Source organism: Capricornis sumatraensis, chromosome 8 (genome assembly GCF_032405125.1).
Source record: "Capricornis sumatraensis isolate serow.1 chromosome 8, serow.2, whole genome shotgun sequence".
In the NCBI taxonomy this organism is placed as follows: Eukaryota; Metazoa; Chordata; class Mammalia; order Artiodactyla; family Bovidae; genus Capricornis; species Capricornis sumatraensis.
The window spans coordinates 70,010,561-70,235,843 of NC_091076.1; the positions used below are offsets into that span (position 1 = coordinate 70,010,561).

The window sequence follows — 225,283 nt, forward strand, 5'->3', positions numbered from 1 at the left end:
TAAAGCTGAAGCTCCAGTACTTTGGCCACCTCATGCGAAGAGTTGACTCATTGGAAAAGACTCTGATGCTGGGAGGGATTGGGGGCAGGAGGAGAAGGGGACGACAGAGGATGAGATGGCTGAATGGCATCACGGACTCGACGGTCGTGAGTCTGAGTGAACTCCGGGAGATGGTGATGGACAGGGAGGCCTGGCGTGCTGCGATTCATGGGGTCGCAAAGAGTCGGACACGACTGAGCGACTGAACTGAACTGATCCAAGGTAATTCCATTTCCCTTCACAATAATTGGCTCAAGGATGTCATGTGGCCCAGTTCCAGCCAATGAAATGTGCTATTTCTTGAGAGAACCACCAGAAAGATGGGAGGAGATGGTCTCATTTCTTCTTCCACAGTAGGGATTCTCAAACTTTAAAAAAAAATTTGGCAGTCAAGTGAATTTTTTGGACCCCTAAAAAATATTATTTTAAACATTATTCTAAAAAAGAATAATATTCTTAAGTACATAAAATCAATCACATGCAAACAATTATAATGTAATGTTATTAAAATATTAAAACAAAATTTATGATATATGTGATATTTTATTAATATAGTCAATATCAGGATCTAGTGATGGGTCTGATAACTACTATAACTTCAAAGTGGGGTTAAAACAAATAACATTTCACATTCTATTCACAACTCTATGTGAAAATACATGTGATTTCCATTGATGGCAAAGCCACAGTACACTGTGCTACTATAGTTTGTTGCCTACACTCATAATTGAAGGAAACATCAAATTTCAGTTAGAAGTTAGTGGTGTGATTCTTTTCCCACTCAGGTTCATGGCTCCCTGAGTCTGTCCATAGAGCTCAGTCAGTAACCCCTGCTCTGGAATTGGCACTCTCGAACCACTGCAGCCATCTCCAAACAACCTAAAGGTGGAACAATGTGGAGAATGGCCTGGCAGAGAGGGAAGAAGAACTTGGGCCCATGATGCTGATCCTGAGCCTCTAAACCAACCAGTTCCAAAGCCCATGGACTTCAGTTATGAAAAGTAAAATTATTTCTTGTTTATGTCCATTTGACCCTGGAATTCTGTCCCTTCAGCTAATGTATAGGAAAGGAGGAATGTTTAATTTTATATCAGAGTCACTGTCATGGGACAGCACAAACGGGGCGACTACATTAAGCCCCCAGTCAAAGCAGGAAGCCCTGCTCCTGACCAAAAGCAATTTTAAGTGCCCGGGCTTGGGACTTCCCTGGTGGCCCAAAGGTTAAGAATCTGCCTTCCAATGCAGAGGACAAGGATTCAATCAATCCCTGGTTGGGGAACTAAGACCCCACAAGTGGCGGGGCAACTAAGCCCTGCTGTACAACTAGAGAAAAGCCCATGTGCTGTGTCCAAGGGCCGCTGCACTGTAATGAAGACCCAGCACAGCCATAAATAAACTGATTAATCAAATGAAAATAAACTGCCCCTGCTGCGTTCATAGCACCAGAGAATACCGATCGCAGAGGTCATGTAAGCACTGAGCCCTGGGGTACAGAAGCTAGAGAAACACCTGTCCCATTGCACCATTTTACAAAGCATATTGGATGGAGGTGTAACCTTGCGTGGGAACCAAGTGACAATAACTCTTTTCATAACCGCTTTGCTTTGAGCACACCAAGAAATAACAAAGGTTCTGAATTGAAAAGCTGACCCTCCATCATAAACGATACGGGGCAATAATAATGTGGGACACACCAAAGAGCAAGACTCCTCAAACCATAGTCCCCATTTCCTCTCCAAGGGATCTTCCCAACCCAGGAATCGAACCCAAAGCTCTTGCGTCCCTGGCATTGACAGGTGGATTCTTTACCACTGTGCCACCTGGGATTCCCATTGTTCCCAGAAAAGAACATCAAATTGAGGGTACATCAGAAACACCTGGAACTTGCATCTGACACTTCGGGAACAGGTAGCAGGGCAATATCCCCAGAAGCTCTGAGGATAGTTCAGTTCGGTAGGTTGGCAAGGGCCCTGAAAATTTGCATTTCCAGAATGCTTGGGGTTATGCTGATGCAGGGCTGGAAGCACTGGCTTGGAGGATCTACAGCTACCCAGCATGACCCCTTCAGCCGCATAGCTAATAATATCACACAGGAAAGCAGAACCAGCCTTAAAAGTTCATCTGGTGTTAGTATGCTGAGCGATTGATCTAGTTCTCTTAACCAAATGTGGTTTGAGCCAGGAGTGCGATCTGCCACTCTCCTTGGCAGTGGAGTGACACAGCCAGCTTGTATTGGTTCATAAGAGCCAACTGTTAAATTTTCAGGAATTTTGCAAGCTGGTTATTAAATATAGCCATTATTAAAAACTAAATTATAGGGGACTTCCCTAGCAGTCCAGCAGTTAGGACTCTGCACTCCCACTCCAGGGGGCACGGACGTGATTCCTGGTTGGGGAGCTACGATCTTGCATACCACGTGCTGTGGCCAAAAAAAATTTTTTTAATTTTATATATATTGATAGTGAAACAAATTACATAAAAATAAAGGTAATATATACTCAAAACTCACCACTTTCTAATTATTTTACTACATTTTATAAGCATCTATGCTCTTGAGGTTACTCATGTCTCTTGAGTCTGTTTGGTGGAAATATTATATGTAATGTTTTCCTATCTTGCATCCCTTCCCATTCAGTGACTTAACATTGGTAAACTGAAATCAGCCATGGTGGGAGGATTTATACCATGGAAATTGTTGATTGTATAGACAAGAATATGATGGAGAAAATGTTAATAATGCAGATTCAATTGAAACCCATGTTGTATTTATAATCGTGACATTGTGATGAGTACAAAAAGTTGAGGACATACTCTTCCAGCATTCAAACACTACTACCTGATTCAGCAAAGAAGTCTCTATATCACTGATGAACAGATGAAGTTCTGATATATGTCTTTGTTGTTTCTCTTTTGTCTTACTCCTTAACATAAGTGAAAATATCAACCAACATTCATAGTGGAATTATACTCTCTTGTTTAGAGACATGAGTGCCTTCTTTGCTGAACTGGATAATAACCAAGCATTTATACATAGTCTGATTTTGTCAAATCACGATTGAATTGCAACCATAGTTGGACTATGGACTATGGATACGAGAGTTCAACAAAGGTCAATAAAAGCATTGTGAGATTCAACAGACTATACGGAATTTACAAAGAAGCATTGTGTATTTTATTATTTATGAATAGTGTGCTACACACCCTTTCTAGCAATAACATTTTAGAATAAACTTATACATCAATTATACTAAATTATACCAAATTTATAAGAAGCATATATATTTTTTTCTGGAGAGCCAGTTTTTAAATATGTACCAGCACCATCTTTGAATCACCTTTGTATCCTGAATGGGGTGGGCCTACCTCATTATTAGAACTGTGAGGGACTTCTCTGGTGGTTCAGTGGTTAAGACTCCATGCTTCCACTGCAGGGGGCACAGATTTGATCCCTGGTGGGGGAACTAAGATCCCACATGCCACTCGGTGTTGGGAAAAAAAAAAGCAAAGGAATGTGATTTCACTGCCCAGAGTGTCAAAACTGGGTGAGCATCTCCCTGGCAGAATTTTGTCTTACCAGGCTTATTTCTTTTGAATGTGCTGCCTGCAACAAAGCCTCTTTCACACTTGCTGAAGCTGTCCTGGAGTGGGGACACTGGCTCTTTCGTCCTCCTGTGTGTAGCTTGGTGCACGTCCCTAGGCAGGGAGGTGCAAGGAAAGTGATAAAACTTGCATAACCAGGGCCTCATTGAGCCTCCCAATAGTTCACAGCCTGGCTCTCTTTTCCTATAGGTTTTCCATGACCTGAAAAGCACACAACTCCCTGGAAAGTCTCTCTATAAGAAACGGAACAGGGGACTTCCCTGGTGGTGTAGGGGCTAAGACTGCACTCCCAAAGCAGGGGGCCCGGGGTTTTTTCAGGAAACTAGATCCTAACTGTCTCAGCTAAGAGTTCAAATGCCACAGCTAAAGATCACACCGCAACTAAGACCCAGTGCAGCCAAATTATTTTCTTTTTTTAAGGCATGGAGAAAGGACTTCCTTTCCTCATCAAAGGTGCAGAGCAGTGGGGCAGTACACACCACAGACTGAAGCAGTCTAGGCAACACGATGCCCTGATCTGGGGAAGCAGAGGGTCTTTCCAGGAAGCTGGAGATGGTGTAAGACTGGGCTTATTCACAAACACCCTCAAGGACTCCCGGATACACCAGCGAGAGAGGCCCAGTTCTGCAGTTATCTGGGTGGGGCTACCCAGAAGTAACCTTCAGGCTTAATGATTTATGAGATCTCATTTGTACCTCATTTGCCAAGCTTCATTGTGCAGATGAGAAAGCCCATCTCAGGAGGGAGATGACTCAACCAGAAAGGTCACATGGGGAGTCGGAGTCCAGCGCTATGGATATATCTCTGACTGTTTCATCCAGCCTCAGCTCTAGGCAAGATTTTACCTTTACATAAGCAGGGAAAGAAAGCATCAGCTCCTTGTGTAGAAACACGCAGAGCCAGCTGGCACGTCTGTGAAGCAGCATTTGTGCTTCTCCCAGATCATTTACAGATTCTGGGGAGGAGAGTGTGGAGGGAAAGTGCTCCAGAAGCCCTTGCCCACAGTTTTTACACAATGGCTAAGCTGTCCCCCCATGGCACATTGTCCACCTATTTCATCTGTCTCTGTCTTGTTCCCACCTACATGCAAGTTCCTGTCTCAGGGAACATGATATACATGGCCTTTGGGGCCAGAAACAGGTTCAAACACTGTCACAGTGTCAAATACCGTGACACTGGGCAAGTCTGTTCGATGGAAAAAGAAAAGGAACAAAATGTTACTGAATGCCTTATTAGGATCATTTTAGTTGTAACTGAAACCCAACTCAAACAGGTTTAAATTTATTTTTTTAAAAAAAGGAATTTATCAGTAAAGCAAGCAAACTACTCTGGAACAGATCAAGTGGGCTTCGGGTGTAGCTTGACCCAGGGGAATAATATCTTCAGGACCCATTTCACTCTCTCCATCTCTGTGTGCATGCATGCTAAGTCTGTTCAGTCGTGCCCAACTCTTTGTGACCCATAGACTGTAGCCCACTAGGCTCCTCTGTCTACGGATTCTCCAGGCAAAGATACTGGAGTGGGTTACCATTTCCTTCTCTAGGGGATCTTCCTGAACCAGGGATCAAACCCACATCTCTTACGTCTCCTGAATTGAGGGTTCTTTACCACTAGCACCACCTGGAAAGCCTAGACTCCACATTCTCTTGTTGGCTCCATTATCAGACGGACTCTCCACTCATAGAAGGAAGAAGTATGACTGCCCACACTCCAATCATACACATGGTCAGACTTTGGGCCTAGCAATAAGAAAAATAATGGTCTTCTCAATAATGCCCATACAAATCCTAGGATCACCTTAATTGGACCAATCAGAGTCACATGGTATAATGAACCAATTACTGGGGTTAGGTAAATTCAAAGCACTGATTGGCCATGCTTGAGTCACATGCTCCTTCCCTGGAGTGAGAAATAAATCCTGGCACAGAGCACATGAACTACAAATGCATTAGGGAATAGAGTTCCCCCCAAAGAAATAAAAAGGTAGTCCTTGGTGGCTCAAATGGTAAAGAATCTGCCTACACTGCAGGAGACCCAGTTTCAATCCCTGGATTGGGAAGATCCCCTGGAGAAGGGAATAGCTACCCACTCCAGTATTTTTGCCTGGAGAATTGACTCCTCTGTCCATGGGGTCACAAAGAGTCAGACACAAGTGAGCAAGCAACACTTTCACTAACATTTTACTAAAAGAAATGAAAATGGATTCTGGGTCACCCAAAAGACCTCAAATGCCCACTATACCTATATCTACCAGGCTCTTGGTTCATTATTTTCATGAAACTCTCACAACAATGTAATATAATCTTTCAGAACTACAGTCTCCTCTTTTAAAATGAGAATAATGATACCAAATAAGAAGAATAGCTGCCACTTATTTAGAACTTACTGTACCAGGCACTGGGCTCAGTGCTTTCATGTATTCCAACTCATTTAATTATTTATGTCATAAGATTGCTGTTGAACATAAATTGAAACAGATGACATGAACGGTCCCAGGCATAGTACCTGGCATATAATAGGTGATAAATCTTTAAATGTATTTTATTTGTATCTGCCCCTCATCTCCTATAGTATTAAGCCTCTAACAGGTGCTGATTTTAAAGGTTGAATTAATTAATGAAAGCACGAATTATTTCTGCTTTTAATTATTTATCCTCTACCTAGTTGTACAAAGGATTTGCTATAACAAACAGGATATCCATTCGGCAACACAGTGCGGTTTAGATAGGAAAACAAAAATGAGATAAAGGAAATATGTAAATCAGAATAGAATAACAAGCTGCTGCTGCTACTGCTGCTAAGTCGCTTCAGTCAAGTCCGACTCTGTGCGACCCCATACCCAGCAGCTTCCAGGCTCCCCCGTCCCTGGGATTCTCCAGGCAAGAACACTGGAGTGGGTTGCCATTTCCTTCTCCAATGCATGAAAGTGAAAAGTGAAAGTGAAGTTGCTCAGTCGTGTCAGACTCTTCACGACCCCAGGGACTACAGCCTACCAGGCTCCTCCATCCATGGGATTTTCCAGGCAAGAGTACTGGAGTGGGGTGCCATCGCCTTCTCCGAGAATAACAAGCTAGGTGGAAAAATAAAATGCATTCACAGAGACTGGGGAATTACTTTGTGACTTTAGCTCTGAGCTTCCTGGCCAACAAAGAGAAAAAGGAAACCCCATTCATTACAGTTCTACTATTCAAGTGCAGGGGAGAAAATATCCTTCCTCAAGGAATAGAATTTAATAATACATTGGCTTTTGAGGCAAAGGAATTATTGCTAGGGGCGGCGCAGATACCTCTATATCCTATATCGGGAAAGAACTGGAGTGTCTCTAGCGCCGAAAGTAATTGGCGAGGCAGCACTTTGTCTGTCTTGAGGCAAATACCTGAGGCACTTTTTAAATCATTACCTATTGATTTGGCTGCACCAGGTCTTAGTTGCAGCATGTGGAATCTAGTTTCCTGACCAGGGATGGAACCCAGGCCCCCTGCATTGGGAGGGCGGAGTCTTAGCCCCTAGATCACCAGGGAAGTACCCCTGAGATACTTTTGATAACAGGATGAGGTGCCTCTGTGGGGCACTGGTAAGAACTCAATTTCTTGAGGCACAAATCCTCCCCCAGCCTTAGGAGGGACTCCCTCTGACAGAGCCCACACTCAGAGGGGAAGTAGGAGCCTCGTCCCTTGGAAGAGGATGACCTTGAAGGCCTGAGCTCCCTCTGCAAGGAAAAACCTAGGAGATGATCTCCAGGGGGCTCAGGAAGGAGAAACCCAGGGGTTCTCACCTGGCTCCTCCCTGAGGCAGGACACCGCCTCTTGACTCTGAATCTCCAGCCTACAGTCCAGAAAGAGTTAATCTGCGGTGACCCAAATCTGCAGTCCCATTTTGGGCACGGCTGAAAATTACTTTTTAATCCTGGCTTTCAAGGCTTGCCCGGGGAGCCATCTGCTCTGCCCTCCCCCACCTCAGGCACATGGGATTACTCCCACCTGCCCCGCCTAACTTGGTTCTGTGGGGACTAATTCCGCTCCTGCCCATCCAGAGAATAATTTGTAGGATGATGGTTTCATGTGTGGGGTGGGAAGAAATCCTAGATTAAAAAAAACAACAACAACAAGGTTTTCAGATTAAATAGAAAACAGTCTGAAAGGTCAGAATCCATAAACAACTTGTAGGTCTAAGATCATCAGACGTCCCAGCCTCAGTGATACAAGGCCATCTGTTGCAGGCTCCTGGGCTGGACAATGTGGAGCTTGGGTGGTTTTCTGGGCTTTAATACTTGGGTGTCAGAGGGTTATGAAAGCAGATTTGCACCCATGACTCTGGGTTTGTTCCACCCAAGGAAACATCAGAAGTCCCTGAACTCCCACCAGAATAAGACCCAGAGATTATACCCTAAACTTTCAATCCTTCTCAATGGACCAATTCACGTAGACCACCTACTGTGTGCCTGGGACTACACCCTCAAGGACCTCACTAACGGTGGAGGAGAGAGATGAGTCAGTAATGAGAACCCAGTATGAAGTGTGATGTATGTTGTGAAAAGGGGATTTCTGGGAGCACAGGGTGAGCGCCAACCCAAAACCCTGGTAGGGAGCTAAGCTTAGTCGTGAAGAACAGGAGTTCATCAGATGGACAAAGTGAGATGGGACATCCACAGACATCCACAGAAAAGGCAATTGCACAGACAGAGGTCTGAGAGGATGGTGCTTCTGAGAAGGGGACAGAGAAAGTGTTCTCAGCCACATGGCTGGTAGAAGTATCCACTGCGTGGGTACCACCTCCATCAAGGATGATCCACCAGTAATCTTTGCAGTTACTAATACATATATCCTTTCACCCCAAAATTCCACTTCCAAGAATTTATCTTGCAAACATACTCCCACATGAGCAAAGTGACCTGCTTACACGGTTATTCAATACAGCATTGTTGCGCTCGCTTCGGCAGCACATGTACTAAAATTGGAACGATACCGAGAAGATTAGCATGGCCCCTGCACAAGGATGACACGCAAATTCGTGAAGCATTCCATAAAAAAAAAATGCAGCATTGTTTATTAATATAATGGCAAAAGGTTTGGAATGATCTAAATGTCCACTATCTGGAAATTGGTTAAATGAATTATACTACAGCCCTACAAAGAATACCCTGCAATGGAAAAAAGAACAAAGCCATTCTTTATGTTCTGGCATGAACTGATCTCCAAGAGTATTGTCAGGTGATTAAAAGCAAGGGGTCAACCAAATACAATGTGTAGACCTTCTCTGAGTTTAGATTTGAACAAACAGAGAGAGAGAGAGACCATTAGGGAAACCTGAATACTGATAGATAGTTTGTATTTTTTTACATGAGATAGATATTATATTTTAAGTCATTTTCCTTTAGTGATATATGCTGAAGTATTTACGGGTGAAATTATATGATGTCAGAGATTTGCTTTAAAATAATCAAGGGGAGAGGGGACAAGGCTGGCACGTGCAATAATTGTTGAAGGGACCTGACAGCTAAATGGGAGTTCACACTACTTTCTCTACTTTTATATCTGTGTGAAAAGTTTCTATGAAACTTTTTTCTGAAAAAGTTTTCAGAAAGCAAGAAATAGAATACTGTATTCAAAATACTGACACTTAAATAAAAAGATCTGAACTTCACCCTTATAGATAGATAGATTAGATAGATGGTAGGTAAATAGACAGACAGACAGACAGATAGGTAGATGAATGTTTCCTGAGACCTATTGGGCTATTTGAGAATATAATAGCTTATTTTTAATTTTTTTATAATAGCTTATTTTTAAAAATAATTATAAAAAAGTGTGGGAAATGTGAGGATAAAAGGAAATGAATAAACTTCAGTGGGGAGAGGGGGTAGTTGAGGAAGGTTTCTCAAGAGATGACATCTATGCTGCATCCTGAGAGATGCCCAGGAGCTTGCCAGATAAGGAGCATGAGTGAGGAGTCACACATTTGCACTGCGGAAAAAGCAAGAGCAGAGGCAGGGAAATGGAAAGAATATAGCATGTTTAACTAAAAATACTACTTGGCATTAATATGAGCAAAATCAATACAGTACTGTTGTCATATATATATATGTATATAACCTTAACAATAGTTCTTCCAAAACAAAACAAAAGGATTTATGCACTCACAAAAAGAAAAATCCAGGAACAACAGACTTACCTCTTTGCTTGCATATATATGTATATATATATAACAAGTCTCTGTAAGACAACACATGGAGCTGGTAACATTAATTGCCTCCAGGAAGGTGGACTCGCTAGCTAGAAGAAAGGGTAAGAAAGAGACTTTTCAGTTTTCTTTTTTTATATCTTTTGAATTTTGAGCCAAGTGATGCATTATCTACTTTTCCTGAAGTTAAATATATATATATATATATGTTTGGACTCAAGAAACAAGCCTGTCTAGCTTGGATAAGTTATTTAGCCTTTACCTCTATAGATCTGTTTTCCTCTAGTTGGAACAGGAACAATAATATTAGAAATCTGCCTCATGGCAGTGTTGCAAAATTAAGTAAAATAATGGACTATATGAAATAGTGTAATAAATTAGATTCTGGATGGAGAATCCCCTTATGAACACCGGCAGACACTGATGGCAAGGCTAGGGCTCAACCCAAGAGTATTTGATTTTGCGGTCCATGTTCTTTCCACTACAAAGTCAATCACCAAGTCAAGCTGAAGAGGGGCTGTCCATAGAGGGGACTGGCCTCCAGGCTGAAGCTAGGAATGGGGTCAGTGGGACCTCTCTGAAGCTTGGACACTATGGCCTCATAGGTCTTTATGGTTCGTGATCAGTCCTTCCAGGAAGCACACACACGTGCGCATCACCTACTCTTGGCTGTTTTCACTGCCTTGTCTCCCCCACGGAGGGTCACTGAAGATCAAATGGATGAAAGATGTAGTCTTATCTGTGTGACCAAGACCAAGTCTTCTTCTGGGAGAGAAGTAGTTCTTCTCAGAGTTGCTCACAAATGTCTGAGCCCAACGGCAGAGAACTCCGGAAAGAAGTCTTGAGACCCAGGGTTGGGAGTCAGAGGGTCTTGGACACTATTGAGAAAGCATATAAACTAAATCATATTCCTTCACCTCCCTGAGTCTCTGTTTTCTCATCTGTTAAGCGGGGCGGGGGTAGGTGGGAAATACCTGCCCTAGCTACCTCTTAGGGTTGATATGGATAGTTAATGAAAAGAGATATGAGAAGACTTCCCTGGTGATCCAGCGGTAAAATATCTGTCTGCCATTGCAGGGGACATGGGTTTGACCCCTGGTCCTGGGAGATTCCACGTCACAGGGCAACTAAGCCCGCAACTACTGAAGCCCACGTGCTCTACAGCCCGTGCTCTGCAACAAGAGAAGCCACCACAATGAGAAGCCCACGCACCGCACTTAGAGAAAGCCCACACTCATCAACGAAGACCCAGCACAGCCCCCCAATTTTTTTAAATTACATTTTTAAAGTTTTTTTTTAAAGAAAAGAGATGAGAAATTATGTCTTTTAAATCAGACATTAAATTATTAGGATCTTCTTCAAGCCTGCTTACCCTGGCAGATTCTGTGGCTCCATAGATATTTTCTACATAAGTTAAAAAGATGATCAAAGGCAAGTTGAAAGGCTGACCCTGAATTAGCAAGCCAGAGCTGTCACCTTGAACTTCCTAAACCATCCTTCTTCCCTGTGTCAAAGAGATTACAACACACTCACAGGTGGGTGGGAAGGGTACTATGCCCCATAAATACACGTGGGCAGTAACCATCCACTTCAGATGTTTATCCTTGATGACAGCAGCAGCTGTCTCGATGTGGCTAAACAAAGTTGGGAAAAATCAGAAAAATGCAAATAAGATTCTTATTTTAGGCAAATCAGTCTCAGCAAGGCTCATATCTGATCGTGCTTATCTTTAGGATGATCGTTAGGATAATGGATTAATGCAAATGTTTATTTTTGCCCTGTCTGCTTTCATCACTTTAAAAGCCCTCAGATCCCACCTTGACTGTGCCAGGCACCCCCAGACCTGTTACAGATCAGTCTGCAGAACAGAATCCCCAGCATGAGTGCTGGACGAGAACTGGGTAATCACAGAATCCAGCTCACCACAAGGTCCCCAGCACCACACTGCCCCCACCTCTCATTACATGACACAAGCCACCTGCAGCCATCCTCAGATGGTGGAGGTTTCCCTTAGGAAGCCCCAGAAAGGGAGGAGGAAGACATACGTGACTTTCTTTATGAGAAGGTCTTTGAGGAAAGGTGCAATGAGGAGGTTAAGAGCAGGAACTCTGAAGTCAGGCAGTCCTGGTTGAACCCAAGCTCTTACATGCTGTGTGACCCGACTTCCATGAGCCTCAGTTTCCTCATCTGTAAAATGGGGATAAAATGACTTCTACTTCACAGGGCTGTGGTGTGATCCAAATGAGAATTGTGTGTGTAAAGCATCTTGTGAAGTCTCTGATGTGGGGTAAAAATGAGAGCAACTGAGCACTGAGTATATATTTGGCACTGTACTGAGTCCTTCGTGTGTATTGATTAATACCAGCAACAACCCTAAAGGGTTTCGCCAGTGGCTCAGTGCCACTTGCAATACAGGAGTTACAGGAGATGTGGGTTCGATCCGTGGGTCAGGAAGATCCCTGGAGGAGGGCATGCCAACCCACTGCAGTAATCTTGCCTGGAGAATCCAAGAAACAGAGGAGGCTGGAGGGCTACAGTCCATAGAGTCGAAAAGAGTCGGACATGACCAAAGCGACTTAGCACACGCATGCACATCTAAAATATAGATGTTATTAGCTCTTTCTTTAAAAAAAAAGAAAGTAAAAGAAGGAAACTGAAGTCCACAAGAGGTCAAGTGACAGGGCACGTGGCAGAACCAAGGTTTGAACCCATGGCAGCAGAGCCCAGTTCTTACTGCTACCCTTCATCCATTGCCAGCTCACTGTTTGTGTGTTTAATATTTATTTATTTTTGGCCACAGCCTCTCTAGTTGTGGCACCCAGGCCCCGTGGCATATGGGATCTTAGTTCCCCGACCAGGGACCGAACCCTTGTCCCCTGCATTGGAAGTTGGATTCTTAACCACTGTACTGTCAGGAAATTCCTATCAACTCACTGTTTGAACTGGAAAGATGGAGAAGGGGTCTCCCAGCCTGGCAAGGAGCTAGGCCTGTAGTGAACCTTTCTAGAATTCTGTGTAATGAAGATAAGAGGGCACTGGTCAAAAATGAAGAAGCAGCAAAAGGAGAAGGCACAGAGGTTTCCAATGCAGTGTGGAGAGACAGAAACAGCAACCTCCCATCCACAGGTAGACACCTTCGGGTGTGAGGGGGGCAGTCACCCAGCCAGTGCCCCGCACTCCGACCCTGAGCCTTAGGCCCTAGCTGAGGCTCTCTCTCCCCTGGGTGTTGGGGACACAGCTGGAAAAACATCCTAGTCTCTGCGGAGGTGAATTTCACAGCACATTCCCAAAGCCTTTCTGGCTTCTTGCCTTAGATCGCTTTGAGCCAGAGCCCATGATGGACTGGAAGCGGGGAGTCAGCCCTGGGGGAAACGGTGTTTGGAAATATCCTCCCTCTGAGTCCAAAAACATCTAGCTATGATGAACCCTGAGACCCTGATGCTCGGAAAGATTGAAGGCAGAAGGAGAAGAGGGGAAAGCCTGGCATGCTGCAGGCCATGGGGTCTCAAAGAGTCAGGCATGACTTGGTGACTGAACAACATGAAAAACCTCAGATTCTTAGAAACACCACAATGATTAAGACTAAAGACTCAGAATTCAGGTCTATTTCAGAGAGCTCTAACACTCACTTGGCCTATGACCTTGGGAGATCTTCTTAACCTGGGGTCTCAGTTTTCTAGTCTGTAAAATGGGACTAATATTATCTACCTTATAGCGTTTTGAGAATGAAACAAGAGATCCTAGATAGGGTCCGGCAATGGGTAAGTTGTTAACAAGCAGTAACGAGTTGTTATATGTGGTGGGTTTAAATTCCTAAAAGATAAAAATACACATATTTAGTAAATTGTATGTCTACAATGGGAGATGTGTAGACATATATTTAAACATGCATTGCTACATGTTTCCCTACACAGGTCACTGAAAAACCAGCACGTTTGAATCAACATGAAGTATCTTTCACCTTCTCCTCAGTCCGGTAAGGTGTGGTTATTATCCCCATTTTAGAGATCACGGAACAAAGGGACTTAGCAGGATCTAAGTAGCTTGCTCAAGGATTCCAGGCTAATCCAACGTCCTTCCTACCCGTCTCTTACCTTCATGACAGTTTGTGCTGACCCTTCCCCTCCCACACAAATTCTCTGTCAAGCTACAAGATTATGGATGTCTCCCCAAACACAGCCTGATTATAGGAAGGAAAGGCCTGAGAAGAGGTGAGAGGGAAAAGAAAGGAGAGGAGGAAAATGGAGGGGAAGAGATGAAGGGATGGGAGCTCCTTGCACCCGCCCACTCTGCCTGCGCCGCCCTCAGCCTTGTCTCCGCCCACATTTTCCTGCCTGGTCTTCCGAGTGTTGCTGCTGCTGCTGTTGCCGCTAAGTCGCTTCAGTCGTGTCCGACTCTGCGGCCCCACAGACGGAAGCCCACCAGGCTCCCCCGTCGCTGGGATTCTCCAGGCATGAACACTGGAGTGGGTTGCCATTTCCTTCTCCAATGCATGAAAGTGAAAAGTGAAAGTGAAGTTGCTTAGTCGTGTCCGACTCTTAGCGACCCCATGGACTGAGGCCTACCAGGCTCCTCCATCCATGGGATTTCCCAGGCAAGAGTACTGGAGTGGGATGCCATTGCCTTCTCCCGAGCGTTGCTGGGATCCTCCAAATGTTCCCATTACAACGGGGTCCTTGTGCTCCTGGACTCCTGAGCCCCTGGGACCCCTGAGAGCTTCTGTCCCACCCTGATGCTGGCTCCATGCATGCTTGCCTCCGGGCTGTGGAGTGAATTTCCAGGAGGGAAGCAGCCCTCTGAGAGCTCACCTTGGCTGGCTTCTGCAGCACCTCTCTCTTTAATACCCACAGGGGCTTTGGCAGGAAGTGTCCTCTGTTGGGTTTGATTTTCCACCTGAAGGAGTGTGCAGAAGCTGCACTCTGACAGTAAAAGCAAAAGGGAAGGCACTAGATCGGACTTCCCTGGCAGTCCAGTGGCTAAAACTCCCCCTTCCAATGCAGGGGTACAGGGAGGTAAGATCCCACATACCTTAGGACCAAAAAACCAAAACTTAAAAAAAGAAGACAGAAGCAATGTTGTAACAAATTCAATAAAGACTTTAAAAATGGTCCACGATCAAAAAAAAAAATCTTAAGAAAAAAGTGCAGGTGCTGGAGCAGAAAGGTCAGTGTGAGGGTTTTAAGAAATTGCATGGTGCAAGGGGCCCAGCACAGTGCCTGGCACACAGCAGGGCTCTGCAAGCAAGGACTGTCCTCCCTGACCCTGAGGAGTTCTCAGAGGTATCTCCTACCCCGCCATCTACCCCCTACCCAAAGCTGCATTTCAGTTTGTATCCTACACTCAGGCTTCACTCCATTACACAGGGAAATTTAGCTTCATTGATATGAAGGGGCTAATTACTACATGAGACATAATTACAAGATGGGAAATGGATTTATAGATGCTGTCAGTGGGAGGGGAAGCTGCTACGGCTGCACTGTGCTCCTACAGGGCTCAAAGCTCCCCAGAGTCTTGCCCAGGGAATACTTGTCTTACCGAGAGATGTCTTCCTAGAGAGGTCAGTGGTGCTACAGATTTCTGGACACTAAATCCATGTTTCCCTCTGAACTTGTTCCACCAACAGTGATAAGCTCCACAGGGTCCCTCAACACAATAAAAATCACACTTAAGAATGTAGTTAGTCTTAAAGGAAACATATGATGAGATGATCTGTCTTAAAACTAGTGGAGATTTCTGACTCCGCTGTCGCCACGGCGACTGTGAGAAAGCTTGTGGCGAAGCTGGGGCAAAAAAAAGAAGTGGGTCCTGAAGTTAACCCTAGACTGTACTTATCTATAAAAGATGGAATCATGGATAGCACCAATTTTGAGCCGTTTCTTCAGAAGAGGACCAAGGTGGGTGGAAAAGCTGGCAACATGGGTGGTGGTGTCCTAACCATCAAAAGAAACGAGAGTAAGATCGCTGTAACTTCTGAGGTGCCCTTTTCCAAAAGGCATTTGAAATACCTTACCAAAAAATATCTGAAGAAGAATAATCTACGTGATTGGTTAGCTGTAGTCACTAACAGCAAAGAAAGTTATGAATTGCGTTACTTCCAGATTAATCAAGATGAAAGAGGAGGAAGATGAGGATTAAAAATTCAATCTGGAATATTTGTATAAGTTCTTAAATAAAATTTATCAGCCAAAAAAAAAAAAAAGGAGTGGAAAGGAGAGATGCTGTCTAGAAACTCTAGGGTGCTAGTGCCGGCTTTTCTTTAGGATTAGATGAATCTTGACAGAGAGTTATCTGTCCAGGGGCTTGCCTGATAAATATGCACTCTTAGAGTCCCTTATGGCTTAGTTTTCTTCCATCCAAAATAACGTATCTTGATGGGAAGGAGGCTCAAGAGAGATGGGATATGTGTATGTGTATAGATGATTGATGATGTTATACAGCGGAAGCTAGCACAACATTATAAAGCAATTATTCTTCAATAAAAAGTAGATAAATAAAATAAAATATGTATCTTGGGAATTCCCTGGTGCCCCAGTGGTTAAGACTCTGTGCTTCCAATGCAGAGGTTATGGGTTTGATCCCCAGAGAATTAAGACCCCGAATTCTGTGCAGTGTGGCCCCCCAATTTTTTAAATAAAATAATCAAATACTATATTTTAATACATACACACACGTATATACATACACAGAAATATAAACAGATAATGAGCATATGTGGAAATTTCCAGCCTTGTTGATAAGCAAAGTTAACAAATTAATTGTTGCTAGTATCTATGGAGGAGTTTCCCAGGTGGCAGTAGTGGTTAAAAACAAACAAACAAACAAAAAAAACTGCCTGCCTATAAGACGCAGGTTCGATCTCTGGTTCGGGAAGATCCCTTGGAGGAGGGCATGGCAACCCACCCCAGTATTCCTGTCTGGAGAATCCCATGGACAGAGGAGCCTGGCAGGCTACAGCCCATAGGGTCGAAAAGAGTCAGACTCAACTGAAGAGATTTAGCACACACACACACACAGTATCTGTGGGACACACTCCGTGCCAAGTACTGAGCTTTGCATATATTATTGTTCATCTTCACATAACCCGTGAATAAATTGCAATCATCCCTAATTTACAGCTAGGAAATCAAGACTTGAAAAGGTCAACCTAGGTACCCAAGTTCACACTGGTTAATGCCAGAGCAAGGATTTGTACTCAGCCTGTCTGAGCCTAGATCCTCAGAAAAAAAGAGGAAATCCCCCAAATTAGCAATGATATAGACTCAAGACTCTCAGGAGTGTCAGGAATCTCTCTGGGATCTAGTATTCAATTCCTGATCCCCTAGTTAAGGAAATTATCATCACTATGGTATAGGTTTAATGCACAAAGATCTTCTTTGCAGAATTACTTACTTATAATAAGGAAAAAATTGGAAATTAATTGATCAACAATAGAGGAACCATTGCATAAATTCTGGTACATCCATAAAATGGAGTATAAGTCAACCACTGAAAGTGAAAGCTGCTGTCGTGTCTGACTCTTTGTGACCCCGTGGACTGTATAGTCCATGGAATCCTCCAGGCCAGAATACTGGAGTGGGTAACCTTTCCCTTCTCCAGTGGATCTTCCCAACCCAGGGATTGAGCCCAGGTCTCTCGCATTGCAAAAACTGATATGTATAGAATTTATAACAACTCAGAGAAATGTTTATGTTATGTGGGATAAAAAGTAGCAAGATTCAAAAAATAAATATGCATTACAATCACTCCAAGAAATACGTGAAGAAAGATAAATGGAATTTCAGTTCAGTTCAGTTGCTCAGTTGTGTCTGATTCTTTGAGACCCCATGGACTGCAGCACGCCAGGCTTCCCTGTCCATCACCAATTCCTGGAGCTTGCTCAAACCATGTCCATTGAGTCGGTGATGCCATTCAACCATCTCATCCTCTGGTGTCTCTTTCTCCTCCTGCCTTCAATCTTTCCCAGCATCAGGGTCTTTTCAAATGAGACAGTTCTTTGCATCAGGTGACCAAAGTATTAGAGCTTCAGCTTCAGCATCATTCCTTCAAAAGAATATTCAGGACTGATTTCCTTGAGGATTGACTGGTTTGATCTCCTTGCTTTCCAAGGGACTCTCGAGTCTTCTCTAACACCACAGTTCAAAAGCATCAGTTCTTCCGTGCTCAGCTTTCTTTGTAGTCCATCTCTCACATCCATACCTGACTACTGGAAAAAGCATAGCTTTGACTAAGTGGACCTTTGTCAGTAAAGTAACGTCTCCGCTTTTTAATATGCTGTCTAGGTTGCTCATAGCTTTCTTCCAAGGAGCAAGCATCTTTTAATTTCATGGCTTCAGCCACCATCTGCAATGATTTTGGAGCCCAAGAAGATACAGTCTGTCCCTGTTTCCATTGTTTCTCCATCTATTAGCCGTGAAGCGATGGGACTAGATGCCGTGATCTTTGTTTTTTGAAAGTTGAGTTTTAACTGAAAGGAAACACACTAAAATGTTTTGTTTTGTTTTTAGCATAATTATGACTGTCAGAAACAATTTTCTGTCTTTTGTGACAGTGCTGCACTGTTTGGATTCTTAAAAGCCTTTTGAAGGCTCTGCCCACAATTGTAAGGCCTTTATTTTGAGGTCTTGCTTATCTTTCCTCACAGATGTCTGGAAAGAACCAACCATCATCACAATTTATTATTCTTTTAGCTGTTAGTTTTCATACCAGGGGCTTCCCTTAAGAAGGAGGTATATGTGCCAAAGTTTCCTCGTCTGTCCTGACCGATGACATCAGGTGCAGAGTAAGGCAATTTTTCTTTTTAAATAATTTTATTTATTTATTTACTTTTGACTGTGCTGAGCCATCATTGCTGCTCAGTCTTTTTAGCTGTGGTGCTTGGGGCCCCTGTCTCGTTGTGTACCCGGGCTGCTTTTTGCGGTGGCTTCTCTTGTGGAGCACTGGCTCCAGGGCCTACTGTGGCACAGGGGCTCAGTGGTGGCAGCTCCTGGGCCCTCAAGCACAGGCTCAGTTGTTGCGGTACACAGGCTTAGCTGTTCTCCAGCATGCGGAGCTTCCCGGATCAGGGATCGAACCCCGTGTCTCTTGCATTGGCAAGCAGATTCTTTACCACTGAGCCACCTGGGAAGCCTCAAGGGAACTTTTTAAGACTAGAAAGGGGGATGCCCAAGGGGGCAGAACAGCAGATGCATGAGTTCCCTCCACACCTGGTCACTGGTTCATTCATTCAGGCTATCAGTGAACTTTCCCTGGATGCCTATTGTGTGTCAGGCATCACACTAGGTTCTGGGAAATCAAAAATAGAAATAAAAAAGATCTAAAGTTTACATCATGTTGGCTTGTGAAGCATCCCTCCTGATCACATAAGAAAATGGGAAGAATCTAAGGCCAAAAGAAAGAGCTATCTGGCCAGTGGGTTGCCTGAAAAATGTGCCCTGTTAGAGTCCTTATGGCTTAGTAACTGAGACTGTAACAAGTCATGGGCCGGAGAAAGAACTAGAAACCAAATCATCCGGCACTCCGCATTTACTCCTTTCTTAGTATTAATAGAAGGAGGAGAGTTGTGCAACATGAATTCTCCTTTCTGGTCTGGGATGGCAGCCTCTTTGTGATAATTTTCTATTCAGTTGGTAGTTTCATGCGCCTGCTAGGATGAATGGCTTGTCTTCTGTGGGCCAGGCTTATGTTACTACCTAAGTACTCACAGACTGGGGCAACTTATGCCCCTGACGTGTTTCCTAAGACAGATGCCTATGGCCACCCAAGGTGGTTGATAGGCTTGTCTCTCTGTTGGTGCCGCACTGCTCCTGTACTTTCAGTCTAGTAGGACATTCACACCCCCTCTATGCGCATTTTCATACTCAAGTGAGGATCAGACAGACCTGAGCTCTGTTCCCTACTCTGCCACTTACTACCTGTGACCTTGGGCAAGTTGCCTTTTCTGCTATTCATCATATTCAAGATAAGATTTAAGGAAAAGCCTGCCTATGGGTTCCAGGGCTTTTGCGCAAGCCTAGTGAATCAAATCTGTAGGGAGGGGCTCAGAATCTGTATTTAAATGAGCATCCCAACATAGTTCTTATGACCTCAGGGTAAGTATTCAAAAAATGATAGCTTTATACACTGCAATTTACATTATCAATATCTACAGTCAGTTTAACAATGAATGACATCACCATTGCCTACAAGAGCGATAAGTATAACATTACACATCTAGATAATTAAAGGGCTATTCTGAGATTTTTCTTGAAGCAGCAGTCTTCCCCAAAGGTGAATTAAGGTCTCTAAATCTAAAACACAAAATGATGAACTATAAATTGCAAATGAGCACTTTTTCTTCTTCTACCTACTAATGTTTCAAAAATTTCAGAGTCTGGTCATATTTAAGCAACTCTATCAAGTCATGTACACTGTAGGACTTTGTATATATTATTTCACCTTCAGAATTATGTTAAATTCACACATGCAACTTCAACACAGGTATACCTTTCTAAATGTAATAGACTCAGGAACATGACCCCTGCAAACCTCGGGAAGCGAGAACATATGTTTTCATCACTCAATTTATTCATCCTTTTAAATATTTATATCCAACTGTGATCAATCATGTCTATTTTAAATTATGAGTTTTGTATAATCTTTTTCACAAATACTTTGGCGTCATTTCTGAAGCATCACTTCTCTTCTAATATCTGTTTTTCCAACTCGTTAAACTGATACTTTCTCCTTAGTATAAAATTGCCAACATCAATGAGGTGTGAATTCATCCTCCTGGGTTTTGCTGCTGTATGAATTCTCTGGAGCACCATGAGTCATGACTTATAGATGAGAAACTTTCCCCATTTTTGTTCACTGATGTCTTAGAACAAGCTGTCCTTAAGAGTTTCGCCATGTCAAATGAGGGTTGTGCCCCATCTGAAGGTGTGTCCATGTTCAGCAGACTGCTGGGCTTTTCCATATGAATTGTCCTGTGTTTTGGTTCCTTTTTGAGGTGGCCTCTTGGTATTGCCATTGGCCTTTTACCCATGCATTTATTTTTCAGGGAGAGACTCATCAAATGGCCTTCCACAACCTTGCTTTGGAAGATCCTGCTTGTCCCTACCATGACCCCAGGCTCCAGCAGAAACAATCCAGGGAGGACCCCCAAAGTGGGCCCCTTCCAAAGGAATAATAACAATATCAACTATTCACCTGCATTATGTTAAACACTTTGTGTACTTTAACCCATTTAATCTTCAAAAGAACCTCTCAAAGTGGATTATTATAATCTCTATTTTAAACATTTGGTTCAGAGAGGTGAAACAGTTTGTTCAATGTTACAAACCTTTGGAGTCTAATGACAGTGCATCCAATTTCTATACCCCTGCCGCCATTCCCTGTCACTTTTCATCCTGTTCCTTATGACCTGATGGGAGCCCAAACCTTGCCATGGGGACATCCACAGTTACTTTCAACCCAGGCTTAGCCCTAAGGCTGTCTCCAGCCCAGCTGGACTTGCACCACAGAGCGGCTTTATTCTCCAGCCTCTGTTCCTCCATAACCATTCTCTGAGAGATGAGATCATCATGAAGTTACTTTCTGCTGCCCCAGGCATCTCCTGCAACTCCAGTGCCCTCAACACACTACAGTCTCCCAGTTCTAATTATCACCAGGCTGAGTGGAGCTTTGGAAAAGTCCTAAGGCAAAAGATAACTAAATTAAAAGCCACGATAGTAAAGACATATTATCTCTCTGTATATATATAAAAAAAAAAAAAATGCCCAAAGTTTACAAGTTTAAAATAAAAACACTTATTCTATCACAGTTCCTAAGGGTCAGATATCTGAATGTGGCTTAGCTGAGGGCTTCTGGTTTGAGTTCTCTCACGAGGTTGTAGTCAAGCTGTTGTCCAGGAATGTGGTCTCATAGGCTTGACTAGAACTGGAGGCTCCAATTCCAAGCTCGTGCATGTGGTTATGAGACTAAAGACCTTAGTTTCTTGCCCTGACACGTGGGTCTCATGGCATCTTGCAACCCTCACTGCAAGCGACCCAAGAGAAAGAGGAAGAGAGAGCGCACATAAGGTGCAAAACAGTCTTTTTATAACCTAACCTCGAAAGTGCCGTCATATCACTTCTGCTGGATTATTTGCTAGAAATGAATCACTAGTCACTCAAAAAGAGGGAATTACACCAGGGCATGGACACGAGGAGATAGCAAACACTGGTGGCTGTCTGTGAGGTACACTGGTGGCTGTCTGTGAGGTGCACTGGACAGAATCAGTTACTGCCACCAGCCCCCATAAAATCATACACACTGGGACTTCTCAGTGGTCCAGTGGTTAAAAATCTGTCTTGCAATGCAGGAGACATGAGTTCGATTCCTGTTCAGGAAACTAAGAGGGGCATGCCAAGGAGCAGCTAAGCCAATACACAACTACTGAGTCCACGCTTGGCGTGCCTTCAAATAAGACCACATCCCTGGCTAACAGCTTGACTGCAGTCTCATGAGAGAAAGCCCACACCACAATGAAGACTCAGCACAACAGAAAAAGCCCATACATGCTAACTTTGTTCTCTTCCTGAAGTTTAATTTCCTTCTGGGCAATAACTCTTACTATATCTCCTGATTGATTTTTGGAGTCCCTTACCAACAGGATAGTATAATAGTTGACATCCATCAGTTGCTTGAAGAAGCGAAGTGAAGTTGCTCACTTGTGTCCGACTCTTTGCAACCCCATGGACTGTAGTCTACCAGACTCCTCAGTCCATGAGATTTTCCAGGCAAGAGTACTGGAGTGGGTTGCCATTTCCTTCTCCAGGGGATCTTCCTGACCCAGGGATCGAACCTGGGTCTCCCGCATTGTAGGCAGACACTTTACCGTCTGAGCTAGTTCCTTAGCCCCTTCTAAATGCTGGGTCAAACACCTCACAAAACTTGAAAGATGCAGAAACTGAAGCTTAGAGAGGAAAAGTAACTTGCCCAAGATCTCATAGCTAATAACAAGCAGGGGTGTGATTTAAAGCCAAACCATCTGACTCCAGAACCTGGTTCTCTTTAGCATGTTGACGTGTGCACCCTCCTGGTTTCTGTCTCAGCTGTGTCCCATTTTGCAACGACCATGACTTCTATGACTTGGGAGTGGTGGCAAATGCTTTGGACAAAAGGAAAATATGTTTCATTTTAGGGATTCTCTCCACCTGCTGTGTCAATTGGAGGGAAGACATTACTGGGGAGTAGATAAGTGGGTGCCTAAACTAGCAGGAAGTTCCACAGAGATTCTTAGTAGAAAAACAAATTGAAGATGGAAAAGGAAATAGTCTGTCAAGATCCCTTGCTCCTTCACTTCACTCCTAGCCAGCTGTGGTTAGGCTGGCTCACCTGTCTCCCGGGCTCCTGAACTATGCTTCCTACAAGCTAGATGTACTTGAGATTCCCAGAGCCAATGCTGAACAAATTGATTGATTGCTCCCTACTATCTCAGACGCCTTGCAAAAAGCTTTACCTACACTGAGTCATTTAATTCCTACATATTTTTCTGCTCCTGTGCACACATCATCTTGAGGTGGCTCACTGGGAATAATCACTGTAACAAGGGCAACAGGGCTCCTGGAATGACCTTGGTAAAAGCTAGAGGGTCTCATTCTTCTCCCCCAGAGAACACACACAAGATTGACCACAAGGCAAAAGAGGACAAATGGGTCAGGGAAAATCCATCTTGGACCTCATTCAAGTAAACTCAGGCATATAGTGAGCTGAGGCCACAGTCACATGACTGGCAAGGAGCTGGCAGAAGTGTGAGCAGGCAGGGACCAAGCCGAGGGAGCTGAATCCCTGGAGCGTTCCCTGGAACAACCACGTGGCTGGATGCAAAATGATCAGCTCATGCTCATGGTGGTTTAGCTGGTGCAGGCATCAAATCTTCCCAATCTATAGATTAGATCATGGCGGAAGGAATCCAAGTGGGTTCAGCCTTCTTGGCTTCAGATAACTGGTCTCTTCACAGCAAAACTCAAGCCAGAAGGACCTAGTATCTCTTTTCACTATGCCAGAAGAGCAAAAGAGTTGCTAATAATTAAATAAGGTGTTAGGACCTCAGTCACTTAAGCTGGATTTAGGGCAGTGCTTGAATTCCCACAGAGAGCTAGAGTCCTCTGTGGGCCCCCCAGGCAGAAGCCTAATCATCAGAATGGTGCCAGCATAGGGGGGTTGGGAGTGGGAAAAGGGAGGGGAAAGAAAAAGAAGGGAAGAAAAGGGAACTGAAAATGTGTCTTTCTGAGAATTCAGATTTACCCCCAAGCATGCCATATCCAAGTCTAAAGAAGCAAGACTAATCCCAGGCCCCACTGGTCTGAGACTGCAGATGGAGGAAACCTTGACCAGCAGGATTGGTTTGAAGTTTGGAGGAACTGAGACTCCACATAGAAAGCATCAGTGAGTCTAATTCAGAGGAGCAAGGGTGGAGGGGAGTAGTCAGAATCTGTTGACCCCACTGTAGGAAAAGCCCTTGTCCCTGTACTTGTATCTCAAGATATCAAGCTAAGAGATCATGAGCTCAGTAGCCAAGTTGTATAGACAAAAATGAAAAGGGATCTTGGTTTCCAATTGTGCGATTGCCACTACTTGCTCTACAGCTCCTGGCAGATCACTTGGCTTCTCTGATCCTTGGTTTACCTGTGAGGGACAAGCCCCTAGACTGCAAGGGTCTTGTCTGATGTACTCATTCTCTTTATATCAAAGACCTAGCAGAGGGACGTCCCTGGTGGTCCAGTGGTTAAGAATCCACCTTGCAAAGCAGGTGACAGGGATTCAATCTCTGGTCAGGGAACTAAGATCCCACATGCTGCGGAGCAACTAAGCCCACGTGCTGTAACTCCCGAGCCTGTGTGCCACAACTACCGAAGCCCACGTGCTCTGAAGCCCACACACCACAACTAGAGAGTCTTCATACTGCAACGAAAGATCTGCATGACGCAATGATGATCCCACAGGATGCAACAAAGACCCGAAGCAGACAAATAAATAATACATTAAAAAAAAAAAGACCTAGCACACAGTAAGAGCTTAATAAATATTTGCTGAATTAACTAATTAATTACACTCCTTGGAAGGCTATGAGAATCAAACATTAGACTTGAGTGTTAGAAGTCACAGAGATCTTAGTTAAGATAATGCTACAGAATCTTAACCACATGGAGGTCTGATCATCAAACTGAAATGGACTAAAGCCTGCCAATGGGCAGGAAGCTACTGTCCTGCCTTCTCTCTGTGTCTGAAGCAAGGGATTTGCCTTCCTTCCCCGAGGTGGACATGGCCCTAAATTACCTGTTGTTTAGTTGTTCAGTCATGTCCAACTTTTTGCAATCCATCAGGCTCCTCTGTCCATGGGATTTCCCAGACAAGGATACTGGAGCGAGTTGCCATTTCCTTCTCCAGGGGATCTTCCCAACCCAGGGATCAAACATGGGTCTCCTGCATTGGCAGGCAAATTCTTTACCACTGAGCCACCTAAAACATAGTGAAGGACTTAAGGGTGGTGAAAACCTCTGGAACTGAGAGTAAGCTTAGTGGTGCTCTCTATTGAGAGGAACCAGAAAGAACATAAGGGCCAGCAAGGGCGCCATTGGATGTCTTTTTTATTACTTTTCATTATGGATTAGAGATTTCTATGCAACAGAAGAGGCTGATAAGAGGTGGAAAAGATAATAACAATTTCTTATCTATAGTGTCTTTGTTAAATCTCTTAATCAATGAACTTGAGATGTCACCTCACTTGCTCTTGTGGGGCCACTTGGCTTCATGAGGGTAATAAATTTCCCAAGTCTCTGCAAGCTGAATTAATTTCTCTATATGACCTAGAAGTCCATGTCTAAAGGCAAAAGGATCACAACTGCCCTGGAGGTCCAATGGTTAAGACTCCAGGCTCCCAGTGCAGGGGGCACAAGTTTGATACCTGGCTAGGGAAATTAGGTTCCACATGCCATGCATGCCATGCCAGCCAAAAATAATAAAAATTTTAAAAACAAAGGGAAGGGGATCCTTTGACAAGTAACAGAGATAAGGAAGAGAACATCCATGGAAGAACATCCACCTGCACCAGATCACCCCAGGTGCTCATGAAAATGTTGATGGTAAGTCTTCACCCCAGCTCCACTAAATCACGCTGTCCAGGGAGAGGATGAAGAAAGAGTAGGAAGGATGTGCAGTGCCCCCTTGGTAGAAAGTTAGAAAAGGGTCCAGAAAGACCTGTGCATAAGGAAGTTCCAGCCAAATAGAGTGCTATCTAAAACAGACTAACTAGAGATGCAAGCCTCTTTTGAGCCCACTCTAGGTCAAGCAGAGATACTGAAAGGAAGTGAAGTGAAGTGAAAGTCACTCAGTCATGTCCGACTCTTTGCGACCCCATGGACTATACTCTGCCAGGTTCCTCTGTCCATGGAATTCTCCAGGTAAGAATACCGAAGTGGGTTGCCTTGCCCTCCTCCAGGGAATCTTCCCAACCCAGGGATCAAACCCACATCTCTTATGTCTCCTGCTAGTGGTTCTTTATGACAAGCACCGCCTGGGAAGCCCACTGATAGCAGAAAGAGGCTTCTTATTTGCCATGTTGATGGGGTCCATGGGTGGGTCTGCATAGTCTTAAGGTTTTTCTTCAATTGCTACAAACTCAAGAGGAATGCTGCTCTGGGCAAGCTTTCCCCTGCTGTCACTTCCCACAACTCTAACTCAGATTTGCTGAGACTGACAGAGTTGCCAGAGGAGCCAGCCCAGCTGTCTGGTACCTGTAGTTGAAAATAATCTTCAGCGTTTTCCAGGCTGACTTCTGAATATCTGCAGCTCTAATTGATGAGTAATCTTCATGATGTTATATGAATGTAAAAACAACTACCTCAAGAATGCATTGGGTCTGGGACTTCCCTGGTTTCCCAGTGGATAAAAATCTGCCTGCCAGTGAAGGGGACACAGGTTCAATCCTTGGTCTGTGATGATCCAGCAACTAAGCTCCTATGCCACAACTACCAAAGCCTAGAGCCTGTGCTCCAAAACAAGAGAAGATATCGCAACAAGAAGCCTGAGCACTGTGGCTAGAGAGTAAACCCTGCTTGCCACAACTAAAGAAAGCCTGAGCACAGCAATGAAGACCCAGCACAGCCAAAAATAAATTTAAAAAAAGAATATGTTTGGCCTTCCCTGGTAGTCCAGGGGTTAAGACTCTGCGCTTCCACTGCAGGGGGCTCAGGTTCCATCTCTGGTCAGGGAACTAAGATCCCTGCAGGCCAAGAGGCATAGTCAAAAAATTAAATTAAAAAAGAAAAAAGATTATTGCCCCGGCTGCTGTCTGCAAAGCCTGCTCATATTGTTGTTGGCACCTGCTGACCCCAGCTCATCCAATCTCTCCCCTCCAGGGGCCACAACCTACCTGTGCTTTGAGCCACTAGGTACCACATCTTTGTCTATTTACTAAAAGATACCCTAAAAAACAGTTTGAACCTAGAGAATAACAAGGGGATTTCATCACAGCTGCTTATTTTCTTTATTTCTTTTTCTTGGGGATTTCTCTGCTTCAGCCACCTCAGGGGGCAGGTACAACAAAACGACAGAAATGAAAACACTGAGCCACATTAAAATGCTCTAGCAGCAACTGCCAAATCCTAAGCCTTTGGAGAATAAGCTGATGGAAAGTACACCTGTCCCTCTGCTAGCGACACAGAGTGTAGGCTCAGATTGATGGTTCTGGGCTTAAGCCCAGGAGTTTAATGATAATGATGATGATAATTATTATAATAATAACTAACTTTTATTGAATGCTTTCTATGTGCCAGACACAGGACCGTGCATCATGTGTGTATATCTATACCTATAAAATCTCATTTAATTCTTTCTGAAGTCCTGTGATGCAGTAATATTATTACCTCCATCTTACAGAGGAGGAAATTGAGGAACAGAGGGTTTCAATAACTTGAAGAGAAACCCAACTCAAACTCGCTTCCTCCAAGGAGATGTGTTGGCTCATAGAACTCAGAAGATGGAGTGGAGTCATGTTAGACATGGTTTCAAGCACATCTGGAATCAGGGGCTCGAGTGATGTCTCTGAGGAACTTTGTCAACCTCTCTGTCTCTAAGTTCTACTTCCCTCTCAGTATTGACTTCATTCTTGGTCCCTACGGTGGGGCTTCCAGATAAACACGTTGAACTCCAGGTTTACCTAATCCAGCACCGTTGAAGCTATGCCTGACAATAGGCAAAGTACTGATAAACTTAGAAGAACTCTTTAATCCTTGTTCTCAAGTCAGCCAGACCCACACACCCAACCATGTCACTTACTCCCTTCCTTAAAACTCACCCTGCCCTTTGTTGTCACCCACAGGATAAAATGGAATCTCTTTAGCAGCCTCACCCCCACCTCCCGATCTGGTCTTGTGGGTCTCTCACTTCACTCTCCATGACCCTCCGGCAGATGCTCTGTGTTCCTGGCAGGCAGTAATACTGACACCTCCTGGATGTTCTCTTTGTTGGGGGGGCAGCGATGCTGGGTCTTCCTTGCAGAGGGCAGGTTCTCTAGTTTCAGAGCACAAACTCTAGAGCACGTGAGCTCAGTAGCGGCGGCACTCGGGCTTAGCCGTCCCGCAGCATGCGGGATCTTCGTTCCCTGACTAGGGATGGAACCTGTGTCCCCTGCTTTGGAAGGCAGATTCTTAACCACTGGACCACCAGGGAAGTCCCTGGATGTCCTTTTACACCTCCATGCCTTTGTTCCTGTTGTTTCATTGACCTGCAGAACCATATGAAAGTGTTAGTTGCTCAGTCATGTCCAACTCTTTGTGACCCCATGGAGTGTAGTCCGTCAGGCTCCTCTGTCCATGGAATTTCCCAGGCAAGAATAGTGGAGTGGGTTGCCATTTCCTGCTCCAGAATCATATACCTACTTCTGATTCCTCCTGGAAAATACTTATTCATCTTTAGAAATTCAAATCAAGTCTTTCTTCCTCCATAAAGCTTTTCCTGGAACTCAAGGTATGGGTGATCTCTTCCTTCATAGCTCCCTCATTCCCCTTGTTTGTACCATTTTATAGCTGAACATGTTTAATTGCATTGAAAATGATCTCCTGTTTTTTTTCTATCAGATTAGAGCCCCTCAAAGGCAGAAATCATGTCCTCCTTATTTACAGAACCCTAGTACCTAGTACACAGCCAGCACACACCATGGTAACATTCAATGAATGTTTGTTGAATTATTGGACGGATGGGGTAGACGATTAACACGATATGATTATCAGGGTAACTGCTCTTGTGATATAAGGAGGTTAAATCCTGATCTAAGAGTACAACCCCTCCCAAAAGAAAAGGAAGGAAGGTTAACACATTAGTTAAGAGCGTGGGTTTTGGAATAAAAATCTGGATTTGAATTCTGTCTCTGCTGCTTGCTGTGCCTCAGTATTTAACTACACATATGTGGGCTAAGTCCCATCAATTACATCTGACTCTTTGTGACCCCATGGACAATAGTCCGCCAGGCTCCTCTGTCCATGGGATTCTCCAGGCAAGAATACTACAGTAGATTGCCGTGCCCTCCTTCAGGGGATCTTCCCCACCCAGGCATCAGACCCACATCTCTTACACCTTCTGCATTGACAGGTGGGCTCTTTACCACTAGCACCACCTGGGAAGCCCATACTCAACTACAGCGAATCTCAGTTTCCAAATTTGGACACTAAGACTAGGAATATCTGCCACATGGGTCACTGTGTAGGTTAAGTAAGATAATATACACTTGAAGGAAAACAGAGGAAGTTGTGCTATTTAGTTGGCACTAGAAATTCTGTTAAGATGAGAATTGTGTTTGCTCAGAAGCTCCCCTGACAAGGAGCTTAGGGTAGGAGATGGGGCCACTAGAAGTGAAAGTTGCTCAGTCGTGTCCAGCTCTTTGCAGCCCCATGGAATTCTCTAGGCCAGAATACTGGAGTGGGTAGCCTTTCCCTTCTCAAGGGTATCTTCCCAACCCAGGGATCAAACCCAGGTCTCCCTCATTGCAGGTGGATTCTTTACCAGCTGAGCCACAAGGGAAGCCCAAGAATAATGGGGTGGGTAGCCTATCCCTTCTCCAGCAGATCTTTCCAACCCAGGAATCGAACTGGGGTCTCCCACATTGCAGGCGGATTCTTTACCAACTGAGCTATAGGGGAAGCCCAGGGACCGTGAGAGGTGTTGCTGAAATATCAGCAAGGAAAAGGAAAATGTTTTTCAAATGAAACTGTGTATTTTGGAATAACTTTAGATTTAGAGAAAAATTGTAAAGAGAGTCCAGAGAATCCCCGTACACCCTTCACCCAGTTTCCCCCAATGTTTACATCTTACACAAGACATTTGCCAAAACTGAGAAATTAACACAGTACAGTGCTATTCACTAAACTTTGGATTTTACTCAGATTTCACCAGTTTTCTACTAATGGCCTTTTTCTGTTCCAGGATCCAGTCCAGGCTACCAGATTGCATTTGGAAATTACTTTTCATTCATAGAGGAGAGGAAAATTATGGCAGTTTCAAAGCAAGCCAGGATGGGTTGGGGAGGAGAAAGAGAGAGAGGAATGGGAGTGAGAGATGGAGAAGGAAACAAGAAAAGGGGGGGGAGAGGAGAGAGAGCGAGCTTCTCCAATCGCGCTGTGTGGGCCGCTCGCTTTGAGTCCCTCTGCATCCTACACTCCGACTGTGTGAAGGCTGACATGAGAAGTCACAGCTGTGCAAAGGGAGGAAGTGCCCTGAATTTCAGGTCTGGGACGATCTAGTGCAAAAGGAAGGACAGAGAAGTCTGAAAGCAGATTTGACCTTGGAAGCACACATCTCCAGATGCAGAAATCTGCAGGAGGAGTTCAGATTTCTAGAGGCTGCAGAGTAGGCTGGGTGGGGAGAAACCAGTTTTATCGATATCTCGAGGGACAGGAAGACCCCCTCCCTGTTGGCATCTGCCTGATATGGTAGTAACTCAAAATGCTCATTATTGGTATTATTAATCTAATCCTCACATCCCTTCTTTTTTCATTTTTTAATTTTTGGCCATGCAGCATGTGGGATCTTAGTTCCCCAGGGATCGGACCCATTCCCCCTGTATTGGAAGTATAGAGTCTTTACCACTGGATCGACAGGGAAGTCCCTCAGATCCCTTCTTAAGGAGTGAACCTTAGCTATCAACTCAACCCCTCAAAGCAGACTCTATTAGGTAAGAGTCTGCTCCACTCTATCTCCACTCTTGATTCAGGCTCTTCCACTTAACATCACCTACTAGAGACTTCATGCAGACCACAATGGATTCACCACCAAGAGAGCCCACTTCAAGTGTTGAACCATGTCCAGGTTACTGATAATGACCATGAGGATAACTTGTGGGTCCCCAGGGCCCAGCAACAGTGGGAAGGATGAGCTAGTGATGTGGGTAGGGTAACCAAGAACCATGATAAAAACCACAAAACCTGAACTTTCACAGGAAGATCCTGAGTTCCCCTGCCTTCTTCCTCCTCCTACAAGACATTTTCCCCCTCCCTTCCTGCATCCCAAGGTCTTCCCTGATAGCTCAGTTGGTAAAGAATCCGTCTGCAATGCAGGAGACCCTGGTTCGATTCCTAGGTCGGGAAGATCTGCTGGAGAGGGATAGGCTACCCGCTCCAGTATTCTTGGGCTTCCCTTGTGATTCAGATGGTAAAGAATCCACCTGCAATGCAGGAGACCCTGGTCCAACCCCAGGGTTGGGGAGATCCCCTGAAGAAGTGAAAGGCTACCCACTCCAGTGTTCTGGCCTGGAGAATTCCATGGGCTGTATAGTCCATAGGGTTGCAAAGAGTCGGACACAACTGAGAAACTTTCACTTTCACTTTCCTACATCCCCACTTTGCCCTAGGACCAGGTCCAGGAGTAACCTGAAGAGCTGGCTGACTCTCTTCACTAGAGCGATGCAAGCGAGGGGTAGGCAGAGGACGCTGCCAAAGAGGCCAGTGTCAGAGACTGAATTCCAAGAGCAGGAGCCAAGGGCACCAGCTCTAAATCAGTCATTCTTTTTTCTTTCACTGAATTGATCAGTATCCTGAGTGTCATGTAAGAATATTAATAATCCTCTGCATTCTAAAGTGCTTTTACATCCATTATTCAGAGAAGTATGTAGGGTGTGCCCATTTTACAGATGGAGAATCCATGTCTCAAAAGGGTAAGGGGGGGACTTCCCTGGTGGTCCACTGGTTAAGACTCTGCACTTCCACTGAAGGGGGCTTGGGTTTGAATCCCGGTCAGGGAACTATTAATAGATCCCACACGTGAAAACTAAGAGTTCACATGCTAAAACCAAAATGATCCTGCATGACTCAATGAAGATGGAAGATCTTAAGTGTCACAATTAAGACTCAGCACAGCCAAATAAATAAGAATTTTAAAAAAGACTGCATTTCAAAAAGACTGCATTTCCATTGCAGCCACTGTAAGGGGATGGGCTCAGTCCCTGGCTGGGGAAGTTCTGCATGCCAAATGGTAAGGTCACAAAATTTTTTTAAAAAGTTAAGAGATTGCTCAAAGGCCGCCCAGTTAACCAGAGGATTTGAGACCTTCTAGAAGTTGGTCGCTCCCTCTTGGACCCAGGTGCCCCTGTGAGCTGCCGTCACTGATGATTCCCTGAAAAGAGTGACTTCTAGTCCCTCAGCAGAAAGCAGGAGAGCTCAGAATCAGAACATAGAGACATTCATAGATGTCAACATTTTAGCTTTAACAAATTTATTTGAAAGCACATTTCTCCAAAACAATTTATTCCTAAACAGTTAAAGCAACAAAGTGGTGGGGAGAGACAGTTGTCAAAAAATGAATTGAACAGACAGGATAACAGACAGGTTAAGGGGAATAATTAGAGGCTTTTTTCCTTGTTATTCAACAGCTTCTTTTTCAGGCCTGTCAATCACTGTTTATCACACTTGAACCAAAACAATGATTTTTTTTTTTCCTTCTCTGAGGCCAAGAGGACCTACTGGGGAGATAGTCACTAACACTGAGGCAGAACCAGCATGACATATAGGCTGGAGCTGGGCAGCTTAAAAGTGTTCACAGCAACATGGAAACAAGGAGGCCTATGCCAGTGGGAATGGCCCATGCCAGTCGCCAATAATACACCTGGCAGAAGGGGAAGCAGACATTTTCCAAGCTCCTACTATGGGCTGGCATTCTTCATTAAAACTTCTCAGCAACCCTGCCAGATAGACATTCTTATTCCCACTTCAAAGATAAAAATGCTGAGGCTCAGTGATGTTAAAAAGCACACACACAAAATAAACTGCACAAGGCTAAATCAAGAAAATCCAATGCCAATTAAACTGCATGTCCATTTTTGCAACTTAAGATGAGTGTCAGAATCCCAATAGTAGGCTGTGGGTCAAGCAAGTCCCTGTCCTACTGGGACTCTGGGGACTAAGGCAGAGCAATCAACCTGGTTCCAGATAAGGGATGAGGCAGAGGAAGAGCAACTATTGAACTCAGGGGCTGGGGGCTGGGAAGGGGGCTCACTCTTAGCAAGCTAGGTACCTAACTCAGGTGACAACACAGCCACATGCAAATCCTGCCAAATGAAGCCCTGGACCTTTGCATGGAGCTTAGCTATTGACCCATCTTGGAAGAACTGAGCATAATAGAGGAAGTGAATAGAGTGTTAAGGGAGCACAGAGGGGAAGAATGTGATCCAAGATGAGCAGAGAAGACTCTCTAGAGGAAGGGATAACTGAGTTGAGTGGTAGCCATGTGAAAGTGGAGGAGAGGAAAAGAGAAGAGAATTCCCAGCAGGGAAGACAATAAGCAAAGACACATGCGCCAGTAAGAGCATGAGGGAGGGAGAAAACTATAGCTGGATGTAACCTGAGTGAAAAACTAGAAGGAAGAAATGATCACTCATAGGCAATAGCTTATCACTGTTAACTTCAACGGGATGCTTACCACATGCCTGGTATGTCTAAGATGTTTACATGTATTATCCATTCATTTGTTCCACAGGTATTTATTGAACACGACAAGGGTGGGCTATATGACACGCAGGGCTCAGTACAGGGTGAAAATGTGGGGGCCCTTGTTCTAAAGCAAGAAGATTTTTACTTTCCTCTGTGGCTTCTCTCTCCACTGTCATGGTATCTTTTTCACTTGCTGTTTAATGTTGCATTCTTGAAGCAAAGACGTACTAGCAGCGCAAGCACAGACCATCGCAAGTGCCCCATGCCCCATCCTGATGTAATAAAGTGCGAGCGCGCAGCCATTATAGCGCTGCCGTTATCGCGAGGTTGGAGGTCCCGCTCTGCCAACAGTGAGCTTGGAAGTGGTCCTCTTGGCAGAGAGTGGGGTGAGAGGTGGATCTCAGCCTTCTCTCCTGAGCCCTTCAGGCCCTCTGGTGTCGGGCCAGCAGGTGAACTTCAGGGGCCAGTTACAGGCTAAAGGCTATATCCTGCAGAGATCCAGAGCTCTCACCACAGCTGCCCCTGGGCAGGCACAGGCCTTGAAGTAACAGTGAACCTCTCCCCCATCCCCAGCTCCAAGACATAATGGTAGCAGCAGTAGCGGTCTCCATGGTTTGCCGTCCATGGAGGCCTCAGCAACTGGAGTATATGGACACTGCTATTAAGGCAAAGCTTCAACCAGCTTCAGTCTCTGTACAAGTTTCAAAAATTGATCCAACTTAGATCAACTGTGGCCAAGTGCTAGAGAATCCGCCTGCCAATACAGGAGACTCAGAAGACGTGGGTTCGATCCCTGGGTAGGGAAGATCCCCTGGAGTAGGAAATGGCAGCCCACTCCAGTATTCTTGCCTGGAAAATTCCATGGACAGAGAAGCCTGGCGGGCTATAGTCCATAGGGTCACAAAGAGTTGGACGCAAGTGATGAGCACATGAACTCAAGCACTTAAAGTTCAATATTGCTAGACATTAGACAAGAGGTGGCCAGAGGTCAGAGTTAAATTACAAGGACATTACACATCATCTCTTCTGATCCGCCTCTGTGGTTGGGGCTAGTCTCAAAGAAGGGGAGTTGTTGTGAGCTGGGAATTCACCTGATTGGTATTTGTTTACAACATGTATTCCTATAGATCCCCTACGAATGATTCTCTGCAGTTTAAAAACCTGAGAGCCAGCTGTATCTGGTTATCTGGCTCCCTCAGGGATGACGGCTGGGCAGGATCTGAGAATGGGCTCTGAGGATGTCACCAGCTGAGATCTGCCCCTGCAGCTGGGCCTGGGCACTGCTGGGAGGATCCAGACTGCCTGCTGGACCAACACCCTCAGGCAGGATAACCAGCCCAGGTTTGGATCTCGTTTCCCTTAGCCAGAGCCTAGACCTCAGAGGACAAAAGTTGAGCCTCTTTCTTGTCAGAACAGAGAACAACATTTGTCTTGGTGGAGATTTATAGGAATGTGGTGAACTGACTGTGACCTGACTTCAAAAGACCTGACACCAGGAAGACTGCAACAACTAACCCTGCCCCTCTCTCCCCTTTCTTATAAGAGGGCTTTGCTTTAAGCTTTCAGGGAGTTGGGGGTTTTTTTAAGGCATGAACCGCCCGTCTCCTTGCATGGTTCTGCAATAAACCTTTCTCTGCTCCAAACTCTAACATTTTGATATTGTTTGGTCTCGCTGTGTGTCAGGAACACAGACTTGCATTTGATCACACTGAGCCTTGGGCCATGGGCACATACATGTCTGACTCTGCGACCTTCTCCGTGTCCATGCCAAAATCTCCTCTGGGGCCCAAGGTGGCAGTAGTTGCTGGGTAAGGGAGGAGGAGCAGGTAGGTAAGAAATCATTCCAAAGATGTGAGGAGCAGCAGAGGTGGGATCACATGTGAATTGGGGTTCCAGACTCCAAGAGCATGCTCCATTGTCCCATCAGACCTGACTTATAAAAAACAAAAATAATTTCAAGACTGCAACCACAGAGCACTAAACTCCAGTTGCACAGGCTCTCCCTTCTGAGAGTGGGCCCTGTGAAACCGTACTGGTTTTAGCCTGTGAAGCCGTCCTTGAAGTATTATCATATAGCAGTGTTAGTTGTGAATCGTGTTTGACTCTTTGCAACACCATGGACTGTAGCCCACCAGGTTTCTCTGTCCATAGGATTTTCCAGGTAAGAATATTAGAGTGGATTGCCATTCCCTTCTCCAGAGGATTTTCCCAACCCAGGGATTGAACTCGGGTCTCCTGCATTGCAGGCAGATTCTTTACTGTCTGAGCTACCTATATGTTAGTTCTATTCTTGACTCTAGGATATAGCAGTGGACAGAACAGAATAGATATAAGTTCCACTGTCTTGCAACATACATTCAAGTGTGTGTGTTGCGGGGGGTAGGGGGAGGAAACCAGCAAAATAAATAAAGCAAATAGATGGTATGTTCAATGGTGATAAATACGATGGAGGAAGTGAGGCAGGAAGACGGCATAATGGTGCTGGAGAATGTGCATTTTTTAAAAGGGAAGTTATAAGCTCACGAAGAAGGTAATTTTTGAGCAAAGATTTGAAGGAAGTAAGAGAATAAAGAGCATAGGAAAGAGAACATTCCAAGACAAAAGCGAAAATATAGAGACCTTGAATCAAAAGTATTCTTGGCTTGTTCAAGAAGGCCGTGTGATTAGAATACGACAAATGAGGGGAAGCTGGTAGATGAGGTCAGAAAAGAAACAAAAGACGCAGATCAAGTCAGGCCTTGTAAGCAGTTAGGAAGACTTGGGCTTTGGCTTTGAGTATGATGGGAACCTAGGGAGCATTTTGAGGAGAGAAGTAATATGATCTAATGTATTTTAAAAGGCTCACTCTGGCTGCTATGTGAAGATGAGATGACTGAGTTGACTGAGTTGAGCCTCAAATTTTGAGTTGGTAGCCATACAAGTGAAAGTGGAAGATAAGGACTAGAAAGACGGGGACTTCTGTGTAGTTAAGACTCCACATTTCCAATGTAGGGGAAGTGGGTTCAATCTCTGGTCAGGGAATTAAGACCCCACATGCCTTGCAGACAAAAAATTAAATTAAAAAATAAAGAGGGCTAGAAAGACAGCATGAACCAGGGACTACTGCAATAATCCAAGGGAAAGATGATGGTATCTTGGACCAGAGTGATAGCAGTGAAAAATTATCTGATCCTGGATATATTTTGAAAGGAGAATCAACATTATTGTTGTTATTTAGTTGCTGAGTCCTGTCCAACTCTTGCAACCGCATGTACGATAGCAGGCCAGGCTCCTCTGTCCTCCACTGTCTCCTGGAGTTTGCTCAGATTCATGTCCATTGAGTCAGTGATGTTATCTAATCATCTCATCCTATGCCACCTCCTTCTTTTGCCTTCAATCTTTCCCAGCATCAGGGTCTTTTCCAATGAGTCAACTCTTTGCATCAAGTGACCAAAGCACTGGAGCTTCAGCAACAGTCCTTCCAATGAATATTCAGAGTTGATTTCCTTTAGGATTGATGAATTTTCTCACAAATTAGATAAGGGTAATTTGTGCAAATGAGCAAAAATAAGGACTCAAAATGTACTCCAAGAATTTTGACCAGAGCAATTGAAAGAATGTTGCCATTAATCGAGATGGGGAAGAATATTGATGACGATGATTTTAAGAGAAAACTGGAAGTTCACTTTCAAACAGATTAAGTTAAAGAAGCCTATTAGGCTTCTAAGTAGAGATAACAAGTAGACAGTTCTATATAAGCCTAGAGTTTGAGGACAGTATATGGACTGGAGATATAAATGCAGGAATAGTTAGCATATAAATGGGAAGACTCTTGAGAGTCCCTTGGACTGCGAGGAGATCCAACCAGTCCATTCTAAAGGAGATCAGTCCCGGGTGTTCTTTGGAAGGAATGATGCTAAAGCTGAAATTCCACTACTTTGGCCCCCTCATGTGAAGAGTTGACTCATTGGAAAAGACTCTGATGCTGGGAGGGATTGGGGGCAGGAGAAGGGGATGACAGGAGATGAGATGGCTGGATGGCATCATCACTGACTCGATGGACGTGAGTCTGAGTGAACTCTGGGAGTTGGTGATGGACAGACAGGCCTGGCGTGCTGCAATTCATGGGGTCGCAAAGAGTCGGACATGACTGAGCGACTGAACTGAACTGAACTGAAATGATATCTTAACATAATGAAATTAGATGGGACCTCCAAGGGAGCTGAGTGTATGTAGAGAGATGAGGTTTAAAGACAGCTCTGAGGCACAACAACTTAAAAGTTTAGGAGGAATTATCAGCAAAGGAGACTGAGAAAGGATGGCCAATGAGATGAGAAGAAAACTGGGAGAGTGTGGTGTCCTCAAAGCCAGGGGAAGAAAGTGTTCCAAGAAGGAGAGCCTGATCCTCAGTGTTAGAGGCTGCTGACAGACCAATAGGAGGAATAAGAACTGGATTATTGACATAGAGTTGGATTTATTGACATAGAGTTCAGTAGTGACTTCAACAAGAGTAGATTCAGTGCTGTGGTTGGGGGTGAAATCATGAGTAGAGAAGGTTCAGAAGGAAAATGAACCAACTCAGTATTTTGAAAATTAATAAATAAAAGGGGGAAATCTAATATTTATCCTCTTTTTTCTCAGGTAACCAAATCATTGTTGAAGAGGAGTTTCATTTTATAGAAATATTCAGCTAGCATGTAAGGAAGGAATGGTAGAATATTATCATTTTGCAGCTCCTGATGAGTGAATGGATCTCGACAATGCTCGCCATTAGCTTTATGAAAAGATGTTTTCCTGAATAAAAAGGAACCTGAATCTGATTAAGCCTCTAGATCTAACATCAACTTGTAAAAACTACAGGGAGAGAGGAACCCACTTGGCAACACCATAGCGAAGCAATCAGAAAACTCCAGGCAATGGGAAAATCTCCAGGAAAAATGGTTCATTTCATCAACAACAACAACAAAATCACAAAAATGGGGGGTGGGGGGGCGGAAAGGGGGGAAACTTATAGATTCGGAAAGAGAGTTAAAGTTTAAAAAATTAGTGACTGACCCTTATTTAGATCTTAATTCAAACAAACTGGAGGGAAAGAATGACATTGGAAATAATTGAAATTTTTAACATTGGTTGGATATCTGATTATATTAAAAATGACTGTTGGGACTTTCCTGGCAGTCTAGTGGTTAAGACTGTACTTCAATGCAGGGGATGTGAGTTCTATCCCTGGTTGGGGAACTAAGATCCCATATGTTGCATAGCACAGTCAAAAGCTGAGAGAAAAAAAAAAAAGACTGTTAACTTCATTAGATTTGATGTAGTATTAAAGTTTGGGTAAGGCATTTTTGTTTCTTAGAGGCATGTGTTGAAATATCTACAAACAAAATATGCCTGGATTTGCTGCAAAATAACCCATGAAAAGAGATGTAAAAGAAAATGACACTTGACCAAAAATTAATAATTATTGAAAATTAGGTGATAGGTACATGAAAGTGAAAGTGAAGTCGCTCAGTAGTGTCCGACTCTTTGCAACCCCATGGACGGTAGCCTACCAGGCTCCGCCGTCCACGGGATTTTCCAGGCAAGAATACTGGAGTGGGCTGCCATTTCTTTCTCCAGGAGATCTTCCCAAACCAGGGATCGAACCCGGGTCTCCTGCACTGCAGACAGACGCTTTACCATCTGAGCCACCAGGGAAGCCCTTGGGAATATATTAAATAATTTTCATTCCTGTGTATGTCTGAAATTTTTTACTACAAAAAGTTTTTTAAAAACAGAAAAGATAAAGAAAAGAAACTAGTTACAGTAAGTACAGATAATTCTTTCAAGGAGTTTTGCCTTAAAGGGAACAAGAAAAATAAGCCAATGGCCAATACTATTTTATTTGATCCTCAATAATGATTTTTTTTTTAAGTAGGTGGCATGATTATCAACCCTACTTTGCAGATACAGAAACTAAGGTATAAGAAACTAAGAAGGTTAAGTAACTTGTATAGGGATACACAATAAATGTCAGAACTAGAATTCGAACCCAAGTAGTTAGGGTCCACAGCTCTCTTAACCACTATGCTCACTATACTAAATGCAGGGGGAGAAACAGTCAGACTCATTTTACTTCAGACTACTTTCACAGATGAGTGGCAGACAAAATCGGAGGCAAGGAAACAAGTTCAGAGGCTGCTACAAAAGCCTAGGCAGGAGATTTTGATGACCTGAACTAGAACAGTGGTAGTAGAAATGGGAGAGTAGCAAAGAGTAGCTACTGTTTTGCTAGACATGGAGAAACAACAAAAACAACTGGTAGATTCTGGTGCGGTCTGTAGATGTTTGCAAGACAGGCATAAACATGAATCACAGATTTGCAGCTTTGTTAACTAAAATAGGTGGGACAGAGAAGACAAGAGGAAAAGTAGGATAAGGTGAGACATTAGTTCATTTGGGGTATATTAAATGCTCCAGTTCTCTCCATAGGGGGAAGGATATCAGAATTGAGACCATCTCCATTTTTTGGCAGAGTTGTTCTTACCAATGCTCCTGCTGCTGCTAAGTTGCTTCAGTTGTGTCCAACTCTGTGCGACCCCATAGACGGCAGCCCACCAGATTCCCCCATCGCTGGGATTCTCCAGGCAAGAACACTGGAGTGTGTTGCCATTTCCTTCTCCAATGCATGAGAGTGAAAAGTGAAAGTGAAGTTGCTCAGTCGTGTCCAACTCTTAGCGACCCCATGGACTGCAGCCCACCAGGCTCCTCCGTCCATGGGATTTTCCAGGCAAGAGTACTGGAGTAGGGTGCCATGGCCTTCTCCGGTTCTTGCCAATAAACCTCTTATTAGTAACTACAAGTGATGGATTTCTGGTTGAGGAAGAAAACAAGTATTTAGTTCAGTTCAGTTCAGTTCAGTTCAGTCGCTCAGTCGTGTACAACTCTACAACCCCATGAATTGCAGCATGCCATGCCTCCCTGTCCATCACCAACTCCCAGAGTTCACTCAGACTCACGTCCATCGGGTCAGTGATGCCATCCAGCTATCTCATCCTCTGTCCTCCCCTTCTCCTCCTGCCCCCAATCCCTCCCAGCATCAGAGTCTTTTCCAATGAGTCAACTCTTCGCATGAGGTGGCCAAAGTACTGGAGTTGCAGCTTCAGCATCATTCCTTCCAAAGAAACCTCAGGGCCGATCTGCTTCAGAATGGACTGGTTGGATCTCCTTGCAGTCCAAGGGACTCTCAAGAGTCTTCTCCAGCACCACAGTTCAAAAGCATCAATTCTTTGGCGCTCAGCTTTCTTCACAGTCCATCCATACTTGACTACTGGAAAAACCATTGCCTTGACTAGATGGGCCTTTGTTGGCAAAGTAATGTCTCTGCTTTTAAATATGCTGTCTAGGTTGGTCATTTTTCACCAAATGTTCCTATCCTTCAGAAGAGGCAATGGAGTTAACATTTTGCCTTCAGGTTCTGGCTTGAGTATCTGACACCTGAGTTTGATTGGCAATCGTGGTGAAGAAACCACCTGCCAACACAGGAGACATAAGAGACTCAGGTTTGATCCCTGTGTCAGGATGATCCCTTGCAGGAGAGCATGTCAACCCACTCCACTATTCTTACCTGGAGAATACCATAGACAGAGGGCCTGGAGGGCTACAGTCCATAGTGTTGCAAAGAGTCAGACAGGACTGAAGTGACTTAGCACATCCATCCAAATAGGCATGATTCTACCCAGATTCTTAACTTCAGCCCTAGGTAAATTTCATGTGGCCAAGGAATACATGTTTTAAAGACAATTTCATATACAGAGGCTGCATTTCAAAGAAAGGGACACACCACCTGATACCTATGTGACACTGGGTAAATTTACTCGGCCTTTCTGAATCTTGGTTTCCCCAACTGAAAATGAGAGTAATGATTTTTGTCTCTTAAAATTAAGATGAGTCATTGGAAGTAAAGAACCTAGCAAAGGCATTTGGATGCTCAATAAATGTCGCTTTCATTACCATTCCCCTTTGTGAAGTTCTGAGGTTGTGATATCCCCATGCTCTTGGTGGTATTTATGTGTCATTATCTATGTCTAGGAAGAGCAATGGCATCAGGCCTTGACAGTCTTATCTGACGCAAGTGCATCCCATCCTGATTTAAGAATACCTCTACCCCCATTTGGAATGCATAAATTCACTAGGTAAGGCTCTTCTAGGATTGTAAGAATGACTCACACTGCTTCTGCCTGTTGTTCCACAATGGGTTGGTTCCCTGCTGGGGGTATCAGCACCGAGTGCGTGGACAGCTCCTTCCCTGACTTCCTTACTCTTAATTCTGGAACCTCCCTCTACCCGCGGTTCTGATCAAGGTTTCCTTGCCTTTCTTGCTCTTCTTACCACAGCTTTCTTTAACCACTTGAGTCAGAGTCCATAGATACGGCATTTAGCAAATCTTCAAAATTTTAGGAAATCTTGCACTGTTATCTATGGAGACTGATTCTGATATATAAGCTTATGCTTTGAAAAGAGTGTAACTTTAAAGTTTTTTACTAGTGGTCCCCTACTGGATTGAACGGAGAAGGCAATGGCACCCCACTCCAGTACTCTTGCCTGGAAAATCCCATGGATGGAGGAGCCTGGTAGGCTGCAATCCATGGGGTCACTAGGAGTCGGACACAACTGAGCAACTTCACTTTCACTTTTCACTTCCATGCATTGGAGAAGGAAATGGCAACCCACTCCAGTATTCTTGCCTGGAGAATCCCAGGGACGGAGGAGCCTGGTGGGCTGCCGTCTATGGGGTCGCACAGAGTCAGACACGACTGAGCGACCTAGCAGCAGTAGCAGCAGCAACTGGATTGAAATCAATGCCTTGTATCATTTGATTCTCTCTGTCTTTGTTTTTCATGTCTTGGGAAAATGCTTGTGTAGCTGCCTTCAGTTCAGTTCATTTCAGTCACTCAGTTGTGTCTGACTCTTTGCGACCCCATGAACCACAACACGGCAGGGCTCCCAACTCCATCACCAACTCCTGGAGTCCACCCAAACCCATGTAGCTGCCTTAGCTTTTCACAAATTACTAAGGAGTTAAGGGTGCATTCAGGGGGTCTCGATCTTCTGGACTCATACTGAGATTATATAGCTTAAGAGTATAAGCTTAAGAGAGCATATAGCTTCTTTTTCTTTTTCCCTAGAGAGAGGCATGGACTACAGAAGTAAGAGAAGAGTAACTGTTGCTATAGGAGATAGTTTTTGTTTTGTTTTAAGAAAATTGAACTGAACCATATGTATGTTAACAACTAGAGTAGATTCCTAAACATTGACTATAAAGTCAAAACATTAAAACCTGAATGTTATCTTCAGGCCTCCTTAAACTGGGGTCTTAAATCTCTTTACCTGAGTACTGGGCTAACATCAGCACTCTTGTATTGGGGTGCCTGGAAAAAGAGTCCTCCCAATTAGGACTCTCTAGGAGTAATCAATTGATACCACTTCTGGAAAGTGCATCCGTGTTTACTGTATAACTACTGTAACTACTCAGTCAGATATTTTACACATGTCATCTCATCAAGTCCTCTCAGCAGCCCTGGGAGGCAGCATTCATATCCCCTTTACAGATACAGTCAGTCAGTCAGTTCAGTAGCTCAGTTGTGTCCGACTCTTTGTGACCCCATGAATCCCAGCATGCCAGGCCTCCCTGTCCATCACCACCTCCCGGAGTCCACCCAAACCCATGTCCATTGAGTTGGTGATGCCATCCAACCATCTCATCCTCTGTCGTCCCCTTCTCCTCCTGCCCTCAATCTTTCCCAGCATCAGGGTCTTTTCCAGTGAGTCAGCTCTTCGCGTAAGGTGGCCAAAGTATTGGAGTTTCAGCTTCAACATCAGTCCTTCCAATAAACACCCAGGACTGATCTCCATTAGGATGGACTGGTTGGATCTCCTTGAAGTCCAAGGGACTCTCAAGAGTTCTCCAACACCAGAGTTCAAAAGCATCAATTCTTCTGCACTCAGCCTTCTTCACAGTCCAACTCTCCCATCCATACATGACCACAGGAAAAATCTATAACCTTGACAGATACAAATGGAAGCTAAAACTTGAGAAGAGGTTATAACTTACTCAAGACCACTCAAGGGATAGCAAGTTTTAACAGTCATCTATCTGTGGCCTCCGGTACTCCAATAAGGCAAATGGTTCTGATGGTATAATAGGGGCTGACTGTGGGACACAGGGTTGCTAGTTCCAGGATAAAAGTTCAGAGGTAGTCTTCACATTCATGAGCCAGTGCTTCTCAAAGTTTGTCCTAAAAAGCACAAGCTGATGCTAAAACAGCTGCATCAGAATCATTGGTGGGCATGTTAAGAATGCAAATACATAGACCTTGTTCCCAAATATTCTAATTCAGTAGGTATAGAACACAGCCAAGGAATCTAAATTTTTAAAGATTTCTAGGGGATTCTCGTGCACTGACAGATCTGGGAACCACTGCTCTTGGCAACCTTTATTCCCTCTTCTGCTTGTAGTTATAAAATAATCCTCAGGAATTCAGAGCCAAGGCACGATTCTGAAGGAGGAACTACAGTCCCCATGGAAATGATCACACACAGCACTTGGAAATTGGTTAGGGGAGTCGGACACGACTGAAGTGACTTAGCAGCAGCAGCAGCAGTGGTTCTCAATCAGAAAATGTGTGTCAATACCAGGAACACTTTCTCAACACCAACACACTCGCTTCAGTTGAGAACTACTGCATATTTGATGAGCCTAGAAATAAACTTGTTGGAGGTAAGAGATAACTGTTTCCTCAGGGCTTAACGTAACCTCCTCAGGACTAGAGCAGAGCAGCCACTACATTCTCCACCATCTGGTGTATCTTCTAGGAGCGTTTCTAATTTCTCTCCAGGGAACTTCCCATGTGTTCCCCCACTACAACTTAAGGGGTTTGCACTTAAGTGGAGGTTCTTCCTGGGCTTTTCTAGATAGGGGGCTGATGCTTCCTCCTTTTGGTTTTAAGTGTCCTCGGACTTGTTGGCTGCACACTGAAGGAGGTCTAAGCTCAACTGGGTAAAAACAGCAGGCACATCCATGTCCTGTGAGAGTAGTGAGGACCAAGGTGAACTGTCTAAAGGAAGATGCTTCTTCTTAATTACAATCAATTCTTGTCATACAGAACTTCTGGGTTTTTGTTTTTTTTTAACATCAGGAATCAGGATTCCTAAATATTGGTTCAAATTAAAACTTTAAAATATCAATTGGACCAAACAAAAGATTTCTGGAGACTTCCCCGGTGGTCCAGTGGTTAAGAATTCATCTTGCAATGCAGAGGGCACAGGTTCAATCCCTGGTCAGAAACTAAGATTCCACATGCCTCGGAACAATTAAGCCCAGGCACTTCAGCTACTGAGCCCACGCGCCGTAACTAAAGAGTCCGTGCGCCGCAAGAAAAGATCCCAAGCGATGCAACTGAGATGTGGCAAATAAATAAATTTTAAACAATACTTAAAAAAAAAAAAAGATTTCTGTAGGCCACATCTGGCCAGATTACAAACTAAACCCAGCAGAAAATAATCCCTTCCTGATTTTTGGCTGACTTGAGAGCAGACGGTGATACCTGTCCATATCTGTCAAAGGAATCAATTTTATTTTGGAAACTGCAGTTCTAAAGCACTCAGTTACCCCATGCTGGCCACCTGTCAAGGTGAAGCTATGAAGGTGGCCTTCGGTTTTAAGGAGAAAGATTGAGGGAGAAGGGCTGGAACAGAGATTGTCACCAGACATGTTCTGGTTGATTGTGCTATAGCATCCTTGGAGTTTGTATGGTTTTTCTTTCCCTTTTAAAATTGAAATACAGTTGATTTACAATGTTGTGTTAGTTCCAGGAGTGCAGCAAAGTGAATCAATTGCACACATCCATGTATCCACTTTTTTAAAGATTATTTTCCCATATAGGTCATTATAGATTACTGAGTGGGGTTCCTTGTGCTATACAGTACATCCTTGTTTATCTGTTTTGTCTACAGTACTGTGTATGTTCCCCTTCATGGATCACAGCCTTGTCACGGAGAAGGGGCTCATGTAACTCACTGAAGGTATGAGGCATACTTCGCGGGGCCATCCAAGATGGACGGGTCATATGAAGAGCTCTCACAAAATGTGGCCCACTGGAGGAAGAAATAGCAACCCACTCCCTTATTCTTGCCTAGAGAATCCCATGGCTGGTATGAAAGGCAAAAAGATATGATACCAGAAGATGAGTCCCCCAGGTGGGGGGCCAATTTATCCCTCCCTCTACTCAAAGGAGCTTATTGATATGCTGATAGGCAAAATTCCACTGCTAAAAACCACTCATAAATTACTATTGTCTATTCCAAAAGATCAAGTGGGCAACTCAACGCTGTTAGAATGCCAGCAGTTACACTGGCTTCTTGTCTTCCTGCATATCCTCCAAATCTCCCATGGAAAAGAATCATCTCCACTCCAGTGAGTACCACCCTCTGCAATTGGAACAACCCAAAGTGGTCTTTGCATTCTGCTTATCTCACTAATCTCAATTCCAAGGGAGTTGGGGGTATTTGACCACTTGTATAGGAGATTCATATTGAAAAGCAGAGACATTATTTTGCCAATAAAGATCTGTCTAGTCAAGGCTATGGTTTTTCCAGTGGTCATATATGGATGTGAGAGTTGGACTGTGAAGAAGGCTGAGTGCTGAAGAATTGATGCTTTTGAACTGTGGTGTTGGAGAAGACTCTTGAGAGTCCCTTGGACTGCAAGGAGATCCAGCCAGTCCATTCTGAAGGAGATCAGCCCTGAGATTTCTTTGGAAGGAATGATGCTGAAGCTGCAACTCCAGTACTTTGGCCACCTTATGCGAAGAGTTGACTCATTGGAAAAGACTCTGATGCTGGGAGGGATTGGGGGCAGGAGGAGAAGGAGACGACAGAGGATGAGATGGCTGGATGGCATCACTGACCCGATGGACGTGAGTCTGAGTGAACTCCGGGAGTTGATGATAGACAGGGAGGCCTGGCGTGCTGCTGCGATTCATGGGGTCACAAAGAGTCGGACACGACAGCGACTGAACTGAACTGAAAGGAGATTCAACCTGTCTTTTTATTCTCTACCACCACAAGACAACCTGTCTTTTTTCTGCACCACAAGTGTGACTGCGCTCTCATTCTCCTTCCTTCACTTTCTAAAACCGTTTAGTCAGTCTTTCCTGATGCAAAGAAATAATTATAGGGGGTTAGGAGGAAATCAGTCATCAAGGGACAGATATTCTTTTTGCCTTGCAGCTCTCACTTCCTCCAGTCCTCATCTTTACCACTTTCTGGTGGGTGAGAACTCTGCTGGGTAAATGCCTTTCCTGAGAAAGAAAGCCTCAACTAGGTGGGTGGTTCTGAAACAAAAATAGTGGCAAAGACCTGGCTGATGGAGAAGTATCCAAGGAAGTTTTGGGGGATGGCCCTGTATTTTCATAAGCAGCTGGGCTCCAGATTCATAGATTAAAGCCTCAGTTCCTTTTTTTAAAAAAATATTAATTTGGCTCCATTGGGTCTTTGTTGCAGCACACACAATTTTTGTTGTGGCGCATGGACTCTCTAGTTGTGGAGCGTGGGCTCTGGAGCCCATGGGCTCAATTGCTTTGAAGCATGTGGAATCCCAGTTTTCTGACCAGGGATTGACACTCTGTCCCCTACATTGCAAGGTGGATTCTTAACCACTGGACCACTAGGGTCCCAAAAGGCATAGTTCCTTTGACACAAGAATCTGTGTGTTTCAAGTTTCCAGCCACAGTCAGTGGCTCACTTGAGGTATATGAAAGTTCTCACAAGTATTTTGGAGGAGGATGAAGATTTTCAGAATCTCCTCTGCAGTTTATCCAAAATGCTCATACTTGTCCTCTCCAGCCACTCCAACCCTCTAGTTTATCAGAGTTGGCAGTGGAGTAAGGAGTCAACCATGCACAGTTCAGAAAAATTCCCTAGGTGATTTTTATTCTCGACTCTTTTCTCTCCCATGGTGCCCTCACCTCTAGACCTAATTGAGAACCATTGAACTGAGAATTGCCCAGCCCCTTGGGTTACTTTGGGAGTATTGTGGATACATGAAGTCTATAGATGAGGTGCCTGTTAACACACACATAACTTGAACCTTAAATAAGACAATGATGGGATTAGACATATGCATAGTTACCTGAAGGAGAAGGGTGACTCCACTGTGTAGTTGAAGGTATTAACCATCCTAAGTGAATGAAGTGAAGGTCGCTCAGTCATGTCCAGCTCTTTGCTACCCCATGGTCTATACAGTCCATGGAATTCTCTAGGCCAGAATACTAGAGCCGTTAGCCTTTCCCTTCTCCAGGGAATCTTCCCAACCCAAGGAGCAAACCCAGGTCTCCCACATGGCAGGCGGATTCTTTACCAGCTGAGCCACAAGGGAAGCCCAGTCCTAAAGAATGTGTCAGATTGAATGGGGAGGTTGTGCAGAGGAAAGAGAAATTGTCAATCAAGATAACATAGATGAAAGAAAGTTGCTGAAGTAAGGATTGGTAGTGCCCATCGCCAAGGGAGCCTCAACAATCAGACCTGGTCCATCATGGGCTATTGATAAAAGCATCTCTGTCATGAGAAGGAAGAATCAGGCCACCTAAGTCACCGTCAGCTATTAGCCCTTGCCCAGTGACTCAGTGGGTAAAGAATCTGCCAGCAGTGCAGGAGCTGCAGGAGACGTGGTTTCGATCCCTGGGTCAGGAAAATCCCCGGGAGGTGGAAATGGCAACCCATTCCAGTATTCTTGCTGGGAAAATCCCATGGGCAGAGGAGCCTGGTGGGCTACAGTCCTTGGGGTTGCAAAGAGTCGGACACAGCTGAGTACACACAACAGCAACAGTCTATTACCCCCAGAGCTAATTCTTTGCTCTTTCAAGTGATTGTCTGAGCTCCTGTTTTATAGGTTGAGAAAGTTCTGGTCTGTATTTCTAGTCCTTGAGACAGTGGTTTTCATGGTAAATGGCTTTTGATTAAACACAGTGTGACATTCCATGACACTTGATTGTAAGGTCCTGCCTGATATGTCTCAAACTGACTTTTCAACCAACAGTGACATAATAGCCCTTTTAAACGGACGATTCTTTTTTAAAAATGTGAAATTCATATAGCATAAAATGAACCATTTTGAACTGAACAATTAAGTGGCACGTAGCACACTCATAATGTTATACAACTACAGTCTCTACCTTCTAAAACATTTTATCACCCCCTGTACCATTAAACAATTGTTCCCCACTCTCCCTTCCCCCCGCCCCTGGCAACTCCCAATACTCATTCAGTGTCTATGCATTGACCTATTCTGAAAATTGCATATAAACAGAATTATACAATATATGAACTTTTGGGTCTGGCTTCTATCCTTTAGCATGGTTTCAACGTTTATTTACATTGTACCATGGATTGGTACTTCATCTCTTTCTCTGGCTGAATGCTATTACCTTGCATATACATACCACAGTTGGTTTATCCATTCACCCACTGATGGACATTTGGGTTCTTTTCCACTTTCTGGTCATTGTGAATAGCACTGCTATGAACATGCATGTTATATGAAAACACACATGTTAAGGAAAAACAAAGAATTCAGTTTGGATAAGTTGAGTTTGAGTTGTCTATTAGATATGGGTAGTAGTTATCACGTTTTGTCATTACCTATTTACTTCTTTATGTCTTTATTAGCTGCTACATCAGTTAACAATGAACAGTAGACAGTAAACTTGACAACATCAAGAACCAAATCTTTCTGGTTCAGTGTTGTATCCCCAACACCTAACATGAAACTTGGCACTTAGTAGATCATCAAGTATATTTCAATAAATAAGTCAAAATGCAGTCAGGTCCAGCTCATCTTTTCTATGTACTCGGTTTGTAACACTACTTTCAGATGCACATTTTTATTATACTTTACTGCAGTTCAGTTCAGTTCAGTCGCTCAGTTGTGTCCGACTCTTTGCGACCCCATGAATCGCAGCACGCCAGGCCTCCCTGTCCATCACCAACTCCCGGAGTTTACTCAGACTCACGTCCATTGAGTCAGTGATGCCATCCAGCCATCTCATCCTCTGTCGTCCCCTTCTCCTCCTGCCCCCAATCCTTCCCAGCATCAGAGTCTTTTCCAATGAGTCAACTCTTTGCATCAAGTGGCCAAAGTACTGGAGCTTCAGCTTTAACATCATTCCTTCCAAAGAAATCCCAGGGCTGATCTGTTTCAGAATGGACTGGTTGGATCTTGCAGTCCAAAGGACTCTCAAGAGTCTTCTCCAACACCACAGTTCAAAAGCATCAATTCTTTGGTGCTAAGCTTTCTTCACAGTCCAACTCTCACATCCATACATGACCACTGGAAAAACCAGAGCCTTGACTAGATGGACCTTTGTTGGCAAAGTAATGTCTCTGTTTTTGAATATACTATCTAGGTTGGTCATAACTTTTCTTCCAAGGAGTAAGCGTCTTTTAATTTCATGGCTGCAGTCACCATCTGCAGTGATTTTGGAGCCCCCCAAAATAAAGTCTGACACTGTTTCCACTGTTTCCCCATCTATTTCCCATGAAGTGATGGGACTGGATGCCATGATCTTTGTTTTCTGAATGTTGAGCTTTAAGCCAACTTTGTCACTCTCCTCTTTCACTTTCATCAAGAGGCTTTTTAGTTCCTCTTCACTTTCTGCCATAAGGGTGGTGTCATCTGCATATCTGAGGTTATTGATATTTCTCCCGGCAATCTTGATTCCAGCCTGTGCTTCTTCCAACCCAGCGTTTCTCATGATGTACTCTGCATTTAAGTTAAATAAACAGGGTGACAATATACAGCCTTGACGTACTCCTTTACCTATTTGAACCAGTCTGTTGTTTCATGTCCAGTTCTAACTGTTGCTTCCTGACCTGCATATAGGTTTCTCAAGAGGCAGGTCAGGTGGTCTGGTATTCCCATCTCTTTCAGAATTTTCCACAGTTTATTGTGATCCACACGATCAAAGGCTTTGGCATAGTCAATAAAGCAGAAATAGATGTTTTTCTGGAACTCTCTTGCTTTTTCCATGATCCAGCAGATGTTGGCAATTTGATCTCTGGTTCCTCTGCCTTTTCTAAAACCAGCTTGAACATCTGGAAGTTCATGGTTCACGTATTGCTAAAGCCTGGCTTGGAGAATTTTGAGCATGACTTTACTAGCATGTGAGATGAGTGCAATTGTGTGGCAGTTTCAGCATTCTTGGCATTGCCTTTCTTTGGGATTGGAATGAAAACTGACCTTTTCCAGTCCTGTGGCCTCTGCTGAGATTTCCAAATTTGCTGGCATATTGAGTGCAGCACTTTCACAGCATCATCTTTCAGGATTTGAAATAGCTCAAGTGGAATGCCATCACCTCCACTAGCTTTGTTCATAGTGATGATTTCTAAGGCCCACTTGACTTCACATTCCAGGATGTCTGTCTCTAGGTGAGTGATCACACCATCGTGATTATCCAGGTCGTGAAGATCTTTTTTGTACAGTTCTTCTGTGTATTCTTGCCACCTCTTCTTAATATCTTCTGCTTCTGTTAGGTCCATACCATTTCTGTCCTTTATCAAGCCCATCTTTGCATGAAATGTTCCCTTGGCATCTCTATACTTTACTTACCACTGTATTTCTAGCACTTTTTCTATTCCTGTAAGAAGTAGCATTTTTATATTCATAGTTTAATAAACCATGAAATGCCTCTCACCCCATCTCCTTACTCTCTCTTTACCTTTCCATTCATGCAGTCTCTGGCACAAATGGCATACTTAATAAATACTGAGGGAAAAAAAAGACCTGGTACTTCCCAATAGGACTTCTCTAGTGGCTCAGTGGTAAAGCATCTTCCTGCCAATGCAGGAGATATGGATTCAATCCCTGGGTCAGGAAGATTCCCTGGAGAAGGAAATAGTAACCCACTCCAGTATTCTTGCCTGGGAAAATCCCATGGACAGAGGAGCCTGGCGGGCTATAGTTCATGCGGTGGCAAAAGAGTTGGACATGACTTAGCAACTAAGCAACAACTTCTCAATAACAGAAGTAATATTTATTGAGTGCAAACTATGTGCCAAGTACTGTATAAAATGGTTTTACGTCTCTTCATCTAATGCTTACAACACATGTATCAGCAAAAAGCCTAAAGCATATTTTTTTTCCAGTATTAGAATCACATGCTTTGGAATGGGAGCTTGTCTATATAGCCAGAAAGAACAGTTGAGATGGGTGCATTAATTTATTTAAGTGAATATATGTCAATGTCATTTTTTTTTAAAGGTGCTGACTTGTGTCAGCATAATGAAGCCGTGGAGAACCTTGCAATTGGGCAAATGAGTATATTAAATTAAAAAATTAATCAGGCAGTAAACATTTACTGAGCCTTACTATAAAGATATTGGTTGGGGTAGGGGGAAACACAAGATAAAAGATACGAGCTTAGCTGGGGAGAGTTTGGTCTAGAACAGGGACACGTCATCAGTAAGCCCTGGAAATCTGTCCATCAGTAGGCTCTCACCCTCTCTATTAATCTCAAGGGGATCACATGAGATCCTCTGCAACTGAGTAGTTTGTAAAGGCACCCTCCAAAAAATTTCAATAGCCAGCCCACAAAAATCTTATAGTGGTGGCTCTAAAACTGAACGCTGTTCTGAAGTCAGGAACCTTGCTAAAGAAGGCAAGAAGCTATGTCAAAACACAATCCCCTTCCACCTTGAGTGTGGGCTGTGCTTGGTGATTTGCTCTGGAAGAATATGGCATGACAGAAGAGGGGTGGGGAGTAACTTTACCATGGTGCAGTCAGGCAAACATACCTCGGCCAGGTGTCCAAGTGAAAATCAGCAGTGCTATGTCATCTTGATAGCACTTGCCCTTGATATGATGTGATGAGAATGACACTTCACCTCTAAGGCCTTCTTACCAAAAATCCATAGCCCCAGTCTAACGCTGAGAAAAACATCAGACACAAATCGAGGGATGTTCTACAAAATACTTGCCAGTACTCCTCAAAACCTTCAAGATGATCAAGAAAAGAAAAGTCTGAGAAACTGTTAACAGACCAGAAGAGTTTAAGGAGATATGACACCAAAATATTAGTGGTAATTCTGTAGTTCAAGTGTTCACACTTCTTTAGTGAGACGTACTTCTTCAGTGTACTGGAAAAAGTAAAAGCTATAGGGTCAGCTGGCCCTGGGTTTGAATACCAGCTCTCCTCACTTTTTAACTATGAGAACTTGGATCAACTTAAACCCTTGGAGACTCGGTTTACTCCCCTGAAAACACAAATAAAACCAACAGTTCCAACATCATAGAATTGTCCTCATGCTTGAATTAGTTAATGCTTGTGACATTCTCACTATCAGGTCTGGCACATGTGTGCACGTGTGCTAAGTCACTTCAGTTGTGTCCAACTCTTTGTGACCCCATGGACTGCAGCCTGCCATGCTCCTCTGTCCATGGGATTCTCCAGCAAGAACAGTGGAGTGCAAATCTCCCCTTTCCTACTCCAGGGGATCTTCCCAACCCAGGGACTGAACCTGCACCTCTTACGTCCTCTGCACTAGAAGGCAGGTTCTTCTCCACTAGTGCCACCTGGGAAGCCCACTTAGGTCTGCACATAGTAAACAATAACAGGAGTTACTATTGAATTCATCTTTATTTACTTTAGTGAATGGTATGATGCAGAGATTTAAGTTTTATTTTTATTCCTGGTCTTTAACCACTTTGTTCCAGCACTTTCTGAATGATCTATCATTTTCTAGTTGATTGGAAATCACTATCTTCACAAAATAATACTTCCATATTTTTGTTAGAGGCTTTCTATTCTGTTACATTAACTGGCCTACTTATTCTTGTACAATTAGCACACTGCTTTGCAGTATTGTATAGGTTTGTAACATGTTTTATAATTGCAAGTATAAGTACTCTCATTGTATTATTCTTTATTTATATATATAGAGAAAGAAATATATATATTTTTTATTTTCTTGGCAACACTGCATGGCATATGGGATCTTTTTCTTTAATGGCTTGTGGGATCTTAGTTCCTTGACCAGGGACCCCTCGCTCTGGAAGCATGGTGTCTCAACCACTGGACAGCTAAGGAAATCCCTATTCTTTATATTTCTACAGTGGTTCTTACTCAGAATTTATTGAGAAACTTCCATGTGGAGAGCTTTCATAAGTCTAGAGAAAGGGGTACTGGAAGCAGAGGATGTAGTCCCCACTCCAAAGTATAGGGGTGTGTGTGTGTGTGTGGAGAGAGAGAGAGAGAGAGAGAGAGAGAGAGAGAGAGAGAGAGAGAGAGAGAGAGAGAAAGAGACTGATTCTTCCATTAGCCATTAAACGTCTTTCGTGAATCTTCTTCTCATGCCAGGCACAGTGTTTGGTTCTGGAAATACAGACGGAATGAGGCACGGACTCAGTTCTCAAGAAGCCTTCAGTGTAGGACCATGAACCAGTAAAACCGTGGTTCTAATGTTGAATCACTTTAGAGGGTGCCGTGGGAATACAGAAGGAGGTCATGTCAATGAGGAAGCTATAGCTAATATGAGTTCTGAAGAATATAAGTGAGGTGGTAAAGCAGAAGGGAAATGAGGGCAAGAGGCAAGGGGACAGAGTGGAAGGGCCCTGTAAGACAGGGAAGAGAATGTGTGAAAGTATGTCATCTTATGGAAAAGGACAATCCTCTCGATGTGACTGGAAGGGATGAGGGAGATAGGGGGAAGGACCCGTGTGTATATGGATATACACCTGGAACAACACCAGGATATTTAAGTTCTAACTGATGCTCTTTCTTCTCCCTTAAACTCTCAGCACACCTCATTTTACAAAGATCTTATCCATCCAGACTATCAAGAAAGAGTCATATGATATTTTGTGACCTCTCTTGTTTATTTTTATTTTATTTTTACTCTGGTGCCTTGAAAGCAGCTACTAACTAGATTTACTTGATAGGTATTCCTCTAGATACTAAGATACAGAAGTGAATAGAACAAAACCCCTGCCCTCTTGGAGTTTATAGTTTTAGAAGGAGACAGATAATAAATAAGCAAATGCGTAGTTTGTTAGATGCTGATAAAGGAGTCTATGGAGGGAAGGAGATTAGGGGAGAGGGATAAGTATGTCTATTGTAGTACTTACACTTCTCCACAAAGGTTTTGTGGAGTCAAGTCAAGGCTATGGTTTGTCCAGTAGTTATGTACAGATGTGAGAGTCGGACCATAAAGAAGGCTGAGTGCCAAAGAATTGATGCTTTCAAACTGTGGTGCTGGAGAAGACTCTTGAGAGTCCCTTGGACTGCAAGGAGATCACACCAGTCAACCCCAAAGGAAATCAAGCCTGAATATTCACTGGGAGGACTGTTGCTGAAGCTGAAGCTCCAATACTTCAGCCACCTGATGCGAAGAGCCAACTCGTTGGAAAAGAACCTGATATTGGAAAGATTGAGGGCAGGAGGAGAAGGGAGTGGCAGAGGATAATGGTTGAAAGGCATCACTGACTCACTGGACATGAATTTGAGCAAACTCCAGGAGATAGTAGAGTACAGGGGGGCCTGATATGCTACAGTCCATGGGGTCTCAAAGAGTGACTGAACAGCAACCTCCCTACTAGGTTGAGTGTTTTCAAGGGCATATATTTGTTTTTGTTAATCCCTGTAGCTTATGGTTCAGTGTCTGGAATAAAGCACATGTAAGATAAAAACAGAAGAGACCAGGAAAAGATCGCCTTGTCCAAATCCAGTCTCCATCACTAATTAAGTCATGACCTTGGGTAAGGTACTTGCTTGAGTTTCCTCATCTTGAAAATGGAGATATTGATAATACCTTCTTCATAAGTCTGTTGGGAATATTAAATGAGAATATATTGAAGAACTTAAGAGTCCCCCTAAATAGGTAGCACTTAACAAATCATAACTGTTATTAAAGAACTGACTGTAATATGAGTATATTCTAACAGCCAGATTTTAGGGCAATTAAAATAATTTATTGTTGTTTGAAAAATCTGCTCATGCTAGGTTAGATCTTCAGATAAAATATCTTCTTAAGTTACACCAGCATATTTTTGTAGCCCAAAGGTGCTCTGAGAAGTTTATCCAGAATATGGAGGTATAGGCAGCTGACAGAGACCTTGGTGTTATTTTGTGAGCCCCAGACCCTGGTTTGCATTCAGCATCTCACTAGAGCTGAGCCTCTCTGCCTAGTTACTAGGTTTGCAAGCATGGCGTTAAAAATTCGATTGTCCAGATTTATTTGGTGATAACACGTTCTGACAGTATTTAGCCTACAGGCCATGTACATTTCCATCATCTCTTCTCAGTAAAGCGTTTGCTTGTAGCTATGTCATATGTCTAGAAATATTGCCTTTTCAATTGTCAACAAAGTAAGAGAGAGTCATTTCTTAAATTTGTCTGGGACGTTGTAGTTTGCAAAGCACTCTCCTATCCATTATCATTCAATCCACAAGCAAACACTCCAGAGAGACAAGGCAGGGTGATCATTTCCACTTAGCAGCTATGGAAACAGAGGCTTATAAGGTTAAGCCTCAGCCAAGTTGGCTGAGCTTCTTCTTACTCGTGATTCTTCTCTCTGCCCTACAGCAGGCTCTCCATGAACTCTGGGTTCCCCCCAAACATTCAACATGTCATTGTGGGCCCTTTCTCTTGACATTTGTTCATTTTTATTTTTTTAAACTTTTCCAATATATCTACCTGTTTCAAGACACAAAATTGACAGCTACTTTTTTCAGGTCAGGCAAGGCTGATCTCAATCCAGTAGAGCATCACAGGCCCTCTGCATCCAGTCCCTCCCAGTTTTGTCACTGGAGTGGACACTCCTGGTTAGAGGATAGAGGCTGAAATTCTAAGAGACTCCAAGCAAGTCCGTAGTTTCCCTAAGTAATAATGGTGATATATGGAGAGGAACTAAAAAGCCTGTTGATGAAAGAGAAAGAGGAGAGTAAAAAAGTTGGCTTAAAGCTCAACATTCCAAAAACAAAGATCATGGCATCTGGTCCCATCACTTCATGGGAAATAGATGGGGAAACAGTGGAAACAGTGACAGACTTTATTTTGGGGGGCTCCAAAATCACTGCAGATGGTGATTGCAGCCATGAAATTAAAAGATGCTTACTCTTTGGAAGGAAAGTTATGATCAACCTAGATAGCATATTGAAAAACAGAGACATTACTTCGCTAACAAAGTTCCATCTAGTCAAGGCTATGGTTTTTCCAGTGGTCATGTATGGATGTGAGAGTTGGACTGTGAAGAAAGCTGAGTGCCGAAGAATTGATGCTTTTGAACTGTGGTGTTGGAGAAGACTCTTGAGAGTCCCTTGGCCTGCAAGGAGATCCAACCAGTCCATCCTAAAGGAGATCAGTCCTGGGTGTTCTTTGGAAGGATTGATGCTAAAGCTGAAACTCCAGTGCTTTGGCCACCTGATGCGAAGAGTTGACTCATTGGAAAAGACTCTGATGCTGGGAGGGATTGAGGGCAGGAGGAGAAGGGGACGACAGAGGATGAGATGGCTGGATGGCATCACTGACTCGATGGACGTGAGTCTGAGTGAATTCCGGGAGTTGGTGATGGACAGGGAGGCCTGGCATGCTGCAGTTCATGGGGTCGCAAAGAGTCGGACACGACTGAGCGACTGAACTGACTGATCCTATAGGCAGGGAAAGTGAAAGTTGCTCACCTGTGTCTGACTCCCTGGGACCCAGGCCAAAGAATGGAGTGGGTACCTATTCCCTTTGGAGAAGGCAGTGGCACCCCACTCCAGTACTCTTGCCTGGAAAATCCCATGGACGGAGGAGCCTGGTAGGCTGCAGTCCATGGGGTCGCTAAGAGTCAGACACGACTGAGCGACGTCATTTTCACTTTTCACTTTCATGCATTGGAGAAGGAAATGGCAACCCACTCCAGTGTTCTTGCCTGGAGAATCCCAGGGATGGGGGAGCCTTGGTGGGCTGCCGTCTATGGGGTCACACAGAGTTGGACACGACTGAAGTGACTTAGCAGCAGCAGCAGCAGTGCAATTTATTAAGATAATTTTGGTAACTTATTTTACCAAATAAGGATAATAAACAACTATCATCATTAAACAACAAATAAGAATAATAAATAGCTATCATCCTTTTCACACCAAAAAGATAGGAGAGAGAGAATATCAGAATAAGGAACAGTACATTTAGTCATATGAAGGACTCACAAATCAACCTTGTATCTCTTGTTCATCAGGCATTTGCTCTGGGACTGGCATTTGGAATCACAGCTCTGGGAGTTATAACACTTTTTGCCCTAGTATCCTTGGTTCGTGCTATGTTCAGCACAGGAGAATTCCAGGCCAGAAAGGCATATGTATGGACTAACAGTAAAGTTTCTCTGTACATCTGAATTGGAGCCAAGACTTGTGAATCATCCTTTCTGGATATTCTATTAAAAGAAGTGAACATGATATAACTAGGTAGCATTTGCAATAGTACTTTTGTTTTTGTAGTGGTTGGGACAACATGTTAATCCCAGAAAATCTTAGCTTGGGAATAATTATGGACTCTGCAGTCAGCAGAAGGAAGCACCTGATTCGATGTCACATGTTATGGTGAACCATGAAATTGTCATTCACTGATGAGATCTTGACTTTCTTCTGTGACCAATACTCATTTTTAAAAACCCTACTGTGAAATTTATGTAGACATCATAAATGTCATTATAAACTCAAAAGCATATAACTAAAAGAAGGCAAGGGAATAAGAGAGGGTAATAAAGTTTTTGAGTATCTACTTTGTGCCAGATATATGCAAAGAAACCAAACATCATTCACAATAAACTTGGAAAATTAATCAGCCATCTTTGTTATACAAGTGAGGAGATTGAGATGAAGATAGAAAACTTAAATAAGGTCATGTAGCTGGAAAGTGGCAGAGTTCAAATCTATTTGATTCCAAAACCATACTCTCTACATAATACTACCAGAGAAAATAGAACCAAGACCTGGAGTTCTGACATCTTTTAGCATGGTGAAATATAAACAATGAAATTGAAAATACTCACTGGTTAAAACTAGAGGGAAACTTCTTGGACTTAATAAGGAACACCTATTAAAAAACCTACTTATAGCATCATACTTAATGCTGAAAAATTGAATATTAGAAGATTGCTTCCTAAGACTGAGAACAAGACAAGGAATTTTATTCTCACCACTTCTATTAAACAGTTCATTGGAGGTCCTTGCTAGTGCAATAAGGCAAGAAAAATAAACAAAAGGCTGACATACTAGAAAGGAAGAGATAAGACTGTTTTTATTTGTAGATTAATAAAATTAGAGAATTTTCAAGGATCTAGAACAAAAATCTACTACAACTAATAGATGAATTTAGCAAGGCCAAAGACTACAAAGTCACTCTAAAAAATTAATTATGTTTCTGTATAGCAGAAATGAATCAGTGGAAAATGAAATTTAAAAACCAATGCCATTTACAATAATACTGAAAATGTTGAAATACTACCAGATAAATTTAAAATAATATGTTAATGACCTATACACTGAAAAGTATAAAACATTGGTTGGGAAAATTAAAAAAAAACTAAATAGACAAAGAGATATACTGTGTTCATGAGTTGGAAGACTCAGTGTTGTTAAGATGTCAATTTTCCTCGAATTCATCTGTGAACTCGGTGAAATACCAATCAAAGTACTTGAAGGCTATATATATATAGATTTTTTGGCTAGAATTTGACAAGGTGATTTCAAAATCTACGTGAAGATGCAAATGTCCAAAAATAAACAAAATAATTTTGGAAAAAAAGAACCAAATTGGAAGATTCAAATTACCTGATTTCAAGATGTAAATTTAAATCTATATTAATCAAGACAATATGGTATTGGCATAAGGACAGACACACAGTTCCATGAAACAGAATAGAGTTTTGAGAAATAGACCTATACATATTTGGTAAAATTATCTTTTAACAAAGGTACTAAGGTAATTCAATGGAGAAAAGATAATCTTTTCAACAAATGATGCTGGAATGACCAGCTATCCAAACAAGGGGAACCACTCCCCCCAAAACCCTTGACCTTTACCTCATATCACATGCAAAAATAAACTCTAAGTGAATCATAGACTTAAATGTAAATAATAAAAATATAAGAAAAAATACTATGGCCCTAAGGTAGGCAAAAATCTTAAGATTTTTGGCATTCAGAGAGGATGCCAAAACCCAAAGCATACAAGAAAAAAATGGATGAACTGAACTTTATCAAAATTTAATACTACTATTCATCAAAAACGCTGTTAAGAATAGTTGAAAGGAAATCTGTAGACTGGGGTAAATTACTCACAATACATATATACAACAAAAGACTTGTATACAGAATATATAAAGGATATCTACCCTCAACTTTTCAAATGGGCACTTCACCAAAAAAGTTATATACAAATAACCAATGAGAATATGGAAACATGTTTACCATCATTAGTAAGAAGGGAAATACAGATTAAGACCACAAGATGATATCACCATGCATCCATTAGAATGGCTAAAATTAAGAAGATTATGGTCCCAAGTGCTGGTGAGGATGAGCAACTGGAACTGTCATTCTTTGTTGGTGAAAAAGTAAAATGTTACAATAACTTTGAAAATAGTTGACTGTGTCTTATAAAAGTAAACATACACTTACATTATGATCCAGCAGCCCTATTTCTAGGTCTTCACTCAACAGAATGTCTACACAAAAATCTATACACAGAAACTTTTGGCAGCTTTGTTTATAATTGCCCAAAGCTGAAAATAATCCCAAAGTTCATCAGTTGATGAAATAAACTGATAAGCAAATTGTGTGATCCACCAATGCAATGGAATATTCCTCAATAATAATAATAAAAGGATCTACTCATACATGCAACAACATGGGTGAATCTCAAAAACATTTTGAGTGAGGGAATACTTATATGTGAGTAAGTTCTGTATAATTCAATTTATATGAAATTGTAGAAAAGGCAAAACTAATCTACAGGGATGAGAAAAAAAAAAGTGTTTTCTTGGGTCAAGGGTGGAAGGATTGACTGTAAGGGGACACAGAAGTGTTCTGTATTTTGATTGGGGTAGCGATTACATGGTGTCACTATGTATGTTTGTCAAAATTCATTGACGTTAAAATATTTATTGCATGTACACTACAGATCAATAATGGATATAAAAAGTAAAAATCTAAATTGGTTTTTGGAATTGAAACTTTTTATTAAGTCCTAAGTGTGACTTTGTGCCAGAGACTGTATAAAAAAGATTGCCCAGATGCTGTCTCAGGTTGCAAACAAGTGCTCTTTATTTGGAAATGATGGCCTGTCTAGGCAAGTAAATAGAGGAGAAGTATCAGACCAAATAGAAGCATTTACTCTAAAATTTTATTTTTATTACAAGAAGACAACTTACAATCTTAAACATACCAGAAGCAATAGGTTTTGGAGGCAGAAGACAAGAGTAAAGTCATAGGGATGCCTGTAGAGGAAAAAGGCGAGGCCACAGGAAGCCCAATCAGTGCTCTAGGAAAGTCATTAGATGCCCCCATCACTTCAGTCGTGGGAAAATTCCTGAAAGGGCAGATTGAAAGATATGGTAGAGAGGACATTCACACTCTGGCAGCCTGGCGTTCAGAGTGGGTCACAGTAGGCTTTTTCTCACCTGGGAAAGTAAAAATAGAAACATTGTATGATGGATGGACCTACTTGCAGGCATCTATCCTAAAGAAATATTTGCATATGTGTAAGCAGCATGAATAGGAACACTTGTGGAAGCCTTGTTTATAGAAGATAGAAAAGGTAACAACTTAAATGGGGAATGAGATAATAAAGTCAGGCACCCCTGCTCCACAGCAGACCTCGTCAGTGTTCTATCCACCTGCGTTGTCATGTCCAGGTCTTTGTTATCCCCTTGGACTGGGGCCCACCAGACTGCTCTGTCCACGGGATTTTTCAGGCAAGAACACTGGAGTGGGTTGACCATTTCCTCCTGCAGGGGATCTTTCTGACCCACGGATCGAATGCACGTCTCCTGCATTGCCAGGCAGATTCTTTACCACTGAGCCACTCTTTACCATAGAAGCCCACTCTGTCTGTAGAACCTGGGATTTATGGTGTTTCTGTTATACCCTCAGACTTTCAACTGCTAGCACCTGCCCCAGTCGTCTAAGGACTTTGGCCACCAGAGCACTCTCTGCCCAGGTGCATGACAAATCAAAAGTATGGAGAAATTAATCCCTATCTGAAAAGAGCCCTCAACCAATAGTAAGCGGGAAAGGGAAAGTGAAAGTGAAGTCTCTCAGTCATGTCCGACTCTTTGTGAACCCGTGGACTGTAGCCCACCAGGCTCCTCTGTCCATGGGATTACTCCAGGCAAGAGTACTGGAGTGGGTTGCCATTTCCTTCTCCAGGGGATCTTCCCAACCCAGGGATCGAACCCAGGTCTCCCTCATTGCGGGCAGATACTTTAACCTCTGAGCTACCAGGGAAGTAGCTAGTAAATGGGAGGTGATGGATAGATGCCCCAGCTCTCTTTGGTTAGAGGGTTCCACACCCAGGTCATACACCGATTCCCAGAGTTCCCCCTGGATTTGAACTCTGATTACCTACAGAGATCACTTGTTTGATAAAACACTTTTCATTGGCTTCTTTCCCTTCCTTGTCTCACTTCTCTATCCCTCTACCGCTATTTTCTGAGATCACCTCTCACATAAAGTACTTGTGCTTAAATCCTTGTTTCAGGGTCTCCTTTTGAACACATGTTGAAAGAACAAAACAGAACAATAAACGGATAATTATGAAAAGATACCCAAAACATATTGTTAAGTGAGAAAGCATGTCATAAAGACTAGATGTGTAATATAATAGCACATATTTTTAATTTTTTTAATTTCGTTTTTTATTTTATTATTGGGTCTTCTGGGTCTTCATTGCTACATGGGCTTTCCTCTAGCTGAGGAGAGCCAGGGCTACTCTCCAGTCGCCATGTTCCGGCTTTTTATTGCAGTGGCATCTCTTGTTGCGGAGCACGGGCTCTCGGTGTGTGCTTCAGTAGCTGCAGTACGTGGGCTCAGTAGCTGCGGCTCCTGGGCTTTAGAGCACAGGCTCAATAGTTGTGGCGCACGGGCTTAGCTGCTCTTTGGATCTTCCAGATCAGAGACTGAACCTTCGTCTCCTGCATTGGCAGGCAGATTCTTTTCCACTGAGCCAGCAGGGAAGCCCAGCATGTATTTTTAAGACACACAAAAATAAAACCATAATTTCTAATTGTGTGTGTGTGTGTGTGTGTGTGTGTGTAAATGTCCATAAAGTAGTCTAGTTGGCATGCACACTTAACTGAGAATAGTGGTGACCTCCGAGGAGAGTAGGACTAGGCGACAGGGTTAAGGGAGAATTTCTTAAATAGAAAACTGAAAAGTTTAAAACAAGAATCTATTTGTGAATTGCTTGTGTTTTTTTAAAATAAGATAAAAAATACTTCATAATGTGATGGATGAGTTCATTTCACTTCAGCTTAAGAACCAACTCTGGGCACTGGGGATGTGGAGAAAAATAGGAACATAGTCTCTGCCCTTAGGGAGCTCCCAGAGCATCAGACAAGTAAACATCTGTAATGCTGTGTGATAAGCGCCATGATGGAAATAAGCAGAAGGGGCTATGGGAAGCCGTGGGGCCCAGTCAGCTATCTCTAGAAGAAAACACCATTCCTGCCTTACCTCCCCTGTGGAGAGTTAGGTACACGTCAACTGAAATGACTAGGGTCCAGTCAGCACAGCTGAAAGGGAACAATTAAGAATTGAGCAAATCAAGTGCTTGCCACCCAGTCAGAATAAAGATGGTTTTAATAGAAGACTTGTGACATCCCTGGAGGGGTGTCGTGTAGGGAGAATTTCTGTGTTTCCAGCACCACCAGGAATCTCCAGTCAGACAATTACATTGGTGAAAGGATCTTGGGCCTTAGAGGGCCACCAGCCAGAGGTCCTACCAGCCTCCCCTCCACACCTCCACCCTGTGCCCTGAGACCATGCCCACTGAGCGACCTTCTGCCAATGATTTAGTTTCCTGTGGAACATTGCCTAGAGGAAGAAAATGTACTGACATGAGGAGGCAACTGTTACATTTGAGTTGTCACATTTTTTACTGAAAGATAGTCCTATGGGGTCACACAGAGTCGGACACGACTGAAGTGACTTAGCAGCAGCAGCAGCAGCAGCAGTCAAGTGGCCTATTTCTTGCCTCTGGGTCTTTATTATGGGGCCCCTTAGCCTAGTGGTTCTAAGCTTGCTGCACACACATTAAAATCTCCTGGGAAGCTTTTAAAAATACTGATACCCAGGCCAGAGCCCATATCGGTTAAATGAGAGTGAACACCAGGCAGTGGTCAGCTGCCACGTGCCTTAGGAGGCTCTCTTCCCAGGTCCACCTTCAGCAAACTCATTTTGGTAGCTTGAAACCAACCATGGTGGAAGTTTTTATACCATGAAAATGGGTTAAAAAAATCACTTTTTTCCCTCTTCCTTTCTCAAGACCTGAGTGGTAAACATTTACCACCACACCACTGAAGCCAGGCATTGGTAATTTTTAAAGATCCTCAGATGATTTCAATTTGCAGCAAGACTTGGAAATCAGTCTTAGTCTTTGCCTACACAGTGTTCATTGTGGTTCTTGAAGAATTTGGTTTCACCTGCTATTCTAGGACCGGAGAAGGCAATGGCACCCCACTCCAGTACTCTTGCCTGGAAATTCCCATGGACGGAGGAGCCTGGTGGGCTGCAGTCCATGGGGTCGCTGAGAGTTGGACACGACTCAGTGACTTCAATTTCACTTTTCACTTTCATGCACTGGAGAAGGAAATGGCAACCCACTCCAGTGTTCTTGCCTGGAGAATCCCGGGGACAGCGGAGCCTGGTGAGCTGCCATCTATGGGATTGCACAGAGTCAGACACGACTGAAGTGACTTAGCAGCAGCAGCTATTCTAGGAATGGGTATTTAAGGCTGCAGCTCTCTTTCTAACCTGGGACCACTGCTTTAAGGGTTTTTTGTTGTTGTATGGTCGCTAAGTCGTGTCTGACTCTTTGCAACCCACCAGACTCCTCTGTCCATAGGATTTCCCTTGCAAGAATACTGGAGTGGGCTGCCATTTTCTTCTCCATGGAATCTTCCTGAACCAGGGATCAAACCTGCATCTTCTGCATTGCACGTGGATTCTTTAGTGTTGAGCCATCAGGAAAGCTCAGTTAAGGGCTTTTAGGGAGAACAACTTTTATTCTATTCTGGAGGCTGATCTCTGCAACTTGATATCTTGGGAGTGGGAAGATGAAAGTTTTGTACAAGGCTCATTGTTGTCCTTTTAGTGAAAAGTTATCTTGTCACATTTGGAGTCCAAGCTGAAAATGAATCCATGGGATATTTCCTATACAACATTATGAAATGTGCTTTATTTTATTGTATATCCAGTGCACATGAGTTATACTTTCATTTATTGATTTAAGAAGTCAAAATGACAAAAGGCACCTACAACTGTTAAACATTGCAATTTTATCACATAGTTTTAAACTTTTTAATAAAACTAATTTTAAGAGAAAATGTTCATCACTTAGTAACCTGGGAAGGAGAAAATTGTTGGACATTGCCTGGTTCTCTCGGCCAAGGACATGATTCAGGGCTAAGGTATGGTCCTCAGGTTTGGAGTTGGGATGAACATTTCACCTCAGGCCTAAAAGACGGAGAGGGGTAAGCTAAGTCACTTCAGTCGTGTCCGACTCTATGCGACCCCATAGACGACAGCCCACCAGGCTCCCCCGTCCCTGGGATTCTCCAGGCAAGAACACTGGAGTGGGTTGCCATTTCCTTCTCCAATGCATGAAAGTGAAAAGTGAAAGTGAAGTCGCTTTGTCATATCCGACTCTTAGAGACCCCATGGACTGCAGCCCACCAGGCTCCTCCATCCATGGGATTTTCCAGGCAAGAGGACTGGAGTGGGGTGCCATTGCCTTCTCCGGGAGAGGGGTAACATGAGGCCAAAGTTCTCAGATTCGTGCAAAGGGAGCAGGAGCTCTCTTGGGGTTTAAGCTATGTTGTTGACTTGAGTGGGAGCCTGGCTCTGGGGGAAAAAGGCCCAAAGCTTCAGGGGGCCTGGACAACACATGAACTTGGATTTGTCTGGCCTTACCTAGTCCCAGCTTCTTACCATGCCCCATTTGTCTGAAAAGCCCTGGAAATGGAGACACCAGGGGAAAAAGTTGATCAGTGACCAAGCATAGAAGTGGGAAGGAAGCTACCTGATGAGCGGGTCATCTATGTTGGGCACTGTGCTTGGTCTTTCATATGTTAATACATGGCTCTATTTAAGGCTCTCAATATCTCTTTGAAGTAGATATTATTTTCTATTTCAAAACAGATGAAGAAAACTAAAGCTCAAAAATGTTAACTGCCCAAAGTCTCATAGCCTCCTCAGACAACTCATGAGGGGAGCCAGTTCTTGGAAGAAAGGGAAGATCACCTCCCACTTCCTGCACATTCTATTCCTGCTTATGCATTCTGATGTCCTGCTTGCTTTTTTAGGCGTTAAGTGCTATCCTGCTGAGTCACTTCCGACTTCTTGTTCATCATGCTCATCTCCTGAAAATGGAATGGGATGGAAAGGGCTGGATATTGTACAGTCTGGTGAAGCGTTTAAGGGGAACTGAGTGTCCGGCAGGCCAGCTCCCCATGGATGGAATGCTGGGGACGTGAACTGAGCAGTGTCTGAAGTATGTTTCTCATCTGACACATAGGACACTTTGCCTTGGATTGTAATGCTAATAATAACCACTCCTCTTACTGCCACCCATGAGGAGCCAGGCAAGCCCTGGGCTTGTGCTTTCCATGACTGTCTATTTGAATCATCACAACAGTTGGAGAAGTCAGAGTTCCTCTGTATTTTATGGACAAGGAAATTCAGACTAAGACAGGTTAGGGGATTTGCCCTGGATCATACAGCTAGTAGGTGGCAGAGCAGGGATTCAAATTCATAATCTAGATCTGTGCTGTTTCATGAGATAACCACTAGCCACATGAGGCTGTGTGGGTGCGCTCAGTTACTCAGTCGTGTCCAACTCTTTGTGACCCCATGGACTGCAGCCTGCCATGCTCCTCTGTCCATGGGATTCTCCAGAAAGAATAGTGGAGTACGTTGCCCTTTCCAGGGGATCTTCCCAATGCAGGGATCAAACCTGCGTCTCCTGCATTGGCAGGCAAATTCTTCATCACTGTGCCACCTGGGAAGCCCCACATGAGTCTATAGAGCACTTGAAATGTGAGCAGTATGATAAAAGAAATTGAATTTTTAAATCAGTTGAGATGTGCTATTAATGCAAAATATGTACCAGATTTCAAAGACTTAGTATCTATATCAATATCTTTTTTACATTGATTATATATTTAACACAACAAATTTTGCATGTTATATAAAAATATTAAATTATAAATACAATTAGTTTTTTAAACTTTTTAAAAATTAATTGTTATTGGAGTATAGTTGTTTTACAATGTTGTGCTAGTTTCTACAGTATAGCAAAGTGAATGAGCTATACATATTATACACCCCCTTTTTTTGGATTTCCTTCCCATTTAACTCATCACAGAGCACTGTGTTCTTAATATGACTACTAGAACATTAAAAGTTTTTTATGTTACTCTTATTATATTTCTACTGGACAGTGCTGACCTAAATGACCTAATGGTCACTAGACTAGTGATTTCCCAATACTTTTGATAAATTTTTGGAGCACAAATCTCCAATTTACATACTTTTATTTATAGATAAAATACATGAACACTACTCTGTATATTATGTACATTATAAAACACTGACCAAATGGATGCTTTAAAAAGATGAAATAAAAAAAAGCAGAAATAGAAGTTGTACTAATTTCTTTCTGGAGCCCAGAAAGTGGTGCATTTTGTGCACCACTGAGAGTCTGCACACATCATTTTGGAAACTCTTGCATCAGACACTGAGAGCTCCTTCCTGAAAGAGACTATTAATTTGCATCTCCCTGGGGTTCCCTGGTTGCTCAGACAGTGAAGAATCTGACTGTGGTACAGGAGACCCAGGGTAAATCCCTGGGTCAGGAAGACCCCCTGAAAATGGAATGGCTACCCACTCCAGTATTCTTGCCTAGAGAATCCCAGTGACAGAGAAGATGAGGGGGCTCCAGTCCATGGGGTCACAAAGAGTCAGACACGACTGAATGATTAACACTTCGCTTTTTATTTTTATATTGTTGAACCTAGTACAATACCTAGATATAGTTGGTGTTCAGTAAATATTTGTGGCAGGAATAAATAGCTCTTCATATGCAATAACTTTCTGGTGGTTTGGATGTATTTCTTTATTTCACATGCACTGAGCCCTTTCTAGGTGCCAGGTGCTATACTAGAGAGTGAAAAGTAGACAAAGTTTCAGTCAGTCAGTCAGTTCAGTCCCTCAGTCGTGTCCGACTCTGCGACCCCATGAACTGCAGCACGCCAGGCCTCCCTGTCCATCACCAACTCCCAGAGTTCACTCAAACTCATGTTCATCGAGTCAATGATTTCATCAAGTTGGTGATGCCATCCAGCCGTCTCATCCTCTGTCGTCCCTTTCTCCTCCTGCTCCCAATCCCTCCCAGCATCAGAGTCTTTTCCAATGAGTCAACTCTTCGCATGAGGTGGCCAAAGTACTGGAGTTTCAGCTTTAGCATCAGTCCTTCCACTGAACACCCAGGACTGGTCTCCTTTAGGATGGACTGGTTGGATCTCCTTGCAGTCCAAGGGACTCTCAAGAGTCTTCTCCAGCATCTCAGTTCAAAGGCATCAATTCTTTGGCACTCAGCTTTCTTCACAGTCTAACTCTCACATCCATACATGACCACTGGAAAAACCATAGCCTTGACTAAATGGACATTTGTTGGCAAAGTAATATCTCTGCTTTTTAATATGCAGAGTATATTTTCCAGGAGAATCTCAGTATGCCTAGATTGCATCATGATAACAGATTATCAGTCAGTTCAGTTCAGTTGCTCAGTTGTGTCCGACTGTCTGCGACCCCATGAACTGCAGCATGCCAGGCCTCCCTGTCCATCACCAACTCCCAGAGTTCACTCAAACTCACGTCCATCGAGTCGGTGGTGCCATCCAGCCATCTCATCCTCTGTCGTCCCCTTTTCCTCCTGCCCCCAATCCCTCTGAGCATCAGAGTCTTTTCCAATGAGTCAGCTCTTTGCATGAGGTGGCCAAAGTACTGAAGTTTCAGCATCAGTCCTTCCAAAGAACACCCAAGACTGATCTTTAGAATGGACTGGTTGGATCTCCTTGCAGTCCAAGAGACTCTCAAGAGTTTTCTCCAACACCTTAGGAAGACTCAAAAAAAAAAAAAAAAAGAATATAGCCCCTTTGCTCTAGGCCAGTGCTTCTCAAACTTTAGTGTATATAAGAATCACCTGGAGGGCTTATTAAACAGATCCCTGCCACCCCCACACCCCAAGATTCTGATTGAAAGAGAATGAACATATATTGTCAGGAACTTTAAAGTTAGTTAAATTGCCTAAATCATACAGCTAGTAAATAGCAGAGCTTGGATTGGCACCCACTTCTGCTCTCAGAAATGCATACAAATCTTTATTGCCTTCACCTTTTAGACACGGCTCAAGGAACCAGACTCAAGGAACACTGAGTGGAACAGAGAAGCTTCCTGTCCTGGTCAAACTCAGTAAACAATGAAAATTAAAAGAGTTCTCAAAATAAATAAACAGTTCTCAGTGCTATGAGGGATGTAGTGCCATGGAAATATTTAACAGAAACACGTATTCTACCATAGAGTTAGGGAAATCTTTTCAGAAAGAGAAGTGAAGACCAGAAGTATTAGTTGGAATGGGAGTGGGGAGTGTTTGGAGCTGATGATATGCATGGAGGCAACAAACCATTTGAGAAACTGAAAGAAATGCAGAATGTCCGGAGTATATAAGCCTGTGAAGGGAGGTGGGAACCAGATCTAGCTGGGCTATTTAGACTTATTGACTTTTTCAAGGATAGGGGTGTGGTCAGACTTGTGTTTTTAAAAGATTGCAATGCTCTCAGTGGATGATGGATTAGAGGACAGCTACCATACTCACAGAAAACTAGTTAATCTAATTACACTAGGACCACAGCCTTGTCTAACTCAGTGAAACTAAGCCATGTCCGCGGGACAACCCAAGTTGGGCGGGTCATGGTGGGGAGGTCTGACAGAATGTGGTCCACTGGAGAAGGGAATGGCAAACCACTTCAGTATCCTTGAGAACCCCATGAACAGCATGAAAAGGCAAAATGATAGGATACTGAAAGAGGAACTCCCCAGGTCAGTAGGTGCCCAATATGCTACTGGAGATCAGTGGAGAAATAACTCCAGAAAGAATGAAGGGATGGAGCCAAAGCAAAAACAATACCCAGCTGTGGATGTGACTAGTGATAGAAGCAAGGTCCGATGCTGTAAAGAGCAATATTGCATAGGAACCTGGAATGTCAGGTCCATGAATCAAGGCAAATTGGAAGTGGTCAAACAAGAGATGGCAAGAGTGAACGTTGACATTCTAGGAATCAGCGAACTAAAATGGACTGGAATGGGTGAATTTAACTCAGATGACCATTATATCTACTACTGCGGGCAGGAATCCCTCAGAAAAAATGGAGTAGCCATCATGGTCAACAAAAGAGTCTGAAATGCAGTACTTGGATGCAATCTCAAAAACGACAGAATGATCTCTGTTCGTTTCCAAGGCAAACCATTCAATATCACGGTAATCCAAATCTATGCCCCAACCAGTAATGCTGAAGAAGCTGAAGTTGAACGGTTCTATGAAGACCTACGAGACCTTTTAGAACTAACACCCAAAAAGATGTCCTTTTCATTATAGGGGACCGGAATGCAAAAATAGGAAGTCAAGAAACACATGGAGTAACAGGTAAATTTGGCCTTGGAATGTGGAATGAAGCAGGGCAAAGACTAATAGAGTTTTGCCAAGAAAATGCACTGGTCATAGCAAACACCCTCTTCCAAAAACACAAGAGAAGACTCTACACATGGACATCACCAGATGGTCAACACCAAACTCAGATTGATTATATTCTCTGCAGCGAAAGATGGAGAAGCTCTATACAGTCAACAAAAACAAGACCAGGAGCTGACTGTGGCTCAGATCATGAACTCCTTATTACCAAATTCAGACTGAAATTGAAGAAAGTAGGGAAAACCGCTAGACCATTCAGGTATGACCTAAATCAAATCCCTTATGATTATACAGTGGAAGTGAAAAATAGATTTAAGGGCCTAGATCTGATAGACAGAGTGCCTAATGAACTATGGAATGAGGTTCATGACATTGTACAGGAGACAGGGATCAAGACCATCCCCATGGAAAAGTAATGCAAAAGATCAAAATGGCTGTCTGGGGAGGCCTTACAAATAGCTGTGAAAAGAAGAGAAATGAAAAGCAAAGGAGAAAAGGAAAGATATAAGCATCTGAATGCAGAGTTCCAAAGAATAGCAAGAAGAGATAAGAAAGCCTTCTTCAGTGATCTTATGCAAAGAAATAGAGGAAAAGAACAGAATGGGAAAGACTAGAGATCTCTTCAAGAAAATTAGAGATACCAAGGGAACATTTCATGCAAAGATGGGCTCGATAAAGGACAGAAATGGTATGGACCTAACAGAAGCAGAAGATATTAAGAAGAGGTGGCAAGAATACACAGAAGAACTGTACAAAAAAGATCTTCACGACCCAGATAATCACGATGGTGTGATCACTCATCTAGAGCCAGACATCTTGGAATGTGAAGTTAAGTGGGCCTTAGAAAGCATCACTATGAACAAAGCTAGTGGAGGTGATGGAATTCCAGTTGAGCTGTTTCAAATCCTGAAAGATAATGCTGTGAAAGGGCTGCACTCAATATGCCAGCAAACTTGGACAACTCAGCAGTGGTCACAGGACTGGAAAAGGTCATTTTTCATTCCAATCCCAAAGAAAGGCAATGCAAAAGAATGTTCAAACTACCGCACAATTGCACTCATCTCACATGCTAGTAAAGTAATGCTCAAAATTCTCCAAGCCAGGCTTCAGTAATACGTGAACTGTGAACATCCTGATGTTCAAGCTGGTTTTAGAAAAGGCAGAGGAACCAGAGATCAAATTGCCAACATCCGCTGGATCATGGAAAAAGCAAAAGAGTTCCAGAAAAACATCTATTTCTGCTTTATTGACTATGCCAAAGCCTTTGATCGTGTGGATCACAATAAACTGTGGAAAATTCTGAAAGAGTTGGGAATACCAGATCACCTAACCTGCCTCTTGAGAAATCTGTATGCAGGTCAGGAAGCAACAGTTAGAACTGGACATGGAACAACAGACTGGTTTCAAATAGGAAAAGGAGTACGTCAAGGCTGTATATTGTTACCCTGCTTATTTAACTTATATGCAGAGTACATCATGAGAAATGCTGGACTGGAAGAAACACAAGCTGGAATCAAGATTGCCAGGAGAAATATCAATAACCTCAGATACGCAGATGACACCACCCTTATGGCAGAAAGTGAAGAGGAACTAAAAAGCCTCTTGATGAAAGTGAAAGAGGAGAGTGACAAAGTTGGCTTAAAGCTCAACATTCAGAAAACAAAGATCATGGCATCTGGTCCCATCACTTCATGGGAAATAGATGGGGAAACAGTGGAAACAGTGGCTGACTTTATTTCGGGGGGCTCCAAAATCACTGCAGATGGTGATTGCAGCCATGAAATTAAAAGACGCCTACTCCTTGCAAGAAAAGTTATGACCAACCTAGATAGCATATTCAAAAGCACAGACATTACTTTGCCAACAAAGGTCCGTCTAGTCAAGGCTATGGTTTTTCCAGTAGTCATGTATGGATGTGAGAGTTGGACTGTGAAGAAGGCTGAGTGCTGAAGAATTGATGGTTTTGAACTGTGGTGTTGGAGAAGACTCTTGAGAGTCCCTTGGACTGCAAGGAGATCCAACCAGTCCATTCTGAAGCAGATCAGCTCTGGGATTTCTTTGGAAGGAATGATGCTAAAGCTGAAACTCCAGTACTTTGGCCACCTCATGCGAAGAGTTGACTCATTGGAAAAGACTCTGATGCTGGGAGGGATTGGGGGCAGGAGGAGAAGGGGACGACAGAGGATGAGATGGCTGGATGGCATCATTGACTCGATGGACGTGAGTCTGAGTGAATTCCGGGTGTTGGTGATGGACAGGGAGAATTGGCGTGCTGCGATTCATCGGGTCTCAAAGAGTCGGACACGACTGAGCGACTGAACTGACTGATCCTATAGGCAGGGAAAGTGAAAGTTGCTCACCTGTGTCTGACTCCTTGGGACCCAGGCCAAAGAATGGAGTGGGTACCTATTCCCTTTGGAGAAGGCAGTGGCACCCCACTCCAGTACTCTTGCCTGGAAAATCCCATGGATGGAGGAGCCTGGTAGGCTACAGCCTATGGGGTCGCTAAGATTCGGACACGACTGAGCGACTTCACTTTCACTTTTCACTTTCATGCATTGGAGAAGGAAATGGCAACTCACTCCAGCGTTCTTGCCTGGAGAATTCCAGGGACGGAGGAGCCTGGTGGGCTGCCGTGTATGGGTCGCACAGAGTCAGACACGACTGAAGTGACTTAGCAGCAGCAATAGCAGCCATTCCCTTCTCCAGGGGATCTTCCCCAACCAGGGATGGAACCCAGGTTCCTGTGGTCTCCCACATTGCAGGCAGAGTCTGTACTAGCTGAGCCATCGGGAAGTCCTGTAGACAGGGAGATCATAATTAAAGATTCTAGTGGCATGCATTTAGGTAATACCATGGTAACTGTGGGCTTCCCTGGTGGCTCAGATGGTAAAGCGTCTGCCTGCAATGCAGGAGACCCGGGTTCAATTCCTGGGTCGGGTAGATCCCCTGGAGCAGGAAATGGCAATCCACTCCAGCACTCTTGCCTGGAAAATCCCATGGCTGGAGGAGCCTGACAGGCTACAGTCTATGGAGTCGCAAAGAGTCGGACACAACTGAGCGACTTCACTTCACTTCACTTCATGGTAACTGTGGAGAAGGGTGTGTGTACGTATGTGTGTTTGATAGAAAGTGACACTGTTAGTCGCTCCATTGTGTCTGACTCTTTGCGACCCCATGAACTCTAGCCAGCCAGAGTTGAATTCTCAAGGCAAGAATACTGGAGTGGGTTGTCATTCCCCTCTCCAGGGGATCTTCCCGAGCCAGGGGTCAGACCTGAGTCTCCCGCATTGCGGGTACAGTCTTCACCATCTAAGCCACAAGGGAAGACCATGTTTTTAAGTGTTCAGAAGTGTTTAAGACTTGATGATTGATTAGAAGGGGAGGAGTGAGCAGGCAAGAGAGAAATCAATGATGATTTCCAGGGTTCTGAGTGCACAGTTTTAGTAAGGGTAAGGTTCTATAAGCTTATTATTTCCTATTTTTAAAGAAAAGTAGATTTATGCAAGTGAGGTTATGTGAAAGTGAAAGGCTTATTTTAGTAAACTTTCAATGACTAGAATTTATTAGAAAGATGGGATAAAGTTACAGTCTTTGTGGTTAGGTTTAATATTTTTGTTGTTTTAATTATATCTATAGGCCTATTGTTCCATGAGCGTGTTAGTTGTGAAAACTGGAAAAATGTCTTTTTGCCACTGAGGATTAGCCATGGAAGACCAGCTGTAGGTTATGAACCATCAGTCTGAGTTTCTTTTGTGATTGCCCTGATGCGTAACCTTGATTGAGTTTCTGAAGCTCGACATCCCCTCTTGGCATCACCTATTTCTCCACACCTGAAGTCTCTAAAAGGGATAGTAGATGGTTCCTATCAATGGATGATTTGGACTCCGCCTTCTTCCTCTAGGTCCCGCCCCCTTCTCTGAAACCACACCCCCTCTCACTTGGCCCGCCCCTTGAGGAGGTCGTCGTTGATATGACAGCGATTCTCCACAATCCTGACCTATAGGAGATCGGAAGGGTGGGACCGAAATCAATTTCCTCTTTCATTTGTCAAATGAAATGTCTATCTGGTTCCCGTCTCATCCCACTTCCTCTTCAAGCCAATGATTGGTTGCTCTGTTCTTGCTCCCCAGCTCACGATTGGTTCTTTCGTTCCAACCCGCTCCTCCAGCTTTTGCAGGCGGGATTAGCACGCAGCTTCCTGCTCCTGCCAAAAAAATAAAAGGAGAAAAAGAAAAGAGAGAGGCGAAAGAAAATGTCACGGAGATCTTTGGTGTTTAATTCGCTTTTGGCCTTGTCGGTCAGGCCCAACTCTGCCTTTTGATTGGTTTTTCTATCTGCCCATCCTGGGTCGGGGGCGGGATTTCCCCAGGAGACCCACATCTTGTCGCCACTGGCCGAACAGTGCGCCTGTCTGAAGCTGCCGGCCCAGGATTGGAGGCGGACGCGGACAGGTGGGCGTGGATTGGCTAGGGCAGCCGGTCAGTGTGAGGCGGGGGCGGGGCCTCGGCGGCTGGTTGCGCGTGTCCGCCGCTGGCTCCGCTCTATCCGGCTTTGCTAGGGGAGGTGAGTCCGGCCGCGGCGGCACCGGCGGCTGAGGAGGCGGCGGCTGAGGAGAAAGCGGCCACAGCGGCTAAGGAGAAAGCGGCCGCGGGGACGGAAGCCGGGTGGGGGGGAGGGGGGGAGACGGAGCAGCCTTGAGCCCTGCGGGGGCCGTCGCGCGGGGGGACCCACCCGCTCTCCCCCCCAACCCTCCTCAGCAGAAGCGGCCGGCGGCGGGGGCAGGAGTCAGTCCGCTTCCGACTGCACCCCGCCCGCCTCCCGGGGGTCCCATTCTTTGGCCCCGGGACCCTAACCTCCTCCCGGGGCGGTTCCCTCTGTCTCGGCGTCCGAGTGCTGCCCACCTCTCTTTCATTCCTCCCCGCACCTCCTTACCTTCACTTTGCCCCGGTTCTCTTTCTCCTCTCTGTCCTGCCCTGTCGCCTCCTCTGCTCACTCTGTCCCTCTTGCCTCCTTCCCTGGCTCTTTTCTGTTCGGGAAAGTTTAGTCCGCCCCCCCCCCCCCCACCTCCAATCAGGTCAACCTGACGAGGAGTAGGGGGAGATGTAGGAAGGCCTGAGAGTTCGAGGGGGGGGAAGCTTGTTTCCCTGAACATTTTCCCCCATCTTTTCACTTTGGGGTGGTGGAATTTTTTTCAGTTGCATTTTTGAGGAGGTGGTAGGTGTTTAGAAAAGGATGTTGGAATGGAAGGGGTAGATGAGTCAAGCCTCTTACAAGATTCCAAGGGTGGTGTGTTACCTGATCCTTTTCGCGTGTGGAGTTCAGGAGGTCGGGAGGTTTGGCCTTCATTCCCACATTCAAAGTTGGAACCTCCCCCGAATTAAGGATGGAGTTTTAGTATCCACTTGTGGCAGGAAACCTGGGGGGAAGGGGTCCCTTTTTCCTTTTTCTTTTTCTTTTATTTTTTTTGGGGGGGGCAACCCACACCCTTCCACACACGCTCACCCCCAACTTAAACACCAAGATCCTCTAACTTGTCTGGATTGACTGATGAAGACATAAAGCCAGTTCCGCTCCATGTTTTTTGGAGGTGGAGTGAGTGGTTTTTTCCTTCATTTTTAAATGGCCAAATGACAGCTTGACCCAGTTTGCTTTCCAATCAAAGGGCATTTTTTTTTTGAATGTCTCTTTGTGGCGCAAGAGCCAACGCAAAAATGATGGCGGCTTACAATGGCGGTACATCTGCGGCAGCAGCAGGGCACCACCACCACCATCACCACCACCTTCCACACCTCCCTCCTCCTCACCTTCACCACCACCACCACCCTCAGCACCATCTTCATCCCGGGTCGGCTGCTGCGGTCCACCCCGTGCAGCAGCATACTTCCTCGGCAGCTGCGGCAGCCGCCGCCGCGGCCGCAGCTGCAGCCATGTTAAACCCTGGGCAACAGCAGCCTTACTTCCCATCGCCGGCACCGGGTCAGGCTCCAGGACCAGCTGCAGCAGCCCCAGCTCAGGTACAGGCTGCCGCAGCTGCCACAGTTAAGGCGCACCATCATCAGCACTCGCATCATCCACAACAGCAGCTGGATATTGAGCCGGATAGACCTATTGGATATGGAGCCTTTGGTGTCGTCTGGTGAGTATCCAAGGAAGAGTCACGACTTCTGGTTTCTTCTCAAGGTTGCTGGGCAAGGCCTTTTCTCATGGTTTTTCTCCATGTCGACCCAAGTGGAACAAGCTGCTCAACTCCACTATAGGAAGTCACCCTTCATTACCTGGTAAAAGAGACCTGATGGCATTGGCTGTCTAGGCTTAAGCTTTGAAGTCCTGGCCAGTTTTGGTGGAGCACCCTCTGTTGAGGAACTCACAGAAGTTTGTTGTCTACCAAACTTACAGCGTAGAACCTAAGGAAGCCACTGAATGGAGACTCAGTAAATAGGTGAATGCATGGAACGCTTATTCCTCCACAGACCTTGGCCATCCCTTATGTTTGATTGAGTTTGAATCAGTTGCCCAACTGGAGCAGATGTCACAACTGACCCAAACTGAATTCCTTACCATAGTCTGGTCATTGGGGTATACTTTCAACAACTATTTTGCTCTTTCTCTCTTTTCATTCCTTAATTTGTGATTGCGATCCTCAAAGGAAGATAGGGTTCATACTTGAACCAGTTAAGTCTTTTCATGAGTGAGTGGTTTATTTTAAACCTATAAAGCTACAGTTGGGAAGTATGTAGCTTTAGCCTTTTGATAAGAATGCATTAAATATAGCATCACACATGAGTACCACAATTGAGGTCAGTAGACTGTAACTATGCAGTGGCCCACATTCAGTGTAATGGTTTAGTGTCATTTAGTGGCTTGTGAGTTGCCCTTATCCCTTGGTTGGTTGCTGTAGTAGGGAGTGTACTTTTAAAACATGAAACTGCTCTGTTTTTGCTAGTGCTAGTATATATTTTTTTAAAGTCTGAGGGCTTCTTAAATGCAACATTTTGTCATTTTGTCTATTTAGGAAGATTAGTAGTTTATAGTAAAATGTATTTATCATTGTAGGGTCCTGTTTCTATCAAAACTAGAGTGAACTGAGTTTTTAATCCCCAAGGAGTTTTTAAGTATTCTGGTGTGAATAGATGAATTGATGTTTTCAGTGCTTCAAAAATAGATTCCTTCAACTATACCCTGATTTAAAAAAAGATTCTTGTTAATGTCTAGAAAAGTCCCCATCACCTAGGGAAAATGAACTCTTTGGAACTAGCCTGGTAAGCATCTCCTTTCATCATTGCTTTTCAGGCTGTAATTGATATGAATTTCATTTTTGCATTACATCTGGCCATCTTTATTTACATTTCAGATTTTATAAACTAGGCTACTAAGTGATCCAGTCCATCTTTTTTTAACCTGGTAAAGTCTAGTGTCTTCCCAGTGAGCTCTCCAAGGAGGTTGCTGCTGCAGTCCTCTGTTCTCCAAGGTGTGAGGGATTCCTGGTGGGAAAGAGGGTAGCCGGCAATGGTGCTTCTTCAGTCTCTGCTCAGGGACCTGCCTGTTCTTGCCTTCCTGTCTTCCCTTCCACATCCTATCCTCAGGGACAACACGGTGAACTGCTGTTCCTTGTCTAACCCTGGAGGATTTCAAAGCTGAGGGGAAGAAAAAGATTGTAATTTTGTCATTGATTTACTGAGAATTTGTTTGGATTTTCTTAGACCTGGATGCTCTGTCATTTTAGTGCTTTGCATACAGTGCTAAGAACTGGAGATGTGCTGACAGGGAAATGGGTTGCAGGATTCTTGACTATGTTCTAAAGGTGTTATTTTCTCTTCATTTCTATCAACTGGTGATGGGGTTTGTAGAAGTTTTAACTTTTAGTTGGTGCTAAGGGAATTTCTTTTTTCTTTTTTTTTTCAAGGGAAGGGAGATAAGGAACTGGAGTGCTGAAACATATCCCACCAAGTAGTGGTATTCTAAATTACCAGTACATGAAAATCCAAATGTTTGATTTGAATCCATTCTAGAGTCTTTCCTTCATTGACCCCTTCTACCACTCATGGAGTTCATTCCATGTACTTGAAGCACCTCCATTTGTGACTGTCTTCCACTGTGCACCACTGGTTTTGTACTTGCCCTGTCTGATCACATTTGTAAGCCCAATGAGGGTAGTGACTGGGCCTGCTAGAGTACTTTTTCTCTCCCCAACACAGTGCTGTGGCATCTTTGCTGCTTGGTTACTTGATCTGGTCAGGTCCTTCTTTGTTCTTTAACCAGGTTTTTCTGTTTAGCTGCATTGAATGTTTTTATCAGCTGTTACAGGTGAAATAAAATTCGGTATGAAAAAAAAGGAAAAGAGTTCCAGGTGTGTGTTTTAGTATGCAAATACTCTTCTATTTTTGTATTTACATATTTATAACTTGCTGTCTGAATTGCTTTTTATATTTGAAATTTAATTGCTGTATGACCCAAGTAAGATTGTTAAAACTAGAAATTTGAATGACAGACCACAGTGAATTGCACTAGTATTTTCAAACCCAAGCTAAAGATGTTAGTGAGCTTTTTTTACTTTTTAACTAACTGTGTGAAGATTTTTCTTTTTAATTTAGAAGGCACTTAATGACTCTGAAACAACTATTTTCTAAAGTGCTTAAAATAGAACATAAAAATATTCTCCTAAAGACACATCATTTAATTCAAAGCACCATATAACTACTTGGGCATTATAAGATTCACTTAGGCTCAAATATGTCTAATGCATTTTGCAAGTATTTTCCTTCTGTCGTGGCATATGAGGGGAAACTGTATGCGCTCTCGTTTCTTTTTCTGGACGTGTACCCAGTGGTACTAAACTGATAGCTAAGTGTTGCTTATAATTTTGAGGGATATTGTTGTTCCTCCATGTAGACAAGGAGAGAGATTTGTAGAGGTGATGCAGCATTTTACCATTCTGATTTCTCACTGAACAGTTCAGTCTACCAGGCTTGATTTATCTTTCTGCCGAATTTAACTATTGGAATAACTTATCAGTATTGGACAGTTGTGTGAAAGTAGTGAATTACCTATTAGCTTGCTGGTAAAGGTGGTGCTTTGACAGTTCAATTAAGGTTTCATTAACAACTGTCTGCTGTGCTTTATCTCAAAGTAAGGATTCCAGTTTACCTAGTAATATGATCATGGGGTAGCCTGAGATACATTCATTGCCAGCGATAGAATATTGTTTATGGGTTATCAAAGCATCGTATATCAATTTACCTTCTTTATCAGATAACAAGGCTTCCAAATGCCCTTATGGATATTTTCACAATGCAAAACCAAAACACAAAACAACTCACAGACAGAACCTCACTTTTTCTGTGAGAATGTCAATACCTTTTTGTCTGTAGTTAACATTTGCCAGATGGAAAGTAAGTTAGGTTGTTCTTAAAGATGTGACAACTTTGGGACAAAGAGTGTTACAACATAAAGCCTTCAGGGGCTCATGAAGTGTATACTTTTGAGAATTGGAGGAAACTGACCACATGAGAAAGGTTTGAGAACTGCAGAACCCAAGCAGCTTTGACTGGCAGCCAAAAATATCAGACTGAATTAATGGTACACATTGCCACCTTGATGATAATCTGAGAAAGGCTTCTACTATATGAAATCAGCATTTTTTTTACTTGTCTGGGATTGCATTCAGTTCGTTGCCTTTGTTCTCCAAGTTAAGTTGGAGAACTTTGAATTGTATTACTCTAATACTTTCAGCAGGTTACTTTTATATGAAGTTTGAAACTCAAGCATCACTGTAGTGATACTTACTTACTAGTTGTGTGATCTTGACATATTGTTTAACCTCTCTCTGTTTCTCATCTATAAAGTAAGGATAATAATAGCATTCATTTCATTCCATTGATTTGAGGATTAAATGAAGGTAATCCTTGTAAACCATTGAGTATACTGTGTAGCACACAGTAAGCACTCAATAAATGTTAGCTGTTTTTTATTGTGGTTATTATTGGTAGGGAAATCAAACTTTGTGTAAATGTGCATAGATGTGGCTTCGCATATGGTTGGGTTAATCAGGTAAAATCAACATGCAGACTGTGAAATTCTCCAAGCAAGAATACTGGAGTGGGTAGCCATTCCTTTTTTCCAGGGGAGTCTTCCAGACCCAGGGATCGAACCCAGGTCTCCTGCACTGCAGGCAGGTTCTTTACCCTTTGAGCCACCAGAGAAACCCACTGTTTTTTAGAGGCATGACTTTAAATACCATAGTGTCCCCTTAGTTCTGCTGTATGCCAAGGGCTTGAATTTAGAGTTAGGGTTAAGTATTCTGTTCTCTCAATTAATTAAAAGCAACCATTTTTTAAAAGCATAATATATATGTTTACATGGACTTGGTAGATGTTCTAGCCAGATCATCTGTACTCGTTTAGGCAGTATTATAGATTACTATACCTGGAAGGAAATTAATTTTTTTTTTTTTTTCTCAGAATGTAACAAATGAAGGACATCCTTTTTGTCAAAGTTCACCTTTAGTGGAAATTCATTTTGAGTATGGATGAACAGGTGTGAATTGTTAAAGACGATCCCAGTGAGGTGGGGGAAATACATGTGGTTTAATGAAAAATTATTCAGTGTAAATCCTTACGCGTGGCAGAGATTGTCTGGCTTCCTCATCTTGTGAAAATTAGAGGCATCATGTATTTTCTGATGTTTTCTCCAGTCCTCTTACTCCCCAAGTAGCAAACTAAAATTTGGAAAATTGGGGGATGCTTTGGGGATAATTTTAGGAAAATGCTGGCGTTAGTTGCATCAGAAAGAGTAGTAGACTAAAGTGTATTTTGTTATTAGTTGCCTTTTCCAGGTTAGGAATCTGTAGCTTTGAGAAGTTGCTCTATCAGCCAAGATTAACAGCCACAGCTGGATTCTTTGGGGGCGGGTGGGGGGGGGAACCCTGCTTTGTGAAAAGAGCTTTGAAGAACCAGAGCCTGCACCATAAAAAGGAAACGGTTGCTCTTCTAGACATAACAAAGCATCCGTGTGAAACTAGAAATGTGGAAATCTATATTGTTAGTTTTAACTACAAACGAACTTACTTTTAGAAACTGCAGGTTCATGGTGATAAAGTCGAGGAGGCAGAGAGAGAATAAAAGGAACACAGTCTTTAATGACAGTGAACTGGTTTCTTGGTCACTGAAAGTCCATAACCTGTAACATTGGAAGTCGTGTTATAGTTGGGCTCCTGGACAAGATAATGCAGATTTTATTCAAAAACCGAAAATGAAACAAAACCTAAACACAACAAAAGAAATTTGACTTATTCTTAGGGGAAATTTTTATGTTCTATTGACTATCAGCTTGGAAGAAAAATTTATTTTTTCCTAAAAAAAATACATTTCAGAAGGAATTGCCTTTTCAAACAAGCTAAAACAACAGTCTCCCTCAGAACTACTTGCAACTTCTTATAGCTGTCAGTTGTTACCACTGGTGTATGTCCTAAAAAAGAAATAGTGGTATATATAGTTCTCTTTTATATGCTATGCTAGGAGAATATTTGCAAAATACATTAACTGAATATTTGAGTTCTGGAATTTAACCCTCAAAGCATAGGCAACTGTAGTGGTGTTGTTCCTTATACAAAAGGCTGTCTTCTAATGGAATACTAGAGTATTTTATTATTTTCACAACTTGGAGCATTAGGGTTTCACTGACTTTTATATTTAGAATCGAGTGTCTATTCTTGGTGGTTTTTATTAGATTTGTTGCTGTCCTAGCATTTCAAGCATCAACTGTTTATATAATATGCTGATTTGATTTCTTTGATGCAAATTGTCAAGGCCAAAGAAACTTTTCCATTTGTCATCCAACCAAACAGAAAAAAGTCATTGAGTAGAAGTTCTTTACATTATATTTGGGTTTTACTTGCGATTCCCTGTGCTTCCCTAATACTCAGGTGCATTATTTGTTGATTGGGTCATCTAATGCAGATCAACATTGATTTTCTAACTAAAATAGCTTGTCAGTTTGATCCTTTTGTTGCTTGGGGTTAACACACAGGGTGCCTGAGGCAACAGTTGTAATACTGTCAATAAGCCACGTGACAGACTGTCATAGACCTAGCTGATAGTTCTGAGGTACCTAGCTCAACTTTTTAAGAAAAAAATCTGACACTCTGGCATTATGAAAAGATGAACTCTCTCAGGAAACTGTAGTGAGTTCAGATTTAATAGTTAATTGTAGTGGTGTGAGTAGAGAGACTCTGTACAGGGATGTCTGCGTTTGATCATGATTGGTGATCTCTACCTAAACCCAGTTTCACATCTGTGTTTTGAATAAGTTTGACTGATTGAATCATACAGAAGATTTTGACATGGCTGGAGGTCACTGGTCTTGTCAACCTGCTACAGAGCAGCACTGTTGTAGGCTTTAATGAGGATATTTAGTTGTATAAATAATTTCACAAACTTCTTTCAAGTTTCTGCTGTGCTTGGGATATAAAGATGTTTAAGTCATGATACTGCCCTGAAGGTGTTTACAGTTAAGGAAACAGTATGAACTGATACATCCTTGCTCTCAAGAGAGTCTTGATGGAGAATTGAAACCAAATTTGAAACCGTCAAATAAAAATGTAAGGATAGATTATTTTCACTTGTTCTTATAATACTCATTGACTGTGTGTTGACTGTTTGCCAGGCACTGTGCTGGATGATAAAGATTTAAAGGCGATTATGATCTAGTGGGGGAAAGAGATTTGTAAATGGTTAGTTACAATTCACTGCCGTAGGTGCAGCAATAGAGATACTCCCTAGGAATACATAGGAGGGATTTCTGTGGAAGGTATGGATGCTTCCTCGAAGAGATAAATACCTCAACAGAGTTTTAAGAATAAAAGTTTAAAAAAGAAGAGAGAGTCAACTAATGGGGAAGGGAATTATTGGTGGATGGGTCCTTATAAGGGAGACTTACAGGGCTGGGGCTGCTGAATATCCATTGCAGTGCAGGTGACAGGAGATGAGGGTGGAGATGCAAGCTTGAAGAGGTTGGAGTGTCCTGCTGAAGAGATAAGATACCATTGGTACAGGGGAGAGGGGAAAAAGAAAGCTTTTTTTTTTTTAAATTTAAAGACCCTTTACAACATACAGTACCTAAACAGATATGCAGCATATCTGTGGTATTAAAATTTCATTGAGGGGAGAGCAGTTGGAGGGGAAAATGTCTGAAAACACTCCTGGGGGCAGGAAATAATGAAAAAGGTTGAAACATTAGGAATGGCAACCACTGGAAGTTTTTGAGTGAAAGAGTGACCGTTCAGATTGAATTTTTTTTTTTTTCAAGGCTATGTAAGTGGAAGTAGAGATAGCTGAGATCTGGGCCAAGGGAATGTTCTCAGTTGTAGGTGGAAGAAATTATTGGAGAGGGAACTCTTAAGGGTAATCAGATAGGAAATATTAGTGATTGACAACCTGCACATGGGAGAAGATTGTTAGGGAGATGGTAGTAATCTTTGATGCAGATAAAGTCAAAGAAAATGAGGATGGAGAAAGGCCATTAAATTTCACAAGTAGATCATAGGAGAGAATGTGTATGATTTTTTTTTCCCCCTCTGACATATATACATGTTTGATTCTAAAGAATGTCTCCAATATTAGCACTTTTATTGTTAATAAAATTCTCCCAAATTCCAAGTTGTTATTTCTAGTTTATTAAACCAGAGAATTTGATGTTTATCATATTCAAGGTACCATTTCCTTGGCAAGATTATTTCTTTTTAATGACAAGGTAGTAAAGTGCTAACTAAGGAGACAAGGTTCTGGTCCCTGCCTTGCTACCAACAGCTCTATGACCTTGGTTAAGTTATTTGACTTTTCTGAGTCTTGGTTTCCTTGTTTATAAAATCCTGCGTTGCCTCAATACACAGTTGATCCTTGAACAACAAGGGTTTGAACTGTATAGGTCTACTTAATATGAAGATTTTAAAAAATAAATATATTGGAAGCTTGAGATTTGTGACAGTTTGAAAAACTCACAGATGAAGCCTGTAGTTTAGAAATATCAAAAGAATTAAGTAAAACGTATGTCATGAAGGTGTAAGATAGGTATAGATACTAGTCTTTCCTTATACAGGCTAAGGTGAATGGTATTAATATAGAATTAATAGTGTATTAGTTTTCTTATTGTTTTAACTTTGCTTTCAAATAATTACTGTACAGTATGCCCCACCCCCTTTCACTCATAGTTGGAGAAACAATATCAGCCTAGCATCACAGGTAAGTGTCTTTTTAAAACGTGTGTTTCCAGCACTCATTTTGGTTAAACTAGTCTGCTATAAAGCTACCATATTACTGCTTCTTTGTTATCAATGGGTGAATAGTTATACCTGTAAATAAATGTTTCTTTTTCACATTATCTTTTCATTTTGGATGTCTAGTGTTAGTGATACATATAATACCGACAGTGTTTTGTATCATATAAGACAATATTGATGAAGGTACTGACAGATGATTAATCTTGTAAATGGCACTACAAATATATTTTCTCTTCTTTATGATTTTCTTAACATTTTCTTTAATTTGCTTTGTTGTAAGAATGCAGTATATTGTATGTATAACATACAAAAAGTGTTAATCAATTTTTTAGATTATCAGTAAGGCTTCCTTTCAGTCATCCATAGGCTACTAGAAGTTAAGTCTAGGGGGAATCAGAAGTTAATACATAGATTTTTTACTGCACTGGGCAGGGATCAGCACCCTTAACCTTCACATTGTTCAAGGGCCAGCTATATAATGCAAGCCACATAACACAGTGTTAAATTTTCTACGTTAAAAATGTAAAAAGAAACAAATGAAATTAATTTTAGTAATCTATTTTATTTAACTCAATATATCCAAAATATTATCATTTCAACATGTTACTACTATAAAAATCATTAGATATTTTACATTTTTTTTTCCATATAAAATATACTAGACCCAGTGTGTATGTTAGCACTTAGAACACTTCTCAGTTTGGACTGACCAAATTTCAAGTGTTCAGTAGCCCAGTGACTATTGACTGGCTTATTGACCAGCCCAGTTCTAGAGTGTCTTTAGCCTTTATTGAATTGTGTGCTCATCTCTGAACCCGTCACTGTCAGTATGGATAAGGTTACTTTAAAGCAGTCAGGTCCACTCCTGGACTGGAGATGGAGTCAGTTATAAGTGGGATGGATGAATTCCAGCAACGAATGCTGGGAAAATAGTCATTAAATGAGCAAGAACACATTCATCTAACTTACGTCAGACTCAGAAGAACTTGACCCGGTCTGTCTATAGAGCAAAGTGGACTAATGTTCTTTGTAGAGAAGTTGTCCTGCCTGCCCTGAATTATTTGGAGTAATTTCCTTTTCTGAAGCCCTGTTTGCTTAAAGTAGCAGAAGGTAGAATTGGTACCTGATCCTTGTCATGTTTGCTTTCTTTGCCAGTTAGATCAGATATCCTCCATTGATTTCTTTTCTTTCCTCTCTCAGTGTTGTGGTTTTGTTATCTAAAGTTCTCAGTCTTGTTTTCAGTTTAAGTAATATAGAGCTCAGTATTGTCAGACAGCAAACTTCTTACAGGTGAATGGACAACACAGATACTTTTTTGTTTATCCATTCCTTGACCTAAAATTCTTACTCTGAGCTACAGAGAAAAGGTGAAGGGAGACCTTTGAACAAATAGATAAAATTAGTCATTTGACCCAGATTGCAGCTATTTTTTTTTTTTCTGCCTGTATAGATAAAAACCATCCTCCAATTTACATAAGCAGGTGATTTTTCTTACATGCTAATTTTCTTAATCTACCATGGCAGAGAGCTACAGATTTGCAAATTGTGTAAGTAAATTGAAATAAAGGTGACTTTATTTCACTTTATTATCTTACCAGTACAGAAGTACCCAAAGGGTGCAATTATCAGGTGATTGTCAGATTGCACATCTAAGCTAACAGGCAACCCAGTGCAAAGTTTTTTTTCTCACTTCTCTTCCTTCTCTTTTTGATTCTTAAAATAGGAAACTATTGATTTCTGTATTTACTTTGACAGAGCTAGACATTTAGTAACACAGATGTGAGGAAATTTGAGCTTTTATTAAAGGTAACCCAGAAACCATAAAAATTGACAGGTGATGGTACTGGCCAGAAAAAGCATACTTGGTTTGGATTTGAATTGCCTAAGAATTAGGTGAGAACCTTCAACTGCATTTAATTGATAGCTTCCTTTGTGTTCCTTGTCTCAGGTTCTGCATGTTAATAGTATTTGAGGTTATTGTGAAGAGAACTGGGTGTGTACTAAGGCCAGTGTTCAAAATAAATATTGATGCATTCTTTTAAAAACCAAACCATGTTAATTACGACATGGTTTAAAATGGCATTTCAGTAAGATTGAAATTTTAGAAAGGTCCAACATTTGGTTTTAAGGGCTCTTTTCACAGATGATTCATGAGGACAAATTAATGTCAATCAATAGTGTCTTCTTTTATTAAGATATTCCAATTTTAACTTAGTAATTAATGCTACATATTTAATCCCTCAGATGTTATCGTATTGTTTACCTTGTGATGTATGTGGAGATTAAATTATACTTCCTGTACCTTTGACTTAATGACTTAAAAATGAATCATAATTTTCAGCTAGCAAGTTAAAAGGTTGGCCAATCTTTTTATCCCAATACTTAAATATTATTTCTTTGCAAGTTAAAGAAAAGTAGTTTAGATGAACTTTGAGAGCAAAAGGCAGTTAAAGAATGACCTGAGCAGAGCATTTAAGTACAAAAGGACAGGATGGTTAAATAGTTAAGAGGCTGTACTCTGATGACTGCCTGGATATAAATCTTAACTCTGCCCCTTGTTAGTTGTGGGCAAATTATTTAACCTCTGGTTGTCGTGTGTAAAATGGAGATAGTAAATAATGGTATATCTATTGCATAGGGTTGTGTGAGGATCCAGTGAATGAATGTATATGTAAAGTCTTAGAACTGTGCTTGGCACTTAGGTATACATTAGTTGTCATTATTATTACCAGTTTCAGTACGCGTGAAAAAATGCAGTACCTCCTTAAGTTTACTAACCTAGGGCAGGTAACCAACAGCTTTTGAATCATTATGATAGGTATCAAGTTAATGACTATACCAGAGATTTTTTTTCTGATAACACCCAACTGTTTTCAAAAAATTCTTTCCAATTCTAGAATGCCTTCCAAAGGTAAAATTTCCTTTAGCACGTAAGAGGAGGGTTTTTCCTTGCTTATCAACTCCCTCCTTTCACTCTACTATCAAAGTAATAATATGTTTGTTGTAGGAAACTTGGAGAATACAGAAAAGCTGTATTTAACCTGTAGCTCAGAGATAGCCACTAATAGTATTTTGGTATAATTTTTTTCAATTTTTAAAATCTGGAATGTGTGCATTTATAATAATGTTAAAGTTTTAAAGTTTGAGATCATGATTATTACATTGTGTGCTTACAATTTGGTATCCTGTTTGTTTCACCAACATTACAAAGGTAGATTTTGGCCATATTTTTCCTCTTTGAGAGCTAGTTTTTCTTTCTCACAAGCCTAGAGCTCTGTCTGAACGGAATTACAGAGTTGAGAGATACTTTGGAATGCATCTAGTGTAACTGCCTCATTTTATGTGGGAAAATTGAGACGCAGAGAAGCTAAGAGGTTTGTTCAAGGTCATACAACTGGTAGGAGGCTGAGCCAGAACCTTTGCTCCTTTGCTGTTTTACCAGTAATACCTGTCCAAGTTAATGCCCATTGAAAGTGGAGGAGGTGTTCTTCTAAAAGCAAACAAACAAAAAAAAAGAAAAACGAAAATCCTATAAATGAAACCTAAAACAATGCTTCTGAAAGAAAAAACGACAATATTTAGAATACTCTGTTGGGCAGTTTTTGTGTGCCAGTGACTAAGGTTTCTGGTAAAAGTTTAATGTTACGAGCTACAGGGCTTTTGAAAATAGCTCACTCTTGATGTATGTAATCATGTTCTGTATCTGTTTTGAGGCTATCATGCCTCTCCCCCTTTTATTTTTTGAAAAATTTTAAGCCTCAGAAAACTTGAAAGAATTGTACAGTGATACTCCCATAAACCTTTCTTCTAGATTAACATTTTGTGACTTTTTGCTTTTTAAACTTCAAGGCTGTTTTTACAGAACTTTCTGAGATTGGGTTTCGATTAAATTTAGACTTACAGTGTTAAGAAATTTACGGTCTCTGCATCAACTCACTGTTCCATGTAATAAGTTTTGTAAAGATCTCCAACTAGAGAAGGAACTGGAAGTTTTCAAGCTTGTGACTTTTTGGAATGCTATTTATTCTCTTAATACTTAAAACAAAATTCAGTGTGAATCAAATGTGCAACTGAAACATACCAGTCAAAACTAGGCTTCAGGCAGAATAGAAATATTCCATTCAGCAGAGTTTTTTCTTTTTTGTGGTATTTATCTCAAATTGAGAATTAAAGGGACATTTTCAAATTAAGAACCTAAGATCTGGTTTCACAGTTTTATGACAGAGGACATGATTGAGGATATTAGATTGTTGAAGCTAAATTTTAAGTTACTGTATTTTTTTTTAAGGAAATTACTCTAATACAGTCACATGAGCTGATGATGTTGTGATTTGTGTCACCCAATTCACTGCTCTGTATTTTTCAGTACCAAATAATTCCTTTGTTAAACTCATTTTCAGTAAATGAGCCATTGTTTCCCAAAGGGAATGATTATTTCTATATATAGCACAAATCCCTAAGAGATAGATTTTAAAGTTTAAAATATTAACAATTAGAAATGGTTGAAATCATCACTGTGTATATGAAAAGGGCGGCTGCTGTGTTTGCTCCTTGGGCTACAACATGAGATATTTTGTTAACCAGAAACCCCAGCTGGACAGCAAGTCTTTGAAAGTATTTTGGCTTATGTGCAAAAGTGAGTTGTTTTATTGCATCCACCCAATTTTTACATTGTATAGCTTCATAACATAAACACCTAGAAGGAGGTACTGGAGTCTAAATCTAGATGACCTGAGACAGGTAAGGAAGATACGTGCAACTGACACTGGTTTACTTGATGGCACTTGGTAGTAGTGTCTGCGGATAAACCACTGACTTCCTAAAGTACCTCAGCGGGAAGGACATTAAAATAGGGACACTGGTGTTTTAACTGGTGTAAGATACTGAAGATGTTATCAACGCGCATCAGGTTGTCTCTGTAGGTGGGCAGACTTTTTTTTTTAATTTTGATTTTCTTTTAAGTGAAACTCAATCTGTTTCTGTCTCTCTTTCCCTCTCAGTATTAATCAAAGCAAATGCTTATAATCACTTAGGACACATTCTGTACCCACTAATCCACTAAAAATGATGAGAGCTTCAAAGGCTGGGGCCATGTCTCATTTGTGTCTCCAGAACCTATTGTGGTCATTGGTGGATACTTATTACATGTTTGTTGTTGAACGTTGCTAATGCTAAGTTTGTACGTGATGGTGACTGTCAAAGAAGAGTAGTATCGCTGGCCCTTGCCATTATGTGGATCCCTATTTCCTCATGAAATGAATTTTTATGAGAAAACAGTGATGTTTAGACTGTGTGATAGTAGTGATTTTTGTATTATGTTTGGATTTTTTTTTCTTAAGAGTAAAGAGCCCTAATCTAAAAATAATATACAATAACCAACTATTTACAAAAATAGCCCTTTATTTTTATAATCTACATTAAAGTAAGAATGCTGTTAAATTGTTTAGGAAAAATAACATTCTCAGTGCAGTACTGTCATCTTACGTTGAGAAATAGAAACTGTATCTCAAGTGTCACTTAATACATCAAAACATTCCAAAGCAGTCTGATGCTAGCACCACCCCCCTCAAAATACTAAGCTCCTTATTCTGTTCTATAAATTTATGAATAAATTGCAGATTAGTGTGTACTAGAGATCTTCTTAAAGTTAGTGAGAAAGAATGGCTTATTTCTGTGTTGTGCTGGTTTATGCTTAACAGCAGGGTCTCTGAAAAATTAAAAAAACTCTAGTTTGTAGGGCTTGCCAGTTCCTGTGGTCCTGTAATGGCCGGTTTCAGGCTACCAAGCTGAAGTCACTAAATGCTGAATTGGAAAAACAGTAGCACACCATTGTAAACCGTTTGCACCATACAGATGAAGTCGATGTTAACCATGAGAGCATAAATCATTCTGAAATAATTAGGAATTGTTATTTCTGAGTATTTATTACCTTTATTTTGATTATAATTTGTTTCCTTATTAGTTTATGTAATTTAACTTTTTATAATTTTTCACAGTCAGCTTTGCAGAATTCCAGAAAATGTGACTGTCTCTCAGGGGCCAGTCTGAGCCAGTTCCAGTGAACCACTGATTTATTTCATGTGTGTGTTGGGGTGTTTAGCTGGTGGTGGGGAGTGAGGAGGTTGCATCTCTGCTCATTAATAAAGTCCAAGTGGATTAAAAATTTAAATGGAAAAAAAGCCAAAAAGTGAGAAGAAAGTAATATATAATTATTTATCATCTTGGAAAAGATGCATTGCCTTGATTTCAAAGCAAGAAAAAGAACATCAGGTTTGTCTGTGTAGAAATTTAAGATGTATGTTGGTAAAATACATTATTAAAAAAGTCTCAAAGAAAAGACAAAAAGACCCCCAGAAAAACGTCCCAGATTGAAAGCAACCTAAATGTCTATGAATGGTGAAGTGGTTAACTTTGAAAGATGCTCATAATTTTACATGAAAATCAGTGTCAAAGATCATCCCCTTAAAAAAAAAATTCACTCCTATGTTCAAGGAAAGTCTGAAAAGATTTCTACCAACAAAGGTCATTATAGTGAGATGGCAGTAAAGTGGGTTTTCATTTTGGATTTTATAGTAATAGGGCTTTAATGGTGGCTCAGACAGTAAAGAATCTGCCTGCAGTAGAGAAGACCTGGGCTCAATTCCTGGGTCAGGAAGATCCCCTGGAGAAGGGAATGGCAACCCACTCCAGTATTACTGCCTGGGAAATCCCATGGACAGAGTGGCCTGGCAGGCTGCAGCCCATGGGATCACAAAGAGTCAAACTTCTACTTAAAAGAAATACTAAGAATTTCTTTATTGTAAACATGAAGTACAATGATAGCATCCCTCTTTTTAGAGGAGGAAGCTATAGCTCAGAAAGGTCTAACTGACTTGTCTCGGTGTTCATAGCTAACAAAATGATAGAAAAGGCCTCACCCAGGCCTGTGCTCTTTAAACAAACAAATGTAATATTGATATATATAAAAGATACATGATAGAAGTTAAAACAATAATTAAAAAGTGTACATGAACCCACAACCTAGCCTAAGAAATAGAACATAAAATCAACCCTGTTGAGGCTGCCCTTAAAACATATCCACCCCATCTCTCTGCCTTACTTCCCCTGCCAAGGGGAAGCCACTATTCTGGGTTTTGTGTTTATTATTACTTGCTTTTTTAAAAATGGCTTTCTTGAGATATAATTCACATTATGCAATTTGCCTACTTAAACTGTACAATTTAATGTTTTTCTAAAGCATATTTACAGTAAATTAGACCATTTTTATCACCACTAAAAGAAACCTCAGACCTATTAGCAAATTGCTTCCATTACCCCTTCCCCTGGCAACTGTTAACCTTTCTATCTCTCTAGATTTGCCTATTCTGGACATTTGAAGTTAAGTTCTTTATGTATTCTAGATACCAGTCCTTTATCAAATATATGATTTGTAAATATATTCTCCTATTCTTTAACTTTCTTCATGGTGTCCTTTGAAGCATAGAAGTTTTTTTTTTTTTTTTAATTTTTATGAGGTCCTATTTATCTATTTGTCTTTTGCTCTTTTGGTGTCATATTTAAGAAGGTTTTGCATAATCCAGGATCATGAAGATTTATAGTTCTGTTTTCTTCTAAGAGTTTTATAGTTCTAGCTCTTATATAGTTAGGTCTGTGATCCATTTTGAGTTAATTTCTGTATGGTGTGAGGTAGGGAGTACAGCTTCATTGTTTTGCATGTGGGTATCTACTTGTCTCACTGCCATTTGTTGAAAAGACTAATTATTTCCTAATTGAATGACCTTGGCCCTCTTGTTGAAAATTAGTTGACCATAAGACGCTCCCAACTTTGGTTGTTTTAAGATTGTCTTGACTTACTCTAGGTCTCTACACTTTCATATGAATTTTAGGATCAGCTTGCCACTTGCTACAAAAGAGAGAGATGGCATTTTGTTGGGGATTACATTGAACTGTAAATCAGTTTGGGGAATTTTGTCATTTTAGCAATATTAAGTCTTCTAATCCAGAATATGGGATGTTTTTCTGTTTGTTTAGATCTTCTTTAATTTCTTCAACAATTTTGCTTTCAGAATATGTTTTTATACTTTGTTCAATTTATTCTTCAGGGTTTTTTTTATTATTGTTTTCAGTGATATTGTAATTGCTTTCTTAATTTCATTTAATCTTGCCCTGCAACCTGGTTGAACAGGTTTTTGTTAGTGCTAATGGTTTATAAATATATTTCTCATGATTTCCTATATACAGTGTCATGTCATCTGCAAAGTTTTACTTTTTCTTTCCAGTTTTGCTGCTTTATTTTCTTGCCTGATTTCGAGGACAAGAGTAGACTTCACTGTTTGTTCCTGATCTTAAGGAGAATTCATTCAGTCTTTCTCTGCTGAGTGTGTTAGCTGTGGGTTTTTCCAGACACTCCATATCAGATTGAGAAAGTTCTCTTTTATCCCTCATTTAATTGTTTTTTTACCATGAATGGATGTTAAACAGTAATTAAAAACAATTTTTTTAGAATGTAGTTGATTTACATTGTCATGTTAGTTTCTCCTGTACTGCAGAGTATATCAATTATATATATATCCACTCTTTTTTAGATTCTTTTCCCATATAGGTCATTGTTTTGCTTAGTCGCTCAGTCATGTCCAACTCTTTGCAACCCCATGGACTGTAGCCCCCCAGGCTCCTCTGTCCATGGGGATTCTCCAGGCAAATCCACTGGAGTGGATTGCCATGCCCTCCTCCAGGGGAATCTTCCCAACCCAGGGATTGAACCCAGGTCTCCCACATTGCAGGTAGATTCTTTATCTTCTGAGCCACCAGGGAAACCCATGAATACTAGAGTGGGCAGCCTATCCCTTCTCCAGGCATTCTTCCCTACACAGGAATCGAACTGGGATCTCCTGCATTGCAGGCAGATTCTTTACCAGCTGAGCTACCAGGAAAGCCCCATGTAGGTCATTACAGAATATTAAGAAGTGTTCCCTGTGCTATGCAGTAGGTCCTTATTAGTTATCTATTTTATGTATAATGAACATTAATTGATATTTAAATATTGATTCAACCTCACTTTCCTGATAAGCCCCAGTTAATCACCGTGTATAATCTGCTTTAGCTTTTTGTTTGTTTTACGTAGACTTTAGTTTTTAGGTTTTAGTGTAAAACCTAAACCTTGACTTTGACTGCAAAGTTAATCAGAAAGTACAGAGAGTTCCTGTAAACTCACTGATCCTGCTCATGCACAGCCTCCTCCACTAAGAACATCCTGAACCAGAGTGATAACATTTGTTACAGTCGATGAACCCACATTGACACATCATTATCCCCCAAAGTGTGTATTTTTTTACATTAGGTACTACTTACTCTTGGTAAGGTACTACTCTTGGTAGTACATTAAATGGATTTTGACAAATGTATTCAGCATTGTAGTATCATACAGAATAGTTTCACTGCCCTAAAAATCCTCTATGCTGCATGCATTCATTATCCCTCCTTCCGAACCCCCAACAACTGCTGATCTTTTACTGCCTCCATAGTTTTCCTTTTTTGTGTTATGTAGTTAGAATCATGTAATATGAAGCCTTTTCAGACTGACTTCTTTCACTTCCTCATATGCATGTAAGGTTCTTCGATGACTATGGCTTGATAGCTCATTTATTTGAGTGCTAAATAATATTCTGTTTAGTCCCTGCCCAAGGAACTAAAATCTCGCATACTGCAATAAATAAAGCACTTTGAATTCCATAAAAAAGGTACGAATAGAGAATGCGATATAAGCAAATTTGGTTCCTTTTCCTAATTAAAAAATATGACAAAGAATTGAGATGAATATTTTTTATTCTTTGTCAGTATTTTAATGAATCTTTGAGGGAACTGATGATAAAAGTTTATGCAGAATCTTTATACTTTAGAGCATGTTGTCCCATTTATTCAGGCTCCTCAAGCCAGAGGAAACTTTGAACAGGGTTTAATATAAACATGGTTCTTTGCAGTATGCTTTTAAAATTCTTCTCTAGCTAACTTTATTGTGTCCATGATAGATTCAAAGATATTTACAGAAGTTTAACCACTTTATTTACATTACCAAATACAAATGATTCTTTTCTATTAAAATAAATATTTTTCTCTTAATTTAAACTGTAATTATTCTGAACCTGAGTTTTCTGAACCTGAGTTCTGACAAATTTCATTTTAGGGAATAACCCCTGACTTTTAATGCTGAGCACCTGCTGTTATTTAAAAGCTGCATCCTCAGATAACTAATTCTTAATAAACATGGTCTGTAAGAGATGGTGGTAGAAATAGTTTTACATAGATTTCTCCAGTGGTTCCATCTGTTGAGAGTTGGATGTTTGAAGTACTAGTTTTTCCAGTTTTAGCATTTAACTGTTCTGTAGTTCTATGGTATATTTATAGTTAGAAGAAAATTGAAAAAAGACATTTTAAAAATAATGGTTTTGAATGATCCCGGAGATAATATTTCTGATGCCTTAGTTTTGATAAAAGTGGCACCAGCTAATTTGTATGAAATTTCTGTATCACTTGAGTTCCTAACCTATATGCGTGCATGGTTAGTCATGTTTGACTCTGCAATTCCCTGGACAGCAGCCTGCCAGGCTCCTCTGTCCATGGGATTTTTCCAGGCAAGAGTACTGGAGTGGGTTGCCATTTCCTCCTCCAGAGAATCTTCCCAACCCAGGGATCGAACCCAGGTCTCCTGCATTGGCAGGCGGATTCTTTACCACTGAGCCACCTGGGAGACTGTCCTAACTTAAATGAGAGTAGTTAAAGTTCAGGTGGCTTATGGGGGGTCTCTATACTTCATGTAACTATCTAATGAAGATCCATTCTTCCTCAAAACTAGAAAAGCTGCTTTCCTTAGAAGCTTTATTTTTTAGTTGTAGATGTAGAAGGGGCAGAAGGATCACTTACCCAGCACACTCAGTTAATGCTCCAGTAGTTGATGATGCATTCTTTCAGTTTGGCTATACAGGGCATATTTTGGATTTCTCAACTTGTTTTAAAATTAATCTTTTAGAAAATAATCCCATGTAATTTAGTGGGGAATATTTGAGGGGTAATGCCTATTGAAACTGCATAAATAAGAATAGGGTATTGAACTCCCAGAAAGAAAGAAAGAGAAAGAGATGGGGTGAGTTATTGGCATTTTTTTCTTAGAATCCCTGCAGTAATGCCTCTATAGTCTTCATTTAGTGGCTTAATTCTACGTTTTATTGACATCTTGCCCTTTTGGTCAAAAGTTCTGTGTCTAATACTACTAACTTTATCTCATCTCCTTCCATTTGGTTCTCTTTCACAAAATGTAAGTATCATTGTTAAGCTTCCTATAACACTTAGATCTTGGGGGTGGAGGGGTGAGGGTGACTGGGGATTCTTTAAGCGAATAGATTTTTAAAAAATCCTTACTTATTAGAAAGTGAAAAACTTTGAATTGTATAATGTTTTAGGTAGACATTTTAAATTTTACCAAAATGAACTATGGTATCTCTGGATAATGATGAAAAGTTTAATATTGGAGCCACATGTGTTGAATAATTAGCATAATAAACCATGGAATAAACACTTTTAGCAAAAATTGTTAAATTATGACACATTGATGACTGTTTTGTTAAGACAATCAATCCACCCCTTATCTTTTTTTTCTGTTACGTTGCCAGTTTTGTAACACAACTGGCACACTTTACACCCAAATAAACTTCATGGGTGAGTAATATTCGTATCTGATGCTAGCATACTTAAATTATAAAGCTTAATACAGTCTCCAAGAGAAAGTGATTTAAAATTGAAGATTTATATATGTATCCAGTTTTCTCCTGTCTAATCATTTTCTTATTTTGTTTCTCAGGGTTTGGGTTTTAAAAGCAAATCGGTTTATTGCATCTTTCTTAGTGAACTTCTTATTTTAAAACATTTCCTAAAATGCTTTCCTGAAAGAAGAGAGAACTTTACAGCCTGAAAGTCCTTTTATATTTTATCTGTGTTTGTCTGTATAAAGAAAACTACTAATTCTTTTCTTCAGAGATGTTTGTAGAGTCCAACTTGTGGAAGATTTATCCCTTCACCCTCATAAAAGTTCAGTTAGTAATAGGGAACATCTTATTCCCTACTGTTTCTTCTGGAGCTTTTACAACAGAGAGGGAGTTAGCAAAAAGGAATCATGACAAAATGAAAAGCCCTGAGAAGTGCATTTGAAAACTAATATTTAATTAAGCTGAATCAAATGAGAAAAGAGTGTTCATTTACCCCTTGAAAGACTGCACCATGAGAAAGGTCAAGGCAGAATAATGTTTTAGCTCTTTGTATCTCAATCTTGACTTTGATATAGTAGGCATTATGATGGTACCTATCTAAAGGTTCCTGCAAGAGTTTGAACGAGATAGTACATGTGAAAGGCTGAGTACAGTACTTTGCCCATAGGAAACACTCAATAAATATTAGTCGTTTTTATTGTTGTCTGTTAGCACTTAGCATCTTTGTTTTATGGAGGAAAACCGAGTGATTATAGTACCTAGTCCAATTTGTGAGGCCAAGGAGGCTTCCCTAACACAATTCTTACTTTGAAGAAGCTTGTACTTGAATCTTTGTAAACAAATTATGGTTAAGGTATACATACAAACAAGTCCAGGATGCTGACAGTGGGAAGATGTAGGTGGGTTACCCAGGGCCTCACTTTGTACGATTCTAAGGCGATGGTTCTTAGAGCATTGTATTGTGAATGGTAGCTTGTGTCGTTATGCACAGCATTTTTTGTAGTACGCCTAATTAGGGAAGTGACAACTAAGTTAAATTTTAATGGTGAAAAGTCAAAGGATGAAGGGGGAAGGAAAGCACGACAGAATTTCATGTACTAAGTCATAGGGACATAAGAGACCATAGTACTTTTGGGGACTCAGAATTAGTTTAAGTGAAAGATGAGATAGATGAGAGAGTGATTACTAAGAAATGAGATTAAGAAGGACCTTGTTTGTATTTTAATATCTTCAGATTTTATTTGAATCTAGGAAGCTGTTGAGTAAGTTAAACTGATGATTAAAATGATCAGATTTCTTTTTGTGAGGTGCAGAGGCAGTACTGAGGAGAATGGTTTGCAGTAGGAACAGAAGTTGGGAGAAGGCAATTGTAGTACGAGGTCAATACTTCTAGTGCAGACCGCAAACTTTATTACAAGACAGCAGTGATGAAAGTACCTTTCTGTTTACTTGTTTGAGGCTCATCCCTTGACATTCAGAAACTTTTATATGGCAGTTCAACATAGTACATGGTTTATAACTTTCGCTGGCCTTTCAGTGTTCTCGAGTCGTATACAGGTCAGTTTTTTCCTCCGCTTCCCACAACAGCTATTTCAAATCTCTTTCACCCTTCTTAAGTTTCTACTCCACCTCTTCCTCACTTTCCACAGATGACATTATTCTCTGTTTCACAGGGAACATAAAACCAAAGGATGGAAGACTTCCTTTTCTACCCACAGACAAATGTATGTCAACATTATTCAGCTTCCTTCTACTTCTCTGTCCCTGGATCCTATATTCTCTCCCAGTTTTTCCAGAGGCTTTGTTCCATGTATTGTCTTCTCTCAGATTGTCAGTCATTGTCTCTTTGTAGTACTTTTCCCCACAGCCTATAAACTTGTTCAAAACTCACCCCGAAATTCAATCCTTACCGTCTTTCTAGATTACAAACCTAATCTTGCTTCTCTTCACAGCCAAGCTCCTTGAAAGGTTGGTCTTCAATTATTTTCTCTGCTTCTTCACTTCTCATTTACTCCCAGTCAACTCTGTGCATCTTTCTTACACTTTTACAACTCAAACTGCTCTGACAAGTAAATGACCAGTGAGCTATTAAATACTAACTAGCAGCTAGGTACCAAATCCAGTGTGCATATTTCAGTCCTTAAGATTTATGTTGCATGGGTCAATAGTTTGTTCCTTTTTTCTGTTGAATAGTATTGCACTGTATTTATATAGCACAATTTTTTAATCCATTCTTATGTTAAGGAGGGATGTTTGGGTTTCCAGTTTTTGTCTATTATAAATGAAACTGCAGTGAACATTAGTAGGCAAATCTGTGTGGATGTATGCTTTCATTTCTCTTCAGAAAATGCTTAGGAGAAAGTACTGGGTCAAATAATAAGTGTATGTTTAACTTCATAAGGAACACCAAACTATTTAACAAAGTGATTGCAATTCTGTGTTCCCGTAAGCAGTGTTTGAGAGTTCCAGTGGCTCCACGTGCTTATGAGCATTTGGTATTGTCTGCCACCACCCCTGTCTGGATAGACATGTTCTTTCAAATATGTGACTTACAAATATTTTCTCCTATAGTTTTCTTTTTTTTTTAATTCTCAACAGTGTCTTTTGTGCTATAGACATTATGATTTTGATGAAGTCAGTTGATCATTTTTTTCTTTTATGGATCATACTTTTCTCCCTGTTTCTTCAAGCATATTAAAAATATTTATTTCATGTTATGCATCTGATAAATGAATTATCTGCAGTCTTTGTTGGTCTAATTGTATAGTTTGCTCTTCATTGACTGTGACTCATAAGTGCTTGTTTCTTCCTGTGATTTTTTTTTTTAAACTGTGAGCTCACTGTGAGCTCATGGTCTTTGAAACTTGTAATTTTTTGAGGCTATAAATCAGATTTTTTTTCAGAGATAATTTGATTGTCTAGGAGTACACCTATTTCTAAGTAAATTTTTTACCTTAGTTGTTCAAGCCACACAACCAGTTGGAAGTCTCTAGCCCCACAGCAGTGAAGACTATGGCTAAGAATTATAGTGGAGATATATTTCCATTTAACTGTTCTTCCATGAGCCAAAGCCAGTAAAGATTTTGATTCCCATCATCTCCCTCTGCAGAACGAGTTTTCTCCTGTTTTACCCACTAAGGATGTAGCCTTTTGGGAAGTCTTGGTGTATTTATAGATGTGCTTTTAAGTCTGTCTCTATGGTAGGACCCAAGGTGGCCTCCTGTCATCTCAGCAAGTAGCCCGTTAAAACCTAAGACTTTTGTCCCCCAAGGATTGGCCAGTAACGTCAGAGAAAGCTTTGGCTATAGTGTTCCTCACTCTCGTGAATTTATGCTTTCTCCTTGTTTCTGCCTTCAGGAATTCCTTTGCTTTCCCCTCAAGGTTCCATAGTCATTTTGTGGCTCTTATGTACTTGTCCTACAATAGGAAAAAATAAAGGAGTCTATTGGAGAAGCTAATTTTGTGAACACGTATCCCTTCTGCCTAGCATTCTTTCTCATAATTGAAGATGTTCAGATGAGGAAAAGAATTAAGTAGTAGTTGGAAAAAGAGATGGGAGAGTAGAGAGTGGAGATTAGGGAGTACAGACAGGTTGGCTAGAAGACCAACTAGAGCAGAAGTGGGAATACAACAATTAGAGAAAGGCCCAGGTCAGAGAAGGCAAGAGGAAGTGCTGGTAACAGTGGACGGACAGCAAGCTGACTCGTGTTGCTCAAAGGAGCATGGCTCACATGTAAACATTCTTCTCATATCCACTTATACTGTAACATCTCCACAATCAGGATGTTTCTTACAGTCAGTCATATCCCACAACTTAATAAGCAGCATATGTGGTTTTCCTTTTTGATGGTACATCAAATAATCGCACGTTTACCATTGATGGCATCTTACAGTTAATGAAATATGGTATAATTTACATTGCTCATAAGGGGGAGTATTGGCTGTATTAGCCTGTGAGCCTACATTATGTGATCTGGCAGATGAATCAGTTTTTTTTAAATGTTAAGAAACAGACTCGGCATTAAAGCTCATCCAGACAACTGACTCTTGATGTTATTCCAATAGAAGTCTCCTCTTTATAAGGTGATTTATGTGAAACTAGCAGTTCCTTTTGTAAAAGGTCTGCCACTGAACTGGTTTGCAATTGCCAGAAATTGTGAATCAAATGTTAAGTAATTACTAGAAATGAAAGTAACTTTTCCCCATTTGTGTTAGTTATGGGGCTGTTTCCATGCAGCACCTAAATATATAGGCAAGAACAACTTGTATGGCAGCGTCTTAGCACTGCTTAAACAACAGCGTCTGTACAGTGTGTGACTCAAGTTCATCTCTGTTTTATATTCTTGAATCTCTTTGGAACTTTAGACAGAACTATTGTGCTTACAGATTTGTTTGACAAAATTGGGCATTTGAGCGAAAATACCTTTGGTTTTCTGATTCTTTTTCTTTTTTACTGCTCTTAAGGGTCACAGCCAAATGTACAGCCTCCTTGGTTAAGAAATGTAGACTATTTTACCTGATGTTTTATGTACACACCATCTTCTAGGCTCCCCCCCATCCTTACTTCATAACTTTCCTATTTTTTTCCCCCTTTCCCAGATTCTTATTTCTTCTCTCTTTTTTTTTTAATCTTTTTCCTTTAATATTTCTCATTTGTTTTGGAATGGGGTGGATATAAATACAGACTAAAGCAATCAACAAACAAAATCTATCTTTTAAAAACTTTTTCTCAGGTAGCAATAACAACAAATTATTGTTATTATTTTAACTTATTATTTTTTAATTAAATATGTGTAGTATTTCCACATCTATATGTGGAAAGTTCATTTTTGTTTTCCTTCTTCATATGTGTCATAAATCAAGTGAGTTGTTTTGAGGAAAGAAGAATTTTGCTGACATTTGTGATAGTTCCAGTGTTTGGGGGCTAAAAAGGATCGTGAGTCCTTTCAGGTTATTTCTGATTTAGAGACTGGGTTTTTTAAAAAAATGATAACTTAAAATTTGAATACTTTTAAAGTTAGTGTGATTCACTTAAATAATTAGGAGAGACCTATATTCTTTTCTAACAGAAAAAGGGGCTTTTTTCCTTGGTATTCTGCCTGAGAATGGAAAAGATGCACAAAAATGAAGAGTACCCTCATTTTTGTGCATCTGTGTATATGTGTTTTAAGCTGAAAGTTAAATACAGAACCTGTGGTTTATAGAGCAATGGAAGGAAAGAACTAGGGCTGAATAGGGTTGGTGGTCACTGCATTTAAGTTAAATATTTGTCCTGTATCTTACCAAATTGAGTCCAAAGTGGTACTTGAACTCACTCATCATTGACATATTGTATTCTCTCTCCTTATTTCTTCTGCCTCTGAACTAAAAATGTAGCTTGAAAGAGTGAGGATTATAGTCAGAGATATACATAGAATTACACTGATTTAATACCGTGTGTCATGCCTGCCCTTTTTCTGTTGTTTCCTCTTCTTGGTGCTTTCTTTTGTTAGCATTACACCCCCTTTCCTTCTTTTTCCTATTCTTGCTTTTCTTTGCTTTGCACTTTTCTTTCTGAGATGAATTCTTTCTAACAAATAGTCACAGAAAATTCCAGTCTTTCTCTAGCATCTTATAATTTGGATTTATGAAACAGTTCTTACCAGGATGTTCTACCTTAAAGTGTACATTTGTTATTTAAACACTGAAAATAATAAGCAAATAAAATGGTATTAAATACAAACCTTTCCCTTCCTTCCCCCGTTTGCCAGCCCTTGGGGACAAAAGTCATTTTGGTGAATTGTCTTGGAATACTTAAATTATAACTGCTTCTAAGCCTACTAGGCATCTGGCACTTTGAATTAATCTAAAACATTAATCTAGAGATTAAAATTGGGCATCTTGATCGATTTGATGCAGAGAATACTGTTACATTAACCCTTGCATTAGTGTGGAGGGGAGTAATAAGATAATGTTTGGAAACTTCACCTTCTTCTTGTCAGTGATGTGTTATTATTCATTCATACCAGAGATGATAAATGAATTCTAGATTTTCATGTTTTTTGACATTAACCTTACATTATGTTACTAGCACAGTTCTCTTCCTGTAAGCCTTGAAAGGAGATTCTTTTTTAACAAATGGAGTCACAAAATTCCAGTCTTTCTCTAGCATCTTGTAATTTAGCTTTATGAAACAGTTCTTACCAGGATGTTCTACCTTAAAGTGTGCATTTATTATTTAAACACTGAAAAGAATAAGCAGCTGAAGTGGTGTTGAATGAAGCATATTAATACTTCTGTTCATTCAGTCAGCTAAAATTATGAAAGGACTGCTTCAAGAGGTACTATTTTTTTTTTCTCCTGTAAAGCATATGTAATTATTTTTGGTGAAGATAGCTAAATGGAAGTTTACATCATTGTATACCCAACAGAAGAAAATTAAAATGTGTGTGTGTGTGTGTGACTTTTAAGAAGATGATCCATTAACTGTCATCTGATTCTGAAAGTATCCCTAATAACCCACCCCCAGTCCCACAAAGCTAGGGCTGTGACCATCTGAAAGAAGTCATTATTTACGTTGAAATTTATCATTTAGTCTGGCTAGGGAAAGTTATGGTTATTATTGGACCGTAGTACACTTATGAATGCAGGGTAAGTTCATGCTGCTAATGTTTTAATAGTAGAGAACCCCTGTGAGCAGCACTATGAGGAGAGTATCAAGTGTGGCATCTGCGGGTATGTTAATTCTTCTGTTAGTTTGAATTATCTCATAAACCATATTGGTATATCAGCATAGTATATATCTTGCTCTATATTTTGGCAGTTTGTTGAAAACAGAAAACCTAGCATCCAAATGTTGAAACTAGTTGCTTTTTTTTTCATTTTATTTATGTTTTTAATTGTGTGCTTTTAATCAATGGACTTGATTCCTTGAAGTAATCAGTTTTAGATCTGGATTTTTAAAGAAAAAGTGATGATGATTATACTTGCTTGCTTGGGGCAGATAATTATCATACAACATTAAATGAATTTTAAAAATTAGAATATCGACCCTTCCCCCAAAAGTAATAAATATAAACCACAGAGAACAGGTGGGAAGTCTTTTCCATTGTGGGGCAAGATTGAATAAAGCTTACCTTTGAGCTTTATCCTAAAGCCTCTCTTGTTAACCCTTCACACAGACTGATGATGTTTATATACTGTGAAAGCAAAGGCTTTTATGTTGATTTGAAAGTTTCTTGTTAACCGGGTTTAATTTGATACTGACATCTCCAAGCAAATTCTGAGTCCCTAAGCAAATTGCTTAGTCAGAGCTATGGCTTTTTCATTAGTCATATATGAATGTGAGAGTTAGACTGTGAAGAAGGCTGAGAAGAATTGATGCTTTCAAGTTGTGCTGGAGAAGACTCTTGAGAGTCCCTGGGACTGCATGGAGATCAAACCAGTCAATCCTAAAGGAAATCAACCGTGGATATTCATTGGAAGGACTGATGCTGAAGCTCCAGTACTTTGGCCACCTGATGCAAAGAACTGACTCATTGGAAAAGACCCTGATGCTGAGAAGGATTGAAGACTGAAGGAGATGAGGGCAGCAGAGGATGAGATGGTTAGATAGCATAGCATCACCAACTCATTGAACATGAATTTGAGCAAACTCCAGGAGATAGTGAAGGACAGGGAAGCCTGACATGCTGCAGTTCATGGGGTCACGAAGAGTCGGACATGACTTAATGACTGAGCAACAGCAAAGCAAATCACCATTCAAGAGCATGTGTTAGGGATGCTTTTATATCCCTCATCACTGAAAGCTTGTCAGCCACGCAAGACGAAATGTCCCCCTTCCCCCAAAATTCATACATAGTGCATCTGCAATATATTATAATTGGCTTTTTCTGAGAGCTCAGCCAAAGAAAATAGTTCTCTAAGCAGTCTTGTATTTTTTAAACAGTATTAGGTGTTAAAGGGTGCTAGCATATCAGATTAAAATTCACTTGGATTACCTGGATCGTAAGAAGATACTTTAGCAGAATGCATCTTTACAAGGCCAGATGCCTAATTGTAAGTTTCTGCTAATATGTTCATCTAATTTTTATCAGTTCCTTTTGTGTGAGACTGGGATACCTCCCTATCTTTGTGAATAGGAAGCTGGGGAAAAGTATAGGTGGGGTGAAACGGGAAGCACAGTCCCCTGGGTTTCCTGTGGCTTTTCTTATTGCAGGATCAGTTTGGATTGTGAGATGAAATTGAAGAGCAGAATTTAATGTTGACCTCTACAGTTGATGGTCCAAAGGGGTTTATTTGTCTTTGCTAAAGCCTGTCAGTTTTTGAATTGAGTAGAGTGCTTTTGGCTGTAAAAGCTTTAAAATGTAAACATTGAGGAAATAGCATGTTTGTAATGACTAAGTAACATAACATATGCAGGTGCACATTTCAGAGTTTTCTCATTTATCCTAAAAGTTACACCTAAATAGTCATCTAGAAGGAAATTTTTAACCATTAAGATGGGTTGTACTGTGTAATTAAATGCAGTGGTTTCTGTGGTGGCCCTTCGTAAAAGGATTTTGGTTGATCATGATAACTGTATGCAGAGAACTGTTTGAAATAATAGTCACATGGTTTAGAAATAAATGGAGGAAAAGAACATCTATATGTTGTATGTTAAATCTGCTTTTCCCCATTTAGATACTATCCTTTGTATTGTTTGATAAGAAAATTGTCTTGTGTTAGTAAGTCTAACATTTGTTTTCAGAATTGTGTGTACCAGTGAAGAGGCTTGATTTCTAGAGTCAAGTCTGTAAGTCTGAGTGGTATGAGTTGGGAACAGAAAGAACGCAGCCATTTAACTGCTAATCCAGAAAGAGGGGAGTGGTGTTAAAAGTCTTTCAGGCTTCTGAACTGTCTAGGCTGTGACTTGTCAACAGGACTAAATGTTCTGTATCATTGCTCTTCATATCTTTTGTAGTATTGTGACTGCTACACAGAATTGATCAGAGTTCAAAAATGACTGATCAGAAATGTGTTGCTAGGAAAATTGCTTTATTTCAACTGTTTAAAATTTTAATTTATCTGATTCAGTAAGAAGTTCATGTTTTCTGGTTTTTGATCCTTTGGCATAACCTCTTAGCAAGTTTCTGACTGATATTCTTGGAATAAATAAAGTTAACCTCAACCTGCAAAATGGGAGTTTTGAGTACTCCCTTCCCCCACCAAAAAAAGGATATTTTCACAGCATCATTCACAAATAAATAAATACATTTAAACTTAAACGGTAGGGGGTAGTTTTGGTTTTTTTTTATCATGTTTTGAGCTTAGATATACTAATTTGGAATGTATTTTTGTAATGTAAGATTTTTTTTCACTAAACAAGTTTATTTAATAGCTTTTAAAAGTCACTATAGTTTTTAAAAATTAATGTGGTTTTTTTTTTTCAAGGTATTTTATGGTTTAAGATTCAAAAGCTACAAAAGGGTTTATAAGATTTTTTCTTTTATCTGTCTCCCCAGTCACTCAGTTATACCCCTCTTAGAGGCAAAGAAAAACACATTACTAGTTTGCTTTTAAGGATCCTTCCTGGAAATCACACAATTCCATCTATATTTTATTGGACAAAATCAAATCACCTGACCACAGTAGCTGCAGAAAAGAAGGGAAATGTAGTCTTTTAGGTAAATAATGCTGCGTTGACTGTAAAGAAAGCTGAGTGCCGAAGAATTGATCCTTTTGAATTGTGGTGTTGGAGTTCCTTGGACTGCAAGGAGATAAAACCAGTCAATCCTAAAGGAAATCAGTCCTGAATATTCATTGGAAGGACTGATGCTGAAGCTCCAATACTTTGGCCACCTGATGCAAAGAACTGACTCATTAGAAAAGACCCTGATGCTGGGAAAGATTGAAGGCAGGAGGGTGAGATGATCGGATGGCATCACCGACTCAATGGACATGAGTTTGAATAAACTCCAGGAGTTGATGATGGACAGAGAAGCCTGGTGTGCTGCAGTCCATGGGGCCGCGAAGAGTCGGACACAATTGAGCAACTGAACTGAATTGAATTGCTGCCTTGAAGAAAAAGTGGTTATATTTCTCAGGAAAAGGAGAATTACTATTACGTAAAAGTTACTACCCCATTTCTAGCATGCCTAAAACTTATAACTTCAAAAATTATCTGATTTGATTTTTTAACCTTTATTTATGTACCAAATGAGAATTTGGGAAATTTGGAACAGAGCATTAACAATTGGTATTTGATTTAAACTTGGAAAGAAAGATTTGGTTTTATCTTGGTCCTTTTGTGTGTTTTATGCTGTATCCTTAACATCAGTGTACTAGAGGAATGCTAATCATTCACCATTTATTGTTGTACAGAGGAATGTAAATTAGAAAAGAAAATCATTCATGGTCCCATGAATGGGACTGTTCCAGCTAATGAAAGTAGTTGGGGTTGTAGTAGGGAAACAGATGAGGTAAGGGCTTATAAACATATTTGGGGAACAACTGTTGCCTAGTTTGGCAGTGAAAGTGAAAGTGAAGTCGCTCGATTGTGTCCGACTCTTTGTGACCCCGTGGACTGTAACCTACCAGGCTCCTCCATCCATGGGATTCTCCAGGCAAGAATACTGGAGTGGGTTGCCATTTCCTTCTCCAAGTTTGGCAGTAGAATAGGATATTTGGAGAGAAGAGAGAAAACTAGAAACAGAGATTGGGCTTTGAATGTTAAGAAATTTGGATTTTATTCATTTTTGTTTTGTTTGCCTTAGGTGAATACTTCAGATGGTTAGACTGGATGATATCTAAGATTTTGTTTTAGTACTATAATCTGTGATGAGGCCATGTCACGTCTGTGGTGTCAGCTCTAAGAGATTTAGTCATCAGTTCTCAGGTTTATAGCTTAATACAGTGGATGAAGTCATCAAGGAGAAAAGGTTAGAATACTTTGAGAATGCCCCACATCAAGGGGGTGATTACCTCTCTGTATTTCTCTCTTTTTTCTTATTTAATTTTAAGGAGTCTAGATGGTTTTTTTCTTAGTTTACTGAGATTTACTAGTTGCATCCTTGTGGTGTAACATGTTATTCTACTGTGCTTTCTGTTCATTAGTAGTTGGATCTAGAGACTTTGATTTTTTTTTTTTTCCCCTTATTTCCATGGGTGGGCATGACTACTAGGTAGTGGTTTGTACTTAAGCAGGAGACACATAATATGGGTTGACTCTCCTCTTGTGGTATTAGTAGGCATGGATGATTAAAGCTGAAATACATTTGATTTGTTAATGTTTACAAAATGGTAATATTCTAATTCTACCATTTCCTCTTCATTTATTAGCTGAAATACTACTGTAAAGTAAAACTTCCTCTTCTCTTTGATTACCTATTGGTAGGTATAGATGGTATAGGTTTAAATGCGTGATTTGTCCCCATTATCTGTTTTCAGAATAATGAATTGGTTCACTGCCATCCTCCAACAGTGGCCAATTAATATTATTAACTTACGGATTTATGGTAAGTGAACCATGGTGATAGTGGTAAAGAACCCGCCTACAAATGTAGGATAAATTAAGAGACTTGGGTTCAATTCCTAGGTCGGGATTTCCTACCCTAAATTTGGAATCAGCCATTATTCAAAGTCTCCTGGGCAGTAGAGATAGTCATTCTTTTTGGGTTGGTCATTGTTTCTAAGGCTTTTTGAGTGGACAGTCTTTTTAAGATAAAATAACACCAGGAGTTTATACTGATACTTCAAAATTAATTACTAAAATTCTGATCTTATACTTGTATTTCCCTTCTGACATTGACATATAATCTTCAATGGCATATGAAATGATAGAAATAAAACATAAGTGTACAAAGTGATGGTTTAATATATGTTTACTTTGTGGAGGGCTTCCCTGGTAGCTCAACTGGTAAAGAATCCTCCTGCAATGCAGGAGACCCCAGTTTGATTCCTGGGTTGGGAATATCCCCTGGAGAAGGGATAGGCTACCTACTCCAGTATTCTTGAGCTTCCCTCGTTGCTCAGATGGTAAAGAATTCTGCAACATGAGAGACCTGGATTTGATCCCTGGGTTGGGAAGATCCCCTGGAGAAGGGCATGGCAACCCAGTCCAGTATTCTTGCCTGGAGAATCCCCATGCACAGAGGAGCCTGGTGGGCTGCAGTCCATGGGGTTCCAAGGAGTCAAGCATGATTGGGTGACTAAGCATAGCATAGCACATACTTTGCGGAAGGATTATGACAACTGAATTAACATGTCTTATCACCTCATATATTTACTCTTTTTTTTGGTGAAAATATTAAAGTTTTTTAGAAAATTTTAATTATATAATACAGTATTATCAACTGTAGTCAGCACTTTATATATTAGGTCCTCAGAATTATCTTACAACAGCAAGTTTGTAACTTTTTTAGAAAACAGGTTAAGATTACTTACTGACATACAAAAAACTACATATTTAAATTGTATAGTATGATAAGTTTGACATATGTTTACACTCAGGAAGCTATCACCTCAGTTAAGATTCTGAACATATTCATCACCACGAAAAGATTCCTTTACCTCTCTGTAATCATTCCTTTCCATGCCTCCCTATCTCACCCACCCCACCTCCAGGCTTTTGATCACTATAAATTAGTTTGCATTTAGAAAATGTATTTACATAAAGTTGAATTTTATATAAATGAAATCATAGAATGTACTGTATTTCATATATTTATAGTCATATATTTTACTTACACATAGACTTTTTTTGTTTTTTTCTTTGTTTTATATAGATATTTTAAATCCTGCACCACAGTGTTCTTATTTTGTTTTATATGCCAGTTATCTTTTAAGGAGATTTAAATAATACTAACAGATCTTTGTATTTACCTATGTTATTATTCCTGTGCTCTTCATGCCTTTGAGTAGATCCAGGTTTTCATCTGGTTATCATTTTCCTTCTGCTTAAGGACTTCCTTTGTCCTTTCTTAGAGTGCAAGTCTTCTGGTGATGAATTCTTTCAGCTTTTGCATGCCTGAAAATGTTTTTATTTCACCTTTGGTTTTGAAAGTTATTTTTGTTGGATGTGAAGTTCTAGGGTGACTTTTTTTCATTTAAGTACTCTTAAGATGATGTTCCAGTGTCGTCTTCATGTCGTCGTTTTCATTGAGAAGTAGGCTGTAATCCTTACTTTTGTTCTTCTGTATGTAGTGTGTCTTTATTTTCTTACTGCTTTTAAGATTTTCTCTTTATCAATAGTTTTAAGCAGTTCTTCCCCCATCCCAGTTTTATTGAGATATAATTGGCATACAGGACTGTACAAGTTTAAGGTGTGCAGTGTGATAAAATTTTTTCCCCTATGATGAGAACTTTTCGGATCTCCTCTCTTAGCAGTGTTCAAACATATGATACATCAGGATTAACTGTAGTCATCATGTATGTTACATCCTCAGTATTTTATTTATTTGCAGTTTATGCCTTTTGACCGTACTTGAATCCAGTTCCCCCATGCTCCTCTGGTTTTAAACAATTTTATTATTATCTGTCTTGATAGCATTTTCTGCTGCTTGGGGTACAGTGAATTTCTCAGTTTTGTGGGCTTACAGTTTATTCTATAATAGAATACTATGCTGCACATAAAATGAGTGAACTCTATCTAGATGGATTGACATGGATAAATTTTAAAAATAAGACTGATTATGGAGGAAAAGCAATTTGTATGTGAAAGCTTGGGCCAGTGTGATACCAGTTATGTAAAAATTTAAGACAATAATTATATCTGTTTTTATGGAGATAGTCATATATCAAAAATTTTAAGTATGAATATCAAGGATTCACAACAGTCAGGATGTTGGTTAGCTCAGGGAGAAAGTAAGAGGCAGTCTTTTGATATATCTGTATAACATTTAATATTTTAACAAAAGTATCTGAAGCAGATGTGGCAAGCATTTTATCTGGGCAGTGAGTAGTGTCTAATTTCTGTTTATATTTGTGTCTAAAATATAAGGTCAGGATAGTTCTTACAGTTTCCGTGGCTTCCATTTTATTAAATATAAGTGCACCCATATAAATCTCATCCATATCATTAGCTACATTCTGGTAATCTACCAAATAAAATTATTCCCATAGATTTAAGACCTATTTCCAGTTAGTATTCTTTAAAAAGTTATGATCAAAGTTTTCATACCACGCTGTGAAATGAGTGTTTTGTGGGACCATTCTTTTTCCTCTTAGGAGACCCTTGTTGATTATCCTTGAGGTATCCCAAAGACACAGTGCAAGTTTTATGGCATTTAATCCAAGTAAAATAGATCATACAGGGCAGTGTCCCCTTCTTAACCTTTTTTTTTTTTTTAAAGTAATGCACTTGTTACATATCTTCCAAGATAAAAAGCCTTTGTCATGCTAGGATCAGATTTTTTTCTCTTTTTGACAGCTAGCCTATCTTCTGTGTCCTGAATGTCATTTTATCATCTCTTGAAATATTGCCAGGTAGATGCCCCTTGTTGAACAAGACTTAGAAGTCATTGTAACTAACAGTATACACATTTTTCTTAAATGTGCTGCCAAAGAACAAACCTCTTTGGATTGGTGACATACAGCACCTGCACAGCAGCTTTTCCTTCCTGTTTCTAAAGTACAGTATACCTCTATGAGGATCAGCTTTTTTTTTGCTCTTATGCTTCTGGTCTTATTACATTAAGTTTGGTGTGTCGTTTATAGCTTAAAAAAAAAAAGGAGGGGGGAAGGGGAGGATGAAGGGGAAGAGAAGGCTTTCGGCATATTTGTCTTGAAAAAAAGAAACTTAGATAATCAAAATGTAACATTTAATATGTTAATTTCAGAAAATTTATGGATATACATGTTTCTTTAAAACAAATGAAAACCAGACTAGAACATTTTCTTAGTGTGTGGTAATTCTTCCGTTTTGGTGATACTTACTTTTCTCTTTGGAGGAATCCATAGTTTGCAAAGGAATTTTCTTGTTCACATTAACTACATCAATATTTTGGAACAGTATTTTAGGGTTTATCTTTCCGTTACTAAGGTTTTTGTATCCACAGCTCAGTGAACAATATTCTGTAAAGCTCCTTTTTTTCTAACCTTGTGTACATTAGTAGAGCTGTCCCTTTCAACAAACACCTACTATGTAACAAGTGGTAGAGAGATAAAAGTGAAGCAGGTTGTCCTGTCCTTGTGTAGAATCAGCTAAGAAACTAAATGATTTGATTTTTGTTATAAAATTTTCCTAATCTTGATTTCTGAGAAATGCTGTCTCCCAACTAGTAATAATAACTGGCTGGGAAGGGAGTTGGGGGGAGGTGGGGACATACAATAATGAAACAAAGGACTTTGATTTCTTTGAAATATTCTTGTGACCAAATGCTGGAAAAGTATACAGTGTGTTTCTTAAATATAGTTCTGGCTCTGAAATACATACATACTTAATGAAACCAAAATTGAGCACTCTTAAAGTAGGCTGATCTATATATAATAGCATTTCCAAAAGTAGAGCTTTTGTGGGCGGTCCCCATTAACTCTCCCTCCCTGTCCTCACTGCATATTCCCTTAACTTCTTCTATAAGCATATCAAGAGTGATTTATAATAAAAAAAAATTTTATGAAATGTGGTTGTGATCAGAGGTGTCCTTAGAAGGTGTAGAGGAACAGCTTTGGAATTGCTGCCTCATAGACCTTCAGAGTTCAGAGAAAGCAGCCTGGTGTAGAAAACAGGACACATACTGTCTGAGTTTAACAGACTTTAATCCAGTCTCAGTACTGCCATTTATTCTCTGTGACCCAAGGCAAATTTCTTGACTTCTCTGTGCATCAATTCTCCCTTTTGTAAAATGAAGGTAACAGTCTTCCCCATGAAAATTGCACATCAAAGGCTCTCACTATTCATTTATTTCATTTGTTTGGTTAATTTATTGATGTTGCACTAGACTCGTTAATGGTTCCTGCTAGTGTTAATAACTGATGAACGTTGTGCCAGGCCTTATTCAGCTGTCAGACTACCTAAGTCAGGATATGGTCTGCATTAAAACACATTAGAATTTTAACTTGACATCTCTAAAAAGAGAATGACAAGAAAGATTGAAAAAAAGTGACTATTGCTCAGTAACAAGGATAGCAGAAAGAAGCTGTAATATTTTTACTAGAACATGATAGATTCACAAGTTTTGCCAGTAGTAGTTATATCCTCATCAGATGATACTTAATAACCTCTGAACAAGTAAAATGATTTGTTTTTATTTATATGAAGTGAAATTAAGCTCTCTGAAAAGGGTATAATTTTCCACAAGTTTCTAGGATTTGCTATATGGGGAATGGTTACATTCTTTCTTCAGATTTCTAAACAAATAACACCAGGAAAACAAATCCAAAAGTAGTTTGCAGCCTAAATAGTTTGAAAGTTGATGTCAGATTGTTCCTGTCCTGAATCTAAGAACAAGAACACATTTCAAAAAGGCTGCTTTTCTCTTTTGCACCTTTGAAATGACTGTCATGGGTATATTTATAAATTGTGCATAATTAACCCAGCTATAGCCACTTGTCCTTTGCTAGCTGAGTTCAAGGCTTACATACCAGAAATGGAAGTAGTTTGGGGAGAGATATGGGGAGTTCACAAAGAAGCTACTGATTTGCATCCATGATAGTATATAATGGGAGTCATAAAGAGATTAAATATCTGAAAAAGATTATTTTAGACAGTGACATCTAGGGGTTTGCTGGAGGGGCAAATTACAATGTTTATGATCTGTGAGGGGATGGGAAGGAGAGACAAAAGCTGATATTTTTATACAGGTGAAAATGAGCATCTAGTAAAAGTTGGTGTAAGAGCTGAGTCTTTTGGATTGTAAAAGTTCAACTCAATGAAAAAGATTTGTTGGTTCACATAACCACACCTCACGATGGATAGAAGTAGAACTAGTCTTAGATACAAATGAAATTTTAGAGTTGAAAATGATCAGGATTCTTGTCTCCTTTCTCTTTCTCTTCATATTGTGATTAGTTTCTTGATTTGGTTTCTCCGTGTGGTAGAGGAAGCTCTCAGTACACACCCTTACAGCTCTTCTTTAATAAAGGAGGAAAAGGAACCTCTCCTAACTCTGCTTTTTCAGTTTCCTGAGTCTTTTTGGATGGTGGGGAATGTGATCTGCTATCAGAATAAGGTGAGAAAGAACACTGGGAAGACACAAGTAACAGCTATCAGCCACCTCAAGTGGAAATTGTTGCTTTGTGCACTAAGAGAGGACTGTATTCATGGGAGAAGAGACTTGAGTTATATCTGGTGCTGTTAAATGTCACACTACACTGCTGTTACTGCCTCCAGGTCCTCGTTCTTCTGTTTTATCTCCCTCTCTCCCGTAGCATTACCTTCAAACTAGAAGGAGAGTCAGCTTAGACACCTGGACCTTAGGAAAGAGTCCGCTGACCATTCTCCATGGCAGTATATCCAATTCATTCCATTTCTAACACAGATTAGTAGCTTCTACTAGTGATGGGATTATTTAGTTTTTTCTTTCTTCCCCAGACTATAACTCACATAGTTAAAGAGATTTTAGAGTTCTTTGGAAAATGTGCATCTCTCTATCCAAGGCTCACTTCTAGAGACAAAGATCCTACTGCTATTGTGTGATTCCTTAATCTTCAAGGGCTTTATTATAAAGCCAGGTGTCCATAAAATTCACTTTATCAGGATGTTAAGTATCGTATGATGCCAAATCTGCAGTTGAAATAAATATCATTGAAGTGATTATCCCGTAGGCTTTCCCTCCCCTCTACTTCCCCCTGGATTGCATCAATCCTTAAAGTTACATTTAAAAATTACATCAATAGTACAGCCAGATGGTATTCTGACACTCACTGTAAGTATTCTAGGATTTTCTAAAATAGCTGGCTCAAACAGAAAAGTCATCTCCCCTCAAGTATGTTCCTGTGCTTTTCTCTTCGTTGTGTGCTGTAACTGTTGCTCTTAAAGTCATAAAACCAGAATGGAGAATTTCCTTTTTGAAAATTTCCCTTGTTTCTCCATCTAAGTCTCTCTCATAGATGAAACATAATTGCATATTCATGGTGATGCTTTACTTATTGCAGATATTCAAGCAGTTGTCAGCACAAGCATTCTTTTATAGGTAAGAATATATCAATACTTCTTCAGAAAAAGTTGAAAAAGAATGATAGCTGCTTAACTGGTTTCAGAAGAATCTGGTTTAAACAGCATTCTGTGACATGAACATGCTAGCCACCGTCCTAGAAACAAGGCTCAGCATTCTGAGCTTCACACCGACTCACTGAACATAGGCATTGTTTTTGAAGAGGATCACAAAATATGTAAGTCCATGATTCTACTGTGTAAAATTATTATTTCACATATGAGAAAAAAGTACAGTATATAATAGTTTGCTTTTGGCCCTACTTTACATAATCAAGCCTAAAAAATGTGCTGTCCAATAACAGAACTATTATTATTGTGCCTTACTTGGAATAGACTTGAGTTGTTCAAATGTTCTTAAATTTTAAAAAATCCTCCTACAGTATATCCTCAGATCTCTGGACCTAAGGAGATATAATCAAAGAAGTCCTGAAGGAGAATATGTTGTTAACCATTGCATCTGGACTGAGAGGTTGCCTTAACTTTAATGTTAGAATCCTGACACCTGGGCATCAAAAGACAAACTTTCAGTGGGCCCCTGATATGTCAGTCAAAAGCCCCTCTAGATCTTGAAGACAGTTCTCTAGTTCCACACTCCCACCTCTATTTCCAAACAGCAGAGAGAGAAAAAAAAAAAAAGGAAACATCTTTGTCTTCTTCAATAAAGAAATGAGATGCTAATAAAAATTTACTTTTACAAATCACTAATGTCAGGAAAGGGCCTCCCAAGTGGCACTAGTGGTAAAGAGCTTCCCTGCCAATGCAGGAGACTTTAGAGACTCAGGTTTGATACCTGGGTCAAGAAGATCCCCTGGAGGAAGGCATGACAACCCACTCCAGTATTCTTGCCAGGAGAATCCCCCATGGACAGAGGACCCCGGTGGGCTACCGTCCATAGGGTCGCAAAGAGTCGGACATGACTGAAGCAACTTAGCACAGCACAATACAATGTCAGGAAAATAAGAAGTCCCTTACTATTGACAGATAAAGAAATCGTTTCCTTTTCTGTTGGAAAATAAGAGGTGCATTCTTCTCCCAGTAGTTGCCTTGTAGAATGCATAAACGAGAGAGTACGGGGTCTAAACAGTGTTAGGATGGCACCTTTCCCTTGTTTTATGCTTTGTTTTATCTGGCTGTGTTATATGTTGCAGCATGACATCCCCTCATCACCATCCACGGCCACACTTAACGATAGTTTTATTCTTTTTCCACCTGATAGAACTTTGCTTGAGCCAACTTCACTTTGGGTTGTTTTGTTTATTTTCCTTGTTTAATTTTTATTTTATGTTGGAGTATAGTTTATTTACAGTGTTACATTAGTTTCGGGTACAGTAAAGTGATTCAGTTATATCTATTCTTTTTCAGATTCCTTTCCCATATAAGTTATTCTAGAATACTGTGTAGAGTTCCCTGTGCTCTACAGTAGATCCTTATTATCCATATATAGTAGTGTGTATATGCTCATCCCAAACTCCTAATTTATCCCTCCACCCTCCACCTTTCTCCTTTGGGAACCAAAGCTTTCAAAGTCTGTGAGTCTGTTTCTGTTTTATAAATAAGTTTACTTGTATCATCTTCTTAGATTGCACATTGGGGAATTCTCTGGTGGTCCAGTGGTTAGGGCACTGCAAGGTGTGCCCCCCCCAAAAAAAATTCCACATTGTATTTCACTTTGGTTTGGAAGGTATTAATAATTTAACTTAAAATTGAGGCACCAAAGTAAAAGGACCTTGCTACAGGTTATTTTTATCACATAATTTCTGAAGGCAGCTGTACATACACACAGAAATGCTTATATGGTGAAGCTAGTTCAGATAGTTGGTTGATTATGGAAAAATTTAATGTGTAATATTTATACATTAGTTGTAATTATTAAGGTTTAATAAATGAGTTTCATTTCTTATGTATTTGTACATTTAAACTTGATTTGGCATTAAATGAATGAAATTCAAATCTTTCTTGACAGTCAGATTTATATTTTCCATAGGTTATTTACTGTCTTTGAGTTACACTGAGTTGCAGGGCAGATTTGTTACACATGATACTGTTTGTTAGGTAGAAATCCAAGCTGTGTTACCATTTTTGTAAATTAATTATCCTTACTTTGAATGCCTGAATATATACTGGAAGGTATGAACCTCATTGAATTGGGAAACATAAAGCAGACACAATAAATTAATAGGCTTGAATAACTATAAGTATATTGTTTTTTTCTGTTTGAAATTACCTGTTAATAATAATTGAGGGACTATTAGACATCTTATTTCCTGATGCTGATGTGGTTATAATGACAGGTGTTATACATTTACACTGTCTTCAAGTAAGATAATTGACTTTAAATTTTAGCAACTAGGAAACCATTGAGGATCTATCACCTGTTAGTTGTGATTCCTGCCTTTGTTACTCTCTTTGACAGATTGATAGTGAATGTTCCCTGGGTTTAAATGCACCAGGATTTAATAAGGATCTTATTGTTTCTCCCCCCCGCCCCCCGCCCCGCTTAAATGAATGTTTACATGGTATCCGCGACTAGTTGACAAAGCTTTCTTTCTTGGCACTTTGCATTTTCTGATTCTATAATTTTTTAAATCATTGACTCATTTTTAGTTTATTAGTCTTCCTTAGAACTAGAAATGACCTAATCCTGCACCTTGCAATTTTTCCTTAATAGATAAGGAACTGAGGCCCAAGTAATACAAACCTAAAAAGTGTCTACTAGAATCTTCTGCTACTCCTTTATCTTTTACAGAGCAAACTGGAAGTAAATTATTAAAATAACTAATTAAATGTGTCGATCGGAGCTCTTTTGAAATGAAATAGTTGCTCATATCAGATCTTTTGTGACAATACAGAGTAAAGTCCAAAGGTTCTTTTTTTCTTTTCATTAATCATCATAAGAATTAAATAGAAAATATAGTCTCATATGCCCGCACTGGGGTAAAAGAGGACAGGAATGATTCGTTTTCTTCTAATGTCAGAACTCTGACTGTTGTGATAGTTTCTGAACCATAACTGACACAGGTAGAGGATAAACATTTTTGTGAAAGATACCAACATAGAAGCAATTAAGTGTATTTTTGTATATCAGTCAGGATATGTATATTATTGGGTACGTCATTTTAATTGAATGGATGTCTTCCCATTTATCCGATCACCTGTTGTTGGACATACGAGACTTTTCCCAGTTATTTGTCATCATTATGAAAAATTTTGTGGTACCATTCTTGTATATAGTCTTAGTTAATTTATCTGATTATTTCTTGGTTAAAAAAATTCCTGGAAATAGAACTACTGAGGCAAAAGGTCCACTTGTTTTTAAAGAATTAGGTATACAATGCCAAATTACTCTCAGTGCTCTTCATCATAGGGTAATTTTTGCAAAGTCAGTTTCAGAAAAAATAATAGCTCCTAGTTTCAATATCAGTTTTTGTACTAGTGGAGTACTGTATCTTTTGTTTTCTGATAGTGTGTTCTTAAAGTTAGTTTATATACAGTAAAATTCACTCATTTTAATGATAGACTTTGATGAATTTTGTAATTATATTTGTGCAGCCACAATCAAGACATTAGAATGGATCTCTAACCTGAGGAGTTTTTCCCCATTGCTTTGTGGTTGGTCCCCTCTACCACGTGCAGCCTCAGGCAACCACTGGGCTTCGTTCTGTCACTGTAGTCTTGTTTCTTCTAGAGTTTCAACCAGGTGGACTCAAATAGTACATCATCTTTTGTGTTTGACTTCTTTTACTTAGCGTAATGTTTTGAGATTCAACATGTTGTTTATTAATGTTTCATTTGTAATATTGAGTTGTATTATATATACTATGTATGTACTAAAATTTACCATTCATCACTTGATAGACATTTGGAGGGCACTGAATTTTTGGCTATGATGAATCATGCTGTTATGAATTTTTGTGTGCACGTCTTTATGTGGATATATATTTTCATTGTTCTTGGGTAAATACCTAGAAGTGGAATTGTTCAGTCATGTGTTAAGTATACGCTTATTTGTAAGACACTGCTGTACTGCTTTTCAAAATGTCTGTATATCCTACATTCCTACCAGCAATGTATGAGAGTTCAAGTGCTCCAAGTCCTCACCACCCCTCTTGTCAGTCCCTTTTTTTTTTTTCCACTCCCTTATGAGCTTGCATTTTATTGGAATAGAGAAACATATCCATAATCACAATGTGATGTGGTTAGTGCTAAAAATCTCAGTCTTGTTACACTTTTGCCATTCTAGTGCGAGTGTGTAGTAGACTCTCACTGTGGCTTTAATTTGCATTTCTTTGACTACTAATGTTGAATATTTTTTCTTGTGCACATTCTCCATCTGCATATCTTCTTTTATAAAGTATGCAAATCTTTTACCCATTTTAAATTGTTAATCTTATTACTATTGAAAGAAATATATGTATTCTGCATACAGGTCTTTCATCAGGTGTTTTAAAAATATTTTCTCCCATTTAGTAACTTGCCTTTTCATTTTCTCAGCAGTGTCTTTAGAAGAGGAAAAGTTTTTTGGTTTTGGTTTGTTTGTTTTTCTTTTCCAGTATGGTTTATTATTGTGGCCATTTTTGGAAAATACAATCTGCTACACTCTTCTTTTTCAAGAACATGGTTTATTCTGTTTGTTCAAGTTATCTTTTGTGTTTTTCAGTAAAATTTACATTTTTATCCATCTATAACCATTCATTATCTATCCTCACCCTTTATTAGATTTATTCCTGCATATCTTGAATCATTGAGGATCTTTTTTCCCTATTATATTTTTTCATTTTTTATATGATTTTGACATTGAAAAAGGTTTTGTCCTTGCAAAGCAGATTAGTAGAACATTTCCAGTGTTATATAAAGTTATTCTACCTTCCTATGTACTATAGTACCTCTTTAGAAGACTTTAAGAACAGCCATTTGAAAAGGCAAGTAGCACTTTTTAGTTTTTTGGTCCCGCTTAAGAGAATTTAGAAGTTGTCATTCTGTTCTAAACAACCATGCTGAAGTAGAAGGAAGTTTTATTTTGTATCATTCTTGCAACTTTATATACAGTGTTAAAAATGTTGTGAGAGTGACAGGTCCTGTAGCTTTCTCTCCAGAAGTTTAGACACAGAGATTATGCATTGCATGCCTTTTTACTTGAGTTAAAATCTTTCTGCACTCACTTTTTAAGGTTATGCTTTACTCTCTTTTCTGAAGTTTGAAACTTTGTTTTATGAAAACTTTTGTTTGAAAGTTAATTTGTATTCAGCCATATATTAAATTATTTAAAAGTCCTAGAGATTTAATTAAGGAAATTTTTGTGTATATTTGCAGATGATGTAATAATGGATTTGGAAATATGCTTACATTTTAAATTTTGTCTGTTTGTCACAGTGGTAGCAAACTAATGTCATTGAACTTTTGAAACTAAGTTCTGAATGAATACTTTAGAAAACAGGCAAAAAAATCTACTCTCTTCCTAAACTTACTAGTGTTCCAAGGGAGATAGTTTCGGTTTTTTGAATTTATTTCTTTGGCTGCATCAGGTCTTCCTTGGGGCACGCAGAATCTTTAGTTGTGGCACACAGACTCTCTAGTTGTGGCACATGGTCTCTGGAGTGTGCGGGCTCACTCGTTGCAGCTCGGGGAGCTTAGTTGTTCCAAGGCCCATGGGATGTTAGTTCCCTGACCAGGGATTGAGCCCACGTCCCTTGCATTGCAAGACAGATTCTTAACCACTGGAGTAGCTGTAAAGCTGCTTTTCTAACTTCTTTCTGAGAGTAGGCCTTGGGTAGTTCTTATTTCTCTGGTTTGTTTCTCCTGGGAATTTGTGTGACCTGATAACAAACTGCTATATATAAACAATCATTTTTACTTTATCAAAGTGGGGCCAGTCATTGGAAGATGGGGGCTAGGTTTTAGTTATCATTATTAGATGTTGTAAGTGGTAGTTTTCAGATAGACCTTTTTTGGCAAACGAACTTGACATTTCTCATCCTCATGACTTTGATGGTTAGTTTCATCTTTCCTGAAGTGAAACTGACAACAAGCAGAGCAAGGCTCTCAAGGAGCGACTCAGGATTCATGCAGAAGTAATTTGCAGTCATTTGATAGGCAACGGTAGTAATAGTTTTGAAATCTTTTTACATGGACTCTCATAGTTTTAGGAAAGCCTTTCTTTTCCCTGGGGTACCGTTTGGCTATGAGTAGCAAAAGAAACTCTTTGAAAACAAACTCTCGTTGTCCTCCTTTTAAATTCATTTTACAATTTTCTGTGGTCACCTTCTCTGACCTTCCACTACTAAAACTGTTGCACCATTGAATCCCAGTTCAGTTCCGCTAGCCTTCTGTTCTTCAGGTTTGTTTTTTTTTTAAGGTGTTCTCAGTAAAATGCCAGGCAGCAGACCATTTTCTTTTATTCAGCTACATTCTGCATGACTGTCTCTTAATTGCTATACTGAATCTTCACCTTGGTTCAAAGTTTTCTGTCTTAGCTGAATGGAAAGGAAACAGGTACCTCCTTTTACCCAATGCTGTCTTTCAAATTCATATTCCAGAGGAAGATTGAAAATCTTCCTACTATGTAATAATTTACACCTGATATTCTAGCTGTGGTGTAACAGGTGGCTTTCAAACATGGCTAATGACCTGTGGCTGAAGCAAATACATTCCTCTTTATCTGAGATTTTATAGTTTGTAATTGTATAATCTATGTATTATAAAAATATATATAGATATAAACTGGCAACATAAAATTTTAAAACCATTTTTTCGTCCAAAGGCTAGAATGCTTTCAGATCTAAACCTAGGATGGTGTTTTCTTCCCTTCTGCTGTCTTTTCAAGTAGGAGAAAATATGGATTACTTTTCAAAGGGTACAGATGTCATTTGCTGGTGAAAAATAGATTTGGGAAAAAAGTAAGGAGTCAGTCATCAGTTACACCCCTGCCAGGTGTTTGGGCAGCCAAATCCTCCCCCTGCCTTCTCTTAAGTGAGTGATAAAGAAGACCTGGTGATTTACCAATCCATTGGCCATAGAAGAAAGCCCTTGTTATCTGTTACTAGCAACATATGATTCCACCCTCATTTCCCCAGGTGGATCTGGGGTAGACATTGATAGCTAATTATGATCACCCTGCTCATCTAGAGCCGGTTTGCTCCCTGCATCATGCCAGCAGGTTTTACTGCCCAGAGCCAAGGCTGAATTTAGCACTCTATTAGAATACCAAGATAGGAAAACCGTTAGTCTGCAGTGTTGATGTTTCTGTGGGGGTGATTTATTTCATTTCCTTTATTGCACTGTTTATCACAGTTAAAAACAAAAAATAGAGTATATTATAGTCTTTACATCTTTTTCAAATACAATGTTTTCTAAAAATTATCCTGCATCTAAAACATCCATATTATGGTTGAAGAACCTAGCATAAGATATGTCAAATTATGATTTGTGCACCTCATTATATCTATTTTATTGAAAACATACCTCAAATTACTTATTTCTTAAATTGTCTTAGTTTGGGAATTCCCTAGCAGTGCAGTGGTTAGTACTGTACGTTTTTACTGCCAAGGGTGTGGGTTCAACCCCTGGTCAGGGAACTAAGTAAGATCTCACAAGCCACTGTTTGTGGCACCCCAAAAAATTATCTTAGTTTTAATAATATTTCTGCATATTCAGAGCTTATTATCCTCAACTAAATTGTTTGTTATGCAGTGTGCTTTATATGAACAAAAGTGTTTTCATGCACATTACTGTTTTAAAATCACTTTTAATTCAGATATAATGAAAATACAAAAGTGGTTGTCTCCAAATTTCCTTTGTAAAATTGGGATGTCTTACACACCATTCTTACATGCCTGCAGATGCTTTCTAGGTTACATACAGGAAACAATGGGAAACAAAATCTGATAAATGCAAGAGCTGTATACCAGAGCACTCAATTAGGACACAGCATCTCACCACTAAAATTTCAAATCAAATAAATCAAAAGTTGTTCTCAGTAACAATAAGATAAATTTTTGAGAGAATGAAATGAATAGTAGGCATATGTGCTTTAGTGTACAGATTTGAATACATGACTGAGCAACTGAACTGAACTGAATTTTTTAGTAAATACTTTTAGCATAAATTTTAAATACAGCATCTTCAGATTATGGTACGATAAACTAAGAAGTAGCAAAGCATAGCAGGTTTTCAGCTAGATGAAAAGGAGAAATGCTTACTACAAAAGGTTATGTACTACTTACTAAACGTAAAAAAAACCCCTCACCAATTATTCAGCTCATAAGACTGGCAAAGCTAAACTTAATTTGTTCAACTTTACCTGTTTATTTCGATAAGAAAAAAATTCTGTATATAATAGTTAATCTCAAAAGGATCTAAGAAAACAATAGAGCAATAAGGTAGACAAAATTAAGATAACGAGGGAAATGGATGAAAATGAAAGTGAAGTCTCTTAGTCATGTCTGGCTCTTTGCGGCCCCATGGATGATAGTCTACCAGACTTCTCTGTCCATCGTATTTCCAGCAAGAGTACCGGAGTGGGTTGCCATTTCCTTCTCCAGGGGATCTTCCTGACCCAGGGATTGAACCCAGGTCTCCCACATTGCAGGCAGACGCTTTATGCTCTGAGCCACCAGGAAAATGGATAGCGTTTATAAAACTTAGAAACTAGGCTTTAAAATTTTAGAACATTATACAGCTATATATTTTGAATAGCTCAATTGTAATAGGAAACACAGAATAAGTTATTAGGATTACTAGTGAGTATTTTATAACACATAATACCTATGTCATATAAATAGCTACCAAACACTGAAGGCTACTAATTTATTTTGTGACGCTGACAGATGCGGTGCCTGATAAGGACAGAATATAAAAATAAAGGCCAGTCTTCCAACAGGAACATGAAATGATGCTCAGCATCACTAATTTTTAGACAAATGCAGATCAGAACTACAGTGAGGTACCATCTCAAGCTGGTCAGAATGGCCGTCATTTAAACAAAAAACAAACCAAAAATCTACAAATAACAGATGCTATAGAGAAAGGGGAACGCTCCTACATTGTTGGTGGGAAAATAAATTGATGCAGCCACTGTGGAAAACCGTACCATGGTTCCTCAAAAAAGAAAAACAAACAAGAGTTGCCGGATGATCCAGTGGTCCCACTCCTGAGCATATATCCAGACACAGCTATAGTTCAAAAAGATGCATGTACCCGCTATGTTCACAGCAGCACTATTTGCAACAGCTAAGACATGGGGCTTGTGTGTGCGTGTTCTTTCGCTTTAGTCATGTCCGACTCTTTTCAAGTCTTTGGACTGTAGCCCATCAGAAGCCTCAGTCTATGGATTCTCCAGGCAAGAATACTGGCTTGGGTTGCTACGTCTCCTCCAGGGTATCTTCCCGACCCAGGAATTGAACCCACATCTCCTGCATTGCAGGTGGATTCTTTACCGCTGAGCCACTGGGGAAGCCCAGCCAAGGTATGGAAACAACCTAAGTGCCCATCAACAAATGAATGAATAAAGAAGATGTGGTCCATATATACAATGGAATACCATAGAAAGAATGAAATAATGCCATTTGCAGCAACATGAATGGACCTAGAGATTATAGTAAGTGAAGTAAGTCAGAAAGACAAATACCATATGATATCACTTATGTGTGGAATCTGAAATATGACACAAATGAACATATATACAAAACAGAAACAGACCCACAGACACAGAGAACAGACTTGTGGTTGCTAAAAGGGAGGGTGGGTAAGTGAGGGATGGATTGGGAGTTCAGGATTACCTGATGCAAATTATTATATATGGAATGGATAAACAAGATCCTGCATACAGCAGGGAATTATGTTCAGTATTCTGTGATAAGCCATAGTGAGAAACAATATGAAAAACTGTGTGTATATACATATGTATAACTAACTCACTTGATTTTACAGCAGAAATTAACACAACATTGTAACTCTTAAAAAGCCCAGTCTTGATGAATGGAAAAAGTGTACTAAAATAATGTAAATAGAATGCATATCAAAAGGTATTCAACATTAAAAAAAATTAGCAAGATCAAGTGAGATTTAGTATGGAAATTCATGATTGCTTTAGTGTAAGAAAAACTGTTACCTTAGTTCATTTTATTATTGGGAGAAGTGGTAAAATCAGTTAAACCAACATTCAGGGTATAATATTCTAGGCACTGAGCAGATACACTAAAACGTTTAGTAGAATCCTTGCTCTCAAGGATTTATAACCTGATAACTTAAAAGTGAAAATTAGTGGAAATGATTACGCCTCCAAAATATTTTAAAGAGGTTCTAAAAATGTAAAAATCACTCACTTCCGACAACTCTAAAATATATAAAGGAAATGTTTTCTTTATATTAAAAAGGTTTCCCTATGTATTTTGTCACTAAAACTCGACGTCAGCCCAAATGGAAAAGTAGAGGCATCTTCCATTAAAAAACAAAACAAAAATCTCATATCAATTGTCAGCCAGTTATGTGTTAAAAAAAATGATGTAAAGATAAACATAGGAAGGAAATTAAATGATCACTATGCACGTAATAATTACATACCTAGAAAATTTAAAGAATTCAACAGCATAGTGATTGAATTTAGTGAAGTTACAGTTTTTCAATTAATGTATATTACTGTATTTTAACAATAGATTATATAACAATAAACATACACTCATTTACAATGTTACATACTAAATACTTTTTTGGCAATGCATTTCTAGTGTTTTTAAAAAACAACATTTACATAGTTACCACTGCAGATGGTAACTGCAGCCATGAAATTAAAATATGCCTACTCCTTGAAAGGAAAGTTATGACCAACTTAGACAGCATATTAAAAAGCAGAGACATTACTTTGCCAACAAAGGTCCGTCTAGTCAAGACTATGGTTTTTCCAGTAGTCATGTATGGATGTGAGAGTTGGACTATAAAGAAAACTGAGCACTGAAGAACTGATGCTTTTAAACTGTGGTGTTGGAGAAGACTCTTGAGAGTCCCTTGGATTGCAAGGAGATCTAACCAGTCCATCCTAAAGGAAATCAGTCCTGGGTGTTCATTGGAAGGACTGATGTTGAAGCTGAAACACTCCAATACTTTGGCCACTCAATGCAAAGAGCTGACTCATTTGAAAAGACCCTGATGCTGGGAAAGATTGAAGGCAGGAGGCGAAGGGGACGACAGAGGATGAGATGGTTGGATGGCATCACTGACTCAATAGACATGGGTCTGGGTAAACTCTGGGAGTTAGTGATGGACAGGGAGGCCTGGTGTGCTACAGTCCATGGGGTCTCAAAGAGTTGGACACGACTGAGCGACTGAACTGAACATTATCTATTTTATATATTCTCATATAAGAAGGATTATATACAGTGTTCATCTTTCTTTGCAAGTTTACTTGGCCAGGTGAGGTAGAAATGTCCCCACAGCAGTAACAAAAATCAAAGCACTAGATGGAGTATGAGTTTCTTTCTAGATGACACCACCCATGACAGTCCCACAGGACCAGGACACAAAATCCCTTGCCCCCCAGAGTCAGTTGAAACCTTCCCTATTTGGCAGTCATGAAGATCGGGGCACTAGATATGATACTTTCGCCTAGTGTGTATATGTGAACAACAAAACTTCAATGGCAAACATCAAAGAATTTAGAATAAATGAAGTCTTATACCCTGGCTCAGGGGAGGGCGAGATATACTAAGATCCCATGTTTACCTGAGGTATTTAGTTTTTAACCAAACAAGATACATATCTTATAAGATACATATACATACCTTGCCACCAGCAACATCAGTATCACGTAGAAGCTTGTTATAATTTGCAGAACCTCATTTCACCACCGCATACATAGCAAATCAGTCTTCACTCTAAGACATTAAGAATCATGGGTAATTCTTATGTACCTTAAGTTACAAAAGCACTGTGATTAAAGCAGTAGTTCTTGAATCTGGGTAAAAGTCAAAGTCAGCTGGTATTCTTTGAATTGACATAGGAAATCTATGTGGGTAAATGGAAAAACTGTATAAATATCAAGGGGGAAAAGTATATAGCATGAAATCACAGTGGGGCCTAAAATATTGTAAACAGTATTCTGAGTTGATGATTTGTTTTAACAGTGTTAATGAGGCATAATTTACATGCTAAAACATTCATCCATCATGAGTATATAATTCTGTAATTTTTAGTAAATTTCCACTGTTATGCAATTTTGGAACATTTTCATCACCCCCAAAAGTTAACCATTTTGTAGTCAGTCACTCATTCCATTTCCCAACCCTGAGCAACCACTGATATGCTTTCTGTCTCTCTGAAAGTCTCATCCAAAAATTTCTTATAAGTGATATCGTATATTGTGTGGTCTTTTGTGTTTGGCTTCTCCTAGTAGCATAATGCTTGAGGTTTAGCCATTTGAGTAGTAGTTTGTAAGGAAGTGGCAACCCACTCCAGTATTCTTGCCTGGAGAATCCCATGGAGGGAAGAGCCTGGTAGGCTACAGTCCACGGGGTTGCAAAGAGTCGAACATGACTGAGCTACTTCTTTCACTTACAAGGAAGTAGTAGTTTGTTCCTTTTTATTCTGTTGTATAGATGTAGTATAGTTTGTTTATCCATTCACTAGTTGATGGATTTGACTCCAGTTTTTTAGGCTATAATACTGCTATGAATATTCACATAGAAATCTTTGTGTGAACATATATTTTCATTTCCCTTATGTAAATATATGAGTAGATTTGCTGGATCATATGGTAAGTTTATTTTATCTTTTTCAGAAACAACCAAACTGCTTTCCAAAGTGGATGCTTTCCAAAGTGGATTTTACATTTCCACCGGTCATATGTGAGGGTTCCAGTTTTGATTGGAATTACACTGAATTTGTAGATCACTATGGAAAGATTGCTATTTAACATTGAATTTCCCAATTCATGAATATGAAGTGTTCTGTCTTTTTAAATCTTTTGTAATTTATTTCAGCAGTATTTTGTAGTTTGCAGTATGTACATCTTACATTTCTTTTGTCAAACTTCTTCAGGTATTTTATTCAATTCTGTTGTGAATGGAATTGTCTTCTTAATTTCATTTTCAGACTGTTTATTGCTGTCATGTAGAAAAAAATGGGTTTTGTATAACAATCTTGTATCCTGCAACCTTGATAAACCTGTTTGTTCAAGTACTGTTTTTGTGTATTTGTGTGGTGTTGGAGAAAACTCTTTGAGAGTCCCTTGGACTGCAAGGAGATCCAGCCAGTCCATTCTAAAGGAGATCAATCCTGGGTGTTCTTTGGAAGGAATGATGCTAAAGCTGAAACTCCAGTACTTTGGCCACCTCATGCGAAGAGTTGACTCATTGGAAAAGACTCTGATGCTGGGAGGGATTGGGGGCAGGAGGAGAAGGGGACGACAGAGGATGAGATGGCTGGATGACATCACTGACTCGATGGACATGAGTTTGAGTGAACTCTGGGAGTTGGTGATGGACAGGGAGGCCTGGCGTGCTGCGAATCATGGGGTCGCAAAGAGTCGGACATGACTGAGCAACTGAACTGAGGATTTTTTACATAGAGGATCATGTCATCTGCAAATAAAACCAGTTTTACTTCTTCCTTTCCAATTCAGATTTTTTTTTTCTTTTTTTTTCTTTTTAAATGGAGGTGTGCTTTTTCCGCTGAGGAGAACCTCCAGTAAAATTCAGATAGACATGGCTGGAGCAGACATCTTTGCCTTGTTCCTTGACCTTAGGGTGAAGCATTCAGTCTCATTTTGAAGAAAAGTATTAGCTCTGTTTTTCATGTGCCCTTTATCAGGTTGAAGAATTTTTCTTTTTTTAGTCTGTTGAATGTTTGTTTGTTTTTATCATGAATAGAGGTTGGATTTCATGTTACTGGATTGGATTTCCTACTTGTGGGCAAAATGATGTCTCTGCTTTTTAATACACTGTCTAGGTTTGTCATAGCTTTCCTCAAAGGAGTAAGCATCACTTCTTTTAATTCTGTCTTTGAGAGTGGGTATTGAAACCTCCAGTTCAGTTCAGTCGCTCAGTTGTGTCTGACTCTTTGGGACCCCATGGACTGCAGCACGCCGGGCCTCCCTGTCCATCACCAACTCCCGGAGTTTACTCAAACTCATGTCCATTGAGTCAGTGATGCCATCCAACCATCTCATCCTCTGTCGTCCCCTTCTTCTCTTGCCTTCAGTCTTTCCCAGCATCAGGGCCTTTTCCAGTGAGTCAGTTCTTTGCATCAGGTGGCCAAAGTATTGGAGTTTGAGCTCTATCATCAGTCCTTCCAATGAATATTAAGGACTGATTTCCTTTATGATGGACTGGATCTTCTTGCAGTCCAAGGGACTCTCAGGAGTCTTCTCCAACACCACAGTTCGAAAGCATCAGTTCTTTGGCACTCAGCTTTCTTTATAGCCCAACTCTCACATCCATACATGACTACTGGAGAAACCTTAGCTTTGACTAGACAGACCTTTGTTGGCAAAGTAATGTCTCTGCTTTTTAATATGCTGTCATAGTATTTCTTCAAAGAGGAAGTGTCTTTTAATTTCATGACTGCAGTCACCATCTGCAGTGATTTTTGAGCCCCCAAAAATAAAATCTCTCACTGTTTCCATTGTTTCCCCATCTGTTTATGATGGGACCTGATGCCATGATCTTAGTTTTCTGAATGCTGAGTTTTAAGCCAACTTTTTCACTCTCCTCTTTCACTTTCATGACGAGGCTCTTTAATTCCTCTGCTTTCTGCCATAAGGGTGGTGTCATCTGCATATCTGAAGTTATTGATATTTCTCACAGCAATCTTGATTCCAGCTTGTGCTTCATCCAGCCTGGCACTTTGGATGATGTACTCTGCATTAAAGTTAAATGAGCAGGGTGACAGTACAACCTTGATGTAGTCCTTTCCCGATTTGGAACCAGTCTGTTGTTCCATGTCCAGTTCTAACTGTTGCTTCTTGATCTGCATACAAATTTCTCAGGAGGCAGGTAAGGTGGTCCCATCTTTTGAAGAGTTTTCCACAGTTTGTTGTGATTCACACAGTCAAAGGCTTTGGTGTAGTCAATAAAGCAGATGTTTTTCTGGAACTCTTCCTTTTTCGATGATACAGCAGATGTTGCCAATTTGATTTCTGTTTCCTCTGCCTTTTCTAAATCCAGCTTGAATATCTGGAAGTTCATACTTCACATACTGTTAAAGCCTGGTTTGGAGAATATTGAGCATTACTTTGCTAGCACGTGAGATGAGTGTAACTGTATGGTAATTTGAGCATTCTTTGGCATTGCCTTTCTTTGGGATTGGAATGAAAACTGACCTTTAAGATTCCTGTGGCCACTGCTGAGTTTTCCAAGTTTTCTGGCTTGTTGAGTGGAGCACTTTTACAGCATCATCTTTTAGGATATGAAATAGCCCAGCTGGAATTCCATCAGCTCCTCTAACTTTGTCCATAGTGATGCTTCCAAATATAATTAATTGATTGATTGATTGAATTTGTATTTGCCTTTTTGCTATAGTATTTGTTATCTACGTATCTCATGTTTCTTTTGTTGCTACAATCTTCCTTTATATCTTTGGTCTTAAACAAGTTCATATTTCAAAAATGTATTCTTGTGTTAACTGTTTTTCATTTTACTATTAACACTTGATTTTTTTTTTTTAATCCTCTCTTGGTTTTTTAGTTATTTTTTTATTGATTGTTCCCGGAATTGCAGTATGCATCTTAATTGATGAACTGTCTGTATCAGATTAATTCTAGTAAAATGCAACAACTTTGCTCCAGTATAGCTCAGTTTCCTCCCCGATTGTGCTATTATTGTCATAGATATATTACATCTGTGTTTATTAAAACCAACAGTTGTTCTGTTTATGGACATATTTGCAATTTTGCTGCCCCCCCCCACCCCCGCCCCTACTACCACTGCAGTTAGTATTCCACTGCTGTCTAGTCTCTATTATATCTGATGACAAGTCAGTCATTAATGGTCTTCGTTTTCTCATTATTTTCTTTGTATTTCAGTTATTAACCTTTGTCTTTAACTTGATCTGTGGTTGACTGTGAAGTGCCTGGGTACAGAACTCTTGTGTCTCTCCTACTTGGGAGTGTTTGAGCTTTGTATATTGTTCTTCATCAGATTTGGACATTTTGAAACCATTATTTCTTCCATTCTTCTTTTCCTGCCCCTTCCTCTCCCATTTCTTCATGGTACTCCCATTAGATGTATGTTGGTACACTCACTTTTACTACATAGGTCTCTGAGTCTGTTCATTTTTTTTTCAAACTTTTTCCTCTCTTGAGATGAATAGTTCTTGAGATTGTGTAATTTCTATGGATCTGTCTTTTATGTTCACTATTTATTTTATTTTTTTCTTTCTTCTGCTGTCTCAAATCTGCTTTGGGTCCATATAATAAGTTTTTCATTCCTAATGTACTTTTCAACTTTTAGAGTTTGATTTCCTTTTTTGTAACTTTCTATTTCTTTATTGAGATTTTCTGTCATTGTCATCATATTTTTCTTTAATTCTTTGAACATGTTTATAATTGCTTTTGAAATTTTTCTGAGTACAATATCTGGATCCACTCAGAAATAGTTTTCTTTTGGCTGCTTTTCCCTCTGAGTGGGTCACATTTTCCTCTGTGCGTGTGTGTGTGTGTGTGTGTGTGTGTGTTTTAACATGTAATTTCTTTTGTTAAAACTGGACATATTTGATAATACATTGTAACAATCCTGGCGGAGAAGGCAATGGCACCCCACTCCAGTACTCTTGCCTGGAAAAATCCCATGGACGGAGGAACCTGGAATGCTGCAGTCCATGGGGTCGCTGAGGGTCGGACACGACTGAGCGACTTCACTTTGACTTTTCACTTTCACGCATTGGAGAAGGAAATGGCAACCCCCTCCAGTGTTCTTGCCTGGAGAATCCCACGGACGGGGGAGCCTGGTGGGCTGCCATCTATGGGGTCGCACAGAGTCGGACACGACTGAAGCAACTTAGCAGCAGCAGCAACAATTGCGGATCTGATTTCTCTTCAGCCCTCCTCCCTCCTCTCTCTGAAGATTGTCATTATTGCTGTTATTATATTTGTTTGCTTAATATCTAAGTAACTTGACTTAATATGCCAGGTCTTTTTTTATTTTTTACCCTAGCCTTCTTGGGGTCCCATAGCTTAGCAGTCAGCTAAGTTAAAAGTTGTGCTCAAGACATTGTTCCAGTAAGGCTTCTACCCTATGCTGAGCATCTGTGAGTGTCTTAGGGTGCTTATCAGGTTTTCAAGTACGCCTCAGTTTTTACTTTCTGCTAAGCTTCCGTTTTCCCCTTTATATGTAGGAAGCCGCCTAGTCAGCCCTCGATAGGTAGTTTAGGACCTCTGCAGTCAACCTGCAGAGTTTACGAAGCCCCCTGTGGCTCTCATTTCTAGAACCTCATTAAATTTCTGGATTTCTGTTAGTCTGTACCTCTTCCCAACTGAGACAGCAGGCTCAGGCTAGCAGAGCTGTAAACCTTATCTGTTCTTTTCTAGCTGGGTTTAATCGTTTTACTGTCCGTGCCCCTGGGTGTGAGGTTTTGCCTTCCATTTCAGATTACTTCAGCAATCTCAGACAGGGAAGCCGCTGGTTTCTATGGCCAGCCCTGCTCAGGTACAGCTGCTGCAGAGAGTGTCTTGGGGTGGGGGGTGGATAAGGAGTAACCCCAAACAGTAACACCTCTGACTCCCTCTGTTCTTACCCAAAACTCCACATTTTTCAAAACACTTTTAAATTTGTCACTTGACTTTAGTTATTTTCTGGAGCCTGGTAATGGTTGTTTCTGGCACATTTGTCCAGTTTTGTAGTAGTTTTGTTAGAAGATTTGCTGATTTCTTCAGTTTGCCACAGCTGGGAATCGTGCCTCCTGTTTTGTATTTGCAGTATTTTGGGGTTTGGTTATTTTTAAAAGGCCAACTAATTAGAAACCTGAAGCACATCTATATATTGTAGCTGCTTCAGCATTTTGCTTCACAATAGAAGTTAGGAGATTGTGATTAGATTAGGGGTGGGACTGTAGTTCTGCTATAATTCTGCTGACAGCATTCTGTGGAATGCTCCTTAATAGCATATTCTTGTGTAATGATGAAGAAAACGTTTGTGTTTTTTTTTAAAGCAAGCAAATTCTTTTGGAATTCTATCAAAACATAAGGAAGATATTATGTATACTCCTCTCTTCAGAATGAACCAGTGGCACAAAGAAAGGTATGACAGAATCTATTGGGCTAGTGTAGATGTGTATCTTTATGGGGAGGGGGAAGGAAGAATCAACCTCTTTAAAAATTACTCATTATATAGATTTCAACCTAAAATGCTTTTTTAATGCCCAGATTTAACTGGGAGGTTAGCCTTTACCTTTTTACTTATAACACACAGAAAGAATACAAAATAAAACATACAACTCAGTGATTTATCACAGAGCACACACCTCTAGCCAGCATCCGTATGAGAAATAGGACATTGGCAGCACCCAGAAGTCCTCTCTGCTCCGCCCCCATCATTAAGTAACCCCCTTCAAGATAACCATTGTACTTACTTTTTTGGTAACCACTTCCTTTTTTAATAGTTTCTATTGCCTAAGTATGTATCCCTAACCTTTAGAGTTTAACTTTGCTTATACTTTTTATATAGAAATCTTATTGTTCATTTGTGACTGTTTTCTTTGGCTCAGAATTGTGTTTGTGAGATTTGTCTGTGTTGCTGCATATAGCAGTAGTTCATTTCAGTTGCTGTAAAATATTCCATTATGTGAATATACAACAGTTTGTTTATCTGTTTTACTGTGCATGGATATTTGAGTTATTTCCAGTTTTAAGGGTATTACAAATGTGGCTGCAAACACAAACACACTTGTTTGTGTTTTAGTGTATAGGTACACACATTCCTTTTGGGTGTATGCCTAAGAGTCAAATTGCTGGGTTCCAGCATGGATTTATTTCCTTTTTAGTATATAAAACCAACCTGATTCCCACAGTGATTCTGTAAATTTACACTTCTACTAGCAATGTATTAGGATTGCCATTGCATCACATCTTCACCAAACATTTGGTATTATCAGGCTTTTAAACATTAGCCATTTTGATGGTTAAGTCATACTTTCTCTTTGGTTTTAATTTTCATTTCCCAAATGACTAATGAGGTTAAGCTCCTTTTCATGTTTATTGGCCATTTGAATTAATCCAGGGTTCTGTATGTAACTGGATAAGAGCCCTTTGTTCCTTTTTTGCTACCTTAGCCTTGCTCCTATGGAGGAGACAATGGCACCCCACTCCAGTACTCTTGCCTGGAAAATCCCATGGACAGAGGAGCCTGGTAGGCTGCAGTCCATGGGATCGCTAAGAGTCGGACACGACTGAGCGACTTCACTTTGACTTTTCACTTTCATGCATTGGAGAAGGAAATGGCAATCCACTCCAGTGTTCTTGCCTGGAGAATCCCAGGGATGGGGGAGCCTGGTGGGCTTCCGTCTATGGGATCGCACAGAGTCAGACACGACTAAAGCAACTTAGCAGCAGCAGCAGCAGCCTTGCTCCTAAAAGGCTCTTAAAGCTCTTTATTAGCAGAGTCTTAACATGGATCTAGTTGGAAAAACCAAAACATGGTTTGCAGACTCTGAGCCTCAGTATTATAGAGCAATGTTTAGTTTTGAAGCTGAGAAGAACTTGCTTAAGACAGCTGTTCTGTCTGCATAGCCAGCTTTATGATAAGCCAAATGTCTATATATGGGAGAATCTGTTTCTGCGCCATATTTCTGTTTCATTGGACTATTAGACTGGCTAAATTACCATGGCTTTATAGTAAGTCTTCATGTCTGGGAGAGCAATTTTCCCTTCTCATTCTTTTCAAGAGTGTCTTTCCTTTTAGCTTTCCTTGGCATATTTTCATTTCCATAAAAACTTTTATACTAATTTGTCTAGTTTTACAAAATGAAAACCATTTTATGTTTTGAATTTCAGCTTGAGTCTATAAATCAATTTGGGGAGAATTGAAATTTTCACAGTATTAAATAGCTTTCTAATTCATGAATATGGTATATCTCTTCATTATTTATGTCTGTCTTTAATTTCTCTCAGTGATGTGTTTTCAGTACTTTTATGTAGAAGTCTTGCATAACTTTTCTTTAATCCCAGTTTTGGCTATTTCTAGCATTATTATAAAATTTAAATATTTTTTCATTTTAATTTTTTATTTGGCAATTTTGCAAACATACTTTTTCTTTACTTATGAATAATTAGATCCCATTAACCAGGCTTCCAAGGTGGCTCAGTGGTAAAGAATCTGCCTGCCAGTGTAGGAGACACAGATTCGATCCCTGGGTCAGGAAGATCCCCTGGAAAAGGAAATGGCAACCCACTCCAATATTCTTGCCTGGGAAATCCCATGGGCAGAGAAGCTTGGTGGGTTACAGTCCACAGGGTCCTAAAAGAGTAGAACTTGACACAGCGACTTAACAATGACAACTTACCACTGAGGTTCAGTAACTCTAAGGTTTGCTTCATTTCAACAGTCTTTATTGCTGAAGTATTTTAAAACAAATCTTAGATCTCATATCATTTCACTTATGTATATATAAGAATATGTATCTCTAGAAAATAGGGAAATTTAATTTATAATCATAATTTTAAACCATATTCAGATTTTCCCTTTTATTCCAAAAAAGACTTTATTGTTGGTGTGTTCAGTTTGCTTTTAACTAATAGCACATTGAGACTTATAGTTTATGTTATTAAAATATTAGCTTAACCACTAAATGGTAAAGCATTCTCTTTGGCAATTAAAAACCAAACTTTTTCTGATGTGCACAATTTATTACAGTTTTTGACATTAGTAAAGCCATAATCCTATAAACATACCACATGAATAAAACTGTCCTTTTCTTTCATTTTACATCTTCTACATTTATAAAACTGTGTAACAAAAATTGCCATTCTTTAATTAAAAAATCTTTATATTCATCATTGATCCTGTTACTGAATACATATCTTTCATGAAGTCATCAATGGGATTAAAAGTAAGTACATTTTTGTATGACGTAGTTTTAGTTTTGGTTACCCTTTGTGACCTCCTCTTGCCCAGAGTTGTTAAAATGCAAGCAGGAGTTGCAGTTGTGAATTATTTTCCTTTTGTGGCTTTGTACAGATACCTTTCCTTCATTGCAACTGGCTTCCTCCCCATATGATAGTCACAGGTCTGTTTCTAGGAGAAATGGTAGCTAGTGGACCCTGAAAATTTCCTAGACTTGGCAGACTAGGATGTGTCATGATCACCCTCTAACATTGGAAAGACAATGTGACAGCTTTTGTGCAGGCAGGTCAGACTCTTACAGAGATATTTGACAGTGACTGATAGGGAAAGAGTCTCTATGTCTTTTAGCATCTGCAGTAAGGATGGAACTAATTCATGATCTCAGGCACCATAAAATATTCCCAAGACAATAATTTGCATTAGATAATTTTTCACCTATAGTTTAACTTATTCAGTGACTATTGGAATGGGGAGTTGAGGAGGCGTTAAAGTTAGATCTTACAATAACAAGTATTTGAAAGTAAATATGACTGCTTGGTATTGGATGGCTTCAGTTCGGTTCAGTTCAGTCGCTCAGTCATGTCCGACTCTTTACGACCCCATGAATTGCAGCAGCACGCCAGGCCTCCGTGTCCATCACCAACTCCTGGAGTTCACTCAAACTCATGTCCATCGAGTTGGTGATCCCATCCAGCCGTCTCATCCTCTGTCGTCCCCTTCTCCTCCTGCCCCCAATCCCTCCCAGCATCGGAGTCTTTTCTAATGAGTCAACTCTTCACATGAGGTGGCCGAAGTATTGGAATTTCAGCTTTAGCATCAGTCCTTCCAAAGAACACCCAGGACTGATCTCCTTTGGAATGGACTGGTTGGATCTCCTTGCAGTCCAAGGGACTCTCAAGAGCCTTCTCCAACACCACAGTTCAAAAGCATCAATTCTTCGGTGCTCAGCTTTCTTCACAGTGCAACTCTCACATCCATACATGACCACTGGAAAAACCATAGCCTTGACTAGATGGACCTTTGTTGGCAAAGTGATGTCTCTGCTTGGATGGCTTGCCTATTCTTTATTCTTCCTCCCTTAAAAGCACCCCGGGTGTCTCACTATAGATCAGAATGGCTCAGCGCTCGCTCTCACCTGCTGGGATCATTGCTATTTATACTTAAGCACAGAGTTAGAGGATGTTTAAGTTCCCCTTTAACTCTTTCTGTTAAATGTAGCTATTTTGCTTCTCCCAATCAGTAATATTAGGATATGAGAAAAAAGAATGAACTGTTTCACTGCTTGGTTTGGCTACTGTATAATACCTTTTTTCCTTGTAATTTTCAGATAAAAAAATTGGAGGATCATTTATTTTATAAATATTTTGAATAAAACGAAAAAGATTGCTTTCTCATGTATAGAGCTAACTCAGCAGATACTAAATTTGGATAAACATTTTAAAAGAAAAACCCAACTGATGGAACAGATTATCTAAATATGAAAGATGAGAAACCTTTTTAATGTGTTTTTGGGTGGGGGTCAGGAAAGCTTAGGAGATTTGTTCTTCTAAATACTATAGTTTGCAACTCTGTAAATTATGTCAGAGTGCACACAGACTAGAGCTTGTTGAAGATCTGGTTAGAAAAACAAAAGAGTCATATAAATAATATTGCATATTCTTTAACCTGTAGTGTCCATGAACATATAATAAGTACTGAGGACAACTAAACATTTTCTAGACTTATTTGTTGTCAAAAATTTTGTCTCATAGTTTTTGCTATTGTTTTCTCAACAGACTTCATCTAAATACAAGTAAAAATAACTTTTAAGGAAGTGAATCCCGTGAATGTGAAGGCAATAATCTAAACATTTAGAGTGTAGTTAGGAAGTTCTTCTGAAGAGAAGGGTTGGCTATCCACTCCAGTATTCTTGCCTAGAGAATTCCATAGACAGAGTAGCCTGGTGGGCTGGAGTGTAGGGGGTTGCAAAGAGTCGAACACGGCTGAGCGACTAACACTTAGGAGGTTCTGTTACTGAGATGTGTATTGTATTGGTACAGTTGACATAGTAATTGTAGTATATAACAAAAAAATAGAGGATTGCTGATTACAAGTTAATGTGGCCAGAATTAGAAGAAAAATTTCTTAATCCAAATTGAAGCATTCTCATTAAAAATTATTATTATTTTTGTTGGATAGTTAAAAACCTGTATCAGAGCCATGAACTTTAAAACTGCTAAAATATATAGAGGGGAAAGATTCTTCACATAAAGTGAATGAGGAGCATTAATTTCTAGGAGATTCTTGCTGATTAGTTATACTAATTAAAAGATGTTGTAATGTAACATTCTAGTACCTGAAAAGTATCCCCAGTAGTAACTTTTACTCTTGTTTCGTTTGAACCCTTCTGCTTGTCAGTAATACAAGCAGATTTGTGGCACTGGTCTCAGCTTCCTGGGATTAAGAAAACTCTACAACAAAACAACCACACCAGATCTAAAAGGCTTCCTGTTTTGATAGTGGACTCTTTTGACTGACTGTATCTCTCTGAAGAATGGCTCATGGATTCTTCTGGCTGTTTAAAAAACAGTTGAACTTATATTCTAAGTTCAGAGAAGGATTGATGAACCTGAGAAGATATAAGAAAGGATTCTTTCTCACAACCCTTAAAACTTTGTTTTTCTTTTTCTCTTTTGAAAACTTCTAAGTATTTACAGACTCAAACGTTAATTTAAAACTGAGGAAGTGCCTGTTAGTATAACTGGAATGCCTGTGAAGGTAAGCAGATGAAAGGACAGATGCACTGTTTTATTTAGAGCATGTAGTATTTTAGAGAAAGTAACTGGTCATAACTGAATTGTAGGGCGAAGGATAACTCCCTTTTTCTGAAAGGAGGAAAGTTGCCTAAATATTGTTCATTATCTCTACAGCAGGAGCTTCATTAACAAGTGCAGTCGAAATAACCAGGGGTATTGCAGCAGCAGAGAAACTAAGCACAGCAAGCCATTCAGTAACAAAGAAAATAAAAGAATTCCTGTATAACAGGCTTCCACACTTATCTGTGTTCTGTGCTACTGTTTGTGCTGAACTAAAGCATCTGCTACCTCAAGTTAAGAGAGAACAAACTCAACGTGGCGTGAAATTACTGCACTGCCATTCACATTCATTAGAGTTATATTGTTACCAGCCACAGGCATGACTGGCTTTTGCATGAATAATAAAATAAAATGCTGCTTTTGAATTTTACCTTAAAACATCACCAGGAATGGTACTAACCTTGAGCCAAGAATGGGTTTATCTTAGAACAGCTTTCCTCACCATGGTAGGGTCAAGAAGTCAGTGAAGTCAGAAGTTGCAAAGAATTTTTGCTGCATGAGGCCTTTGGAAAGGGTATTGTGTTAAATCAATTTACTCATTTTTTAAAATTAATATTGTGCAGGCTAGCTATTATTAGACATTAAAAATTACTAAAGTGCCATTTGGCAACATCGTAGTGATCATTGATTGAGGCAATAAAGCCGTCAATGGATGCTAAATGTAGTGGGTCAGAGTTTGATGAGGAGTATTTACAGTTGAACAGAAAGAAAAAATAACTTTACAATGTAGAAGCCTGAAAGAACACTTCATCCAAATCATCACAGTTATCATCAGTCATGGGAAAAACTGACTTCATGTGCCTACTAAAGTTATGCACTGAGAAGACATCTGGGTCATTCCCGTTAAAAAATACATTCCCTAGTGGCTCAGATGGTAAAGAATCTGCCTGCAATGCAGGAGACCCCAGTTAGATCCCAGAGTCAGGAAGATCCCCCGGAAAAGGGAATGGCTTCCCACTCCAGTATTCTTGCCTGGAGAATGCCATGGACAGAGGAGCCTGGCGACCTACAGCCCATGGGGTTGCAGAGTCGACACAACAGCAGCCAACAGCATCAACTTGAATCTGATCTTAAGAAAATGTCAGACCCAAATTGAGGAGTGGTCTACAGAATATGGCCTGTGCTCTTCCAAAATAGCAATGTCATAAGAGACAAAGAAATGCTCATTTACTGTCCTCCATTAAAGAAGACTCAAGAGGCAGTGACTACTATGCAGTGTGTGACCCAGAATTTCCTTTCCTTGCTGTTTCATTGACTTTTTATCTTCTGGTATCTAGGTACCAGATATTTAAATACAAAAAAAAGTGTAATAGTCAATATAATTTTATATTTGGTTTCCTTCGTATTTTGCTTTCCTGGATTATGTGGATTCTAAGCAGTGTTGTGGATTTTGCTTGGTATTTTTTTAAACAACAGTCAAAAATGTTAGGTCTCTTAGGGTAGTTGACTTACATTTCAAGGTATTGAAGGGTTAAAAATGATAATACTTGTTTTACCAAATTTTCTGTCAGTGGGAGAAAGTAGAGTCCTCATGCTGTTTTAAAAATACTAGGATGCACCATTTAAGAGTAACGAGAACTCAGGAAATGAAGTAGCAATCACTAAGATAAATTTGTAAAGAAGTGATGAAGTTTGGTATGATTTTTAAACAGTTAAATAAAAGGAATGCTTTATTTTCAGAAAAATAATTTGATGAGTGTCTTATTTCTTCCTGGACAAGAGGAAGAAATAAACTGAGTGATTGTAGTTAAGTAAATAATTAATTGAACAAAGATGGCTTCTATTATTATATCTGTTGAAGAGCTTTGTCCTCAGTCCTGTTCTAAACTTTAATTAATAACTTAGATAAAGGCCTTGGTGACATACAGACCAGATTTCAAAACGATAGAAATGTGGGAAGAAGAACCACATCATTGAATGACTGAAAGAGAAAATGAAAGATAACAGTAGCCGAGAGTGATAATTATCTAGCAAAATAAATCTGACAGGAATGAATTCTACAAAGACAACCAGTCATCCATGATGGATAGAAGGCAAAAAAGCTTTAGATTAATTCATGGAAGCTCAGTTAGCCAAATGGCCAATTGGCCATAATTACCAAAAACTTTGACTTAATATGTATCAGTTGGGTCCAGTCAGAAAAATAGAAAACATGTTAGTACTTCAAACACAGGGAACTGTAATGCGAGGAATTGGCAATTTAGATGTTAGAAGGCAGAGAGAAAAGGCAGACACTGAGACACGGAGTTATTAGAGAGTAACTGCAGGAGGCAGCTATCATACCAAGAACTGAGAAACAAAAGGAGAGACGTTATCATAACCAAGATGCCACACCCCTAAACTCCCACTCAGACTTAGGAGGGGACACGCTTGTGTCCTGAAATGTCCTAGAAACCGTATTACTAAAAGATGTTCCTTTACATAAGAAATACTGCAGTTGTAGTCTCTACACTGAGTTAAAAGTGACCACGTTTGGTTCTGAAAATAAAGCATAACTCTCATTTGACTTCAATCATGTTACTGTTCTATACTTTTCCCTTCATGTTTAAAATAGCTTTACCGTTAATAGCCCTTCTACCTCAGATGTGTCACTAAATGACCTCTCCAGAAGATTAAAGTTTTTATAGAAATTTAGGGATTTAAAAAAAGGAGCAGCATGGCAAATGAGTTGGGTGAGCTAAACATTCTGTTTGGTTATACTTTTTTTTAATCTTTCTTACTGATACCTTAAGCATTATTAAGTGGATTTAATATTGAGTGTTTCAATATATAGGTATCTGTCATAGGATGAAACGTTGAAGAGCAAAGTTTGGAATTGATTTCTCTGTCTTTTTTTCCTCTTCCCCCTAAATATTGTGTCTTTAGGTCAGTAACAGATCCAAGAGATGGAAAGAGAGTAGCACTCAAAAAGATGCCCAACGTCTTCCAGAATCTGGTCTCTTGCAAAAGGGTCTTCCGGGAATTGAAGATGTTGTGTTTTTTTAAACATGATAATGTAAGTGAAGTTGGTGTTTGGGATAACTATTTCCTAAGCATGTTTAATTATGTTAGTAAAGAGCACTTAAAAAGGGTACATTAAAACGGGTACGTTACCATATTAAGGGATTTGGAAACCTGAGACAAAATAGACCTTTTTTGTGAATGAGCAAATTTAAATGAATTCTAGGATTTATTGATTGACAGAAATATTAATTGATATAAAGCAAATGTTAAAACTTAGCTTGGGAACAGTACTAATACTCGATGTAAAAATAGAGTATAATATGTAGTCTGAGTGACTTAAATAGAAGTAACTGGCCCCTGATTTTAAATGCCTTATTTTTATCTTTTAGTATTTTAAATCAGAGTTAAGTTAAAGATATAAGAAAACAGTTTTTCCTCTGAAAAAAAAAATACAGGTCTTAAAGATAATATGGGTTATCTTATTTATTGCTCTGCTTAGAGATGTCAGGACTCATGGGGAAAGAGAATCATAGTGGTTTGAGAGAGCTTCTCTTCAACTAATCCTGAATTAAAAGTCTGATATATGTAAAATTTACCTGGTGGATGTTAGTGTTAGACTGTTAATTTCATATGAAAAGAAAAACTGCCTGAAATTCTGCATTTGGTTCTCAACCTGTGCTGTTTTAATTGCTGAAATAAAAGTCAGGAAAATAATAATTGCTTGTGAATCTGACTGCTGGTTTGCACAGGAACTTTAAGAACTTTGGCCAAAGTATGAATCACACTTTAAGAGAAAAATTTATAGAAGTTTGAAGTATTTGGTAAAACTGGGAATATCAGACTTACAATGTGTTTTTATTTGAAGCTCCTTGGTTTGACATATTTCATTTTACTGATTCCCCCGCCCCCAATCCATTTTCCTTAAACTTTTTTAGAAAGTTATTGTTTTGTCGTTTATTCAGTTGGAACTGCTTAACAATGTGTGTGTTTGTTTCAGTAACTTTCAAAACATCATTCCGGTCGCTATTTCATGACTAGTTCCTGAAATTTTGGAAGTGATTTTAGATTGATGTCTAGTGCTTGCTCTGTTATTTATTTCTCAAATTTGCGTTGTGAATACCAATCCGTGTTGTATACATTGTCAGAGACTCAAGTAAAGGGATCCATGGGAAAGAAATATTTTGCAGGTGGCATCAGAAATTCACTTACTATAGGTTTCAATGGTTTATTATATTCAAACCTATCTTGGCTTCTTTCATAAAGGAGGGATGGTGTAATAGGCCACGATCTGTATATATTACTATCTTTGCTCATGACTCATTCCTATGGAGCAGCTAATTAAGTTACAGAGATAGTGTCAGAGTGAGTAGTGTGAGAAAAGAAACTGCGTTTTTGAAAATCACACATATTAACACACAGCAACAACTGTTCAGAAAAGAGTGCTTGGACTTCTTTGGGAATGTTCGAAAGTGAGGCAGATAGTTGGAGCTGAAGACATCATGGCACCACTATTTTATACATAATGAATTTATGCCGTGCTCTGAAATCTACAGAAGTATCTCTGGGCCAGCATACCTGGTATGTGTGGAATGCCAATCTAAGAGGCAACTGGTATTTGATGTAGTTAAGGCAACAGATGTTTATTAATTGTGTCCTGTGTACAGAGTGTAGTGCTAGGTCATATGGAGAATACCAAAAAAAAGAAAAGTTTAAAATATGGTCCTTTTTTAAAGGAAGTAGACCAGATGCTTGAGCATTTGTTACTGAGTGTCAGGAAGTATGTAGATGCTTTACGTATATTAATATGTAAAAATCTTGTCAGATAGGGCTTGTTATCCCTACTCTGCAGAGAAGGAAACCAAAGCTTAGAGTTAAGTAACTTGCCCAAGGTCAAGGTGGCACAAGATTGGAATTTAAATCTGTCTTGCTTCAGAGCCCATATTCATTACTTCAGTAAACATTTATTGTGCGCATCCTATATCCCTAAACTCCATCAGCTCCTAGGGGTTGCTACCCTCAGGGAGTTTAGTAATGTGATAAATACTGTGATAACAGTGCTGGGGTAGGACTACCTGCATGGTTAAACATTAATACAGGACACTCTGTGCAGAGTGAAAAGCTGGGCAACCAAACCTCAAAGTATATTTGAATCACCAGGTAAGTCTTAAAAAATGCAAATTCATAGGTTTCATCCTAGACCTACTAAATTGTAATCTCTGGGGTTGAGATTACAGGTAGCAGTACTTTTTTTTTAAAGCTTCTCAGGTGAAAGATGACACATAAGTATTGTACTATTAAGAAAAAGAGAGTAATTGTCCTGGACTTAGACTCCCAAAGATGATTTTAACAGGGAGAAGGTAAACCTTAAGATGAGCCTTTTGAGATTAATATTTGATTGACTAGAAGAAGAAAGGAGTGTCATGATGAAAATGGCATTTAGAAAGATTCACCTGGCCGTTGCTGGACGGTTGGGTTTTAATTTGAATGATTTTGTATGTGTCAGAGAATAGCTGCAGAGGCCTGGAAGACTTTGGATTTTCTTTTGAACAGAACCTTCAAAGTCACTGTATCATATTCATTGATTTCAGGTGATCTGACTGATTGAGATACACATGCACACATTGTTTTTCCATTAAAGTTTGTTCGTCTTATAGGATAAGTTCACTGTGATATAGTAACTTAGTGTGCCAGAAATGGGTTTAACTTTCTAAAGATCAATGTTGTTTAGTAGTTTAGTAGCATCTCAGTAGTATCTAGTCAGAATTTGAGCTGTGCCTGTATATTCTCTACTTCACAGACATGGTTGTCATTTTAACAGCATGGAAGAGGGGTGAGTGAGGGTTTTTTCAGTCTTTGAGAACCTGATGAATGCTGGATACCCTCTTTTGGAAAAATGCATATGCACACAATTTTTATTTCATTTTAGACATTAGCTAGTCCTCTAAAGCCCATCCAGAGCCTCCTTAAGACCCACTGGTTCCTGCCATGAGCCCTTGTTATACAGTTCTTAGGTTTTTTTTGTCCTTAGGTAATAACACTAAGCACACAGTAGGTAGACAGTCTATTGAAGAGTAAGTGAGTAAGTGAAAGTGACAGGAAAAAAATATGAAATCTTGAAGTCTAGAATGATATCCTCAGTGATCTTTCTTGGAGTTATTTCTTCCCAACCTTTTAGTTCTGGACTAGAGGAGGCCAAAGAGGAGGTAGAGAAAGCAAAGAAGAATCATTTGTTTTCCTTTGTATAGTCTGACTAAACTCAAACAAGGCCTTTCTGGGTTCATAAGTAGGAAAAAGAATCATACCAATAGGACCCTTCTCTGAATGCCGACAAGCTGTTTGGCTACAGGCATTATTAATGCTAATGGTTCTGCTGCTAAGGAGTATGAAAGGGCAAAGGATAATTAGAATAGGTTACTTATCAGTGGATTTGGTTTTGTTTGTTCTGTGCCTGAATCTTGTGGTACTCTGGATGCATTTATAATAATACAGTAGCTTGTATTCATGGGCTGAAATACTCACTGTGGTTAATATGCATGCTTTACCCAAGTTGAGCTATATATTCAAGGTAATCCCAGTGAGCATCCCAGCAAGGTTTTATGTGTATATGTGTTTGGAAATTGACAAACACTCTAAAGTTTATGGAAATGGAAAAGACCTAAACTAGTCAAGACAATCTTGAAGAAGTTAAACAAATTTGGAAATTCAGACATCCAGGTATTGAAACATATGAAGCTATAATAATCAAGGCAGTACAAGGATAGACAGATAAATGGAATAGAGTCTATAAACTGACATACACATATGTGTTCACCTGATTTATAAGATAGGTGCCACTGCAATCCAGAGGGGAGTGGATGGCAATTTCAGTATACGAAAATCAATTAGATACCCATTTGGAAAAATCTGGGTTTCCCTGGTGGGTCAGTGGTAAAGAATCCACCTGCCAATGTAGGAGACAAGGGTTTGGTCCTTGGGTGGGGAAGATCCCCTGGAGAAGGAAATGGCAACCCACTCCAGTATTCTGGCCCGGGAAATCCCATGGACAAAGAAGCCTGATGGGCTATAGTCCATAGGGTCGCAAAAGATTCAGACACGACCTAACAACTGAACCCTAACAACAAGAACAATGAAAGAGATCTACTTCATGACATATACATAAGTTAATTCAAAATGGATCAGAGACTTAAATGTGAAAGGTAAAATAACAAAGCTTCTGGAATGAAACACAGGAAAATGTCTTCACGACTTTGAGATAAGCAAAGATTTCTTAACTAGACAAGTAAAGCATTGACCATTTTTTTGAGAAATGTTCACTAGGACGCCATTGACATTAAAAATTGATGCTCATCAGAAGTTTAAGGGACTTCCCTGGTGGCTCAGATGGTAAAGAATCTGCCTGCAGTGCAGGAAACCTGGGTTCGATCCCTGGGTTGGGAAGATTCCCTGGAGGAGGGCATGGCAACTCACTCCAGTATTCTTGGACAGAATTTCATGGACAGAAGAGCCTGGCGGGCAAGGATCGCAAAGGGTCGGATGACTGAAGTGACTGTATGTGCAACACAGAAGTTTAAGAGAAAGAAAAGGACAGACCTCAGACATCATCCAGCAAAAAACTTGTTTCCAGAGTTTATTATGTAATAGAACAATTTTTAAAATAAATGTTTAGCATTTGAGGAAAACCATTAGAAATAAATATTTTACTTGATGTTTTTTCAGACTGTAAATTCTGTATCCAAACATTATACATCTTATAAAGAGCTCCAAATCAAAAATTTTTGCCCATCAGTAAAAGACTTAAGAATTTCACCAATAATAGGATAACCAAATGGCTAATAAGCCTGTGACAAATTGCTCAAAGTTGTTAGTCATCGGGGAAATGTAAATTAAGATGAGTGAAATGTAAATTAAAATTAGTGAGATACTACTATATACCCACCAGAATGGCTGAAGTGAAAGACTGACAATACTCAGTGTGGATGAGAATGTGAATCAACTGAAGCTTATTGTTGCTGGTAAGAATGTAGATTTGTAAAACCACTTAGGAAAACTGGTTATTTGTTACCGAGTCCAAGCTTGCTCTGCTCCTCACACTGCAGATCAATGAATCAGACAGAGACGAGGTGTTGAGGCAAGGAATACGAGTTTGTTAAGCCGACTGACCGAAAAGATGGCAAACTAATATCTCAAAGTAACCATGTTGTTGGGATCTAGATGCCAGATTCTTTTATAGAACCAGAGAGGAAAGTGCTGAGGAACTAAAGTCAAAAGGCAGAACAGAGAGGGAGAGCCAGTGAGGGAGTAAAGTAAAAAAGACCATCAGTCTTGTAAAACATCTACTGGAATGGCCTGCCTGTGGAAGAGATGTGTTAATCTCTTGCAACCATTCACAGTGGGCAGAGTCAGATTATCTCTGTGAGCTGAACAAAGGCACTTTAGTTTAACAGTCAGGCAGAAGGCCAGGGTCCTCTGAGACAGGTCGTTGATGTATGATTATAACAACAACAGCAACGAACAACAAGTCAAAGAAACCGTCAACACGGAGTCAGAATTGGTTGCTCTCTGCCACAGTTTCTGCTAAAGCTGAATATATACCTGCCCAGTGACCCAGCAGTTCTCCTCTTTGGTATACCCAAGGCAAATGATCGCACATATCTACCAAAGGACATGTACAGAAATGTTCATAGCAGCCTTATTCGTAATAACATTTAGAAACAACCACCAAGTTTGCCAGCAGTACTCTGGATAAATACTTTGTGTTATATTCCATTGATATGATGGTATCCTACACAAAAATGAAAAGGATGAAGATTCATACATGGGTGAATCTCACAGGCATAATAGTAAATGGGAGAAACCATATACAAAGACTTGATTTTTTATGATTCAATTTATGTAAAGTTCAAGGACAGGCAAAAGGAATCCATGGTGATGGAAGTGAGAATAGTGGTAACCTCTGAGCAGGTATGGGTTTTGACTAGAAAGGAGTAAGGGGACCTTCTGGGATGTTGAAAAATCCTTAATTTCTTAATCTAGCTTTTAACCATGGAATAAAAATTTATCGTGTTATATACTTTATGTGTATAAAAATTATTCAGATTATACACTGCAATCTGTATATTTTACTATATGTTACAGCTCAAAAAAATAACATTCTCTACCTTAAACAACTTAAAATCTATTGGGGGTAGGGGTAGGTGAGAAAATGGAGAGGTGGTGGGAGCTCCTTTGCTTAAATTTGGGATTGAATTAATTAAATTTGAAATCCACAAACAGTTACATTTTAGGACAGATTATTTACAGCAATTGTTTTATTGATAAAGGGTTAACTTAAACCCCACTAAGCCATTTACTAATGTAACCAATTTTAGTGAATCTTCTAACATCACAGAGGTCAAAATTCTGAAAAGCAGCTACCACAATGAGCTTTTGTCCAACTCTTAAAAGATTTGAGAAATGTGCTGAGACACTGGTAATGACCACTATTTCAGGACGGAGCTTTAGTTCATTTTTTAATTAGACAAATCAGCTTGCTTTTTGTGTGTTTGAGATCCTCAGAGTCTTGAGTCTGTGGTATTTTGGGATACTTTGACTCTTTACAAGTGACCTCCTATTTACATCATAAGGCTAATTTCACATACTTTATTCCCATAAATAATAGAGGGGTTATAGAAGGACTTGGACTATTTAAATAGTGAGTCAGGCATTAAGTCTGGGGTTTGAAACTCTGCTAATGTTCCTTCTCACTTAACTCATTTACATCACTTCTGAGATTCCTGAATCATCTCTAAGCACTGTTTTTGCCACCTGGAAACACTGAATGCTGTCATCTGATAAACATTTTGAGGTAGAAAGAACAGGAATATAAGATACTGGGCATTTAAAAAGTTCTAGACAGAGTTTAAAGTATTATACCTTCAAAGCCAAGAATCACAGCTAAATGCTTTGGTGCAAATGTCTAACCCTATTTTATGGCTGTTGTACAGAAAGCCTCATAAAATTTGGAATAAGAAAGCCTCATTCTTCTCTATCAAGGTTTAAAATGTATGGTTGTCACTTTCCTTTAGATAACCTCTAATTATAGCAGATAGATTTGAAGTGTAAAATAGCTTTGTCTAATGGACGCTGTCACTCACTGCATTCTGTTTCCCCCCAAGACAGGATGTATGTTGTTCAGATACAGAGCTTAGAGTCCAAAAGATGTCAAGTAAAACACTAATTTCTAACTGCCTTCCTCAAAGCATCAAATATTCATGTTAAAAATTGTTCTGTCACATAATGAGAAATGAATTTATGTGAATTTGTGACACCAGCTAATTATAGGTGTTTAAAAATATAGAAATGAAGTAATTTATCTTTCATATGGTAAAAATTATTCTTTGAAGAAACTAGAAAATCTGTTATTTTCCATTTATACCAAGATTTCCAAGTATAAACATTTTAATTCAGAAAGGAAATATAGATATTCTTTATAAACTAAAGATACTCTTTATAAACATCTAAACTATTTTAAAACCTTTATACTTAACTGGTATTAAAGTGAGTGAAAGTGAAAGTCACTCAGTCGTGTCCAACTCTTTGGGACCCCATGGACAGTCCATGGAATTCTCCAGGCCAGAATACTGGAGTGGGTAAGCCTTTCCCTTCTCCAGAGGATCTTCCCAACCCAGGGATCGAAACCAGGTCTCCTGCATTGCAGGTGGTTCTTTACCAGCTGAGCCACAAAGGAAGCCCAAGAATACTGGAGTTGGTAGCCTATCCCTTCTCCAGCAGATCTTCCCGACCCAGGAATCAAACTGGGGTCTCCTGCGTTGCAGGCAGATTCTTTACCAACTGAGCTATGAGGGAAGCCCTAAGTGAGTGAAGGCTTTTTCAGTAAAGGAGGTTTCATTTAATGAAAAACTTTATAAAGTAACAAATTATTGGCTAAAAAATTAATAATAACTTTTAAAATGAACAAGGGACTCCCCTGGTGGCCCAGTGGCTAAGATTCTGTGCTCCCAATGCAGAAGGCCTGGCTCAGTTCCTGGTCAGGGAACTAGAGCCCACATGCCACTGCCCGGAGTTCACATGCTAAAGATCGAAGATCCTGTGTACCACAACTAAGAGCCGACACAGCCAAATAAATAAAAATAGTAAAATAAAATGAACAAAATTTCTTCCATACATAATCGCAAGGGGAAAAGAGAAAGAAATAGAGGAGAAATTTATAGGTAAAACTTGCTAGATATGCATCAACCATAATATGTAAATCCTCTTTAGCTCCTAATTTAGGTTAACACTTTTTTTTTCCCAAAAAAAAAAAAAAGAAACTTAGAAATTTGAGCACTGGGTATTTATTGTACTTTTTAAAAGTTTTTAGCTTTTAGAGATGCTTACTGATGTACAGCTGATAATTTCTTCAAAATTATACAGGGAGATTGGAGGGTATAGATGAACGGAGAAAGGTCACATGTAGATAACTACTAAGGCCAAGCCTTGATTACATGAGTATTCTTTTATATCATTCTACCCACTTTTATATATTTGAAGTTCTCCATAATAAATTTTTTCTTGAAAAACTAAGCTAAAGATCAGGAGATATGAACTTGTACTACTAAATAAATAAACTTGTACTAAATAAATAACAATTTATTTTCTGTTAAATACCTTATTCTGTATCCTTTGAGCTTGATATTTCTCATTAGCAAGATAGGTTTGAATTCTTAGGTGTGACATCATAGGTGGGGCTTAAAGGAGTTGGTAGACAGTTGGTAGGGGAAGAAGGCCTATTTGTTACATTTCTATGGCAGAAGTCACATTGGTAGTGTGCAGCTTTTATAAAGGACTTGAATTTCAGATACCTTAAAGTCTTTCTTTTTTCCACCCTAGTGACTTCCTTTTCTGTAACTTGCAATAAAATCCAAAACCCTTACTGTAATTTAGAGATTTTGTGATATAACTCCTGCCTTTCTCTTCTGTTTTATCCCAGTCTGTTTTCCTCCCACCCTCTGTGTTCCATAAGCACTGGCATTTCTGTTTCTAGAATCCTCCAGGTTCTTTCTTGCCTCAGTGCTTTCACACTGCCTGACCAACTCCTATTCACCCTGCCATTCTTAGTGTTCCTTCAGGGAAGCTTTTTCTTCCACTGCTCTGTACTTTTTCCCTTCATGATAATAAATCAGCTCCATTTTTGTTAACTATTTAATGCCTTCCTCTCCCCTGGTCAAGAGAGTGGGGTGGTTATTTTTATTCATCAGTTTTACTGAAGAGCCTCCCAAAGTGCCTACCAGATAAAATACACACAATAAACATTTTTGAGCAGAGGAATAAAGGACGAATGGTAGATAGAGCTCTCAGGCTCTTAGAGCAAATCCTGTTTCTTTCCCGCATTCTTCTGTGCAGGTGTTCTGGTGGCATGTAGTATATCCCAGTTGCCTCTCTCCTATTGGTGTAGCTAAAGTTGTCTTTGATAGTAATTTTACAAAGCCTGTCTTAATGTTTCTGTGTTTCTTGATTGATAAATGTAGTTCATCTTAGTGGGCAATTATAATGAAGCCTGAAATCATTAATGAGTTAAGAGTACTTTTTTGCATTTATGTCATATTTTGGTTCTTTTTTTTTTTTCCTCTAAATTTTGCTTTTTTTTTTTTCCTTTCCCCAGGTACTCTCTGCCCTTGACATACTCCAACCTCCACACATTGACTATTTTGAAGAAATGTATCCTAACCAGGGAATGTGAAAGAAGGGAACAACTTTTTAATTAATTTGTTTCTCTAGCACCTTCTGGGGTTCATGCCTTGAAGTATATTAAATCTCATCCTTGCAGAAGTGGTTTGAGTACCTAGAACCAGGTAATTTTGAAATCCCAAGTATCTGAAAAAGCTCAGCGTTATCAATATATTCTGAGTGGTGATACCACAAAACAAGACTTCTGAATAGATGTTTCACTTCATCCCCACATCTTTGTGAGATAGGTTATTGCTATTCCTTTTTTGCTGATGAAACCATTGAGGCAGCTGTGTTGTAACAGAATTTGGTAAAGTCCTTTGTCACTGTACAACTGCCAGTCAAGAAGATAATACTGATCTTTCTTTTTTTTTAACCACTTGGGTAAGGTGAAAATTAAAGAGAGCTCTTGAATACTATAATTCTTGGTGATACTTCAACCTACTAGTCCTTTATGGAACTCATCCCTCTGTGCAGTAAAGGGTTAACTCGGTGAATTTGGGGCGCCCTACTCCTACACATTCTTAAGAAATGACTGACCTTTGACCAGCTCCTGGCTGATAGAGTGTCTTTGTAAACCTCTTAGTATTCAGAAATGAGATCTTGGGCCAGGCAAGATGGTTCTGACATACTTTTTCTTTAAACGTACATAAACAATTAGGGGTTTCTCTGGTGGTCCATTGGTTAAAAGACAATGCAGGGGACACCGGTTCAGTCCGACATGCTGCAAGAAATCTTAAGGAGAAAGCTACATGAGGCAGAGTCCAAGAGAAACCAGACACAAAGTTCCAGTTGTACTCTCCTAGTGAGAGTGCACAGATAGTGCTTAATTCTCCCAGCAAAAGTGTGTGACAACAGGAGTAAAGTGTTATCGACCAGCAGAGCTCACCTCAGTGTTGGTGTCCAGGGTTTTTGTTGGAGGTCAGGGAGCCTTCAGGACTGACCTTAGCTACTCAGTCTCTAGCCCACCTCCTTTCTCACCCAGAGGTTGAACTAATACAGCTGGCCCAGAGGCCCAGGTGAACGAAAACAGGTGTTCACCATAAATCACATTGTTAGCATAAGCCATCTGGTGTGGCCAAAGCATCAGGTATGCTAAGACATTCTTATGAGGCAGGATATTGCAAGAGTTCAAAGGTTATTTCTCAGGGGCCAGTCAGTCCTAAAGACTTCTGGAATGTGTAAGTTTGGGGCAACCCAGAGCTGCTGTTAACCCTTTATTCCACTTAGGCCATCTGTGGGGAAAAAATGTTTTCATATAAGATAATTGGTGAATATGGGTATTTTTAATAAATATCAAGTATTTGCAGATTTTCTTCACTGAAAACGTAGCTAATTCATTATATTCTTGTCTGTTTTGTCTTATAGTTCAAGCATCAGTTCTTTACATCAGGCATTAATTTTTTATACTTGGGTTTGTTATTCCTTTAAAATGTTTACTATTATAAGGTAGGAATTCTCAGTGCTTATTATTATTGTTCATAATTTGAGTCTGGGAGATCCTAGATTCATTATTATTTCAAATACTTAAAGAGCAGCGGAAATTTAGCACCGTTACAGTTTAAAACCATGGGTGGCATAGGTGATGTAATAGCTGTTGGTAGCTGATTTCAGCCATTTCATTAGCTAGCAGAATGTTTCTATGAAATTCCTTTCCCTAAAATTGTTCATGAATGTTTGTTTAAAAGCCTTTGTCATGAAATATTTGTGGAACCCTCTAGTACACCATTTACTTAAATGTTTTACTTTATTTACCTTTAGGTTAAAAGATTGACACCTGTGCTTTCACAGTTACTAGCTGGCTACAGATGGAAAAACCTTCAAACCTAAAACCTCGGCATTCGTTTTTCTGTTGTACAATTTTTAGCTATATGTAGAATGATGCACAGAAAAAAAGGTGCTTTTCAGTGGTTGTGCCATTTGGAAAAAAAAAGACAAATCCTGTTAACATAAAAAGAGTTAAACCAAAGCTGCCACAGGATTATAAAGACTTTTTTTTAATAAAGAAGACATGGTGAAGTTTGGGGTACAAAAATACTGAAATTACTTGTTTTAGAACAGCTAAATGGAAACATTTAGCTGCTAAATGGAAACGTAAGAAATGCCTTAGTTGCATTTGTGCTCTGCCTGATTTTTCTAATATCCTAAATAGAACATTTTCTATGTCCAGTGCTTTTTAATACAAATAAATTTGTTGTAGCCAAAGCAAAAAAAAAAAAAAAAGATTTCCCTCAGTTTCCCTCTGAAAAATAAGAAAACTTCTGCCTAAAACACAAAAGTATTGAATGATTAATAGGATCTCAAGTTCCTATTTGATTTCAATGCAATACATTATCCATCTGTGCCAGCAGCTCCCTCTGTAGTAGCTCAGAATCATGGCATATACATTAAACACGGTTTTAGACAGGGCCTTTTTTTTTTAAGTTGAAGGCTTTTGGAATGTATATTTTGAATTTTAAATATGTGATCTTGGAATTGTGCTTTGAAGAAACTATTTTGGAGGCTCTATTGTTTTAGGTAAGTTCTAAATACATATATTGCTAGGCATCTAATGGATGTCTGATATTTCATCGATGAAAGAGCCCATTTATGGAGTCAAAAATATGTATAAAGGGAAAGAAATAATCTTTAGTAATCTTAAACATAGAGTACCATATCGTTACACTTTTTTCTAAGACTAGTAAATTGGGATGTTATAGTACATATGTAAGTTTCAGCAGGCAATATTTTAAACCAGAAGATCTTTTTAAAGCTAATAGAATAGTTAACATCATTTTAGAATATCTGAGGTTTGTGAACATTTTGATGTAATCAAGTGTACAATAAGTGTCAACGTGTGTATCATGCAGTTGCTGCTGCTGCTAAGTCGCTTCAGTCATGTCCGACTCTGTGTGACCCCATAGACGGCAGCCCACCAGGCTCCCCCGTCCCTGGGATTCTCCAGGCAAGAACACTGCAGTTAATCATCCGTTTTTCACTAAAACTGTAATAAAATGACTATATCAGTGCCCACCAAAAATTTAGCTTGGGTTTTGAAAGACCATGCTTCTTTAAATAACTACTTATGCAACTTTTAAAAAGACAGTATCTAGATTATAACTGTTTACAAACCTTCCTACAGAGTTCAGCAGATGAATCAGGTATGGAAAGAGCAATAAGTTCTACCCTGACCTCTGTATCTTTGAGCTTTTGTGTTTTCACAGTTTTAAAGTCTAATGTATCCACCAAAAAATATATTCTCTAATAATTAAGGAAAAATTATTTTTTAACTTGAAACACAGTCTTAACATTTTATGGAGAAGAATATGCATGGTATAAGTCTTCTGTGCTAGACAATTACAGCCTAAAACCAGTAGAAATGAGAAGTCTAACGGGATGACAGTGTGCTGCAGTTTGCCAGGACTCCTGGATTTTACCTGATGTCCTGGTATTAATAAGTTTCTCCTTTTACTTTCTGGAGTGTCCCTATTTGAATAATAGGTTTGGCTTGTGCAGGCAATGTTTACACAGGAATTTCTTGTCATAAAGGCAGCGAGGGAACCTACATATCCATTTCAGCCAGTTAAAGTCTTTGGTAGGCAGTAGTGTAATACTATCGAATAAACTACTCCCAGATGCAGTGGTTTAATTGATAGTATTAGTAGACTGTATTTTATATACACAATATGTAATTCCCTAGTGCTATGAAAGAGCTCTGTAACCCTCAGGGAACCTTAGGAGCCAGTGAAAAGCTAAGAACAAGCAAAATAAAATGTGTAAATGCAGATATAAGTGCACTCTTTCTGCAGCAAAAGTACCAGCGAGGACCGGAAATCTACATCTTAAGAATTTTGAAGATTTCCATATTGTTAAAATTTCCTCTTCATTTATTGTATAAACATAAGCATCAACTATGTTCCTAGAACCAGGAATTTTTTTTTTCTGTTTTGCTCACTGTTGTGTTCCCAGCACTTAGAACAGTACCTAACATATAGTAGGTGCTAAATAGATATTTGTTGAATAAGATAGTGTCTGACTTAACAGGCTTGTAATCTAGTGGATGATACAATCATATAAATAATACAGATTGGAAAGTACAGTCATAGAAAAAAATCTACATATCCTGAGAGCACTGAGGATCTGATTTTCACTCTTTCCCATTTTAGTTTCCAAGCTGATTACTTGAAAAGCATTTGATGTTTTTAAACAAAAACTTTCATTTACCCACCATCACCAGTTCTGGCTCCTTAGCACTGAAGCCTAAGACAGACACTTAGAAAGGCAAAACAGAGGAAAAGTTAGGTAGAACAATCCAAGAACAGCAAAATTCTTAACTTTAACCACCTTAGTCAGTATCTCCTCAGCTTTATTTATTCATGTGGCCAAACATTTAGCACTGTTATATATTTAACATTGTATTAATACTAATCCCTGTGGAGGTTATAGAGATAAATTGATGAATTGTTTAATTTTTTAAAATTTAGTGTGTCAGAAATTATTCTCAATACTTCACTCTCATTTTAAAGATGAAGAAACTATAGCTCAGAGAGGTAGATAACTTGATCAAGGGATTTGAATCCATGTTGACTGGTCTGGTGGGTCAAGAATGCTCTTAACTCACTACTGCCTCTTAATGTTTTCCCTCAAGAAAAATGTTCTCCTTCCAGTCAGTGGGGTGAGATAAGAACTAAAGAAATAACTATTATGTATGGTAGATTGTGTCAGAAGATTTAAAAGAAGAGATTGCCTCACACAGAAAAAACCATAAGAAGATTTCATGTAGGAAAAGACATTTTAGTTGAGTATTGATGGATGAGAAGGATTTGAATCTGTAACATTGAGGAGGATGGATATTCCAAATGGATGGAGTAAGTATAAGCATCTTCTAGGGAATGACTAGAGTTTAGAATGTGTGGATAGTGAGAAATTAAGCTAGTTGGAGCCAAGTCATGGAGGGCCTTGAAAGCTGAACTAAGGAAATTCATCTTTATTCAGTAGGCAGTTTAGAATCCAGTGAAGGATTTTTGTGGTGAGGAATGACAGAATCAGAAGTGTATTCTGTAAACTTAACAAAGAGTTTCTGTTGGTGTGTTGAGAAAGTTCTAGAATCAGAAGTGGTGATAGTTGCATAACATTGTGAATGTGCTTAATACCATTGAATTAAGAGGTTTCTGAGCATAGCAGTGGGACCAGCCATAGTCTAGAGAAGGTAGGAGAAAAGGCAGCTTACTCCTCCACTTACCAGCTCTTTAAATGGAGACCATGTTACCCAAATCATGTTGATGCTCTTCATATAAATCCATTATACATGTTTTTTGATGGCCAAATTAACTAAATCTTAAAAATGTCAACACCTAATTCATTTGCTGTTAAACTTTAGAAAATGAGAATATATTTTTTAGGTCTCAAATTCCAATGTTATTTTCATGCTGACGCATAAGCAGTGGAAAAAGCAGAATTCAAAGTCAGGTGTGAGAAGTTTAAAGATATTTTCCTTTGACTCTGCCTTGAGCTAATCACCCAAAATCTCTGCATCACTCATTCTCTGTACAGTGAGTTTTTGAACTTACGGTGGAGTCACAGTCCTGCATTTAAACTGAAACATATGCAACACAGTTTTTTAAATTTAACATGGTTAAAAGAGAATGTAGTTTGTGCCCAATTCCACTCATTTACCTTCTTTTCCAGAATGAGTATGAGACAGAAACCAAGATGTACTGTACCCTCAGTTAGTTTCAGCTCCCATATGCTTCCCACAGTGAGAGCATTTCACCAAACTGAGTGTGACACTGGTGTTAAGAGAGGTACTTTTATGTGGCATGACCCTTTAACACAAGCCGTCTGTTTCATATGGGGTTCAATCAAAGAAAACAGCACTCTGTTCCAATGTCAGAGAATACAATACTGTTGAATTTAATGAGAGTTTGATATGTTGGTCTCCAACATGGTATCTTCCCAGGTGACTTTTTTTTGTGTGATACTTGGTGTTCATTTTATGCCTTAACTTTAGAACTTTACCCTCAGGAAAGAGGTACCAGCAGGTAGTATCAAGTATAATGGCAATTGCTGTTACCCTTAAGGAGTTCATGGTTCAAAAGTGATGATTGACGATAGTCAAATAATTATAATACCAGAGCAATCAAGTTTACAATAGAGATGTTAACCACATTTTCTTATGTATGAAAACTTCCCTGCCCTCCATCCCTCTCCCACAAAAGAAGAGTTTGGAGGACTTACCTGGAACTTAAAATTTTCATAGAATAAAACATTTTCCTACATCAATTCATATGAGATCAATTGCATATTAGTAGGATAGATATGGGGCTTTCCTGATAGCTCAGCTGATAAAAAATCTGCCTGCAGTGTGGGAGACCTGGGTTCAATCCCTGGGTTGGAAAGACCCTCTGGAGAAGGGAACAGCTACCCACTCCAGTATTCTGGCCTAGAGAATTCCATGGACCGTATAGTCCATGGGGTCACGAAGAGTTGGACATGACAGCAACTTTCACTTCTCTTCAGGATAGATATATTTTCCATATTTTTTCACAGAATTTTAGGCGGTTTCTGGTTTCTATTTGTGGGTCCATACAACCCTTTTTGTATAGCTATTCTAATGAAATAGCAGTATGGAACAGTGCTGAAGGTGGTACATCTAATTGCATGATAGAGTATTTGTTCCATAAATGTTAGAAAGTAGGTACTGTGAACAAGTGGATAAGGTACTCATATCTTTTTTCGCAAAATTCATTAAAATATAATTTGATACATAGCAGATCTTATATCTTGACAGAGGAGGTAAATCCCTTTAAATGGACCATTGTTTTAGCTTTTGTCTCTTCCCAGTTGCCATAGAAAATACTCAGAAACAGACTTTTGATATACCTCTCAGATTATTCTAGATTTTTGTTCTCTGTGTATTTTGAATCCTCTCTGCCCTATTCCTTTTAATAACTTAGCTTTTTAAAATCTTCAACCAAAAATGAATTTCACTGTGATGGGTGGCACTGGGCAGGTGTATTAAGGAAGCATCTGTAGCTTGGCATATGGAGAGGCTTGTCCTCCCTTCAGAATGCTGTTTGTGGTGGTTTATACTGCTGATAGCAATCTACTCTCAGGTTTTAATGACATCATTCTTGCACCTTTACAATAGATCAGACTGGAGTAAGTTGCTCTCCAATTCTGTTGGGTGAAGGACATTAGAAACCAGATCGTCTGAACATAGAAGTAAGGTTTTCAGACCCGTTGCAAAAGGGTATGTGTGCTTAGTTGCTCAGTCGTGTCCGACTCTTTGCAACCCATGGACTGCAGCCCACCAGGCTTCTCTGTCCATGGGGATTCTCCAGGCAAAAATACTGGAGTGGATTGCCATGCCCTCTTCCAGAAGATCTTCTCAACCCAGGGATCGAAGCCAGGTCTCCTGCATTGTGGGTGGATTCTTTACCATCTGAGCCACCAGGGAAGCCTTAAGAAAGGGTGGATAGGTCTAATATGAGGACCCATTGACAATAAGAAGCATGAGGCAGTTTATACGACTGATACGTGCATCTTTATCCTCTGAAGGGGTTAAGTGGGGATTGAAGACTTTGTCCCTTCTCTTCATTAATTAAAAAAAAAAATTGGAGAAGTAAAATGTTTCTCATCTTGGGGAGAGACTCTTCTCTCCAATATATATATTATGTCCAGAAAAAGTAGTGACTATTTCGGTCATTAATTCTGCTTCTGTTCCTTGCTCTTAATGTCTGGGTTTGTGTGTCTCTGCATTTATTTACTTTGGGGGGCTATGATGCAAAAGATTAATAACCCCAGACTCTACTACCAACATTTGACAGATACCGAAACTTGCCTTTGCCTTCTGTAGGGCACTTTGAAAAGACAAGACTGAGGTTTGAAATAATATCACATATTCTAGGATGCTTTTTCTGTCATTGCATATGTGGTTATAGCTTTAGTGACAAGGACGCAGCGAACAGGATATAGAATGACAGCTTTCCAGTTTTCTGTTTTTGTTTTTGTTTTTTTCTTTTTTCATATGGTAGAATTGACTCTTTTTTTTAGTCAATTTAAAATTGCGAGTTAAAGGTGGTTTTAATTTTTTTGATTTTTGACATTCTATACAACAAATTAGTTACCTTGAAAAGAAGAAGAATTTGCCTTAGCCTGGGAAAGAGATTTTTATATTCAAGCATTTTAACACCGTGACCTTTTATTCCATTGATTTCTATAGAGAAGCACAGGCATGCTTCAGAAAAGGTCAGTGATTCTAATTGAAGCACACACCAATTTTTTTCTAGTTGCAAAGGCGCCCATGCTTTTTGTTGCAAAAAAGATGATGAGATTTAGAGCTGACCATTTGTTACGAGAAAGCAATTTTCTCTGTGATGCATTGCTGTTTTTCTTTCACTTGAAAGGCATTGTTTGAAATCAACAATATCCAAAAACCAGATTTTTCCTTATTCATGCTATTTAATACCCCTCATTTTTATTTTTGAGGCCATTACATATCTGAGATCTCAATTGAAATTTCCCTCTGTGGACCTGATTTTTTTTTTTTTAGCTCTTTTAACTTTTATTTTTATTTATTTATTTATTTTTACTTTATTTTACTTTACAATACTGTATTGCTTTTGCCATACATTGACAAGAATCTGCCACAGGTCCTGATTTTGAAAGAAAAAAATGTGAGGAAAATGACACCTATTAAGTCTCGCATATTTATGGTTAAAAGATTTTCCTTCCAACAAGAATGGCAGGATTTCAGAATTAGTGCTTAACATGAGTTTAAACATGTTTTAACTGTCATTCTTGGACTTTTCATAGAAGAGAATCTGTGGCTTTAGGAACCAAACTTGGGTATCTACATACTATAGTTTGTGAAACCAAAAATTCACTGTGTCCTTTTGGAAAAGTCACCTGATCTTCATATTTGTTCTAACTTATAGTGCATGAAGATGGAAGACTTTCTTTTTTAAATGGTTGTTAAATTGTTGGCCAACATGTCTCCTACTTAATATTTAATATTCCAAGAGTTCTTTTTTATAATCTGGTTTAGTGTTGGTCTTTGTCCAGTATGAAGTGGAAGAAAGAATTGCCCACGTTTTAATATCTGAAGTCAGGGATTAAAATTGTGTTTTCAAAGCTTTCTGTCTATATTCATTCTGGAGGAAATAATTTGTGTTCTCCATTTTATTCTCCCAACTCAGCTAAACCAGCTAAATACCTTTACTTTGCTTTCGGAAAGCTTTTAACACATCATTAATAGTTTCTCACACAACCTCAGTTGCTCATTGCACATAGAACATTAAATGTGTTCTCAGACTTCAGTTAAGCAGGCATTTCAACCCACTGTAGTTCTGAACTTTAGTGGTGAGAGTTTTTGAACCCGATAGGGTAGTTTTTAACATAAGACCACATCACAGATTTTCACACATATGCACACCTTGAGCTGTCCAGAATGATTAACTCTCTATTATTAAAGTGCTTATATAGTAGTGCTTTCTTATGACATTTGCATAACCTTTATCTATAGCAATCATTTATTTGTAATAGTTTATAAACTCCCCTGGTTCTTACTGACTCTAGGAACTGGCTAATGAGTTTATTCTTTATTCTCTTTTGTCTGAGAGGTGGAAACTAAGTCATAGACTGATTGGCAGGCTCAAACATGGGATTATGGAAAATTGACCATCATTGCAGGATTATTATATTAGGAAATTGACAAGCAAGTATCTCCCTTTCTTCGCCTTCAAAGCCTTGATGGCTCTTCCAATAGACTGACTGGCAGGCTCAAACATGGGATTATGGAAAATTGACCATCATTGCAGGATTATTATATTAGGAAATTGACAAGCAAGTATCTCCTTTTCTTCGCCTTCAAAGCCTTGATGACTCTTCCAATATCTGTTCTCGGTTAGAGCCTAAATAACAGCACTCTAAAATCAGTCCCATTCTCTGCTCCTTCTCCTTACCATGCTCTCATCATCCGTTAGTTCTGCCTGACAAGAGTGATCTTGACCTCAGTGACTGTCATGTCATAAAATGGGAACAAGCTCCCTATCTCCTGTTTGTTTCAAAATCTTTTGATCAGTCCAGGGCCAACCTTGTCAGCATTCTTGCTAGCTTGAGGTAACAGAAAATCTATCATAGTGGCAAAGAGCATGGAACCAGACAACCTAGATTTGAATCCCAGCTTTGCCTTTTACTCTTGTTTTCTTGGACAAGTTACTTAACCTCTCTGTGCCTCAATTTCCTGGTTAATAAAATGAAAATATTTAGTAGTGCCATAAAGAAGGCTGAGTGCTGAAGAATTGATGCTTTTGAGCTGTGGTATTGGAGAAGACTCTTCAGAGTCCCTTGAACTGCAAGATCAAACCAGTCAATCCTAAAGGAAATCAATATTGAATATTCATTTGAAGGATTGATACTGAAGCTCCAATACTTAGGCCACCTGATGTGAAGAGCCAACTCATTGGAAAAGACCCCGATGCTGGGAAAGATTGAAAGCAGGAGGAGAAGGGGACGACCGAGGATGAGATGGTTGGATGGCATCACTTGACTCAATTGACATGAGTTTGAGCAAGCTCCAGGAGATGCAGGACAGGGAAGCCTGGCATGCTGCAATCCATGGGGTTGCGAAGAGTTGGGCATGACTGAGCAAATGAGCAACAACCACCCCATAGAGTTATTTTGAGGAATAAATTGGGAAAGATAGTTAGAACAGTACTTAACAAGTGCAAAAAAAATAGTAAGGAAAGGCCTTATAGATGAAGTAGAACTTAGTGAAGTTGGAAGACAATAGAAACTCCTGTGGACTTTGTGATGCAAAGTGCGCCAGGCCAGCTGTGAACAGATGGTATTAGCAAGTCCTCATCACAAATGGACTTTCGTAATGGCTGATCAGTAACTACCTAGCCCATTTATAGAGAGGTGTGTTTTTTTTAATGTTAACTGTTAATGAAGAGTGGGTTGTCAACCTCAGTACCTCATATTCTCTTACCTGGTCTCTTCTAGCTTTAGTTTTTTTTGCCATTTAGTTTTTTTTCAGATCTTTGAAACACTGTTTCAGGATATATACAGAAAATCTATTCTGTATACATCTCACTGGCACCTCCAAGCCTTCCATCCAGACTGCATCTACATTATAGCTTTCTTACTACTTTTCCCATTACCTTAACCAAACTCTTCTTATTAATTAGAAAGACATAATTTCCTCCTTCAGCCTATCATCCCACAGCCACTCACCTTGGGTCTTCCTGGTGGTCCAGTGACTAATACTCTGCCCAAAGACTACTCCCCTGTGATGCCCTGAAGTAGGAGTCACATCTCCTGCTAGTAGCCCCTTCATGGCTACAGAAAGATTACTTTGGCCTTATGTATTTTAGGGCTTCCCCCATGGCTCAGTGGTAAAGAATCCACCTGTAATGCAGGAGCTGTGGGTTCAATTCCTGAGTGGGGAAGATCCCCTGGAGGAGGAAATGGAAACCCACTCCAGTATTCTTGCCTGGGAAATTCCACAGACAGAGGAGCCTTGTGGGCTACAATCCATAGGGTCACAAAGCTCCGACACAACTCAGACGACTTAGCAGCAGTAGTATATGTGCAAATCCTGAGGTTGTTTTAAAAGAACTGTTTCAAGATCCAACTCACAGTTGGAATTTTTTTCCCTCTGCTTTGAAGAGAGTTGCTATAGTAGGAACAACTTATTCACACCAGCTCTTTGAAACACCTGTGTTTCAGGTGACGCCAAAACAACCTAAAGCTAGAATCTAGTCTTTCCACCTCTATTACAAAATAAATATACCTCTAAAACTTCCCAGCTGATGGGGAATGAAATGCTGCCAGCCTTCCCAACTATTTGAGGGTAATAATGAATAACAACAAAGCCATACCTCATTTGAGCCCCTGAAAAGCCTCATAACCCCATTATCATTCTCTTGAACTGGTTAACCTTCTGATTATTAGCCTCTTTAATCCAGGTGTGAGGATTTAGGGACGCTCTTAGGGCTATTTATTTGATCTTTTTGTCCTATTCCACTGTTCTGACTTTATTTTTTAAGGTTGGTAGACACCAGGGAGACATGTGTTACATAGAGACCCAGAGGTTTCAGAAGTCACTAAATTTATCAGGCCTGCCTTAATTGGAGGATATAGGGAAGCAGTGGGGCTTTTAGCCACTTCATAGACCAGCTGAGTCTCCTGCTACCAACGCATTTTATTTGAGAGCAATCCTTCAGGGAACTTAATAAACCTGTAGCACACTAGCATGAATCTGAATTTTAACCAGAGTACAATTTATGTACTACTTATTAATACATTGGTTTGCTCTGTGTATAATATATAATGCCATTATTAAAAGTTAAGTCCACTGAATTTTGGTGTGGGTTTAATAATTACATGTTTAATTAACAGTTTTCCTCTTATTGATACATCACTCAGAGGTGGCAAGAGAACCCAGATGGTTCAGTTCAGTTCAGTCGCTCAGTCGTGTCCAACTCTTTGCGACCCCGTGAATCGCAGCACGCCAAGCCTCCCTGTCCATCACCAACTCCCAGAGTTCACTCAGACTCATGTCCATCGAGTCCGTGATGCCATCCAGCCATCTCATCCTCTGTCGTCCCCTTCTCCTCCTGCCCCCAATCCCTCCCAGCATCAGAGTCTTTTCCAATGAGTCAACTCTTCACATGAGGTGGCCAAAGTACTGGACTTTCAGCTTCAGCATCATTCCTTCCAAAGAAATCCCAGGGCTGATCTCCTTCAGAATGGACTGGTTGGATCTCCTTGCAGTCTAAGGGACTCTCAAGAGTCGTCTCCAACACCACAGTTCAAAAGCATCAATTCTTCAGTGCTCAACTTTTTTCACAGTCCAACTGTCACATCCATACATGACCACTGGAAATACCAGAACCTTGACTAGACGGACCTTAGACGGCAAAGGAATGTCTCTGCTTTTGAATATGCTATCATAAATTTTCTTCCAAGGAGTAAGCGTCTTTTAATTTCATGGCTGCAGTCACCATCTGCAGTGACTTTGGAGCCCCCAAAAATAAAGTCTGACACTGTTTCCACTGTTTCCCCATCTATTTCCCATGAAGTGATGGGACCAGATGCCATGATCTTCGTTTTCTGAATGTTGAGCTTTAAGCCAACTTTTTCACTGTCGTCTTTCACTTTCATCAAGAGGCTTTTTAGCTCCTCTTCACTTTCTGCCATAAGGGTGGTATCATCTGCATATCCGAAGTTATTGATATTTCTCCTGGCAGTCTTGATTCCAGCTTGTGCTTCCTCCAGCCCAGCGTTTCTCATGATGTACTCTGCATATAAGTTAAATAAGCAGGGTGACAATATACAACCTTGACGTACTCCTTTTCCTATTTGGAACCAGTCTGTTGTTCCATGTCCAGTTCTAACTGTTTCTTCCTGACCTGCATATAGGTTTCTCAAGAGGCAGGTCAAGTGGTCTGATATTCCCATCTCTTTCAGAATTTTCCAGTTTATTGTGATCCACACGGTCAAAGGCTTTGGCATAGTCAATAAAGCAGAAATAGATGTTTTTCTGGAACTCCCTTGCTTTTTCCATGATCCAGGGGATGTTGGCAATTTGATCTCTGGTTCCTCTGCCTTTTCTAAAACCAGCTTGAACATCTGGAAGTTCATGGTTCACGTATTGCTGAAGCCTGGCTTGAATTTTGAGCATTACTTTACTAGTGTGTGAAATGAGTGCAATTGTGCGGTAGTTTGAACATTCTTTTGCATTGCCTTTCTTTGGGATTGGAATGAAAAATGACCTTTTCCAGTCCTGTGGCCACTACTGAGTTTTCCAAGTTTGCTGGCATATTGAGTGCAGCACTTTCACAGCATCATCTTTCAGGATTTGAAATAGCTCAACTGGAATTCCATCACCTCCACTAGCTTTGTTCGTAGTGATGCTTCCTAAGGCCCACTTGACTTCACATTCCAGGATATCTGGCTCTAGGTGAGTGATCACACCATCGTGATTATCTGGGTCGTGAAGATCTTTTTTGTACAGTTCTCCTGTGTATTCTTGCCACCTCTTCTTAATATCTTTTGCTTCAGTTAGGTCCATACCATTTCTGTCCAGATGATAATAGAATTAGGTTGAAGTGGCGTTTTTCCAAAGGAAATATGATATGCACAAGCCTAGCAGAGTTTTGTTTCATGTGTGTTGTTCTGGATATGTGGTATACTAACCAGTTAGGAGATGCCGATCTAATAGTTAATTTTTGCCACCCTGAGTTCAAGTCTGAGAAACTCCAGGTGACTAGAAGTTCTTTACGAAAACCAGGAGTCCCATGGGTAGAGGTCTCACAGTGACTAACACTTAATTGCTCCCTTGAGTTTCCAGTCCTTCCAGAACCAACCCTCTCTCAAAGGTAGTATGCAGTATGCCAAGAAAACTGCATGAGACCTGTTAATAAGAAGTGAATATAATTTTCCTTTTCAGCAGTGATATCCTTTTAGGATTCTGATCTTAAGATCAGTACCTTAAAGGAACTTTTTTAATTGGTTGCCTGTTTTGTTTTTTTCTTTTTTTCTTTTTAACTTAGGTTCTTTTGGCTTTCCCTTGGGTAGGGACAGTGAAATGTTAGGAGGAGATAAGAATAAAGATACATGTTCTTCCCATAACAGTGATGATGGTAGCAGCAGCTATGTGTCAGACATTTATATGTGATTCACATATAGCATCTGGACCCAGCAGTGTAGTAGATGTCGTTGTGTTTCTTTTATAAATGCAAAAAACAAACTCAAGAGAGGTTATTTAACTTGTCTGATGTTACCAAGCCAGTAAGTGACCAAGTCGAGATTCTAACCTGGTCTTTAATTCCAAAGCCTACACCACACTGTCTCCAACTACCAAATTCTGTTTTAACTCCCCATTCTAAAAATCTCCCCTCTTCTCAAATAGAATTATTTTGTTCACCTTTTTTGATGTTTCATCTATTCAAAGACAAAGCACAGGTTAAGAACAAAAGCTGGGGTTTAGCACCAACTCTGCTGTATACAAGCTGTGACTTCTGGCTAGTTTCTTCACCTTGCTAAACCTCTTTGCTTATTTGTATAATGGGAATGTTAATAGGACTTAGAGTAATTATGAATAGATGAGACAAATTAACTTAAGCTGGAGGTCTGACACATAGAAAACTAAATAGCAGTTTTTTAAAATCAAGTTTCTGTGGCCAGGTACATTAAAATCTTTTTGCTTCCTTCTTACTTTTTCTACCTGATTTTTACTTGTCAGTCTTAACACTTTTTTAATCTCTTGAATGTTGCTTTGCATTCATTCATCTTTTTCCTCTGTTTTGTCATTGAGTTAGCATGCTCTCTACACCCCTTGGTACCCAGTCAGTATTTATTGATGCTAATGATAATGGTTAAACAGTGATGGTGTTGGCACCAGTCCTGCAGCCTCTGAGACTGCCTGAGTAATCATGACTTCCTAAGAACAGAGACAGACTCAATCATCTTTCTCATAATTAAAGGTCAGAATTTGATGTCAGCATTTGTTTCTGTGGTGACTATGTAGCTTTTTCTGTGGAATTACCTTTGACAGTTGGAGTAGCCGGGCTTTCTGGCATGAGACTGATTGTCATGCATTCTTAAATTACTTTCTAAAGTAGATGGAGCATCATAAAGGTAGGTAAACAAATACTGATCGTGGTACAGATTTGTTTTTCTTGAAGCAAGAGGTCAGGGGAGGCCTACCGTTGAGGGGCAGTTGACGACCAGACTCTACATTAGTTCCCTAGTTTTCTTCCCATAATCCTTTCTGGCATCAAAGAACATTGTACAAGACTGTGTTTAATCCTAAACATGCCTCTCTTTTCTCTACCTTTCTGGTATCTCTAATATATTCCTACCTCATTTCTTTGATTCTCAGAAGATTTCTAATTTTTGCTTTTTCTGCTTCAAACTCTGTCCCCATAAACACATTTTATTCCGCAGCAACCCTTTGTGGGTGTCCAGCAGGGTGTCCTGCATGTTATATTGATACTTGGGCCCTATGCACTAACAACTCAGCTGCTAACACTGTTGGGCATTATTCTAAAGAATATCATGTCATTAAGGCTGAATTTTATAATTCATTAATGGTAACATGCTTCCATAATTTAGAAATCCAGATTTTTTTAATAACAAAAGGAAAGAAATAGAAAAAAACTTTATTAAAAAAAGAAAAACTTTGTAAAAGAAAAAGAAGATTGTAAGCAGAAGCAAAATTAATGCCCTGTCTGTGGCAGATTTCATTTAGTAGTAATTACTTGTTACTATGTCTAATGTAATGTAATATATAAACTTATATTTTTAATTTAATCTCCCACTAAAACCTGTCCTATATTTCCAGCAATCTATAGTTCAGACTTGTTTTCTTCCTCATTTTCTTCTCAAGGGATACCACTGCACAAAGTTAGCTGAGGCTTCTTTATATATATATATATATATATATATATATATATATACACACACACACACACACATTAATGTGTATATGCTAATTTTTTTTGTGTTTTACATATCCATTTAAAGAAATAGAGAATATGAAGCTATTCAAGTAAGTGTGTATGGTTCGTTGGTATAGGAAAGTGTTAATTGAATTGTCAGTTTTAGTTTTGTAGCTTAAGAAAGGTGAAATAAGAAGTTCCCTGGCAGTCCAGTGGTTAGGACTCTGCTCTTCCAATGCAGGGGGCAAGGGTTCAGTCCCCACTCAGGGAACTAAGATCCCATGTGCCACATGGCATGGCCAAAATACAAATTTTTTTAAAAAGGGAAAAAGAAGTGTGAAAGGAATAAAATTTGAATGAAGTAACACGGGAGAGAGAGTATGAGGTAGAAAAACTTGTGTCCATCATTTTTTTTTAACCTTTGTATTATTTTTCAGTTGCTGGCAAAAGGAGTATCATTATTTAGCTTGTCAACCTGATATTCGTTCACCCCCAACGTAGATCTGTTGCATGGGAGTGGTACGAGGTTGTTATGAGGATTAAATGAGGTGATCTGTATTAAGAGTAGCACATAGTAGGCTCAAGGGTGCTTTATTTGAGGTCTGACCTGTTAGTAACAGAACCAAGATTACAGTTCAGGTACTAGAGGAAATGAGTAAGAGCGTGGCAGTTACTTCAGACACCTTTGGATTCAGTTCCTCCAGAAGGAAAGCCTAAAACTCAAAAAGAGAACAGTTCTTTAGAATAACCTAACTTGTGCTGTGAGAAATCAAGGAGATAATTCATAGCAAGTGCTTCCAAAGTGCCTCACATATAGAGGGAACTCAATAAATGTTCATTGCTTTTATTTTTGTTATTTCTTGTGTATTTTTATTTTTTTTTAATTCTTAGGGTAAACCATTTTAGGAAACCTAATGCATGACTTCGCTGGTGGCTCAGTGGCAAAGAATCCACCTGCCAATGCAGGAGTTGCAAGAGACACAGGTTCCATCCCTGGGTTGGGAAGATCCCTTGGAGTAGGAAATGGCAACCCACTCCAGTATTCTTGCCTGAAAAATCCCATGGACAGAGGAGCCTGGGGGGTACAGTCCATGGGGTCTCAAAGAGTTGGACACAACTGAGCACAATGCATGTTTGTGTGTTTTTATAGATATAGGTAAATTGCCAATTAGAATGTGCATCTAATGAGAAGTTCAGTATGAGCCAAAGAAACCTGGATGGTTTCTAACATGTTTCACTGATGGTGTAAATCTCTGTAGTTACTGGCATTTAGCAGTTCTAATAATTTAGAGGTTTATCTTTTTAGAAGAATGTGTCTTGGTTGTGCTGCTTTGCTTCTCTTAACTCCTCTTGGCCCTGTGATGGCAGATCTGCCTTATTCAGTCCCAGAGCAGTGCCTAAGGGGCTTTACGAGATCAACAGCCATGACATTGTTGTGATCTTTGAGTGAATCTGTTGTAATTGCTTGTTTGATTGTCCACTTGCCTTGGTGGGCTATGAATTCAATCTTGGCAGTGACGCTCTTACACTCCATCACATTTTCAGTGCCTAGAGCGGAGCCCATGTCTGGCACATGCTGCTATTCTGGGTATTTGTTGGAGAACGAGGAGAGTGACTTCTCATTTTAAGACACAGTGAGGGAGGGATTCTAAAAGCTCCACCGTGTAACCCAGTCCAGAATTTGATTGTTTTTTGGAATCTGTTTTTTTCAAGGTGCAAAGTAGATCCATCTTAGGAATTTCATTTTCTCTCTTGACAGTAAACAGAGTGAGGCAGAATTTCACAGAAAGGGTCCGACTTAGGGATCATTACAATCTAGGTGTGAATCCAAGCTCTGTGTCAGCAGCTGAACCTCTCCCAGCCTCGATGTGCTCATATCTTAATAGAAATAGTTACAAATTAGGTATTGTACACAGGGATTAAATGAGGTGATAAAGTGGCACATAAGTAGCTTTAACAGGAAGTTAGCTTCCTTTCTTCTTTTCTTCTCCTCATAGCACTTAATTAAAAGTAATTCAGCTTTTCTTTATTGCAAAGTAGTGTGCATGCTGTGTGACACGTGGTTAAGAAATGGGAATAGTAGGCAAGCAGGAAGCGGCTTTGTGGGATAGAGTGCGCTGGGCTGGGAGTTGGGAAGCATAAGGTAGTAAGGCTTTTTGCAAACTTGGAATGTGACCTTGGGTAAATCCCATAACCTCTCTGTGACTGAGTTTGTGTTTCTGTTAACTGATGTTCTCCATTGACTAGTAATATTTGAGAAAGCAGTGAAGGGACTGTTTTCTACCCCGTTATATATAAAGAAGTTTCTGAAATGTCAGTATTACAAAAAAAACAACCTACACAAAATTAACTCTTTAAAACAACACAGATACACTTGTGCCTCTTGGGCACCTTCAGGTATCAAGAGCTGCTACCGCCCCCCCCGCCTTGCATTTCTAATTGTTAATTTGCATCATTCGTTTTTCTGAAGCAAATCAGTACATTTTGAAATCCATATTTCATGGAGCTACTTAACTAATTGCTGCAATCAGCAGCAATTTATTTTATAGCAGGGTTGTTCAAATCACTGTGAGGTTGGCATAGCATGCACAGTGTGTTTTTTACAACCATATTTTTAATGATGAGTTTTAATAAGGGAAAATGGTTAATCTGCTAATATTCTCCTGAAAGTCCTAACTTTGGTCCTGTGATTTACCTTTACCCAATGCTAACTTTAAAGGCCATGGCAAAGTCAGTGACCCAGTGGGCGCACCAGCTGTTGGAGAGGCTGTCCCATTTAGAAGGACAGAGAGAGGGAAAGAGCACCCTGTTTTTCTTATTTGGAGACCCTCATTAAATTACTCAGAAACAATAATCAGATAGCTGCTGTTCAAGTTAATGGCACCTCTGAGTCCCTGTCAAGAGAGCTTTATTTAATGTGTGACAGACCTGGAGTGGTGCAGGTGCCTTTTCAGGCCCTCATTTAATTTAAGCTGCTTTAGTTGGCATGGCAACTAGTTGAGACATCTGGGAGACATTATGTTGGGGATTGAGACTTTAGAGGATTTCTGCTAGAGCAAAGCAGAAACCTTATCATAAAGTGGTGTGTGTTGCTTCTAAATTTCTGCAGCTCTGTTGTTCAATCGCCAATTCAGGAATTGTATTTTTCCAGAGAAGTAAAATTTTTAAAGGTTGGCCTGGCCATTGGCTTGTTTTCTGTGAAGAAAAAATTTGCTTTATCCCTGAGGTGAAACATATTTATTTCAACCCTGAAGACTTTATTTTGCTAAACTAAAGCTTGACAAAACTTATTCTATGCAGAGTGGCTGTTGTGATTACTTTGTAAAAAGTATATTTCTAAAATTTCTCAGACTTTTATATTCAAAAGATATTAGAGGAAGGGAAATATCTCTGTACAAAGGTAAATGAAATTGTCAAGGTAGACTGGGCTATATGTGGTTTTTCCTGGACTTTCTGATTAAATTAAGAGATTATTAAACACTACCCTCATTTTTTTTTTAACGCTGACTATCATCTTCTCAAGAAGCAGAGACATGAAAGTAACACTCGTTTAAACTCTTTCTTAAATATTATAAGAGGAGATTGAAGGGTTTTTTAAATTCACAGATCCTGAAGACAACATGATAATCTGGTCATTTGTGTTTAGCAGAGGGAGTACCTGCTGGTTTATATTTTGTAAGAAATTATGCACATAATGTGCTCTTAGTATAGAAGAATTGACTTACTGTTTGAAGTCATCCTTTATATTCATTTTGAACACCTTGTCTTTAAGGTTCATTTTGGTTTTGGGGGCTTGTTTATTTTGTTTTTGCTGTCTGTTAATACGTTGCTCTGTATTAGGTTGAACCATGTGAAATAATTATTTTTGTTGGTCAAAATGGTTGAACATTATCAGTTCAAATCCAGTAGGTCTAAGGTGGGAACAACACCCTGATCTGGAGGTACTTGTTTCATAATACTAGATTAAACATAAGAGTGTTTTCTGAAATTAGTAATTATTTGTAAAATATCTGGTTAGAATAGTACCCATTCCAGCCAGACAATGTTTTCCTTTTCCCTTTTCTTTGAAAATGTAGTCACTGTTAGAAGAAAGCATATGACATTACTTCATGCTTATTCTCTGTTTTTGGCTTTTGTATCAGTTTTTTTCCTTTTATAAGTCAAAGCAAGATCTTTCAAGTGCCAGCACCATGAATTCAATCAACCCGATAACTTGAAAATTAAGATGTTTTCTCTCTGCTGTTTGTATGCATACCAACTGTCACCAGTCACAGTAAAGATTCTGGCATCACAGCTTGGCTGCCTGTTTTGTAGATATGTGAAATAGAATAGAATGTAACCTGCTCTTCACTTCCATGCAAGAACTTTTCAATCCTGGCAGGAAGAAGAAAATTGTCAGTAAACTCAGAAGACATGACTGACATCCCATACAGATGAGTACTCTGTTTAGGAGTTTTCTTTTCCACAAGTTGACAATACGGGGATGTCAGTTGTGAAGTTTTTCTGTGTTTGCTCTGTTGTTCTGTTTTTCCCTGTGTAATGTTCCTTTGTTTTTATCCCTTGAGATTTCTGGAACCAACTCAAGCATATTAGAACCTCTGATTAAAGCTTAATGGTGCAAATAGAAAATTTTTTCCCCTATCTCTATCCTATGATTAAGATTTCCCAGTGGGGGAAAAAAACTTTTTAGTATATACAAGAGGGTTAATATCCTTAATATGTAAGACACTTCTATAAATAAAATTATCACCCCAGTCGAAAACTGAGTTAAAAAAAGAAAAAATTCTCTCTTCACTCCTCCTCGCTTTTTTCTCCTCTCATACTCACACATATATGTGGTGAATAAACATGTAAACAGTTTCCATCTGAAAACACATTTGATAAAACACAGATCTTTATTGCTAAAATCCTTCTTACAGTCCCCAAGAATTCATACTAGAAGAGGCAGAAACCTCTACTGGCAGTAATGAGAACCCAGAAGCAGGTTACTTCTTGCTCAGAACATAAAAGCAGCTAAGGAATTGGAGACATCAGGTATCTTAGAAAGTAGGGATGCACGTAGGTCTAAACCTAGAATTGCTTTCAGGCCTTCGTTAGAAGTAGTAAAGATGTTCAGGTGTCTTTTCCTATCCCACAGGAGACCAAATAAAGCCTTATTCCCCGGTGACAGCAGGAGCTAAGCTATGGTGTCTTTGGCTCTTCCCCTGCTCTTACAGACTATCTTGGACATGTTATTTTGAGCCGTCAGTGAGTCATCCATTGGAGATGATGAGTAGACAGTTAAATATACAAGGCTGGACTCGAGGCAAGAAAATTACTAGAGATGTAAAGTTGGGAGTCGTCAGCATGGATGTTTATTTAAAGTCATGGGACTCTCTTCGATTACCCTAGAGAGTGAGTATCTGAAGAGAAGAGGACCGAACCCTGGGGCATTTCAACAGTAAGTGGTTGGGAAGGAGCACCAGCAAAGGGAATGAGAGGAAACAAACCGAAAGGGAGAAGGAAAGTCAGAGCTGAATGTTCCACTAGCCATTTGGAGAAAATGTCTCACAAAGGAGGGGTTGTCCAACTATGTATGTCAGCTGTTACCAATTTTTCATTCTCCCTATGCCCAAGTTGTCCCTTTTCCTACTTGTTTGCGCTGAAACATTAAATTAAAAGTGTTTTTAAGTCCCCAAATAATCACTTACTACAAGAGACTTTTTAAAGCTCAGAAAGGTAAGATACTAAACCTGTTACTTTTTGAAAATGTAAGTTATGTCCAGCACTTACCCTTCCAAAGAGCATGCCAGTTTTGAAACAAGAGCCCCTGCCCCGGATCCTTTTAGTTTTTTATAGCTAATGGTGAGCACCCAAAGACTCCAGCCTCCATAATATCTTTCTCATAGAAAAATTTTAGGATCTGAGGAAATATATAAGAAAGCAAACTAACTCTGCTATTTTTTGTCTTGCCTTTCCCTGCTTTCAGGTGCACAGGGCTGGGGAATAAGCCTTAGTGTTTTACTCAGAATGTGAAACTAACTTTTATAAGGTGTCAAAAGAATTTGTTTGGGTTATTTTTCTTGTTTATTCATTTCTCTTTATTAAGTTTTATTGGAATACAGTTGATTTACAGTGTTGTGTTAATTTCTGCTGTATAGTAAAGTGAATCATTCATAATATACCCACCCTTTTTAAGATTCTTTTCACATATAGAATGTATCAAAAGAATTTAAATCGTGTAAGAGCCTCCTAAACTCAAAGGCCCTCTTCTCTCGTCTGAAGGAAGCTTTTATATCATAAAACTTGCCTAAAATTTTAAGGAGTTGTTACTGAAGGCAGGGGTAAGTCACGAATCTGTCCTTTTCTAAATAAGCAAAAGACAGTGTCTTTACCAAGAGAGTTCCACATCTCCGTTATTCCCTGGGCCCTAGCCTTCGGTCATCTGCCTCATGTTAATTGTGCAAAACCCTGAGGATATACTGAGTACAAAGCACAGGAAGCTTAAAATATTAAGTACGGGAGGTATACATGAATAAGAAGTTAAATAATAAAAGTTCAGTTGTGAAGACTGTAGAGACTGAGATACGAACTAACCATTGTACATGTCTTTCGGAGCACCATGCTTTACAAAGTAACTGAAGCCACTGTTAATGGATGGATTACACCTTTTGCTTTGGTGCCATGCTGGCCTAGCACGAGACCAGCACTCTTTCTTGTTCGGATTCAGAGGACACTCCAGGAACATGTCTGAATAGACCCTGAGACCGCTGGTCTTCACATTTCTCCTGATCTGACTGTCTTTGAAAATATTTTCCCTTATTTTTCTCTTTTATAGTGCTAATTATAGTCACTTGACTGTTAACTTCTAACTTTTTAAAATTTTGTTTTGGCAGTGTTTTCATCTTAGGAGGGCTGGAACTGTCACCTCTTCCTGCTGTCATAAACCTTTCTTTCCTTAAAGCTTTTTCCAGCCTTAAAAAGAGAAGTTATTTATTTAGAGTTGGTACCTAATTTATAGGGTTTGGGGGCTGAATTCTCTGAACTCTCCTTAACTAAAAACCTCAAGATATGTTGTCACAGAACTGATGCAGAGTGACCTGCATAAAATTATCGTCTCTCCTCAACCACTCAGCTCAGATCATGTCAAAGTTTTTCTTTATCAGATTTTGCGAGGTAAGACTTTCTCTGTGAAGAAAAAGGTAGTGTCACTGTATAAATGAAATGTTTTGCTTTTCATTTGAACTAATCTGACCTTCCAAGGCTAACTTCTTGCCCACAACTGTTTTTCTTCTGACCAAAGTATGTTTAATACTGTCTATACTTGATGTTAAATAAGAAGCTTTTAAGGGTAGCCAAATGGTTCTTATTTTCAGTGATGGAAGAGAAGGTCCTATCTAATTCATTAGGTAGTCAAGGGGGTTAATCTCGGGGGGTACATAAGCAGGATGTTTTGCCACAAAGCTTCCACTGAATAGCCTTTAGTAGGAGTATGTGGCTGGCATCAGATGATTAACTGAAAAGGAACTGTGTTTCCTATGGATGACATACATTCTTTAAGCCGGCAGTAGGTGGGCCTGGTCTGAGAGTTGGCAGGCATGCCTGAGTTCCACTCTAGAAAAGCAAAATGAGTTTTAAAGTAAAAGCATGGAGAAGACTGACAGAAACAGCCAGCTCACTCACCCTCCAGCCTGGCTCATTAAGGAGCACTGATGTGATGGAGAAACAGTTTGGGCTGACATTGTTGGGGCTTCCTCCGGCCATCTGGTGTCCTTCAGAATTTTGGCATTACACCTGTTTAAAGCTGAAACAGTTTTCTTACCTAGTAAAATGTTTTCTCCCATAGGATTCAAAGCATTAAGACATTCCTTATAAAAATTGAAAAGCATCTGCCAAAGGAACTAAAACACACACACAGTGTTAAAACTAGAAAGTTCACCTTCTGTAGATTTGTTGATATTTGGGAGTGGGGGAGGTGGCAGAGGGAAGATACTGGATAGAGGATCTTTAACATTGTAGAAAATGTGATTTGCTTTCTTTTATTCAGAAGACTCAGCCTTGAAGCTGTGCCTTTTATCTAGCACTGCTAAAGCCCACAGACTTTATAAAGATATCAAAAATATTTTTAAAGTAATTAATTACCTTCCTGATTCTCAGTGGTAGAGAATACTACCAACAGACCTGGGCAAGTTTCTGAATTTTGTCTCATCAGTGAAAATCTGTCCTGGAAAAGGCTTGCTGTTGGTTAATGGGAACTATTTTGTGGCAGCAGCTCATAATAAGCTTGAGAGTATCCAGAATATCCAGAGCTCCAGGAGCCACACTTAGAAACTGTTCAAGGTTATTGGTCTGGTCAGCCTTAACTCCAGGGCTTGGAATGCTTATCTATACTTAAACCTAAATAATCTTTCAAATTATAGACATTATCTCTAGACTGTGCAAACCTTTGATGACATTTTATTTTACTGTAGCGAAATTACAGTTTTTTGAGGTAGGACTAAGTCAAGCTTTTAATAATGTCCATTATGCAGTTATTTAGAGAACAATTTAAAATCTTGTACTCTTGTTTCTATGGTTCTCCCCAAAATCATTGGTTGAGTAAAGGAATTAAATATCTGCAGTTAAATCTGTTTGTTATTTCAGGTTTGAAATATCTCCATTCAGCTGGCATTTTACATCGAGACATTAAGCCAGGGAATCTCCTTGTGAACAGCAACTGTGTTCTAAAGGTAGCTTTTCATTTTATTTAAACATCTAGGAAACAAGTGGAATGTCAGAGTGTGTTTAAGAACACATTTTTGTGAAAGAAATGGTTAAATTTATTCTCATCACTTTACCAGAAATGAAAGAACCCAGTGTTCTCCACCAGTATCACTAGTCATGGACAAAACAGTAACTTAATTTGTAGTCTTGGCTCATGGTTTCTTCATGATATTTTGCACATATTTTGGAAACATTGGAATCGGAATTGCAATGTGACTAGAAAGAAGACTAGAGAAGGTGATTTCTTTTCAGCTTGTTCCATTACAAAGAAAGTATATATCAGAAAAAAGATTGGAAGACCAGTAAGCATCTACTTACATGACAATCAAGTGTGGCTTTTTAAGAAGACTGTATGTTTTTGCACAGCTGATGTTTTTATATGCTGTTTGCCTGAGGCAGCAAAGTAGGGGAATAGAAACATTTAAAAGTGAAAATACTAAGCCAGAAAAGGGTCAAAGGTACTTTCACAGTATGTAGTGGCCAATCCTCAGTTACCCCTCTGAAGGGGTATTGATTTCAGGGTTTAGAGTGCCTCACAAATAGCAAAATCCACATGTGTGCATTGCCCTCTCCCTAACAGAAATGTGTCTTTTAACAGAACTCCTAAATAGTGAAGGGTCCACCATCTTTCCCCATTATAGAAATTAGAGGTAAAGGCCTTCCTAGAGCTGAGTCATCTCTGTGAAGGCAAATTAAAATTCCACTTATTTTATGAGCGGCTGCAGTATTATATGGTGCTTCAGTCTACAGTAAATATTCTTAACATTTCAACTGATATATTTGAAAAAGGAAAGAACTGTTTATAAACGTTGCCTACTATAAATGTAATCAACTGTCATTAGTACTTATCCCGTTGGCAGTTAAACTAAACCTTAAAACCAAGTATATAAATGAATTTCATTTTTTATTTTAAATGCTTTCTTTAAACTGTGGGCCAGTTTTCTTTAAAAACTAGTGTGTTAAACTGCTTTTGAATTTAAAAAAAAGCTCCCTTCACTCTATATGTAAAGAACTCTGATCCTGTTTTAAGTCTAGAAAGATTAAAAACACCTATTTTTCATATTTTCCTTGAAAACATCTAATATTATACTTAATTCTTTTTGTTTCCACAGATAATTAATTGTCCCAAAAACCATTAAGTAAAAACTACCAAAGTAAATTTTCCTTTTATAGGTCATTGAGTTCACTCCTTTTCACTGTGGGACTTCCCTGGTGGTCCAGTGGCTAAGACTGAACTTTCAGTGCAAGGGGCCCAGGTTCAATCTGTAGTCAGGAAACTAGATCCCATTTGCCACAGCTAAGACCGACTGCAGCCCAATAAATTAATTAAAAAATAAATAAATAAAAAGAGTTGTGACCAGGCTTCCCGGGTGGCTCAGTGGTAAAGAATCCACCTGCCAATGCAGAAGACACGGGTTTGATCCCTGCTCTGGGAAGATCCCACGTGCAATGGAGCAACTCAAACCATATGTCACAACTGTTGAGCATATACTCTAGAGCCCCAGAGCCACAACTTCTGAGCCCATGTGCCGCAACTGCTAAACCCCACACACCTTAGAGCCCATGCTCTGCAACAAGAGAAACCAACGTAATGAAACCCATGCACCACAGCTAGAGAGTAGCCCCTGGTCACCTCAAGTAGAGAAAAGCCCACGCAGCAACGAAGTCCCTGCACAGCCAAAAATAAATAGAGCAGTGGCAAGCTATTAAAACACAGTGTGATAAACATCTTCAGACCTTATCTCCATAACCCATTTTAATTCTTTTTTTAAAATAATCAAAAACCTTACAGTCAGAAATTCTTTGACTTATGCAGACCAAGTCACTTATATGACAGTTTAAACCAGTTTCTGCTTATTTCAGTTTCTGGTTGGAAAACTTCACAAAGCATTTGTGTAGAGCCTGTCATGCTTGATGCCGTTAACTACTTGCAGTCCATTTTCTAAATTGTCTTTTATGGTATTGTAACCTCCAGCTACATGAGAGAGTAACTAAAAGAAACTTTCATTTATGAATAAACAACATACAGATCAGAACAAATTGAGATTTTGCTCTGCTCCTTTAACTTGTCTTAGCAGCCTACTTTTAAAAGCCAGAGTAGATTGCCAATCTACTGATGCTAATTCTCTCTTCTCAAATGTAAAAATTTGTAGAAAATAATTATGACAAAACATTTTAAAAAATCATCCTTTCAGATTGAGAATCTATTTTGTTTACTGTTAGGCACAAAGCAGATAATTTTGCTGGAAATTGCAATATCTTTTTGGTTACCTGATCATGTAAGCTGCTTTCTTTGGATTTAGCCTGTTCTCCAGATAAACTGCCAAAAAATGAATCCAGATTTTTTTTTTTTTTTTAAACAAAAGGCCTGCTTTATAAGAGAAAACATTTTCTGTTGGTTAAGGTGGTGTTTTGTTTTGTTTTAATACCAGAGAAATAAAGTGGATTTTTAGGTTTTTTTGTTTTGTTTTAAAAGATAGCCTAAAAATTTTTGGTCAAGTAATAGAGTTTTAAAATATTATGTGTTATTTGAACACTGGTCTTTGGGAGGATTTGATAAACAACATATGCCTGTTTTCCTTTTTGGTATAGTTTTTCTGTGTGGTCAGAAAATGTACTTTCATTTTAAGTTTCAAAGATGTTGGTTTCATTCTGATTTGTCCCCACATACAGACATGCATTCATTTGATGTGACCAGACATAGTAGATTCAAGATAAAAAGATAAGATTGCCAAAAATTAGGGGTAAAATATGTTTTCTTTAAAGCAGTAGTTTTCCATTGCTTTTTTAAGCTACGAGATCCTTTTTTCAAATAAAATATTATGTTAGGACCTCAACTTAGAAGGCAGATAAGTATTATTTTGTCAGTTATATTAATAATATTGACTCAGACTTAATCAATGAGAACACTGGAGCTTAGATGGTCATTCCTCTCTTATCTCTTCCTCAGTGCTCCCAGTTTCTGTTTTGGTTGCCCAGTATCAAGAAAGCCTCAATTCCTGAAAATAAGCAAAATTTGCTGGTGGTGGCACTGCTGCCGTTTACTAACAGCTCACCTTGCAGCCTCCAAAAACTTTTTGCTTAAACAGAAAGGGCAAGACTTCGCTGCTGGTCCAGTGGTTAAGAATCTGCCTGCCAATGCAGGCATGGCTTCTATCCCTGGTCCCTGGTCCCGGAACTCAGATACCACGTGCTGCAGGGAAACCAAGCCCATGAGCTATAACTAGAGGAGAAAAAAAGGCCTGTGTGCTGCAACAAAGACCCAGCGCAGCCAAAAATAAACAAACAGAAAGCACAAGGAAAGACTTATTCCTAGGTTTGTAGGTGAATTAACCAGTCTTTCTCATTTACCATTATGTTCTAGCATACTGCCTAAAATATAATAGGCATTCAGTTAATTAAATGTTTATGGCATGAAGAATTGAAGGGACCTGTTAGCATTAGTATTCTACAGTGTGCTACTTTCTGACATATTCACATATTGGAATGTGAATTGATGTTTTAAATATTTATAGATTCATGTGAAATTTAGGTAAAATGTTCATGGAACTCCTGAAGTACCTCAGGATTCAGCAGGACTCTGTTTGAAACCCATAGCTTTGAAGAAATTTTACTGTGTATATTCCATAAAGATAGTGAACATATGGGAATTCCCTGGTGGTGTAAGTGGCTGGGACTTGATGGCTTCACTTCCAAGGCCTGGGGTTCATCTCTGATCAGGGAGCAAAGATCCCACAAGCCATGCAGTGCAGCCAAAAACAAACAAAAAAATAGTGGACATAGTTAGCTCAGGAGATCGTTTTCTTCCCTTATAATATCTTCTTCCATAAGCAGCCTTGAAAATAAATTAGCTTGGTTTCTTCATTAAACCTAAAAGTATACATTCAACTTCTTTTTGTTTGTTTCATTAATTACCAATTAAAAACAAAAGAAAAGTGAAAAGCTTGTCTTTAAGATAATTCTGTATAGAAATATGGAAGTTTGAGACTTTCTTCCCTCTTATCCAAATAATATCAAAATATACTGACACAATGTACTCCACCTGTATCATTGAAAACTTTGCAAAGTTCAGAGGTCTGTCAAGGTTTTAGTTTTTTATTATTTTGTTCTGCTATTCCACTTGTAAATATATTTGTCTATTTGACAACATTTTGATCATCTCTTCTGTTTAGATTTGTGATTTTGGATTGGCCAGAGTGGAAGAATTAGATGAATCGCGTCATATGACTCAGGAAGTTGTTACTCAGTATTATCGGGCTCCAGAAATCCTGATGGGCAGCCGCCATTACAGCAATGCTATTGACATCTGGTCTGTCGGATGTATCTTTGCAGAACTACTAGGACGAAGAATACTGTTTCAGGCACAGAGTCCCATTCAGCAGGTATGGTTTCACTCTAGGCTTTAGGAACTTTCCATTCTATTACAGATTTAAGGGAAAGACCATCTTGTGCACACCTTGGGCTTATTCACTGTACTGTCTACATTGCTTTTAGCAAGTTCAAGTTCTCTTAAAATTCAGAAAGTTAGGAAGATTACAGAGAGATTGATTTTGCAGCTTACGAGCCTATTAGAGGGAATGTTGACTTTATTACACGCACTGATGCATGGCAGCAGACTCCGCTGTAACAGTTTGCACAGGTGTAATCTTCAGTGGTTCAAGAGCCTCTGTTCTTTCTAACTGAATGGATCTGACTTGAAAATGTATTTGGTGACTTAATGTACTTACACTTTGTGCTTAGAATATAAATTTTGAGTGTTGACTTCTTTAAATATGAACATTTAGAACCCTTTCCAACCTTTATTGGACTAAATTATTTAAATATGGCAGAGAATATCAGAAGCTGATTAAAATGTTGGAAACCATTTGTGGTACTTTAACTGTCTGCCTTTATAAACTAATTCGTTACTACCCACATTTTCTTTGGTCTAATTCTTAAGTATTTTTTATTCATAAAAATTTTAACAGTCTTGTTTGCATGAGAAGAATGTAACAATGGTGAGTCAGGCTGTACAATCCAATTGGTGGATTCAAATCCTACTCTGCCACTTGCTATCAGTCAAATTCTGGGCAAGTTAAACTGCTCTGAGGATTGTTGTGCAGAACAAATGAGGTAGCAGAGCCAACACTAAGGCCTGGAGTCTGGTAAGCACTCCATAAATGTTAGCACTTGTGGTGGTGGTGGTGGCAGTGTGCCAGGGTATGAGGGGTACAGCTGTAAATAAGACAAAGCTTTCTGAAACTTTCATGTGAGACAGAAAATAAATAAGTATGGGGGGCTTTCCTGATGGTCCAGTGGTTAAGCTCTGCACTTCCAGTGCAAGGGACATGGATTCGATCCCTGGCCGGGGAACTGAGATCCACATGCCTCAGAGCATCTAAGCCTGTGAGCCACAGCTGCTGAGCTCATGACCCACAACTAGAGAGCTTGTGCGCCACAGTGGAAGATCCCAGATGATACAAACTAAGACCTGACGTGTTCAAACAAATTTCTTTTCAAAGAAAATAAATATAATCCCAAGTAATGATAAGTACTATCAAAAAGAATTAAACCAGGTTAGGGAGAGAGAATGATGATGGAGCCAGAGCAGTGCTAAAAAGCCGTCTGAGGGAGTAACATTTGAGGAGGGACTCAAGTGAAATGAGGGAGCCAGATATCGGGAACGGATATTCCCGGCACAGGGACAGCCGGGAGGTGCCTGGATGCAGGCGACACCGGGAGCGCGCCTGGGACAAAAGGGACGACCAGCATCAGAGAACCCTCTGAGGCAGGAAGAAGTGTGGGTGTGTTGGAGTGATGGCTTGATTAAGGAAGAGTGTGTAGGAGATGAGGTCACAGAAGAAGAGCCTGCCTGACTTTGGCAACCTGATAAGGACTTTGGGTTCTGTTCGGTCCGAAGTGTGATGGAGAGCTGTCTGTTTTTGAGCAAGAGAGTGTTAAGATTTGATTGATCGCATTTGAAAAGATCATCCTACCTACTGTGTATCTTTGTAAATAATTCATGCACTTGACGAAAAATGAAGCCATCTCCTTTATGCTCTGTCTACCAAGAGTTGTTAACTGATACATTAGAAACTGTATATGCTCTGATCAACATTTAAATTTATTTCTGTGCTATACATCCAGTCATTTTTGTTTAAGTCTACATCTTTTAAAATTGATGGTGGTGATAAAAAAATTATCATATATAAATCTAATGTTGGGTAGTATTGATAATATCCACTTTATTACTCAATTTCTTTAGAAAGTAGAGTTTAACAGCCTTACCTATAAGATGACATGTCATATATGGACATAAGCTGCCATACAGAAGAGCTTAAGTAGGGACTTCCCTGGTGGCAGAGAGGGTAAGAATCCGCCTGCTAATGCAGGGGCCTCAGGTTTGATCACTGATCTGATCCAGGAAGATTCCACAGGCCTCAGAGCAACAGAGTCCACGCACCACGACTACTGAGCCCACAGTCTAGAACCCGAAAGCTCCAGCTGCTGAAGCCCGTGCACCTAGAGCCTGTGCTCTGCAACAAGGGAAGCCCGAGCCAGGGAGTAGCCCCGCTCTCCATGGCGGAGGAAAGCCCCCTGCACAGCGACGAAGACCCAATGCTGAAAAGAAGTTACAGAGGAGAATGTGAAGCAACCAGAACGGGATTCAAACACCTCATTTGCTAGAGAAATAACAAAGGTCTTGAGTTTTTCAGTCTGATGTAGCCACTGAAGGAGAACTCACATCTGTCAGGCACCGTTGTATTTTGGAGTGAGAAATCAAGATCTATAACGAAAACAGAGTCTAACTTATAAATGGAAGTATTAATAGATATTTGCTGAAGCATTTTCTCTTTGAGAAATAAATATCCTATGTGCTGTAGTATCAGCAGACTTCATTAAAATGTTTCTTATCCAAAGATCTGAGCCATTTTAATAATTTTATTTATTTTTGGCTGTGCTGGGTCTTCATTGCTGCCTGGGCTTTTTGCTAGTTTTGGCGAGCAGGGGCTTCTCTTTGGGGTGGCTTCTCTTGTTACAGAGCCCAGGCTCTAGGGCACAGATGCAACAGTTGTGGCACACAAACTTAGGTGTTTCAAGACATGTGGGATTTTCCCGAATCAGGGATAAAACCTGTGTCTCATGCATTAACAGGCAGATTCTTTTACCACTGAGCCATCAGGGAAGCCTGGATCTGACCCATTTTGGACAACTTTCTCAATATTCCCACTTGTTTTCATGAACTGCTCATTTCCTTTTGTGTTTATTAGAGGTCCAAACGTATCGCCAAATCACTTTTCCCAGAAAGCTTTTGCACAGAGATATTTAATTCTGTGCAAAACAAGCCACTTGACAAACTCCATTATCCTGGAGGGCAGTGATACTGAGGGCCACCCCATGGTTTAGTTAAGTGCAGGAAATAGTGCTTTATATTTGGAAATCCCAGAACCAGGAGAAGTATTCTCTAGGTAAGAATTTTCCATTCTGGAAGAATTAGAATGAGATGTCATTGCTAATTGGGTTAGAATAATCATAGCACTTACAGAAAATTGTTAAGGCAGTTTGCTATCTACAAGGGCTTGTTTGTGAGAAGACCGTTTTTTTGGTCTCTTTTATTGGGCCCAGCTGACTAGATGTGGCCTTACACAGTGTCACAGTTTCCTGGGCACCACAGCTTTCACCAATGTAAAAGATTGTGTATGGCATGAAGACACACAGCAGGCACATGCAGACTTAAAAATTACTGTCACCTTGGAATGCCACAGTGGCCAAAACCATTTTCTTTATTTCTGTCATATACATCCCAAGTGAACATTTTTCTGTTTTGTTTTGTTTTTTTATAGTCCACAAAGTGAAAATAGAGGCTCCTACCAGTTAATCTGGAACTTTCCTTAAGTTTTCTGCTCCCCTCCATATTTGGTCCTCATCTCTCAGGCTATGACATAAGAGTAATGAAAGGTTGTTCCCATGAGCTTACTAACCATCTGTATTTCCTGTTTGTTCATAGTTGGATTTGATCACAGATCTCTTGGGCACACCGTCACTGGAAGCAATGAGGACGGCTTGTGAAGGCGCTAAGGCACACATACTCAGGGGTCCTCATAAACAGGTGAGAGGAGTCAGGGGGGCCTTGTATTTGGTCACCATCTGTTTGGACAGAGTTTCCCTCCCACAGAATAGCGAGATGAGAATTTTTAAACAAAAACATTACATGTAGGTTTTATTAATTTTTTTTTTTTTTTAATGTCATGGCCATAGGTAAAATGTTAAAATATTTGTCAAACCCAATAGGATATAGTAATTCCCGGTGCTGTAGGAGAAAGTATTTTTGTAGCACCTTTGCTAGTAAATGACCTCTGGCTTTGGTCTCCTGGTTTTTGCCTTGTTGGGGACAAGTTACCGGGGATGGAGCCTTGACCTTCGTACCATAACCTCGTATATGTGTATCAAGCTGTCATTTCACATACTAAGCTGAAATACCCAGTATCTCTTATTCCAGCGAGGAATGTGAAGCTGTTTCTATTGCACTCTTTCCACTAACACAGAATTAGATGTGAATGTTATTAGAAAAGAAGTATGAAGAGAGATTGCCAGATTTGCACTGATCAATATTACTTGGAACCAGCCAAGTCACTGCTGAGAAAGATGAGATGGTTATTATCTCCACCCTGTTGATTGAGCAGCATTTTTTAGAAGCACTTTCCTAATCTCCTTGGGAAAACAGCTTAATGATGTGAAGAGTGAGTAAGGGGAATACTTTTCCTAGGAACAACAAACCGAGACAGAAGGGAGAAGGCTTGACTAGGGAGCCTCGGCAACTCTTCCCTGGGCCTTCACCTTGCTTGCTTTTACGATGGGCATTGAGATGATCTGATTGATCGTTAGACGATCTGGTTGATGTAATTGATAGACCAAGTGACAGACCGAGTTTGGCAGTCCTCAGATTACCTGCCAGACATTTGATCAAGGCATTGCCTTTTCTTTGGAGATCCCTGTCTATGATTCTGGTGTGAATCTGGAGCTTCCATTTTTACAGGCAAAAAAGGCAATGGGTAAAGCGTGTTATATTCTAAAACCAGCCTGAATTGTAGATTTACTACTGGAGATGGTGTTTTAAACAGCCTCCTGCTGGTTACATCTTTCTGAAATGATGTCGCTGACTTCCTTAGAAGAGCACAGTCTCAACCTAGAGGAAGGTTTATATTCAAAGAAAGATCTGACAAGATCTGTTATATTCAATTTACTGGCCAGTATCAGGGATATTAAACTAGTTTATCAATACCTGGCATATATACCTACAAAGCAGATTTTTAAAACATTTTGTTTGTATATTTGCAAGTAAATATGGGTACATGTAAAATAAAAATTGTACAGACTTAGTCATTCTCAGCTACCTCCACATCATCCTAGTCTCCTCTGGATTAATTTGAGAATATCTTTCCAGACATTTTTGTATGCATTTACATATATTTGTACAAACAGAAATATATCCTATTGTTTGTTGGGATTTTTTAAAAAATACACATATACAGAAGGAAAACCTAATTGGCTATCTTCTTAAAGTCACAGATTACTGCCTCAAATTAATATACTTGTGTTGGTTGATTAATATACATCCTTCCAGGTGGTTTATCAGTCAGGATTCTTTCCACTGAAACTCAGTTAAAGCTGACTGAAGCCAAAAAGGATACTTAACTTAGGGCTCATGTAACTGAAAAGTCTTAAGCTACCACTGGACTTTGGGCTCTGCTGGATTCAGGTAGTCAGATGATATTTCATACCAGAACTTTGCCTCTCTTCTGTTCTGTTTTCCTATATTTTGGCTTCATTTTCAGAACAGGCTTTCCCTCATGAGTTGGCCAGAATGGAGCCAACAGTCTAGGCCTACATTCTATTAGTATATCAATCCTTCAGGAAAGAGCTTTTACAACTAGATTCATAAAAATATTCAGAGGGTCTCTGATTCTGTTAGGAATGTACTTGGTCGTGAGGAATGGAAAACCTTGCTTGTGTGTTAGTCACTTAGTCGTGTCCAGCTCTGTGCGACCCCGTAGACTGTAGCCTACTAGGCTCCTCTGTCTATGGGATTCTCCAGGCAAGAATACTGGAGTGAGTTGCCATTTTCTTCTCCAGGGGATCTTCTGACCCAGGGATTGAACCTGAGTCTCCTGCATTGCAGACAGATTCCTTACCATCTGAGCTACAGGGAAATCCCAAAAACCTTGCTTATAATGGTTTAAAGAAATAGAAGTTTATTTTTTCCTCATATCAAAAAGTCCCAGAGGTAGGCAGTCTGGTGATGGCATCGCAGCTCAATTATGTCATCGAGGATCTATTTTTTTTCTTTTTTCACCTTTGGCATGTGACTTCATACTCTCTTTCCTATTGCCTCATAGTCACAAAATGACAATAGCTTGTCCACAGCCATATCCATATTCAACGCAAGAAAACGGAGCAAAGAGGGAGCACTAGCAGTATCTGTTCCTCTTCTCAGGAAAGCAAACGTTTACCCAGAAGCCTGCCTAGCAAACCTCTGCTTATGTGTTATTGTCCAGAACTGTATGGCATGTGGCCTCTCAGAAGGCAAGAAAGGCTTTTAAAAAAAAAAAGAAAAAAGTGTCTTTTCTATCCCAGTTAATAAGGGTAGAGATAAAGGATAAAAGGGTTGGGAGGGTGCGTTAGGTTAGCCAGCCATTAACTGTTCCAACCTATTTTACTGTGTACATCATCCTGGCAGCAGAGGTGGTGCTCAGGACATCATTTGATTGGCCAAGCCCTCTGCTCATCTTTGCAGTTGGGCGACCGAAATCAAGCCCCACTGAATCACTTGACCTGAGAGTGAGAAAGGGAGTTGGGTCCCTTAAGGTCAGGAAATAATGGGCAGACAAGAACACTGGTATTTTCTATATATTGACTCTTTTCTACAACTCATGACATGAGTTTGAGTAGGCTCCGGGAGTTGGTGATGGATAGGGAAGTCTGGCATGCTGCAGTCCATGGGGTCACAAAGAGTCGGATGTGACTGAACTGAACTACAACTCAAGATCTTGGATGAAGGGAATCTTAGCTGCCACGGCCCCGGAATCTCATTAAGGCAGATACTTGTTGAGGCTCTGCCGTGTTGATGAGATTGAGAAGTCTCCTACCAGCCCTTAGTCCCTTTGTTCATCTCATAAGGTTTAGAGCTTCATTTTTCCTCAGATTGTTCTCAGCTAATTGTGTCAGATAAAAGTAAAATATTTTCACTGAGGTGAAAATAGTTCCATCTCCTGTCAGGGACTTTATCTTCCAGTTAAGAGAATCAGAGTACTCTAGAGAGTTCACGCAGTTCAGACTTCTTATTTTTCAGATGGGGGTTTCTTTTGTATAACCCCAAAGTGCTTACTGTAGTGCACGTGCACGGTGCAGTTCAGTTCATGCTGCCGACTGATGAGCGCGGCTTCTCTGCTGCCAGGTAAAGACTTTCAGGAATCTCCAACAGGCCTTGCACAGCCTGGCTGACTGCTGCAGTGACCACAGTCTGAAGTTGGCTCTTGATAACTGGCGTCTATCACCTAGGGCCTCTTGCTCGAGCCAGAGGCTAATCCTTGCTTCATTTCACTGGCAATTACTCATAGTCGTTACTGGAGCACTCTTCATAACCCTTCCTGTGCTCGTGACTCGGCACGGCACCCGCTCACTCCTACATGGCCTGAGTGACTTATAAACCTGAAGAACAACAGAAAATAGACCCATATATAATGGATCCATATATTTCAGAGGGAGAAAAGTAATGTGTGTGAGTATTGGGGGAGTTGGCAGAACCTTTTTCCAAAGGAAAGGCTTAAGGCATATTTCTAAGCATTCTGGGCTTCCTCATGGTTCAGCAGTAAAGAATCCGCCCACAATGCAGGAGATGCAGGTCGAGAAGATCCTCTAGAGCAGGGCATGCCCACCCACTCCAGTATTCTTGCCTGGAGAATCCCATGGACAGAGGAGCCTGTTGGGCTACACTCCATGGGGTTGCAAAGAGTTGGACATGACTGAAGCAACTAAGCAGCAGCAGCTGAACTTCTACTTTTTCTTATTCAAATTGATTCTGTGGCACTTGAGGAGAAATATACGCTTCTTAGCATTGGCTCCGCAGAGTGCAGAAAAAAAAGGAAATGCAGCATTTGTAGTATTGCATCTTTCCTGTGGAGCCAAGGCTAAGTTATTGATAGTTATCGTTTGGGAAAGGTCCTGGCATGACTGAACTGACTCTTCTTTTTCTCTGGGCCTCTTTTTAACATCCATTTATAAACACAGAAAAGGAGAAAGCATACCAAATTATTGTTAAGGCTGAAATGAAACTTAGGGTTATTTTTAATGTATCTGTTGGGGTGTACTTCTATAAAGAAAAGTAATACTGGGGGGAGGGTGGATTTGTAATATTTCAGGTAGCCTTAAACATCCACTCTTGGTTTTCACAAATTCCCCATCCCGTATCCATTTGTCCTCCGGTCATGAATTTTACTTTCTAATTTATCTTAGATCCTCTGTTCAGTGGCCTCTAGAACTGCTTGTTCATGTTTTCCTTGCCCACCAGAGAGGTGTTAATCATCTCTGTTGTCTCAGCATCTAGCCCAGGACCTGGCACTTCGTGGATGTCAGGATTAGCAGCGATGTTGGTAGGTAGGCAGGTCTGTACTGGAGTAGTCTAATGGGTGAGAGAGCCAAAGCAAGTCACTTAACTGAGTCTAGTGATGGCAGAGTTAGAATTTGAAGCCACATTTTCTAGTACTTATTCCAGTATTTAGTATTCCCTTCCTTAAGCTATAACCTGCCTCCACCACAAAAATGGAATGAGGGGTAGATTCACTTTGAGAGTGGAAAGAAAAGAATTACTTATGGGAAGACATTTTGGTCAGTAAAAACTGACTGGAATTTGGCTGTCAGCCTACATAAATCAGTGAAAAAGAGGACAACTATTCAGTTAAACCAAGAATCAGAGTCTTTCAAGATTATCAAATGACTTCATTTTATACAATAAAAAAATTCTTATAGAAAATATGTGTAAGTTAAATCATAGGTTAAAACCTTTTCCCTACACTCTCCACAATCCCCCCTCCTTCTCTTGACTAAAACAAATAATTTTAGAGCTGCCATAGGCTTGCATATTTACTCCTTGGTAAATGCACCCAGGAGCAGTAAACTGGTCTACAAATATCTGAATGCCAACTATATATGAGTTCTGTGAGCATAGTGCTTTTTATCTGTAGTAAGCCTATCAAGTATTGTACAGTTAGAGCAAAACTTCAGAGATTGTTTAGTCCAGCCTCCTCTTTTTAGGGAACTGAGATTCAGACATGTTGATCTAGTTAGTGAAGTAGAACTCCCATCTCCTTTTATCTCCTGTTAACTCATGATCCTAAAGAAAACATCTGTAAGGTGAATAATTACCCCCTGATGATTCTGAGGTGTCTTCTTGTTCTTGTTGGATTTTCCTATACAGTTTAACTGTTGCAAGGAGGCAGATACATAGAATGCTTGATGCTAGTAGTTGTCATAGCAGGATTCTAAGGCTGTGGTCAAGATACAAGGGGACCTCTCAGTGTTACTTGAGTGAGAGAGCAGTGACACCATTCATCTGCCAAGCAGCAAAATAACAGCTTTATAAGCTCTGTGGCTTCCAGGCTCATTAGAATCATCTCCCTGCCTCAGTGCCAAAGGGTTAGATATGGGTGTGTGGATATGCCTGCCACTTATTAATACAAAAGACAATTATTGAGTGAGTAATCAGTGCTAAAGGCAGTATGGCTGGAACCAGCAAAAGCAGTGTCATGCTTTCTTGGAAGACTGTGTAAATTCCTGAGTGTCCTAAAGCTCCTTCAGCGTTTAGGCAACTTTATGGTAATGTTGACATAAGACATCGTTCACATGCTTACTTGCACAGTTTACTTGCAAGTGGCTGAGGCTGTAAATCTTTTCTCCCATCCCTTGGCATGTTTGGTCTTCCCTTGCCAAAGCATGTATAATATAAGGCTAATAGGGGTTTCGTATTTGCAGGATTACCTTTCAGTTTTCATAGGCTCTTTTGTGCTCTGACCTTCAATGGGTAATCATGCAATATAAAATATGCACTGAAAGTCAGTTGTTGCTTTTGAAGACTGGTTAATGAGGGGAATACTCATCTCCTTTGAGTTGAGATTTCTCTGCACACATCTTTAGAGCTGGGTACTTAACTTGTCATAAATTGGCTGTATTCCACATCTACTTACACAAAGACTCGCTCACATATTTGAATTCTTTATTTTTTTGCAGCCATCTCTTCCTGTACTTTATACCCTGTCTAGCCAGGCTACACATGAAGCTGTTCATCTCCTTTGTAGGATGTTGGTCTTTGATCCAGTAAGTAGTGTTTGTTTTTATGTTATTTTAATGAATTAAAAATGTGTTCTAAGAAAAATATCCTGGCTTTGAATAGATAGGCAATGTAAATAATGACTTTTTAAAAGATAACTCATGTAATTGGGGCCTGAAGTTTATCATGCTCCCCCATCACAAAGAAGTTCGAGTAGTAACACATAATACTACGTGAAGAGAGATAAGGAAGGGCATCATCCTTATTTATCTCAATATTTGTAAAAGGAGTTTGACACCAGGCTAAATTAGGGGAAATTTTTTTAACATTATTTGAAAAAAAGTCTGCCCATTGTATTGCATAAGGAATTATTTACTCTGGGTTTTCAGTTCAGTCGCTCAGTTGTGTCCAGTTCTTTGCAACCCTGTGGACAGCATGCCAGGCTTCCCTGTCCTTCACCAACTCCCGGAGCTTGCTCAAACTCATGTCCTTCGAGTTGGTGATGCCATCCAGTCATCTTATCCTCTGTCATCCCCTTCTCCTCCTGCCTTCAGTCTTTCCCAGCATCAGGGTCTTTTCCAATGAGTCAGTTCTTTGCATCAGGAGGCCAACATATTGAAGCTTCAGCTTCAGCATCAGTCCTTCCAGTGAATATTCAGGGCCAATTTTCTTTAGGATGGACTGGTTGGATCTCCTTGCAGTCCCAGGGACTCTCAAGAGTCTTCTCCAACACCACAGTTCAAAAGCATCAATTCTTTGGCACTCAGCTTTCTTTATGGTCCAGCTCTCACTTCCATACATGACTACTGGAAAAACCATAGCTTTGACTAGACAGACCTTTGTTGGTAAAGTAGTATCTCTGCATTTGAATATGCTGTCTAGGTTTATCATAACATTTCAAATGGTGGCTTTTCTAAATGCCATTTCTAGACTTGACTCCTCTGGGGCAAAGTTCAGTTATTCATTTATTCATTCATCTGAAGAATATTTATCACATCTGTGCCAGTAACTATTGTCAAAGAAGAATTTTTTTAATGAAAGCATTTAGAAAATTTTACTTACCAAGAGTACATGGAAGTCACCAAATACAAAAGACAACAGATATTTAAAGGGAAAAAATACCCACAAAATTACCAGTTAGGTTTACACTGGTTTGTTCACAGTGAGAAACAGCAACTTTGTCACCTGATTATTAAATCTGCAAAGGTTAGAACAAAGATTAGGGATAAAAATGATTTGTTAGGGAGTCCAGGTCTGTAGGAAACAGGGTTTTTTTTATTTGAGGGACCAGAATGCTAGCAAGGTCATGCTCAAAATCCTCCAAGCCAGGCTTCAATAGTATGTGAACCGAGAACTTCCAGATGTTCAAGCTGGATTTAGAAAAGGCAGAGGAACCAGAGCTCAAATTGCCAGCTTCTGTTGGATCATAGAAGAAGCATGAGAATTCCAAAAAAACATCTACTTTGCTTCACTGACTACACTAAAGCCTTTGACTGTGTGGATCACAACAAACTGGAAAATTCTTCAAGTGATGAGAATAGCAGACCACCTGACCTGCCTTCTGAGAAACCTGTATGCAGGCCAAGAAGCATCAGTTAGAACTGGACATGGGACAGCAGACTGGTTCCAGATTGGGAAAGGAGGACATAAAGGCTGTATATTGTCACCCTGCTTATTTAATTTACATGCAGAGTACGTCATGCAAAATGCTGGACTGGATGAAGCACAAGCTGGAATCAAGATTGCTGGGAGAAATATCAACAGCCTCAGATATGCAGATGACATGACCCTTACAGCAGAAAGTGAAGAGAAACTAAAAGAGCCTCTTGATGAGGGTGAAAGAGGAGGAGAGTGAAAAAGCTGCCTCAAAACTCAACATTCAAAAAACAAAGATCATGGCATCTGGTCCCATCACTTCATGGCAAATACATGGGGAAACAATGGAAACAGTAAAAGACTTTTATTTTCTTGGGCTCCAAAATCACTGCAGATGGTGACTGGAGCCATGAAATTGAAAGATCCTTACTCCTTGGAAGGAAAGCTAAGACAGACGTGGACAGTGTACTAAAAGGCAGAGACATCATTTTACCAACAAAGGTCTGTCTTAGTCAAAGCTATGTGTTTTCCAGTAGTCATGAATGGATTTAAGAGTTGGTCCATAAAGAAGGCTGAGCACCAGAGAACTGATACCTTTGATCCATGGCGTTGGAGAAGACTCTTGAGAGTCCCTTGGACTGCAAGGAAATCCAACCAGTCCATCCTAAAGGAAATCAATCCTGAATAATTATTGAAGGACTGATGCTGAAACTCCCAATACTTGGGCCACCTGATGTGAAGAACTGACTCATTGGAAAAGACCCTGATGCTGGGGAAGATTGAAGGCAGGAGGAGATGGGGACAACAGAGGATGAGATGGTTGGATAGCATCCCCAATTCAATAGGCATGAATTTGAGCAAATTCTGGGAGATGGTGAAGGACAGGGAAGCCTGGCGTGCTGCAGTCCATGTGGTCGCAGAGAGTCAGGCACAACTAAGTGGCTGAACAAGAAGCAATCAGAGTGATCAAGTTATTTCTATCACATCTCCTGGTACAAAGTGGATGTTTTGTCTGGTGTTTTCCTTTTGTTTGTTTACTTTGGTATATGAGGTTCTTAGTGATCAGGGAGCAAGACAAAGTGGCAGTTCTTTTGCACAGTCCCTCCTTGCGGTCAAGTTCCTGCCATTAAGGACAGTTTCAGCCACATAACTTGCTGAATGAGCTGGTGATTTAGTGTCATTAGTTTGATATTTTATTTGGCAAGTTTATCTGTATAGCTTTCACAGGAGATTTTGATCAATACATAAAGCCTTTTTGTATGGTTAACAAAACAAGAGGCACATGAATTTCAGCTTTCAAAGGTAATTTCTGTCTGCCCATAGAGGATTTTCTAAAGGCCCTGAGGTTAAATTTATTTGTCAAGCATACGTTACTCTCTTTATTAGTTCTACTTAGATTAGGAATGAGGAACCATGTAATTCACCTGTCCCAGGTTTTACCTGCAGTTCTTGTAGCTGTAAGGTATCCTCTTTCTCTGAGTTCCCACGTTTATTAATGACCATGACCTGCTGAGAACTCATAGTCTTTACAGCTCTAGGGCCCTTTCCCTAAGCCACAGAGTGGATGCCACGCTCATCTCCCCAGAGGCCTTTCGGATATCAGTTCTGCATGTGAAATGTAGTCCTTATTCTTCAACAGTGGGATTGTCACACTTAATTAAATGAAACTTCTGGTGTGGTCATAGTTACAAATTAGATTTATGTACAAAAAGGAGGTTTGATTTATCTAGTAAGGAGGATAGGGTCTTACTGAATTTAGTTTATGAATGATTTATTAGGGATTCTTTTCTTTCTAGTTACAAGAGCTCTGTATCCAGCTTAAAGAATGTTTCATTCTGATTTTGTCCTGTTAAATTTGAGAGTTAATGATACATTAGAAAGAAATGAGATTTTTTTTTAAGCCATTAAAATAGAACATTAGCCATAATTAAATAAGTTTATTTAATCCATTTAGTCTGAAGTAGTTAATTCTTATTTTGTTGATCTTGGGTTAAGCAGTCTATTACCTCGCGTCTGCTCCTTGTGGCTGTCTGTAGTGATGATAAGCAGCTGTAACCATGAGTTTGAATCCCAGAGACCACAGTCAGGAGTACCTGATCACATTTCTTTACAGAGATCTTTGTGATGGTTCATATGGAAGACTCTAACTCCTAATCTAGGCAAATATAAGGAAAAAGCAGAAACAACCAGGGGATGATGAGATGAAAAGGGGCTGGTTCTTTTATTATAATAATACCAACAATACTGAAAAGGATGGAGTACAATAAATAACTTTAAAAGATGTGATTAACTATCACCTCAAAATAGTGAAGACATTAAACAAATCTCCAGAGACCTTAATTTATCTAAAGACAACAAACCGTTATAAGCAATATTTTAAAAGTACAACAATAATTATTAGGAATTTAGACAAGTATTCACTTTTTTCTCTTGATGAACAAAAGCATATCTCTTATCTTAATACACACATCTTTCTTTCATCACACATTTCTTTTACGCTTTTTAAATACATATGTACTTTAATGCAAAGGTATTTGCCATCTTTTTTTTTAACTGTTTGTTGATGGCTGCTAAATAATATATTAATTAAGAGCCTGTGTTTATTAAAATTATGTTGCCCATATATCCAAGACTACATATTAATTCAATATTAGTAAGGTCTTAATGTTAACTAAGAATTAGGAGTTTACATTTTAAGTTGACTCATTAAGTCTTTAGAATTTTTAGCATACAAAAAACTAATTTCTTTTTAGAAACACATTACCTATTATAATTTATCTAATTTAGTTGAACACATAATTTTTCCAGTAGGAAAAAAATTCAAAATGATTAGGCTTTTTATGAAGGAAAAAAACCTAAAATTTATATAAACCAGAATATAGTATTAGCATTATTTGTACATGACTGTAAAATCAGAAAGAAAACAGGTGGGTGTTTTTAAATTTTTATTAACTATTAACTCATACTGATTTGTCCAAAGAGTCATCTTGTATACAATTATTAAAACTTTTTAAGTTGTTTATGAGAAGTATTTTGCTTACTCTGTGGTCTAGGAATTAAGTAATAGTATTATTTTAACTCACAAAGCTTTTTTAATCTTTGAGTTACAACTTGAGCAAGAAAAAATTTATGAAGAGCCAAAATACTTCATTCATAGGGAAGAATAATGTTTTTATATCTTTCCATTTCTTTTTATAGTCTTAAACATGTTGTTATTGTTTCTAAACGCCAGTTGCAATAGGAGTTTGCTTCATTTGATTTTAAGAGATCTCATAATATGATGTATTAACTCCTCTCAGAAGTATACAAAGTATATCCATTTATATTTGTAAAATGGAAAATTTTATCACTCTTATTCAAAATTTAGAAGAGCCAATTTTGATAAAGCAACAGAATCTCATAAAAACAAGTATCCATACCTATTACAGATGTTGATCAAGAAACAAGATGTAATTATGACAGAGGACATAATTATGTAACACCAGATACTTCAAAAAGAACATCACTATTAAATCTGAGATGTTTTGTGATTTTTTTTTTTCACTTCAAAGAGACTTTAATTTGTTCAGAGAAATGAAAATTGATCACTGCGTGCTAGGGATTTGATTTACTTTTTGTTCAAAGGCTTTTCTTTTGTAAAGCCTCTGAGACACTTCAGAGGACCCAGGCCTAGTACACACAGAACATACAACATACAGAACGCCATCCATAGTTAGGAAAACACCAGAATCTCTCCAGGCATGCATCTGAAATGTTAGGAAATACCAGAATCCCCAGACAGACAAGACTAACAGTGAAACCAGATTCCATCTGCTGGTTCACAGCTGACAGGGACCCAGTTTCTGACATCTACCACCTGACAGAAATGACTTACTGGTTGTATGATAAAACCCAGATTCAGTCACTGCTGCTACCAGTTTGGACATGATCAGCCATGCTCACTCAGAAACAGAAATAGACTTGGCCAGTAACCAGTGAGCAAAAGCCAAAGAGCTCTCGACCCTGCACGTGAGCCTGGCTGGAGATGCTGTGGCCTCAGAAGGGTCCAGAACCAGGCAAGGTGCACTGTCCTGTATTTTTTGGTTCTGACAGTAGACCTTGATCCCAGTAGAGCCTCTGGGAATAGTTGGACTCATTTAGGAAAAAGAAAAGGTTTAGTTGCTAAGCATGTTAGTGTGTCAGACTTCAGAAACGCTGTCACCAAATAAAGCACAAGAAGCAGCAAAAGGAACAAAACTGGGTTGTAAAGTTCACGTTCAACTCTTCTTGGTAGGTCAACAGCCGATTTCTCTTGTTGTTGTATCCCAAAAGGTCATGACATGGCTTTTTAATATTAGCATAGCAAAAAATCAGAGATAATGTGTTTTTCTAGGCAATCCAGGTTTAGGGAAATACTTAACATTCCATCATTTGAGGGACCAGAATCAGTTGGAGGATCCAGTTATTTGGGGTTTGAATGCAAATGGTTTTCTCTTTTTTAGTCGTGTTATGTGAAGTGCTGGCAGACTGGAAGCAGGGCAAAGGGTCAGTTTGTGTTCTCCTCTCTACTACTGAGTCATCCTTAAATCCTTTAAAATCCACTTTGTCTCAGTAGTACTGACATATCCACTGAGCTACAAGAAGGGACAGCTTTATTCTTTTTTCATGGAGAAGCAAGTTTAAAAGTTTATGGTGTATGTAACTGGAAACTAGTACACTCAGTATTCTGATCTGAAGTGCCAGAAAACCCCAGGCTGCTGATACTCACACTGGGATGGATATCAAAACATGGCATGCAGGCTATTAGCTGCTGCCTAACCCCAGCAGCTTTCAGTCAGGCTTTTGCTCAAGTTGATTTGGTGTCCAGGAGGATAAAAGTTTCAAGCAGCTTTGTAAAATTGCCACCATGTTCACATCTAAGTGCTGAAACATATTTAGAAAATACAACTGTTACTTAAAATGTAAATGTATCCCTTCCAAAGCATTGCATATTTAAATGTCATGATATTTATCATTTTTGACCCCGCACACATCCATTTCAAGGTAGGAAACTTTTCAGGATTTTAGCAGAAAGTCATTTCTAAGTGCTTCCTGGCAGCGTGTGGTGGTTTATACCAGTAGCTTCTTGTCTTATGTCAAAAACTGCCTTTACTGCTATATTACCTGCCTCTAAATTCAATTATCCTCTTACCCTCAACCATCTGCAGTCACTCCTCTATGCAGGATGTACCGCACGTAAATTAAGTGTAAAGTTGTATAAAGCAGCCACTGTGGCTCATGAAAGATCCTGTATGGACAGTTCTGTTTATCTGTAGTGTTGATGTGCTGGTCTCTCAATTTGATTTCAGTCCAAAAGAATATCCGCTAAGGATGCCTTAGCCCACCCCTACCTAGATGAAGGGCGACTACGATATCACACGTGTATGTGTAAATGTTGCTTTTCCACCTCTACTGGAAGAGTTTATACCAGTGACTTTGAGCCCGTCACCAACCCCAAATTTGATGACACTTTTGAGAAGAACCTCAGTTCTGTTCGACAGGTTAAAGGTGAGTGTGTTTTTTGGCTTTCTGCCAGGTGGGATGACTCTAACATTTTCTGTTATGTGACTGTGGAAAGCTGAGGTCTGGATGGTGATCAAAGCTCCTTTATATGTTTATTTTTAAAAACTTGCATATAGCCGTTTGTCCAGAGTATATAAGCCAAGAAAGCTATGTGTGTTATAAAAACATTGATTTTATATCCAAGGGAAGGTCTGGCAGAGGAATGAACATTTTGTTCTTGTTTTTAGAGCTGACTTACTGTGACTCAATATATTTAATATGTATTCACTCAGTGTGATTGCATGGAATGAAACATATTGCACTTTTTTATATAACATGCAAAGCTTTAAAAAGAATAAACAGCCACTGAGGGAATCATTCCTTAGATGATGACAAGAAGAGGATTTCTGATAGTTAGTCATAAAATATCCTGACACAATCTCCTCTTGGGTTGGGGGTTAATGACATCCAAAATTTTGAGTGATTTTAAGTGTCTGCTCTAGGACATCTTAGAAAAGGATTGTCCCCAAAGTGACCAGCCTGAAACTATGTACCTAAATACCAACTCAGGTTTTTTAAGTGATTTTCAAAAAGGCAATAATTACCAGCAGTTTAGAAGAGCTCATGTATAATGCCAACCCGGTAGAGGCACTCTCAAATTTATACACTATTTTACACCTCCCACGGGTGGGATTTCCAGCCCCTGTAATGCCACTTTGGGAGGGTTGGCCTGCATTTAGCAGCACCTGTCGTCTTGGTTTCAGGAAAGTTCCATTGAATTCTGCCTGAGATGACGTGTGTGCTTGGTTTAACTAAAGCACTAGGAAATGCCGTTCAGATGCTGACTAGAGTTAAGCCAAGAATCCACTGCTCCCAGGCCTGCAAATTGGCATGGGTTGTATGATGTTTGTTTTCTCCACAGAAATCATTCACCAGTTCATTTTGGAACAGCAGAAAGGAAACCGAGTGCCTCTCTGCATCAACCCTCAGTCCGCTGCTTTTAAGAGCTTTATTAGGTAACTGTGTAACTCGAACTTCCTTGTTAGAATTGAAAGGATGCCACTGTGAGTTTATTATTCAGCGTATTTGTTTTATTTAGATTAGATAACATGAATAAAAGGTCCAACAGAAAGTTTCTGAGTTTTGGCTTTACTCAAAAGCACATGTAAAACGTGAACATGCGTTTCCAGTCTCACTTCAGTTCAATGTGGTTGCCTTGGCAGTTTTTCCCAGATGACAATTATGCTGCCTGATCAAGTGCGTGGGGATCGTCCTTCTGCAGCAGCCACTGTCCTGGAGTTGGACGTGGTCACCTCAGTTCCCACTACCAGCCCCACCACCTTAATGATAACTGCAAGCAAGAAAATCATATTTTATAGGTGGACTGCTGATATATCCTCTTTAGGAAAGAAGCCAACAGTCTGATTGACTCAAGAGCTATAAGCCTCCTCTAGAACCTAGCAAGCCTCATGCTCTGTTTGTCCTTTCCTTCTTCATTTCTTTTCCCTGACTCCTTGTATCAATCATGGTCCAACAGGAGAAAGAAGCCCACCTAGTAATACGAACAGGGAAAATTTAATAACAAGCATTAACTAGGAAAAGATGGCAAACCACTCCAAGGCCTGGAAGAGGATGCTGAGGAGTCCAAAGTAGCAAATGCAGAAAAGCAAGCACTCCCTCTGGACCAAGGGAGAGTGAACAGAGAGAAACCGAGAACTCGGAGGAAGCCCCTCCACCCCAGGCTAATAAGATTTGTACCTCTTTGGAGAGTAGCTAGCTGCCACAGAAACACAGCATGGAGGGTGGTGAAGAAGCTTTTCAAAAGGGGTGGGCTGAGTTGGTGCATCCCAGAGCCTGCTGGGAGCAGAGAAAGTTTGGGTAGACCGAAGGCCCCCCCTGCCCCCCAGAAAAAAGGCACACCAGAACCTGGAAGGAAAGCAGCTTCCTAACGCCGTGGCCTTGCAGCGCCCCTTGAGCGCCCTCTGTTGACAAAGGCTCACATCAGGCCGGGCGGCAAAGGAAAAAGGTGCACAGGTCTGGCTGGAGTATCACAGAGCAGAGTGTAGGGGGTCTTTGACCTGAGAGGCCATGCTCTTCCTGCCCTTCTCCCACTCCTTTTTCCCCTCCTCCTCGCTTCTCTTTCCCTTCCCCTCACACTACCTCCTTTTAAGTGGCCTGGATATAGTGTTGAAGGGGATTGAATTTACTGAACCAAGGTCAAGAATTCTTTAGTCATCTTTCATTCCTTCCATGTATGTTTCCATAGAAAGAAGGAATGAAGTTGCATTTTTACTTCTCTATGGTTTTAAATTTGTTTTAAATTTTTCCCTAAGAGTCAGTGACCCAGTCAGTCAGGTGTTTTAATGCCTTTCAGGTGCAAGTTATTCATTATCCTGGGCCCCAAGGAAGCAGGGTGACACCAGCTGCCTCGAGGCTGTAATCTTAGTTGGCAACATTAGACAGACCTGTGAAATAACCGACAAAACAGATCTGTGGATAACAAGTGCTAAATGATTATCAATTAAAATTTGATAAAAGAATGCTTATGAGGCTCATTCAAAATAGGTCCCCACTTAAAATCACCTTATTTTGAGAAGCTACTTTTAAATGGATAATTCTGTATCCTTTAATATTATTTTCCCAGTTGATTATAGGTATTATTATTTATAATAGCTTCCATTCGTATTATGAAGTAGGCACCGTGGAAAGCACTGTACACAGACTCATTTATTCACCCCCATATCCTCTGGAGGTGGATAGATAGATGCACCGTTAGAGAAGTGAAACAGGTAAAACTCCAGGAATGGACTTGACCCTTTGTTTGTCTGTTTTTAGAGGAAGAGGGGGAAACAGGCAGCGATGAACTGCCCTTTTGTGGTGCTCACAGCCGGCTCACCATGTCTCTGTTCTCTTCCAGTTCCACTGTTGCTCAGCCGTCTGAGATGCCCCCATCTCCTCTGGTGTGGGAGTGACGGTGGAAGATAATGTACTACTGAAGATGTTATGTAGCTCTCCACTGGAGTCTGGGATTTGCAATTCTGGAGGTTAATCATGCTTGTACTGTAATTTTACTAATGAAGTTTTAAATTAACAACCACTACTTGTATGATAGGAATAATATTTAGAAATGTTACTAGACTTTTAATCTTGTAAAGTGGTTGTGCTTTTAGAAAAAATATTTTACCCAGAGTTGCACATGTTTTATGAATTTAGTGCAGCTGTTATGGCTCACCTCAGAACAAAAGAGAATTGAACCAAATTTGGGAGTTTGGGGTTTTTGTGTTGTTTTTTTTTTTTAAAATATGAAGTGAGATTGTTCACACACACACGCAAAGGACAGTCATACATTTTGATATTTGAGCCATTCCTGAAAATTTGGGGTTTTCTAAAACAAAAGAATCTAGAAACCTTGCCTGCGACCAATCATGGAGCCACGTGAGCTGATCGTGGCTGCACCTGGGGGGTGGGGGAGGGGGGCATGCCACCTAATGATCAAGCCCTATAATTAGCTTCTCATTAGAGCCGTGACGGTGATGTGTGCTGTCTAAAATCCAATGTTGTGGGTAGAGAGAATGAGTTTGTGACTAGGAGAGACTAAACTTTTGTTTTCCTTACCCAATATAAATATATATATATATATTTAATCTATTTTTATTAGAAGTTTTTCTGCTCTTTCTTACATAAAAGAATCCCCAAGCATGCATCTTTCATGTGTGTAAATAATTCATTTCTGGGCTAATTTCAAAAGAATCCCAACATTGCTGTATAGAGAGAGAACTAGCTTGCACATTTTAGGTCTGTGAAATTTTGTGAGACTTTTCCTGCACTGGACAGTAAAAAAAAATAAAGATAAAAACAAATTTAAAAAAAAATTTTAAGCCACAAAAAAAGGCACATAGGGAATTATGTCAAATGTGTTTGTGTCCTTAGGCAAAGCTGTGGGAGTCTTGAAATGTCACAGTAGTAAATAACTTATTACTTTTTGACAAACTCTTTTTTCTGTTGGAACACTGAATTCTTCTGTGCATATGTATATATGAATACAAATTGAAGGCCTCTACCTCCTGGAGTTATACAACTTGGCTTGTTTACCTCCACATGCTGATGATGACTATTTTTTTTTTTAAGTTCAATGTGGAGACTTGAAACTTGAATGTCCCTTCCAACTTTTATATTAAAAATAAAAAGACAAGAAAATTGAAGATCGTTTTTCACCTGTACAAGGAATACTAATGGATCGTCTTAAAATTGGTCTAGGAAAAACCTTGGTGTGTGTTATGGACAATTAACTGTTAAAGTTATTGTAAGTTATCTGTATTTAGCAGAGTATTTTCATCTTGAGTGATCTGAGCTGAATTTGAAGACTATTAATAAGTTATGTTTGGAAGTTTTAACTTCAATGAAGTAATTATTTGCTGTGAAAGAAACAAACATTGAATTACTAAACAAAGATGGTGCAATATCTTTGTTTTCTTTTTACGAGGCTCCTGAGAATCAACCCAACTGAAGCATTTCAATTCACTTGAATGAGAAACGTGTTTAGTATCAAAAGAGCCCAAGAAGACACTGGTGTGAAAGGTACAATCTCAGAGGTTGGTCAATTACCGTGGCACACTTACTGGTCACTTTGTACAATGTAGATTTGAAGTACAGTGGTGAAAACATTAAATGTGACATTTGAAAAAGATGTGTCAGCCGTTTTATTTCCTTTATTTTCTCTTCAGTATAACTTGCAGCCTGCATTTGCAAAGTTTTGAGATATTACCTATTTATATTTCCATTTCAATTTTTGAGGAAATTAGTTGTGGAGTTTTTTTTTTTAACCTTCTCAGAGACTTTAGATTGCCAAAAACATAACTGAAAACTTAACTGATTTCAGAGATACTATTTATATGTAATTTGAACCTTAGAGTCAATCTAACCCAGTGGTTTTCGAACTTTTCTTAATCCTATTTTCTTGTGAAATCAAACTCCAATATAGTAGAGTCCATTATATTAAACAAACAAAAGTGGACTGCTCCAAAGCAGCAGAATGCTCAGGGGGCTTAACCTCTCCCTCCACTTCCTTTCTGCCTCCTGTCCCTGGCATCCCAGCAGTACTTCTGGCTAAAGAAGAAGTCCCAGCTGGGTGGTGATGTGATCAAGACTGAATGCCAGACTGCCTGTCTGGTACCAGCCTATGGTGTTAGACTGCCTAACTTCAGAATACTTTCCCTGAGGCTGGATAAGGCAAGAATACGCTTGGGGTTGTAGATACCATGTGTACTTCTTCATAGGTAAGTATTAGAGAAAACTTGTTTGAGCTATTCCCACTAAAACCTGTTCATCTAACCAGGGGGGTTGTGCCTTATTCTTTAATTTAAAATTGTCGGTAATTGCAAAAATGTGCAGTGTGTACAGCCAGTAGTCAGTATGGACAGAAAGTCAGGGTTGGAAGCAGCTGCAGTTTGTTTGCAATTTAAGTTATAAGAACTTGGAATATGAAGATAATCTCTTGAGCTAGCTCATAAGATTTGGATTTTTTTTTCTGTATGCTAAGTAATTTTAAATATTACTTATATTAAAATATATTAAAGAATAGGATGCATAACTTGCATGGGTTTTAAATTAAGACAGCTTGCAGTGGGGGCTGTTGTCTAGACACCACAGCAGTAAATGGACACGTTTAGTGTCTTCCCTGCAATGACTCTTCCACCTCTCCTTCCTCAGATCTTTCCTTGGCTTCTGAAACACAACTCTTTTTTCCTCTTAGGGGCCACAACTCTCCCTTACAGGCTCCTTCCTTTATCCTAACGTGTTGTGTTCTCTGGGCTAGGGATCAGTCCTGGGTTTTCATCCTAAAGTCAAAGGTTCTTGACTTGGTCACTTGGTAGAATCACCTGAAGAACTTTCAGAAATTTCACGGCTGCACTCCAGAATCTGGAGGCGAGGTCAGGCATCAATTTGTTGTAGTTTGGTTCTGTCTAAGTCCTTCCAGTGTGCAGCCAAGATCCATTGCTGGACACACTCTGCTTGTGACCTCATCTACCCTCCTGCCTTCGTTCACTGTAAGAGAATGACCCCAAATCTTATCTCTATACCCAGATTCTTTTAGGTAGCTACTAGAAATTTCTACTTGGGTATCTTATAGGTCCTCACCCATGTCAAAAATGAAATTAAGGGACTTCCCTGTAAGTCCAATGGCTAAGATCCCAATGCAGGGGGGCTTGGGTTCAGTCCCTGGTCAGGGAACTATATCCCACATGCCACAACTAAGATGCAGCGCAGCCAAATAAGTTTGTTTTTTTTTTAATGAAATTAACATTTCTTCCCCCATCATTCTTATTGCCCCATTAGCTCTTTTTCCCACTTCCTTGACTAGCAAAATAGTTGAGGCTTAACAAGCTAGGGCCATCCTGAGCATTTCATGAGGAATTGTGGAAGGGAAACTTGCTTGGAGGCAAGGGGGGTGCGGAATCGTGCCGAGTCAGCCTATTCACATTCAGGAGGACCACTGCCAGGGGAGGGCCCCTGACAGCGCAGCAGCAGGCCTTTCTTTTTTGGCAGGTGAGATGGAAGTGAATGACCAGTTACCGTCCTCTGTCTGCTCCCTACCCCTCAACCCTGGGCTTCACCATCCATCCACTTACTTAAGCCTAAAATCAGAGTCCTCCTCACTCCCCTCTCAGCTCCAGAATTCATGCACATTTTGCATTCCATTCTTTGATATAGTTTCATCTCAATGTTTTAAATGACACGCCATTAAGGAAAAAAATAGTAAAAAATTTCCAGTGAATAAGCTAAATGCTGTTCAGTCTTGTTTTCCATTTTGGGGCCAGGGCTGAATTGAAGAGACTGATCCTACTCACTGATTTAACATCCAGTTTTTGCCTCTCAGGTTTAAAATGTTTTGAGAATCAAACACCTAAGTGATAACATTTTCTTGTGACCTTTGCCAGTGAGTGAACAATGCCCAGATACTTGGAAAGAAGTGGTAAATTACGTTTTCAGGTTGCTGTTGGTAGAATGTTTAACACAGAGATCTTCTTGCTAAGAGTTCAGTGTTTAGATTCAAACAGTGGTCAGCCTCCTGCTGTCTCAGGGAAATACTCAAAGATCTCTAAGTAATAAAAATGGGTTTATTTTTACTTATGTTTTGATAATACTCATTTTCACAGCTCTTCATCGCCACAGCCAACTATTTTATCCATTTCTTAATTATAGCAATTATACTTTTTTTTTAATGAGCAGCTTTACCTTAGAGTTTCTGAGAATGCTTATCCTTGAGAAGAAAAATCTTATTAAAGACAATATTGTGATTTCTTTTTAAAAACTATATTGTGGGGGCTTCCCTGGTGACTCCGTGGTAAAGAATCTGCCTGCTACTGCAAGAGACACAGGTTTTGGATCCCTGGTCCGGGAGGATCCCACATGGCCCAGAGCAGCTAAGCCCATGTGTCACGACTGCTGAAGCCTGTGCACCTAGAACCCGTGCTCCACAACAGGAGAAGCAACAGCAACGAGAAGCCCGCCCACCGCAACTAGAGGAGCCTCTGCTTGCCTCCTGTCCTGCGCCTGCCCTGTCCTGTCCACTGGACTGCTGTAGAAGGTTGTTCCACATGAACACAGAGCTAAAGCTTTTAATTTGAGCCACTTCCTTATTATGAAAGCAAACAATGAGTAACTTGAATTTATTACCTCTTATCTATATTTTTATCCTTTGTCATGACTTTTCCATGAAGAAAAATAACTCAAGGTAGAACCAACTAACCAATTTCCCCCAGATAAGCCATTGCTCTTATGTGTAGTAGTAGTAGTACAGGATTTCTAAATCATTTTTCACTTTACTACACGTGTTTTAAAAGCAAAATATTCAAAACACATTTTAAAAAACTAACCGTTTTTTTCCATCCGGGAGTTGATGGTGGATAGGGAGGCCTGGCGTGCTGCAATTCATGGGGTCGCCAAGAGTTGGACACACGACATCCTACAGATTGCAAATAAAGACCAGTAGAATGACCAGATCATTAACACCCATGCTTTTCCATCTAACTATCAAGAATCAGGTTAAGCTGAGTTTTGCAACTGGTCCTGTTCGGACCTTTTTAAGTGCAGCAAAAATATTTGAATTTTTATTTCAAGTAATGTAGATGATATTTACACACAACTATACAGAAAACGTGGAGGTTCCTTAAGAAACTATAAATAGTTACCATATGATTCAGCAATCCCAATCCTGGGCATACATCCAGAAAAGACAAAAGCTCTAATTCACACAGATACAAGCACCCCAGTGTTCACAGCAGCTCTGTTTACAACAGCCAAGACATGGAAGCAACCTAAGTGGCCATCAGCAGATGAATGGATAAAGAAGATGTGCATATGCCCAATGGGATATTACTCAGTCAGAAGTGAAATACCATTCGCAGCAACATGGATGGACCTACAGATTAGCATACAGTGAAGTCAGAAACAAATATGGTATCACTTATATGTAGAATCTGACAAAAAGTACAAATGTACAAAACATTCACCAACACGGTAAGGAGAATGGGGGGAGGGATAAATTGGGAGTGTGGTATGAATAGATGTACATTACCATATAACAAAATAAAAGATTTACTACACAGGGAACTATATTCAATATGTTCTAATAAACCATATATATGGATACATGTATATAACTGAGTCATTTTGCTGTACACCTGAAACTAACACTATTATAAATCAGCTATACATCACCAACAATAAAAAATGACATAAACACCCAGGATTTCTTGATGATATAACAAACATTAAATAAATAGCTGAGCTTACAGAAAAAGAGGATTCTTTAAAGACCTAAAAGATCACGAGCCAGTACTTCCCTAAGGCCTTTTGCCAACTGGTAAAAATAACAGCTAACACTAATAGTTAGTGTTTATTGACTAATTACTATATGTCAGACCAGGCAATGGCACCCCACTCCAGTCCTCTTGCCTGGAAAATCCCATGGATGGGGGAGCCTGGTGGGCTGCAGTCCATGGGGTTGCTAAGAGTCGGACACGACTGAGCGACTTCACTTTCACTTTCCACTTTCATGCACTGGAGAAGGAAATGGCATCCCACTCCAGTGTTCTTGCCTGGAGAATCCCAGGGACTGTGGAACCTGGTGGGCTGCCCTCTACAGGGTCGCACAGAGTCGGACACGACTGAAGCGACTTAGCAGCAGCAGCAGCATTCTTTATATCAGGAGAAGGCAATGGCAACCCACTCCAGTACTCTTGCCTGGCAAATCCCATGGACAGAGGAGCCTGGTGGGCTGCCGTCTATAGGGTGGCACAGAGTCAGATACGACTGAAGCGACTTAGCAGCAGCAGCAGACCCTGCTCCAAGTACTTTACAACAACCCTGTAACATGGGTACTATTAGCTCTATCTTTCAGAGAAAGACTGAGACACAAAGAAGTCAAAATCTTGGCTAATAGCTACAAGGAAGACAAGATATGTGGCCTTGAGCAAGATACGGAATTGAAACAGGCTCCCACAAGTAGCTGAGACGTTAACAGGGCTATGCCTTCAGTAAGAGCTCTGTCGGGGGAAAAAATCCTACCTGCCACAGTGAAATGTGTCTGTTACAGCCTCAGCTTCTGGTGGGGAAAAAGTCCTCCACATAAATTTAAACCACAAATGTGCCCTTACATGTCATCAGATTTATGCTGCCATCAAGGCTTAGGAAACTCAAATCAAGATATTAACCTAAAATGCCCTCAGTTGGTAGTGCCCTGGGGTGTCTGGCAAAAGCAAACACAGATGCTCTTTTGAGGGAAATGCATCCTTAACTAGGGCTCCAGAGATTCTCATAGACAGAGCCCACCCAAACAGGAACTCACAACCCAAATTACAAAGCACAGAGAAATAAGCCACTATACGTAAGAGCGTCCCCGGTGGCTCAGCTGGTGAAGAATCCACCTCCAATGTGGGTTCAATCCCTGGGTTGGGAAGATTCCCTGAAGGAAGGCATGGCAACCCACTCGAATATTCTTGCCTGGAGAACCCCTGTGGACAGAGAAGTCTGGCGGGCTACATCCATGGGGTGGCAAAGAGTCAGACACAACTGAGCTACTAAGCACAGCATGACTAAACATTCATAAGAGACAATTACAGCCCAAGCACTTCAGATACTGGAAGTACTGGATGCAGAATACAAACTGATTATGCCTGAAGAATATCTAGAGGGTTTCCCTGATGACTCAGTGGTAAGGAATCCGCATGCCAATGCAGGGACACGGGTTTGATCTCTGATCTGGGAAGACCCTACATGCCACGGAGCGACTAAGCCTGTACACCACGACTACTGGGCCTGCACGCTAGAGCCGGGGAGCCGCAGCTGCTGAAGGCCACGCCCTAGAGCCTGCGCTCTGCAGCGAGAGAAGCCAGTTAGAAGCCCACGCCCTGAAACGGGAGGAGCCTCCACCTGCCACAACGAGAGAAGCCCACCCAGCAATGAAGACCCAGTACAGCCAAAATTAAATTTAAAACAAAGTCCTAATGAGGTGAGTGAGCCTAGAGCCTATTGTACAGAGTGCCGTAAGTCAGAAAGAGAAAAATATATATTAACGCATATAGGCAGAATCTAGAAAGATGGTACTGATGAACCTGTTGGCAGGACAGCAATGGAGAAGAGACTTGTGGACACAGTGGGGGAAGGACGGATTGAGAGAACAGTGTGGAAACATACACATCACGGTATGTAAAATAAACAGCCAGTGGGAATTTGCTACCTGACACAGGGGGCTCAAATCAGGTACTCTGTGACAACCTAGAGGGGTGGGATGGGGTGGGGGGTCGGAGGGAGGTTCAAGAGGGAGGGGACATATGTATACCTATGGCTGATTCACGTTGATGTACCTACGGCAGAAGCAAACACAATATTGTAAAGCAGTTATCCTCCAATTAAAAATAGATAAAATTTCTTTTAATGAAGGTATCCAAAAGCCAATCAAGGACTAAAATCACTGAAATATCACCAGGCAAATCTGAAAGGAAATCAACTCACACAGATGAAAAATAAAGTCATTGAAAGTAAAAATAGACAGCAGATTGAACACAATCAAAGGAAAACTAAAACTTGTGAAAAATTTACCCAGTATACACTGCCTCATATACAGCAGAAATAACGAAAATACACAGAAAGTAATAAAAGATATTGACACGAGGGGTAGAGTGAAAAAGGTCTATATAAAATTGGAGTTCCAAAGATAAAAGGATGCACGAGGGGCAATATTAAATAATAGCTGAAATTGTCTCACATTCGATCATAGTTAGGAATCACTGAATTTAGGGAGCACAACAAATCATAAGCAGGACACAGTTCATGGCAGCTCTATTGACAACAGCCAAGATGTAGAAGCCACTGAAGCAAACCAGGCAAAGCAAGACTGGCCAAGGGAAACATGAAAGACGTGCCCCATAAAAGTGACTCACACTACCACAGGGATGCTCATGGGTCTACCCATACATGCTCATTTGCCTCCTGACAAACACTTGGCTTCACTACTTTCCATCTCTATGTGGAAATTCATTTCTACGTGGCTCACTGGCCCCTAGTGGTGTAGTAGCTAGGATTCTGCGCTCTCACTGCCATGGCCGGACTTCAATCTCTGCCCGGGAACCAAAATCCTGCTTCAAGCTGAGACCATCTGAGGTCAGTCTTAGCCGTGAGCACACGAGCATGTGCTGAGCCTGGTGAGCCTTCCTCCTAGCAAGTCTGCTCCTTCCCTCCAGTAGTAGGTAGAAGAACCACTTCTTTTTGCCATTCTGGGCAAGGTCCTGGGGTTTCGCAGGCGGAGCCCCTGTCTATATCCCCACTCCCTGACAACAGCACCCAGAACAAGCTGTTTGCCCTGCTGCTTGAGTGCCCCTCAATGTTCTCAGCAAAGAACTCGGGTTTTCCCGGCAGCATCTGCACCCACACAGAGAGCCTTCCCTGACCTCATGCCGCCTCCGCACGCTGGCCCCAGGTGTCAGACCGACCACCTGCCCATCTATAAGGGACAGTAGTCTGCCCGTGGCATGAGCGGAGGGCACAGCCACAGCACTGGCTCCGTGGATGGTTGACCCATCGGGGGGCTGGACCACTCGCTCTCCTCCCCCGACACCTGACACACGGTCATGACAAGGTGACACTGGCAGCCGGGCGCCCGGTCAGGAGGGGGCCCAGAGGCCAGCACCGGGCGCCAAATCGGATGTGCCTTTCCACCGGCCGTGAATACACAGGATGTTGGGACTTTGTGTCTAGAAAATAATCCGAGCCCACTAGAAGCGGAACCGCACGTGCAGGGTGAGAGCTCCCTCTGGACACAGGCTCGGAAGCTTGTGCACAGGTGCTGGCCACACCAGCGCTTCCTGCCCACTCCCTCCAGCCTCCCTGATGGGCACGGCTGGACTGGCACTCCATGGGCTTCCCTCCAAGAGCCTGAGGAACCAATCCTGGGGACAAAAGTTGTCACTCCACCAACGCCCATCAGCGCCTCTTTCCCAGTGACCAGGAGAAGGAAGGCTGGTGAAGCTTGAGGCCCAGCATCAGCAAAGCTCGACCCACCCCCACCACGGGACCCCCGCAAGCCTGCTCACTCCGGCCCACCAGCTGCACCTCCTGGTGCCCAAGTACCCCCGGCACGGACCCACATTCCTGGTGTGGACGTCCACATACACAAGCTGCCCCGTCATGTCCTCTTCCCACATGGGACGCCCCCTCCACCTCTGTCCTTCCTGACAACAGCCTGGGGAGGAAGGAGGCGGCCAGCCTGTTCTACCTGCCCCCTGGGGGTCCAGATACAGGGGTCAGGGGCTGCTGGGCCTTGGGGTCCAGATGATTCTGAGGTGGGATGAACCTGCCACTGCCCACTGGGGCTTCCCCATCTCCAATTCAGGAAACATGAGGACCCGCCAAACTGAGCCCATCCCTGGGGTCCTCTGCAAAGTGCTTCAATTCCCTGATTCCTTCTGCCAACCCCACAGATCCCCACAAGACCTGTGAGATCCCCACAAGACCCCCACTACCCTGTTCTGAGCAACTCACTAGTCAATCCACACTGCCGTGACCCCTTGAACAGACCGGGAAGGTGCAGCTCTGAGAAGGCAAGTAACCTGTTCAGAAGCACAGACATGGGGCCACCAGAGCAGGGACTGCACCCCCAACCCCCGACCAGGGCCCACTCCCGGCAGCTTCCACTTCCTGGTTCTGAGGGGACGAGCTCACAGAGCCTCCTCTTAGGGGGATTAGCTTCGCAAAACCTCCTCCTCAGTGGGACTCATGTTACAAGACCTTCTTTTAACAGGATTTGTCTTACAATCCTGTTTTGGGGGTCACCTGGGAGATTTGTCACCCAGAAGGGGGTTCAGCCTCATGTCATCAGGGAGGCTTTTTTGGGTCATGCTCACCACTGTTCACCACTGCTCGTCCACTCCTAAGACCTAAGGAGACCCCCTGGGGCCCTAAGCCCCATGGCTCTGCCTGGGTGCCCACTCCCCTCCTGCCTGGTCCCTCCCTCCAATGTCCCCTGCAGGGTCACCAGGAACTCTTACCCACCTAGGGCAGGCTGGCCCCTCTGTCCTGGGTGGGGAGCTCCCCAGTGTCAGTGGAAAAAAACAAGAGGTAGCCGTGGGGCCTCCCTCACGCACCTGCCGACCTCGTCGCTCTCGCCCAGGCCCAGGTGGGGGTTCAGGGACTTGCAACCTCCCCTTGTTTCATCTCACCCCAGTGGTGTCCATGGAGGAGTTGCTAGGCAGCTCCGTGCCAGCTGCAAAGAGAGAACATTAGTTCACACACCCCTCCCAGGGCATGGGGCTCTCTCAGGCAGGCACTTCCAGGATTTTGGAGCTCACCTGGGCAAGCACCCAGTAGCCCATGCGGCTCACGTGGGCAGACACATTCAAGAGCAGAGGACTTACCTGTGCAGCCCATGATGCTCCCCTGGGGAGACTCCTCTCAGGGCTCGGGCCCACCTGCGCAGGCAGCCCAGCAGGGCTGGGCACACAGGAACCCCACGCAGAGCCCTGGTTGCAGAGCCCCTCCTGCCACACCTGTTGGTCAGAGCTGACCCTGAGCACCTCAGAGAAGGACCTGAACAAACAGCAGCCCCTGGACATGTCAGTGACCCTGGGTGGCCTCCCTCCACTGACTCTTCTAGAGGCTTCCACTGCACCCAGGCATCAGGCCTTGTCTCCAGCCCTCCTTGACCCCTCCTCACCGTGACTCCTACATCCTGGGCAGGCACCCAGCACCCCATGGGGCTCTCATGGGTAGCCCCCTCCAGGGCACAGGATCCATCTGGGCAGGCACCTCAACAGAGCTCAGCACAGAGCCCTCACGGCAGAGGGTCCCAGCCCACCTCTTGGTCAGACCTGACCATGAGCACCTCAGCAGGATTTCAGCTAACAGCAGTTCCTGGACAGTCTGTGACCTGGGCTTCACTCTGTGCCACCTCCCTCCATTGGGTCCTCCAAAGGCTTCCACAGCACCCAGGGTACCAGGCCCCTGCCTCCACCCACTACCTCGCCTCTCCTGACACTCAGATCCCTCTCAGGAGGAGAGGGTCTTCTGGAAATTGTCTCCCACTCATGGGCCAGTTAAAATGATTAGCAAACAAGCCAGAGCTGCAGCCCCATATCCATCCTGACCCTGAGGACCTACACCTGTTTCTTGGACCCGGCTGGTGTAGCAAGCTCCATTTTTCTGCAACTGTGAGCTGGTGGCTCAGTTTTAAAGAAGCCACCTGCAATGCAGGAGACCAGGGTTTGACCCCTGGGTTGGGAAGATCCCCTGGAGAAGGGAATAGTTACCCACTCCAGTATTCTTGCCTGGAGAATCCCATGGACAGGGGAGCCTGGTGGGTTACAATTCATTTGTAGTTTCTTAAGGAACCTCCAAACTGTTTTCCATTTAGCTTATTAAAAAAAATCTAATTACCTAAATCGCCTGTCTACATAGGACCTCAGTCATCTCCTAAAATGAGAGGACCATTTTATACAAACATAGTGGGTTGAATGGTGGCCCCAAAAGATGTGTCCCCTAGAGTGAGTGAAGGGACGTTACCTGAAAAAAAGGTCTTTGCAGAATGAGTGACGGATCTGAGATAAGGTCATCCCAGATCAGGGTGGAGGAAAGGGCTTGGAAACACACCAGAGGCAGCATGCACGCAGAGCTGCAGGCTGCAAGGGATGGCCCTGGTCTGGGTGTTTCCATTCACCTATCTCCGCTATCCCTCCTTTCGTGGCTCCCACTGCCTTTTTTCTTGCTTCCTCACTTCTGTCTGGACAGAACTGACAGCAGCAGGTGACAGCTCCTCTTCGTTAGCAGGTGTCAGTCCAGCAACTCCTGCAGAAAGGCCGTCAGAGGCCCTCTCAGACCGGGCCACACCCTCGGCCATGGCCCCTCCTCCCACCCGCCAGCCCCAGCCGGCCCCGCCCACCCGCAGCCGCTGGCAGGACAGGGGGCGTGGCCTGAGGAGCACCAGCATCTCTTGCAGCCTACTGTGTGTTAGCTCGCTCAGTCGTATCCCACTCTGTGCGACCCCATGGACTGCAGCCCGCCAGGCTCCTCCGTCCATGCGATTTCCCAGGCAACAATACTGGAGTGGATTGCCATTTCCCTCTCCAGGGGATCTTCCCGACCCAGGAATTGACCCCGAGTCTCCCTCATTGCAGGCAGACTGCGCGTGAGCCACCAGACGGAGGGGCTGGAGGGGGTTTCCAGACCTCGATCCAGTACACCCGGGAAGGGCTGACTGGCTGAGCCAGACTGCCCATGTTGGCCAATTCTCCCCCATCACGGCCTCCGGAAAAGTGAAAGTCGCTCAGTCGTGTGGGACTCTGCGACCCCACGGACTGTAGCCTACCAGGGAAGCCCTACAAATCCTGCCTTTCCTTTGTTAAATTTACCTCCAGTAATTTTGATGGAATTGTTTTCAGATTTTTCACTGCTAATATATAAATTACAACTGATTTTTGTATATTATTAATTATCCTAAAATCTGGATGAACTCATTAATTAGTCATAATAGTTTTTTAAACATATTCCACTTAGGATCTTATAATAAAGTTTAATGTCCTCTGGAAAAACACTGTTATCAAATTTTTATATAGTTTTCATGTTTTTCTTGAGGGAAAATAATTAATTTCATTATTCTTGAGGCAATAAAGAAAAGTTTTCAGTTATTCTTTTAAATTGATGATGCCATTTAATAAGGAAAACTTTTATTTGGGGGCAGTTAGTCTTGGCTATCTGTGTCCTGGCAAAAACTTCTGAAAAATGTCAAATCTACTGAAAAACAGAGGAAGCAGAGGTGGTCCAGTGGCTAAGATTCCAAGCTCCCAGTGCAAGTTGCCTGCTTTCCATCCCTGGTCAGAAAACTAGATCCCATGTGCTACAACTAAGAACTGGTGCAACCAAATAAATAAAGGAAGGAAGGAAATATGTGTAAATTAAAAAGTAGAAAGGGAGTAGTAAAAATCCATACATGCTTCATCTAGGCTCATCAGTTTTAAACCCTTACCACATTTGCTTTATTGCTTATATACTTTTTGCTAAAACATAACACTTCACTCCTAATGTATCTCCTAATAACATAATTACAATTATCATACTTAAGAAATTTAACAATTAGTATATTACCTAATGTGCAAGATATACTCAAATTTCTCCAGCTATCCCCCAAATTTTAAATTTTCATTTTTAGCTTTTACTTTTCCAATTCAGAATCTAGCCAGGATGTCTTGGCACTTGCTTCTTGTGTCTTTTTAGCACCCTTTAATATAGACGTGTCCTTCTGCCTTCTCTTTCATGGCATTTGGCATTTATGAAGGTGCAAGGCTAATTATCATGTAGAATTTTCCCTACAGAGATTTGGATTTTTGTGACTGTTTCCTCATGATTCAGTTCACTTCAGTTCAGTCTCTCAGTCGTGACTGACTGTTTGCGACCCCATGAATTGCAGCACACCAGGCCTCCCTGTCCATCACCAACTCCTGGAGTTCACCCAAACTCATGTCCATCAAGTCGGTGATGCCATCCAGCCTCTCATCCTCTGTCATCCCCTTCTCCTGCCCACAATCCCTCCCAGCATCAGAGTCTTTTCCAATGAGTCAACTCTTCGCATGAGGTGGCCAAAGTACTGGAGTTTCAGCTTTAGCATCATTCCTTCCAATGAACACCCAGGACTGATCTCCTTTAGGATGGACTGGTTGGATCTCCTTGCAGTCCAAGGGACTCTCAAGAGTCTTCTCCAACACCACAGTTCAAAAGCATCAATTCTTCGGCACTCAGCTTTCTTCACAGTCCATCTCTCACATCCATACATGACTACTGGAAAAACCAGAGCCTTGACTAGACGGACCTTTGTTGGCAAAGTAATGTCTCTGCTTTTGAATATGCTATCTAGGTTGGTCATAACCTTCCTTCCAAGGAGTAAGAGTCTTTTAATTTCATGGCTGCAATCACCATCTGCAGTGATTTTGGAGGCCCCCCCAAATAAAGTCAGCCACTGTTTCCACTGTTTCCCCATCTATTTCCCATGAAATGATGGGACCAGATCCTCATGATTAGATTTTGGTTAAACATTTCTGGAAAGATTTATTACAGAGATGATGTATTCCATCAAACCTGGAGACACAAATGTTTGTCACACTTTTGATGATACTAAATTTGATCACTTGATCAAAGTGGTGGTCGCCAGACTGCTTCATGGTGAAGATACCTTTTCTCTTTGTAATTAAGTGATCTATGGAGAGATGCTGAGACCACATCTTGTTCCTCAGTAAATTTCATCCAGTGCCATCTATTGATGATCTCTGCCCCAATTATTTATCACATTAGTGGTTGGATAATAGTGATCCCCTAATTCTATCCTTCCTTCTACACTATGCTTGCTTAATCTTTTGAGTCATGTCCAACTCTTTGTGACCCCATGGACTGTAGCCCGCCAGTCTCCTCTGTCCATGGGATTTCCCAGGCAAGAATACTACAATGGGTGGCCATTTCCTTCTCCACTTCTACACTATAGATTCAGATGTATAGTGAAGGATTCATCAGAATTTCTGAGTATGTGGACATACCTTCCAAAAAGATTCTGAAAATGCCCCTAACGGAGCTGTGGTAATGTTACAGGAAAGGGGACCCTTTCCAGGGCCCAAAACTGGGCCTTTGTCTAACATTTGGAAATGAATTGTCCGAGGAGACACATGTGCTGACAAAGCAAGAGATTTTACTGGGAAAGGGAACCCAGGAGTACTGCTCTGCCATGTGGCTCGTAGTCTCAGGTTTTATGGTGATGGGATTCGTTTCTGGGTTATCTTTGGCCAATCATTCTAATTCAGAGTCTTTCCTGGTGGTGCATGCACTGCTCAGCCAAGATGGATGCTAGCAAGAGGGATTCTGGGAAGTGGACAGACACGCGGTGTCTCCTTTTGACCTTTCCCAAACTCCTCTGGTTGGTGGTGGCTTATTAGTTCCGTATTCCTTACCAGGATCTCCTGTCATAAAACAACTCATGCGAATGGTTACTAAAGGGCCTGGCCAGGGTGGGCGGTTTCAGTCAGCGTGCTTCCCCTAACAACTCTCTCTTGAGAGACTTTATACTCAAGATACTTCTTGGGAATTTGGGCGGAGGTCTCTTTCTTTTAACTTCTTTTTGTTGTGCATGGGCATAGGCCTGTCTAGTAGAGCAGAAGTCTCTTTTTACCTAAGTCAAGGTATTTTTTTGCCTGAAACCAGCATTCACCCTTGTAATAACAGCAATTTAGTTCAAAACTGTTGGCCCCTTTCAGAGGTGAAATAGACAGGGGCCAAACAGGAGACCTATCAGGATGGTCATCTCTGGTCCCCGGAAACAGAAGGCAACATTTGGGGTGAGGGTTGCAGGCTCTGTGACCCTTTTGGATTGGTTGGTGGTGAGGCAACAGAGCTGTTCCAGGAATCTTGTGTTCAGTCTGAAGTTACCATCTTTTACCTGGGTGGGGGCTCCAGTTCCATAGAAGAACTCAAAGACATTGTTATGTATATTTTTTGGAGTAGGAACCAAGACCCTATCTGGAGGCTGTACCAACCTTTGATTGTTTTTTCTGTTTCCGTATCCCCTCCCTTCCCTGATTAGCAATTGTTTGAATCCACCCTTTGGAACTCAGGGAAGGTCAAGGAGGCTGAATGAAGCCTATATCCTACAGACAGGAAATGGAGAACACAGAACAGGTCTGTACTCCAGAGCCCCGCAGAGTTCCTGCTCAGTTTTAATTTAGGGAACTGGGCAACTATGACTGTGATAACTTCCTATCAAAATGGGGCATAGGACTGCCTCAGCTTGGAGAATAGACACTGAATTGGAAGTATTCCTGAGTTCCAAGTCCTAGATCTGAGTCTTGTATGATTAAAATCCTAATCCCTTGGTCTGCCATTTTGGTGTAACAGACCCAGTTAGAAGTAGCTGGAGGAGGGATAACTGGAATTTTAATAGACAAAATAAATCTCATTTATTTTTAGAATAACAGGCCTGAAACCCAGTCTGGACCTGGCACTTCGGGGAGACTTGTAGCCAGGTAGCCAGTTGCATAGTTTTATAAAAAGTAAGGTTGCAGTTACTAGCTTTCAGCAGACATTGTTTTGAGGATGGTGGCATTTAAGCCTGACACAACTCAGAAAACTCAACTGTTAGCAATACAACGTCTAATCTGAAATTACACCATAGTGTCACCTAGTTATTTTCCAGGATGTCTGAACCATAGCCACTCTATTTTGACTTTTTAACTGTAAAATTTTTTTTAATAGCCAAAGTTGATGTCAACATTAATGACGTGTTTCTCTAGGTATGAGAAGATGTAATAATTGGAACTTATACAATCTTTTCTTGAAAGGATCTAACTATCTGAAGACCTGTTCTGCCGGTTTTTTTCCAGAGCACAGAGTGCCTCATTCTTGATTTTAACCCTGAACTCTTTTTAGAGGCATTGAAAGTCAGCAGTTGCAGTGGCCATGATTTAATCTTTGTAGACGTAGATGGCAAGTGTCAGTTTTCAGTTGGCAAAGCCCTTTTTTGTTCATAAACTTGACCATGATTTTGAGTGGGGCATTTCATGACCATTTTATCTCATGGTGCTGAGAATGTCCATTCTCAGGTTTGGCAAAGATTTTGTTGATAAGCCACTCAATGTGTTGTTACTGGACTAGGCCATAAAACAGTATCCAAAATTTTTTGGACCACCTGTCTTACTAGCCTCTTGGTCCAGGAAAATATCTCCTCTTGTTGCTTTTTTCATATATAGAGTTACACTGTTACCATCATTGATCTCATATGGAACTATATATTATTTTATCAGAGGCCTCAGTCATACATTTGCAGTGTAAGAAATAGCAATTTTGTAAAACAGGTGAATGTTTTACAAATAACATATTTGTTATGTTACAAATAACATAGCCAGAAGTATTAGTAAAGTCACAAGTAAGACTTAAGAGCTTTCATTAGATGTGGCCCAGTATATCTCAGGTCATCTAACTTAGACTGCTCTGTAGAATCTTTATCTTTTAGGGAAATTATGTATTGGTACTGTCTATAAGGCACATAGTCCAGTTTTTTAGTGTTACTAGACTGATAATCTTTCAGTTCAGTTGAGTCGCTCAGTCGTGTCCGACTCTTTGCGACCCCATGAATCGCAGCACACCAGGCCTCCCTGTTCATCACCATCTCCCAGAGTTCACTCAGACTCACGTCCATCAAGTCCGTGATGCCATCCAGCCATCTCATCCTCTGTCGTCCCCTTCTCCTCCTGCTCTCAATCCCTCCCAGCATCAGAGTCTTTTCCAATGAGTCAACTCTTCACATGAGGTGTCCAAAATACTGGAGCTTCAGCTTTAGTATCATTTCTTCCAAAGAAATCCCAGGGTTGATCTCCTTCAGAATGGACTGGTTGGATCTCCTTGCAGTCCAAGGGACTCTCAAGAGTCTTCTCCAACACCACAGTTCAAAAGCATCAATTCTTCGGCGCTCAGCCTTCTTCACTTCTTCGCACTAAGCGCCGGCGGCGGCGAGCCGGCACACTAAGAGGGGCCGAGAGGAGCTACCCCAGGTCCGAGGTCAGGGGCAGCGGCCTAGAGTGCCAGGTTGCGACGGCGCAGGAACGGCCGAGAGAAGCTACCCCGCGTCCAAGGTCAGGGGTGGCGGCCGGGATGAGACACCCCGCATCTGAGATCAGGGGCAGCAGCTGGGAGGAGCCACCCACGCCCGAGGCCAGGGCCTGCGGCCAGGAGGAGCATCCTGAGGAGCGGTGGCTGCGCAGGCGCAGGAGGGCCTAGAGGACCCACGTTGAAGGTCAGGAATGGCGGTGGTAAGGAGATACCCCTCATCCAAGGTAAGGAGCAGCGGCTGTGCTTTGCTGGAGCAGCTGTGAAGAGATACCCCACGCCCAAGTTAAGGGAAACCCAAGTAAGGTGGTAGGTGTTGCAAGAGGGCATCAGAGGGCAGACACATTGAAACCATACTCACAGAAAACTAGTCAATCTAATCACACTAGGACCACAGCCTTGTCTAACTCAGTGAAACCAAGCCATGCTTGCGGGGCAACCCAAAACGGGCGGGTCATGGTGGAGAGGTCTGACAGAGCGTGGTCCACTGGAGAATGGAATGGCAAACCACTTCAGTATTCTTGCCTTGAGAACCCCATGAACAGCATGAAAAGGCAAAATGATAGGATACCAAAAGAGGAACTCCCCAGGTCTGTAGGTGCCTAATATGCTACTGGAGGTCAGTGGAGAAATAACTCCAGAAAGAATGAAGGGATGGAGCCAAAGCAAAACCAATACCCAGTTGTGGATGTGACTGGTGATAGATGCAAGATCCGATGCTGTAAAGAGCAATATTGCATAGGAACCTGGAATGTCAGGTCCATGAATCAAGGCAAATTGGAAGTGGTCAAACAAGAGATGGCAAGGGTGAACGTCGACATTCTAGGAATCAGCGAACTAAAATGGACTGGAATGGGTGAATTTAACTCAGATGACCATTACATCTACTACTGTGGGCAGGAATCCCTCAGAAGAAATGGAGTAGCCATCATGGTCAACAGAAGAGTTTGAAATGCAGTACTTGGACGCAATCTCAAAAACGACAGAATGATCTCTGTTCGTCTCCAAGGCAAACCATTCAATGTCACAGTTATCCAAGTCTATGCCCCAACCAGCAACGCTGAAGAAGCTGAAGTTGAATGGTTTTATGATTATCTTTAGTATGCTTTAATTGTTTTCAACACAGAGGAGACTTTAAACCTAAATTACCATATCCTGGTGTTATCTATATAAATCTATCTCATAATTGTGGGAGATTTTTGTTGTTGTTGTTGTTGAAACTTTTCTTGTTGCTCTGATTGAGCTTGAGTAATAGAAGAAAACTCAAATTTATGGCCAGAGTCAGAGAAGACATTATTAATTGGCCCGATAAGGGGATCCCATCTAGCAATATCATAGTGACCTGAATATGACTATAATTTTTTTTAAGTAAATTTTTTCAGGGCCAACCATTTAGAGTCTTATAGAGAATTTTGCAAAGGTAACCCAGAACTAGACACAGGTAATTGGCCACAAACCCAACAATTGGATTGATTTTTAAAACTAGCATAGGATCAGGCCTATGATAGAAAAGCACTTGATTTATATGCAAAGGTCTACGAAGTCAAGGAAACATTATAAATGATCACATGAATCGGGTCCAGCATCTTGGGTAAGCTGTCTACCTCTGATGTCATTGTGTTCTCATCCTGGTGTAGTGTAGTTTCTCCTCTGTTTGAGCATCCTTTTAAGTGAGATCAGGTCAGCTATCTTCTCTATAGACCAATCCAGTGTAGGGGCCTTTGAAAGTGGGAATTAGTCTAAGAGTTAATTTTTCTTTAGTTTCATTGTGCATGAGCTAGTTAAGAGTACCTGATAAAAAAGTCCTTCCATCCAGATTGGAGACAGTCCCTTAAACTATGTCTTTTTTCAGTCCTGGTTGCAGGTCATGAGGCATCTGATCTTCATCCAAAGATAGATTACTGAGATAAGCTTCAGAAACAAATTTAGGGTGTTCTTTAAGAATTTAATTAAATTTTACATTAATATCACATAACAGCAAAGATCTAAGAAATGAGTTTTACTATATGCAGACCTCCATTAACAAACTGGGATTTAACATTTATTGAAACATCTTTTTCTCCCTAAAATTACCCTCATTTTTATCAAATATAACCAAATTAAGCCTAGTTTGTTTGCAAAATAGATCTGTTTTCACTAATTTTGGTCTGATGATTTATATAACCATAGTTGATCATAGCAGAGAAGGCAATGGCACCCCACTCCAGTACTCTTGCCTGGAAAATCCCATGGATGGAGGAGCCTGGTGGGCTGCAGTCCATGGGGTCGCTAAGAGTCGGACACGACTGAAGCGACTTAGCAGCAGCAGCAGCAGCAGCAGCAGCAATTGATCATAGACTTTTTATTTTGCTGAAACATTTATGGAGTCTCAGACTGAACTTTTAAAATAAAACAGGGCTGGGAAACTCACACCAAAGGCTTATCACAGATTTTGCCTAACAACTCTAAGTGAATTTTTTCTTTTTTAAGGTCTCAAAATTTCTTGAGATTTTTTTTGTACCTGTTAGTGAGATAACCTTCCTAATTCATTTGATAAACTTACTGGAAACCTAAGAGTTTCCAATTTTTGGAGGAGCCAGAGAGAAAATATAACTGTTTCATTTATAATGTATAATTTTACCAAATATTGTCATAATTAGAGAGGAAGGTTTTCTCTACCCCTGGAAAACATAAGATTTAAACCCGTAATTTTTCAGACAGAAACCATAAGAGTTATAAGCATATTCTCTGGTTTATTCAGTCCTTTTGTTAACTTTTATGAAGTCGTCAGGTTTTCCATTAGAATACCAGGACATATCAGAATGTTAAGAACTCCATATAATTTCTAGGATATCTGTATTAGTAATTTTACCATACATTATAACATGAGTGGATTTATTACTCATTTGATAATCTTCTTCGTGTAATTTAACCAACCAAATAAGCATAGTTTAATATCTCTCTTTGGGATGTTTCAGGGGGCCTCTGAAGTACCCCAAAGTTAGCTAGAGGTCAAAAGAACTTTAAAAGAATTCAATTTAGGAAATTTTATCAAAAAGATAAATTAAAAGAGTTTAGAACATTTGGTCAGATTTAGTTGATGGGTGTATCATTTAGCTTGTTGATATGTCACAATGGGCATAAATACCAAGGCTCAAGGTCTAGTGAAAGTCAGCTCTGCCATCTTGGACCTAATTGGCTCTAACCAGTTTTCTGATGGCTGTGTCATTGCAAACAAAATCCATTTACCTAACTGATTGTAATCCAATTTTAGAAAATCCTGCTCATGCATAATTCTTTTTAGTATTTTTTATATCTTTTTTTTTAACTGAAAACATACTTTTTACTTTCCTTTAGCAACCAAGAACTAACTTTTATATTAGTATTTTATAGATTGGTGAGCATAAATACCAGTGATAATTTCTAAAACCCTTGCTTTCTTGGAACATTTTAGGATGGCACCAAACATTATTTACTTATAGTCCCAAATCTCTTAGTTTCTCTGTGAAAGGAAATTAGTGTTTATAGTAAATGTTTCAAAATCTTATTTTATTTGGAAATGGCCTAACTAGTCAATAGACTTCTAACACTTAGCAAACTTAGCACAACCCTTAGAAATTCAAGTTATGCCAATCTGGAGAGACTATTTTAGACAGATATTTTTAAAGAATAATTTTTCAAATAGAATTTATATAAAAGCTCATGTCTCATTTACATTTTTTTAGAAGTTTTCTCACTCAAGGTAATTTTCTTGTTGACAAATTTATAACAGATATGATAATATTTAACTTATATTAAACCTAGGTACAATGAAAATATTTTGCTTAATGTTAATTACTCTAAGACATGTCTATATTAGATAGGTCAACAAACATTAATATCAGGTATTTAATACTGAATATTTACCAGTTCACATGAACCTGGAATTTATTGTTTAATTTAGAATTATTTGATTTGTAAGCACTTACCTTTTTTAAGCCAATTAAATAGAGCTCATTTACAAATTAATCTCAAAAATATTATCGAGATAAAGACAAACTGAGACATATTTAGACAGACACAATGCAAGATCTAACTTCATTTTCTAAGTTTAGTCATGAATTAGATATTATAATATAAATTTTACTAGTTTATAAAAAAACAGAATAAAACTTTTAAAGGCTTTTTCCCATTTTTCCTCAGTGTCAGGGGTTAGAGATGGTCTAGATAAGTGTTTCTGAGAGCCCTGGTCTCAAGGCACAGGGAAAGAAAATCAAGTTCTAACAAAATGGCAGCAGGTCTAAACCAAGTGGTGGCCAGACAAAGCAAAATGGGCATCAAAAATCACAACACAGAACACAGAGTTAAAACACACACATATAAACCTGGCAGTCCTCATCAGACACACCCTTAAATACAAGAATACAGTCTCTCAGAAAACCTCCTATGGAGACACAGAACTTCAGATTCAAGTACTAACACTTTTAGGAAAACATCTCAGTGTTATGCCCAGAGTCCGAGTCCCCGAAACTGAGAGAATAAGACGTCCACAGCAATGCAAAAGCATAAAGGGGTTTTATTTCTAGCTCGAGCCAGGGCTCCCGTCTCATCTAGCACAGTGGAGTCTTGACGAGAGCCCCGAGCCCTGGATTACAGCAGTATTTATAGGTTTAGGACAAAGACAGAGAGTTGGCAAGGGCTTATTGGCTGCAGGAGTTTCCTGGTCTTTACTGATTGGCCAGTTATCATCCCTCTGATTGGCCAGAGTTATCATCCCCGGAAGCCCTGGAAGCATGACTCAGGGATTATTTTTGGCCTAGTGTACCTCTCTGAGCCTGTCATGGCTCTGGTGAGGTTGTAACACTCAGGTCTTCAAAGATTTCAAAGGGAGGAAAGGAAGCCAGGCTGAAAGAAGGGGGAGGAAGCAGGAGAGGGGAGCAAAAGGGGTGGCGTTACAGACATCTGCCACCTGCAGATACCCAGGCGTTATGAGACTTTACCCTGGGCCTCCAGAGAAGGGAGGACTGGAACTCAGCCCGACCAGAAATCAGACCAGAACAGAACCAGAATTCGAGTTCTCTGCCAAGAGGAGGTGATCAGTATCCAATCCTCAGCTCAGGCTAGGGCCCTTTGACCAGATTCCTGCGTCCAGGACCAGGGGACTAGAAAAAAGGAGGAGGATAGGAAGGGTTAAGGAGAGGAAAGAGAGAGAGAGAAGGGGAGAGAGGTTAATAAAGTCTCTTGTTCCTTACCGGTCGGGGCACTCTGGCCAGTTGTCCGTGTCAGGAGGACACCAGGGACAAAAGGGTCCCAGTTGCAGCTGCTGGGTCTGGTCCATTGGCAGGCAAGCTGGCCCCTGAGTACCCCGAGTGGTCAGGATGTCAGTCTCAGCGAAGAAGAGTCCCCGCCAGAGTCTCCATTTGTTGCAGGAAGGCGGACCCCTTCCAGGGCCCGAAAAGGGCTCTTGTCTAACACTCAAAAATGAATTGTCCAAGGAGACACATGTGCTGACAAAGCAAGAGATTTTATTGGGAAAGGGCACCCGGGGGGAGAGCTGTAGGGTAAGGAAACCCAGGAGAACTGCTCTGCCGCGTGGCTCACAGTCTCGGGTTTTATGGTGATGGGAATAGTTTCTGGGTTGTCTTTGGCCAATCATTCTAATTCAGAGTCTTTCCTGGTGGCGCACGCACTGCTCAGCCAAGATGGATGCCAGTGAGAGGGACTCTGGGAAGTGGACGGACACGCAGTGTCTCCTTTTGACCTTTCCCAAACTCTTCCGGTTGGTGGTGGCTTATTAGTTCCATATTCCTTATCAGGATCTCCTGTCATAAAACAACTCATGCGAATGGTTACTAAAGGGCCTGCCCAGGGTGGGCAGTTCCAGTCAGCGTGCTTCCCCTAAGAGTAAAGACTGCTCATGGACCCTGAACTCTTCTCTTCCTCCTTCCCTGGCACAAGGCCAGAGTATATCCCCAGGCCCCTGGTGGGAAGATGTGGGCATCTGTCTAAATCCTCTCTGATGGAATGTGACGGGAAGAGCTGTGTACACTTCCAGGACTTAGGGTGTGTGTACACTAGGCCTTAGGGTGACCCATACACCCCCTGATGCTTCCTTTCCTCACTCACTAGAACCCACAGC

General features: G+C 40.3%; 1 protein-coding gene, 1 non-coding gene and 1 pseudogene across 2 annotated transcripts; all 3 read left to right on the forward strand.

The window, feature by feature from the left end:
- Positions 1-8,562: 8,562 nt before the first annotated feature.
- LOC138084828 (U6 spliceosomal RNA) lies at positions 8,563-8,669 on the forward strand. The gene has a single exon (XR_011145236.1). It is a non-coding gene; the product is annotated as a U6 spliceosomal RNA (small nuclear RNA).
- A 4,907-nt stretch (positions 8,670-13,576) lies between these two features.
- Positions 13,577-15,947, forward strand: LOC138083587 (large ribosomal subunit protein eL22 pseudogene; annotated as a pseudogene).
- Positions 15,948-76,371: 60,424 nt separating this feature from the next.
- Positions 76,372-202,661, forward strand: NLK (nemo like kinase). The gene is made up of 11 exons (XM_068977179.1): positions 76,372-76,916; positions 141,685-141,814; positions 151,403-151,458; positions 174,946-175,052; positions 176,520-176,605; positions 180,812-181,021; positions 184,627-184,728; positions 190,902-190,988; positions 197,865-198,063; positions 198,980-199,073; positions 200,975-202,661. Exons 1-11 carry the CDS (start codon positions 76,459-76,461, stop codon positions 201,027-201,029), a joined length of 1,584 nt encoding a protein of 527 aa, XP_068833280.1. The 5' UTR covers positions 76,372-76,458; the 3' UTR covers positions 201,030-202,661.
- Positions 202,662-225,283: the final 22,622 nt, after the last annotated feature.

What these genes read in the sequence shown, in the direction of transcription:
- NLK (XM_068977179.1), top strand. Translation starts at nt 76,459, where the DNA reads ATGTCTCTTTGTGGCGCAAGAGCCAACGCAAAAATGATGGCGGCTTAC. An exon ending in GTTTTTTTAAACATGATAAT is followed by an intron (nt 141,815 to 151,402) that starts GTAAGTGAAGTT and finishes TCCTTTCCCCAG; the next exon opens with GTACTCTCTGCCCTTGACAT. An exon ending in GCTTTTAAGAGCTTTATTAG is followed by an intron (nt 199,074 to 200,974) that starts GTAACTGTGTAA and finishes GTTCTCTTCCAG; the next exon opens with TTCCACTGTTGCTCAGCCGT.